This window comes from Sorex araneus, chromosome 6 (genome assembly GCF_027595985.1).
Source record: "Sorex araneus isolate mSorAra2 chromosome 6, mSorAra2.pri, whole genome shotgun sequence".
Lineage (NCBI taxonomy): Eukaryota > Metazoa > Chordata > Mammalia > Eulipotyphla > Soricidae > Sorex > Sorex araneus.
The window spans coordinates 57,410,425-57,694,207 of NC_073307.1; the positions used below are offsets into that span (position 1 = coordinate 57,410,425).

A 283,783-nucleotide genomic window follows, 5' to 3' on the forward strand; every position below is an offset into this window, starting at 1 on the left:
AAACCCGAAAAACAATCCGTAAGATCAATGAAACAAAGAGCTGGTTCTTCGAGAAAATAAATAAGATTGATAAACCGCTAGCAAGACTCACAAAGAAAGAAAGAGAGAAAACCCTAATAAACTGAATCAGAAATGAAAAGGGGGACATCACAACAGAAACCAAGGAGATTCAAAGGATCATCAGAGACTACTTTGAAAGTCTGTATGCCACGAAACAAGAGAACCTAAAAGAAATGGATGAATTCCTTGACTCCTAAAATCTCCCAAGACAGCCAAGAAGATGTGAAATACCTGAATAGGCCCATAAATATCAAGGAAATCGAAACTGTAATCAAAAATCTCCCCAAAAACAAAAGCCCAGGTCCAGACGGATTCACTGGCAAATTCATCCAAACATTTAAAGAAGACTTGTTGCCAGTTCTCCTCAAGCTTTTCCAGGAAATCGAAAAGACAGGAACCCTTCCAAACAGTTTCTACAAGGCACATATCTCCCTAATACCAAAAGCAAACAAAGACACCACTAACAAAGAAAACTATAGACCAATATCCTTGATGAACACCGATGCAAAGATCCTCAACAAAGTACTAGCAAATAGAATCCAACAACTCATCAAAAAGATCATACACCATGACCATGTGGGATTCATCCCGGGGATGCAAGGATGGTTTAACATTAGGAAATCAATCAACATAATCCATCACATCAACAAAAGTAAAGATAAAAACCATATGATCATATCCATAGATGCAGAAAAAGCATTTGACAAGATCCAACACCCATTCATGATAAAAACTCTCACCAAAATGGGTTTTGGAGGAACTTTTCTGAAGATAGTCAAAGCCATCTACCATGAACCTATGGCAAGCATTATCATCAATGGAGAAAAACTAAGGGCTTTTCCTCTAAGATCGGGGACAAGACAAGGATGTCCACTCTCACCACTTCTCTTTAATATAGTACTGGAAGTATTAGCAATAGCCATCAGGCAAGAAAAGATATTAAGGGGATTCAGATTGGAAAGGAAGAAATCAAGCTCTCACTATTTGCAGACGATATGATACTATACCTAGAGAAATCTAAAAGCTCTAGTAAGAAACTCTTAGAAACAATTGACCTATACAGTAAAGTCACAGGCTATAAAATCAATACTCAAAAATCCATGGCCTTCCTATATGCAAACAATGAGACAGAGGAAAGGGACATGAAAAAAGCAATCCCGTTCACAATTGTGCCCCAGAAAATCAAATACCTTGGAATCAGCTTAACTAAAGAAGTAAAGGACCTCTACAAAGAAAACTATAAAATGCTACTCCATGAAATAAAAGAGGACATGAGGAAATGGAAACATATCCCCTGCTCATGGATAGGGAGAATAAACATTGTCAAAATGGCAATACTCCCAAAAGCATTATACAGATTTAACGCGATCCCTATAGGGATACCCATGGCATTCTTCAAAGAAACGGAGCAAGCAATCCTGAAATTTATATGGAACAATAAACGCCCACGGATAACTAAAACAATTCTTGGGAAAAAGATGATGGGAGGCATCACCCTCCCCAACCTTAAACTCTACTACAAAGCGGTAACAATTAAAACAGCATGGTACTGGAACAAAGGCAGAACTGCAGACCAATGGAACAGGGTGGAATATCCCCACACACAACCTCAAATGTATGATCATCTAATCTTTGATAAAGGTGCAAGAGATGTGAAGTGGAGCAAGGAAAGTCTCTTTAACAAATGGTGCTGGCACAACTGGACAACCACATGCAAAAAAAATGGGCTTAGAACTCGACCTGACACCATGCACAAAAGTCAGATCAAAATGGATTAAAGACCTCAACATCAGACCACAAACCATAAGGTACATTGAAGACAAGGTAGGCAAAACCTTCCACGATATTGAAGATAAAGGTATCTTCAAAGATGACACGGAACTAAGCAATCTAGTAAAAACAGAGATCAACAAATGGGACTACATTAAACTAAAAAGCTTCTGCACCGCAAAAGATACAGTGACCAGAATACAAAGACTATCTACAGAATGGGAAAGGATATTTACACAATACCCATCAGATAAGGGGTTGATATCAATGGTATATAAAGCACTGGTTGAACTCTACAAGAAGAAAACATCCAACCCCATCAAAAAATGGGGTGAAGAAATGAACAGAAACTTTACCAAGGAAGAGATACGAATGGCCAAAAGGCACATGAAAAAGTGCTCTACATCACTAATCAACAGAGAGATACATATCAAAACAACCATGAGATACCACCTCACACCACAGAGGCTAGCACACATCCAAAAGAACAAAAGCAACCGCTGTTGGAGAGGATGTGGGGAGAAAGGGACCCTTCTACACTGCTGGTGGGAATGCCGGCTAGTTCAGCCCTTTTGGAAAACAATATGGACGATTCTCAAAAAACTAGAGGTTGAGCTCCCATTTGACCCAGCAATACCACTGCTGGGAATATATCCCAGAAAAGCCAAAAAGTATAGTCGAAATGACATCTGCACTTATATGTTCATCGCAGCACTGTTTACAATAGCCAGAATCTGGAAAAAACCCGAGTGCCCTAGAACAGATGATTGGTTAAAGAAACTCTGGTACATCTATACAATGGAATACTATGCAGCTGTTAGAAAAAATGAGGTCATGACGTTTGCATACAACTGGATCAGCATGGAAAGTATCATGCTAAGTGAAATGAGTCAGAAAGACAGAGACAGACATAGAAAGATTGCATTCATCTGTGGAATATAGAATAATAGACTATAAGACTAATACCCAAGAATAGTAGAAATAAGTACCAGGAGGTTGTCTCCATGGCTTGGAGGCTGGTCTCTCATTCTGGGCAACTCAGAGAAGGGAACACCAAGTAAAATGTGGTTGGAGGTCATGTGGGGGAAAGATGATGCGGGCCAAATAGAGACTAGAGACTGAACACAATGGCCACTCAACACCTTTATTGCAAACCACAACACCTAACCAGAGAGAGATAACAAAAGGGAATACCCTGCCATAGTGGCAGTGTGGGGTGGGGGGAGACGGAACTGGGGAGGGGGGCAGGGATGTTGGGTTTACTGGTGGTGGAGAATGGGCACTGGTGAAGGGATGGGTTATCAAACTTTGTAAGGGAGAAACATGAGCACAAAAATGTATAAATCTGGGGCCGGAGCGATAGCACAGTGGGTAGGGCGTTTGCCTTGCATGCGGCCGACCCGGGTTCGATCCCCGGCATCCCATATGGTCCCCCAAGCACTGCCAGGAGTAATTCCTGAGTGCAAAGCCAGGAGTAACCCCTGTACATCGCTGGGTGTGACCCAAAAAGAAAAAAAAATGTATAAATCTGTAACTGTACCCTCACATTGACTCACTAATTAAAAATAAACTATTAATTTATATTAAAAAAAGAATATTGAGTATAATAAATTACCATGAACAATCTTATAAGAAATTAAAATTAAAAAATATATACATACATAAAGTTTTTCCTCCAGAGAGAGAGAGGAAGAGACTCACCCAGATCCAGATGAACTCCAGGGACAAACGAGTTGAGAAAGAACACGCAGACGACAAACCCCAAGACCAGCAGGCACTTGGCGAGCAGGACCCTGTCGGATATCCGGTGCTGGGAGGAAGGAAATGGCTCATGACTCCCTCTGCCACGCGCAGCCTCACCCTGAGCATGGAGCTGCTGCAACTCCCCCCAGGGTGAACCCAGCACGTCTTGGACATGAACATGAACAACGCCAAGGAGCTGACCTATGTCTCTGAAAGCAGGGTGGCAGCATTCAGAAGCTTCATGAAAAACAAACACGAGGACCAGACATGCAGAAGAGCCCTGTAAACTACATGAGTGCTGGGCTCTCAGTCCACCCCAGCTGTGAGGCTGTCCACTCCCCAGCCTAAGCCAGTGGGCCCCTGGGGGTCGGCCCCTCTGGGCACCTGCATTTCTGCATGGCCTTCAGTCCCACTTTCCCTCCCACTCACAGTAGCATAGGAGAGAGGTCACACCTGCCTTCACACACTGCTGAAGTCCCTGCTGTGTCCTGGCATGCCTGTCAGCCAGGGCACCCATTGGCCAACCAGTTGCCCTGGCACTGGCAGAAGACTGGCCCTGTCATTCAGGGGGGCTACAGAAGGTGCCAGAAGGACTTTCTGGCCTGAGTCATCCCCAGCCAGACCAGGCTCCCCAGAGGCCGCTGTGGGTGGGCTGGGCACAGATAGGGTCACCCTGCCTGCCCTCCACAGTCCCAGTCTGGCACTGCTCCCCTACACTGATAACCACGGGCCCGCATGAAACAGAAACGAGAAAGCAGAATTTTCCAGAGTACAGCAATACCGGGGTTAAGCATGGCCCCAAGCACCACCAGGAGTGATCCCTGAGCCAGGGATAAGCCCCGGAGGACTGACTGCCAGGTCGGTCCCCCAAAAAAGGAGGTGAGTCTCTAGCCCACAACCTGCCTGCGGGTGCCATGTTGGCACATCAACAGCCCAGACCCAGAAACTCCCAATTGAATCCCAAAATGGACTAGCTCCCTACAGAGATGTCTCTGGAACCCAACCATTTACAATGTAGAATTTCAGAAGTACGTGGCCGCTTATGCAGATGTGCAATCTCTCATGATATGCAAAATGAGCAATGGAATATAAATGATTTAGCGTCTGCCCCTGGAAGGCAGGCTTCAATGGTGGTGGGAAAATTTGAGCAAAATATAATGCCCAAAAGTAGAGAGAGAGTATCAGAGAAATTGTCTGCCATAGAGGCAGGGTAAGGACTGGAATGGGGGGGATAAGTAATAGGGACATTGGTGGTGGAGAGTTTGCACTGGTGGAGGTATGGGTGTTTGATCATTGTATGGCTGAATCTCAAACATGAAAGCTTTGTAACTGTATCTTGTGGTGGTTCAATAAGAGAAAAAAAAGGAGGTGAGTCAGAGACCCCTGTCAGAAGAACCACAATGGGGTCAGAGCTATAGTACAGTAAGTAGGGAATTTGTGTATCACGTGGCCAACCCAGGTTCGATCCCCACTGTCCCATAAGGTCCCCTGAGAGTGATCCCTGAGCACAGAGCGAGGAGTCAGCACTGAGCACCGCTGGGTGTGGCCCAAAAAGAAAAGAAAACTTAATTAAATCAACCAAAGAGGGTCTGGAACAATAGTACAACGGGTAGGGCGTTTGCCTTGCACACAGCCAACCCGGGTTCAATTCCCAGCATCCCATATGGTCCCCCAGGCACCACCAGAAGTAATTCGTGAGTGCATGAGTCAGGAGTAACCCCTGTGCATCGCCGGGTGTGACCCAAAGAGCAAATAAATAAATAAACCAAAGAACCCACAATACCTTTTTTTGTAGCTCCTGGATATTTGTCTCCCAGTTTTTGTCTTCCTGTGAGATCTGTCTAAAGGAGAACAGGGGCCGAGATTACTCCTGTGGTGCCCGGGCTGAGACGGGAGAGTCAGCAGTGGGTGGCACCTGGGCACGGCCCCGGGAAAGGCCTGATGCTGCGTCCCAGGCATGCCTAGAGCTGAGGCGGCTGGGGAGTGGGGAGGAAGAGTCCTTGAGGAATAAAGTTTCTGAACAGACAGTGGCCGTGGGCGTGCGAGGCAGGTGGCCTTTCTCCCAGCCTCTCCAAGGGCCATTTTCTAAAACAAGAAATATGGGAGCAAGCCCTTATGGGCTAGTTCTTGCCTTCGTTTGCCTTATTTCTAATATGCCCCAGGACCCAGAGCTCTCCAGGCCTCCACTTCCCCAAGTAAGACAGAGACAGAGAATGAGCCCAGGGAAACTGCAACTTCGGGCCCTGTGGCCCACCAAGCACACAGGGGACCTCCACATTGGCTAAAACTGAACCCACAAATCACGGCCGAGGCCAATCACTCCCGCCGCCTTAACCCCCACACAGCAGGTTTTCAGATCTTTGAAGATTTGTGGCTTCTTGCTGGCGCTTGTCCCGCTGCCCCCAGTCGCAACTCGGAACCCCAAGCAATGACTCAGCACTCTGGGCTGGGGAGCCAAGTAGGGTCCAGGCGCCTCCTGACATCCCTGTCCAGAATGAGGGCAGGCAAGAACTCGGCTCCTCTTGGTGGCCGCCTGACACCCCCAGCTCTGACTCGACACCAATTCCTTCTGCAGAACAGAAGCGCGACGTCCCTGAGAGCGACCTGTGACGTCCCTGAGAGCGACCTGTGACGGCTCAGCGCAGCAGCTGAGCGGGACCCGGGCAGGGCTCAGGCGTCCCTGGAGCATCCTGCGCACGCAGCCACTGGGAGCATCTTCCCTGATCCGCGGCCCAATTCACCAGGGTGAGTGCTCTGTCTCCTGCCTCCCTGACCAGCAGCATGTCCATACGGTCCAGTTCTCCGTTTCAATTCTTGCTCTGCAACCACGTGTGGAGGCGGGGCGGGTGGCTGGGAAGTGGGTAGATTCTCTTCTCCCCATGTTGGTGACACTGAGCTTGTGCCCCAACGTCTCTGCACCCCCATCTTTCCCACCCTGTGACTGGGGTGGGGGGGCAGCAGCAAGCACCCCGAGAGCTGAGTGGGGCCCAGCCTGCCCACAGAGGGAGCTGGCGCTGGGCTCTGCGGGTACCTGTGGAAGGTGTGCAGCCTCCGTGCCAGCAGGCGCTCCAGCACCCGCACTTTCTCCAGAAGCAGACTCCGCACGGCCGTCTCCTCGCGGCTGGCCGGGCTGATGCGCTGAGCCGTCAGGCGCCACACGGAGATCTCGTGCTTCAGTTCTGCAGGAAGGAAAGCCTGGCTGAGTCTCCGGGGACCCCTGGTGCCAGGGCATCCCTTCCACCAGGAGCACACACCGGTGAACCCAATAGCAAGACCCCCAGGAGACGGAGTGAGACTTTCAAAGCTGCCACCAATGCAAACTCAAGTCACAGGTGTGAGCTCATCCTCAAGCCATCACTCAAACGCTCTTTCCCAGCCAGGAAATTTCTTCTCCAAGCCACTTGTTCAAGCCCTCTTCTCTGCCATTCGCTGCTGGAACAGCGAGTGATTTCAGTGACAGACAGAGCACGCCTGGCAGGTGGGAGCTGGTGGGGCCTCGAACCCCAGCATGCAGGAGGAGAGGCAGCCATCCACCCTCCAGAGCCACTATGCTCATAGGTGAAAGGGACAGATGCACGACCACGTGCTGGAATGTTCCTCCACTGTGAACCCCGCTGCCTCCTGCTCCCCTCCCCCCCAGAGTTGCACCTCTCCCCTGTTTGGGTTCACGCCAGTGACTAAAGCAGGTACCCCCCCTTTATTGTGGTAAGGGTGACCCGAAACATTCAAGTCCCCACCAGGACACTCCAAACCTTGAGCACGGAGTCCTAAGACTCTGCGTGAAACACAAACTGCCCCTCATCCTGTTTCCCTGGTAAGATGACGTTTTCCTAAGAACAAGCTTGCTTCTGTATAGGTGAGTCTTTACAAACGACAAGGTGTTCCCAACAAGAACGAAAAGAGTCACATCCCCAAATATCCAAGAGTCACATAGGACAGGAGGTAATGCTGCGAATGCAATCTCTCTCTGACAGAAACAGCCTCTCAGGGCACAGAGATTCACATGGAACCCAATTACCCTGGTAAAGATAACGACGAACCAAAGACCCACAGAACACAGAGAAGCCATGGCCGAAAGGGACGGGCTGCCAAGCATTGATAAACTGGTTAGACAAAATACTGTCACCTTTCACACTCTATATTGTGGGGACTGCTTAGCAGAAGTAGTGACCATCTCAAGGGTTCTACAGGAAGGAAAGCGAGCAGAGACTCACTAAGACACTCTCTCCTGCCCTCGACAGCAGAGACACACTGTCTCTCCTGCCCCTTGTTCTGCCAGCCTCTCCCTTCAAAACACTGGGAAAGCTGACAGTGTGAGAAGTTAGGACTCAGGAGGAAATGCACAATAAAAACATCACTATCCTATTGATCCTGAAATCTAGCTGTTTGTTATTAATAGACAAGGGGCAGGGCTGGGGAGATAGCACAGCACGTAAAGACTCTTCTTGCCTTGCAAGCAGCCAGTCCAAGTTTGATCCCAGCACCCCATATGGTCCCCTGAGCATAGCCAGGAGTAAAATTTGAGCACAGAGTCAGGAGTAAGTCCTGAGCACTGATGGGTATAAAGAAAAAAAGAAAGAAAGAGGAAGGAAGAGAAGGAAGAGAAGGAAGAGAAGGAAGGAAGGAAGGAAGGAAGGAAGGAAGGAAGGAAGGAAGGAAGGAAGGAAGGAAGGAAGGAAGGAAGGAAGGAAGGAAGGAAGGAAGGAAGGGAGGGAGGGAGGGAGGGAGGGAGGGAAAGGAGGGAAGGAGGGAAGGAAAGGGGAGGGAGTGAGGGAGGGAAAGAGGGAGGGAGAGGGGGGAGGGAGGGAGGGAGGGAGGGAGGGAGAGGAAGAGAGACAGACAGAGAAAGTGAGAAAGTGAGAGAGAAAGTGAGAAAGAACGAAAGAAAGAAAGAAAGAAAGAAAGAAAGAAAGAAAGAAAGAAAGAAAGAAAGAAAGAAAGAAAGAAAGAAAGAAAGGAAGGAAGGAAGGAAGGAAGGAAGGAAGGAAGGAAGGAAGGGAAAGGAAGGAAGGAAGAAAGAAAGAAAGAAAGAAAGAAAGAAAGAAAGAAAGAAAGAAAGAAAGAAAGAAAGAAAGAAAGAAAGAAAGAAAGAAAGAAAGAAAGAAAGAAAGAAAGAAAGAAAGAAAGCAGAGGAGAGATGACAGAAAGAAAGAAAAGAAAGACAGTGGCTGTTTCAGGCCTGTCCTGTGTACAACAGTCCAGAACAAGGGCGTGTGGCCTGAGCCTGGCCCCGCCCCACTGCCCTCTGGGTGGGGTCAATCCCTGCAACGTTGTCTACTGATCAGACACCCCACCCGGCTGCCTTAGGCTTTAACAAGTCATAAGCGAAGATGCAAGAGGTAGACACACAACTCGGACAGAGCCTATGAAGACCAACATCCCAGTCGCAGCAGAGGGGACGGCATGTCACTGCTGCCCCGGCCACCTCCACGGCTTCTCCCTTCCCGCCCCGCTGAGCTCAGGGCGCTGCTGCCCGACCCAGTCCAACACACACTGACAAGTCTGATACTTCCACGGAGCGGCTCGGGAAAAGCCTACCAAGCGGGAGATAGCAGAATGGTGAGCGCAGATCCGACCCAGGTGCTGTTCCCAGCGCCCACATGGTTCTGGAGCACCACTGGGTGCTCCCCAGGAGGCCCCAGCACCATCAGACTTGCCCTGGAGTCCCAGGCACTGCACCATCCTTGGCCCTTGTGCTGATCTGATGCCCCCTTGGCTGAGAGTCCCAGGTGGAGGGGCCCAACCTCCTCAGCACTGCCTGAGGAGCCCAACAAAAAATAATCTAGGGGCTGGAGCAACAGCACAGCGGGTAGGGCTTTTGTCTTGCCCACGGCCAACCCAGGTTCGATTCCCAGCATCGCATATGATCCCCTGAGCACCGCCAGGTGTAATTCCTGAGTGCAGAGCCAGGAGTGACCCCTGTGCATCGCTGGGTGTGACCCAAAAAGCAAAAATAAATAAATAAATAATCTACTAAGTGAGGAGAGAGCAAAGCCATAAAGGGCCGCGCCAATTCCACACAGGCTCAGCAATTCACTACTGATTGGTGTTATTCCCTGCGCCGGGTCATGTGGCCACCTTTGCACTCATTAATCTCAGACCACGGTGCGCAAAAACATGGCAGTCTGCGGGGAGCAATGCACATTGTATGCACGTGGTTTAGAGACCATGCAAACTGTAGGGTATGTCCTTAAACTACCCCGTCATCCTCAGCGAGCAAGCTTCCAGCAGCCCAGGCCCCCCCGATGTGTGGTAAACCTCCACCTTTTCAGCACAACTGTCCTTGGGAAAGAATACTCTGGCATTAAGACTGGACGCCCAACCCGGGGAGCATACACTCACCGACTATGTCACTGGGCTCCTTGTTATAAAACATTTTGTTCCGATAGAGAAGCCTGAGAAGTGGGAAGGAGAACAAGAGCACGAAGCAAATGCCCACAAACATGTGCGCTGTGAATCCTGCGAAATCCAGGCCCTGGAATGAGAAAAGGAGGAATGAGAAGAGGACTCGGGCGGGACCCGGAGCCCCAGGAGAAGCCCCAGAGGAACCACTGCCCGAGGTTCACTATGGTCCGGGAAGCACTGACAGTTCTTACTGCCCAAACAGACCGTTCTTAACCAGAAAGATGCACAATTTTGGGGGGGGGGGGTTGCAGGAAAGACAGACCCTGGCAGCCAGTCCTGAGCTGGGCGCAGTGCCCCCAGCAAGCACTGGCACCTCCTGTCTGTAGGGCACCAAGGAGACCACACAAAACCAAGTGTCAGGAGCCACCTACTCAGGGTGACTGTCGCCAGCACCCCGCTGCATTCCTGCCTTGTTGTCGCCCTCCTCAGAGCCAAGGGTCACAGTTCTCACAGGGCTCTGGTGACCGCCAGGACAAAGGCAACTGAGACGCCCCTCTCAGCCCTCAGGTCCCAGATCCCAGGAAGGAGTCCTGCAGCCCCTCGTGCCTACTTTGCCTGCCTGGCGGGGTGTGGGAGTTATTTTCTAAGACCAGCCCCCAAGGGTTCCCTTGGGGATAAAGCCCTCACGTGGCTGATTTGCCTAGCACTAAGTCAGCAGCATCGTTGCTTGGTTCTGTTCTTCTATGTCCTTGTGTTGACTCTTCCAGTGGCATGTGCTGGCGGTCCCTGGGCCCCCGAGATGAGGCCTCTGTCCCCCAGAAGATAGCCGTGACAAACTGGCTTCTCACTGGCAAGAACTCCAGGCCTTTCTGTAGTGTCATGATGCCACAGAAGTTGTCAGAGGAAGGTCAGCGACCCAGAGCAGCAGGGGCCGGGCTGGGACAGGTGGGCCCACACAGAACATGGTGGGTAACAAGACCCTGAGCCGGGGGCTGGAGTGATAGCACAGTGGGTAGAGTATTTGCCATGCACGCAGCTGACCTGGGTTCGATTCCCAGCATCCCAGATGGTCCCCTGAGAACTTCCAGGGGTAATTCCTGAGTGCAGAGTCAGGAGTAACCCCTGTGCATTGCCACATGTGACCCAAAAAGAAAAAAGAAAAAGAAAAAGTAAAAGTCCCTGAGCCTGTTGGTGACAACCCTGAGGGACCAGGCCCTAGGCACGAGTCACCTTGCAAAGGTCTTGGGCTGACCCCTGGACAACGCTGACTGCTGGCCACTAACATTCACTTACTCCTGAGTTCCAGAGAAGATCTGAAACTATCCCATGACCTCACTAAAAATCAACCCAATTGGAAGCCATTATCAATGAAGTGTGTCAACACTTAGGTTTCCCTGTAGACCATGATCTGAAATCTCTGAATTGCCTACATGTCCAATGGGTGCCCTTGAAAATAATGTCAGAAAAGGTAGCTGGAGTTCTCTACACTCACTGCCCTGGCACAGAGGTGGGACTCATGTTTACACAAAGCAATTCAGCTTGCATGGGCACCTCCTGGCTTTCGCTCTATTTCCCTAAACGCCTATCCTTTGTTATTCTCAAAACCACATCACATTTACATCAAACAGCATTTAAACACAACCCATTCTTGCAAGACGCTGATTGCTTCACCCTGCCAATTCTTATTTGACATGGTTTTTATTTTGACTCCAATTAACTTTCCACGGTGTTTTATTTGACAGTGTCATTGGTCAAATGTTGCTGCATGTAAAACAACCAAAAAAGAATTCCTGGAATCAGAATAGAACATTTAGTCTCATAAATGACTTGTATTTAAGGAGTGTGGGTGGGGGGAGGCGGGGTAGGTTGTCAGAAATCCTGGCCCACCAATTTGTAAAGATCAGGCTTTCGGTCTAGCACGTGACAAGTCAAAATAGTTAACTGGGCTATAGGGGCATGGTTTGAGCCAAGAGAGACTCTTGAATTTTGAAACAGAAAAAGAAATTCTTAAGAAGTACTTAGCTGTACTATTAAACACTTTAGTGAAACATTTTTAGTGAAAACCCTGAAAGGTCCTGAAAGAGGAAACCTCAGTTTCCCCTTGCCAACAAGAGGGGAGCCCACAGCTTCCCCTCACCAACAGTTCCATTTCTCCCCATTGTCCAACCGCACCTCATCCCCAAGGCTCTATCTTTAACATTCCTGGAGTTCCCCAGGACCACATTCTTCTGTCCCAGAACTAGCAGTCACAAAACTAATGGAGGTGGCCAGAAAGACAAATCAGCCTGACCACCCTGCAGATTCCCCACATCCTCTGTGATATTTGTTGATTGATGCAAAGGGCTTTTTAAAAGGCTGACACAAACCCTTGCTTTTAACTCGGTCCTATATTAAGCTTCTCCCCACTTGGGGAGCTCCTGCTCTTTTCTCTTCTACTTTCCAATAAACTCCTACCATCCAACTCTGAATCTGAGCATCTTTATTATTCAATATTTTCAAGAATAAAAATGAACTTGAGAATCGTGAATGAACATAGAACCTGCGGCCGCTACTTCTGCCTCACCTACATCATTTGGGGGCACGTCCGGGATCACACATACAGCAGAAGAGCAGTAAGCATGCCAGACTGGAGGTCTCTGTTACCTGTTTCTCTCTTTCCGGATACCTAGTCCTATAGCCCTGTCAGATAAAATGGGCATCCACCCACCAGTTAGAAGGTGACCAGCACTGCATGGCTGTTTTTAAGGTAGATGAAAGGTCTGTCCAAATTCCCTTCTCTGTGAGCTTCACTTTCCCCTAGAGAGTGGAATGTCACAGTTGAGAGAGTCAGGTTCTTTTCTGGCAACCCCAAAGAGCTGTCTCTGCTCGTTTCCTGTCCCAGCGGCCTGAGAGGGGCATGAAACCTAACCACAGTATAAGAAGCCTGGGAAGGTCTCACCTGGGCTTTGAGGCTCACATCCAGTCCTCCAGGGTATGTTCTGAGACATCTTTTTCTTAGTCTCCATCTTCCAGTCACCCATAAGTACTCTGCCCCAAGACTCTAGATTCGATCCTCCTCTCTGCAGGATCCTAAGGCATTTTCCCTAGGACTAACCCTGAAAAAGCCTGTTTCCCTGGGAGATGGCCCAGAGGCCAGTGCTCCTGAGCCCTGTGGCAGCACAGCCTGCACTCGCCCTCCTGGCTTTTTGTGCCACAGATAGTGCAGTGTGCAGTGTGCAGGCAGCAGAGGCCGGAGAACCAGCCAAGTCATGGGTGGCATGCGAGATACTCCTATAGGGGCGAGTGGGGTAGTGACCCAACCTTCCTCTCACTCACAGCTCTATGTCATTCTTACTTAGTCCCCTTCCTCCTTTCTCCAGGAGACAGTTCAGATATTTTGCTCAGAACATGGGAGCTGACTCAAACTTCCTGGCACCTACCTACCACCCCCTTTATTTGGGGCTAGTGCCTGTTTATATTAGCTCAGGGCCCAGAGCTGGTATTTTTGGCACCCAGAACTTGTTTGCCCATACAGAACAGGTTATTCCAGACCCCTCCACTGGGTCTAACACCTGTGCCTAAGAGGAGTGGTTCTTCTCTCCTGGACAGGCTCCCATATGTGGGAAGCACAATGACCTTTATATTGCCAATTTTGCCCTTGTTGTAACGCAGGGCACTTTTGGAGGGAGTAGGCCTCATGGCTAAGTCTAACAAAATCTGTACTGCAAGGTTCGAACCCATGTGCAGAAGGGGGAACGCTCTCCTCCCCCCCATGGGGTTGCAAATAGGGACTCTGAGGACACTCAAGCATCTCCTTATTCCTACAGATGGGGATGGCCCCCTCAGAATCACTCCCAAGGCATGCATCCAGAATCACTCTCTTACAGGCATCCGTGAAAATTGTAAACATCCTGAGTGGGGGTGATAACCGGCAAGAGAGATTTGACCTATTAAGGGTCTGTCCAGCATACAAAAGAGAGACCCAGGCACACGAGGGTCTATGGGGCACAGAACGCTCCTGGCAGAGCCATGGAGGTGTGTGAACCCAAAGTATGTCATGCAAACCATCTACTGTGCGAAAGAACAGAGATTAAGGAGGGGAAAAGGGTAATAAAAGAGTAAAAAAAAACATAACTCTGAAACCCACAGATATTGGAGGATGTGGCAGCAAAGATGAAGAGGAAGTGGACAGAGAGACATAGCAAACCAGCAGAATCTTGCAGTACCCAAGTTGGCAGCTGAGCAAACAGAGGGAAATGTCTGGAGGAGAAGATATAGGCCCCAGAGTGCACAACACATGGGGCTTGGTGGGAAAGCCGTGAGAAATATCCCAGGATGTAGTGTCTGGGCTGTGGTGGAAAATGAGATAAATGCCCCAGCATGCACAGAAACTAGGGCCATGGTGGGAAAGACATGAGAAACATTCCAGCATGCACAGCAACTGGGTGTGGTGGGAAACCCTGGGAAATGCCCCATCATGCACAGTGACTGGGTGTGGTGGGAAACCCTGGGAAATGCCCCATCATGCACAGCGACTGGGTGTGGTGGGAAATCCTGGGAAATGACCCAGCATGCACAGCGACTGGGTGAGGTGGGAAAGCCCTGAGAAATGACCCAGCATGCACAGCGACTGGGTGAGGTGGGAAAGCCCTGGGAAATGGCCCAGCATGCACAGCGACTGGGTGAGGTGGGAAAGCCCTGGGAAATGGCCCAGCATGCACAGCGACTGGGTGAGGTGGGAAAGCCCTGGGAAATGGCCCAGCATGCACAGCGACTGGGTGAGGTGGGAAAGCCCTGGGAAATGGCCCAGCATGCACAGCCGAATAAGGGATATGGTGGGAAGAATCTTCTAATGCTTGCAACGCTAACCTGTAAGGGAGACGCCCCCTCTGACCTATGAGATACCATTGAGAAGCAGAGGGGGTGCCCTCGAGCATTATTCCAGATATTTCTGCTGGCTGAATAGCTGTGTTCACCTGAGGGTGGGAGTCCCCTAGAATAGGCAGGATGGAGCTGGCATACTCTCCAAGGAGCCAGAGACCCCCCCCCAGCCTATTGGCAAGTGGGGGGGGGCAAGGATGCCAGCTGTACTGCAGACTGCAGGGGCTGGAAAATGGCCACAGGCTGGCCCTGGCAGGCTCCCTGCCCCAAAGCCCTAGAACCTTCCCAAGGTAAGCAGAGGAAGAACCTATGGGTCACATGCCAAGCATTCAACTTCCTTCGTGAATATTCTTTTACATTTCACAGCACATTTTTGTCTTAGAACCTATTTCCCTTCCAGGTCGGTATGTTGATGAGTGCACAAATAACAGCAGAAATGTGCATGCCACGGGTTGCAAATGTTCCTGAACTGCCGTTATGGACAAGGAGGCTTTGTCCATTCACTCTGCCCACGACACTGTGTAAACAGCACTTTCGGAGAGGCACAGAGGTAGTCCAATGAGTAGGGTGGTTGTCTTGCACGCAGCAGACCCGGGTTATATCCCTGGCACCCTACCTGTATGCATAGTCATCCCCTGTGCCCCACCAGGAGTGACCCCTAAGCACAGAGCCAGGAGTAAATCGGAGCATCTCCAGGTGTGGCCCAAACAACAACAAAACGTCACTTTCAGTATTCTAGTGCTCCTTGCTAGAATATAGGACACAATTAACTTTGAATATTCATCTTGTATTGCACAAGTGCAAACTTTACTTACTATTCCTAGAAGTGTTTTGAGACTTCTTTAAATTTCTCTACATGGGCAATCAAGTCCTTTGCAATTAAAGGCTGCCTCTTTTCCAGTTTACATGCCATGAATTCCTTCTCTTGCTTTACCAGCAAGAGTCTCCAGTCAGAGGTAACACAGAGGTGGCGAGGACAGCGGCCAGCATGGTACTGGCCTTTCCCTAGAAGCCCCCTCTCAGTTGGCAAGTTTCTCTGCTTTCCAGTTACATTGTATTAGTGCCTGATGGTGGATAATTTTTTTAGCATCTCTTGAGATGATCACATGGATTCCCCCCATTTAGTTTGTTCATAAACAGAATTGTTTTCTTTTCCCAAATAATCTACCAGTGTTCCCTTACCAGAATAAATTCCATTTGTTTATAATATATTATCCATTTTATAGGTTGCTAAACTGGATTTCCAAACTGTTTTCTATTTCCAGCTATGTTTAAAACAAATGCATGGTGACAGTTAAATTTTTACCTGGTGTCCAGGCCCCCATAGTGAACAGGAAACGCTTCTTTCCTCTTCAACAGGCTGTAATGCTTTGGGGTACACAGTACTCTTCCTTCTAAAATGGGTATTTGTGTGTATGTGTGCATTGTTCTTTGTGGGAATATTCTTAACTCCGAATTAAATTTTAATAGGTATAGGGCCATGGAGTACAAATCTTGTGTGAGGTCAGTAAAGTGTATCTTCGAGGGTCATTGTAATTTTACCCGAGTTCTCAAATTCACTGGCCCAGTCTCCACACCACCCTCCGAGCAAGTTTCACTGTCTGTGGTGTCGCAGCCTCTTCCGCCAAACAGTTCCTTCCTGTTTTCTCTGTCCTCTCCTCATCAGTCTGGTCAGAAATTTCTCAGGGTTATTGGCCCTTTCCAAGAAATAGCTTCTGCTTTCATTGATTTTTCTCCGTGGCTATTCTGTTGTCTTCTCTTGCCTGTTTCTTCTGGAATACTTTTAATTGAATTTGCTCTCTTCTTTATAGCTTCTTAGACAGAATTTGAGATCACTGCTCTGAGACATTTCATCTTTTACAGTCGTGGTATTTAGTGGCATAAATTTCCCTCTAAATGCTGCTTTCCAGCAGAGACCAGCGAATCACACTTGCAGGCTGGAATACGACATGCTGGGCCCTAGTGGCAGTCCAAGGCTGCCTCCCCACTCCGGGGGCAGAGTTGATTGGCTGCAACAGAGACCAAATGGCTCACAAGTCCATAATGGTGCTTCCAGGGCCTTTTCAGAAAAAGTCTGCTGGTTCTTACTCTAAAGGAATTACATGCATTTTTGTGCTCTCTTTTCATTATAATCCAATTTAAAATCCTTTACATTTTCAGTTTCAATCATTTAGAAGTGTGTAGTTTCCAGAAATTTAGTTGAGCATTTCCCAAATATCTTTCTCACTTAATTCAACAGTGCCAATTCAACAAAGAACATAGATTGCATTACTTAGATTGCCTTAACTATGTCACAATTTGTTTTATGGTGCAGAATATGGTCTAATTTGGTTCATGTTTGATGTGTGCTTTGAAAGAATACATATTATTCTTTGGGGTGGGATTTTTTTCTGTCAGTTAAATGAAGTAGTGAAATACTAATGAATTTTTAGACATTCTTTTGGTTTCATCTGTTATTTCAAAATGTCTGTTGGAAAGCCCAGCTTAACTGAAAAGAAGCTCTCGGCCCTATCAATTTAAACCTCTTGTATTCTGGAGCTCTCACATTAGCTGCATGAATTAACTGTGTTGCCATGGCCTCTTTATGAAACCACCTTGACCATTATGAAATGCCTTTTCCTCTATTCCCCCGAAGGTTCCTTGTTCCAGTCTCCTTTTCCTGGCACTAGTATTACCCTCCTGCCTCCATCTGATGGGTCACTGACCATTCCTCTACATTTAGCCAGTTTGCGCCTTTAGAAGCACCGGTAAGTAGAATACAGTTGAACTGTGCTTGATTGCTCTAACAACCCCTTCTTTGGGGGTGGGGGAGTTGGGGCCACACCCAGCTTATTTCAGGACTTACTCCCTGCTCTGTGTTCAGGAATCACTCCTGATGGAGTGCAGGGTTCTAGTAAGTGGTGCTGCGGACTTAACTGCTTGGAAGGCAGACATCGCTCTCACCTCAAACCCTGCTTTTAAACTGGGATGTTTATTCTCTTGTATTTTATAGGGTCATTCATACAGTTACGTTTAAATTTCACAAGTCTGTTTTATTTTATCTCTTTTAGTTTTCCCCTTTTGTTTCTTTTTCATCATTGCATTGGATCAAAATTACTTACGATTCCCTACTATACTTTATTGATATAAAACCTGCTTTGCATGTCTGATAATAACTACCTAACATTGTATGATATTTCAAAGAGTTTCCAGAGACCATTTTAAAAACAAAATCTAAGTTCTTCATCAGTAAACGGGTCCACCACAATTTTGGAAGGGGGAGAAGGGACAGATTGTTTTATTCTTTTATATTTTTCTGCAACTCTTCACTTCCCTTTGTGAGCAGAGTTCTCAGAGCTTATTCCTGGCTCTGTGCTTCTATACAGGATGTCAGGGATCAAACCAGGATCAGCCGCAAGCAGGACAAGCACCTTATTTGCTGTACTATCTCTCTGACTCTCATTTCCTTTTTCTCTCTTTATAGCTGCTGGGAGGACCAGAGAACCCCCTGGTGACACTCTGCCCAACACCCAGGTCTGGTATCTCAGTGCTCAGGTTGGTACTCCAGTCCTGTCTGGGACCGTCAGTGCTTGGGGACCACCGTATACACGCCAGGGTTCTCTGGGGTCACCAGAGCCACACCAAGTGGTACTTGGGGGTGGGGGGGTAGATTATGGCATAAAGAGTCAAACAGAGAAACACACATTGCCCTATCTCTGAGTCATATCCCCATCCCTATTCTTAATATTAGTTGGAAGAAACCATTGCCCTTATTAATATAATATGCCAGGGTGGAAACAATGATCCTATTCAATCATTTTCTCTACGTTTCTCAGCGGGAGAATGGAGTAGACTGAAATCCCTTCCTGCCCCTGGCCTGTGACTGGGTCCCTGTAATGACCTACAGCCCTTCACCAGAGGGTCCGAGGCCCAGGTGGGCCAGCACTTACCATCTTCCTCAGCTCCTGGTTGGAGATGATGATGACATTTGGTGGGTCCCCGATGGCAGTAGCAGCACCCCCTATGTTGGTGAAGATCACCTCGGCAACCAGGACATGTCTGGGGTCCAGGTTAAGGACCTCACATAACCTGCCACAAACAGAGGAAGAGAAACTATGCCCTCCACCATGGACGCCTAGGACCCCTTTTATGGGAGAGAAACACACACACATGGTTATACATGCACACATCTGCACACAAACACACCTGTGGCAGACGGGGGCACGCACAGAGATGAAAGCATGTAACCAGCTACAGCCGCTGCCAACACACACTCGCTCCTCTGAGAGTAAACCCACGGCCTCTGCCCAATGGCATGAAAATGTCCCCATTCTGCCCCCAGAGCCCTGCCAGGAGGGAGCCCAATCACTGTGTGCGGTGCCCAGTGGGGGGAAGGCCCTGGCTGCCTTCAAGTCAGGGTTGGGCTGAGAGCAGAGGGTAAAATATGACCATAGTCATAGCCACGACCATGACCACAACAACCGCAACCAATGACCATAGGCACAACCAAGACCATAGCCACAGCCATGACCACAGGCACAACCAAGACCATAGCCACAGCCATGACCACAGCCATGGTCACAGACATGACCATAGGCACAGTCATGGCCACAGGCACAGCCACAGCCATAGGCACAGTCATGGCCACAGGCACAGCTGCAGCCAGAGCCACAATCACCACCATGGCCATCACCACACCCACGGTCACAGTCACGGCTACAGTCATAGTCACAGCCACATCAGGGCAGTCTGCAGCCCAGGCACACCAGCAGACAGGAGCCCAGCACAGGCCACTCTGCATACCTTATAGTCACAGGAGTGAAGAGGAGCGATGTGGTGACGTTGTCCAGGAAGGCAGAAAGGATGGCCGCGAAGAGGCACAGCATGATGACCATGGCCCACACCCTGCCCCGGGATAGTCGGTAGGCCTGAGACACACACAACCCAGGGTCAGTTGGGAGGAGGAAGAGGCACCTTTTCCTCAGGACTCCGAGACTAGGGCCTGCACATCCCCACTGGCTTTTCACCCCAGGGCCTAAAACACTGTCGCTGTCGCTGTCATCCCATTGCTCATTGATTTGTTCGAGTGGGCACCAGTAACATCTCTCATTGAGAGACTTATTGTTACTGTTTTGGGCATATCCGGTACGCATGGGGAGCTTGCCAGGCTCTGCCGAGCGGGCTCAATACTCTCGGTAGCTTGCCGGACTCTCCGAGAAGGGCAGAGGAATCGAACATGGGTCAGCCGCGTGAAAGGCGAACGCCCAACCGCTGTGTTATCGCTCCAGCCCGGACCTAAAACATTTGCTTTAAATGGTGGGTTCCCTGTTACTGTTACTGTTCATTTCTTTCCCTCCATACACAGAAAAATTAGTACATACAATGTGTGCATGCTGATAGTCACTGTGGCACTCGGCCAGGCTAGGGAAGCATCCCAATGCCCAGGGACAGAGTGGACACTGATGCTGTGGCATATAGACACGGTGGAACATGCTCAGTCACAAGGATGATGAAACCAAACAATTTGCTGCAACATGGATGGAACCGGAGGAGCTTCCGTAAATCAGAAGGTCAGTCATCCGTGGTATGCAAGATGCCCAGGGAATGGCAGTTAGCAAAGGAGGCAAAACACAGGGTGGGCCTGGAGGGGGAACACCGTGTGCCTGAAAGCCCTTACTGCGGTCATCAGGTGTCTGAATAAAAGAGGGGGAAAAAAACCTACGGCAAACAAGGATTGTTCTATAGCCCAGTAACCAAATAATCCTCCTAGCATTGACTTGATTTACTAAGTATATGTTTAAGAATATAGACTCATTATTAGAGACCAAAAGGGCATGCCCTGCCACAGAAGCGGGGCGGGGTGGGAGGGATGAGGTGTGTGGGGGGAGGAGGGAGGCACACTGGGACATTGGTGGTGGAGAATGGGCACTGGTGGAGGGATGGGTAGTGAGCATTGTAAGACTGAAACGCAAGCACGAAAGTTTGTAAGTCTGTAACTGCACCTCACGGTGATTCACTAATAAAAAATTTTTTGAAAAAAGAATATAGGCTCATTATTAGCACATAATAAAATCTACATCAAACTTACCTTGACAGCACAATAATCGAAAAATCCAGTTTCAGAAAACACAGCCACTAAGATCATCTAAGGGGACAGAGAAAAGGAGCCAAGAAGCAGTCAGCTGATCCAGGGAGGCGGGCCCGAGCCCCCTGCTCCCTCCCTGGGGCACCCTCCCACTCGCACCCTGAAAGCTGCTGCCCAAAGGCTGGGGGTCTGTGCAAGGAGTCCAGGGGTCTATACCCAGAGTCTGGGTGTCTGTACTCAGGGGCCTGGGGGCCTGTACCCAGGGCCTGGGGATCCATACCCAGAGTCCCAGGGTCTGTGCCCAGAGTCTGGGGGTCTGTACCCAGAGTCCAGGGTCATATCGGGCACCTGATCAACCCCTCCGGTCCTCCCCCAAGCAAAGGGCTCATGGTGCTCTGTGGTCTAGTCGGAAACGGGGCTGTGAAGGCAAAAGCCTTGGGGCCAGACACCAGGATGGAATCAGCCCCAAGCTTCCAGCAGCACCCACTGCCCCACCAGCAACAATGGAATGTTTCAGACTTTCACACTGGCCCAGTTTTGCACCCTAACATCGCCCAGTGGACCGTCACGCCAGTTTGAACAGACAGCCGTGCCCTGGACTCGCACAGTCTGCCTCATGGTGTCTCCCCTGATGAGCTGTGTCGGGCAGGAGTCAGCGGGAAGTCCCAGACTCCAAATGGGCCCACCAGGCTCGTGACCAGCCTGAACTTCCTAAGCTCATGCCCACGGGTGGAAACGGCCCCTGCACTGCACTTGGAGGCAGAAAATCCTGGTTTCTGAATCATCTCTTAGGAGCAGTTTAACCTTGCAAAATGTAAAACATTGAAACCTCTACTTCAGTTGTCTTGCCCTCACCCCAGAACATTCTGCTCCTCGGAAAGTTAGATCAGAATATTCAAAAATGTAGCTCAAAGAGTTTGGGAAACAAGGTCTTGTAGATGACCCTCTAAACGCCACTGTGGACTCCTTCAGGCTGCCTCACCTAGAAAGACAAGCTTGGGTGGCTGCAGCCAAACCCTCAGATGGGCAGGGCTCACGTGAGGGGATGCTGGGGGCTTATCTTTTGGTTTGGTTTTGCCTTTGGGGACCACACCTGGTCATGCTTAAAGGAGCTGAGCACAGAACCAGGAGTGATACCTGAGCACAGAGCCAGAAGTCAGCCCTGAGCACAGAGCCAGAAGTCAACCCTGAGCACAGAGCCAGGAGTCAGCCCTGAGCATAGAGCCAGGAGTCAGCCCTGAGCACAGAGCCAGGAGTCAGCCCTGAGCACGGAGCCAGGATTCAGTCCTGAGTATAGACCCAGGAGTGAACCCTGAGCACAGAGCCAGGAGTCAGCCCTGAGCACAGAGTCAGGAGTCAGTCCTGAGCACAGAGACCTAAGTGATCCCCAAGTACAGAGCCAGGAGTTCAGCCCTGAGCACCGCCGGGTGTGGCCCCAAAACAAAACTAAGGAAGAGAGAAGAGTCCTGGGTCTGGGCTGCCCGCTGTGGCTGGAGGCTGGAGTGTTCTAGACCAGGGAGGAGAACCTTCCTGCTGGCCCTCCACTCCGGTGGGCTCTGGGGAGCCGTCCGGCTATCCAGGCAGTCACCAGGCTCCACTTGTTCTAGTGCAGTCAGACCAGCCGTCCTGCCCCACACCTGTGCACTGGTGCACCTGACCTCCTCCCCACAGGCTGGCACATGCACAGCCCAGGAGCCCCTGACCACGTCTGGACATCACTGGCCCACGCCCAGCTGCTCCCTCTGGATCCCCGGAACCCCTCTGCCAATCACTGACTTGTGTGGCACTTAGCGGCACTCATTTGTTTGGCACATTCCACTTTGCCTGGGAAGGGGAAGGTGGCGACTCAAGAGCATCGGGCGTGATTACTGCAAGGTCAGAACAGGAGCTCTGCTGAGATGCTCCAGCTAACAGGGCCAGCCCACCTGCCACCCCCCTGCTCCTTGGGAGAAATGAGTCAGACCTGAACAAGCCCTTCTCAGCCAAGCCCTGGCTAACGTTCATGGAATTCGGACCCCGTGGCAGGTGCGCCCAGCCCCCTTCATTTACCATGCCAAAGAGCAGCGCCAGCGTCTCGAAATCGATCCACTGCACCACTTGGGTTAGGCTGGGTCTCTGCAATCAAAACACAGGTTTGCCCGTTCATCCTGGGCTCTGTCGCCTGGCGTGGGGCCAGGAAATTGGGTGCCCCTCATCACAAGCTCACTAGTGGGCCAGCACAAAGCTGTCCCCGCCACTTAGCTCCCAAACAAGAAGATTCTGCCCCCACCAAAAAATGTTTCCTGTCCTTGAGGTGGCAAATGCCAAGCCAATGCGTGCCATGGGCAACGGCTTCTTAAAGCCGGTCCTGAACTCCCTGTAGGTCTGATGGGCCTTCCTTGGGGTAGGGGTCAGCTGACCCCCTGGAACAAGCCTGAGAGTGGGCAGGGATGGAGAGAACCCTGTGGGAAGAGAGAAAGGGCCCCAGGAGTGGCCATGGCGACATTGGCTCGAAACAAGCACAGCCGTGCTGCCCTCCTGGTTAGTCAAACAGTGGCGAGTCTCAGCACAAGTCTTAGGCTTTGAGGAGTGCCATGGGCTTATTCCGACTCGATTCAAAAACAGATTAGTTAATAGCAACTAAGGATAGATGGGCCCCACTTCCTTCCTGGGTCCAGTTCTCAATCTTGGAGTAGCCATGCAGAGCAGTTTTCAGAATAAGCCATAGCGTCCTGCAGTGTCCGTTCTGGGCCTCCCTCCACCAGCATCCCCGCATATGGGCCACTGGACCATCTCACACCCCACGAGGACCTGCTCCCAAAGCCCTTGACTGGGAGTCTCCTAAAGGAGGAAGAAACTGTCCCCCACATCCCCCTACGATCTCCACTGGGCCAGGTCACCACACTCCCGTTCCAAGGGCTGCCCACACCTGGGCCAGCATGGAGCAATAGAGAGATGTCTGTATTTGTGTGTGTGTCTGTCTGTCTGTCTGTCTGTACACTCGGTCTATGTGTTCCTGTTTTGCATGTGTGTATCTATGCATTTGCACATGTGTCTGTACACATGTATCTGTATTTTGCACATATACAGCTGAGCATTTGCACATGTGCTTGTACATGTGTATCTGTGTGCTGCACATGTAGCTGTGTCTGTGTGCATGTGCCTCTGTGTGTTCACATGTGTATCTGTGTGTATCTGTGTTTATATATGTATGTTTGTGTGAGTCTGCATGCATGTTTCTGTTTACACATGTGTGTACATGCCTGTATGCATGCATGTGACACGTGGAAAACACTCTTCAATATTGTCCAGTCTGTGAGTTCTGTCTTGAGCACAGCTCATGTGGGAATTTGGAAACAGTATATTCAAAGGACTGGCAAACACCTGCCCGTGCCTAGTTCTTGGCCCACCTCGGAGTGTGACTTTTCAGAGTGGTGCCCATAGGGTCTAAAATGTCACAACTTACGTCACCAACCACCGCCAGTGCCGCTAATGCCGCCAGGGATCCCAAGATGGCCGCCAGTGTTCTGTGGACAATCTGGAAGGGAAGAGAGGAGAAATGCGTCCCGCGCCTGGCAGTCATCTGCGAGGGACCAGCCGGCCCAGTCAGCAGCGGTCATCTGCAAGGGACCAGCTGGCCCAGTCAGCAGTGGCCATCTGTGAGGGACCAGCTGGCCCAGTCAGCAGTGGCCATCTGTGAGGGACCCACTGACAGTGACAAGTCTGGATACTGCTGTCTCAGGCACAGACACCACAGGGGCCCGTGAGCCCACCAGGCACCTTCTAAGGACAGCTGCTCTGTGTCCTGGGAAAGGGGGCACACGCCACAGAGGGAGGAGTCAGGCTCAAGAAAGTCCTTGAGAAGTCAAGAGTTAGCGTCATTAGTCATGCACCATACAGTTCCCAGGCCACTGGGCCGTAGGTGCCCCAAGAGAAATCAATTATTCCCAATTACCGAGACTATTATTAGATCAAGGGAGCAGCGCTGGACAGTCCAGAGTGGCCTCACTGTCCTCTCTGATTCACCAGAGTATCTTCTGTCCTACTCATCAGCCCTCATGGCTCATACAGGCCAGGAAGGAAGGCAAAGTCTGTGGGGACAAGGGACATCACCGGCAGAGGCAGGAGGGTGCAGTCACCAAGGAAAACACTGATGGCTTCCTTCAAAGTCACTAAGCAAATGGCCCAAGGATTCTGTTCCCAGAAATCCTCCTACAAAAATGGACAATGTCATTTTTAAATGCATTAACAGCCGTGATCCAGACACACACATGAATCTCGGAAGAGAACAGCATTCTGCAGAGATGCCTCTGGACCCAGGATCACCATCTAGTTTAAAAAGAAAAAATTTAACTCCAAGTCTAGCACCCTCTGAAAAAGTTTAGTATTTGATTATGCCACTGATATACCAAGAGTAGCACATCACATTCGATAGGGTGTAAGGTTGAAGACAACCAATCTTTTTTAAAAAAAATTTTTTTAATTTTATTGAATCACCGTGAGAAAGTTACAAGCTTTCATGTTTGGGTTACAATCTCACAATGATCAAACACCCATCCCTCCACCAGTGCACATTCCCCACCACCAATATCCCAGGTATACTCCCCTCTCCCACCCTCCCCCTGCCTCCATGGCAGACAATATTCCCCATACTCTCTACTTTGGGGCATTATAGCTTGCAACACAGACACTGAGAGGTCATCATGTTTGGTCCATTATCTCCTTTCAGCATGCATCTCCCATCCCAACTGGTTCCTCCAGCCATCATTTTCTTAGTGATCCCTTCTCTGTCCCACCTGCCTTCTCCCCTCCGCTCATGAAGCAGATGAAGACAACCAATCTTGATTTTTAAAAAATATATGCATATATATACACATAATATATGTATATTATATATATATCACTGTCACTGTATCACTGTCACCCCATTGTTTATCCATTTGCTCGAGCAGGCACCAGTAATGTCTCCATTGTGAGACTTGTTGTTATACGTAGATATATATATATATACATATCTATGTTGTTAGACTCAAACTCTAACAACATGTTAGTGATCTCTCATACAGGGGTTTAATGGCTCCAAGATGAGATACAACAGTTTTCACACACTTTCCTCTCAGGAAACCTTTTTGATCAGTTTTAGTCAATTATTCATAACAAGCAATACAAAATAAATTATTTAGCATCTCACTTTTTGGCAGGCTTGGGTGGCGGTGGGAAAATTCAAAATAATGGTGGAAAATAATAATGGTGGGAAGGCGTAATGGTGGTGGGATTGGTGCTGAAATATTGAATACAATCGATTACTGTGAAGAACTCCTTGAAAACAATTTTTTAAAAAAAATGGACCGTGTGCCCCACCCCGGCAGGGCTTGGAACAACCCTGAGCACAGAGCTGGGAGGAACCCCCTGAGAACCAGCAAACATGATCCCACCCTGCTCTGGCCCCCCACAAAGACAAAAAAAACTTAACCTGACTTTGTCACCAGGCTGGAGCAGTGCAGATGCCCCAGCAGCCTACACCAGCAAGCTCAGACCCAAACTGGGCGCGCAAGGCTGGCGCTGACAGACTCAGGGGACGCCCTCAGGCCTGGGACCCAGCTCCAGGCCGGTGAGCGCACGAGAAACTCACTGCAACATGAAAATGCTGTGCCCACCAGGGGCCGGGGACCCTCGCTGTCCGTGGGTCTGGCTGCTGGGAGCCGCAGGGGAAAGGGGGTCCCCCAGGCTCCGAGTCCCTAGGACTCCCGGGTAGGGATGGAGCCACGGCTGAGAACGCAGAGTCTAGGGCCTGGGAAGCAGCTCCAACCGCACCCAAGCTTGAGAGAACCCCGGGATCCCACCGAAGCCAACTGCACCTTTAGGAAGGAGCTAAGAATGCTTCGGGGCTACCCCAACAAGGCCTGAGGGAAGGGGGGTCCCTGCGGAAGTTCTAGAAGCTCAAGACTCAAGCTATATACTGGCTATTCTTGCATAACTCAAAATAAGGGAAAGAAATCTCTCTTTCCTTCTCCTCTTCATCCTCGTCTTTCTCTATCTTCTCTCTGGTTTCTGGATCTCAGCCGGCTGTGCTCAGGGGGAAAACTAAAGACAGAAACACACAGTCAAGTAAACCATGGCTCAAACAGCCGCAGTGCCCGTCAGCATGCCCACGTAAATTCCTGGTAGGATTATGAGTCTCTACCTGCACTTTAGTGCTCGGTGAAAGCAAACTCGTTTTTACTGAAGCTTTTTTACAAAGCTTCGAGGGGCGAGAGAGGGAGAAGGACCTGTTTGAGAGAGCACAGGCTTCTCTCGAGTGGAACGAGGCAGGCAAAGGAACAGAGAGGGGGAACATGCTCGAAGGGCAAGTGAGGCACTTCAGCAACACAACAACAAAACCCTGGGGAAAAATCACTACTTTAAACCCATTCATCAAGATAGAGCATAGACCTGGATGATGAAAATATTTTTCAACAAATTTTTTTTAATTTTCCAAAAAACTTAGAAGTCATCTTGACTCAGAATTGATAACTTAGTAGCAAACAAGAAGATAAGAAAATCACAAGCCTTCGGGAATTCCTTAATGATCCCCAGGTCCAAGTGAAGCTCTAGAAAACATGGAACAAAACCCAGAGCACCACATGTCAAAGCCACAGAGTCCCTGCGAGGAAAGCTGCCTGCTGAGAATGACAGCAGAAGCAGCAAATCGGGGCAGAGAGATAGTACTGGGTGCGCGGCGCTCACCTCGCACACGGTCAACCCTGGTCCAATCCCTAGCACACAGAGGTCCCTTGAGCATTGCTCAGAGTGCTCCCTGAGCACAGAGCCAGGAGTGAGCTCAGAGCACCGCTGGCTGAGGCCCAAAAGCCAGAAAGAAGAAAAAGAAAGAGGAGGATGAGGAAAAGAAGGAAAGAGATATTTCCTTTCTTTGAGTTATGCAAGAATAGACAGTATATAGCAATTTAAACCACATATAAAACAGGTAACTGAGAAAAGCAAATAAGACCCAAAAGGTCACTGACAAACTATGTCAAAAGTTAACATTCAATTATGGTTAAAAAAAACAACACTTCTCTATACTAAGGGGAAAAATATAATGTTCGTCTCATAGAGTGCATCACACTTGCTGTGAAAGCAGATGCCTTTCCCCTTAAGATCAGACCTGTCTTACCCACTTCAATAAAGCAAGAAAACTGAAGACATGAAAATTACTAAGAAAGAAGCACAATTGTTCCTGTTGCATGACTGTCTGTGTAGAAAACCGACTGTGGGGTTGGAGTGACAGTACAGCTGGTTCAGCACTTGGCCTGCACACAGCTGACCCAGGTTCTATCACTGGTACCCCATATGGCCCTTCAAGACGGTAAGGAGTAGTTCCTGAGTGCAGAGCCAGGAGTAAGTCCTGAGCACAGCCGGGTGGGGTCCAGAAATGAGAGAGAGAGAGAGAGAGAGAGAGAGAGAGAGAGAGAGAGAGAGAGAAATAAAGAACTCCAAACATGAGTCTCAAGTTCAACCAATGATACAAGATCAACATAACAAGAATCATAATTGCCTTTCATGGTATAATGTCATGGTACCAATGAAAAAATGGAACCAAACTAAAGACACAATACCACTTATGATTGTTCCAAAGGAAAGTAAATACTTAGGTTGAATTTAACAAACCCTGTACATGATCTGTATGATGGTAAATTACAAATAAATCAAAGGGAAAATAAACAAACACTCATATTAATAAGTTGAAAGACAATTTAAAGTATCACATCATAGATTCTAAAGTACCACAGGAAGAGGACCACATGATAGGAAAGTATGTTTGCAAATGATGTAGCACAGGTGGAGGAAAGGACAGGAATGAATTAAACAGATCAGAGAATGCAGAAGTCTCTCCAGGGTCCGTGTGTTGATAAAGGTGACGAAGCAGACGACACCCATAGGTCAATCATGAAAGTCCCCTTGCGTCTCACACTTTAAACAGAAATGAATTCAAATGGTTCATGAACTTAAATATGAAAAGTTAATCACCAATTTTTAGAAAAGAACATGAGAAGAACTTTGGAATATAGATCTAGACAAAGAGTTTTATTTGACCCCAAAATACATTTGTTAAAGGAAAAAATATCAACTTGACTGAAAGAAAATATTGCAAGCCATCTATCACTGTCACTGTCATCCCATTGCTCATCGATTTGTTCGAGGGGGCACTAGTAACGTCTCTCATTGTGAGACTTGTTGTTACTGTTTTTGGCATATCGAATATGCCACAGGTAGCTTGCCAGGCTCTGCCGTGCGGGCGGGATACTCTCGGTAGCTTGCCAGACTCTCCAAGAGGAGCGGAGGAATCGAAGGCAAACGGGTCAGCTGTGTGCAAGGCAAACGCCCTATCTGCTGTGCTATCGCTCCAGCCATCTATGTAGAACATATTTTTTTTCAAACAAAATCAGCGTTAAAAGAAGCATTCTAAATGTTTTTTAAAACCCTTTAAAATAGTTGTGGCAGGGGCTGGAGTGATAGCACAAAGGGTAGGTAATTTGCCTGCTTGTGGCTGACCATCTCCGGCATCCCTATGGCCCCATGAACACCACCAGGAGTGACCCCTGATGAGCACCACCAGGTGTAGCCCAAGACCAAATAAAATCAAGTGCTTGTGGTAGGGTCAGAGAGACAGTACGGGGGTCAAGCCCTTGCCTTGCACTCCAGTTCAGCCCCAGCACTGTCAGGTCACCAGAGCACACCCAGCTGACCAGGGGCCCAGGGCACCATTTGGTGTGGCCCACAAACAAATGAATCAGGAAGTCGTTTGCCTTTGGTGGTCATTTTTAATAGCCCCAAATATTTCTTCACAGGAAGGATGCTCAAGCAATCACATCCCTACGAAGTGCCAGCAATGAAAAAGGAATGAATTCCTGGCACGGGCAGCCACCTGCAAGAGCCACAAGGAGATGAAGCTGAGTGAGAAACGGTTAGACTCAAAATGGAACGTGCGCTTCCTCCACTGCCTACACGGTTAGACTCGAAATGGAACATGTTCTTCCTCCACTGCCAACACCGGTGCAACAACAGGGGTGAGGGCTGGGAGGAGAGCAGGTGGGCAGCTGCCCGCACCAACGAGGATGGAGGAGGGAAAGGGGCAGCCGGGAAGGGCTTTGGGAGCCTGCGGTGACCACACAGCCCAGGTCTTAATTATGGTGGTGGTCTCACGAGGCTGCACAGCCACTGTCATTATTATGGTGGTGGTCCCCCCAGCCTGCCAGGTGCAGTCCCAGAGGGGTGGGTTCCCTGAGCCGGTGCACTGGCACCGCTGGGAGCCCCATCCCAGGCCTCCTGAGCACTGCTTGGAGAACGCTCCCAAAATAACCGCACCAAAGCTGCACCGTCCCCCCAGCAGAGACACACGCTCGCGCGCACACACACACACACACACACACACACACACACACACGTGTGCACATGACCCTTGAAGGCTCAGTCAGCTCTGTGGACTGTGGCAATGTCGCTTTCCTGAGCAGAGCTGAGTGAGGGGTCAGCTTCAGGGTCCAGGAAGGCTAATGGGGCTTCTCTGAATGAGTCTTTGCTGCAGCTGCAAATCTGTTATCATTGCAAGCAAAGGCGTAGCTTTAACAGCTGAAGCACCAGAGATAGGGGCCAGTGGGGTGGGGGGACAGCATGTCACCTGACTTACTCATAGGGCATTGGGGGTGCCCAGAGCATCTCATCCCCTTACCTGGAGGGCTTGGTAGCTGCCGGGTAGAAGTGGCGCCTTTACAAGACTTGCCTAGCCTCAGGGTGGCTACTGGGAGGGAACAAGGCCTTTTTTCTTTAATGGCTATTAATAACAGCCATTAATTAATAAAGCATTAATTATAAGCCTTCACAAATCGTGTCATTTTCAAAGGATGTGCAATTATACAGAATTATACAGAAAATGAACACATGCCTGAATAACTAAGGATCCTTTTGAATAACAAATCAGCGGATCAGGGATGTGATTCGAGTGGCAGAGCCCTGGCCCTGCTCGCTCCAGGCCCCGGGTGGGTCCTCATGGGGCTTCTCAGCACCCCTGGATGTGGCTTAGGGCCCATCCAGCCTGAGCAGGGCCCCGAGGGGCCACCACGATAAAATTAATAAGATAATAGCGAATGAACTCACATTGGCCTGTGTTTTCTTAATTACAATGAAATGACTGATCAAATTGATTAAAGTCCATTTGAATGTATTAAATTCATCACTTTCAATTGCATTCTTGGCGGGAACCCTGTCTCCCGTGAATGACATCGGGCGGGGAAAGTGCACCCACACGAAAGGACTCATTCATAAATACGGGGTGGGAGGGTGAAGAAAGGCTGGGCAGGCAGCGGAGAGTGCAGGCTGGCATGTTGGCGCCCTGATCAGTCCCTGGCATGGCATGGTCCCTGAGCACCCCCGGGACCCACTTTCGGCACTGAGCCAGGGGTAACCCCAAAGCTCAGTCACATACCAAATGTAACCCCAAAACAAAGTGCACTGACAACATAACTTGAGTAACAGGGCAGGCACAGTCCTCGTAGCGGACCTTGCACCATTTGCAGCAAAGGCCCTGGGGTCACCACGGAGCCCACTGAGCAACCTCAGCCAGCCTATCTCTGAGAGGCCACTCAAACCCCAGGCTCTTCTTCCCAACATGAATTAGCAAATATTCTAGTATAAATCATTTGCCACCTAGTTGGCAAGGGGACATTGGGTGGTTGTTATTTGGGGGGTGGAGGGCACACCTAGCCGTGCTCTAAGGTTTACTCCTCACTCTGTGCTCAGAGGCCATTGCTGGGGAACCATAGGTAGTGCCAGGGATGGAACCAGGGTCAGCTGCACGCAAGGGAAGTGCCTTCACCCCTGGTCTGTCTCTGTGACCCGAGGGTGACACTATAGCAGTGGACGAAGCCCCCAGGAAGTGAGCGAGCATACACTGTGGGCCCAGAGGGACCGAGTGGAACAGACGTGAGTTACCTCAAATATGATCAGCGCATAAACCCCAGCGAGGATGACGGCAGCAGTGGTCACCTGGGCTTCGATGCTCGCTCGGAGGAACTGGTGGGCCATGAGCAGGGGAATCACCGAGGTCTGCTGGGCTGAGGCCCGGACGCTGATGGCAACTGTGTCCCTGCAGAAGGGAGGAGAGGCTGGAGGAGGTGACGGGCCTCCCCATCCCGAGCTCTCGGGCCTTTCGTGGAAACTTCATGACAAAACCGTGACTGGATCATTCTGGCCTTGGATGACTGATCCCGTCGCCTGCCCCATCCTGGATGTCCAGGCCAGGTAAAACTGGAAGTCACATGATTCACACGAATGGTTCTCAGGGTGGGGGCACTCAAAGTTTCAAAGCCCCACTCACCCACAGAACCTAACAAAAGATACTGTTTCGGTGTCTCCTCTGCACTTAGACGCAAGGCCGGCTTTCCACAGCACCCTCCGCTTTGTTTGTTCGTTTCGGGGTCACACTCTGAAATACTCAGGGATTGCTCCTGACTTGGCACTCAGGAATTACTCCTGGCAAGCTCTGGGCACCATACAGATTCCGGGGATCGAATCTGGGTTGGCTGCACACAGGGCAAATGCCTAAACCACTGGACTCTTACCCTCCCCCGGCCCCCTGCATTTTCCATTTCCACAGGGGAGACCAGGAACTATTTAATAAAGCCAATGAGAGCTCGCAGTAACCCATCGGGATCTTTGTTATCTGCCAGCACCTTTTCCCCACCCTGTGCGTGTGCAAGCACCACCTGGTGAGTGGACGAGTGTCAGGTGCTGGCAGCTGACCCAGAAGAAGGAGGCCAGGAACCCCTGTTTCATCCATGGGTCAGAAGCCAGGACCCAGTGGGTCTGCCCTGGGCATCCTTGGCACCGGAACCAGTTCACTGGCACCCAAGAATGTGAGGAACCAGATGTCTACACACAGAGACCCCTCTCCTGGGGTGCAGGAGAGCAAAGCCCACAGCTCAGAAGGCGACAAACTGTCGCCTTGGCTGGACTCGGTCATCCCACAGTGGGAGCTTGCCAGAAGGAAGAAGGAGACCAGAGCTGACGGGGACACTTCCGTGGCGGTGAAGGTGCAGGAAATGCATGCCTCAATTCCATAGATATTAACACGTACGCCCATGTTACCTAAACTCTAATACAATTATTTTTTTTGTAAATACAAATGATTTAATTTATAGGTTTTGGTAGTAGGTGAGCACATTAAGGTCTCTTCAACATGGCATCAGTCTATTTAAAACAATACAAACAGCAGTGCACCGTTTCAATCAATATAATACAATTATTTTTAAATCATTTTATGTTACTTTATTTTTGGGTTTGGGGCCACACCCGGTGGTGCTCAGGGCTGACTTGTGGCTCTGCACTCAGGGATCACTCCTGGCAGTGCTCGGGGGAGTTTGTGGGGCACCGGGAACAAAGCCTGGGTCAGCTGTGTGCAGACAAGTGCCCTCCCCACGGTACTATCTCTCCTAGAATAAATTGTCTTTTGGTTTTGAAACCCACTTGCTGGAAGTAGATGCAATGGGAAATAAGGCCTTTCAAGAGGTCACAGGCTCGAATGAGGTCCCAGATCCCACCTGACCAGTCTTGTCAAGAGAAGAGGCCCGGGCTCACGACCAAGGGGCAGGCGCGGGGCCTCCCGGGAAGGAGCCGGGCCCACACCAACTTTCTGCTGTCCTGCTTCCCGCCAGCAGCCCGAACAAACTCAAATATCAGCCCAGATGGACTCCCGAGCACTGTCCTTACAGATGCAGGGGAAGAGTCGTCCCCACGTTCCCTCGCACCCCCTCCCTCCCATCCACAGCTCCGGGACGATGCTGGGAGCACAGCCAGCTTCCCATGGGACCAGCCTCAATGACACGCTTCTTAGGGAACCAAAGAGTCAAACATGAGGGCTTGGGGGGCACTGCCGTATCCTCGGGACCTAACGCTGACGAGGACCGCTGGGACCGGCCCCCAGGAGTCCTTAGGTCCTTAGTTCTCCTGGGAGCCCCCCAGAGTCAGAAGAGCTTTGCCCAGTTTTGTTACTCCAAACCCAGGGACTCTCGGGGGCCTGGCAGGTAGGAGTGGCCTCCCAGCTGACTCCCCCCCCCCCGCCTCAGGCCCTCCAGGCCTCCTTTCATGTGTGCATACATGAACCCCGAAAGCCCTCTCCCCGCACTCTGCAATGCGGCATGTCCAGTTCTCCCTCCTAGGGTGCCTGTCGCCTTCCAGGCCCTCACGCCACCTGTCCACCCTGGCCACCACCCACCCATCTGCCCACTTCCCTCAGCTGTGTCGTTTCTGTTCCCAGCCTAGAGCTACACACGCATCCGCTTCCCCCAGTCACACGCGACAGGGAGACGAGTTAGCACCGCCTGTGTCCACGGGCAGCTCTGACATCCCGACTCTTCCTGGGCTGCCTTCCCATCTACCCTGAAGACGAAGCCCACCCCCGGGCTGCTTCACGCCCCGCCTCTGAGTCCCGCTGCTCAGGGCCCCGAGCACGCACCGGCTCAGCACGTCGAAGTTCCTGCTCAGCACGGCACGCTCGCTTCCCCTCGGGTTCACGAACACCGTCCAGTTGCGGGAGGCCTGAGAGGTGCAAAGGGCAAACTCAGGGTGAGCCTGAAACGCCACGTGTTTCTCTCTCCCGGTGAGGTGTTTGGCTAAGACAGGAGAGCAGATGGGGCTGGAGCAATAGCACAGCGGGGAGGGCATTTGCCTTGCATGCGGCCGACCCGGGTTCGATTCCCAGCATCCCATATGGTCCCCTGAGCACCACCAGGGGTAATTCCTGAGTGCAGAGTCAGGAGTGACCCCTGTGCATTGCCAGATGTGACCCCCCCAAAAAAAGCAAAAAAAAAAAAAGGAGAGCAGGGCTGAAGTGGGGAGGGTGCTGGCCTTGCATGCGGCCACAGGTGGCGTGAGGGTTCCATCCCCGGTACTGAAGGGGATCCCAAGGATAGAGCCAGGAATGGCCCCGAAGCACTGCCAGGTATGGCTCAAACCCCCGCCCCCAAAGGAAGATGGGATGAGGGTGGTAAAGCTCAGCTTCTCGCTGTGCTCCTGGGGAACATCTGAGAATGAGAATCCATCCGGCATGCGGGGAGAGACGCATGCGCACTGTGTGAGGTGCAGAAGAAGAGCGGGAGGCATTGCATGAGGAAAGCTCTTTGGAACGATTCTTGCTTCAAAATGGCGGTGCAGACACCTGCGCCCCACAGCCCACCCCCGTCCCTAAGGAACCTGGGCTGCCCTCTGCTGTCGGCATAAAACACTCATGGGGCTGGGGTGCAGGGAGCGAGGGAGGGACTCCAGACAGCTGAGGAAGTGGGGGACAGGACTACTGCCACCATGATACCCGAAACTGGAAAAGGAAACTCAGGTGGGCTGCAGGTGTGGGCATGGGGGGGGGGGGGGACTCTCCACTCAGCCCGAGTCTGCGTGGCCTGTGGGAAGGGAACACAGTCCCGGGTTCTGGAGCTGGCATGCTGCAGGCACCCACTGCGGAGGCCATGAGCCCACCTCCTGCTTCTGCACATGCCACAAGGAAGGCCAGTGGCACCCTCGGACCAGGATGGTCTCAGCATGTCGGCACTGTACCAGCACCTCCTGAGGGCCAGTCGAAGTCACAGCAATGACCCACAGGCACCTCGGAGGCCAGGCGGCTGGGGAGAGTTGGGCTGTGCTGAGAGGGGCCCACCTGGTCAAGCTTTGGGGGTGGGGGATTCCCCTACACCCTCCTAGCTCTCGTCTGTGGGGTTGGAGCCACACCCGATGGTGCTCAGGGCTTCCTCCTGGCTCTGCACTTAGGGATCACTCCTGGCGGTGCTCGGGAGACCATATGTGGTGCCGGGGATTGAATCTGCGTCAGTGCACGCCAGGTAAGTGTCCTCCCCACTGTCCTATCACTCCGGCCTCTCCTGGCTCTTCTTCTCAGCCTCATCATTAAGTCAACACAGGGCAGGTTCAGAGGAGAACAGGGCTAAGGAGGGTTCCATGCACCCAGAAGCAGTGGGTGTGGGGCCTCATGCAAGCCCACCGACTGCTCACAGACAGAGACAGTGAACCTAGCAAGAACCGGCAGGCAAACGGGTACTAAGGGAGTGAGCTGCACCGGGCTCACTCACGCAGGCCAGCGCCCCTCTCCTTGTCTCTCTGTCTCTCTGCACCAAGAAGGCTGCCTCTTATCCCTTGCACAGGGATACAATCCTCCATGCAGGACACTGCCTGGTTTGCTCCAGTCGTCAGGCCAGGATGGTGGTGCTCGGAGACTATTTCTGGCTCTGTGCTCACAGGGGGTTGGGGAGCTGACCCAGGGCTCCTGCAAGCAAAGTCGGAGCATCTCTCCGGACCCGCAAGGAAGACTTCTCCCTGTTTAGAGACGTGTTGAGAGATTGCTTCCGTCTTCTGCTGCATCTCAAGTGGCTTTAACTCACACTGGCACTGCTGAAAAAGCCCCCGTGGGCTGAACTGTATAGGGTATAAGCCCAGAGCCACTGAGCAAAGCAGCCTCGTCCACAGCAGTAGAACTCAGACTACGACACGCACTCGGTCAGGAAGCCAATGGAGGGGAGATTAGGCCCCTGTTAAACAGTTATTTGAAAACCAATGGAAGTACTTTGTGGTATATTGTGATTCACGGAGGGACTCAGTGGAAATCACTCTGGGCATTAAGGAATATTTAAGGGGCACAGCAGGTAGGATATGGCAGCAAAGGAGCATGGCAGAAGGGACCAGTATGACAATCATGGATTGAAATAATCTTTTTGGACAGAAAACAATAAAAGAAGGGGCAAGAGAAACATACAGGGTTAAGGTACAGGCATGCAAATGACCTGGGTTTGACCCCCCACGCCCCATATGGTCCCCCAAGGCCCGCCAGGAGTGCTTCCTGACGCGAGTGCAGAGCCAGGAGTCAGCCCTGAGCATGGCTCCCAGATCAATAAAGTAAATGCAAAGGCTCAGCAGCCTGAGCCTACTGAGACAGCTGCTGGCTCTCGCACAGGGAGAAGGGAAGCGGTTTCAAAGACGGAGCTTCCAAAGAGGGTGGGCGTGGGGGCTGACACGCGCCCGCCAAGCCTTTCAGGAGGGAACTCGGTTTCCGTGAGATGGAACGAGATTTTACTGGTCCCTTCAAAGAACTCCCAAGTCTCACCTGCTGGGGCTGTCGCCGCCGGGAGCCAGGAGCATCGGTCCAAGTCACCTCCACCACCACGTGCTCGTCCTTCGAGGAGCCCCCGGCCACCAGGGCTCCGTCCAGGGCCACCTGCAGCAGTGCGGTGTCTGTGTGGCCGCTGAGGTTGACAGCTGGGAGCAAGTCAAGGAGAAAGACAGAGCCGGGAGGAGAGGAGTGTTTCCTGCCCCCTGTCTCCCCGACACTCCCCCGGGAGGGGCCCATGACAGGTGCATCCAGGGGTCTAAGATGATCCCACCTACTCGAGGCAGGAGGCCATGAGGTCCATGCCAAGGGTTCTGCCGCTGCCACCCCTAGGCACTCTGCTCTGAGAATGAGGGACCCCCAGGAATCACCCAACAACAGAGGGGAGGGAGAAGCAGGGGAGAGGAGGGAAGGGGAGGGGAGAGAGGTTTTACATTTTAGATGCATTCTGACGGTGAATCAAGAGACTCAGAAATGGAATGAACTACAGCCAAAGGCAGCGGCCGAGAGTCCATCTAAGAGCTAAGTTTGCTAAGGGCGTAAAGGGGCCCCAGATACAGGCGGACAGACGCCGGCTCTCTGGGGGGTGTGCTGGGCACGTGGATATGAACAGCTTCGCAAATCCTGGCACCTAAACTCGAGCACGACTCACAAATGCAGCAAATGCATTTCCCTGATCTGCTCCTTATCGCCTGCAGCATGTCTCTCTGGCATTGGGCACTGCGGGTGAACTGCATGGTCACTCCCTGTCCTGACCCCCTCTGAGAGGCCCAGCACTGCAGGGGCCCTCGCCTGGGACCCACATGCACGTGTGTCATATGCGTGTCAGAGACAATTCCCACCCAGGAGCAGAACTGCAGAACCTAGGGAGGTGGAACAGCGCCACCTGGAGGCTGATGTGGGAAGAGGAGCGGCTTTTCCTGGTGGAATGTTCCGGGCAGTGACTTCTTATCCATGTCTGGCTCTGCTCTCTGCTGTTCCTCACTGCTGTGCCCTCCTGAGCCCACTGACTGGCACCAACACCTCATCCCACCAGCCTCCCCGAAGCTCTCACAACATTCCCCCACAAACACTCACACACACCACTATGCAGCATTCCCGTTCGGTGCACTCTTCACCCCCCACAAACGACCTGCAGGAGCTCCCCGGCTGGGCACTACTCCTGATGCCCCACTCTCCTGATTACTTGGGGCTCTGCCAATAGAAAATTCTTGGAGGGATGGACCTGGTACAACTGTGCAGCTGCCCAGGGTACCCCTAGTCCGGGGGCACCCTGGCCCTATCTGGGTCTCGTGAAGCTCTCTCTAGACAAGATGGCTGGGGCTCCCCAGTGAACTCCATAGTTCCCAGGACACACCCGGTAATGCAGGGAGCAGGGGCAGGGTGAGAAGTAAGAGGAACTTGGTGCTTTTCTACTCCAAAGACAAGACAATGAGGATGGAAGTCATAGGCTCTTCAGCCCCTCGCGTGGAGAAATATCTCTGGCACAAAGTTCCCCCTGGACGGTGAGGAAACAGCAGTGAGGTGACAGAGGTGAGGTGATGAAGGTGAGGTGCCAGTGGTGAGGAGACAGTAGGGAGGTGACAGAGATGAGGTGATAGGGGTGAGGTGATGAAGGTGAGGTGCTAGTGGTGAGGTGACAGAGGTGAGGTGATGAAGGTGAGGTGCCAGTGGTGAGGAGACAGCAGGGAGGTGACAGAGATGAGGTGATAGGGGTGAGGTGATGAAGGTGAGGTGCTAGTGGTGAGGTGACAGAGGTGAGGTGATGAAGGTGAGGTGCCAGTGGTGAGGAGACAGCAGGGAGGTGACAAAGGTGAAGTGATAGGGGTGAAGTGATGACAAGGGGGTGCTAGTGGTGACAGGTGAGGTGATGAAGATGAAGTGTTAGTTGTGAGGTGACAGGTGACTGAGGTGAGGTGAAGTAATGAAGGTGAGGTTCCAGTGGTGAGGAGATAGCAGTGAAGTAACAGAGGTGAGGTGATAGGGGTGAGGTGATGAATATGAGGTGCTAGTTGTGACAGGTGAGGGATGAAGGTGAGGTACTAGTGGTGAGGTGACAGATGAGGTGATAGAGGCGAGACGATAGGGGTGAAGTGAAGGAGGTGAGGTGCTAGTGGTGACAGGTGAGGTGATGAAGGTGAGGTACAAGTGGTGAGTTGACAAGTGAGGTGATAGAGGTGAGGTGATGGATGATGGAGGTGCGGTGACAGTGGTGAGGTAACAGATGAGGCGACGGAGATGAGGTGAGGCTCAGACACACTGAGGCAGGAAGCATTCACCTGGGTAGGCAGTCACGGCAGCCAATGATGAACCAATCAGGTTGCATTTAAAAAGAAGATACTCGGCTCTGTGGAGATGGAAGGCAAGCAAGCGGGAAGGCGCGCTCGGTGGGAACCACCAGGCCCGCATCTGGGAGGGCCTCCAGAACCCCAAGAAACCCTGTCTGTTGGGGAAGCCTGCAGCTGACCACCATCCACACCACACATACCCCTGAAGGACAGACTAAAGATGGAAGCGAGGGCGTGAGTGTCACTCTCTGTCCCCCGTGACAAGGACAAAAGCAGGTAGGTGCAACAGCCGAAGTGCCCAGGCCACCAGGCCAAAGGAGAAGGCTGGGAGCTGCACTGACCAGAGCCCAGGAGCCCCAGGAAAGCTGTCCTCACCTCACATGCCACCCCCAACTCCCCATCGTCACCCGCCCCAGCCCTGCCAGTGCTCACCCACCCCCCACCTCTGTCACAGGCCCTCCTCAGTCATTTACAACCCAGAGAAATGAAACAGCCACCAGCCACCTGCAGTCACCGAGGGGACATCCAAGGTGCAGCTGTGCCCCACACAGCCTCCGCTGCCCAGTGTTGGATACAGTAACTCCCCAGCGGAGACACAGCCAACAGCTCCCAGAACTTCTCTTGATCTGGATACAGGCTGAATAAGACCTGCAACAACCAGACACATTTCCTGTCAGGTGTGAGCAGTGAATGCACCTTCAATTCTGATGCAGCTGGACCGCTGGACACAGGGCGCAGACGCAGGGGTGTCACTGCACCTCACGACCGACTGAGCAGCTCTACTTGATGCTGCCGACTCGATTTCCATTCACTAGATGAGCACATCAAACGGGCCTCCCTGTGGTTTGCCAAAGTCAAGGACTGACTACTGAGCCTCAAAAAAAAAAAAAAAAAAAAAAAACCAACCCATCCTTCCTAGTGGGTGCACATGGTTTCCCCTCATCAGAGAGAAAGGAATAGCCACCTCCATGGCTGTAATAGAGGTTTGCAAAACATCAGGGTCCCAGGAGACTGAAGACTAGACACAGCTCTCTGGGGACCCGGGGACACTGACCACCCCAAGCTCACCCAGGAGCATCGCAGGGCAGCCAGCGGGCCCTGAGAAGCACCCTGTTTCAGAATGATGCGACTGAACAGAGTTGAGGGGCAAGTGGGACCCAAGAAAGTCTGGGTCTCCAGAGTTACTGTCTTTGTGGTTCTCGCTCACCAGTTTCATGGCCACTCTCTGGGCGTGGGGGACTCCCAAGTGGTGTCTGGTGTTCATGCACACATACACACATACGCACAAACATGCATACACATGCACACGCACGGATACACACACGCACATGTCCACTCGGGACCTGATGTCCAGGTGTGTTGGACAAGGGGCGTCACCCATAGCATGCACCCGCTCGTTTGGAAATGGACAGCAAGTGTCTGCTGCGTCTCAGCGGGCATCCTGGCATCCCCCAGAGTCCTGGCATAGCAGCCTTTCTTGGCGCACGGCCGTCAGACCCGAGCAGCCCGCAGAGGACAGACACCCAGCTTCATCCCCACCCACCACAGTGACCCAGCGGGGTACAGGTGCCCCATCTCAGAGAAGCACAGCTCTCCCTGGGGCCACTGTGGGGGCTGCACAGTGCCCACCACAGACCCATCACTAACACTAAAATTTGCTGAGTCTCTTGAGATTGGAAAGTGTGACCCAGGGGACAATAAGAGGCCGACGGAGCAGGAACAGGGCACCAGGGCTTCTGTTGAAGGGCCTTGGGGAAGCACAGAAGAGCACCCCAAGGCCAGTCTTCCACTCCCCACCCCCTCACACGCCCTCCAAGGAACGGGCCCTACATCCTTCCAATCCCCTGAGCCAGCCCAAGGCACCGCGCTTGGGCAGAAACACGGCCCGAGATACTCACAGAGCACGCAGCCACGAAGACGAACAAGCTGACGACCCGGAGCCGCTGCACACAGCACCTGCGAGAGAGGACGCGTGTCTCGGTGGCCTCAGGTGAGAGGAGGCTGGGGCGGCTCCCCCGCAGCCGCGCCCAGATTCTTTCTCTTTTTTTAATTTGTTAAAGAACCATGATTTACAAAGTTATTGGTAGTTGAGATTATTATATATATGTATATATACAATAGTTGGGGTTCTTTATTTAATTAATTGTTTATTTATTTGCTTTTTGGGTCACATCTAGCAATGCTCAGAGGTTACTCCTGGCTCTGCACTCCCGAATTACTCCTGGTGGTGCTTGAGGGACCATATGGGATGCTGGGGATCGAAGCTGGGTAAACGCCCTCCCCACTGTACTATCACCCCAGTGGTTGAGTTTTAGGCATATAATATTTCATCACCGATTCTACCACCAGCGTCTGCTTCCCTCCCCCAGTGCTCCCAGATTCCTTCCCGAGGCCTCAGGAAACACCACAGGGAGACAAGGGGGTGAGAAACCAGGTGAAGTCTGCATCTGCTCCAGGACCCCAGGCTGGGAGAGGCTTCCGCTCCAGCTTCTGGGGAATACGGCTGACTGTGTCACGCGGTTGTCTCCCCACTCTCCTCCTGAGTTTTCTGGAAGGACGAATGTCTCTGAAAATGCAAAAGACTGGCCACAGCGTACCCGAGTCCTTCGGAGGAAGCACTGCCATTCCGTGACTGGCTGCGCCAGAGACTCCCCAGTGGATCCTGAAGCCGAGGCAGCCCGTGCACTCAGTCCCCTCTGGGTCTCTGGGTCCCTGGGCCTGGCCCCTGCCCCGCCCCACAGTTCTGCGCAGGACTCTCAGATCAGGGTCACTCAGCAGCAGGTCCCGGCTCTGTGCTCACACTGCTTAGAGCAGTGCTGGTCATTCCTGTGCTGGACGCGTGTGTGTGGAAATGAAAGAGGAAGCCTCAGTTTCCCCTTGCCAACAAGAGGGGAGCCCACAGCTCCCCCACCAGCAGTTCCATTTCTCCCCATGGGCCGACCACACCTCATCCCCAAGGCTCTGTCTTTAACATCCCTGGAGTCCCCATTCTTCTGTCCCAGAACCAGGAGTCACAAGACTCAGATAATGACAACACCCGAGGCAGGTGCCCGGAAAGACAACCCAGCCCGACCACCCTGCAGATTCCCTGCATCCTCCTCACACAAACCCCGGGTTTTCCTATAAAAATCTCACAAAAAGAGCCACAGTTAACTTAATCCTCTACCAAGTTCCTCCCGCCTTGGGGAGTGCCTTTTCTTTTCTCTCCTACTTTCTAATAAACTTGTCTCCTTTCCAACTCTGAGTCTGAGCATTTTTATTATGCAATATTTTCACTCTTGAAAATATTGAAGAATCTGCGAATCATGAACCAACCCAGAGGCCTATCATGGCAGCCTCCACCTCACCTGCATTGGAAGGAAACGGGAAGTCTCTGTCAGGACTCTCGAAACCTCTCTGGGTGCTGTGGCTGTGACTTAGCAGCAGAGCATAGTTTGAACACAGCTCCACCCTGCTCCTCACAATTTAGAAAACCCACACACAACTTTTTAAATCCTTTGAAAACACTGAAACCTTATTTTGCACTGGACTGGAGCAATAGCACAGCGGGTAGGGCGTTTGCCTTGCACGCAGCCGACCCGGGTTCAATTCCTCTGTCCCTCTCAGAAAGCCTGGCAAGCTACTGAGAGTATCCCGCCTGCACGGCAGAGCCTGGCAAGCTACCTGTGGCACAGTAACAACAAGTCTCACAATGGAGACGTTACTGGTGCCCACCTGAGCAAATCGAAGAACAATGGGCAACAGTGCTATAGTGCTACATTTAGTGAAGCTATGAATAATCATGTCACACTTCCAAGCTATAATTCAACAGGCTCCCATTTAAGTGGAAATCATTATGGCACTCCCTTTAGAGCACAAGGCGTTAACCGAGCTGCTCTAAATACAAATCTAGTGACATAAATATCAGGACTGATGTCCAAAACATGATCACAAGGCTCAGGCAGGGCCTGTCTAGCAGATGCAGGAAGAATGGAACTCGGAAACAAATTCAGCACCCGCAGCAGGAGAAAGAAGGCCCTGGAATGTGAACTGTCCAAGGCCCTGGAGTCTGGGCCTGGTGTGGGGCCTTCCCAAAGCTGCCTCTGCAGCTGTCAGGCAGCCCTGGGAAGGTCATCCACAAGGTCAACTTGCCATCCTTGGTGGCCAGGATGCAAGATTCCTGCATATGCAGGCACACACACACACACACACACACACACACTTGCATACACTCACACATACTTGTATATACACATCACATATGCACACACACAAGAGCACACTCACACATCGTATATGCACACATGCACACTCACACATAAGCACATATTCGCATACGTACACACATACACACTCACACACCATACACACATTCACACACTTGCATACACATATGCACACACTCATATGCATGCGCAGTCACACACTCACATAAACACGTTCACATATGCGTGTGCACACACACATTCGCGCACACACATAAGCACACACTCACACATCACATGCACATACTCATACATATACATATACACACTCTCACACACCACTCACACACTTGCACACACAACCACACACATAAACAAAGACATATGCACACACATATATACATACTCACAGACTCTCACACACTTGTGCACACATACGCACAAACTCACAAATGCACACACATATACATTCATGTATGCATGCACACACACTCACATGCAAGTACATATACACATTTGCACACGTGCACACACAGGAGCACCGCTGGATGTGACCAAAAATTGAAAAACCGAAAAAGAAAGGAAGAAGAAGGAGAAGGAGGAGGAGAAGGAGGAGTAGGAAGGAGAAAAGGGAGGGGGAGGAGGAGAAAGAGGGAGGAGGATGAGGAGGAGAAAAAGGGAGGAGGAGGAGGAGGAGAAGGAGGAGGAAGAGGAGGAGCCAGCCTTGACTTGCAGAGAAGAGGAAGCAGGTGGGGGTCCATGAGCTGTGCAGCTGTCATCCAGAAGGCCACCAACAAGGGGCCACGTGCCACACCAAGGCAGTCATGTGGCCACAACCAAGGGCCCAATCCAAAGCAGGGACCTGTAAGTCCACGCCTCCCTGCACCTGCGTTCCTTGGAGGTGCCTGGCAGGCCCAGTTGCTCCCAGCTGGCCCTTCCCTTGCAGAGAACCAAGGGCCCAGAAGGAGCAGCAGTGCCAGGTAGCCCATGCACTGTGCGAGAACAGGCCGACACAGGCGAGCTGGGGCTGCCGAGCCTCACTCACGAGCAGCGCATGCAGGGTGGCAGTCCTGGGCAGGTGGCAGCCCTGGGCCCTGCAGACCCACGAGGAAGGGTGTCAGCAGATTAGGATGCCCACCTCATCCTTTAAGTACCTGTGTTGCAAGCCACAATGCCCAAAATGGGGGTGGGGAGGGAGAGGGAAGGAGGGGAGAGAGAGAGAGGGAGAGAGAGGGAGAGAGGAAGGGAAAGAGAGAGAAAGAGAGGGAGGGCTGGAGGGAGGGAGAGGGAGGAGGGGAGGGGGAGGGAGACAGAGGGGGAGAGAGAGGTATCTGCCATAGAGGCAGGCTGGTTGGGGGGTGAGGGGGCAGGAGGGAAACTGGGGACATTGGCAGCCAGAAATGTAACTGGTAAAGGAAAAGGTTGGAACATTGTACATCTGGAACCCAATCAAGAACAACATTGTAACTGTGTATTTCATGGTGATTCTATTTTAGAAGTAATTAAACAGTCCTCCTACCTCAGCTTGGAGCACCGGGGTCCGCCGTGCACGCCCTGAAGAAGCTCCCCCTTCCCGGAGCCGGTTTCCCAGGAGTCACCAGCAGCAGCTACAAGCTCTGGGTGGCAGAGAGGGAAGCTCCGGGACCTGCCGGGCAAAGGTTTCTCCTGAGCTGGGAGGGAGGAAGCAACCTGGGTGTCTAAGACCCCAGCGATGGGTGAGAGGGCAGGACGCAGACGCGTCTGAATCCATGCAAACGTGCCTTGCCCATGCAGGACCCAGATTCAAAACCGCATACGGCCCCCAAGCCTAGCCAGAAGCGAGCTCCGAGCACAGAGGCGGGAGGAAGCCCTGAGCAGCACCAGGCGTGACCCCCACCCAAATAATAATCATGAACAGCATGACGCAGCAGCGTGCAAAGCCTGTTGGGCGGGGCTGTCCCGACACACAGACCAGCTCCAGCTTCCTTCAGGGGTCACCTCCTCATGGTGCTGCAGTTCCCAGACCCTACTTTGTTATGCCTGACCTGGAAGAGTGAGTGGCATGAGCCTTCCGCTGGTGTCAGACCCCATGACAGAGCTGTTGCTTCCCTCACAGCATCTGCACCGGGGTGTGTGAACGAGCCCAGGAACTGGACCCCAGAAACTTCGATATGGCATATTCTTTGACTCTGGGTTGAATCCTCAGGCCTCTGGGCAACCCCTGCCCTATAAACGCGCGTGATTCCAGTAGGCTACACCAGAGCCCACTGTTCTCACATAGCACTGCAGTGTAGAATGTCATCCCATTGTTCATCGGTTTGCTCGAGCGGGCACCAGTAACGTCTGCATTGTGAGACTTGTTGTTACTGGTTTTGGCATATCGAATATGCCATAGGGAGCTTGCCAGGCTCTGCCGTGTGGGCCAGATACTCTCGGCAGCTTGCCGGACTCTCTGAAAGGGACGGAGGAATCGAACCCAGGTCAGCCTCGTGCAAGGCAAATGCCCTACCCGTTGTGCTATCGCTCCAGGCCTGCACAGAATGCCCTGGGAGCACAGCATGGTGGGGTCAGCAGCTCAGGCCTGGAGGGTGAGCAAGGCCGCTCAGCCCATCTCTCTCAAGGCGCTGGAATGGTCTCGAACAATTTCAACATTGTCTGAGAACTAGCTCCCCACAGTGGAAATGTCATTTTCTTCCTAAGAAGAACCCCAAAAAGTAGGTCAGGCTCTCTGAAATAAATCAGTATGCGATAAGAGAGTGAAGATGCTGACCGAGCACAAAATTTCCACAAAATCATCTTTTCTTTAAAAAAAAAAACAAAACAGTTGGTGATTGGGAAATGCTCAGGTGTGTAAGGAGTAAGATGATAACCACCTCAATTACAGCACAGACAGAATGTAACGGACAGAATGCAACAGACGGAATGTAGCTACAACTGGAACTAAAGAAGCTTGTCTCACAAGCAGAAAGGTGGTGCTGCGGAGAAAACAGACTTCTTTTTTTCGTTTTTTTGTTTTGTTTTGTTTTTTTGCTTTTTGGGTCACACCCAGAGATGCACAGGGGTTACTCCTGGTTCTACACTCAAGAATTACCCCGGCGGTGCTCAGGGGACCATACGGGATGCTGGGAATCGAACCCAGGTTAGCCGCATGCAAGGCAAACGCCCTATCTGCTGTGCTATCGCTCCAGCCCTGAGACAACAGACTTCTGATCACAGCGGGAGTGTTCTCTGCCCCGCCAATAAAGGAGCCATAGGCATTCGGCTGATGTGACCAGAAACTTACCTGAATTCCACGGGTACCCTGGCCTCCACACTGGTTAATGAAAAGGTAGATTATGTGCCATTATCTGCGTCTTCCCACCCCAGCACCCTGTCATCCTCTGAGAAATACTGAGTCAGTGTTACCCTACTAAAACCACAATAAAAAAAAGAGTTGGCAAAAAACAAGCATTCGGGGGCCTTTGAGCCACCATTACCTCAGTTAGCTTCCAAAGGGAAAGGAAAACATTTTATAAGCAAACTAGACCCCTCTTCTGTAACTTTTTTTTTCCGTTCCACACCCGGCAGAGCTCAGGGCTGACTTCTGGCTCTGTGTTCAGAGGCTCAAGAATCACTCCTGGCAGGGCTCGGGGGACCATACGGGATGCTGGGGATTAAACCCAGGTCAGCTGTGCGTGGCAGCTCCAACCTGCTAGGCCGTCACTCTTGCCCCCTGCAACTCTCTTTTTTTTTTTTTTTTTGCTTTTTGGGTCACACCCGGTGATGCACAGGGGTCACTCCTGGCTCGTGCACTCAGGAATTACTCCTGGAGGTGCTTGGGGGACCATATGGGATGCTGGGATTCGAACCTGGGTTGGCCACGTGCAAGGCAAACCCCTACCCTCTGTGCTATCACTCCAGCCCCCTGCAACTCTCTTTTTGATACAAAGTTCAGCTCAGGCGCCCAGACCCCCCCTGTAACCCACACGCTGAGGACCAACACTAACTCATCGATTTCCCAGTGAGCCTTAGCATGTGACCAGGCACTTCAAGGGCAAGCACAAAGGCATGGCGGGCCTTTGCCCTCTCCAGGCTGATGGGGAGAAACAGAAGCTGCAGTGCACGGAAGGAGGAAGGAGGAGCGGGCGCCCTGTCAGGAGCTTGCCCGAAGGAAACACCCCTTTCCTGGAAAGCCAGAGAGGAGAGTGGCCCGTCTACAGAGACACAGCTTGTCATCAGAATGTTCTGGAGGGAGCCGGGCCCTCCCCAACCGGCATCCTGACTCCTTATCAGCGCCTGGAACCTGAGTCTGGAGGTGAGCTGAGGACCCCCCTGGCATATAAGCAACCCCCCTCCTGGGGGACCCTAGTGCAGGCGAGGGGCAGCCTGCCTGCTAAACAGTGTCCAGCAACAGTGGGCAGCAGGCCCTCAGGCTCCTAGGAAGGGAGAAGGGGCCGTGTTTGTAAGTTACCCCCCACTCGGGTCTTCAGGACCACCCGGCTACACCTCCAAAAGGACCTCGACACTTGCAGTGCAGTGTTTGTTTAAGCCCTACAGTTCTGCCTAACTCCCAGCTTCAGTGAAAATACTAGGGCCAGGGTGATCACATAGCGGCAGGACAGTTGCCTGGTACACGCCGGGTCTGGGTTCAATCCCCAGCATCCCAGAGAGTCTCCCAGGTCCCGCGCCAGGAGGGATCCCTGAGCGCAGAGCCAGGAGGAAGCCCTGAGCACCGCCAGGTGTGGTGTAATAACAGAAGAAAAGAAACCCAGGGTTACCAAGAGGAGTCATTTGGGTGTGGGGGTGGCCCTGGTGCTTTGGAGGTTTGCATACAGAGGTGTTATAGGTTAGCCCTGGAGCCATAGCACAGCGGGTAGGGCGTTTGCCTTACACACGGCCGACCCGGGTTCGATTCCTCTGTCCCTCTCAGAGAGCCCGGCAAGCTACCGAGAGTATCCCACCCACACAGGCAGAGCCTGGCAAGCTACCCGTGATGTATTCGATATGCCAAAAACAGAATGCCACCTTGAGAATCACCAACATTTTCTTGAATTGAGACACATCTGGCAGGCACCACACATCTCTGGTAAAAATCCACAGCCGGAAAGAAATTCTCCATGAAAGCTCATTTGTTCAGAGGGCAGGGCCACACACAAACCACACTCTGACCCCAAGGAAGGATTCTAAGTTCCAAAGGCAATGCTCAGAAATTCCTCGAGGCGCTGGAGAGATAATACAATGGTCAGGGCGCTTGCCTTATATGTGGCTGACCCGGTTCAACCCCAACACCCCAGGGTGCCCCAGCCCTGCCAGAAGTGACCGGATGTGGCCCCAAAACCAAGAAAAAAAAAAGAAATTTCTCTAATGTATAAGAAGTGGGGGGTGGAGGTGGACTCACCTTTTCTCTTGCAGGGAATCCCTCAGCAAAGGGGTGTTTTCTGTGAGGCAGGGGTCTGTCGGTGCGGAGCTGAAGAACTGGGGGAAAGGAGAGTGACTCCTGAAAGGCACATGAGAGTCAGGGATAAAATGGGAATTTGATTAAACTTCTAACTGAATTGGTACAAACAGGAGTTTTAAGAGAGATTATGGGGCTGGAGCCATAACACCGCAGGGAAGGCGTTTGCCTTGCATGTGGCCGACCCAGGTTCGACCCCCAGCACCCCATATGGTCGGTCCCCTGAGCACCGCCAGGACTAATCCCTGAGCACAGAGTCAGGAGTAAGCTCTGAGTACTGCTGAGTGTGGCCCAAAAAACAAAGGGCAAAATAAAATCAGATGCTGTGGAATAAATCAGTTCCAGTTGCCCCTTCACTCCACACCAGTTTCATCAGAAACCCGTTTATAAAATGTAGGAAATATTCTAAATCTCTAACAATTAGGGATCTACTGAATAAACGGAAAACATTTAATCTATTAATTTACAATGTTTTGCAAGTACTGTGTTGTGGGAAATAGCTACAGGGTGCTAAATAAACAGAATTTTCATTTAAAAAAGGAAAAAAATACCTTTAGAGGGCGCTTGTCTTGCACATGGCAAACCCAGGTTCAATTCCTGGCACCCCAGATGGTCTCCCAAGCTCTGCCAGGGGTGATCCCTGAGTGCAGAGCCAGGAGTAAAAGCCCCTGAGCACAGTCAAGTATGGTCCAAAAAAACAAACAAACAAAAAAATAACACAGGAAACCAGTTTAGAATCTGATGGGTCCTTTTCTGCTCAGAAAATTCCATTTCCTGAGATGACATGTTTAAATGCCCGGCATTCAAATCATCCTAGGGGGCCAGAGAGGCCATTGCACCCTCAGCGTCTTTCCCAGCATCACATGGTCTCGGGGCACGCCAACAACAACCCCCCAGGGGGCTCTGAAGACCAGCAGCTGCGGCCAGCAAGCGACCCACTTCCTGCGGGGACCAAACAGAAGCCGGCACTAACGGGGTTAGAGTGAAACCAGGTCAGGAAGCTCGCCCCACCCCGGGGGCACAGAAAGAAACTGTTGCACTGTGCTGGCCTGTCCACTGGAGGAAGTTATCTCCCTGAGTTTAGCCACATCCGACCAGCTGAGAAGCGAATCCTCACAAGGCAGCGCAGAGCCCGCTGCTGGCACACGCGCTCACACACATCAAAGGACACGTGACCACTCAGGGCCACTGATTTCCAGGGAAAGCCGAGGAAAGCGTTTCCCTTCCAACCTGTTAGGAAAGTCATCGCTTTAGGTATTCCTTTCCAAGAACACCCAGGGCACACAGACCGTTGTGGCTGTCGTGAAATGCCTGGGACGATAACAGCAATTCAACTACTAAATAGAGCCATAAAAAGGAATTTTTAAGGAACGCCCCCCTACCCCTATGCCCCTGCTCTCTCCTCTTCATTCAAGCATGCACCTGTGACATAAGAGTCAAGGCCTGGGAGGCTGGAGCGATAGCACAGCGGGTAGGGCGTTTGCCTTGCACGTGGCCGACCCGGGTTCGATTCCCAGCATCCCATATGGTCCCCTGAGCACCGCCAGGGGTGATTCCTGAGTGCAGAGCCAGGAGTAACCCCTGTGCATTGCCGGGTGTGACCCAAAAACCAAAAAAAAAAAAAAAAGGCCTGGTCAAAACACTCCCGCCATATCCCACAGAGGTCAGAAGAGAGGTGGACCAGAACAGGTGCTGGCACCCCTGACCCACCCTGGCTGGCTCCTGGATGACCAAAGACTGTTCTCAGCAGTATGAGCAGCCAGAGGAAGTGGCAAGAAACGGAGGTACCCAGCCTAGTGTGGAAGAGGCTGTCGAACCCTGCTCCAGAGAGTCTGCTGCACCCCGGAAGCTGTGCAAAGGGGCGCAAGCTGCTGGTGGCATGGTTTTTGATTCCCACCTCTCAGTGACCCAGAGAAGGTACCTGCAGGGCTAGGCCACTTGCCTGGTGTGACGCTGAGTCCAGTTTGAATCCCAGCACCACAAACAGTCCCCTGAACATCACCAAAAATAGCCCCTGAGCACTGCTGGGTGCAATCCCAACTCCCCGCAAATTAGTATAATAATAATAATTAGTATAATAACAAAGGAATTCATGTTCGTTTTCGGTCTTGTCTCCCTTTGTGGTTGCTGCTGCGTCGACCAAGGGTTGTGTACACCTGTTCACGGAGCCCAGACACACTCACATCCCAGCCCCCCACACATCTGTTCACAGAGTCCAGAGATCCCACATCCCAGACATACACACACACACACACACACACACACACACACACACACACACACCTGTTCACAGACTTCCCACTCCACACGCACCTGTGAGGCAGGTCTGGATTAAACCTACAGCCTCACATTTGCAAGGCCGGATGCTCCCCTGAGCCACAACCCTGGGACCCCAAAATCCATCTGTCGTCAACAACTGCTTTCATTTCCAAAGGTGTGAACGATGAATTCCTCCTACCAAATAACAGCTAGATCAGCGTGCACTCAGCAGTCCGGGCCATGGGTAGCTTGAAACTAGCGTTTTCCTTCTCTTCATCTTAGGTGATTTTATGTGGATGTTCTGACGGGGTGTTATCATAGGTAAAAGAGAGTGGAACTATGACAGCGACCAAACTTAGAGAGGAGACGGTCAGGATGGGCAGGCTCAGGTGGGAGGGAGCCTAGGGACACTACAGGAGGGAAGTGGACGTTGGTGTGGGGGACGATGCTGGAACACCATATGCCTGACACTACCGTGAAGAACGCTGCGGATCACGGCACCTTAGTCAAAAAATCGAAATTCTCCACACGAAGGGGTTTGGGCACAGAACGGAGTTAAGAAGCCCTGCACTGCAGGCCACAGCTGCTGCCATGCCACAGCTGTCTGCCTCCCAGGGGCAGGCGGGCACTTATGCTCTTCAGCAATTGGCTGGCAGGTGGCAGGTGGCTGTACCTGCGGGTAAGTACCCAGAGGATAAGGAAACGATGCCCACAGATGAGATCAAGAAAACACAAACGGGGCTGGTGAGACAGTGCAGTAGGCAAGGGGCTTGCCTGGCAAGCAGCCCACCCAGGTTCTCTCCCTGGCACCACATATGGTCCTTAGAACACCGCCAGGAGTGACCCCTGAGCACAGAGCCAGGAGTCAGCCCTGAGCACTGCCAGGCATGGCCCCCAAACAAAAACAAAAAAACCCTGAACCTTGTGTGTGTAGCAACGCATGTGTGCTCCATCTACAAGCGACGTGAACTCACCTCTGCTCTGTGAGAAGTAAGTCCAGGTCCTGGGCCACAGTGCCCCAGCTGCTCGGCCTGTCCACGCCGCCCTCGGCCAGCTGCAACCGGGGTGCCGCGGGAGGGGCAGCAGTCTGGAGCCGGTCCATGGCCAGCCTGGAGGGGGCAGGCCCACCATCTCTGCTTTCCATGTGCATCTGTGCTTGCTTCACACTCCAGGGGACCGGGAGGAAACCGCTGTCATGAGACACAAGCCTGGTTGGCACACGGGGATTCCCAGTGCTGAGGACTCAAAGACAGCCCTTCCCGGGTCCTGGCGCCCTGATGACACACAGGAGACGGCGCGTCCCAGAGGCGGACACTGGCTCTGACCTACAACATAACAGCAGAGTGCTCATGAGGGAAGCCCTGATAGGTGCGGAGCAGAAAAGGCCGTGAAGAACTGGGCAAAGAGCAGTGCTCTCTGCTGGTTGGCATTAGGAAATGCCAAGGGTATGGAAACGACCCTGATGAGCTGAAGTATTTCCCCAGAGTCTCCACACTGTCCCTGGGCTGTGCTGGTACCAAGAAGGGACGTTCAGGGGGGCCGGAGGGTACAGAGGAAACATCTGGACACTGATGGCAGTGCAACTCCAAGCCCGAACAGCAGTGGGAAGGGGGCCTCCAAAAAATCCCAAACATAGCTGCCAAATGATCCAGCAAATCCACTTTGGAATTCCCTATTCCAAAGAATAGGAAAATGCTCACTCAAAAAAAGGCTCACAGCCTCGTGTTCACTGCATCACTGTTCACAGTGCCCCAGCTATGGGAAGGGTCAAGACGGTGTGGGATGGGGGTCGGAGAGGCAGCCCGGCAGGATGGGGGGGACTCCTCTGCACCGTGACAGCAGCCCCAAGCACAGAGACTGTAGTCTGGAATATTAGTCAGCAATAAAAAGAATGAAACATGGCCATCTGCAGTGAAACGGGAGAGACTGGAGGGGATGGTGCAAGTCAAAAGTTAGAAGCCACAGACCGGATGATCTCACCGTGTGTACAGCATAGAGTAGAAGTGGGACGAGCAGACAAGAGGTGATAAATAACCAGCAGAAATGGACAGCAAAGCTGAGGCTGTGTAAGGATAAAAAGTGGGAGAAAGGGTGTAGAGCTCCGAGTGGTTGGCAATGGTATTGTTTGTTAGTGAAAGGCTGCAACACTGAACAAATGAAAGATACAGAGCAAAGAAACTTTCTAGAGAAATGATATTAATGATGAAAGGGTCAATTGGCCGAGCCAAGAGACAGTACAGCCAGCAGGGCGCTGGCTCTGCATGCACCCCCCCCCCTCCGGCAGCCCAGAGGGTCCCCTGAGCACCGCCAGGGCTGATGCCCGCAGTTTGGGGAGCCCAGCCTGGTCACCTCTCTGGGGGCTGCCACGACGAAGTCCCCTGAAGTCACCTCCCCAGGGGGCTCCCCTGCCTCGATCCCGGCCTCTGAGGCCAAGGGCACCCCGACCCCGGTGAAGAGCCTGCGACCCTCGGCTCCATCCTCTAGCGCGCACCCCGCACCCCACCCCTCCCGCACCCCAGCACCCCGCACGCACCCAAAGCCCGCACCCCTCCCGCAACACCCCCACGCCCAATGTCCTCATCGCCGCGTTCCTTCGGATGTGCGCCAAAATCCTTGCTCCCCCGCCCCAGAGACCCCAGCCCCGCCCCCACACAGCGACCCCCGCCCCACGACCCCGCCCCCGGCCACCTCCAGCCCGTTTCCCGCCTCCAACGACCCCCAAGCCGGCTCTCCCGCCCCCAGCGACCACCAGCCCCGCCCTCAGCGACCCCAGCCCCGCCCTCCGCGACCCCCAACCCACTCCCCGCCCCCAGCTCCTCTCCCCGCCCCCAGAGACCCCAGCCTCGTTCCCCGCCTCCAACGACCCCCCCAGCCGGCTCCCCCCGCCCCCAGCGACCCCCTCCAGAAACCCCCCAGTCTGCTCCCCGCCCCCAGAGACCTCCCAGCTTGCTTCCCTCAGGCCCCGGCCCAGCCCCCGGTTCTGAGACCCCCAGCCTCAGTTGTACAGCCCGCACAGGTGGGCTCTCTCCCCGGAACCCGCCCCCGGGACCTCCACGACCTGGCACCGCAACTCACCTGCTGGACTTAGTGGACCCGGGTGGGAACTGGCCCCCGAGGGACTCGGGGCCCTGCAGGGCCGGGCTGGTCACGCCCCCACACGCCCCGCCCTGGCCCTGCCCCTGCCCAGCCCGCACCGGCTCCGCACCCAGAGGCAGGACCCCTCGGAGCCAGTCCCGGCCTGGCCCAGCCCTCCTGGCAGAGGGCCCAGAGCTGCAGGGACTGGGCGAACACTTCCCCGGGCGCATCTCCTGAGAGCCATCTGGGCGCTCCTGTCCCTTCCTCCTCCCAGGAGCTGTTCCCGGAACACCTGAGGTCTGGCACAGGCAGCCCAGTCACACCCGGACAGACTCACGGACACCCCACACCACACAGACTCACAGACATCCCCACACTCACAGACACTCTCACTCACAGATACCCCCATACCCCACATTCATACCCAACTCACACTCACACCCATACAGACTCAAAGGCACCCCCACACCCCACACACCCACACATCCCACACTACACAGACACCCCCACACTCAGCCTCACAGACACTTCCACATTCAGACTCACACACATACACCCCTACATTCACATACACTCCCACACTCAGACAACCTCACACTCATAGACACCGCTGCATTCACAGACTCACAGACACCCCCGCATTCACACACCACAGGACAGACACACAGACACCCCCAGACTCACAGACAACCCCACATAGACGTGCCCCCACACACACATATAGACACACACAGAGACACACTCACACATACAAATTTACAGTCGTAGACCCACTCACACACCCATGCACAGGTAGGACACAAATTTAAACAGGCACACAGAACCATACATGCACATGTACACACACATTCACATACATGCATAACACTCAGACACGTACACACATGCTCATACTCACATGCATTCACACATTCACATGCACAATCACATTCTCGCATGTACATTAAAAGACATGCACAACTTCGCATGAGCAGTCACATGCTCTCACATCTACACTCAGACATGCATGCTTATACACATATTCACATGCTCAGACATGCTCACATGCAATCACACATGTGCATACAACACTTGCACATGCATGCACGTTCAGATACTCATGTGTTCATACACACACATGCATTCACGCACATGCGCACGTGTGCATGCTCAGGCCTGCAGTGCTCTGTGGCCTCCCAACACTGCCCAGGAGAGGGACCTAGGGCACTCGGGAACCCCTTCTGTCATCCCAGGAGCCGGTTTCCTAACAGCCAATCCCCGAAGTGGAGCACTGTGAGACTCCTGGCCTCAGAGCTGCCCAGGGCCCACACACACACACCTGGGCCAGTGTCGGCACCAGTGAGCAGGCTGAAGTCATCCACATGACAGCGATGGGACTCAGGGCTCACTCCTGGCTCTGTGCTCAGGGCTCACTCCTAGCTCAGTGCTCAGTAATCACTCCTGGCTCTGTGCTCAGGGCTCACTCCTGGTTCAGTGCTCAGTAATCACTCCTGGCTCTGTGCTCAGTAATCACTCCTGGCTCAGTGCTCAGTAATCACTCCTGGCTCAATGCTCAGTAATCACTCCTGGCTCTGTGCTCAGGGCTCACTCCTGGCTCTGTGCTCGGGGATCACTCCTGGAGGAGCTCAGGGAATCGCATGTGGCACCAGAGAGTACCCTACCCAGCTCTCCTGTTGCTCTGGCCCCAGAAGGACGTCCTTGGGTCCCTGAATGCAGGTGTGTTGGGCAGTGCTTCCAGAACCCACATCCCCCCCAGTGACCTTGGTCACATCCATCCAGTCACTTTCATCCAGTGGCCCCCTAAGACCCCCCAAATCAAGCCTGAGCCGGTCAGAGCAAATGCCAGAGGCCCTGGGAGCAGAGCTAAGGCATCCTCCCGCCTCTCCGCACCGGTGCCTGAGTTCAGAGCCACTCAAGGGGGATTTCATGCGAAGGTTTTGACATTTCCCAAAGCCGCTGCCTCGAGTCCTGCCTTCTCGCCCGCTGCTCCCAGCTGGCCAGTCTGTGGGTCTGCACGTGCACAGGCTTAGGGAGCTCTGCTGTTCCCAGACTTCTAGTTAACCCCACGTTTCCCAGTTAGCATAGTTCCGGGCGGGCGGGCGGCGTCCATGCTGCCTGGACTCTCCTCTCGGCACGCGCTCGCTACTCGTAAGCAGCTTCCCAGGCTGCACCTGCTGGGCTGGGTCTGCAGCAGTTTCTGAGCCCTGAACCAAGCGACTGCCCACGTCTGGTCCACCTTTCTCCAGGCTGGTGGACAGAATGGATCCCAGTTCTGCGCTTGCCCCCAGCCCCGGGGGCTAGAGAGACACGAGCTGACGCTGGCCGGGCATGCAGAGCCCCGCTCCACCCCAGCATATGATCCCCGAGTGTGAGGGGCTTCTGGCTGGCACCCGCTCCAACACACCTCATGCATGCACAGGCACTCCACACGCACCACACATGCACTCTACACGCATCACACATGCACACCTGCTCCACACGCATGCCCACTACACACACATCACTTGTGCACACCCACTCCACATCACCACTGCACACCAATGCCACACACATTACCCACTCCGTACACACCAGACACGAACACCCCACCCGTCCTGCACTCATCAGACATGCACACCACCCGCTCCCCCACACTAACTGGCATGGCTGTGAGGCTCCCCCGGGAGGATCTTATCCCAACTGAATACACTGGCCGAGATTTCAGGGCAGGGCTATGTAGTGGGTGGACCTTCTGCACCGCTGGTTCTGCACCCTGCCAGATGCACTGGAGTTTGAGTTTGCCATGATTGAACAAGAGGAAATCGGAGCTGGAGGGTCAAGGGCCCGCCTCCTTGCACAGGACCTGAGCTCCATGCCAGACACCCCCACAGACCGAGTAAGGTTTGTCGGCAGAAACAGAACCCAAAGAAGTGAGAAATGGAAGCGGGCTGCCCCGTCTTGGGCCCCAGGAGAGCTGTGCCATGCAGGACCGGGGCTCTTTTTTTTTTTTCTTTTTGGGTCACACCTGGCAATGCACAGGGGTTACTCCTGGCTCTGCACTCAGGAATCACCCCTGGCGGTGCTCAGGGGACCATATGGGATGCTGGGAATCGAACCTGGGTCGCCCGCTTGCAAGACAAACGCCCTACCCGCTGTGCTATTGCTCTAGCCCCAGGACCGGGGCTCTTGCATCTGACCTCTCACCTTTTTGCCAAGAGGAAAACTGAGGTAATCCTGAGCTGGCACAGAGATGATCTTGGACAAAAATGAAGGAACTTCATATGAAATCAGAGCCTGCCTTTCTTTTTTTGAGCATGGAGTTACTTTAGAGGTGAGGGAAGGAAATCGGCAATCCTCCAGTATTCATTCCCAGGCTAAACACCCAAGGTGGGCTGGAATGACACTGAGGGATGTAAGGCATGCGACCGACCCGGGTTCCATCCCCCGCAACCTATTTGGTCCCCTGTGCCCTGCCAGGAGTGATCCCTGAGGCAGAGCCAGGAATCAGCCCTGAGCACTGCCATGCGTGGCCCAGAAACCAAATAAATAAAGAGCCAAAAAGAAGTCTGAGGCGACGGAGGAGTGTGGGAAGCAGCCACTCTCGACCTCTGGCTCTGCCAGCTCCTCGAACCCTCCCTCTCACCACCTGGGAGCTGCTTCATGGAAACTTTCTGCTCTCGACACGTTGCCTCTGAGAGGTGCTGAGCGGGAGACGTGAAGCCAATTCCCGGGAGGGAGTTGTAGATAAATTATTCTGAACTGATCTTAAAGAGTGATTTAAAAAAATGAGCCTATCGTGGGGAGGGGGTGGAACTGAGCAGAACTGAGTGGACCCAGCAGAGCGCTAGCAGGAACGGCCTGATTCCTGCAGGCGCTTCGTACATGGGGATAAAGCCAAGCATTCAGTCGCGCCACTTCAAATACTTGAATATTTCTTGCTTTAGGAAGGGTTGGTGGTTTTTTTTTTTCAGAAGTCATTTTTTAAAAAACTTTTATTGAATCAGAGTAGACCCTTATAAGCTGTTCATGATTGGATTTCAGTCATAGTGTTCCAACACCCCTCCCTCTACCAGTGCACATTTCCCAGCACCAGTGTCCCCAGGTTCCCTCCCATCACCCCCCACCCCCACCCCCTGCCTGCCTCTATGGCAGGTGCTTGTCAGAAGTCATTTTCTCAAGACCGTTCCTGAGAAGAGACGTTTTATCAATCTCTTCTCTCGAGACTGTCATTCCTGTCTCTACAGAGGCTGCTGGCTGGGAGGAAACAGACTCCCAGAATTTCATCTCCTGCGGAACACAAGCTGCAGAGGGGAGCACAGCCCCGGGTAGGGCCTCAAACAAGACGCAGAACCACTTGCCGCTCTGGTGGCAGAATGCAGCTGCCACTCCAACAAGGGGCTGCCCTGTGGCCGGCTCTGGCCACGGAAGGAGCAGGTCTGCATTGTGGCATACTGCCTGCCACTCCCCAGCTCTTCCTGTCAGAAGGGACACACGTGGGGTGAGGGATGAGCCACTCCTGATGGCACTTACAGGCAAGATAGATGCAGCTTCTGCCCACCAACTCTGGGTCACTGTAACAGGGTTGGTTACGACAAGCCTACACACGGCCAGTGACAGTACAGGGATTAAGACACTGGCCCTGCGTCCACTTGACCTGGGTTCCATCCCCAGGCTCATATGGTCCCGAGCTCGCCAGGAGTGAGCCCTGAGCTCCGCCGGTGTGGTCCCAAAATGAAAAGCAAACAAAACCCTAAGCAGCCCCTTAGACTAGGGGGACGGAGATGGGTCAAAGACGCTCACCTGGGCTTCCTCTGTGAGTCACAGGGCGAGTTCCCAGAGAACAGGCTGTTCCCGCACTGGACATCCAAGTGAAGAGCATGTCTGGGACGGAGGCGGCCCCAGATGCAGCCCTGCTCACCCACGGCCTGGACATTGAGGGGTGCGAGGCTGGAAGGCTAATCCCACACACGCACAACCATTCGTGGGCCCAGCAGCTCACATCAGCAGGGCCTCAGGCCAGGCCCTGCTTCCACGGCCAGCGAGACTGGGCAAGAAAATGCAGCCAACAAGTCTCTGACAGACATTTTATTCGTAGGGAATCAGATGTCGGCATACACACGACACAGGCATTAGACTGAGGCCCCAGGCCGGGACAGCAGAGACCACGCTCAGACAGGCGGCCCCGCTGGAGACACGCCCCCAATGCCAGCAGCGACCCTGCGCCTTCCTGTTGGTCTGGGTTCGATAACCTCTGATGCATCTGAGTAATACTGATCATTTCATGTCCAAAAAATGTTTAATAAACAAAGTCAGAGCAAAATTAATGGAAATATTTATAATACGATTTAATTGTTACACGGTGTGTCCAATGTACAGTCAAGACGATGCAAACACTCAAAATAAAAAGGAGGGGCCGTGTAGCGCACCCGGAGTAAAAAGGCTTCATGTCCAACGTGGGGGGCCGCCGTCTATTTACAGGGACATTTACACACCGGGACAGAGGCGGCGGGTGGGGAGAGAGGCCCCCAGTCTCCGGAATCCACGCTGCGCCCACACCCTCAGTGCCCCGTCAGGTAGTCCTGCGTGGAGTCGGAGGCGAAGGAGTCCACGTCCTCGTTCTCCGAGTCCTCGCTGCTGTCGTCGGCGGCGGGTGCCCCCGTGAGGGCGATGCGGGCGTAGTCGTCGGTGTCGATGGACTTGCAGAAGTGGATGGCGTACTTGAGCTTCTCCTCCAGCACCTGCTTGCAGGAGTACCTGGGCAGCTTCAGCAGGAAGAAGCAGGTGTAGGACTCGGGGAGGAAGTGGTCGGGAGGGTTGTATTTATCCAGCACCTGCAGACCCAGGGCCAAGCGTCAGGGGCCACGCGCAAGGACGGCAGGCCTGAGGGGACCTGCCTTCCCGGCCACACTCGCTCCTGGATCACTCAGCTCTGGGGGAGGGCGGAGGGTCTCAGGGTCGCTGAGGAGATGCGAGCCGGCCTGCCAGCATGGCCACGCTCACTGCGCCCCCACGTCCCCCCAACAGACGGAACCACTGGCACTGAGCCCACTGCCTACTGCTGGTAAGGACATACCTGGTCTGACATCAGAGCCCAGACTAAACTCCTGCCCAGTCTGCAAGGCCAGTGCTCTCCACAATGACCTCTGATCCACATGGAGACTCACATGTGTGCACGTGTGTGTATACATGTGAGCGTATATATGTGTGAGTGTGTGCAAGTGAGTGCTCAGAGCCAGAAGCTTAATGAACGTGACACAAACAGCACACCCATCACAGGGGGTGTGTGGGGGACAGGGCAGGGGACATAGTAGGGCAGGGGGCAGAAGCAAGGGCAGGGCAGGGCAGGGCAGGGCAGGGGGCAGGAGCACGGGGCAGGGCAAGGGATGGGGCAGGGTTGGGGGCAAGGCAGGGGGTGGGGCGGGAGTCCCCAGGGGCTGTGGGACCCCAGGCCCAGCTGTGCCTGGACTGGGCGGTGCAGGGGCCACCAGGGTCATCCCCGCAGTGCCGGTCCCTGCAAGAAGGCTGAGCCCCCATCACCTGGATGACAAAATCGCGGCCCCGGAAGTCGGCGATGGTCCTGGGCAGCCGCGTGCGGCCCCACACGAAGCGGAGGAAGAGCGAGCGCTCGGTGCTGCAGAAGGACTCCATGGCCTCCCAGAACCACTGCACCAAGGGCGCCGACGGCTCGATGCCCTTGTACGTGGCCACGGACTTGAGCAGGTGCAAGGGGATGTCGGGGCTGCCACACACCTGCGGGGCACAGCGTCAGGCCCCGCCCTGCACAGTGGGGCTGCGAGACGGGAGGGAGCCGGGACCCCCAGGGCTGACGTACCATGGTCTCCAGCTCGTATCCCGTGAAGAGCGAGAGGAGGGGCACGGGCACCACGCGGGCCATCCCCTCTCGGACGGCCGCCACCTGCTCATCGAACTCGTGGAGTCTGGAAGAAAGGCCACATGGTCACCTTCAGCAGCTGGGCACCAGGCAGGGCCGAGCTCAAGGGACACGTGGCGAGGGTGTGAGGCAGCTGCTCCGTCAGGGCCCCGAGGAGCGGCGGGGGGTGTGGCGGCCATGGGGCAGGGCACCCGGGCTGCCAAGGCCCAGCAAGCAGGGGCCGCGCTGGGCAGAGCTTCTGCAGTGACCCACGGCACAGGGCGGGGCACAGGGAGGCAAAGGGTGTGGACAGCGTTCAGCAGGGCTGGGACCCGCCATGGCCCCCAGATGCGGCGTTGACCCCCGGCCCTCCCCACCCCTGCGCTGGCTCTGCACCCCACACTGGGCCCGTCCCGGCCACGCACCTGTAGTTGATGGCCAGCCGCACGTACTCGGCGCGGTTGTCCAGGGTGATGTGCGTGTACTTGGAGCTGAGCTGGATGTCCTGGCCGCTGGCGCTCGGCACTGTGAAGGGCAGGCTCATGGCCTCAAACTCCTCCGACGTGGCCTCGTTGTCACGGATGTACATGAGCCCAGGGATGAAATCTTTGTCCACCTTCCAAGGGGCAAGGGGAGGCCACGGGCTGAGTCCCTGCTCCCGCCCCAGGGCACACCCAGAGGCCCACCCATGGGGCGCAGAGGCCATGGGCGCGTGCCGGGGGACGAGCCAGGGGAAAGACCTGACACTCAAGTCAGGCTCCACCACGACCACAGGTGGCGGCCACCCCGTGGCCCCACGTCCATACAGCCTGGCCCTCCGTCACACAAGGGGGATTCTGAGGGTGTGGCTAAGGCAAAAAGTAGACCACATTTCAGAAGCAAATGGCCATAAGGCCAGACATCTTTGCTATTAGCAGGTGGTCCATGGTCAGCAGGCCGGGACAGGGGGACAAACGGGGTGGTCAGCAGCTCAGGACAGCAGGATAGAAGGGAAGGTCAGCAGCCCGGGACAGTGGGATGGACGGGGCGGTCAGCAGGTGAGACAGAGGGAGAAACAGTGTGGTCAGCAGCCGGGACAGGGGGACAGACAGGGAGGTCAGCAGCCTGGGACAGCAGGATGGACGAGGCGGTCAGCAGGTGGGACAGGGGGAGAAACAGTATGGTCAGCAGCCTGGGGCAGGGGGACAGACAGGGAGGTCAGCAGCCTGGGAGAGGGGGACGGACGAGGCAGTCAGCAGGTGGACAGGGGGAGAGACGGGCGGTCAGCAGCCAGGACAACGGGAAGAACGGCTGTGTCCTGCACAGGCTGGCTGGGCGCCGGGCGGCACTGACCTCGCTGAGGTCTGCGATGGTGAGGCTCATCCCTGCCAGCTGCTTCCACACGGGCTCGGCCAGGCTGAGGCTCAGAGGGCTCCCGGTGCGGATGGCGATGCCCAGGAGGACACCTGCAGGACACTCGGGTCTCTGACCATGCCCGCCCCCTCCCCACCAGCTCCCGAGGGTACTCAGCCTGAGGCGTGGCCTGGGGACAGCAGTGCTGGGGCCCCAAGGGGGACACAGGATGGGGTGGGTCCTACTCAGGGGCAGCACCCAGGACGCACCCAGGAAGCGGAACATGGCCGTGTGCACGGGCGCGCGCGCCGCGGGGCTCAGTAGGTAGCAGTCGCGGTTGGCCCCCGACTCGTCCCTGCCGTTGGGCGTGACGATGAGCAGCGGCGTGAGTCCGTTCTGCAGCTCCTCGCAGATCTCGGCGATGGACTCACTGTAGCCGCCGCCACAGTCGTCCACAGACTCCCCTGGAGGGGGGCAGAGGCTCAGGGCCACCATCAGGGGGACGACCCGCAGCCCCCCAGCCCACGAGGCCGACACTCACCCACGAACTTGACCTTCCAGACCCGGTGCGGCAGGAGGAGGCTGTCGGGGCTGAAGGAGCTCATCTTGGCGCACATCTGCCCAAACACGGACTTGGTCCCATCAGGGCCCGCCAGGCCACCTTTGCTCCGGGAGCGTTTGACCTGGTACAGCGCGGGGGTGGGAGGAGGGAGGGCGGAGGCATGTCAGGGCCCGAGTGTGCCCACCTGCCCCCACTGACAGCCATTTCCTCAGGCTGAGGAGCGTAGGGCGGCCACAAGGTTCAGATGTGGCAGAGTGAGGCCTCCTCGGGCACCAGATAAACCACACCCCACCGCGGCCCGGGCCCAGGCATCCTGCCCACCCAGACAAGGCCCGCGGCTGGGGTCCCGCGGCTGGGGCGGGAGGGACCCACGACTAGGCCCCTCACAGAGCAGAGCAGGACCGAGCAGCCGAGAAGGGCCCGATGATGACGACCATGCAGAGTGCGGGGCTGCTGGGACCGTGAAACACAGGAAGCGGGGGGCCGCCCGGGTCACCCACTGTGCTGAGGAGCTAGCCATGCGGCCTGACCCCAAACCACACTCCCGGGCAGGGGATGAAAGCTCCCCTGTGCCCGGACAGCCCACGTGGGGGCGGGTGCTGGGCCGCCAGCATCAGCCGGGCGGGAACAAAGACCTGTTCTCCCTGCGTGAAGGTCAGAGCCAGAGCCCCAGGGGGCTTCCTCGGCGCCCACGAGTCCCAGCCGAGGGACCCCGCAGCACCTCCCTCCCCGTCACTGCAGCTCCTGCTGTACATAGAAAGCTGCAGACGGGCTGGGAGCAGCTCCCAGGCTCCTGCCTGCCCGGTGGAGCACAGGAGAATGTGCTTTGGAGTGACCCTTCAGAGGCCACAATGCGGCCTGACTCCAGCCCCTGCAGAGGAACGGGACTTAGAGAAAGCAGGGTGCAGGGGCAGGAGTGATGCTCCGTCATGGCAGAGCAGTGGGTACCTGCAGCACACAGGGGACAGACCAGCTCCGGCAACACACACACGGGAACATACACATAAACAAGCACAAAAATACATAAAGACGCACACATAGTCACGCGCACATATTCACACACACGCACAGAAAAACATATGTACATACATGTATACATGTACATACATGCTCAGACATGCAGATAAACACAGAAAATCATAGACACACATAAAATATACACACACGTGCACACAGACAAGCACAGGCATAAACACAAACTCACAGGCACACACAGACACGCACACACACATGCACAAACACACGTGTGCCTGCAGACAGGCAGCAGTGGTGGGACACAGGGCGGGCCGGGCGCGCCTCACCTGGATGCGGTTCAGCTCCACCACGGGGCCGTGCTGGCGCTCCCGCACCATGGTGGCCTGCACCACCTTCCGGAACGCAGCCTCCTGAGACAGAGACAGGCATGACCACAGGAACACGATCCCTTTCCCACGCCCAGAGGGGCAATGCAGGGGTACACAGCTCAGAGCGCCGATGACCCAACCCCACAGAGCATCTCCCCTTCCCGCCTGGGCACAGGTGGAGCCATGCACAGAGTGAGCTTTGCACCTGACACATGGGGTACAGGGATGCAAACATGGGCCCGAGCGATAGTTCGGGGGGAGGGCACCTGCCTTATACGCAGCGGACCCAGGTGCGATCCTCAGCACCCCATAAGTTCCCCCGAGCCCCGCCAGGGGTGATCCCTGAGCACAGAGCCAGGACAGCCCTGAGCACCACCGGGTGTGGCCCCCAAACAAACAATCCCGCCGGGGGCCGGGCACCTTTCCCTGGGAGATGAGGAGGCCCCGCAGCGTGTCCAGGCCCACGGAGGGCCCCAGCCCCGCCTCGCCCAGCGCGCCCTCCAGGTCAAACATGGGGATGCAGGGGCAGAAGAGCTCGGAGATGTGGTGCAGCAGCAGCAGGCGGTTCCGCAGCGCCATCACGGGGATCTCCTGCAGGTGGTTGTACTCCATGGGCACCTGCAAGGCCGCGGGGTCAGGCCAGGTTCTGGCACACGCTGGGCCCGACCCCAGTGAAGGCAGAAGGGGCCGAACGCTCGGTTCTTCCGCTGGCTGTCCGAGGGCAATACACTCGGACCCAGCAGGGGGACACGGCTCAGGCACTGAAGGGGGGCTAGACACGCTCTGCGGGACTCAGACCCACAGGGCATCTCCCCGTTGGGACCACCAGGCCCGGCTGGGGCCGCTCTCAGGGGCCCCAAGGCTGCAGCCTGGCTATGGTGTGGGGTCAAACTTGGGCTCATGAACATATGCACAGACCAGCAGGAGAAAACACAGAATCTGAAGGATCTGTAGGGTCTTCCCACAGGGGAATGGGTTCCCCCGCCCCCCAGCCCCGGCCCAGCAGGAAGGACCCACCTGGGTGGGGAGCTTCCCGGCGCTGGCGGGCTTGCTGGTGGACCAGGCGAGGGTGTGGGCGGAGCCGCAGGCCACACGGTTGACCTTCTTCCCCTGGAGGGCAGCCACCAGCCGCGGCCTCTGGATGGCGTTGGTCGTGCCGTCCCCCAGCTGCCCCTCGTCGTTGTCACCCCACGTGTACACTTCCCCTGTACGGACGAGTCCAGACCCAAGGCTCGCACCGCGGCCTGCAGCCGGGCCTCCTGCCCACAGGCGCGCACGCCGGGCGGAGGAGCAGTGTCCTCACTCCAGACGTGCTGCGGGGCGGCTGTCAGAGGCCCAGACTCCGCTCTGAGCACCCAGCGCCACACCCACCCCCAGCTGGAGCCTCACCGTCCTCGGAGCAGCACACACAGTGCAGCGAGCCCGTGGCGATGGCGACCACCTTCTTCCCCTGCAGCCCCTGCACCTGCCGCGGCCTCCTGACGTGGTCATCAGAGCCGTGGCCCAGCCGGTGGTAGTCGCCCTTGCCCCTGCCGGGAGGACATGGGCCCCATGTCAAGGCACGGGGACGTGGGCTACGTGGGGCAGGCGCGGGGTCGTGGTCGCGGGGTCCTGGCCACATACCAAGTGTAGACAGCGCCAGACTTGGTGAGGGCCACGGAGAACTGGGAGCCGCATTCCACCTTGACCACGCCGAGGCCCGTCAGAGAGTCGATCTGCAGGGAGGAGGACCCAGTGTGCCATGGTCCCCCAGAACCAGCCCGGATGCCCACGGAGGGACCTGGGGTCCAGGGCTCCCCTCATAGGCCACACCCAGGGCTCGGGCACACAGGGGGTGGGGGAGAGCCACGCCATGGCATGGCTTAGGACGGCCACCCACTTCTGAGGCACCGGAGGCAACTAGACATCTAGTCTCGCCTGACTTGGGGCCCAGAGGCTGAGGCCGCATCCCTACCTTCATGGGCACTTTGCAGCCATCGCTGCCCCCTCTGCCCAGCTTGCCGTAGTCCCCGTCTCCCCAGGACCAGACAGTGTCGTCGTCCGTGAGACACAGGGTCTGGGCGTCGCCACTGCCACAAGCCACGTCGACCACGCGGTGGCCCTGCAGAGCCTCCACCTGCAGAGAGGAGGGTGCTGGGCGCTAGCCGGTGGCAGAGAAGGGTCTGCCGGAGCCGCGGGCCTTCCTGGGGGCATCTGTGAGGGGCCTGGACACCCCAGGGTGTGAACGTTTGCATCTGTGAGCTCCAGAATGGCCCCTAATTTGTAGTTCTGGCCACCCATGCCACGCCCAGTCCACAAGGCTTTGGGATGAAAGCTCCCAAATGGTGCTCAGGGGATCCTGAGGCCAATGCTGGCCACGTCTGGTCCAGCTGTATGGGCCTGAAGTCTCAGTGCTCAAGCACCACAGCACTGGGGCCACCAGGGCCACAGCCTGGATCCAGGGCCCCTGAGACACGTGTCCCGGCAGAGAGGGGGCCTTGCACTAACACAGGACACCATCGTGGCCAGTGACCGGGTGCTCCAGGCTCTGCTGGGGCAACCCTGAGCACCGAGCCAGATGCCCAGAGCACTGCTGGGCGCTGCCCCTCCAGCCCCCAGCCCCGGGCTCACCAGCTTGGGCTTCAGCTGGTCCTCACTGTCGCTGTGACCCAGGCGGCCGTAGCGGCCTTTGCCCCACGTGTACAGGTCCCCAGCTGCAGTGACACAGGCACTGTGGGCCCCGCCGGCTGCCACGTCCACCACCTCGATGCCACGCAGAGACTCGATGACCCGAGGGCGGTCACATGGGCTGCAGGACAGGTACCAAAGGGAGGGGACAATGGCTGGTTGTAGCATGGCCCAGTGCTGACACTGGCTGGTCCCGCTCCCAGCCCCGCATGGCACTCAGGATCCTGCCTTCAAACTGCCTGATAGCAGCGGCGGAGGCCTGGACCTCCACTCCAGGGTTCCCGAATCCTGCCGCCTCCAGCCCCGCACAGTGCTCCCAGCCCAGCAGGAGGCCAAGGACTCAACTGAGAACACGCCCTGTGTTGGGGAGACCAGTGAGCTGAGATTAATCGACACCGTCTTTTCTTCTCAATGCCAAAACAGCGTCTTGCAAAGAATGCAACTGTGACCAACAAATATGAGCAGGGCCGACCATGAGGTCCAAACCCAGGCCTGACTCAGGTCACAGAGAAGGAAGCTGACCCCTGAACCCTGACCCCGTTGCCTGCCCAGCTAGACCCACTCAGCCAGTCACTTCCTTTACTTTTTCCGTTCTGGGGTCACACCTGGTGATACTCAGGTGTGACTCCTGGCTCTGCACTAAGGAATTACTCCTGGTGGTATTCGGGGGATCATATGGGATGCCGGGCATCGAACCCGTGCAAGGCAGATGCTCTACCCACTGTCCTAGCTCTCTGGCCCCTCAGTCAGGCACTAAAAAAAAGTGACTGGGAGTCAAACCCGCAGTCTGAAGTGTGAGAAGCAAACAGCCAACAGTGAGCCCTCCAGTGTGTGAGTCAAGCCTACGCCGACCCCACTGAGGTGGGCCACTCGTGCCTTCTCCACAGTGCTTGTCTTACAGCTGCCTCCTCCCTCCCACCCAGTACCTGCAGATGCCGTGCCCCACCCACCCTGTGCCCCCACCTCCCGGCCGTCCACCCCCCGCTCCCGCGCTGTCCCCCCGGTACCTGCGGCTGCCGTGGCCCAGCTTCCCGTCCTCAGCCTCGCCCCAGGAGTAGACTTCGCCCTCCGAGGACAGCGCCAGGCAGTGCTTCCCGCCCGAGTTCACGGCCACCTTCTTGATGAACACGTGCTGGATGGACTCGAGCAGTGTCGGGGTGGACACCGACTCTGTCCCGCCGATGCCCAGGCGGCCGCCGGCGCCATAGCCCGTGGCGTAGAGCTGGGCAGGAAGGGAGGGGCGGCTCAGAGCACGCCGACCCTTGCGCTCAGCAGTCGCGCCCGAGAGAGATGGAGTCTGACACTTGCAACCCCAGGAACGCCTCAGGTGGGACTCATGTCTTACCAAAACCAAAGTTTAGGGCCATCAGGAAGTCTAAATTTCTGGGTGTCTGCCTTGATAGCAGGAGACGCTGGACTCAGTCCTGGCACCGAAGACGGGGCCCTCCCACCCCAGCACGCTCAGGACCACTCATGAGCACTGATGGGAGTGGCCAGCCCCTCACTCACCAAAACAAGGCCTCTCTGGAAGCATTTCCCTCTTTCTTTAGAATACTAGTCATCACTGACACTAAGAAAAGCAAGGTACCTACTACACCAAAGCCTGACAAAATCCACAGATGCACCCTCAGAAAAGTCATTACCCTCTCCCTCCAGCCTATCCGAGAACTTCTAGGCCTAAACCTTCCGAGGGGCATGGTTAACCAATAGCTTAAAAACTTCCCAGGATCAGAGAGAGAGAGAGAGAGAGAGAGAGAGGAGACGCCCGCAGCAGGGAAGAGCTCGGGACACTGGCACAAGAGGGAAGCCTGCAGGCGCGCCCGCACAGGCGGGAACAGCAGAGCTCCCAGACACTGGACAGGAGGGACAGGCTGTGAGCAGGTGACCAGGAGGCCAGGAGAGAGTATCTGACCCAGGTCCCTGGTCCCACACGGTCCCCTGAGCCCCTGCCAGGAGGGATCCCTGAGCACAGAACCAGGAGTCAGCTCAGAGCCCTGCTGGGTGTGACTCCCTAAACCACAAAATATTAGATTTCAAAATTAAGTGCAGGAAAGGACAAAAAAATCATTTCTAGATCCTGGCTCACTAAAGAAAAGGACAAAAACCTTGGAAGCATTTCCTGTTTACAAAGTTTGAAGGAAACAGGATCAGATCACCAGGTAAAAGCCCATGTATAGGGGCCGGAGAGACACTGGGGAGGGCACAGGAGCCAACCAGGGTTCAATCTCCAGCATCCCAAAGGGTCCCCACAGCCCGCCAGGCGTGATCCTAAGTGCAGAACCAGGGGTAAGCCCTGAGCACTGCCAGTGTGGCCCAAAATAAAGAAACAATTATCAACTATTTCTACACGGCAGCAGCATTTCTCTAAAGTGAGCAGAGACAGCACACAGAGGCTGGAGTGATAGTACAGAGGGGAGGGGCCAACCCCGGTTCGATCCCCGGCATCCCATGCGGTTTCCCAAGCACCACCAGGAGTAATTTCTGAGTGCAGAAGCAGGAGTAAGCCTTGAGCATCACCAGTTTTTGACCCAAAAAGACAAAAAAAAAAAGAAAAAGAAAAAGAAAAAGCACACACCTACCGGCCCCACAAGCTGCCAAGCGCTGCAGAATGCCCGAGTTAGCCAGGAGAAACTCAAAATGGAAGCAGGCACCAGGAACGCAAGGCTGCCCGAGCGGAAGCCCCTCCTCCCAGAGCTCTCATCCCAAGACCCCGCCTCAGGACCGGCTCCTCAGTGCCCAGCGCCACGCTGTCTCTCCCCCTGGGCCTTACCTTCCCGTCAGCTGTCACCGCAAAGAGTGTCTGCTCTCCCCCAATCAACTGCACTGGTCGGAGTGTCGCCAGAGCTTCGCAGGGAGTAGGCACCTTCACCTTGGCGCCTTCAATGCCCCCCAGCTGTCCCCGGTGGTTGTGTCCCCATCCGTAGATGGTCCCGCTGCCGCCAGCCGAGAGCGTCCAATCGTCCGGGCGCCTACAGCACACAGGAAGCCAATAGCTGGAGTGGGCACAAGAGCCCCGGGAGCCTGCGTCTGGCGCCCAGCACGCATCAAGGTTGGGGTAGCGACCTGTTCATCCACTGCACGAGCTGCTCGTCCTGCTCTCTCCTGAAGACATCGTGGCTCTCGTGGAGGACATCCATGCTCTCACTGTCGGCCATCAGCTCGCGGATCTTCTTGGCCACCTGAACAGCAGGAGACCTTCAGTCACTCTCGGCTCAGGAATCAAACAATAGTAACATCGGCAAAGGCAGATGTGGGCTAGAAGTGACGTGACAAGGACAGAGTGGGGGGCCTCCGACAGTTGCTGGGTGCAGGTGCAGTAGGAACACGGTCCCCCAAAAGCACCGACGCGAGCCCTGTTGCGACTCTGCTACTTGAGAAAACAGGAGGAAGAAACCCAACCTGTGAATAGCGGAGTGTGCCAACACCGGGACGTTCTGCTTCATAAACAAAAGCCTGCCTGACTGCAGCAGGTCTAAGGTATTAAAAGGTCTGGGCAGAACGACCAGGCCTTTACACTAACTAGAGTCAGTGTCCAAGGGCCCTCTCACCAGTGCTCCCATCCAGGCAGGAGTACTGCCACGGGGAAGCCGTTGTGAGGGGGAAGGCTGCTGTTCTACTGGTTGGGCCATTACCCATGGGGGAAGACAGAGCAGAGAGCAGCCTGGGCCCCCTCCAGAGACTGTCCTCTCCTCAGAGCTGGATGAGACCATCCTGCACACACTCATGCGAGATCATACACACCTGTGAGACTCTTTATACTCACTGTATGGGGCTGTCCTTCAGACACAGTATGGGACTGTCCTTCAGACACAGTATGGGACTGTCCTTCAGACACTGTATGGGGCTGTCCTTCAGACACTGTATGGGACTGTCCTTCAGACACAGTATGGGACTGTCCTTCAGACACTGTATGGGACTGCCCTCCACACACTGTATGGGGCTGTCCTTCAGACACTGTATGGGGCTGTCCTTCAGACACAGTAGGGACTGTCCTTCAGACACTGTATGGGACTGTCCTTCAGACACTGTATGGGACTGCCCTCCACACACTGTATGGGACTGTCCTTCAGACACTGTATGGGACTGTCCTTCAGACACTGTACGGGACTGTCCTTCAGACACTGTATGGGACTGCCCTCCACACACTGTATGGGGCTGTCCTTCAGACACTGTATGGGGCTGTCCTTCAGACACAGTATGGGACTGTCCTTCAGACACTGTATGGGACTGTCCTTCAGACACTGTATGGGACTGCCCTCCACACACTGTATGGGACTGTCCTTCAGACACTGTATGGGACTGTCCTTCAGACACTGTATGGGACTGTCCTTCAGACACAGTATGGGACTGTCCTTCAGACACTGTATGGGGCTGTCCTTCAGACACAGTATGGGACTGTCCTTCAGACACTGTATGGGGCTGTCCTTCAGACACTGTATGGGGCTGTCCTTCAGACACTGTATGGGACTGTCCTTCAGACACTGTATGGGACTGTCCTTCAGACACTGTATGGGACTGCCCTCCACACACTGTATGGGTGGGACTGTCCTTCAGACACTGTATGGGACTGTCCTTCAGACACTGTATGGGGCTGTCCTTCAGACACTGTATGGGACTGTCCTTCAGACACTGTATGGGACTGCCCTCCACACACTGTATGGGACTGTCCTTCAGACACTGTATGGGACTGTCCTTCAGACACTGTATGGGACTGTCCTTCAGACACGGTATGGGGCTGTCCTTCAGACACTGTATGGGGCTGTCCTTCAGACACTGTATGGGGCTGTCCTTCAGATACAGTATGGGACTGTCCTTCAGACACTGTATGGGACTGCCCTCCACACACTGTATGGGTGGGACTGTCCTTCAGACACTGTATGGGACTGTCCTTCAGACACTGTATGGGGCTGTCCTTTAGACACAGTATGGGGCTGTCCTTCAGACACTGTATGGGGCTGTCCTTCAGACACAGTATGGGGCTGTCCTTCAGACACGGTATGGGACTGTCCTTCAGACACGGTATGGGACTGTCCTTCAGACACGGTATGGGACTGTCCTTCAGACACGGTATGGGACTGTCCTTCAGACACGGTATGGGGCTGTCCTTCAGACACGGTATGGGGCTGTCCTTCAGACACTGTATGGGGCTGTCCTTCAGACACTGTATGGGGCTGTCCTTCAGACACTGTATGGGGCTGTCCTTCAGACACTGTATGGGGCTGTCCTTCAGACACTGTATGGGGCTGTCCTTCAGAGACACAGTATGGGGCTGTCCTTCAGACACTGTATGGGACTGTCCTTCAGACACTGTATGGGGCTGTCCTTCAGACACTGTATGGGACTGCCCTTCAGACACAGTATGGGACTGTCCTTCAGACACAGTATGGGACTGCCCTCCACACACTGTATGGGACTGTCCTTCAGACACTGTATGGGGCTGTCCTTCAGACACAGTATGGGACTGTCCTTCAGACACAGTATGGGACTGTCCTTCAGACACTGTATAGGACTGCCCTCCACACACTGTATGGGACTGTCCTTCACACACCTCTGAGAGACTGCCCCACACACCCTGTAGAGACTGTCCCTCACATACCTATGAAAGATTGTCTCTCACACACTTTTGAGAAACTATTCCTCACACACTATGAGACTGTCCCACACACACTGTAGAGACTGTCTCTAACACACTTATGTGAGACTGTCCTTTAACATTTGTGTGAAAGGCTGAGGGGTTGGGAGGCGCTGAGCTGTAGATGAGCATCTGAATGAATGTCCCTGCCCCATTGGGTCAATGAAACACAATACCCCCACCTCCACCCCCGCAACAAAAGTATTTTCTTCAGGGTACTCCTTAAGAAATGATTCTGTGTCTCACAGTATTGGCGCTTACTCTGTGGATGAACCAAGAAAACCTTATTTTGCATTCCAGAAGCGACTCCCAACAAGTGCAATTACCTCATCGAGAAACAGCCGGGGTAGCGGCGTTCTCTTGTCCAAAGCCACAGCCACGCGGGAAGCCATGCAGTACCTTCGGAACCAAGCCCATTTGTGCGTCTCAGCACAGCAGGGGAGAGTGTCGAGCTCCAGGTCACAAGCCAGTGCCACCAGCACCTGAAGCCACGAGAACCAAACACGGGAAGCTCAGAAGTGCAGCCACCAGGAGCACCCACGGCACTTCCTCAGAGCTCCTTCCCCAGCCCCAACACCTGTGGCCGCTGCGCCCGTAGCCTGCGAAGGAAGCTGTCCCAGCCGAGTCTTACATCACCCCCAACGTGGGTGGCCCCTCCGCAGCACCGAGTGCTGGACAGGACTCACAAGTGCTTGGGCATCTTGAGGGACGGTAATACTCAAAGTATAGGGGCCAGGGTCATGGGGCCGGGGCGGGGGGGTAGATTTTTCTTTCTCAACACCCCCAAAGCTCACACCTGCCCTCGGGTGTGAGGGCCCCAGGCCGGCCCTGCTGGCCGTGCGTGTGCGTTACCTTGAAGAAGGGGCTGTGCAGCAGCTGTTTGCCGCCCCTCACCACAGGGTCTTCGTACTCAAACTGTCTCTGCAGCGCTTCCGGGAGGCCTTTCACCAGTGCAGCCAGGGCGCTGCCTGTGAAGCTCTGAGAAAGACCAGGTTACAGGGGGTCTTGCGCCTCCCCCTGCATCAGTTACCGAACAAAGTCCTGGTACGAAATTCCCTAAAACAACTGTACTGATAGTCTCAAATGGGGGGGAGGGGGAGAAAAAGAGGGGGACAGATGCGTATAAAATAATCCAAGGCAGGTGGCACAAGAGTACAGTGGGGAGGCACTTGTCTTGCACACGGCTGACCAGGAGTCAATCCCTGGCACCCCACAGGGTTCCCCCAGCCCAGAAAGGAGTACTCTGAGTGCAAAGCCAGGAGTCAGCCCTGAGCACGGCCGGGGGGGCCCAAGTACTCCCCTTCTCCCCCCCCAAAGCAATCCACAATAAAATCTCATCCAACACAGCCAATCCGGGGGCCCCCAGCCCCGGGAGGTCGGGGCGGTTCGGAGCTAAGGCCCCCAGCTCTGAAGTGTCTCAGGCATTTGGGGCCGAGGCTGTGCTTCCTGCTAGGACCCCCCCACCTTGCCTCAGAGACGCCAGTGACCTGAGGGGGAGCTGTGGGGCTGCCACTCCATACCAGGGCCCTGGTGTCCGCGCCGTCCTCGCCCAGCAGCCGGCTGATGTTCACCGACTGCCCGAACTCCGTGGTCAGCAGCCGCCTCAGCCGCTGCAGGGCCCACATCCTGTGGCTGGCAGCTGGGGGTCACACACAGCAGCATGAGCGGGGGTCCGTGGCCCCGGGCCCTGGAGCTGGCTGGATGCCAAAGGGGGCCTTACCGAGGGCGCTGAGCTGGGCGCAGGCTGCCAGCGAGGCGGCCAGGCGGGGGACGATGCTTCTGTGCGAGGCGAGATTGAGCCGGAAGTCCAACAGGCACGTCACCAAGTCCATGGACGGGCACGACAGGACGCAGCGGTCGGAAAGCAGGTCCCTGGGCCCTGGGGAGGGGGCTCTGTGGGCATCTGGGTTGGGCTGGCCAAGAGACACACCCAAAACCCAACCAACAGGGGACCATGCCCAGGGACACTTAGCTGACCCTCAGTGGGATCCTTTCCATGGCAGCGGGCGTGACCTGGACACAGCCAAGCCTCCCTGCAGCGGAGACCCCCAGCCCTGGGTGCAGATGGGGGGCGTGCCAGCCCTCACCTGAGGCCAGCATGACAGGGACAGACCAGAAAACCCAGCCCTCATCCGCGGCTAGGGTGTTGGGGACAGACCGGGAAGCACGTGCCCTCACCTGCGGCCGGCATGATGGGGTAGACGGTGAAGCGCCAGCCCCAGCCGTTCACAGACCCATCGCTGATGAACTTCCACTTCAGCTCGTCGCCCGGGATGCGCAGCTCGCTGGACCAGTCGGACCACTCCCGGCCTGGCAGAGAGACACAGGCCTGGGTGAGGCCCACGGCGTGGCCACAGGGCAAAGCCATTCACGCCAGGGCTGCCGGAGGGCACAGCTGACCAGAGCACTCGGGGTGAGCACGAACACTGCTCAGCACCAAGGAACTGCAGGGGGACCCCGGGAAAGAGGCGCCAACAGGGCCCACACCTTGCGCGAGGCAGCAGGAGGGTCTTCTGGGCGGGGGTGACAGACAGGGGTGGCAATGGGGCATGCTGCAGGAGGGGCAGGTGTGAGTGAGAGGTCTGAGGACAGGCTGGGGTCCCGCTGTGTGCTGGGCGCCCGGGCACAGACCCGCCCTCTGCCCCCGCACCTGAGCGCACCGAGACGATCCTGTTGACCCCGTCCATGACTGTGAGGGGATCATGGCGCCGCTCCGTGGAGCACTGCCGGTCAAACTCCACCCGGAGGCCCTCTGCACCTGGGGGCCGCGTGAGCACAAAGAGGGAATTGGGAAGGTGGACACGTGGAACAAAGAAAGAAGCGGAGAGGTGGATACCTGCACACACAGGGAGGAGCCTCCTGTCCCACCAGGCAGGAAGGAGACAGTCGGTGGGGGGACCGCAAGCCTGAGGAACCCCTTCCCTTGGATGTTGCTAAAATAAACAAAAATAGCAACAACTGGAGTGGGGGCTGGGGGCCCTCAGAATCTATCCCCAACGGCAGGAGGAGGGTCTCCAGTCCCCGAGGGAGATAAGGGGACTGGCAACCGGGAGAGATACAATTAAACCTGCCTGGAGACAACAGTGAGAACACTTCCCAACTTCCCCCAGCCTACATAATTAGGCATTATTTCCCCTGGGAAGCAACAAAACGGGCCCAAAAAGTATCCATATGTGTAAAAGAAACAACAAAACACAGCAACAACTACAGAATGTTTAGGAGTCAGAATCCAGACACATCCAAGATGGTTTCAGGAGCTTGGTGGGCCCCGCCCAGGCCGGACTTAGCAAACAAAGTCAGCACAGCTGTCAAACATGTCCAGATGTCAAGAGAATCAGCCCCGGGCCAGAGAGATGGTCCAGCAGGCAGCACGCCTGCCTTGCATGTACCCAACCCGGGTTCAATCCCCAGCAGCCCAGAGTGTTCCCTGGGCCCCTCCAGGCCAGATCCCTGAGTGCAGGGCCAGAAGTCAGCCCTGAGCAGCTAGGTGTGGCCCAAAGAAAGAAAACCAGGGACGGACACGAAAGCAAACAAGAGAGACACGAACACCTACGCAACTAACAGGAGATCTCAAATCAGGGCAAGTCATGGGAGGGTGAACCGCCAGAGCTGGAGGGTCATAAAGGCCGGAGGGGGATGTTCTCTGGACGGACAGAACAATGGACGTGGAATGGAAGAGTAAAGCACATAGCGAAACGGCAAGCATAGGAATAGATGCCTGAGAGACGGGGGAAAAGAAACAGTATGGTCCCAACACCCCTATTTAAAGACCAACACTGATCTACAAACCAATCCAGGCAGGAAAGACAAAGAAACATACACCCGTGGACATGACTCGGCCACAGGTGAGGAAAACCAGAGAAGAGGAAAAAAGATCCCAGACACTGGGAGACAAAATATGATTCATGACTAATTTCTGAAAAACCAACGAAGGCCAGAAAGCGGCAGAGTAATATAGTTAGGGACACGAGGAAACTCCTGAGTAAAAGCCCGATCTAGAAGTATCTTCCACAAGATCTCGGGCAGGCTCCAGCCGAGCGCCCTAGGACAGACCAGGGGTCAGTGTGCTGCTGAGGACAGTTACACAGGGGACCTGAGCCCCTCACTGCCCCCTCTCACCCGAAAGGGAGCCGGGCGGGGGACGGTGCTTGTCTCGCATGCACTGCACAGCAAGGAGAGTGTCTGCAGGCCCCGGTGGTCCGTGGCACCCTCAGGCCCAGGACGGGGGAGCAGCCTGCAGGCCCTGACTGCCACGGGAGGCCCCTACTATCAGAAGTGTTAGAATAACATTTAAAACTTTTTTAAAAGGCCAGGGAAGCAACTCCAGAACAGCCCCATTGTGCCAGCCCAGGGCCTGGGGCGGGAGCAGCTGCTTCCGTCACAGGAAAGGCTCAGACACACTCGGCCCACCACACACGCTTCCCGAGGTCAGCCGGAGGGGTGGACTGGCCTCAATAGGCCTCTGAACCACAGTGGGCGCGCGCAATCAGCAGACAGCGGCCGTGGAAGCCCACGGGTCGATTCTGGAACCTCAACAGAGGCTCATTGAAGGCAGGAGGAAGAGGAGCCGCAGGAGGAGGAAACCACACGTCACACCTGACGGGGGGCTGGTAGCACCTGCAAAGGCGGCGCCCATCCTGCCTGCCCGGCCAGTGACAGCCCCCACACCCCAAGCCCCGGGCAGCGGCAGAGGCAGCAAGCCCACGCCAGGGCGCGAGCGGCCAGGCCCCCTCAGGAGGAGCGGTCGGCTCCTCCCTTTCCCTCCTTCCTGTCTCATGCTGTACCCCAAAAAGGAGGGAGGTGCTGGGGGGGCCCGGGTCGCACCTGGGATCTTCACCGTGCCACTGGACGATGTGTCATCCGTGTAGGGGTGGCTGCTCTCCACCACCACGGGCTGCGACGACAGGCGGCCACTCTGTGAGTCGGTGGCCACGTCCTCCAGCTCGGTGACACACAGCTCCAGCAACATGTCGGCCACCTGGGGGGAAGCAGGACCCGGGGGAGGGTCAGCATGCGGGCTGCCTGGGGCGGAGCGGAGGAGGTCGGGGGCTATCCACCCTCTGACCCCACAGCTGCCTTGGGTTGAGAAACAGATGCCCATTGGTGCAGGGTCAGCTGGCGATGGGCAGAGGAGGCTGGGGTCTGAGCACCTCGAGACTCAGCCACCTAGCCGAGGGCCGCGCTCATGCGTGACCCAGACTTGAGAGTGCAGGTCAGCCCTGGCCATCTGAGAGGATTCCAGCTGGTAGCGAAATCAAATTAGAGTTCCAGTTCTCAGGTACTGGGCCTGAGTTCCAGAATGCTGGGACTCAGCACGAAACATTCCAGCTTGCTGGAGGGCTCAGAAAGGAACATTCCAGAATGGAGGGCTCAGAAAGGAACATTCCAGAATGGAGGGCTCAGCGTGAAATATGCCAGCATGCTGGAGGGCTCAGCATGGAACATTCTAGCATACTGGCGGGCTCAACACTAAATGCTCCAGCACACTGGAGGAACACTCCGCCATGGCAAAAGGTCCCTTCATTGGAGGGAAACACCTAACAAACAACAAGGGCCACTGTAGCGCACAAAGAGCTTCAGCCGCTGTGATGTTACAGCATCAACGTTACAGCCAGGCACGGACCACAAAGGGTCTATAGATGGAAGGCCCTCACGTACACAAATTAAGGGCACGACACAGAGGGCCAAGCCCACTTCAATCCCCAGCACCACAGGGTCCTGAGCACCGCTGGGTATGGCCCAAAAGGCAAAAAAGAAAACTATAAATTGCAGATAGCTGAAATATGCAAATAAAAGAAAATGAAATCCTGAAGATTATCAAAGAAATATGAATTCTTTCAAAAGCATGAAAGAACACAAAACTGGTGATCTGAGCACATAAAAACGAGAAATATTTATGGGACATGAAATACCCGAGCAGCACCAAAGGCACATGGGGGCTGGTTGGCAGGGCACCCATCAGGAAAGGCCCAAGGTGCTGAGAAATTGGTTGACTGTGGGGACAGGGGCTGGGGGATCAGCTGGCTGTGGGGACAGGGACTGAGGGACCGGCTGGCTGTGGGGACAGGGGCTGGGGGACTGGCTGGCTGTGGGGACAGGGGCTGAGGGACTGGCTGGCTGTGGGGACAGGGACTGAGGGACCGGCTGGCTGTGGGGACAGGGGCTGAGGGACTGGCTGGCTGTGGGAACAGGGGCTGAGGGATCAGCTGACTGTGGGGACAGGGGCTGGGGGATCAGCTGGCTGTGGGGACAGGGACTGAGGGATGGGCTGACGGTGGGGATAGGGCTAAGAAATGGTCAGATATGGGGACAGGGGCTGGGGGATCGGCTGGCTGTGGGGACGGAGCTGAGGGATCAGCTGACTGTGCGGGGTCAGACTGCTGAGGGGTCAGCTGACTGACCTTGGGGACAAGGTGCTGAGGGTTGGCTGTCTGCAGAGACAGTACCACGCATAAGGGGAGGGGATGATGGCCACTGCAGAGGAACACCCTCCCACCCGTCCCTGGCTCACCTGCGGGTAGGCAGTGCCCATGCCCGAGAGCACGGCTGAGAGCACGTCCCTGCCCTTGTCCCCGGCCCGGCCGCACACAGACAGCTTGAGTAGGTCCACGACCACCCGGGTGTCGTCAGCGACCAGCAAGCTGGTGAACTCGTCCAAGGACTGAGGTTCTGGCCCCGATGCTTTATTCTGGCTTTCGGCATCCTACAAAGCACGATACAGAAAAGGATGAGAACAGATAGGCAGCATGAACTGAAGGACACCTGACAGGCGTGGCCGAGGAAGAGACGCTGCGAATCTGAGGTAACAGGTCATGGGCAGGCCCTGGAGCCTCCACGGATATGGGTGTGTTTCAAAACAAGCAACTGTGTGAGCAGTCACCAAAGGCATCTGTCAGGAAAGATGCCCTGTGAGAAATCTGTGCTGTCTATACAACATGGACATCGCGCTGCTGTGAAAACAGGCCGAAACCCTGTCACTGGAAACTGGACGTCCCAGAGGACACTGAGCTTAGTGGGAGGAACCAGAGGACAGGAGCCAAGCACTGCCCAGGGTCATTCTGTGTGACACAGTGACAGCAGGTACGTGGGCAGACAGAACGAAACTTCAGACACTGGAACAGGACAGTGGCTGTGAGAAAGGAATGGGTAAAGCCTGGGCAAATCAGATGAAGGGTCAATTGTATGGTGGAGGGTGAACAGACTTTCTGGAGCTGAATGTGGAGTGTACAGAAAGAGAATATCTGTAATGCTGTCCACCTGGAGCGTCTGACCTGCCCTGTTCCGTCAATCAAGTCGGGGAGGGGTCAGGAACGCCCTGAGCTACAAAGAAGTGACCACATGTTTGGGGGTCAGTTTGTATCTGGGAGGCAAGTGCTAGGAATGCCGGCCTTGGGGAAAATCCCACCCACGGGATGAACTTGGGGATGTCAGAGCAACTCAGCATGAGCACTGCCCTCTGCCATGTTTTATCTGCCATGTCTCCCGCGTCTCACTGGCACGAAGCAGCTGCCCACGAATGCCCACGGAGGATGTGTGAAATCAGCCTCCTGCTTCCTCAGCTCCCAGTGCAGCTCACACGCCCCCCTCGCCACACTGACCCTGCAGCAGCACTGACCCTGCTGGCTCGCCAGGGCATGCCCGCTCAGACCCCAAACTGGCCGGCGGAATCACCTGGGTGCACATCCACTACTGTGCCCACCACATAGGAGCCTTCTGGAACTGGCTAGGGAGTGGCTGGGCAGCCCTGCAGACGGCGCCAGGGGCACAGGGGCATTAGTTATATAGGACATGGAGCATGAGAGCTATACAGGAAGTGGGGGCATCCGAGCTGCACAGGGCGCTGCCATGTTGAGCAGATTCTAAAAAGGTCTCTGTGTGAGTAGGCAACTAGGTCGCAAGGATGCCAAGACTGACACTGAGGGGATGGATGTGGCCAGGGTCCGGTCACTGCTCCCGTGGGGAGCATCTGGCGTGCAGTGTGTGTAAAACCATCTCAGGATAAGATAAGAAGCCCCGTGACCTCCTTGGTCTTGGTCATAGTCTCCGCGATGATGCTGGCAGCGCCTGGGTCATCTGTCACTGGGATGAACGGCCGAGATGTCGCTGAGGACGCAGACGGGGTCACTGCTGAGGGGGTCACAGCGTCCTCAGAAGAGATCATCTAGTTGAGAAACACACAGATGTTTGGGGAAGAGCTCGGGGCACTGGCACACCACAGAGGCCCAAAGGCCCAGAATTACTCAGGGGATCAGGGGCAGCCCTGAACGCCAAGGGCCTGGCAGTCCCTGCTCCCAGGAACTGGTGACTCCTCCCAATTCACAAGGCTGCACAAAGAAGGCTGCTGACTCCTTTCTCTCCAAGTTGGGTTTCCCCCCTAAATACATTCCACACACTTGGCCGTCAGGGCTGCAGACGAAGGACTGGAGGTTTATATTCAGATTACATTTGACCCCCTGGACACTACCAGGGTCAGGAGTGCCCATCCTATTACACATATAACCCACGTGCAACAGTTGTTGGTGGTGCTATGGGGCCAAGCCTGGCAATGTCCAGGGGGGCATATGGAGCAGGGGATTAAACCCTGGCAAGTCACATTCCACTGCCACGGAACTTTGACCTCCTTAGAACGAGAATGGACAGCCATCTCTGGGAATTCACAGCCCCTATTCCCAGACCAAAATCTGTGGGGACTCAAGTTCCTCAGAGTTCTCCACACTAAGCTACATCCCTGGTTGGTTGAATCTGAGAACAAGGAGTAAAAGGAAGAACCATGTGTCAGTGGAACCGTGTTCAAAGGTCAAGTGTAGTTCAGTGTACCTGCTAACGAAATTCCCTTTCATCTTTTATTTCAAATCAGAGCCCACACTTGTAGCTGTAGGCACAAAAACATCACGAATGGCGTGCAGGAATCACTAGTTTCTGTGGAGACCAAGCGGGCCATCCTTCTGGGCCCCGGGGTCTTTATGGTCTCACCTCTCCTCTCTTGTCCTGCCGTGGATTTGGACTCAGTCTGTCATCGAGGTCCATGGTAAGCATACACTCCTCTCCGTTTACAGGGCTGGCCATGGCAGAGGCATCGGAAGCAGGTGCCGATGAGGAGAAGGAGGGACACTCCACCGGGGCCATCATGCCTGCTGGCATCAAGGCCCCGACCACTGCGTCTCTGTTAGAGGAGAAAGTCAGGCCTGGGGGAGCTGCCAACCACTTCAGGACAGCTCTCTGAATGGGGGACAGCACAACTTCAGCAATTTCCTCATTGTCACAGGTAAGTCCTGTCACCTCAGGAGAGAGGAAGGGGTTACAGAACTGCCTCCTCATTATCACAGGAAAGTCCCATCACCTCAGGAGAGAGGAAGGGGTTACAGAAGTACCTCTTCATTGTCAGAGGAAGTCCCATCACCTCAGGAGAGATGAGGGAGTTACAGAACACCTCCTCATTGTCACAGGTAAGTCCCGTCACCACAGGAGAGACAAGAGGGTTACAGAAGCGCTTCCTCATTGTCACAGGTAAGTCCCGTCACCTCAGGAGAGATGAGGGGTTACAGAAGCACCTCCTCATTGTCACAGGTAAGTCCTGTCACCTTGGGAAAGCGCCTCCCCACTAGGGCAAAAGAGCTTTGAAACAGGAACATTATTACCATGTCTTCACCAGCTAAAAGAGCCCTACTCCTGAGCTTATTTACCTAAAAAGCCACCGCAAGGACAGCTAGAAAACCATCAAACCTCTGGAGTAAGGGCGGGAGGCACTTGCATTCAAGAGCCAACTTCGACTTAATCACAGTCATGCTGCACACAGTCCCCCAAGCACCATCAGGCGCACAGAGCCAAGAAGAGCTCCTGAACACCTCTGAGTATGGCCAAAGAGCCCCTTTCAAAAGCCCATAAAACCCAGAACAGAACAAGCCTCTGTCCCAGACCCTCTGTCCGGTCATGGAAATCCCAAGCCGAGGGCACCAACACTGAGGGCACCAACACCAGTTTGCAACAACTGGGTGGGTCTTGACTCACAAACTGATGGAACTGTGATGCTTTTAAGTATTCACTTCCGCCCAGCACATCCACTGGCACGTGCATGATCTCACACACACACACACACACACACACACACACACACACACACACAACTCAGAGGGAACACGAACTACAGGAAATAGTGGGAAAGCAAGTGTGATCAAAACTTGGCTTGAGTGAGGATGACAATAGGCCAATGAGTGTCACCTAACTCTTCCTCCAGCGCCCCGAATATCCATGAACACTCATAGAAACGGAGCTGGGGAGACAGCAGAGCAGGAAGGGCACTGTTCTCACAGGCGGCTGGCCAAATGCGCTCCCCAGCATCCTGTCTTGCATATGGTTCCCTGAGCCCCACTAGGAGTGACCCTGAGCACTGCTGGGTTTGGCCTCCAAACAAAAAAGAGAGTCCCGAAAAGATTCTTTGTCGTGGTTTCTGACTTCCGCTTCAGCAGAGGCTAACAGAAGCACGGAGACACTCTTGTTCACTCGGAGACTATTTGCAGGCGGGGGCAGCCAACACTCCTAGAGACTTGGGCTCCGTGCAGGTGCTCCCAACGCTCGGTGCTTCGGGACACGCGGGTGCTTACCTGGCATACAGGATCTGCAGCGCTGTGAGGATGTGTGACAATGCCTGCTGTTTGGCCAGGTTCCCATCCAGAGACAGAAGGATCTTGGCAAGGGAAGGGCGATTGGGCTTCGCGTTATTTGCACCACTGACTTTATTACTGGCAGCAGAAGAGTCAGAATCTGAAGGCACACCTGCGAAGGGAGGGAGAGACGTGGACTGAGGCTTAAGGCCGTCGTGTGCTTGTCTCTCGTGTGGGCCCTGTGTGCTCAGCTCCACACTCCTCTGGTCCTCCGCAGCCAGGTGCAGCAGAGAGCAGCTGCCCGGTACCGCAGGCCCAGGCCCACCGAGACCAAGCCCAGACACTGAAGAGACACACAGGTCTCCCCTGGACGATGAGGGGCATGGATGGAGATTTGCCAATGATGAGAGCAGAGAGGGGGACACTCCAGGTTTCAAGAAAATACGATTTGAAGACACGGCAAAGCGTGTGACATACACAGAAATGCTTTACACCAAGAGGACGGGGGCTGGCCGGGTCAGGGGTCTGTGCGCTGCACCAGGCCTGAACTCTCTCTGAGGGGCAGCAGAAGGGACAGAAGCTCCAGGAGCAAAACATACCCTAAAACGAGAATCAAACCCTCATGGCAGGGCTCACGGAAAATAAAGGGAAACCGTTTTAAAGGATGACCCCCTGGCTGGGGGGTGCCCCAAGAGCTGATCGTGGACTCTGCTGCTGGAGCCCCGGGTTCCGGGACTTGGAGGACCACAGGAATGGCCACCAGATACAGCCCAGGGTCACCCCCAAACCAGCATGAGTAGCCCAAAGGGGGGCTGGGACTGAGTGTGGGCAAGAATGCCGGCAGGGAGACTCCAAGCAAATGCACCAACAGGCACACCAGGTGGGAGTGGTCCCAGCACTCCAGAGAAATGGCACAGACCACCGGGGCAGACTGAGAAAGCAAAACCCAGCTGGCATGGTGTACAAGGAAGATGCTTTTAGTACAAAGACACAAACAGGTTCAAAACCCAAGAATAGGGGCCAGAGAGACACAACAGGGGGAAGGCACTTGCCATGCAGTGGCTGAGCCTGGCTGTTCTCCAGACCCCACTGGGGGGACCTCAGCACCGCCTATGGTGGCGGTGCCAAGAACAGAGCAGGACTATGACCTGCTGGGTATATGGCTGGGTATGGCCCAAAATATAGAGAATGAAAGGTGAACTGACGCAAAAAAGGGCCAACTGGGAATGCAGAAGGCCGTGGTGGTGCCAGGAAGGTGGCAAGGCCGGCCCCAGGAGGACACAGAGAGGAGCACAGAGGCCGGGGGCCACCGCTGATGGGCCCCAGGACACAGCTCTCTGGCCTGCAATCTCTACGAGCAGGTGGTATTTTTTACTAGAACTGACAAATACCAAAAACAAAAACTAAAAAGCTGTTTCTAAACACTAGCAAAGAACAACCTGAGTGATTCTGGGTCAAGAAACGTGGCAAAAAAAAAAAGGATTTTTTTGTAAGTGTACAAGTATGAGTCACCAAGGATTTTATCGAACAAACAACGGCAGAACTCATGCACCAAGACTACAAAACGCTGCCGAGAGATGCTGGAAACCCAAACACTGGGAGAGAAACTCCCCCACGTGCTGGAACAGGTGACACTGTGGCAGGCTGTCTGACCCCGGCACTGCCGTGCGTCCCCGTGGCCCCTGTGACGCAGTTAGCTGTCCTTGAAAGCAGCCAGGCCGCCGCCCAAAGTCACACGGCGCTGATGAGTCGGGCAGCAGCGGACCCGAGCTCCGTCCTTTCACGCAGCCCAGCGGTCAGACAATGTGGCATTCACGTCCAAATACACAAGTCCGCAGAGTGAGCGCGAGCCCAGAACACATGCGGACATTATGCTCCGCTGACCCGCAATAGCTCAAAGGGCCGGTGGTTCCCGAGCCAGCCCGTGGGTCAGCTCTGCTCAGGGGCACAGAGACCGAGAGGCAGAGAAATAAAGAAGCATTTTTAATAAGTCCCAGGGAAATAGCTGGGTATCAAATACCAAACCAAAAAAAAAGGGAATTTCAAGAATTTCCATCTGCAGCTCATGTGAGAGATAAAGTTCAACTCGCAACAAAGTGCCGCGGGGCGGGGGACGATTCCCAGGGCTGTGCACGGGCGCGTGGGTGGCCTCCTGGCGCCCCCTACTCTCCCTGAGCACTGAATCTGGCATGCCAAGCCCTGGCCCTCAAAGGATGAAGTATAGATCCCAGAAGTATTAGCCACAGGGTTCCCGCAGGAAGGCTGGAGAGGGGCCAAGGGGACAGTGCACACGAGAGGACGTCTATCTCGCACAGCCAGCCTGGTTCCATCCCTGGCACCAACAGGGTTCGCTGAGCCCAGCAGAAGAGAGCCCTGAGCACAGAGCCAAGAGCACAAGCAAGTGTGCACCCCCACAGAAAGGAAGGAGAGAAAGAAAGAAAGAAAGAAAGAAAGAAAGAAAGAAAGAAAGAAAGAAAGAAAGAAAGAAAGAAAGAAAGAAAGGAAGAAAGAAAGGAAGAAAGGAAGAAAGAAAGAAAGAAAGAAAGAAAGAAAGAAAGAAAGAAAGAAAGAAAGAAAGAAAGAAAGAGTACATAAGAAATCTTTATGATCAACAATTCAAAGGGCATTTCTAGATACAAAACCCAATATACGAATGAGCCATTAAAAAAGGGGGGGGGGGAAGGAGAGAGAAAACAAAAGGGAATACCCTGCCACAGAGGCGGGGTGGGGTGGGAGATGGGAAGGGGATGGTGGGAGGGCTCCTGGGATTATTGGGGGTGGAGAATGGGCACTGGTGGAGGGATGGGTACTCGATCATCGTATGACTGAAACACAAACACAAACATTTGTAAGTATGTAACTGTACCTCACGGTGATTCACTAATAAAAAAAATTAAAAATAAAAATAAAAATAAAATGGGGTGGGGGGGTATAAACTGGATTTTACCAAAATTCAAAACACCTTTTTAATTCAACCATAAAAAGGAAAAAAAGATGAGCCACAGCATGAGAAAATCCACACTAGCCATCTAGAGGATGAAAGATGGATGGACCTAACCTCCGATCCCTGCAGTCCCCACCCATAAAACTGTAGTGCCCATCCCTGAACACTGTGAGCTATGTTTGTGGGAAGTGGAAGTGTTCAGCAAAAGCCCAAGGAAACGGCAGCCGTCATCATCGGAGGAAGAGATCCACAAACACATTCAAAAATGCATGAACAGGGGGCAGAGCGAAGTACAGTGGCGGGGGGTGGGGGGGGCATTTGCCTTGCCCTTAACCGACTTGGGTTCAATTCCCAGCATCCATATGGTCCCCCGAGCAATGCCAGAAGTAATTCCTGAGTGCAGAGCCAGGAGTATCCCCTGAGCATTCCTGGGTGCAACCCAAAAAGCCAAAAAATAAAAATCCATAAACAGGCAACAAGCACAGATGAATTTCAAGCTGAGAACACTAATTGTGCAAAGCAAGCTTCTTCTCTAGCACTTTCTGTGTGGTTCACTCTAAAACGGAAGCTGCTCTGTGCCAACAGAGCAAGGCCAGGGCCATGGCGGGCAGGAGAGCAGCCTTTGCAGGGCGAGCGGCGTGCCTCACGTCGGCCACAGGCCCTGCACACTAGAGGCCCAGCCACCTGCAGCTCCCTCAAGTTCCTGCAGTGCCACCTCCCATCTGCTGGGGGCGCACATGCCCCTGGACCAAATACCCATCTGGGTTGGGGACAGCACAGCAGGAAGGGCATTTGCCTTGCACGCAGCCGAACTGGGTTCCATCCCCGGCACCCCAGCATCTCCCCAGCATCCTCTAGGAGTTATTCTTGAGTGCAGAGTCAGGAGTCAGGGTGGGCCCCCTCCCAAAAAAAAAAAAAAAAGTAATAATACTAATAAAAGCCTGATCTGCATTACCTAAGTAGGAAGCACCCAAGGGGTCTCGTGCAGTCTGGAAGAGGACAGGCTCGTGGACGGAGGGCGTGGCCACATCAACAGTGGTCCAGGCCACGCTGTGGGACGAGCCACAGGCCACCCGGGTAATCTTCTGGCCTTCCAGGCCTTGCACCAGCGTGGGCTTCCTGTTCACCGTGGTGGTGCCGTTGCCCTGCTGCCCGTGATCGTTGTCACCCCACGCATAGACCTGCGGGAAACGAACACTCAAGCGCCTTCTCTCATCAGATCATCCTTTCCGGGGGGCCCAGAGGGCAAGTCCCCTGTCTGCCCCACACGCAGCAGTCAGTGACTCTCCCCACGGGCAGACTCTGGGGTGCCATCCTTCCCGGGCTCGCGGCCCCCACTCACCTGGCCTGCGTCCGTGACCGCCAGGCAGTGCAGGGCCCCCACTGCCACGTGCACGATCTTCTTCCCGCGCAGGCCTTCCACCACCTGGGGCTTCCGCACGTGCACGTCCGAGCCGTGGCCCAGCCGGAAGTAGTCCCCCTTCCCCCTGCGAGGGGCGGCAGCGCACGTCACCATGGGGTGGCCTGGCCACAGCCCCGGGGGTGCTGTCAGCCGGGCCGCCCAGCCTGGCACTGTGACAGTGTGTGAGGTCCGGGTGGAGGGTCGCACACAGGCACTGAGCGTGACAGCCTGGACTGTCCACGGTGCGGCCCAGCTGAGCGGGGGCACTCGGAGCAGAGGCAGATCCAAGCTGCTCCAAGCCCAAGAACAGACTTCTCTAGAGCCCCTCCCAAAGAGCCGGTCCGAGAAGGGCCTTTCTTACACCACCAGCACTAATCCCACAGGGAAGGAGAGGACCGAGAGGCCTGGAGGCAGTAAAGAACCTCTAGGGCAGGGACAGGGCCAGATGTTCATAAACATACGCTGGGCCCTGGGCTACCTGCCACGTCCACACCACACCTGAGTCACACCAGCCAGACCACTCACATTGTCACATGCTGGGTGCCACATCTGCACCACACCTGGCCCAGATCAGACACTCACATAGGCTCGATGTTGGACCCCGGGGCCACGTACCATGTCCACACCACGCCCGACTTGGTGAGCGCCAAGGAGAACTGGGCGCCACACTCGATCTGGCACACGCCCTGTCCGTTCAGCCTCTCGATGTTCTGGGGCACGTTGCAGCCTTCGCTTCCGCCCCGACCCAGCTTTCCGAAGTCACCGTCACCCCAGGAAAACACCAAACCTGGAGTGCGGGAGAGAGCCAGTGAGGGGGGCCCAGGGCTCGCTCTCCCGCCCAGGCCAGGCCGGGAACTCACCTTCGTCAGTGAGAGCCAGGGTCTGTGCGTCTCTGCTCCCGCAGGCGACCTGGACCACTCTGTGACCAAGGAGGACTTTCACCTACTCATTACAGACGGAAGGAAAGAGTCAAACAGGGGCGCCCAGACCCAGAACCGACCGCGCCCGCGTGCGTGGAGACCCCGCGAGGCGCCAGGCAAGTGGGTCAGCGGAGGACGAGCGCGCTGTCAGCAACGCAACGCGGGAATCACCATTTTGGGCTTGAGCTGAGTCGTGTTGTCCCCGTGGCCCAGGCGGCCGTACTCGCCGAGGCCCCAGGTGTAGAGCTCGCCGCTGGACGTCAGGGCTGCGCTGTGGGAGCTCCCGCACGCGATGTCCCGGATGCGCTTGGTCTTCAGGGCCTCGATCAGCCGTGGCTTGTCGCAGTTCCTACGGCGGATGGAATCACACCTTCTGTCACCCAGCCAGCCTGACGCAGGAGACCATGAATTACAAGACCCGCCCCCGCTGGAGCCGTGTCGGGCCAGACGGCACCTGCAGCACAGCCTGCCTGCCAAGCCTGTCAAGAACGGGAGTCAGGCCACGCTCCAGGCTTTGCTCCCACTGCCGGCTGCGGTTCTGTAGAGGGGCAGAACTTGCCCTGGCTCTTCCATGTCCCCTCACTTCCCTCTCCACCCTGTCTGTAGTCTCTCCCGAGCACTCACATTCTGCTGAAGTGCCCGAGCTTGCCGTCGTCACCTTCGCCCCAGGAAAACACCTTGCCGTCGACGGTCAGAGCCGTGGCATGGCGGCCACCTGCAACAAGGACAAAGAGCGGCTGCCGGGGCAGGTGGCACAAGCACCAGGCCTGTGCATCGGAGAAACAGGGCAACAGGACCAACCCTTTGGGGTGACACGGGAACCTGGGCTAAACTGCAAAGTTTCCATCTTAGAAGAGATCATATCGTGGGGCTGGAGCGACAGCATAGTGGGTAGGGCATTTGCCTTGCATGCGACCGACCTAGGTTTGATATCCGGCATCCCATATGGTCCCCCAAGCACCGCCAAGAGTAATTCCTGAGTGCAAAGCCAGGAGTAACCCCCTGAGCATAGCTGGGTGTGACCAAAAAAAAAAAAAGGTCACATCAAGTTGTTCCACAGAATTCCCAGAAAGATGAAGACATAAAAGATCTGGATTCGGCAAACAGCAAAGCCAGCGGCAGACTGAGCCTTTGAGAAAGGCGCCGGGGAATCACAGAAGCAAAACTGTCACCAAGATACTTGCTCTTTACACCACAGTCCACATGCTTCCCGGTGCTGGCCTGTCCACCCCCGCCAGGACTGGAGGACAGTCCGCACTGGTACTTCCTCTCTGGTGCCTGCGTGCCTGCTGTCCTCACTCTGCCCGGTTCTTACTAACAGAAGCAACATCCCCAGCCTCCCCTGCCCGCAGAGGATGGGCCGAGATGTGGAACCATGTGCAAGGCCACAGGATGGGCATGAGGGGCCGAGTGAGGCGGAGGGCAGGGCGGGGAGCGGCTGGTGTAGTGTTGCCCCTGCCCTGTCCCGCCCTGTGACCTTCTCTCCTGCAGATTTCCTCCTGCTCATACCGTGTCTATCTGGATTTTCCCGCTATCAGGGCCACAGCTCACCCTACCCAGCCAGGAGGGACCCGAGTGCCACACTTGTCGGCTCCGTCCCTCAGAGAGCACTGAAACAAGGTGGCCTGCATGAGGGGATGTGCTTTCCGCTTTTTAATTATTTTTAAAAACGCCTCTTCCATTATCAGAAGTTCAGAGACACTTTGGAGAGTGCAGTGGAAGCCTCCGCCAGGAGAGCCGGGGCCTACTCGAGAGCAGAACCTGTTGGCGGGGATCAGGGGGTGGAAGGGGGCACCCAATGCCAACGGTGGGAAGGGCTGGTTCCCAGCCCACCTGGAGGCTGCCCAGGGCAAGACTGTTACTCCTGTGGACCAGGGGAGGCCGGGTCTGGTGGCCTCAGGGCCAGCACTCCTGAGCCAGTACCTGAGTGCACAGCCACCTTCTTGACCACGTAGCTGCTGAGCGCCGTGATCTGCCGGGGGATGGGCACCGTGCCGCTGGACAGGCCCAGGCCCAGGCGGCCGTTGGTGGCTTCCCCACAGGCGTAGACCTTCCCCTCCACCGTCACTGCAAGGAAGCAGAGCGCAGACACTCACGCCTCATGGCATGGCCCCGTGGGGCCAGTCGCCACTGGACACTGCCCGTCAGGACGCCCTTACCTGCAAACAAGCTCTTCGAACCGCCGGCCACCTGCACCACGTTCAGAGCAGACAGAGTCTCGGAGAACGAAGGGACCTTAATCTGGGAGAGGTGGTTTATTTAAAGAAAAAGAGAGGAAAAGACCATTCATGCGGCTGTAAGAATGCTCAGTAAACCTGCCAGATAATGCAAGGAATTACTGCCCATTCGTCTGATGATTCTGACCCAAGTTCTTTTCTCTTAAAGATGAAACAGTACAGTGGGATTTACTGTTTTGAAACAAAGGAACAGAATTTTTAGAAAATCAAAACCAAAACGCAGCCAGCAATGGGATTCAGGCTACTTACAAAAATGTCATTGTCCCTGAGGGCCAGAGGGATAGTACAGGGGTTAGGGTGCTTGCCTTGTGCACAGCTGACCTGGGTTAGATCCCCAGAACCACATATGGTCCTTGAGCCGCACCAGGAGTGATCCCTGAGCACAGAGCCAGGAGAAAGCCCTGAGCACCACCAGGTATGAATGAACCAAAAATTAAAATAAATACTAGATGCATTTTCTAGTTTATGAAAAGACAACAATGCAACTCTTTTTTTTTCTTTCTTTTTTTTTTTTTCTTTTTCTGGTCATACCCAGCAGTAATGCTTAGGAATCACTCCTGGCTCTGCACTGAAAGAATCACTCCTGGTGGTGTTTGCTGAGTCAACCACAAACACCCCACCTGCTACCCTATCAACTCTGGCCCCGATAATGCAACTCTTCAGAGCACTGTTTTCCAAGGACTAACTTTGGTAACATCTAACAGTCATGCCATTCAAAGTGAAACAATCTGAAAACTTCAAATGTGACCTCGTTGCAGGGCTGCTTGGGGACAGTGCTGGCCTGAGGCCCTCGGGGATGGCAGGCCCGGGGGACATACCTTAGAGCCCTTCAGTCCACCCAGCTGGTCCTTGTCGTTCAGTCCCCACACAAACACTTTGGTTCTGATGGTGGCCGCCGACTCCAGCCCCGCGGCCTTCTTTCTTATAAGGCTGACCAGAGAAGCACAGGGAGAGACAGAGGGTCCATGCAGCATAAGACAATGTTTTCAAAGAAAAAGGCAAACAGCTGGAAGCCTGCAAAGCATGCCAGTCGGTTACCAGAACCCTGTGTTTTCTACAGAAGCAGAGCTCCAGAGGACTCTGAAGAGACACCGGCATGCCACCTCCGCACGAACCCTACCAAGATGTGCATTTCCACCCTTTGTCCTGGTGATGAAGTGCCGTGTCATGTTACAGTGTTAGTGGTTCTTCTCCAAACAACAGGCTGAAGGGACAGAGCTGCTGGAGATTAACTGGCCGGCGCCCAGGAAAAGCGGCCCAGGGGCTGCCGGGGGACCAGCATCAGGCACCGTCCCGTGTAAGAGCTGAGGTATGGAGACCACTTTGATGCCCCTGGCACACGAGTGAGACGAAGGCTCCACTCATCCGACTGTGCGCTAGGACTCCCAAGCTGACGAGACCCGGGCCAGACTCAGGGCCAAGGGGTCACGACACCCCAGGGGAGCTCTCCTCTGCCAGCTCCTCTGGAGACGAACTCAGAGTACAGCACACCCCACAGCTGAGGCCACACCGGGTGTGAGCTGGTTCTATGGGCGCCGTCACCAGCATGTGCGAGAAAGGGGCTCAGTCCATAGAGGCTTCGGGTCCACACACGGCATCTCAGTGCTCAGACTCTCAGAGCCGGTGAGCGGCGAGACCGGCCGCAGCCACCCGCACGCACAGAGACTGGGCGGCTCTCGGCACACAGCATGGACATGCCTCGGCCTCGCACCCTGCCAGTGGCCAGTGCAGACACCTGTGACAGACAGCCCATCACATCCACTTTAAAAAAGCATTTTTTACTTAACAATAAAATACCTACCAGAAGATGCTAAAATATGCTAGACTATTTTAAGAGACTGGAGCCTTATTCAAAAAAGGGAAATAAAACTATAAGGCAATGTGACATTCCAGGCAGAAAGGTTCAACATTCAAAACATCCCTGTGGGGTGGTCCCGGGGCTTCCCAGGACGTCTGGTTGTGCTGAGGAGGCCCTCAGAGGCAGCGATCTGACCAGGGGCCCCTATGCATGCAGGCATGCACACGGGTCTTTTACTTCCATTTCTAGGCACCATCTAAGTATAATAACGTTCCGATGTCAAACATTTTCAAGTAAAACTACCCTCATTCTGGGATAAGCTCCAGCGAAACATCTTCAGTGCGGCGGGGGTGAGCCCGCACACTGCCCTCACCTCCCGGTGCCGCCTTTGTCATCTTCTTCCTCTTCATTGTCAGAAGCCAGGAAAGGCACTGCGGCCAAGTCCTCCTCCTCGGCACGGATGCGGCCCAGCAGGAGAAGGCCATGGATCTTGCAGTCAATGCCCGAGCTCCTGCACTGCTTGATGGCAATCTCGATATACCTGTGGTACTAGAGAGGAAGAGAGAGTAGGATGACCCAGACACACGAGTGATGGTCAGGGGTCAGTGAGCTGACCCAGAGAGGGAAGCGACAGTCAGAGGTCAGTGAGCTGACCTAGATATGTGAGCAAAGGTCAGGGGTCAGTGAGCTGGCCCAGATAGATAAGCGAAGGTCAGGAGTCAGTGGGCGGCCCCGAACAGGGGAGTGACGGTCAGGGGCCAGTGGGCGGGCCCGGACAAAACCCGACTGTCTTAGGATCCTCAAGAACGACAGCAAATGTGAATCCATTTCAAAAAGCACCCAATAACCAGCAAAGCAATCAATCTGCCACCAGTTCCCAACTAGGCAGCACCGATGCCAACAGGCAAGACAATGAATAAGTGCTTTGGTGCCGCTAGAGTGGTTGGAAACGCCCAGCACCACCAAGGGGGTCTCTTGGGGCGCCTGACCTGTCTGCACGGCCAGAGCAGCCCAGTGGGTGGTACCTCTCCATGCTGCCCTGAGAGATCTGCAAGTCAGACCTTGGACCTGCGTGCCCCCTTACCTCGGCGCAGTCGCTCAGCAGGGACACCGTGGTGTCTGCGGGGTTGATGTTCACAGTCTTCAGCTCAATCAGGTTATTGAGGGAATTACCACCTGAGGCACAAATGGTAAAGGGGTGACACAAAGGCAGCGCTTCCCCATGACGGAAGATGCTTTTCTGAGTGATTCACTTACCTGACACCACGACCAATGAAGGCATGTAGCTGCTATCCGCGGGGTCCACTATCATTTTCAGTCTATGAACAAGAACATCTGGGAAGATCTCCAAACGAATCCAGTGCTGTGAAGTTAAAAAAAAAAAAATTAACCAGGAGCTAACCCCTGTGCATTGCCAGGTGTGACCTAAAAAGCAAAAAAAAAAAAAAAAAAAGTGTTCTTGGGGCCAGAGAGATAGCAGAGCAGGTAGGGCACTTGCCTTGCACAAATCAGCCAACCCAATTTCAATCCCTGGGACCCCATACGGTCTCCTGAGCCCACCAGGAGTAATTCCTGAGTGCAGAGCCAGGAGGAATCCCTGAGCATGCTAGGTACGGCTCTCTCCACCAAAAAATAACAATTAGTGATCTCAGTTACTGAAATTCAGGTCTTAGCTACTAAGAGTAACTGCCAATGCTTGAGAATCCACGTGACTTTTCTGTGGTGGACACACACCCTGTGGTGTGGCCGAGAGTGGGCAAGGGTGTGCCCCTCGGGGACAAACGAGAGTGCAGCCATGCCCTAGCCAAAGCTGTGCCTACAGGGTCCTAGCCGGGGGGGGGGGGGGGGGTGTCTCACAGTCTCGGGGCAGACTGATGAAGGAAGCCCAGCAGCGCCTCCACAGGCTAGACCCCACCCCACATGAGTGCGGTCAGGGTCAAAGGTGCTGGGGGGGGGGGGCGGCTGAGAAACTTGTACCCAGAAGCAGAATCTGGACCTGATTCCCTTTAGCGGGAAACAAGCAAACAGCTCCCCAGCACCCCATCATGTCTGCTAGAGAAAACATGCTACCCCCATCCTTCCTCGTCTCCCCAACAAAGAGACCAGATGGGCTGTTACTCTGCAGCGTGAGGCAGAGCAGGGCCGGAGAGACAGCACAGCAGGTGACATGCTCGCCGTCACACCACACGCTGACCCAGGGCCCCGCCAGGAGTGACTAATCCCTGAGCACGGGCAAGAGTAAGTCCTGAGCACCACCGGGTGTGGCCCCCAAATCCAAAAATAAGACCTAATCAGCACAAAGCAAAATAGGAGCGCCGACGGGCGCGTCCCCCCTATAACTTGGCAGATGTGTCCACTGAGGAGCTGCAAAAGGCAAGGCCGTGCAGTGGAAGGCACAATCAGACAGCGTAAGGCCAGGTCACGCAGCACAAGGCAAGGTCACACGGCAGAAGGCAAGGTCACGCAGTGGAAAGCAAGGTCACGTGGCAGGAGGCAAGGTCACGTGGCAGAAGCTTCCAGGCGCTGCCAGCTCTACCTTTCCCTGTGAACCCGAGGACTGCCAGCAGGGCTCGCTGCCGTCGATGAGGCGAGCCGCCTGGTTCACGGAGGATGACACACTGAGGTTCTTCACCATCCGAGCCCAGCTGTCCAGCAACGTTCCCGGGCGGCTGCTGTGGCCACGCTTCTGCTGCTTCCCAGAGCGGCCACAGAAGATGGCTGACTGACCTGAAAACAGACAGGACAGCGTTAGCCCAGGGGCTGAGAAATCCAGGAGAGGGTGCAGCGATGAGCTGATGCTGTCCTAACGGCTTCCTCAACCCCTGCTGAAGGGGTTCCAGCCCACTCAGGGGAGACTATGGCCCACTCTGCGTGACGCTGTGCTCTGACAGTGCAGTGACGTATGTCCAGACAAAATGCCGTGTCACTGAGTGCAGGGCTAGGGGCGTGGGGAAACAGAGAATCTCTGCTACTGAGGCACGGAGTTTCTGTTTCCAGGCGTGAACAAGTCTCTGAAATAGGGTGGACACTAATGCAACGTCCCCGACTTGAGCACGATTAAAAAGCAGCCAGAACGGGAAAGGCTGACTTCTCATCTCTCCCATTCTCCACCCCACACAATGAGACACGCATCAGTCTGAGACTCTGTCCGTGCTCTTTAAGAAGGCGCCAAGCAGCCCTGCTGCGGAGATCCTTCGCCCTGCGCTCCTCAGAGAGGGAGGCACCGTGTCATCAGGAGAGGGCCATCTCCCGCCTCACTGCGCGGGGATCAGAGTTAGTGTGATGTGACAAAGAGCAAACATGCACGTGGGCTCACAACGCATACCCCTGCGGAATGTGGGGATGGCGGGGGGGAGGTAAAGCTCAGGCAGAGCACTTGCTTCGCACATGTGATGCCTCAGTGCAACCCCTGGGGTGGGGGGCGGGGCAAAAAGAGAGAGAGAGGGGCAGGAGAAGAGAGGAGAGAGAGGGAAGAGAAGGGAGGAGAGGAGAGAGAAAGAGAAGAGAGAAGTAGAAAGAGAGGGAAGGAGAAAGGAGGAGAAAGAGGGAGAGGGAGAAAATGGGGAGAGAAAAGGAGAGAGGCAGAGAGAGGAGAGGAAGAGAAAGGGAAGGAAAGACAGAGGGAAAGAGAGGAGAGGGGGACAGAGGGACAGAGCACAGACCATTCTACTGTACCTGGTTCATTTATTCGGCCAAATGTGTGCCTGGCATTGTGTTTCCTGGTCTTGAAGCAAGTTTCACAGAAGTCAAAGTCATCACAGTTTCTGCATTTGAATCGAGACCCGTTGACAGGAAACATGTGGCAGCCGTCACACCTGCGTAAGGCAAAGACACTCCATCACGCCCAGCCCCAGAGCGCCGCTGCTCCCCAGGTGAGCCCAGAGCCCTCAGCACCCAACTCACGTCACACCGGGGTGGACACTGGGCACCAGCTCCATCTCGGACAGCAGCCCGGTCCAGTGGGACTGCTGCGTGAAGTCCACGATGACATCCTTGCCATTGGCACTGAAGGCTGCGGGGGACAGACTCTGCCTGAACGTCTGGGTCACAATGTGACGGGCGCCTGCCATCATCCTGCCCAGAGACCACTCGTCCCTCAGAGACACGCACTAAGGCCCACGTCCGTCAGTCAGGGCCTCAAAGCTGCTGAGAGTGGAGCAGGGCCGACAGCGCCCGGCGGGGGCTGACTGGTGACAGAGACAGATGGACCTTCCCCAGGGTCCCTGCTCTCACCCAGGTCTAGAACCAACTCCCACCGTCCCCCACTTCCTTGCACCCTGCCCCCTGCCTGGAAGCGCTCTGCCCCTGGGTCTGCAACTGGACATGACTCAGCCTCGGGCGCCCGGCACGTGCTTCCATCACTCTCCCACTGGTCTCTATCCCTGAAGCTCACCTTTGACGACCCCCACACTCTGGTGGGTCACAGAGCCCCACTTGTACTTGGGCGTGGTGACAGCAGCCTTGACTCGGACCTTATCCCCGATCTTGATGTGAGAAGGAGAGCTGGGCGGAGGATAGCCTGTGGGGTGCATGGCCGAGAGTGCGTGTCAGTATTGCTGGGGGGTCCCCGCCCACCCCCTTTACCCCTGCAGCCCCTGCCCCGGGGTCCGAGCTCACCGATGAGCTCGACGTGCAGATAGCGCACCCAGTAGGTGCCGCCCTTCTGCTGCCAGTCGCACTGCACGTTGAGGTCGTGCAGCCCGTCCCGGTCCAGTTTGATCACTTTGCCCACGTCGCCTTCACACACCTCTTCGTAGGCGCGACAGCAGCGGACCATCATGCCCACCTAGAATGGAAAGCCCAGACCCCCTTTGGAGCCGGGCACGTGCCTGCATGCCCAGGGCCCAGGGCCGAGAACAGAGGCACGCTCTGCTGGGAAAGCGCCCGGGGGCCTCAGCCACGCGCTGACCAACGTGGCCACCCCGCAGGACGGTCTGGCCAAGAGGACTCGCAGCAGGGACACAACAAGACATTGACAGTGACAAAAGCGCCATGGGGGTCCTGGTTACCTCAGAGTGACACCGACTTTCATGGGGGTCGGAGCCGACAAAGCAAACACACACAGACAAAGCAGCCACATCAGGGCCACTGGCTGTGCTTTTACGATACACTCTTATCGAGTGACCAGAGCTGGCCAGAAAGTATTCTGCAGAGATCAACAGTCCAGCAAGGCTGTTTGGAAGGAGTGACTGACTGAGAATCACTACTGGGCACTGGCGTGAGCGACCTGCCCAAGGACACCCATGGCCGCTGAGCCCAGAAATGACCAAGTGAGAAAGTCTTCACGGGAGGCGAAGCAGCGGAGACCTGGTCCTGCCACAGGCTTCGGGCCCGCAGATGTCTCCCTGCTCCTGCCCGATACTCACTACCATGAGGGCAAGGCAGAGGCAACCCAGCCCAGAGTCCCACCCACAAGCAAACAGCACAGAAGGAAGGACAAGGGAAATGGACACTTCGGGGACACCTCAGGCATTTGCAGCTGCAGGTTTGACTTGTGTCCGGATCACAGCCAGGACCTGGCCCCTCAATGTGGCTGAGGCCAGAGAAATCCTGGCACTGCATATGGTCTCCGAGCACAGAGCCAGGAGTGAGCCCCGAGCACAGAGACAGGAGTGAGCCCTGAGCACAGAGACAGGAGTCAGCCCCGAGCACAGAGCCAGGAGTGAGCCTCGAGCACAGTCAGGTGTCCCCTCCTACAAATTTCAGAGAGCAGAGGCAGTGCGAATGACTGAAGATGCGGACACCTGTCACTGCTCTCCGGTCCCCGCCCCCGTGCCTCCCTCAGGCCCCACCGTGGCCCCCACCACTGCCCCCCAGCTGTCCCGCCAACATCCTTCTGATGTGGTCAGTCCACACGGTGCAGCTGCCTCTCACGAATCATCGCGTGCTCCCAGGCCTGACAGCACCTGTGGCCCAGGCGGGACAGGAGGCTGTGCCCACGCCAGGGCCACGTCTACTCACGCCAGCACAGCTGTGGCCAGAGCCGGATTGGTCTCACCTGGATGTTCTCCCTCACGTACACGGCGTAGTCGTCGTTGCTCAGGAAGTCGGCTCGCTGCTTGTAGGTCTGGCTCTCAGTCACAACCGCGCCAGTGGCGGGCTGCAAAACACAAACGCGCCTGTGAGCGGGCGAGGCGTGCCTGTCTCCGGGAGAGAGCTGGAGGCCAGGCGTCCTCAGAGCATCGCATAGCGCTGCTGTGCTGAGGCTTCAGAAGAGCCCAGCTCTGTGTCACGTCTGAGGCGTCTCCACATGCGTTCCCGGGGCCCACTCCAGTCAGAAACAGATTTTTTTTAATTAGGGTCTAATGGTGGCCGGCACCAGCAGTGCCCTGGGGCAGGGGCAGCGCTGACACTGAGCAGCCACAATAGGGCGGCCGGGCCAGGCCGGGCCGGATGGCGCAGAGGCACCCACCGCCGCGTAGGCCGAGTCGTCCACGTCCTCCACCAGGTCTTCGTCCGAGCACTCGTCGGACCCAGTGTCCACATCAGAGAGGTCAGTCACCTGCACATCAGCATGGTCCAGCAGCCAGCCCACTAGGGCCTCCACGCCTGAGAGAGGCGGCACAGAGCAGTCTTGGTGAGACCCCCACACGGGCAGTGGGGCCCCCAGACAGACTGCCAGATGGGCAGCGAGACGCCCCCTGTAGGGCCAGTACCTGGCGAGCCGCCCAGGGCCTTGAGGGCCAGCTCGATGCTCCTCCGGGGGAAGCCCATCTCCATGAGCTGCAGCACCACGGGCGGGGCGGGCGCTGGTGACGGTCGGCGCCGTCTGGCCCGCACGGGACGCACGTGTTGCACGGGGACTGGCGTCGTGGCCTCGCTGGAGCTGCAGTCGGCAAACATGGGGCTGGACGGGTGCGTGGCCTCCACCGCCAGACACTGGCACACGGCCAGCGCGGCCGCCTGGGAAGCAAGAAGAGAGCTGGGGCCTGCGGGGGCGGGCGGGTGCAGGGGGAGGCCGCAGGGAGAGTGGAGGGTGGACACTGGGCACTGAGGGAGGCCGCAGGGCCTGTGGGGTGAGAGGTGGACACTGGGCGCTGAGGGAGGCCGCAGGGCCTGTGAGGGATGGACACTGGGCACTGAGGGAGGCTTCGGGGCCTGGCGGGGGGCGGGGCACGGGGCTTGGCGTGAGGCCCCACTGCCGCCTGAAGAGCCATCCACGCGGGCAGGCGGGACAGCAGCTCCGCTTGGGAAAGCGGCCGCAGGCACACACCTCGAGCTCCTGCTTGTCGAACACGGCCTTGACTGGGGACGGCTGTGTGGCGGCGGCCAGCAGCTGCTGCAGGAGGATCATCGGGGGCTGTGGCCCTTCTGGAGACATGTCCCCGAGGTCGGGGGAAGCAGCTGCACCGTCATCTGCTGGAAAAGCCACACCGGAGCTGTGGGCACTCGAGACCCACAGACACAACCCCGGACAGCGTCTGCCCGAGCCCTGACTGCCTGCCCAGGGAGCCTTGGGCCACACGAGCAAGTCTGTTTTCTGTTTGGTCTGGGGGCCGCACCTGGCAGAGCGCAGGGCCTCCTCCTGGCTCCTGTGCTCAGGAATCACTCCCGCCGGGGCTTGGGATCATACGCAGTGCTGGGGATAAAACCCAGCTGCACTCTACCCACTTTATTCTCCAGCCGCAAACTCTACCTTCTTAAAAATCTGTCTTAAACTTCTTTATGACTCAACTGTTGGCTGATGCCTTAATTGTATGCTACTTAATAAACCGGGGACGGGTAAACATTTCTTGGGTGAAAAGGGCTGGTGAGGGGCTGAAGCAATAGAATGGCAGGGAGGGCGCTCGCCTTGTGCGCAGCCAACCCGGGTTCAATCCCCGGCATCCCATACGGTCCCCTGAGCACTGCCAGGAATAATTCCTGAGCGCAGAGCAGGAGTAATCCATCCTCAAGGAGCCCCCAGGACCGGCCTGCGCTGTCTTCCATCCCCTCCCCAAAACATCAGCAGCTGGGCTGAGCCCACCCACAGCTGCCCCCACAGGATATCGGTCAGGACCACGGACAGAGACAACTGCTCCTTTCCTCCCCCACCCTGGCCCTGTGAGTGGGAAATCCTAATGATCAAGGGGGCTACAGAGATGGAACAGGGTTCAGACACTGGCCCTGCATGCAGTTGAGCCTGCTTCAATCTCCACTACTTCACAGTTCCCCAAGGAGTGAGTCCTGGAGAGAACACTGCAAGAGAACTTGCTGATCAATGCAGATTGATAATGGGGGGGGGGCAGCCTGGGATGCAACTGGGGAGCTTCCTGTCTGTTCCCTTAAAGAAAGGAGATTTCCGGGGGAGATGGCCACTTTTCCCAGAAGGAGGCAGCAGGCCATGGAAAGCTTGTGAACCTTTGAGGTAAGATTTCAGATGCAGAATCTGGCGGTTCTCATGCCAGAGATATTTCTGTTTTCACACACATCTGGAAACTTGCAATTCAGAACACTCAGAATCAGCATGAACATAAACTACTAACACTGAGAATCAGCACGAACACAAACTACTATTCCACAGGCCAGATGTGGACTGGGTGGAACTCTGTTTGGTCCTTTAGCTGCCGTCTCTACACAGGCCACAGCAGACATACCCATGGCCTGTGGGCCACAGAAGTCCATGTTTTAAGGTCTGCCGGCCTGCACTCCTCTACAATCACAACCACTTGGAGTCTCCAGAACCTTCCACTGAACTACCCATCCCTCTTTCCTCCTGCCCGACCCTCTCCCTCTGCAAGTCTCGACCCGGTACCTGCAGGGGCCGCCTCCTGGACAGCGGGCTGGGACAGAATCTGCCGCAGCTGGTCCTGGTGGGTCAGCAGCGCGCGGGCCGCCTTCAGGATGTACAGCTTCAGCTGCTGACGCCGCAGCAGCTCCAGGTCCACTTGTCCTGGGGAGGAAAGGACTCAGCCGGTCACAGCCCGCTCAGGCACCCCACACTAACCACACCAGTCGAGGGGGGTCATGCCTGCACCCAGGCCCCCTTTTTCCCTCCTCCCAACCCACCACACCATGTGCTCCGGGCCACCTCCTGCTGTGCAGGGGTCCTGACCACACCCCCACGTGTCCCTCTCTCCCAGGGCCAAGCCCAGAGTGGACACTATGTCCCTACATGTCCCTCTCTCCCAGGACCCCCTACCCACAGTGGACACTGACCACACCACACGCTGTCCGGTCACACCCAGCACCATCAGGTACAAAGGGTGTGTCTCCCAGCTCCATCTTGGACACTTCTGCCTCAGTGTCCACCCTTGCTTCTACAGGCCCTCCCGCCCATGGGTGATGTGGGAATGGCTGACCATGATCAGAACCACATGAGCGAGGAAGACCAATGCTCAGGGCAGAATCGAATGTTCCTGGGCACTGTGGTTCCCAGCAGACACTGAGGCCAGTGAGGCCTCCTGCAAGGCCCGGCACCGACAGTCCCTACTCGGCCAGCTTCAAGGCCCGAAGCCACAGAGGCCTCTGCACATTGGCAGAGCGGCCAAAGGAATGCTGGATCCAGAGCAGGCTGTGCGGGGGGACGGGAGAGCACATGCCACAAAGGCCTGCAAGTCAGGGCCACGCACAACAACGGGACACGCGGGACACGCCCCAGGCAAAAGGCGGCTGATGGGCACGTGTCCCTGCTGCCCCCAGGAGCCAGAGTCCAGGTCAGACGACAGCTCACCACAGGGACTGCTGTAGCAGAGGCCATGGGAGGGTGGGGGCAGGACAGTGGGCAGGAACAGAGGGGGCAGCAGCGGATGTGATCAGGACACTCGTGGGAGGGACGGACAGGGGCAGCAGCGCCCGGTGGGAGGGCCCAGTCCAGCACTCGGGGGCAGGGGGAAGGCACAGACGTGATGTGGCCCAGGTTTGAGACCAGGGTTTCATCCTGCAGGTGGAACTGAATGTGTGGGCGCACCAGCAGCAGGTGTGCGACCCCCGGGCTGGGAGAGACTGGGGCTGGGGGCTGGGGTGAAAGCCCCCAGGACCCCACGGGCAATGCAGGACTTCAGGAGCAGCGTCCGAGCAGTGACCTTGGCCTCTGCCTGCCATCGGCAGGGACGCAGCCAGCCGGGCCCAAGCCCCAAAGCCCCTCTGGCCCGGCAGGGACATCCAGAGGGCCAAGGGCTGGCGGGCAGGACACGGTGCGGACACAGGCAGGGAGACGTGGGGGCACATGCGAGGACACTCAGAACCCCTGCCACTGTCACAGAGCAGGACTGGGACCTGCCCAGCTGTGCCCGCCGGGCTCCTGGACTGACCTGTGAAGCCCTGCTTCAGGGGCTTCTTGATCTTGTGCTTGTCCAGCCTGCTCCCGGCCAGGCTCACCAGCTGAGCCCACACGGACAGCATGGGCTCCGTGAAAGGCAGGTTGGTGACGCTGAAGGGCACGGCGGGAAGCTGGGGAGACACAGGCACTTCTGAGACACACACGGACCCCGCAGGGCCCGGCCCTGCCCCCGCACGCCCGGGCACCTACGGGCCGCAGCTGGGCCAGCGGGCACACGTGTGTCACGCGCATGTCGGAGAACTGCACGGTGATCCGGCCCTTCGGGGTGATGCGTGTGACCGTGCCTTCTCCAAACTCGTCATGCAGGACCTGGCCCCCCAGCCGCAGACGCCCATCGATGCCGCCGATGACGGCCAGCACGGCCATGAGGCCGCCCACCTCTGGGCCCTCAGAGTCAGGGAAGTGGTCCTCCAGCAGCACCTGCAGCAGGCCGATGGACAGACGGACAGCTGACGCCAGGCAGGAGCTGCACAAGGGCTTCCCACATACCAACACCTGACCCAGACCCAAACATGCTCGGGGGAGCCAGCCGGCGCCGGTCACTCCCTCAAGGACCGCTGGGGCCACACCCAGAAATGCAGGTGGAGGGGGTCTGCAGTCGGGGGTTGAGAGTCCGGGTCTCCCACATGCTGGGCACAGGCTCCGCCACTGGAGGCACTTTCCGAGCCCTGATCTAGCTGCTCTGTGTTTGTCAGTGTCCTCGGCAAACGTGTGTAATGAAAAACATTTGGAAATGCACGGGCTTCAAGGTGTAGGGGTGGGGGGGGTGTGGGGCGGGGGGTTCGTAGTGTGATGGTATGTGCTGTGTGTGTGGTATGGTGTGGTATGTATATGTGTATGTGGTGTGGTTTGTGTGGTGTGTGGTGTGTGGGGTACTGGGTGTGGGGTGTGTGGTAGTGTGTGGTGTGGTGTGGTGTGTGTGTGTAGTGTGGGGGGTGGAAGTGGAGGGGTGATGTGTATGAGGTGTTGTGTGTGTGGTGTGTGTGGTGTGGGGTGTGTGTGGTGTGGTGTGTGGGTGGGGGGTGTGGGGTATGTGTGTGTGTGTGTGTGGTATGTATGTGTGCGCATATGCAGGGCAAGGCGTGCAGGCAGGCGCTGAGCCCAGCCAGCCCCGATGCAGGCTGACCCCGCAGGGCTGAGGGCACTCACCCCCTCTGCTGGCTTCCCCGCGCACCCGCGCGTGACCGAGTGCAGCTGCGAGTTGATGTACTTGTTGACGAGCCCGTTCCACTGGGCCAGGGAGTGCAGCGTGCGCAGCAGTGCCACCACCTCCTCGGCCAGGGTGCTGCTGTGCGTGGCCGTCAGTGAGGCCTGTGGGCGCGCCCGGCGCCTCCTCAGGGTGGACTCTGGAAGGACACAGGACACCGGAAGGAGCTGCCTGGGCCCTCCTGCGCCCTCAGTGGGACCCAGGGCAGGGCGGGAGCAGGGCTCACCTCTGAGGAAGGGGATGTCCGAGGAGCAAGTGGTCAGCAGGCTGCCCAGGAAGCCGAAGAGCTTCTCCACCAGCCACTGCATGTCCCGGGCCCGCTCCACCTTGTCCCAGGACGGCAGCACCGCTTGCAGCAGATGGACAGCCAGGATCTGACCGAGCAACCAGAAAGGCAGGGCTAGAGGGTGCGGGTGCGACAGGCCAGGGCGGAACCCACACATTCCTCTGTGACAACTGCGGCTCCGAGAGATGCTGCACACGACACTGTGCTCCTCTAACTGCCAACCAGCCACGAGGGCACAGTCCGGGAGGGAGAGGAGCGGAGCAGCGGAAAGCACGGCCGCCTCCCCCTGACCACTGAAGGTGCCCCCGGCCTCCCTCCTGAGGGGCAGGGGCCACCCACCTGGCGCTGCAGCGAGGCGGCTGTGAACGGTGCGTGGCCCTCCATGACCTTCATGAGCAGGGAGATCCACTGTGGGGAGCTGAGGGCGGCGCACATGTGCGGCGTGAGCGCGATGCTGCGGACGAAGCCCAGCGTGCACCAGCTCCGGTGCTGCTCCCGGCACACCAGTCGGCTGGGCGAGGCTGCGGGCACACAGAGCGGCTTGGCACCGAGGCCAGTGGGCAGGCCGCACGTGCCCTACATCCAGCAAGAAGCAACAGCCCACACTGCCAGCCCCGAGAGCAGGAGGAGCACTGTGTGGGGATTTCCGCCAGACACGCCCCGAGGGGCAGCTTTGCGGGACACCAACAGGGTGGATGTGGGAAGGGATCTCATCGGCCGCCTCTCCCTAGGCTCAAATCACAAAATGCAACTCGACAGCAAGCACGGGAGGAGGGCCCTGCTGGCTAGCTTGTATTCCCTCTGCACCGTGACGTCCCGTCCCAGTCTCAGAAGTCTGCACACTGGCCTTTCAGAGGGCTCAGATGGGCTGGACCCAGATGACCCTGTGACCCGTCAGCTCCCCTGGGGGAAGGCCAACGTTCTGGTCCTGCACCTGCTCAGATGGCTCTGGCCAGCTACCCTGGCTAGCTCCATCACGTCAGGCCTTCTGGGACACTAAAAGGTAGGTACACTCACCTCATGGGCCCACACACCCACATACACTCATCTCACACAGGGTCATTCACACACATAAACACTCTTCTCACACAGGATCACTTATATGTACACATACATGGACACAGACATACATGTATGCATGCACACATGTTCACATGGGATCACTCATATACATGCACACATATATGCACGCACGCACACAACTCAGAAGGGATCACACACATGCAAAAACATACACATACATACGCACACACACCTCACACAGGGTCACTAACTTATGCTTGCATGCATGCATACATGCATACACACTCTCGTCAGATGGGATCACTTACACACATATACAGGCACATACACACCTCATACAGGATCACTCACCCACACACTCACACATGTGTACCCAATTCTCACAGGATCACTCACACACGGATTCATGCATACATACACGTTCCTCACATAGAATCACTCACACACACATACTTGCGCGCACACACATCTCACACTGGATGACTCACACACACACACCCATACACATTCCTCACATAGTATCACACATACACGCACATATACACACACTCTTTACACTCACTTACCTCACAACCAGATCTCACACACACACACACACACCCATACATACACACACACTCAGCACACAGAATCTCTCTCTCCCCCACCTCCCCCACCCCGCTGTGTAAAGCCCAAAGCAAAGCTCTACAGGCAAAGCCGGTGAGCAAACCCCCAAGGCCAAAGGCTGATCAACACAGCCCTGGCAGGAGTCGCACTCTTCAGACTCCAGCACCCAGGACAGCAGGAGGCAAAGGGGATGCGCAAGCCCCTGGTGGCTGGTACTCTGGTGCGATGGCCCTTAGGCCTGATGCCCACAGCTGCTTGCACACACCTGTCTTGTCGGCCGTGCCACTCTCCACTAGCATCCGCAGCAGCCCACAGAGAGTCCTTGTGGCCTCGCTCTGCATGCCCTCGGCGTGGACGCCGGCCGAGAGACACAGCGTCTGCAGCAGGTTAACGGTGCTGGTCAGCATCATCGCGGTTGGGTGGATGTTGCGCTCTGTCTGTTCGGCTTCTGGAACAAGGGGTGGAATAAGCAGCTGGGCTCCCAGAGTGCGGGAGCTGCCCCGCCATCAACCCTGGGCTCAGACACCACCTCCTGTCTGCAGTTCCTCAGGACAGAAGTCTGTCAGAGACTCCGTCAGCTCTGGGCCCGCATTCCTCAGGGAAGACAGCTCACAGTTGGGTTTCACTCAACAACCGCTGCATCCCCCTCAGAAGCACCAAGATGCCTCACCCACCCCCCTGGGCCTGAGGATGCGGCCCCTCCCTGAGGAGAAAGCAAGGCCGGTGTGTCCATCCTCATGTCCAGCTGGCCACTGAGCTGTCCCGGATCCCCCTGCACTAGACACTGTGTAGTGCTAAGACCAACTGTGCATTCTTCCCAACAGGCCAACCAGAGGGCGGGCACCACCGGCCACAGCCCGGGCCCAGTCCTACAGGGCCACACACAGAGCCTGGCTGCCCAGGGGTCCCCACTGGATGCCCAGGGTGCTATCACACAGGCAGTGCCAAGTGCCCTACTTTCTGGTCTCTCGGCTCCTGAGAGCCAGAGCCCCCACCCACAACCCAGACTCCCTGGGCTCACTCCTGGGCCCCCCACTCAGCAGCAGCAGCAGGGAAGCCAGCCCCGCCCGGGGCAGAATCTGCGTGAAGGGGCTCAGGGGGCCCAGGGGAGGCGAGAGGCCCTGCCAGGCACCTGCTCAGTAAGACACGGCCGCAGTCACGGGTCACTGCTACCCTGGCCCGCTCTACCTCTGGGGTGTTCCCAGGGCTGCCACGGGCAGGCCCAGACTGAGTGGCACAGGGGGAAGTGCCCGCTCCCAGCTGCAGGCCAGGGCCAGGGCACCTGGATCAAGCAGTTGCCCCAAGCCAAACTCCCCTTCATGGGCACCCACCAGAGTCGTCCTCAGTGTCCGAGTCTTCCGCCGAGGGCTGCGTGGAGGCGGGCAGCTCCGCCAGCTTGAGGTCGTACTTGCCCTCCTTCCCCATCCGGTACGAGTTGGTGCTGCCCGTGTCCCACTGCACCCGGGTCCACCCATCCTCGCCCAGCTCCCCAATCACACGGCCAAGGCCGGGAGGGGGGCCGTCCTAGGGGAGCCAAACAGACAGTCACGGGGGGCCTGCTGGCCACCTACCACCCACTCCACTGTAAGGCAGCAGGACCCCACATGGCTTCCAGCCTCAGTGTCGCCCAGTGCTGAGCCTTCTCCGAGGGGGCCCGATCCCTTGGACCATCTAAGCCAGGCCCCGGCCGTCAGGCCTTCTGTGCATCTCTGTGCTCACTCATTCCTCGGGCGCCCCGAGGGGAGTCCCACAGCACAGGGAGCAGAGCCACCCGCTAACAGGCCAGTGCCCAAACCCCCAGGGACAGTGGGTCAGGTGGGAGGGGGTGCGGTCGGGGTACCTGGTCGCCCCATTTCCAGTCCACGCCCCGCATGACCCGGGTTCCGATCTTCATCATGGCAGCCAGTTCCGGCCCTGAGACCGGGAGCTGCACAGGGGTGCTTTCCTTCCTGGTCTCTTCCAGCACCGTCGCCGAAGCCCCGCGGGCCGCCGCGTTCATCTCATCATCGATGTTGTCACAGCTGGGGCCTATCGGGGCAGCGACAGCCTGGCGTGAGCCAGTCCCACAGCGGCCTGACCTGGCCAAGGGTCCAACAGCCCACAAGGGACACGGCATCTGCTCGGACACGGCCCGCAGGACACAGTCCATAGAACACGGTGCCTGCTCAGACACAGACCTCGACAGGCACTGCTCTGAGAGGGCACCAGGAGAGCCAGCAGGCACACGAGGTGGCGTCACCATCATCACTGAACAGGAAGCCATGTGGCAGCCCGAGTCCCAGAGCTACGCTAATGATCTCGGGCCAGGGATGCGGGCAGCTCTGAGCACAGTGCTGGGCCCTGTCTGGGAAGGTCCAGGCTCAAGTCCAGCCTCACCCACAAGTCTGACTGCACTGATGCGGGTGCTAGAAGGGGCAGATCCAGAGGAGGCTGGCTGGTGGGCGGGGAGACGGGAAGTTGGGGGACACTCTAACAGGGTCCAGAGACCTGTCCGGCAAGTACTGGACATGTGCTCAAGGTCACTGAATTGCCGGTGTGACAGTGGCTACGGTGGCACACCTTATCAGTTACAGTCAAGCAAAGGTGTGTGCGCGCACGCTGGGGAGAGATGAACAGAGGGAGGCGACGCAGCCGTCCTACCGATGAGCCGCAGCGCGGTCTGCGTGAGGGCCAGGGTGCCCGAGTTGAGCAGCAGGTCCAGGCTGTGTGCGCCGTGCTGCAGCGTGAGCACACTCAGCATCACCAGGAGGAAGCGCGCCTGCGGGGTCGTCCCCAGGCTCGGGCCCGAAGGGTTCTCGTTGGTGATGGTCTGCAGAGGGACCGGCTGGATACCTAGGGAGCACCGACCCGCCTCAGGTTCCCGTGCTTCGCCAACAGGCTGCAGAGAGCTCTGGCTTTCCAAGATTGACCCTCTCCACCCAGTGGACACCAACAGTCCAACCGTCCAGTCGCTCCCACTCAGGAAGGCTGAGCCCGGGACTGACAACTCTCTCTGCCCCAAAAGCCATCTCAGCATCACTCTGCATGTGCTCAAACCAGTCAAGAGCTTTATCTGGGGAGGGGGGGCGGGGAAAGCCCACACCCAGCAGTGCTCAAGTCTCACTGGATCTCTGCACTCAAGGATCACTCCTGGTGGGCTCGGGGGACCATACTGGGAGCCGGGGACAGAAGCCAGGTCGGCCGTGTGCCTGCGGCCTCAAGTGTTTCAATATGAAATGACACCTGAGCTTCTCGGGTACAGGGAGAGGCTGAACATGACTTAATGCCAAAGGGCGCTTCAGGACCATGTCTTACAGCACAGCTCTGAGCTTCTTGTCCAGAATCTCAGCAAACTAACAGCAGATTAGCTTCCCATTCTACCAGAGAGTCGTTAAAGTCCTCAAAGCCAAGCATGGGATTTGCACGTTTTCAGAACATGATTAAGGACTGAATGAGGAAAAGCTGGCAGAGCTCCCAAAGCAGTCTTAACTCAGCCTTGGGGACCACCAGATTTGTTTGTTAAGACTCACCAAGCTCCTTAAATCTGGCATTTGCATCCATCAAGACATTACGGATGTTCTGAACAGCCCAGGCATACAGCTTGCCGAACGTTACTTCCAGGAGCATCCGGTTAAAGGGGGGGATCAGATCTATGTCCTTCATGCAATCCGTAAGAGGTTCCCTGTCACCAAAGGAAGAGTGTTACCAGGGACATCACCGAGCACTCTGCCGACAGCGGAACAAAGCTCTGCGGTCACACCTCCCAAGGTGAAGAACAAAGGCCCCGAATCTTACCCAATATCGATGCCTTCGGGAATGAGTCTCTGCCAACCACAGAACATAGCGTGCTGCACAGATGGAAGCAGGAAGCTCTTGGAAGCCAGTTTCAAGATCGAATCTATCCCTTCCAGGCGAACCTCAGCTCGTTCCATCTGCGACACAGACAGCCAGGCAGTCGAGCACCGTGTGAATGGCACCAGCACCCAGCGCCCACGCCCATGGGAGGGGCTTGGCCAACCTTACCTGCTTGAGCAGACACTTTCGCATCTTCTCCACATCCACCGGCTCTTCCTTCAGGGCAAATTCGGCGATCGTGCTGAGGAGGGCCGACTGAGGGTGCAGGCCCTGGACATTCTGCTTCAACCACTTGTACTTGTGGACGCCTGTGACTGTGTTCAACAGTGGCTGCCATTTGTCCTGACCAAGGAAAACCACGTTCGCCATTAGCTTCCTCTACAGAAACAACACTCAAATAAGACAGGAATGAAAGTCAGAAGGCTTGAACTGGTCGAACAACTCAAATTCAGTGCAACAGACAAAGGCACAGACACACAGACCCTAAACACCGGTGCTCTCAGCACCACAGATACAGACACAGCAGCATCCCTGTGCATGCTCCGCCCACACACAGTGGCGGACAGTCCACAACGGTGGACACTCCGTCATCCCGCATAGTGCTGGTCCCTGTGGACACTCTGCTCTGAGCCGCATTTAAGCCACCCAGTCTCTGTCACAGGAAATACCTCACCTTGGGTGATTTCATCGTAAGAGGTCGCTTGTCCACACTGATAGGGCTGTGAGGCAAAATACAAGCTTCCTCTAGGTCACTTTCCTCATTCCCAATCTTTTCTTCATCATCTGTACACTCCGGTTTCTTAGGAACTGCATAGAAATAGCATTCATCACAAAAATCAATGTTCCACATGCAATTCTACAGATACTTAATTCACACAAGATGTAGCTGCTTCAAAGGAAAAGTGTACAATGGACAACACAATCAACTGAAACACTTGACCTGCAAGAGCAAACATGAGGGCCCTACCCAGCCCGTGACACAGGAAGGAGGGGCCATTCTGAGAGAAATTCTGAGGAGCCAGGGCCAGGGGTTAGCAACCATCCTCGAGGCCATGTGGTGAAGTAAGCCCTGAGCATCACTGGGTGTGGGACACCCCCCCCAAAAAAAAAAATCCAATCAAGATAGTAAGATTAGTTCAAAGACTAAAGGCTCCCTCCATCTCATTACTAGGAGATCCCAATAATTCATTTATATTAAATTATTTAAAAATAATTTATAATCACTGATTGATCTGGTGCCTCTGACGTCTCGGGAAATGAGCAGGAGAGAGTTCTATCACACTTGTGCATCATGAAATTACAGGCGCGGGGGTGATGCCACGTCCTCAGAGTGCTGAGGAGCAAACAGCTTCCCCACGGAATCACAAACTCAACCACATGGACGGAAAGCATCGGCTTCACAACACTGCCCTCTCCTTACCTCTCTTTTTCCTTCGTTCTCGAATTATTTTCTGAGCTACCCTCCTCCAGCGGGGCAAGGAACTGAGCAGCTTAAACTTTGACAGGATGGAGAGGTCGCTGCACACCGCCGGTCTCAGCTCGTTGAAGAGGAATCTCAGGCGCTCGATGACAGGGGCACAGACCTCCTTGTAGGAGCGGCCCTGTTCCTGGTGTGTCTGCAAGGAGAGAGACAGACACCCGGGGCTCAGGGACACCCGGGCCCAACAGCCACAGCATGAGACCATGCATGGAGCCCTCGGTACCTTGATGAGCGAACACTTGGCTTGGTAGACAACCCGGCACACATCCACCACGGACTTTGGGAGCGTCCGGTGCTTCACCTGCTCGATCCCCAGGGTGCCCGCGTGCACCAGGGACAGTGCAACGTGACCTGGCAGGAAAGGAGATGGGAGCATGGAGCAGCCCTGCCTGTGCGCGGCACGCTGCAGGCAGCTCAGCGGCAGCTCCCTACCGAGGTCCTCGTGCTTCAGCAGGCAGCACAGCAGCAAGCGGCCGACCTCCTCCACGGGGTGCTCCGGAGGGAATGTGATGGGCGCCGTCAGGTGGCACTGCCGGCAGTACCTCTCCATCTGACACAGGAAGTCCTGCAACAGAGACGGCCTGAGTCCCCGGGGCAGCCTCGTCCCTGCCGCCGAACACCCAGTCCCATGCACAGCCGGGGAACACACCCCACGTCCCAGCACAGAGCCCACCCCAGGAAGCCTGAGCCCGTAGGACCCCAGGCGGCCCGCACACCTTCACACTGTGATCCTGCGTGTCATTGTCGGCGATGGCCTGCAGGAAGGCCTGCGAGTGGCCCCCCAGTGTCAAGCCGTGCGCGCACAGCCGAGACTTGCTGGCCGGGGAGCCCCCAGGAGAGCTGCAGTGGTCCTCGTCCTTCTCCTCGTTGTAGCTGTAGTGGATCTGGCTGGTCTGCAGGCCCCCAGAGAAGACGGACGACTGGAGCCACTCTGTGGAGCACAGCAGCGTCGGCACACGCCGCAGGAAGCAGGCGGGAGGCCGGGAAGCTCTCGGAGGTGAATGGCAGCATCAGTCATGGGACGTGCTGCGAGGTGCCGTGTCTGGTGCTACAACAGCCACGCGTCACCTTAACATGGGCTGTTTGCAACAACCTGAATTATCGGAACCCCCCTCCTGCACCCAAGCAATCGGCTCAGGGCGCTACTCTCTCGAGGTACGGCACGGCCACGAGCGCGCTCCACGGTGCTGGCCGAGCCCTGTGGTGCGACGTCAGCTGACCCTTCCCTTCCCGGCTCTCTCTGTCCACCGCCCCCCTCCCCTTCTCCAGGACAGACAGCCCAGGCCCACAGCGCCTGCCTCTCCACCTCCCTGCATCAGACAAATCTGCCTTCCCACGTGCGGGAACTCTACCAGAGGATGGCAGGTAATGGAGGACTGTCCTTGCCCACCCGCACCCAGTACACACACCCCACCCGGCTGCTCTCAGAACAGCCCCCAGCCTGGTCTGATGTGAAGGGGACGTGAGGCTTCTAGCATCTCTGCAGACGTCCTTCCCTCCACTGCCTCTTACGAAGGGACCGGTTCCTCCCCGGCCACCAATAGCCAAAGGTAGAGTCCAGCCTGGCCTAGTTCCACCTCCCGAGCAGGGCCCACCGGGCCACTTGCCCTCAACTCCGCAGAACTGGCCCAACAGCTGGTGCAGACAGAACCCAGCAGACAAGTCTGGACCAGCGGAAGCACACGGGGAGCACATAGGTGCCCGTCCCAGGACACAAGCAACTGAGTTTGGTCAGAGTAACCTGCATAGAGAGCACGGCCCTCCTCCAAGGAGCCGCTCCCCCAGCCCATTGGCGAGGCCAAACCAAAGCACCCACGGTCACTTCCCACACACGAATCCTGACTGTCCTCCACCCCACGCTGGCTCTCCCTCAGCAAGGAGCCACCCGACAACCTGCCAGTGTGTTAGCAGAACCGGAAACCTTCCTTACTGGCACATTCCACCTCGACGGGAGACAGAGGGGTGCTCATGGCTAAGTAGGAGGCGTGTAAGCCCAGCAGCAGGCCCAGGTTCCGCTCGGTGTCGATCAGTGGCGACGACAGACTCCCCAGATCCGGGACGGTGACGACTTCTTGGTCAGGCTGGGGAAGAAAAAGTCATCATCAGTCTGAGAACACAGGGGCCCAGGCCTCAAAACCAGAAGAGCAGCAGATCCCGTAACGAAGGGGGGGCGAGGGGAAGTGGCACTCAGGACTCGCATAGATGTCCCACAGTGGTGAGTCCAGGCTGCCCCAGTGACAGGATATACTACTGCACACACAAATGCAGATAGGACACACCGCCACACAATCCAAGATGACAGGAAGAATCAGCACACACGCACAAAGTGACAGATGGCACAGGTACACACACAGAGTAATAGGAAGCACCGTCACACACACCCAGGCTGACAGGAAGAACTGTCTCACACACCACCAGAGTGACAAGAAGCGCTATCACACACACACACCAGAATGACAGGTGGCACAATCACACACCCAGAGATACAGGAATAACCACTGCTCACACACAACCAGAGTAACAGGAAAAACCATTACGTGCACGCACGCATACACACACACACACACACAGACACACACACAGATAGGAAGCACCCTTGCACATAGCTACAGTACAGAAAGCACCGTCACACACAGCAAGAGTGTCAGGAAGCACCGTTACACACACACAGCCAGAGTGATAGGAAGCACCAAAACACAAATACCAGATTGACAGGAAGCATGGTGCACACACACACACCCGAGTGATAGGAACCGCCATCTCTCACACACACACACCAAGAGTGACAGAATGCACCATCATACAAACAAGAGTGACAAGAAGCAACGTAGGACACACAAACCCAGAGTGACAGAAAACACAGTTACACACAGCCAGGGTGACAAGAAGCACCGTTGCACACACACAGAGTGCTAGGGAGCACCATTAAAAATAGCCAGAGTGACAGAAAGTACTGCCACAAAGCCAGAGTGACATAAAGCACCACTGCAAAAACACACCCTGAGTGACAGTAAGCACCGTTACACATAGCTAGTGTGATGGGAAGCACCGTCACACGCAAACAGAGACTGGAAGCAACGTTGCACACACAAACCAGGAGAGTGATAGGAAGTACCATAATACACATAGTGACAGGACACACCGTCACACAAAGTCAGAGTGATAGAAAGCACCAAAACACACAGAGTGGCAGGAAGCACAGTTACAAACAGCCAGAGTAACAAGAAGGACCGTTCAAACACAGAGCCAGAGTGGCATAAACATAACCAGGCGCAGCAAGACTGAGAAGAAGCACAGTACACACATCCAGAGTGACAGAAAACACCGTTCACACATCCAGAGTGACAGGAAGCACCATTGCACACATACACCCTGAGTTATATTAAGCATCTTACACACATCCAGTGTGAAACAGCGCACCTTCACACACAGCCAGAGTGACAGGAAGTACCATTGCACACACCTCCCCTGTAGAGAGGAACTAGCACATACACACACATACACAAACACACACACACACACCCCGAAAGTGACTCGAAGCACCATCATACATATCCATAGTGACAGCACGCACCATTGCACACAAAAACCCAGAGTGACAGGAAGGACCGTCACACACACATTCAGGGTAATGGGACACACCAGCACACGCACGGGCACACACAGAGAGAAACATCATAAACAGAAACACATTAACAAAATAAAATCCCTATAGGATTTTATCACTTAATTACTCTCACACACAAACCTGGCAGAAGGCCCAGCAACCTCAGTAACCAATCAAAGCCACCACCAGTCACCCAGGCTCTACTCCAGACACCCAGCCTCACCTCCAGACACCAGCCTCACCTCCAGTTACACATCCTCACCTCCAGACACCAGCCTCACCTCCAGTCACCCAGTCTCACCTCCAGACACCAGCCTCACCTCCAGACACCAGCCTCACCTCCAGACACCCAGCCTCACCTCCAGTTACCAGCCTCACCTGCAGACACCAGCCTCACCTCCAGTCACCCAGTCTCACCTCCAGACACCGGCCTCACCTCCAGTTACCAGCCTCACCTGCAGACACCAGCCTCACCTCCAGTCACCCAGTCTCACCTCCAGACACCAGCCTCACCTCCAGACACCAGCCTCACCTGCAGACACCAGCCTCACTTCCAGTCACCCAGTCTCACCTCCAGACACCAGCCTCACCTCCAGACACCAGCCTCACCTCCAGACACCAGCCTCACCTGCAGACACCAGCCTCACCTCCAAACACCAGCCTCACCTCCAGACACCAGCCTCACCTCCAGACACCAGCCTCACCTCCAGTCACCAGCCTCACCTCCAGTTACCAGCCTCACCTCCAGACACCCAGCCTCACCTCCAGACACCAGCCTCACCTCCAAACACCAGCCTCACCTCCAATCACCAGCCTCACCTCCAATCACCAGCCTCACCTCCAGACACCCAGCCTCACCTCCAGACACCAGCCTCACCTCCAGACACCCAGCCTCACCTCCAGATACCAGCCTCACCTCCAGTTACACATCCTCACCTCCAGACACCAGCCTCACCTCCAAACACCAGCCTCACCTCCAAACACCAGCCTCACCTCCAGTCACCAGCCTCACCTGCAGACACCAGCCTCACCTCCAATCACCAGCCTCACCTCCAGTTACCAGCCTCACCTCCAGACACCCAGCCTCACCTCCAGATACCAGCCTCACCTCCAGTTACACATCCTCACCTCCAGACACCAGCCTCACCTCCAGACACCAGCCTCACCTCCAGTCACCAGCCTCACCTCCAGATACTAGCCTCACCTCCAGTTACACATCCTCACCTCCAGACACCAGCCTCACCTCCAGACACCAGCCTCACCTCCAGTCACCAGCCTCACCTCCAGACACCAGCCTCACCTCCAGTCACCAGCCTCACCTCCAGACACCAGCCTCACCTCCAGACACCCAGCCTCACCTCCAGATACCAGCCTCACCTCCAGTCACCAACCTCACCTCCAGTCACCCAGCCTCACCTCCAGACACCCAGCCTCACCTCCAGACACCAGCCTCACCTCCAGACACCCAGCCTCACCTCCAATCACCCAGCCTCACCTCCAGACACCCAGCCTCACCTCCAGACACCAGCCTCACCTCCAGACACCAGCCTCACCTCCAAACACCAGCCTCACCTCCAGACACCAGCCTCACCTCCAATCACCCAGCCTCACCTCTAGGCACCAGCTTCATCTCCAGACACTCAGCCTCACCTCTAGTCACCCAGTCCCACCTCCAATCACCCAGCCTCACCTCCAGACACCCAGCTTCATCTCCAGTCACCCGCCTCACCTCCAGTCACCAACCTCACCTCCAGTCACCCAGCCTCACCTCCAGACACCCAGCCTCACCTCCAATCACCCAGCCTCACCTCTAGCACCCAGCCACACCTGCAGTCACCCAGCCTCACCTCCAGATACTGGCCAACACAGAAGGCATGCATGGAGTCCCGTGTGTCTTCAAACTGCAAAGCAGCTTCTAAAGCTACCACAGGATCTTCCCCTGCAAACTGAGCTACAATAAGAAGAACAAAAGCTATGGTCACATCAGCGTGATTCGCCCAGAGTAGGAGAAATGGCGAAAATGGGCAGGTTGACTCCAAAGTGAGCACTGAAAGCTAGCAATGTATACTGAGTCCCCTCTCCCGCAGGCCTGCTCTGTCTGCACAAACTCAGAACATGAAGCTGAGGTTGGAGCACTAACACAGAGCTAGAAGGCTGGCCTTGTACACATCAGACCTGGGTTCAAGCCCCAGCACCCCAAATGGTCCCCTAAGTCCACCAGGAGTGGTTCCTGAGCACAGAGCTAGGAGTCAGCCCTGAACACTGCATGGAATAACTTCCAAGAAATGCTGGTGTGACAAATAAGCAAGCAATGAGAAATTCATTGGAGTTTGTCTGAGTGTCCTGACGGGGACCTGAATCACTGAGAGGTCCAAGGACATGGGAGCTGGATCAAAGTGGAGCCATCACTTAAATGTGTAAGGAGCACTCGCCGCACATCCTCATGCCAAGGTGGGATGCGGCCACTTACCGAGGATGCTGTTCCCGGTGAGCGACTGAGTCTGGAAGTCCTTTATGTCATACACTTTCCCGTCGATCACAGTCCAGAAGCCTCCGTCTTTATTGTGGTTCTCCAGGTCTGCTTTGCGTATCAGCGTCACCTCCTCATTATTCCTACAGTTCTGACCTGTAAAAAATGACTCTGTATATACAGAAACCAAAATCAATGAATCGATAGATCAACTGGTAAAACAAAAGAACACACTGCGAAAGAACAAGGACACATGGTCACAGCCACAGAGGGAGACGGACACGCTTCTCTCTGGCACACAAGTGATGGTGCTCCACGGGCAGACCAGAAAATGCCTGACAATGCCAGACTGGCCACGGTGGGCAACCAGGGTGCCCGCAGGCCAGGCAAGCTCCAGCCAGGGAGACCAGAACAGCCAGGATGCAAGTGAGACACAGGTTCTGCACACATATGAAAATCATGAATGAAAAAAATAACCCAAATTCCAAGATGATTAGGAAAACTAGGATTGCGCTGAATAATGTTGATACTACTATTGACCAATACCTGGGACCAGGCAGACGCATACGTAAGGCATTTTCCCAGGCACGTGTTAAGAAAAAGGTAATGCATGGGGCTGGAGTGATAGCACAGCGGGTAGGGCGTTTGCTTTGCATGCGGCCAACACGGGTTCAATTCCCAGTATCCCATATGGTCCCCTGAGCTCTGCCAGGGGTAATTCCTGTGTTGCAGAGCCAGGAGTGACCCCTGTGCATCGCTGGGTGTGACCCAAAAAGCAAAAAAAAAAAAAAAAAGAAAGAAAAAAAGAAAGAAAGAAAGAAAAAGGTAATGCTAAAAGGCCAGTTAACCAAGACCAAATTCGACTCAGAAAGGAAAAGCCCTGATCACCTGACACAAACTCAGGAATGTGGAAAATGGTGCAAGGGCTAGGACCAGGAATCAAGCTAGTAGTGCCCTTCTCTCATCAACTCCACCTCTTGCAAACCCGACCACAAAAGCCAGCAAGGCTGAAAGGTTTGGGGTTGGTTATTGTTTTTTATTTTGTCTGTTCTGTTTGGGCGCCATACTCAGCAATGCTCAGGACTTACTCCGGGCTCTGCATTCAGGGATCATTGATGATAGGTAGGTCTGGAGGACCACACAGGGTGCCAGGGACCAAACCGGGGTCAGCGCATGCAAGCTTCCTGCCCCTGAAAGGGGACCATGACAAAGTGGCACTACACGAGGCTGTCCAGGCCAAAGAACAGAACAGACCGTGGGGCAGTCTCCACACCAGAGTGCCAATGGCCCAGCGAGCACACAGCCTGCACACGCTCAGGACGCTGAGCCACATCTCACTGGGAGGCTCCACACTGAAGAATTTACAAATGTGAGGGCCGGAAAGAGAGCCCGGCGGGCCTGACACACCCGTACCAGGGAACATGGGAGAGGGACCCTGGCATGCCACAGAACAGATGAGAAACTAGCCAATCTACAAAGGACAGACCCAGAAGATCCCACTCAGGCCCGCTCAGGGTGTCAAACACAGAGACAGGAGGTGGACGAGCAGCTGGGGGAGGGAGAGGCAGGAAAGTGTGTCAAGGGGCCACCGAGACGGAGAGCCCAAGAGATGGATGGCCATGAGCTTTTTACTGGTTGGATAGGGAGGTGTGTGTTGGCAGAGGACACACCTGCGGTGCTCAGGGCTGACTCCTGGCAGGGACTGGGGGACCATACTGGGGTCAGGGGTCAAACTTTCCCCACTGTGCTATCTTCCCTGGAAGCATCTTTTTTGCTTTTTTTGGGTCATACCCAAGCAATGCTCAGGGGTTATTCCTGGCTCTGCACTCAGGAACTATTCCTGGCAGTGTTTGGGGGACCATATGGGATACTGGGGATCGAACCCAGGTCAGCCGTGTGCAAGGCAAATGCCCTACCCACTGTACTATCGCTCCGGACCCTGGAAGCATCCTTAACACTAGAGACCTGCACGCTTAAAATGGGGGTCAGGAGGTAGTACAGAGGTTAGGACACAACCAACTTGATGCCAGCACCTTTCTGCAGGCCCCCGGGCCCTAAGGCATGTGGCCCCACCAGGGCAAAACTGCAAGCTTCAAGCAGCATTGCACCCCTGGGCCTTCCAGAGCACCAGGATAACATTTGAGGACTGCTGGGTTCTCACTGCTTCTCCACCCTTCCAACAAAGCCATCACACACAGGTCACAACTAGCAAATTCTACCCAGCTCATCGGCAACCTTCCGGAACAGAGAGAAGAGGAAGGAACATTCTCTATGTCCCCTGTGACATGCGCACACCACACTGAAGTGCTCAGCCCTGTGCCGACAGCTGCAGGGAGACCAGCACGCTCCCGCGTTATCATGCTAGGGCAGTCGTGCTACGGCCGGGGACCTACAGTGACAACAAAACTGACGCAGAGCCAGAAAAACAACACAGCATGCAGGGGCCTAGGTCCACCCCCAAGTAGGGCCTTCAGCGTCCCACAGGCACAGGATCGCGAGTAGCCACAAGCCTCACAGGACATGTTCCCAAATCAGGAAAAATTTAAAAATACTATAGAATTACAGAAAAAGAAACCTCACAAACGCAAGTGCAAAACTGTTTCCCAAAATAAAATAGCAGGTCAAGGGGCCCAAGATAGTACAACAGGCAGAGCACTTGCCTTGCACGTGGTTGACCCAAGTTTGATCCCCAGAATCTGATAATGGTCCCCAGGCCTGCCAGGAGTGAACCCTGAATGCAGAGCCAGGAGGAAGCCCTGAGCACCAAAGGGTGTGACCCAAAAAAAGCAAAGGGGAAAAAAAAGAGCAACCCCACACATTCATGCTGATTATAACTGACACAAAATGACCAAAGTAGTTTCATTACAGAAACTGAAGCCTGCTTCCTTCCACTAATAAGACTTTTCACAGGAGTAGAAAAAAGAAATAATGCATCAAGAGATGAAAAAATCACTGGGTGCTTGCTCTGAGACCACATGGCACACTGAGGCCAGTGACCAGACAGCCTGCACTCTTCCGTGCTGGCACCAAGATGCCCAGGAGGCCAGGAGGCACCTGGGAGTGAAGAGGGGACAGACCAGATCACTCTCCCACCGCTGGAGGGAGCAAAAGCCATACAAGCATGGTGAGAGCCAGCCTGAACATAGAAACGGGCATCCCTGCAGGAGGGACGATGAATCAAAACTTCTCTGACAATAAGTCAGACCCACTGTCTGCAACTTCAGTGGCCAATGCTGGGAAGACAAGTTTCACCCTTGGGAAAGCCAGGCCGCACCGAAGACGAGGCAGCCCGGGCAGGGCAGCTGTCTGACCACTGAGCAGCCCTGTGCGGACACGCCCCGGGAAGAGTTTTTCCACTCTGAGAGGGCCACATCCAAGGTCAGAGACGCGCCAGAAGGAAACTCCTGCTTTGTAGAACCCGAATCTGTCCTGGTGCGGGTGACCGCACTTCCCCACTTAGAACACATGCTGGCCACTGCCCAGCAGAGCTTCCCTGGGACAGGAAAGGGCGGGGCGGCTGAGACTAGAACGGGAAAGACTCCTCGGGGGGTCTGCATCAAAGGGCCGTCCGTACCCATGATGCCGGGCCAGGCCAGCTCCTCATGGTCGTCTCTGTCCTTCCCGGGTGCCAGGTGGTTGAAGCGGTCCAGGTGTTCAAGCAGGCCGCCCAGCAGAGGCACAGCGCCGGCCTCCTGCATGAGACCAGCATTTTTACTGAGCAAGAGCACTATAGAAACTACTAGTTCTGGAAGGAGCACACCTACATTTAAAAAGAAAGAAGAAAAGCATTAAAATTTAAATAAGCGTACTGATCCCATAAAGCCCTTCTATAAACACGCTTGCCATGCGATCCCCAAGGAGGAAAGTTACGCTGTCGCCTCTTTCTAAGGTGACTTTAGGGCTCATTCTTGAAAGACACAGTCACACTTATCAGTGAAATCCTGTGCATTTCAAGGCTGTTTTAAGAAACATCGTTTGGACACAGAATTATTCCCTATGCTCACGCCTACCACTAGGTGTTCACCTTGAGGTTTCCGGTTAGGAAACCAGGCTCGGGAACAAAACAGCACCACCACAGAATTCTATACTACTTGTAAAAATACCATTTAAAAATCCTGAACAAAATTAGAACTTATTCAGCTCCTAGGAAGGGGCAGCGGGGGTCGAGGAAGTTTTTCCTGCTGGACTGAAATGAGACAATGCTGGCCAAGTCACAGAAGCCTCGGGGATGGCACCAGGGACCTAAATCACCAGCTGCAGTGCCATCTCGGGCAGCTTAGCAGAACTGGTGGCAACTGAAAACTCCAGAGGACAGAGGGCTCAGACCTAGCGAGCATACGAACAAGGCAGGCGGCCACCTCGGGTCAGTCCCCTGGTCGGAACACAAAGGGTGGGTAGGAAACAAGGAAGTACCAGTGAAGTCCCCTTCCACGACCCAGGCCACCTCTGCAAAGTGGCGCCAGCTGGCAGAGGCGATGCTGGAGGCCACGGGCAGGATGTCCCCGATGTGCGTGCACAGCAGGGCAGTGTATTTCTTGAGCAAGGAGCCGACGCCCATCAGCTCAGGGCCTGCAAGGAAGAGGCAAAGGGGAACGTCACTTGGGGAACGGCTGTGGGAAAACACGAATCGCTGTGGAGCATCTCCTGCCCGTAAACAGTTTCTCCAAAGGGGCCTGTCAGCCCTGTGTCCTCAGTCCCTTTCCTGCCAGTTTCTCTGAGACAAAGGACCAGCAGAGCGGATAGGATCAGGTGGGTTTTACTACTGCATCGCATAAAGTCAGACTCAGGTGTGTAAATATGCAGCCTATGGAGTCTGAAAACATTCTAGCCAATGCAAAAAATGCTTTGGACCCCCAGCACCATAAACACACAAAGACACACACACACACACACACAAAGACACACACACAAATTCTATATCTAATTTCTTTCTTTTTAATTTTTCAGTTTGGGGGCTATATCCAGCAATAAGCCTAAGGGCTTTCTCCTGTCTCTGCACTCAGGGGTCACTCCTGGTGGAGCTCAGCAGACAATATGGTGTGCCACATTACGCACAGCACTAACTTGCAAAATAAAGTCACCCCGTACCCCGTACCCCCCCAAACACACATACACAAATAAGTAGAATAAAATAAACCAATGCAGTGAATCATTTACACAAAACTCAAGAAGCCTAAGAAAGAGGCAGATGCACTGGGGCTGGAGCGATAGTACAGCGGGTAGGGTGTTTGCTTTGCACATGGCCGACCTGGGTTCAATTCCCAGCATCCCATATGGTCCCCCGAGCACCACCAGGAGTAATTCCTGAGTGCAGAGCCAGGAGAGTAATCCCTGAGCATCGCCAGGTGTGACCCAAAAAGAGGAAAAAGAGAAAGACGCAGATGCACAAGGAGCGACTCACTGGGTGCGTCCGCAGCTGGCCCGAAGCCCTCTCCAGGGTACAGCTTGCTGATGAGCAGCCGCTGGAAGCGCAGCAACAGATGCAAAGATGCAGACCTCTCGCGCGTGTGCTGCTCGAAGTCCAGGCATGATGATATCCGCCGTGCAACATCTTTCAGCCGAGCGACAGTCTGGGAGGCAATGTTCCTGCACAGGGGAAAGAGGGCGGCCCGGTGAAGGCACGTGCCGTGTCGGCCAAGAACAAACCCCCAGCAGACCAGAAGCACAGAGCCCAGCTGGGGCTCTGCCAACACGGGTTGGGGGGATCCGCACTGATGGGGTCGAGCAACAGGACAGCAGGGAGGGCATTTGCCTTGCACGCAGCCAAGCTGGGTTCTACTCCTGTATTCAATGTGGTCCCCACACAGCCAGGAGCAATCCCTGAGCACAGAGTCAGCAGTAACCCTGAGTACCGCTGGTGTGTCCCAAAAACAACAAAAGACCATTGCATTGAGCCCGAGGCAGTACAGCATTAAGACACTGGTCTGGCACCCAAATGATCCTGCGTCTACCCCCAGCACCCCATAGGGTGCCCTACCATGAGTGATCCCTGAGCACTGAGTCAAGTTAGTCCTGAGCACAAGCAGTGTGGCCCAAAAAACAAAAGTACACACACCTGGGACCAAAGAGATAGTATAGTGGGTAGGGAGCTGGCATGCAGCCAACCAGGTTCAATCCCGGGCATCCCCCCAAAGCCCTGCCAGAAGGGATCCCAGAGCAAAGAGTCAGCAGTAAGCTCTGATCAATGCTGGGTGTGCTCACCCCTCCCACCACAAAAAAAAATAATAATAATAATAATCATCATCATCATCTATAATGTGGAAAGTAAGACAACGATACAGCAGACAGTTTGCTTTTGTTTTTGTCTTGGGGCCACACCGGGCAGTGCACAGTCCTGGCTCAGTGCTCCGGAGACCATATATGGTGCTTGGAGACTGAACCAGGGTCAGTTACAAGTAAGGCAAGTGCCTTAACCCCCATGCTACTGCCTGTGATGAGTTTCCTTTGCCTCAAATGGCATATCAACAGGATAAGCCTTTTTCCTTACATTTCTTTCAAGCTCCCCATTTTCTACCAAGTGAAAACCTTAAGGATCTCTAGCCCTCCCAAATACACTCCAACACTCCTTTCCCTTACCACTGTCTGCTCTTTACCTGGAACCCAAGTTGTTTTCAAAATATTCCCTCAACAGCCCAGACACATTCCAGATCCCTCCTCCACAGCCTGAGCACAAACACCAACCCTGCCTCCCCCCACCACCACACACACCCCACAGAAGCTGCTGGATGAGCTGGACCAGCGGCGGGCATTGCTAGTGTCCATGGCCTGAGCTGGACCAGCGGCGGGCACTGCTAGTGTCCATGGCCTGAGCTGGACCAGCGGCAGGGACTGCTAGTGTCCATGGCCTGATCTAGACCAGCGGCAGGGACTGCTAGTGTCCATGGCCTGATCTAGACCAGCGGCAGGGACTGCTAGCATCCATGGCCTGAGCTGGGCCAGCGGTGGACACTGCTAGCATCCATGGTGTGAGCTGGGCCAGCGGTGGGCACTGCTAGTGTCCATGGCCTGAGCTAGACCAGCGGCAGGCACTGCTAGCGTCCATGGCCTGAGCTGGGCCAGTGGCGGGCACTGCTAGCGTCTGCACCCTGAGCAGAGCACCCATGCCCCCCCTCACCGCAGAAGCTGCTGGATAAGCTGGACCAGGGGCAGGCACTGCTTCCCCGAGGCCTCGCAGATGCCCGTGTTGATAAGGTCTTTATCCAGCGGAGTCCGACTTCGGTGGAACGTGGAGGCACTGGCTTCCTGCTCATCGATCTCCTTCTCCTTTTGTGCTTCTTTTTTGGTTTCAATGTCCTGCGATTCATACAGCAGGAAGTGGGCCCCAGCAGTGACCAGGGTGGCAGGTGTGACGGCACCTGCGGGCTGAGGCCTGACCCTGCTAACAGACCTGGCCACAGCCCATGTTCACCTGGTGGGAGTCCCCAACTTCAGTGGGATTCCTGAAAGCCAACATCCAGGCTGACGGTCTCCAGCTGCCTCCAAGTCCCATGTGACCTGCCTAGACACGCGTGTCCACCCAGCTGGTGACACTGACCAACAACCCAGACTAGTCCCAAATCACACAGCTGACAAGATGCGTGGGTCAAGAAGAACGAATTCTTATGGCCCAATTAAGACAAAAACTCCAGTTTAATAACAGGTAGAGGGCAGGAGTCAAGTTCTCCAAAGAAGGCACATAAACGACTGATAAGCCATAGCATACGGGAGATTTACACGCGCTCAATGGTGGGAACCAGTAGACCAGACAGCAACGAGCCCTGGCAACAAGCCCTGGCAACGAGAGGCAGACACTCGCCTACACTGCCGCTGGGAAAGCAGAATCACGTGCCCACCGAACAAAAGGGCCCCCAGGGCCAGAGAGACTGTACAGGGGTTCAGGCACTCGCCTTGCATGTGGCCAAGCCCGGATCAATCCTCATGTCCCACCAGAGCTGCGCAAGCCTGCCAGGAGTGATCCCTGAGGGCAGAGCTGGGCGAGCCCGGGGCACAGCTGGCAGTGGCACAGCCCTCTGGATCGATGTGCTGCATGAGGAAGCTGGGGCTGACCCCCAGCACGGTGTGGTCCCCTGAGCACCGACCGGGAGCAACCCCAGAGTGCAGAACCAAGAGGAGCCCCCAGCACAGACAGGTGTGCCCCAAAACAAAGGAAAACAATCTCAACTTCATGGGGGCAGGAGCACTGGCAGCAGAGAGGCACTTGCCTTGTACCCAGCCAGCCCAGGTTCGATTCCCAGCACCCCATATGCGAGCCCCATCAGGAGTAAGCCCTGATCATTGCTGGGTATGGTCCAAAATACCCCACCCCGCCAAAATAATCTAAACTTTCCCAAAGTACAGACGTAGCAATAGAAAACTCACCCAGGAAGCCAGGCAACCCCCCAAGGGACAGACAGAGCTGGCACATGCCCGATCCTGGCACTGCCACCGCACCAGTGAGCTCATGTGTGCAGCTGTGAAATTCGAGCGCCGTGCTCACACCAGCATCAGAACAGCACTGCATCAGCCTGCATTTGACCCGGATTCTGACTGCGGAAGCACAGTGGCCATTTCCACCCCACCCCACCTGTTCCCTTTCCACGGCAGGAAGCAGATTCGCTGAAACAACAGCTTGGTGAGCCAAGGACACCCTCCAGCAGAGGGTACTGCGCCCTCTGAGCCACTAGGGACACGGGCACCTGGGCAGGCCTTAGAGTCAGCACTGAGAGTCAGAACCATTCACTATCCATGGGGGTGCGTCCACATTTATGAGATCTCCCCATACTGCCCACAGAACGCGGCTGACAAGGTTAGCAGAGGAAGCGGAACTCACTCACAAGGCCCAGAGCAGCGGCTGCAGCTTCTTCCAGCAACACACGGTGTCAGCGTGTGTGCAACACCGGGCCTCGCACGTGGCAGAACAGCCCCAGCCCCATCTGCTCTCTCCCAAAGCCAACACCGCCACAGCAACAAGAGCCACGAAAGCACCAAGACTGCCGAGTGAGCAGCTCAGAGGCCAGCGGAAGCCCCGGGAAATCGGGGTGGGGGCGCTCAAGGACACAGCACTCGCCCTACATGTACCTGGCCCCAGGTTCGACTCCTGACACCAGGAGGGAAAAAACAAACCTCAGGGAGACCGCATCCAGCCCCCAGGGCCCAGGCCAGCTCAGGCTCAAGAATGGGAAAAGCCAGGCAGACAGAGACGCCCTGGGGGATGGGGACGGTGCCTCGAGTACACAGGGGAATGTTCCGGGGTCCCAGGCCTCCCCCATGGATCTCAGATACCGGGCATCGGTCTGCAGGGATCTGGCAAGGCTCCCTCCCTGCTGTACCTGGATCTCCGCGGTGATGGCCGCATTCAGGGCTGACTCCAAGCCGCCGTCAGCCATCAGGCTGCCCACCAGCAGATCGATCATGAAGCGCCGCCCTGGGCTTATGTTGACTTCGTTGCCTGAAACTAGAAATGAGCCCGTGTCCCTGCCAAGCGGCGCTGAGCACCACCCTCCCACCCCGCACGGCCCGCCCCTGCCCAGCCCACCTGCACAGGGCAGCAGGGCCGAGAGAGCCCGGGCCCGCTCCTCGGCCGTGGGTAGCAGCACGGACCACCCGCTCTGCAGCACGGCCTGGGCGGCGCCCTGCACCGTGCCCAGCACACCCGCACTGCTGGCCAGGGCCACCACCGTCTGCTTCAGGCTCCCCAGGAGGGCACTGCCCAGCCCCAGGCCCAGGAGCTCCGGATCGACCTGGTGGCTGATGGCCGCATGCAGCTGCAAGGAGAAAGACAGTTCCCACTGGATGGAGCTTAGAACCTGACTCGAGAGAACAAGTCAGTTCTGCGAGACCTTTTTAAGAAAGAAAAGACAGCCATTACCAGCTTCCTATTCTCTTTTTTTGCAAAGCTGAATTTAGTTTTGATCTTTATTAATTTTGTTTGCTTGCTTGCTGGCGGTGCTCAGGGGTTACTCCTGGCTCTGCACTCAGGAGAGATTCCTGGCGGTGCTCAGAGGAACCATATGGAATGCCAGGGATGGAACATGGGTTGACAGCATATAAGGCAAGCGCCTGATCCACTGTACTATCACTCTGGCCCTCGCCTTTGTTTTTTTAAACTAGGTGAAAAATGTTGCCCATGCTTTTTGGAAAGTCACAACAATGCTATTTCACGAGAGGAAAACTTTCAACCCAACTGTAATTCCACAGAGAGCAAAGAGCAACCTTCACCCCCAGCCCCCACCACCTACACCCACGGAGGACAACATGAGGGCGTGTGTGATGCCTTGGGTCCCACCACTGTATCGGCAAAGGAGCTGGGCACGTGGCTGCAGGTAGACACCTGCCTAGCCGGAGGGAGCCACAACCCACTGCCAGCACCAGCGGTGTGTGTGAGCTTCGCCTCTCGACTGCGACTGTGAGTGGGCACCGCCACTGTGGGCCAACGCCTGTGCGGGCCACGACCTCCCAGTGACAGCTGCAGACATGGGGAAGGGCAGAGGCCACGGCAGAGGCAGAGAGAGGCACTCGGGGCTCCTGCTCCATGCGCAGTCTCAGCGTCTCCCTTTCCTTCCTTCCTGTCTGTCACCACTGAGAGTGCGGGACAAGAAATTCCTAGGAGCAGAAACAGAACCATGCACATGGCTGACGCTGATTCAATCCCCGCCATGTACCCGGCCACCTCAGGCATCACGTGTGCCCTGGCAGGGCTGATCCCTGAGCATGGAGCCAGGAGTAAGCCCTGAGCACCACAGGCTGTGGCCCAAAGAACAACAACAACAACAACAACACACACACACACAAATAGATATACCTGTGTAAAACAGGGGCCACAAAAGTTTTTATAAAGTAAAAAGACAATTCAGAAACATACAGCTAAGGGAAAAATCTGAAAACAAGCATTTAAGTAGAATACTCAGAAAGCAGAAGGTAGAGAGAAGTTAGCAATGAAAACAAGAACAGTGATTTTAAAGTTTTAAAGAAGCTGTGCTACAGGGTCCAGAGCAAGTAGGGCTCTTGCCTTGAACGCAGCCAACCCAGGTTCAATCCTTGGCATGCCCACCAGGAGTAATCACTGAGCATGGCCAGATCTGGTCCATAAACAAAACAAAAAAACCCGAGCAAAAAAAAAAAAAAAAAAGAAAGAAAGAAAGGAGAACAGAAGCTTCCTCAAAGAAGATACAAATGGTCAAAAAACACATGAAAAAAAAAAGACACAAGGAAAAATGATTTATATCGCTAATCATCAGAGAGATGCAAATCAAAACAACGAGATATCATTTCACACCACAGTGACTGGCACACATCCAAAAGAACAAGAACCAGTGCTGATGCGGATGCAGGGAGAAAGGGACTCTCATTCATTGTTGGTGGGAATGTCAACTGATCCAACCTTTCTGGAACAATATGGATAATTCCTCAAAAAGCTAGAAACTGGGCTTCCATATGACCCAGCAATCCCACTTTTGGGAATATACCCTGGGGCTCAAAAACACACAGCAGAAACACCATCTGCACTCCTATGTTTATCGCAGTACTACTCACAGTAGCCAGAATCTAGAAATAACCCAAGTGCCCGAGAACAAACAACTGATTAAAGAAACTATGGTACGTGTATACAATGAAATACTATACAGCAGTTAGGAAAAATGAAATTATGAAATTCGCTTATAAATGGATGGACATGCAGAGTATCATGCTGAATGAAATGTATCAGGAAGAGAGGAACAGATATAGAACAACTGAACTCATTTGTGGAATTAAAAAAAAAACAAACATGGTACGAGGCTAATACCCAAGGACAGTAGAAACAAGGGCAAGGAGGATCAGTCTGAGATTGGAAGCCTGCCTCAAGTGCTGGGGGAGAAGGCAGTTGGGATAGAGAGGGACCATTATGACAAAGATAGTTGGAAATGATCACTCTGGATAGAAACCACTTGCTCTAAGTAGGTAAAAGAACAAATAGGATAACCTCTCAGTACCCAACTGGTTATTCCTCTGGAACAGAAAGATAGACAAGCCTAAGCGCTAAATAAATTAAAAATGGACTTGCATAAAAAAAAAAAAAACCTATTAGGGTCACAAAGAAAAACCTAGAAGGCAGATCAGAGAAGCAGGTCAACTACAGGAAACATTTGCATTGATGTCAGGTTGCCCTTAGCGTAGAGAGGACCAGACACAGGGCAGTAAGGATAGGACAGGACAAGACCCTGCCAAGGCCCCAGGCCCTCCTGTGCCCAGACCCTTCTGTCCCACCCCTGTCCCCAGGCCCTCCTGTCCTACCCCTGTCCTGGCCCCAGGCCCTCCTGTCCCACCCCCACCCTGTGCTCAGGCCCTCCTGTCCCACCCCCACCCTGTCCTCAGGCCCTCCTGTCCTGGCCAGGACACCCCTGCACTGGCAGACTGCAAGTGGACTCCCTGAGGCATGCACAGACCAGCTCGCCATAGTGGGAACTACACAACCCAAAGGGCTCCTGCTTCGTTAGTTGGTGCCTGTCTCACAGCAGTTGGGTGTGGATGCCAGAGGTCAGGGTTCCCACTGAGCCGCCTCCCCATGGCCACACCTGTGGCCGCACAGATCCTGGCACCCAGAGTGGACAGTCTGACAGACCGCTGCCTGGCACCCAGCATGGACACAGCCTGACCAGACCACTGCCTCGCACTCAGTGTGGAGAGCCTGACCAGACTGCTGCCCAACACCTGGCATGGTCACAGACGGGGCCCACTTACAAGGCCAGCTCCCACCTTTCAATCTGCAGCACTATGAAGACCAGGGCTGCCCACAGCAGGGCCGAGGGCCCGGGGGCCGCCGGGTACCTGCAGCCGGAGCAGATTCAGCGTAGCCACAGCCATGCACTCCTTCTCCTGCGGTGGGGGCCAGTCAGCGGTGCCATCCATGCCCTCGCTCACTTGCCGAAGCAGGAGGTCCAGCTGCTCAAAGGTCAATGAGCAGATGTCCACCACAAATGGGACGCGGAGGCCGATGGACCACTCAGAGCAAGATGACCACGCAAAGCTCTGTGGGAGAAGCAGAAGAAACAGGGTCCCTCAGGTATGGTGTGGGCACCTGGTGGAGGAGTCTCTGGTCCTCAATGACTGCTCCGCTCCCCTGCCCACTGTCCATCCCACCAGAACACGTGTCCTCACAGTAACGACATGCACGAGCCCTGCTTCCGACCCTCCCACTCTGCTCACTGCCCCCGCATGCTCTGCCACAGGTAAGAAGGGAAAAAAAAGCTCATTTTAAAAACGCATCATTCTTGAAAGGTAGCAGCGACCACAGGGCTCCTGAAGGGAGGAGGGACTCTCTCGAGATCTCCAGAGCAACCACCAACCTCGAAGAAACGCCCGCCGAGGCACACAGGTGAGGATTCCATCATTTCAAACGGAATGCAGAAAACACTCGAGTATTTCAGGAGTCAGGAACCCCAAATCAATGACAGACACAAATTCAACTCACCATTGACGTTGAATGTTCAAAACATACCAACAGAAATAAGACAATCAGGATGTTAGGGGGGAGACCATCCAAGCCCAGGGCCAGGGGGACAGACCAAAGAGCTGGAGTGCAAGGGCCCGAGCTCCATCCCAGATGCCGACCGTCCCTGAAGCACTGAGCCACGAGTGGTGCCAAAACAAAGCATAAATGCGGTTTCTCATTACCTAAAAATTACACAATTTTATAGTATCTACAAGAAGACTAATTCACATACAAAGATGGAAAGTAGCAAAAAAGTTGAAGTACCATTGGGCAGCCGACCCGGGTTCGATTCCTCCATCTCTCTCGGAGAGCCTGGCAAGCTACCGAAAGTATCTCACCCGCACGGCAGAGTCTGGGAAGCTACCTGTGGCATATTCGATATGCCAAAAACTGGTGCCCGCTTGAGCACATCAATGAGCAATGGGATGACAGTGACAGTGATACAGTGATACCACTGCCACACATGTGCATTTGCATATGTGTAAGAGAGACCCACACTACAACTGAACACATGAGTACCACAGTCACACACATGTGCAGGTGAGGTGGGGAGAGAGAGATAGACAGGCAATGTAATTCCTGAGTGCAGAGCCAGGAGTAACTTCCGACCATCACCAGGTACGACCCAAAAAACCATAAAAAGATACACATGCCCAGGCTCAGATGAACTCCCCCAACAAAAACACACCAAAAGGAAAAATAGTAGTGGGCAAGAGAGATAGCACAGGCGTTAAGGCACTTGCCTTGCATGTGGCTGACCGGATTCAATCCCTAGTACCTGATACGGCCCCCCAAGCCCACCTGGAGTGATCCCTGAGTGCACAGTCAGGAGCAAGTCCTGAGCACACTTAGAACCAGCCCAAAACCAAGAAATAGCAGGAATCCCGATCCTTTCTAGAAAACAGAAATGATGGAATACTTTTTCAAAGACTACTTTTATCTTGATTTTTTAGAAAAGAAAACAAAACCATTTAAGAGAGCCACTAGTCAGAATCTGATGAGCACCAACAGAAAAATCCTCATGCACATAATCAGCACATCAAATCCAACAGCATAATAAAAGAACAATGTTCCATGACCAACTGTTGATTATCCCAACACCTCCAAATATGGGCCCGATTTGAAAAGCAATCTCTATATTTCCCCTATACACAGAAACAAACTCAAGAAACCAAGGGATCTGATCATTTGAGAAGAAGGACACGTGATGGGCCGGAGGTTAGCCCACTGGGTAGGATGCCTGCCATGCACATGACCTGGGCTCCAGCCCCAGGACCGCACTGGGTCCCCTGAACCCACCTGGGGTGATTTCTAGTGCCAGGAATAACCCCTGGACATCACCAGGTGTGGACCCTCACCCCCCCAACAAAAAAGTATGTGATGAAATTCATCATCTATCCAAGACAGGAAACCTCTCAAAAGAAGGGGGATTAATTTAAGAAAACATCCCTAGTCTTTCCTGACAGACTTAACAGTTTGTTCTCCTCACTGCTCTTACTCGGCAGCAACTGACAGCCCGTCCCGGCAGGGCAGCAAGGCAAGGGGTGAAAGAAGAAGAAAACGGTCTCTGTGTAGACAACACGACTGCTTCCCTCCAAGAGGCTGACGACGGGACGACTGGAGTCACGAGGTCAGCACAATATCGTGACACCCAAGCCGTTTCTACATCTCGGCCATCAATGACAGGCCACCAAATTCCAGCCACGCCGTGCAAGCAGCCCCCGGCAACAGCACCTGCGCTGGCCCACAGGCGATGCCGACGATGTGTTTGGTATCCAGGCCCGGCAACGCCGTGGGTTCCGGCTTGGTCACTCGCAAGGTGTCGAAGTGCTGGCACTGGTCGTTGCTGCCCCAGCTGTGCACCTCACTGTCCTCGGTGAGGGCCAAGCAGTGCGTGGAGCCCGCGGCCACATCAATCACCTTCTTCCCTAGAAGGCGGAGAGAAAGATGCAGGCTGCGCTTCAACCCTGCCGTGCTCCAACTGCTCGACACAGCTCGACTGCTCAACCGTCGCCAGATAAACCTGCAGTTTCACCAGCTACTACTGGGACATGTCAACTGCCAAGAAGACAGAGCTAGGTGATGGGAGAAGGAAGTTGTTTTGCTCTCCTCATTCAAAAAGAGGCTAAGTTTCTGTTCTGGTTGTTTTGAGGGACACAAACAGCGGTGCTCAGGGGACACCCCGGCTCAGTGCTGAGGGGTCATTCCAGGGTGTGCTCAAGAGACTGTGCCTTAGGGAGAGGAATTCTACGCTTCTGGCAGTGCTCACCCAGCAACAGGGAGCTTGATGGCTCCAGGGTTGGGGGTGGCTGGTGCTGAGGACAGAGGTCAGGGCCTCGTCCTGCAAAATTCCAGCGCTTCCAGAGCCCTGCCATTGGCCCCTTTGCAATATACACAAGCTGCTTTCCTGTTTTGGGGCCCCACCCGGAGTGCACAGGGCTTCCTCCTGGCTCTGCACTGAGGGGTCACTCCTGGCGGAGTCAGAGGACCCTATGGGATGCCAGGATTGAACCACAGTCAGCCACAGCAAGGCAAGCATCTTATTCACTGGACTACTGCTCTGGTTCCTAACTTCCAATTTTTATCTGTACCTAATAAGATGTGGTTGAGTTCCTGCAGAGAGAGCATAGTGGGGCAGGGCGCTTGCTTTGCACGTGGCTGACCTGGGTCTGATCCCCAGTATCCCGTTTCATCCACCGCCAGGAGTAATTCCTGAGTGCGGAGCCAGGAGTGACCCAAGAATCCCCAGGTATGACCTAAAAACTAAAAAGAAAAACAGTTCCTAGGGCTGGAGTGATAGCATAGCGGGTAGGGCGTTTGCCTTGCATGCAACCGACCCTAGTTCAATTCTCAGCATACCATATGGTCCCCCAAGCACCGCCAGGAGTAATTCCTGAGTGCATAAACTAGGATTAACCTCTGTGCACCCCTGGGTGTGACCCAAAAAGAAAAAAAAAAAAAAAACAGTTCCTGCTGGCAGAACATCAGGTAAGGGAGGGGCCCTGTAGTCAACTAGAGGCATTGACCAAACCATGCCCATGGGGCGTCTCCCTCCTGCCCACCTTGCAAGCCTTCCAGGAGCTTGGGGTAGCGCACATGCTCCTCTGTCCCATGCCCAAGCCGCTGGTTGTCGCCTTTCCCCCAGGAGTACACCTGCCCGTCTTTCGTCAGCGCGACAGAAAACTGACTTCCACAGCGGACTTTGACGACATCCAAGTCCTGAAGCTTCTCGATCAGCTTCGGGGTCTTACAGCCGTCACTGCCGCCTCGGCCCAGCTTGCCGTAGTCGCCGTCTCCCCAGGACCACACCTGACCTAGAGATCACAAACGCACTCGAGCAAAAGGAGTGCGACTCACTCCTCAGGGGCTCTCGGGGACTCGGTGGCCCGATGCAGCACACAAGGCCATCAGAAATGGCTTCTATGGCTGGGGGGCCACACCTAGCAGCACTCACAGATCAGGGGCCCATATGGGGTGCCGGGGCAGAGCCTGGATCACTGACTGCAATCAAGCGGCCTAGCTACCATGCTTCTCTCCAGCCCGACCAGACTTGAAAATGTCAGATATTCCATTTCACTCTCAAATGTTTGAGTTAAAAATTAAATTCCCAAAGACAGATGCTGATCGCCACGAAGAAGCCCACTATCTAGGAGGGTCAGGCGGACTTTCAGAGACACTTGCCCACTCCAGGAAATTCTGGGCCTCTGGTGAGCACAGAAAGCCAGAGCACTGCACAGGCCAAGTGTCACTGCACCCGCGTCCCCAAGGCAGCCTGAGGGCCACTGCACTCGCGTCCCCAGCCCTATCACACCCACATCGCTGTTCCTGCCAGGCCGCCACGCACCATTCTCCGTCACAGCGAGGGTCTGTGCGTCACCACTCCCACAGGCCACGTCAATCACCTTCAATCCTTTAAGGCCAGCGACCAGCATGGGAATAGCCTCATCTTCACTGGAGCCTGGAACAGACAAGATGCTGGCACTGCACGTCCACAAACAGCAGCTGCCACAGTCCTGCTGCAGTGGCCGCATGGCTCCGGGGCCACGGCAGGGACATGCCGTGGGCCCCGCCCATCCAGCACAGCGACCACCGTGGTCCCACCCGGTCCTGTGCTGGCATGCACCCTGGCCCCCAACCACATCCAGCGCAGGGACCCCCGTGGCCCCACCCCGTCCCTTGCAGGCACACACTGTGGCCGCCAGCCCGTCCTGTGCAGGCACGCACCGTGGCCCAGCCGCCCGTAGTTGCCCCGGCCCCAGGTGTACAGCTCGCCCTCGGCGGTGATGGCTGCGCTGTAGGTGCTGCCGCAGGCGATGTGGACGACATGCTTCCCCGCCTGCTTGCCGGAGAAGGCCGAGATGACCTTGGGCTCCTCCAGAGGCCTGCAGACAGAAGCAACAATGGGCAATTGCCCCCTCCACCCCGATGGCTGTGCCCATCCCAGCCCGACCCCACTCTGGTCTACGCAGAGCCGATGCCCAGGGCCCAGCCCAGCTGCCGGCAGGAAGCTGAAGGCATATTAAAGTCACCGGCAGATTCACAGCAACCACACAAAGACCCGTCTGCTGAGCAGAGACCCCTAGGGACACAAGGACATGGCTAAGAGACTCTCCGGGGAGGACAGGGCAGCTGCTGCCAGGAGAGAGGGGCGGGAGCAGGGCCCGCTCGAGGACATTTCCTGATCATGGAGCTGAACCCTGAGCTCAGAGCAGGGCTGTCACTGACCTACAGAAGCAGACATGGTGGGATCCGACCACACTGCTGACCGACCCCACCCACAGGAAGGCCCACAGACGCACTCCCCAGATTCCCGGAGTGCAGTTGTGGAGCTCAGACCACAGGTGCATGCCCTGCAGAGCCTCTGCGGCTCCAGAGGGGCGACTGCCTGTGCTCAGCTCTCCTCCTATCCGGACCCAGCATGCCTGGGACGAACAAGGACCGTCTGTTACAAACAGCAGGTTTGCACACACTACGGGCTAAAGAGCAAAGACACACGGGCCTCATGGGGGACCAACGGCAGAAACAGTTCTGAACTCTGCGCTTGGGGCTCCTCTGCTCATCCCTGCTGTGCTCCCACACCTGCTGACCTCCCCACCCCTCCCCCCATCCCAGCACTGGAGTGTCTAGAGAACGTCATCTGAATTCTCCCACGACCCAGAGACAGGAGCCCGTCCCCTCACGACTCCACACTGCTCCTGCCACGTGCATCCCCACTGCCACAGGAGGGCAGAGCTCCGGCTCCCAGGCCCACCCACACCAGTCACAAGCAGAGGGCCCTGCCCGGCCTTGCCAGTGAAGGCGCCAACGGAAGAACTCCCGCTGGCTGCTCACGAAACAGGACACTGACTTTCACGTGTGCGGAAATGGCGAGAAGGCTCCAGGGAAGGGGGTGGGGCCACCCCGACATGGACACGCTGAAGCCTTCGTGGCCACTGGACAGACCATGGGTGTGCAGGGGAGAAAGTTCAAGGCAGGGTGCAGCCGGGGGAGGGGCTGGCAGGGAGCTGGACTCCCAGTGGTCCCCACCCCGGGTGGACACAGTCTGGAGCCCACTCGTCCCAGCCGATCCTGGGAACAACACGGGAAAAGAGGCGAGCGCGGGGCCATACATACACAGTGTCCCCGTGGCCCAGCCGTCCGCCGTCCCCGCAGCCCCACGAGAACACCTCTCCGGTGGCTGCCAAGGCCAGGTAGTGCTGCCCATCCGCGTGGGCGGCGATCTTGACGATGTTCCGGGAGGCGAGCCCTTGGACCAGCTGTGGCGCCTGAGGGAGACGGCGGGAAGGAGATCAGCACGGCATCCGAGGAGATGCGCCCTGGGGGCTGCCTCGCACATCCTGCGCGACAAAGCCTTGGGGCCGAAAGCCAAGAACCCCATCTCCACACTTGCCGCCATCCCCAACAGACAAACCCCTCATTTGTCACTGAGTCAAATCAGCAACAGAACCAACACAGGCCCCGAGGGTCTGTCTGACGATTCTGATTTTTTGGGGAGGGTAGGGAGAACCACGCCTGGCAATGCTCAGGGTTTACTCCTGATTTTGCACTTCTGTGCTCAGGAACCACTCCTGGCCTGCTTGGGGAGCACATGGGACGCAGGACAGCTGCACGCAAGGAGAGCCCCACAGCCCTGCTGTACTCTGACCCCTGATGTTTCTGATCGTAAAAGACATTCTGCCCCCAAATCTTTTTTTTTTTCTTTTTGGGTCACACCCGGCAATGCACAGGGGTTACTCCTGACTCTGCACTCAGGAATTACACCTGGCGGTGCTCAGGGGACCATATGGGATGCTGGGAATCAAACCTAGATCAACGGTGTGCAAGGCAAATCCCTACCCGCTCTGCTATCATTCCGGCCCCTCTGCCCCCAAATCTTGAGCTAACAGATCACAATCTCAACCATAAAACATGATGGGCAAGACACAAGTCTTCAGAGACCAAAGCGACCAGAGACCGGCCCACGGGGAGGCCCCCACAGGGCACCCACCAGAGTGTCGCTGCTGTAGGCCTGCGTGTACACTCGGCCATTGCGCGACAGGATAAGGAAGCGCTTCTCTGCACAGGCGATCTGCATGACCCCCAGGTTAGCCAGGCCCTCGCACTGGATCGGGCCGATCACATTAGCGTAGTGTTTCCATCCGATCAGGCCCCAGCCGATGAGCTCTTGCAGTGAGCCCTGTCAGAGGAGGAAAATGGCCTACTTAGTCCAAGGAAACACACTGTTTCTGCCGGGACACTATACGGTGGAAACAAAAGCGAGGAGGGGCTAGTGAGACCTGTTCAGTCCCTGGCACCCAACCCCTCCCCGCCCAAGCCTGCCAGGAGTGATCCTGGACACAGAGCCAGCACAGCACCACCAGGCATGAGCCAAAACCCAAGCCAAAAATGTTCAGGAAGGAAGGGAGGGTGGGAGGAAGGGAGGGAGGGAGGGGGGGAGGGAGGGAGAGAGGGAGGGACTCCAAGGAGTTCCAGCCCAGGGGTGGATGGGGAGGGGAGTGACGACTGTCAGACATAAAGCAACAAAACGGGCTGACACTAAACTCTGCCCACAGGGAGGGCAGCAAGTGGGGATGCCTTTGGGGCAGGGGAAGAAGTGAAATTGTCCCGGCATGTACTATTGACTCCAGAGACTTGAATATATCACACAACTGGACTATAAGATAAAATCTCTCATGCGACCTATCAGAAACAGACGCAGGTAGTGACTGCGGACACTGGCCCTACTGCTCGGTGGGGATGTAGGACGAGAGCCGACAGCCCATGAGGAAGGCTGGACAGCACGCGTGTGTGGAGAAAGCTGGCCAAGCACGGGGCTGCTAACCAGTGATGGCCCGAGTGCTCAGGCGGGGAACGGGGAGCCAGGAAGCCCCACACACCTTGTGCGAGGTCGGAGAGCTGCAGAGCGGCGGCATGCAGGGGGTGGCCAGGCGGTCCAGGTGTGCCATGACCACGACCGCCGTCTGCCGCAGGTCGATGGCGAGCTCGTTGTCCTGCGGGAGGGTCAAGTACCGCAGGAAACTCTCATTGGGGCTAAGCGGGCCCGTCAGGAGCTGCAGAGGGAAGCAGAGGGCATGCTCGACAGGGCAGGACGGGGCGTCCCCCAGACAACATCACGCACCGGGGCCCCGCGCCCTCGCACAGCCAGTAGGAACGCAGGTACCGGCCTGGCTCCACAGCTGCAGGGGACCCTGACACACTCGGCCACGTCCACCCCTGGAGACAGTGGGGGCTGCGCGCACGGCGTCCCAGGGATGCTTACGTGCGGGTCGCCCTCGGTGTGGGGGTCATCTTTGCTGCACAGGATGCTCTGGAATCGCTGAAGCAGGGGGAGGAGTGGGGCGCTGGTGCCCTGCGCCGAGCGCTCGTTGTCTGTTTCCCGTGTCCCACTGTCCCACAGCTGCTGTAGCAGCAGCACGGCAGACAGCATCTGGCTGGAAGACAAGCGCGGCCACTCTAGTCACCAGCCTGCTGGAGACCCAGCTGGCAGCTAGACCACGGGAAGTCGCTAAAGGACAACAGGAGGCCCACGACCATAGCACCGCGTGGGGGGGGGCCGCGGGGGGGTGGGCGCCTGCTGGGCACACAGTCAACCCAGGCTCCATCCCGGGCATCCCAGAGGGTCCCCCGAGCACTGCCGGGAGTGATTCCTGGGTACAGAGCAAGTATGGCCCCAAAATAAAAACAAAAATGACGAGAAAACCATGTGGGCAGAAAGATCACTGGGCAGCAGCACCAAGATGTTAACACAAGACCTCTGCCTTCATCTGAACCAGGAAACCAGTTAAGAAGCTGAGACACATGGGCTGGAGTGATAGTTCAGTGGTTAGAGCGTTTGCCTTACACGCAGCAGACCCGGGTTCGATCCCCAGCATCCCATATGGTCCCCCAGCGCTGCCAGGAGTGATTCGTGAGCGCAGAGGCAGGAGTAAGCCCTGAGCATCACCGGGTGTAGCCCAAAAAGAAAAAAAAATTCTGTGACACAACTTTGCACAGAAGAATCCAGAACTTTTTTTTTTCTGCTTTTTGGGTCACACCCAGTGATGCACAGGGGTCACTCCTGACTCTGCACTCAGGAATTACCCCTGGTAGTGCTCAGGGGACCATATGGGATGCTGGGAATTGAGCCCAGGTCGACTGCATGCAAGGCAAATGCCTTACACACTATGCTATCACTCCAGCCCCGAGAATCCAGGCCTTTAAAGGTGTGGAACAAACTCAGTCCGGAGCTGGGCCAGAGAAAGCACAGGGGCAGGAGCAGGGGCTCACACAGGAGGGGCCTGGGCTGGCACCCTGCACCCACCAGGGCGACTGAGACACGGAACACGGTGACAACAATGCCAGAAGGAAACTACGCGGGAGGGCAGAGCAGCGCCCAGAGAGCCGAGCAGGGGGAGCGTGTCCCTGCGCCCAGACAGAGGCGAGGGGAAAGTGGGGCTGGTCCTGACTGCGGGACCCGCCCGCCCACCCCCGCAGCACTCACCTCAGCGTGCCTCTCTGCACCGCCAGCTCCAGCAGGATGGCCAGCGCCAGGTGTTGGTCCTGCAGGGGGATGGCACTCCCCGGCCCCTTGGTGCCTGGCGTCCCGTGCACATCCCTGAAAGGACAGCGGGCGTGAGAGAAGGCCGAGATGCTCCCCACTGACTTCACAGAGGACGGATCTGGGCTGGGAATCCGGCCCGTGTTGCTGTGCACTGTCGTGGTTTTAAAATGTGAATAAGCACAGAACCTGCTGCCGTGGAGAGTGTGTCCCTGTCCACACCACCCCTCCCACCCCCGACAGTCGAGGGTCTGGGGTTTGCTGCACAGACTTCGCCAGCCGTTTCCAAGCATGAAACTAACTCCTGAGGATCTGATTCTATGGACGTCACGCACTCAGCTGCAGTGAGATCACAGCTGGTGACATGTCTGAAACCATTTCTGTGGCACTGCAGCGCCTGGAGTACCTCACTGCCCTGCAACAGCCAGCGAAGGGCCTGGGTCTCCCCCACACACACCAGCACTTCCCCCTCCCTCCCTCGGCAACTGCTGCTCCAGTACAGGTCACATGGTCACTGGGTCTTGGTGTCATGTGTGTGTTGGGGGTGAAGGGGGCTCCATACCCTCTCACTGTGGTGGGGACATGCCGGAAACCACTAACAAGGACCACGGGGAGTAGAGCTGCCAGGCCCTCACCTAGCGAACCCACAGCTGCAGGCTGGCAAGGCCCTGTGTGCAGCTGGAGCTGATGCCCGGGCCTGAGGATCTGAGTGCCGCCCACCAGGGCAAGGGTGCGGGGTGTGGGCAGGGACGCACTCTCGTCTCTTCACGCCAGCACACGTTCTGTGCTGAGCAGAGACTTTTGCTTGACACTGATTCACACGGACAAAAGGCACAGCACCACAGGCCGAATTCCCCAGCCGAGATCCTTCCTCTGAGAAGACGGGCGCCCGCGTCTTCGCTCTGATGCTAAGCAGAGGAGACTCCACCACCCAGCCCAGGCGCTGACCCTCACGCTCCAGAAACATCCTTCAGTCCCAGCCCACCGAGAGGCACTCACCCGGTCACCACCGAGCGCAGGAAGCGGGTGGCTCTCTCCACCACCTCCAGCCACACGGAGGACACGGCGCTCTCATCGAAGAGGGAGGCCTCGGGCAGGGCTCGCAGCGCGTCCAGCGACTCCTGAAGCAGCTCGCTGCAGAGGTCCGCGTCCTCCCCTGGGCACAGACACGCACGTCATGCATCCACTCCCCTCGTCCACCTGAGAGGCAGCAGCGGCCCCTGCCAGGAGCTCCCAGGCCCAGCGGGCCGGGGTCCAACTTGCACCTGCGCCCCTTCTGAGCAGACACCTGCAGCTTGGAGGGTTTCTCGCACACCTCCCGTCAGCATGCGCCATGTGCGCACACACACACACACACACACACACACCCGAGAGCAGAGGGACACACACACACACCCGAGAGCAGAGGGACACACACACACACACACCAATGCGCGCGGGAAATGCGTACCTGAGCGCCAGGCCCTGCGCAAGAACGCGAAGGCGAAGGAGAGCGCCGCCCGGGAGCCCACTCTGGCGAGTCCCTCCACGCCTTTGCCTGCGGGCCTAGAGCTGTGGACAACACGCAGATGGGACGGGAGACTGGTCAGTCAAGGCTGAGGGAGAAGCCCAAGCGGCACCCCCAGGGGCCCTGTGCACACCACCAGCCCGGGCTTTCTCTCCACCACACACTCAGCATTTCTGAGTCTCGTTTCTTCAAGGGTCTTCACCCAGCAGCCCTTTGCAAAGAAAAGGTCTCCTCTTTGAGGAGAAAGGTGTTCGCATGACTCAGAAGAAGGTTCGCAAAATACCCAAGGATCACGGATTGTAATGTGTGTGTGGATGTGTGGGTGCATGCATGCGCACGTGTGCATGCGTGTGTGCGTGTGCTGGGGGGTGATTCATGATGAACACAAACTACGTGGGCAGAGCCGTGACGTGGAGGCCCAGTCCTGTGCCAGTCACTCCTGGGATCTGCACCCAGGGATCATTCTGGGCGGTGCTCAGGGGATGGTATGGGGTGCCAGGGGTAGAGACCGGGTCAGCCATGAGCAAGGCAAGCACGCTGTACTATCTCTCTGGCCATTCCTGCTGTTTCTCACAGCTCACGTCAATTCACAATTACCTCAAAATAAAAAGGCATGTTTCCTGTTTTGTTTACATTTTAGCTTTAGGGATTTCCATTTAATGAAAGACGGGCTTCAGTTAATCCCCAATCATTAACCACCACAGACGCAAGACCACCAAGAAATGGCAAATGGACTCTCAGCCACCTCTGCACTATGGATTCAATGATCCAACATACACAGGAACCCCCAAAGAATCTAGAATGTTCCAATAGCACAGGCAGAGCACGTCTCAGCGAGGACGACACGGAGGGCCATCACTGTCCAGCTCCTCTGTCACTTGCTAGAATGCATCCTGGAACCACTGGGCTCTGTGGAGGGGAACATGACCCCCCCTTCAGCAGCAAAGAGTGCCCAGGGGACCCTCGCAGCCCCTGCTCTCCTCTCTCTCTCGGGCTTTTCCAGCACTTTCTCCTGCTCCTCTGCACGAGAGTGGCCAAGTCAAGGACAGTAACTGTGATCCTGTACAAGACGATTCTCTGGGGAAATCGGAAATCTCTCAGGCTGACCTTCTGAACACAAAAGCACAGCAGAGAGAAACACGTGGACAAGACGCGGCCCTGGCAGCCATGTCAAGATTGTCGCTCTTGCTTTCAAGTGGGGAGTGTGGGTCCAAACTCTGCCCCAGCAGAGGCTGCTGGCCCTGAGGCGGATTCTCCAGGTGAGAAGAAACACAAAAGGACGCGCGATGGGGCTGGAGCAATAGCACAGCAGGTAGGGCGTTTGCCTTGCACACGGCCGACCCCGGGTTCAATTCCCAGCATCCCATATGGTCCCCTGAGCACCGCGAGAAGTAATTCCTGAGTGCAAAGCCAGGAGTAACCCCTGTGCATCGCCGAGTGTGACCCAAAAAGCAAAAAAAAAAAAAAAAGGACGCGCGATGACCAAAAGGATTTGTCTGAAAGCCTCTTGAACGTTCAGAAAGGCCGCCAGTCGAGGTGGCCATCAGGTGGGCACTCAGGGGCCACCCTAATCAGGGTCTCACCTTTTTTTGTCCACAGGCGGCAGAGAAATGCTACTGGTCTTCCACCTGACCTTGACATTCTCCTGGAACACCGTTCGGTTCAGGGCGATGAAGTAGCGCTCCAGGATGACCAGCCTCTGCTTGAGCCTCAGGGCCGAGAGGGTGGTGGTGGCGGCCCGCACGGCCAGGGCCTGCTGCTCCTTCACCAGCACCGAGAGGCACTCCTTCAGCTCGTTCACATCTGCGAGCAGGGCGGGAAACGCCAGGGCAGGGCGGTCACTGCAGGGTGCCGAGCTCACCCCGCCCAGGCCCCCTGCTGCTCACTTCTGGGGCTGAGTGAAAACCTCCCCCCCACACCCCGCTCCCTCAATGGAGCAGATGCAGGGACAACGGTAACGCCGACCATTTCAGTGTGCCCAGAGGAGTCTGAGTCAGTCCCCATGAGGTCCCAGACCTGGATTCCACACAGAGAACTTGCCCCAAGCTGCCGAGGGAGCACTGTGCTTCTGTCTGTACAGATGCGTGACCCCAGCAAGGCCGGAGCCTGGGGACCAGCCACTCTGGTGATCAGGGCTCATGAGGGGCCAGGAACCAACCTCACTCTCACACCCATAGGACCTCCGTCCCCGAACCAGGGAGACCACAACAGCTACTAGAATGAATAGGGGCCAGCACTGCAGGGAGAGCACTGGCAGCCCCGGGTTTGATCCCCAGGACGCCACATGGTTCCCCACGCTCCTCCAGGAAGGATCCCTGAGCACCAATTGTGTATGGCCCCAAAATAACAACCACCCTTCTAGTGTACTAAAGACCATGTCAGTAGGATGAAAAGACAAACCATGAACTCTGAGAATGTGTGTGTGAAACGTGCATCTAAGGGCGAGTGTCCGGAGTGTCTCTGAACTCTCGAAACACCAAAGTAAAAGGAACAACACAAGCAGAAAATGTGGACAAGGTACACAGAAGGTACACAGAAGTATCCCCGCCCTGCAGGGGATACACGGGGAGTCCAAGCCCAGGAGAAGGTAGTCAGCAGTACTGGCCGCCCGAAAACCAAAAAACTGACTAAGAGATGAGCCCAAGGCCAACACTGACCACAGCCACTGGTGGGAAGGACCCAGCAAATCGGACCCTCGACACGGGCTGCCGGGAAAGCAGGTTAACAAAGTGTCCAGGATCCCACCAGCCCAACACTTCCACTGGAATGAGGGCGGAGACCTGAGCTCTCGGTATCTGCGATCAACACCGCATCAGCCACAAGGGCCAGAAGGGGAAGCAGTGGAACGGTCAGTGCTCGGTGACCGACAAACACAGCGTGGATCTCCAGATGACAAACATGACTCAGCCTTAGAAAGGAAGGAAATGGAAGCACTCGCCAAAGACACTCACGGCGGGCCCAGAGGTCACCGTGGAAGTCAAATATGCCCTGAGAAGAACAGAAGTTCTATGGCCACACCTGCGTGGGCCGAGGGACCAAGAGAAGCCAAGCCTAAGGCCCAGCGACAGTGCAGAGTGGGGAGCGGAGGGGGAAGAGGAAGAGGCTCTATAATGGGCCGTGGTGCCAAGCATGGCGACACCAGTCGTTCCAATCTCACTACAGAACCTGAAGCAGTTTCCGGAGCCCGCCTTGGGGTCGGCCGACTTGGGCAGCTGGGGTACCTGGCTGCCGGCCCCACACCCAGCTCTCCAGGATGGACTTGGCCCGGCAGGCAGGCGCGGGCGCCTCCTCTTCTTCCTTTTTCTCTTTGTCATTCAGGTCTTCCTTCTTGGATCCACTCTGACCATCCACACCGTCATCTGGAAAACAAAAACCTTCATCTGTACGTTCCTCTTCAAGACATAACAACCACTTGCCGTACCCCCCTCACCTGCCCCAGCCTCCGCAATGGTCTGTTAAGTGGCCGCAGGCACCCCCAGGCTGTGCTGGGCAACAGCTCAGAAGAGGCCCCAGCCCACAAAGTTCCCACTGCCACAGTGTGTGGCCCAAATACCCCACATTAAGTCAACAAATGGAAATACACAGACACATTAAGAAAAACGAGTCTTAACGAGTCAAGGGGCCTGATCAACAGTACCGCAGGCCAACCCAGGTTTGATCCCTGGTGCCCCATACTACCCCCAAGTCCATGAGGAGTGATCCCTGAGCGCAGAGCCAGCAGTAAACCCTGGGCATGGCCAGGTATGGCCCAAAAAACGAAAAATAAAAGAGAAGAAAAAAAAAAGGAGTCAAAATAGAGTTGAAATAGCTATGTTAATAGCAGACAAAATGACAAAATAGAGCACAGAGAAAATTAGCAGCAATAATGTAGACTACAACAATATAAAGGAGTACATTTTCCAAGGAAACATGACAGCTTCAAATGTATATGAGACCCACAATAACACCTCAAGGACATGAGGCAAAAACTGAAAGATGAAAACTCCCCACTTGAATATTTGAGTATGATGCCACCGGCTAGGTAAAAGAACAAGGTGAGAAGTGAAAAGGGTGGTGAGAAGGAAAGGGGGGGGAGGGTGCTGGGCACTTGGGTGCAGGGAGGGTAATAAATCTGTCCCTCATACCATAATGGAGCAGGGAGCCACACCCACAGAGCTCAGAGCTCAGTCCCTCTGGGCTGCCAACTTCCCAGACCGACCCCCTCCACACGGGCCTCCTGCCAGCTCATCTGGGACAGATCCCCTGACTCAGTGCTCACTGGTTCTCCAGCATCTCTGCAGATTTCAGACGGACCCCTCCACAGTCCTATTATAAACATCCCCAGGTACCTTCTTTCCCCGAATCTAACAAACCTACAAACACACGTGTCCATTGCTGGTTTTGCATCTGCATACTTAAACTAGATCGTGACTTAAGAAGAGCAGAAACTGCCATCACTGGGCAGTGTGTTCTTTGAATATTGGTCACGTTCCTTTGGTTGACCGTGATATGCGGCTCTTTTGCTATTACTTAAAAAATATTGATTATGGGGCTGGAATGGGCTGGAGAGATAGCACAGTGGTAGGGCATTCGCCTTTCACGTGGCTGACCCGTGTTCGATTCCTCCGCCCCTCTCAGAGAGCCCAGCAAGCTACTGAGAGTATCACGCCTGCACGGCAGAGCCTGGCAAGCTACCCATGCGTATTGGATATGCCAAAAACAGTATAAGTCTCACAATGAGAGACGTTACTGGTGCCCGCTCGAACATAACGATGAGCAATGGGATGACAGTGACAGTGACGGTGACATGGGGCTAGAGCAATAGCACAGCGGGTAGGGCATTTGCCTTGCACGCAGCCAACCCGGGTTCGATTCCCAGCATCCCATATGGTCCCCCAAGCACCGCCAGGGGTAATTCCAGAGTGCAGAGCCAGGAGTAACCCCTGAGCATCGCTGGGTGTGACACCCACCCCCCCAAAAAAAAGAGAGATTAAAAAACATTAATTCCAGGGACCAGAGAGATAGTCCAGTGGGTAGGACACTTGCCCTGCACACTGCCAACCTAGATCACCAGCAGTCCATGACATCTCCCTAGCCAGCCAGACTGATACCCGAACACAGAGCCAGGAGCAGCTAGGTGTGGCCCAAAACAAGGAGGAAAATAAGAAAAAGATTTTAGCTGTACAAACTTTGCAAGGGCAACCAGGAAAGTAACCATTTAAGTTATCCTTAAATGCCCAGTATACTAGAGATATTATAAAGACATTATAAAAGCCCAGTATAATAGAGATAAGGTGAGATATTTCATTATGTGTAGATCCTTTTGATAGAGATGTTATACTGATACTCTAAGAACCTCAGAACAACTCAAAATGTGTCGCTGCCATCCCACATGTCCACAGAGATGTCTGTCTTCACTAAACAGGAAAAATAATCCCAAGTGTTGGAAGCCAGCCTCACATGCCGGGGGAACAGGCAGCTCAGATAGAGAAGGGAACACCAACTTAAGTGTGGTTGGAGGACCCGCTCGGGATGGGAGAGGTGTGCTGAAAGCAGACTACAGATTGAACACGATGGCCACCCAATTTCTCCATTGCAAACCACAACACCCAAAAGGAGAGAGAGAACAAAAGGGAATGCCCAGCCACAGAGGGGGGGAAGGGAGGAGGGAGAGGTATGCTGGGGTCATTGGTGGAGGAGAATGGGCACTGGTGGAGGGACGGTACTCAAGCATTGTATGACTAAAACATAAGCACGAAAATATGTAAATCTGTAATTGTACCCGCACAATGATTCATTAAAAATAAATTAATTTAATAATAATAATAATCATCCCAAGTGGGAGGAACAAAAAAGAATTTTTTTTTAAATAAAGTGCCCTATCAGGGGGCCAGAAATAGAGAACAGGGTCAAAGTACTCGCCTGCCACATGGCTGACTCCAGCTCAAATGCATGGACCACAGACAAGCAAATAACCCAACCAACCAAGACAGACACCAGTGAAGGGACTTGGCCACTATGGGGAATGCAGGTTCCCAGGCCAGCCTCCACTGCACGCCAGAAACAGAAGTACAGGGGCCAGACCTGGCACCTGACCACATCCGCCAGGGCCCAAGCAATGCTGTGCGCGACCTGGACGGTGTGGGGTTTCCCAGCAGACACTCCCAGCTGCTCTGGCCGAAGGCTCCAGAGACCGTGCATGCCTCACCAGGCCAGTGGCCCTCTTTCCCCTCGTTCCCCTCTCTCTCCCTCTCTTCTCCCTTTCTTTCTCCCCCTCCCCCTCCCCCTTCTCAGTCCTCCACCTGGTGACCCATTTCCCAAATCACAGGAAGCAGCCCACCCCCCCCCAGTACCCTTACCCCCCAAGCACTAGCCTTCCCAGCACCCCCTCCCTCAGCTGATCCTGCCCTGTCATCCCCTCACAGGCTTGGGCACAGACCATCCATCCTGAGCTCCCGGGGGCGGGGGGGGGGCACTTTCCGCCCTTCCAGAAGTGCTAGAGCCCAGGAGGGGAGTGTCAACCAGTCAGCACAAATTCACCAGGGAAGAAATGTCCAGAAGTCCAACTGCTTATTTTTAACTCCTCTCTGGGCATTTCCGGTCTTTTTTTCCCCCTGGGGGTGGGGGGTGGGGGACATACGGAGTGGCACTGCCTGAAGGCTATTCCCTGAGCCCATCTCTGGGCACAGGGCAGCTGGCACCGAGCGAGTCTGTGCTCTGGACCTGCACCACCATTGCTTGGGCATCTCTTGTGCTTGAAATGAAACTCATGGAAACCAGGGCAGAAAGAGGACAGCAGGGAAGATGCTGGCCTTGCACACATCTGGGCTTGATCCCCAGCAGGCGAAGGGTCCCAGACCGCACCAGGAGTAATCCCCAAGCAGAGCCAGGAGAAAGTCCTGCACAGTACTGGGTGTGGCCCAAAACAAACAAACAAAAAGCAGAACATCATGTACAAAAAGGAAGTTAGATGGAACCAAAACTCATGAAAGTACACGTGGTCAATCAGTCCTGAAGACAATCAATTACATGTGCAGTGAAATGTTTTCCAAGGGACTCACCTTTAATTCCAAACTTTGCCCCCCATCATTTTTCACAAACCCGGGACTTTACTTCTTGGGAGAGCAAAGGTGGAAAGGTATAAACTACTTCAAGAAAAACAGCACAGGGGCTGGAGCTATAGTACAGGGGGTAGGGCATTTGCCTTATACATGGCCAACCCAGGTTCGATCCCCAGCATCCCATATGGTCCCCCAGCACCACCAGGAATAATTCCTTAATGCGGAGCCAGGAGGAACCCCTGAACACTGCTGGGTGTGACCCAAAATGCAAAAAAAAAAAAAAAGGAATAAGAAAAACAGCACAGGAACCAGAGCAATAGGACATGGGGAAGGCGCTCGCCTTGCACACAGCCGATCAGGTTCAGTCCCCGGCAGCCCATAGGTCCCTGAGCCCTGCCAGGAGTGATCCCTGAGCACAGAGCCAGGAGTAGTCCCTGAACACTGCCGGGTGTGGCCCCCCAAAAAAACAAACAAAGTCAAACCTCAACTCTTCTAGTTTCTCAAGACTTGGGGAAGCAGAGCAACCGCATGAGCCTCAGCAGTGCCTCTGCCACGCAGCCCACCAGGAGCCCACCAGTGGAGTCTCATGGAGTTCCCCTAAGTGCACAGCTCGGTGAGGAGGCTCGCCAGCACGCGGCATGTGACCTCAGGGGAGAGGTCGGAGGGGAGAGGTCGGAGTAACAGGACAGCGGGGACAGCACGTGGCTTGCATGTGGCCCCCTGAGCCCACCAAGAATCATCCCTGGGTGCAGAGCCAGGAGTAACCCCTGAACATTGCTGGGTGTGGCCAAAAGAAGGAAAATGCTGGAACTTGGAAGCTATAATAAAAATGAACACCAAATAACCCAAAATGAACCATTTCCTTACATACACAAGCTAGAGGCAGGAGCTGAGTGGGAGCCACAGAGCTGGCCTGCAGTAGCCAGACACTCGTGAAGGAAAGGCACGCAGTCAACATGAGCAGAGGGGCCCAGGGAAGGCGCAGCAACGGGACTCCCTGCTTTGCTCCACTGAGCTTCATCCTGGGACCATCCACCGCACCCAACTAAGTGCAGGCCAAGTCTGCTCTGCTGCGCGGGCTCAGCACTAGACAAGGAGACGTAGCCAGCCTGTTCAGGGGTGGCTCTGGGCCACTCCTGCCGCCGGTGCTCAGGGCTGCCTCTTGGCTCTGCATTCAGGGATCACTCCTGACAGGGTCAGGGGACCCTAAGGGGTGGCGGAGCCTGACCCGGGTCAGCCACACGCAAGGCCTTCCCCACCGCACCATCTCTCCAGGCCAAGGAATGGACTTTTTTTTAAAAGAGGCCGGAGAAAAAGGAGAGAGAGAACAAAAGGGAATGCCCTGCCACAGAGGCGGCGTGGGGGGGATGGGATTAGGGGGTGGGAGGGATACTGGGTTCATCGGTGGTGGGGAATGAGCACTGGTGGAGGGGTGGGTTCTCGAACATTGTATGACAGAAACACAAGCATGAAAATGTATAAATCTGTAACTGTACCCTCACAGTGATTCACTGATAAAAAAAAATAGTAAACTAAAATAAATAACTAAATAAAAGAGGCCGGAAAGTGCAGAGGTCAAGGTGCTGCCTGGCACGCAGCCGACCCTGGTTCAAGCCCTGGTACTACATGGTGCTACCCAGAGTGGCAGGGTCAGCCCCTGGAGGCCCCTGAGCACTGCTGGGCAGATCCACTGAGAACCAAGCAACACCGCATCCTCAGGCCTCACACTGAACCACCAGCCTGCTTGGCTGAGTGTCACCAAAGGGGGCTCAGGCCTCCTGAGCACTGCCTTAGGAGTCACCCCAAAATAAATGCAATTGGAAAAATTATTTTTAAGCTTTTCTTAATTTTCAGTAGTAATTATTTCTACTTAATCTAGTAACAGGCATTATTAATAGCTTGACGTTTCAAATGTAAATGAACACAGTCACTGAAGTACCCAGAACCTGTAAGTAAGAGCTCAGAGAACAACACACATAGAAACGCCTTCCGCTGACAGTGGACGACAGCCCCTGGGCGCCTCACGTCAACTTCCCTGTGGCCAACAAGGACCACAGCGAGCGAGGGAAAAACTACAAAGACACTCTCCCAGTGTGGGGTCCTGGCACCAAGGGAAAATCCCAGCTCAGGCCATCACAGCTAGAGGGTCTGGGCCTGGGGATCCAGCCAAAACCCAGCCTGCAGCACATCCCAGATGCCAACAAAAGGTAGTTGATCCGGCCGGGTAGGGAAGACCTCACCTTTCCGGGCAGGAAGCTCTCCGTTCTGGGCTGACTCTGTCCCCGTGTACACGATCTCTCCATCTCTGACCATCTCGTTCCATAAGCCGCAGAGCCCATCTCTGGTGAATGCAAGCTGGCAAGGGTCAAACATGATTAGGTCACAGAGGGATCATACAGTGAAATTCTGAAATAATCACACAAGGATTATAGCTCATCATTCAATGATAAGAAAATCATCCCAAGAAATACAGTTAAGGGGCCAGAGAGATAGGACAGCGGTAAATCCCTCGCTGTGCACACACTCAACCCATATCTGATCCCCGGCATCCCATATGGTCCTCTGAGTCCTACCAGGAGTGATCCCCAAGCCCACACCACCGCCAGGTGTAGCCCAAAGACAAACAAAAAACTATTTCAAGAGACTTTTGAATTAAACATCATTACTGGAATATACTAAAACTTCACTGACACCAGAGAAATCGTGAAGGGGGCTAAGGCGCTGCCCAGTGAGCTTTCCAGCACCACACGGTCCCCAAGTGTTGCTTGAGTGGCCCTGGCCTCCCCTACACCACAGGGCTAGGCAGCAGCACAAGAGCTGCCAGCCTACTTAGCTGACCAGACGGAGGGGACCTAGGAGACCCAAAACACAAAAAAGTAAAAATGAATTTTTTAAATAAAGCTTTATTCACTGGTCAGAATGAAAATGATAATGACACTGAAATGGAAACCTTCCAACCATTCTGTGTCTGTTGTACCACAGAGCAACGCTGGCAGAGGGAAGAGTGTCCCAGAAGCATGCTAGGGTCGGGGGGGGGGGGGGGGCACAAAGTGCAGGGCAGCTCCTGTCTTGCTTGCTGGGGGCCCAGGGTCAAACCCTAGGACCTAGGACTGGAAGTGACCCCAGCACCATAGGGCCTGGCCCCAAAATATGTAAATAAGTCAAAGGGAAGCTCCCCGTGGCATATTCATATGCCAAAACAAATAACAATGATGGGTCTCATTCCCCTGACCCTGAAAGAGCCTCCAATGTGGCACCATTGGGGAGGACAAGTAAAGAGAGGCTTCTAAAATCTCAGGGCTAGGACGAATGGAGACGTTACTGAGACCACTCGAGAAAATCAACGATCAACAGGATAATGATGATGATGATGATGATGATGATGATGGATGATGATGATGATGATGAAATTAGAGGAAGGAAGGAAGGAAGGAGGGCCCTGAGGGTCTGGTGAGGGAAGTAGCAGCCCCGGAGCACCCCTCACAGGTCCCACACCCCACCATGGACCAACCATCCATAGGCACCCCACGAAGGAAAGAAGCTAAGTCAGCAAAGACACATACATGCCTTTACCACAAGCACCCCAGACAAAGGACATTTCCAGAGAAGGAGCCCGAGACCCTCTGGGCAGCAAAGGGTCTGATCCCGGGACCACCCCACAACTCTGAGCTCCACCCTCTCGGTTCCTGGGACCACCCCACAGACTCTGAGCTCCCCATCTAGGGTCCCGGCAACACAAGAAAACCCCTGCTCAGGTACCCACAGCTAAAGGATGTGGACCTGGTGAGCAACAGGCCAGGAGCCTGGCTGTGTGTGACCCCCAGTTAAAAAGGAAAGGGGTAAGGCTGGAGTGATAGGACAGCAGGGAGGATGTTTGCCTTGCATGTAGGCGACCCAGGTTCTATCCCCGGCACCCCATATGGTCCCCTGAGTTCACCAGGAGTGATCCCTGAGTGCAGAGCTAGGAGTAACACCTAAGCATTGCTGGGTGTGGCAAAAAAAGAGGAGGAGGAGGAGGAGGAACAGGAGGAAGAAAGAGGAGGAGGAGAAGGAAGAAGAGGAGGAGGAGAAGGAAGAAGAGGAGGAGGAGAAGAGAGGGAGGAGGGAGGAGGGAGGAGGAAGGGGTGGAGGAAGAGGAGGAGGAGGAGGAGGAGGAAGAGGAGGAGGAGGAGGAGGAGGAGGAGGAGGAGGAGGAGGAGGTGGAGGAGGAGGAGGAGGAGGAGGAGGTGGAGGAGGAGGAGGAGGAGGAGGAGGAGGAGGAGGAGGAGGAGGAGGAGGAAGAGACGAAAACACTGGTGTTTCTGAGCTATAAAAAGAACACCAAATGCCCCAACGAGGGATGCTACGGGCCGAGCACACCCCAGTATGAGGTCCAGGGTTAGGTCTGAGCACCACCTACCACCAAGCAGAGTTAGGGCTGGACCTCCGGGCCTGGCCCCAGGCACAGCAGTCACTGAGGGAGAAGCCTGGGAGCTGTGGGAACAGAAGTCCCAACTCTGGGCTTGTGCAGGAAGGAGGTGGGGCAGGAGCTGGAGCGGGGCGGAGACAAGAGCCCAGGAAGCTACTGCAGGAGGTGTCTGGGCGCTTCTCAGAGGATACACAGGAGAGGCGTCACCAAGACGACAGAGCAGACAGATTCCCGGAGGAGTCTGAGCATAACGGAGCTGCCCAGGAAAGCCTCGGGGCAGCGGAAGTGGGAACAGCAGAGGAAGGAGGCAGGATGGGGGCGAGGGAGGCCTGGGTGTGATCGTCAGCGTCACCGTGCGGCCCCAGAGCACTGGCAGGTGAAGGCCCACACACACCAGCACCACAAACACCCACCGCAGGGACAGGCCTGCTCAGGACAGCAGCAACACAGGGCCAGAGACAGGAGAGCGGCAGATCCCTGGCAGAGGTCCCCAGAGCGCACCAGGACCCCACAGCACCAGGGGAAAGTACCTCACCAGGAGCCTCTGGACAACAGGCTGGTTCCAGAAGTTTCTGATGGGCTTCACAAACAACAGGGAAGGTCGAGGCGAGGGCAAAGCGCGTCTGTCTGACAACATCGGTGCCTACCATAGACTTCCTGTCTGCTCCTTCAGCGCCAGGGAGTCTCTCACTCCTCGGGTGCTCAGGAAGGGTTCACGGGAATACTCGGTCCTGAGCTCAGGCTCTGGGGGCTTGGGGTCACATCCAGCTGTATTCGAGGGTTATTCCTGGCTCTGAGCTCAAGAATCACTTCTGGCAGGATCACATGGGGGGTGGGGTTGTGTCTGCAGCAGCTAGGCGTGAAGGCCCTGCCTCCCAGCCTCCTTGCCTGAGCCCCTTAAATGCACTCTTCATTCGACACTCTGCGGCATAAAGCCAGTGGCCACGGCTCATGGTGAAATCCTTCTCTTTCCCATCTAACTAGCCAGGAGCCTCTTAGAAGAAACAAAACTGGAAGTTCCTTAAGTAAGAGCCTGGACCTCAGAGAGCTGGACCTCAAGCTCCACACTCAGTCCTGGTGCCACACCAGCCTGGAGACCCAAAGCAAACCCTCAGGCTCACATAGCTGAGCACACACTGTTGCTTGGACAGGCCCCAGGACTCCCAGGAAGTGCCAGGAAGCAAAAGAAAAGAAAGGAAAGGAAAGGAAAGGAAAGGAAAGGAAAGGAAAGGAAAGGAAAGGAAAGGAAAGGAAAGGAAAGGAAAGGAAAGGAAAGGAAAGGAAAGGAAAGGAAAGGAAGGAAGAAAGGAAGGAAGAAAGATGACTAACAAAAAAGCAAACACATGCAAATATCTGGCAAAATACAAATACAAACAGTGAACCCCAAAAAGTGAGCTACTGATCCCTCAGGCTCCAAAAGTAATATCAAGGCATAGTAACTATATCCACAAAATTATTTTCATTTCCGTGCTGGGGAAATGGCTCCAAGTGCTGAAGTGAATGTGTTGTATGCAAGAGCCACGATTCAACCCCAGTACTGCCATGACCCCAGCACTGCCAGGCACAGTGTCCCAAATAACACTCCCTTCTCTCCAAATCTCTTCTATTAACTGGAAAAGCTGAGAAGAGACTTTTCCCAAATGTTCACATTTGTTTTTCTTGACTCCTTCCTTTTATTCCAGGTTCAGGGCTGGCACCGGGCTGGGCGATGGTGCTGGTGTGCAGGAGTGAGTCCAGATGGGGCATGGCACCACGAACAGCACTGGCATGCAGGGGTGAGCCCAGGTGGAGCTGTTGCTTTTCTGTTCTTGTTTTGGGGCCACACCCAGTGGTGCTGAAGAGTTATTCCTCACCCTGTGCTCAGTGATCACTCCTGGCAATGCTTGGAGAACCTATGGGATGCCAGGGGTTCGCACCTGGGTTGGTCACAAGCAAGGCAAGTGCTCTTCCATCTACTCCAGCCCCCGACATGTAGCCATTCTTTTTGCGGGGGAGGCACTTTTTGAGTCACAACAGGCAATGCTCAGGGCTTACTCCCAGCTCTGCACTCAGGAATTAATCCTGGAGGTGTTTGGGGATTGAACATGGGTTGGCATGAAAGGCAAACACCCTACCCTTACCCACTGTACTACCACTCCAGCCCCCACGTGAAACCGTTTAAAACTGAGGATTAGAAGAAACACAGGGAACACATTTAACTACTGTGCACTCAACAACCTGGCTAGATCTCAAGGGCATTAGCTAAGTGGACAAAACCAATCACAAAGGTCACAGAGCAGATGACAATCTCGGACTGACATAATCCTACAAAGTGACCAGGACTGCAGAGTCAGAGGTCGGGGGTGGGGGTGGGGGTGTAGGGCACTGTGACGACAGAGAGAAGCAGCGGGGAGAGCTGGGTGGGGATGAACAGGCACAGAGGTTTGGTTTGGTCTGTTTGGGGGCCACGCCCAGCAGTATTCTGGGCTGACCCCTCACTGTGTTCAAGGATCACTCCTGGCAGGGCTCGGGGGACCCTCTGCAGTGCCAGCCATCAAACCCGGGTCAGCTACATGCCAGACAAGCCCCTTCCCCTGTCCTGTCCCTCCAGCCCCAAACAGGCAGAGACCCAAACTGCAGAAATGGCAACGGCCCGTCAGCTAGAACAGCACAGCACACACTGAGTGAGGCCTGCCCATGTCAACCTCTAGCCTGGAAACCTCGCCACCATGGGGGGGCTGGGGGGAGAGGGAGTCTGGGCGGAGGGGAAGCAGCAACCTCTCCACTTTCTCTGCAACTTGCTGTGATCTATTATTGTTTCAGAATATAAAGGGGGTTTTTTGTTGTTGTGTGTTTTTTTTTTTTACTTGCCTCATACAGGGGCCAAAATGATAGTACAGTGAGGAGGGCACCTGCTTTGCATGCAGCCAACCTATGTTTGATCCCTGGCATCCCATATGGTCCCCTGAGTGCAGAGCCAGGAGTAAGCCCTGAGCCTTGCCGGGTGTGGCTCAAAGACCAAAAAAATCATAATAATTGCCTCATACATATCTAATTTCATGTTCCACTTCAAAGAACCCAGAATAGAAACCGTATAGGAGACTCATCTGAGAGCTTCTGCAGTTCAGAGCAGGATAATCCCATTCCTGGACTCGGGCTCAGAACAGGCCAAAGACTTATACCAAGACCAGTAAATAAGCACATATGTTCCAAGAATAAAACCCTTCTAAGAGACCATGTGCTGTTGCTCCTTCATCGACTCTGCAGTCCAGAGAAGTGTTAAACTTCTCTGTTGCGTAAAAACATGAAAAGGGCTGGGGACAGGTCAGTGGTGGAGCAATGAGGCAAGTGCCCTGCCCGCTGCACCATCACTCTGACTCTACTGAAGAACTGTTCTAATGAGAGGAAAGTGTTCCTACCCAACACGAGTCACTAACCCAGGGTAAGTTCTGCCAATCAAGGCACATCGGAGGCTGTGCTACAGGCGCGCGTTACCGTGACAGCTGCCCTGACTTGAGGGATAGGCCTGCAGGCAGTGGGTCTGCAGGAAGGGTTCAAGCGTGAAATGTCTCAGTAACTCAAGAAACTGTACAACTGTGGTCCACGGCCAAACTCCTCTCATATGAACTTCCTTCTGTGCCAACACAAAACTTTTCTTTGGGGGCAATACCAAAACGTAGGTCTCTTCATTTATTCCTAGAAGTCTAGAAGACTTCCTTCTGCCTTGTAACCTGCATGTCTAAGACAGCCAAACTCTGTATACTTACAGTGAATTAATCAAAGGCAAAATGCGGTCAGTGTGAAAGTAGGGTGATGGGGCATTTTCCACGTATGCAACAGGCCCGGGTTTGATCCCAAACACCATATACAGGTCCCCAAAGCACCACCAAGAATGACCCCTGAGCACAGACTCAGGTGTAAGCCCAGAGCACTGTCAGGTGTGGCCCCAAAACCAAACAAAAGGAAAATGGCCATGGCCACCACAGAGGCATAAAGGGACTTTCTTCACATAACTCATCACCAGCACTCAATTTTACATTCATATATGTTCTAAAGCAAATTATACTACACTCAAACTCAGCAGCCACTCAATTTGATGACTAAGACACAAAACTTCACTAGATCATGCCTTACTTGAACTATCTCACAATACATATGCCAATATAAATTCAATGATTGGAGTAAGAGCAACAGTACAGTACAACAGGTACAGCAGGTAAGGAGCTTGCCTTGCACCTGCGAAGCCAGGGTCAATCCCCAGAACTTGGTGTGGTCCTCCAGCCCCACCAGGAGTGATCCCTGAGAGCAGAGCCAGGAGTAAGCCCTTGTACAGCCCAAAAATCAAAACAAGACAACTATGAGATACCATCTCATACCAGTTAGACTGGCACACATCACGAAGAACAAAAACAAGTGGTACACAGGAAAACAGACAGTAACTACTAAATAAAAGCAAATGTAGGAGGCTTGAGCGATAGTACAGCACGGAGGGCATTTGCCTTGCACACAACCAACCCGGGTTCGATTGCTGGCTTCCCATATGGTCCCCCAAGCACCGCCAGGATTGATTCCTGAGTGCAGAGCCAGGAATAATCCCTGAGCACTGCCAGGTGTGGCCGAGAAAAAAAAAAGGGGGGGGGGAGGGAAATATGAAAATAAACCAAATCACACCTTGTGGTACTTCGGGGCTTACTCATGCTCTGTGCCCAGGGATCACTCCTGGCTGTGCTCCAGGGACCAAATGTGGTGCTGAGGATCAAACCGCAGTCAGCAGCATGCAAGGCGAGCACCCGCCCCATTGTCCATCTCTCCAACCACTAACTAGATCAACTCTTTCTTATCTAATGTCACAACATAACAACAACCCCATGATCTGTAACAACAATCCAGATGCTTATAGCCTGCCGACCTTCCCACCCCCAACACTTTGGGGAACAAGTCAGGCACTCATGCTTCACTGAGAAGACACAATACCTGGCTTGACTCACACCACACAGGAGGGAGACTCCTGGAGAAATACTTGAGATGCCTGACCCAGAGACAAGACAAAACACACACATACTACAAAACACTGCAAACGCTCCATTTTGCTGGCACCAAGAAGTTCCAAAAGTAGCATTCTTAAGGCTAATGCAGCACAGAGTGCCAAGTGCAAGAGTGGAGCTGGAAGGGGGCTTTGAGAGAGGGAGGAGGGAGAAGAGGAGGAGGGTGAGGACAAAGAACAATCCCCCTACACAGACCCTGGTTCAATCCCAAGAACCAAATATGTGCCCCACCCCAACCTCTCAGCCAAAGTGACCCTTAAGCACTGGATATAGCCCAAAATATAAAAAAAAGAAAAAAAAGAATGTGGTTACAAGTGCAACTCATTATTAGCTTCAGTATAAAACTGTACATGGGAACAGCTGGAGCAATAGCACAGCGGGTAGGGCATTTGCCTTGCATGCAGCCAACCCGGGTTCGATTCCCAGCATCCCAATATGGTCCTCTGAGCACTGCCAGGGGTGATTCCTGAGTGCAGAGCCAGGAGTAACTCCTGTGCATTGCCAGGTGTGACCCAAAAAAAAAAAAAAAACCTGTACATGGGGGCTGGAGCGATAGCACAATGGGTAGGGCATTTGCCTTGCATGCAGCCAACCCAGGTTCGATCCCAGCATCCCATATGGTCCCCTGAGCACTGCCAGGAGTGATACCTGACTGCAAAGCCAGGAGTAACCCCTGTGCATCGCCAGCTGGGTGTGACCCAAAAAGCAAAAAAATAAAAAATAGGGACCGGAGTGACAGCACAGCGGGTAGGGCGTTTGCCTTGCACGCGGCTGACCCGGGTTCGATCCCCGGCATCCCATATGGTCCCCCCAAGCACTGCCAGGAGTAACTCCTGAGTGGAAAACCAGGAGTAACCCCTGAGCATCGCTGGGTGTGACCCAAAAAGCAAAAATATAAAAAATAAAAAATAATAAATAAATAAAAATAAAAATAAAAACTGTACAGATTTTTTTTATAGCTGATAAAATGTTTTCCCTTTGTTTTTGTTTTGCTTTTTCAGGTAATACCCAGCAATGCACAAGGGTTACTCTTGGTGGAGCTCTGGGGATCATATGGGATGCTGGGGGTCGAACTCAGGTCAGCTACATGCGAGGCAAATATCCTCCCCACTGTACTATCTCTTCGGTCCCAAGCTAATAAAATTCTTTGTAGAGAAAGCAATTTTCTAAATGTATTCACAGCTTTTTGAAATGTTTGTAAATATCCAATGTTTTAACTTATTAACTCGCACTGCAAATTTGTGAAAATGAGCATCCTATAAACTTTGGGGATTGGGCGGTTTTTTTATTTTGGTTTTTGGGTCAAACACAGTGATTACTCTTGGGAGTGCTCAGGGGGCCATATGGGATGCCAGGGATCAAATCAGGGTCAGCAGTGTCTAATGTATTTGGTCTCTGACTCATAAACCTTGGATTTTTTTAGACTATTCCATTTATGATATTTTTAAATAGTAATAAAGTTATGTACATTTCAAAGAAAAGTAGATCTGTCACTCATTTGCAAACAAACATAACAGAATAGTTCAGAGAAATACTATTACTCACTAGTTCCTGAAAAGCTTGCAATTACCACAGTAAATGAAAACATTGGCATCTAAGCTCAACATTGTTTCCGTATGCTGATATGAAAATCTGAACTCTCAGTAAGACTAGTCATAAGCAGAAGCAAGTTAAAACTGAACAGAAACACAAACACATTTGAGAGATGGACACTGGAGAAGGCTCCCACTCCCTGCACCCCACAAGGAGTAATTGCAGGAGTAACCCCTGAGCCTCCTGGTGTAGCCACAAATCCACCCCAAAAAATACAAGCAAAGGATGTCAGTTTCTATGTCAATTTCTGAAGGAACTAAGACCACAGGTCTGGTCAATTCACTGAGTCCCTCAGAAACAGACACCAAACTACAGTTTCAGACAAGGACCTCTGTGAGCAAAGTGGAGGAACCCACAGAGCTAGATGCCTCCTGCACCTATAAAGTGTGGCAACATCAGTGCATGCACAGTGGGCACCTCCTGCAGCCCAGCACAGAGGGCGGTTCTGACTCAGCGCACAGCCCACACAGCCCGACACTGTCCCCAGCTCCATCAGCCCAAGACCCACCGCAGACCCACCTGGATGTCGGTCTTCAGCCACTTGGAGTCAAGTCGAGCCTGTGCAGCCAGGTAGAAAGATTCGGCAGGCATCTTCTCTTAGAGGAGCTCCCGCTCCAAACCTGCGGGTGAAAGTGCCGTGTCCAAGACCCAGCACCCGTTCCAATTCCGATTTCATGGGGACTCAGGGCAGGGGAAACAGGCTGCAAGGAGTGCGCACAGAGAGGCCCATCCACACACAAGGTGAGGGGAGCTCAGGGAGCATGGAGAACATGGGGAGGCCCATCTGCAGGTGCAGGGTGCAGAGAGCACAGGAAGGCCTGTCTGCAGCGCAGATGTGGGGAGCACAGAGAGGGCCAACGCGAGCAAGGGAGGCCCGTGTGCACACAGGTGCAGGGAGCATCGGGAGGCCAGTCAGTATGCAGGTGCGGGGAGCATGGGGAAACCCGCCTGCACACAGGTGTGGGGAACACCTGGGGACCCATCTGCACACAGGCGCCTGGAGCACCGGGAGGCCCGTCTGCATGCAGGTGCCTGGAGCATGGGCACGCCCTCTGTATGCAGTGCCTGGAGCACCAGCATGCCCATCTGCATGCAGGCACGGGGAGCACCAGAAGGCCTGTCTGCACACAGGTGTGGGAAGCACCGGGGAGTCCATCTACACGTGGGTGCCTAGAGCATCTGGAGTGAGCACCAGGAGGCCCTTCTGCATGCAGATGGCTGGAGCACCGGGAGGCCCATCCACATGCAGGTGCGGGGAGCACCGGAAGGCCCGTCCACATGCAGGTGCGGAGAGCACTAGGTGCCCTGTCTACAGGTGCAGAGAGCAGCGGGGGGCCGTGTGCACATAGGTGCGAGGAGCACAAAGAGGCCCGTCTTGCAAGCAGGTGCCTGGAACACCGGGAGGCCCGTCTGCAGGTGCAGGGAGCACCGGGGGCCCGAGTGCTCAAAGGTGCTGGGAGCAAGGGCGGGCCCGCTGCAGGCAGGTGTGGGGAGCATCGGGAGGGACCCCCATCTGCACGCAGGTGCTAGGAGCAACGGGAGGCCCGTCGCAGGTGCGGGCGGCCCCGCTGCTCTTCCTCCCGCCACAGCGAGACCCTGAGGGCGGCGGTCACAGCCACCACCACGTCAGCCCGCGGGAACGCCAAGCGCTCGCAGACCACCGCGCCAACGACGGGCACCGGGAGCCCGTGCGGCGGGGCGCGGGCGCGGGCCCGCATCACCGCGCCCGCAGCCGGCAGGTCCCCGACAGCCTCCGGGGATGGAGGAGCCCGAGACGCGCCGCGGGCGCCCGTTGCAGGCCCTGCGCAGGCCCGGCCCGGCAGGGACACCCACCCGCCCGCCCCCGGCCGGCGCCCCCGAGGCAGCACCTGACGCGCGGCGTCTCGGCGGCCGCCCGCGGGCGGCGTCAGGTCGCAGCCTCCAGCCGCCGCTGGCTCGGCCGGCGCCCGCGATCCCGGCGCCTCTCGCGGCCGAGGGGCGGGGCCGGCGCTGACACCCGGCCAATCGCGGTGCGGCGGCTCCGTAGTTTTAGCCAATGAAAGAGGCGAGTCCTCTCGATCCACCTCCCCGACCCTGCCGCTTCCTTCAATCCCGCTCAGCTTCTTCCTACTTGGCCCCTGAAGTCCAGCCAACCACAAGCTCCAGTAGGCGGGACTTCCGCTTCACGCACACACGCACGCACGCCGGGACCGTGCTCGCTCTGCCTGGCGCTCCCGCAGCGCTGTAGCGCAGGGATGCTCAGCGCTCAGGTGTGACAGCCTGCTGGGCGTCGGCTCTAAGTCAGCCTGTCCGCCCCGTATCGACTGTGCGGGCTTGACTCGCTGACCCGTGCTCAGGCCTGAGAGTTTGTTCTCTGACCCTAGTCCACCCGTCCTTTACAATGAGAAATTGTAAAGAAATTAAGAGTATTTTGAATTAAGTAAAAAAAAAAAAAAATAGAGCATCAAAGTTTGCGGGAGGCACCTAGAGTGATTAGTGACATGTACAACATTCATTTTCTATCTTAGAATAGAAGATGGAGCTACAGTAAATCTGTAAAGGGGGTAGAGCGCTTGCCTTGCGCGAGACCCTCTCGGTTCATCCCACATAGTGGTCCCCAGAGCCTGCCAGGAGTGGGCGGGCCCCGGTTCGATACCCGGCATTTCATGTGGTCCAGGAGCACGGCCAGGAGTGATTCCTGAGTGATTCCAGAGCCAGGAGTAAGACCTGAGCAACATTCAGCCTAAAAACCAAAATGATAAAAATAAAAATAAATCTGGCCTGAAAGATAGGCCTTACTCCTGGTTCTGTACTCAGGTATCACTCCGGGTGGGTATGTAGGATCATATGGGGAGATTCCCTAATGTTTTGAGGAATCTCCCCACAGTTTTTCATAGGGGCTGAGAGACCCATCCATTCCCCTGCAAAATTTACTGGAAACCAGGAGGGGAGCACAATTCATAGCCGGCAGCATACTTTGATTATATTGCTACAAGAACAATTCTAAGCTAAGCTGCTACATGACTTCGTGCCTCGGCAGTTCAGGACAAACATCTTTCCTGGAGCTCTTTCTGAGAGATGCAGTCTGTGGGTCTGTTTTCTCATACCAAGGATGTCAGGCTGAGATGGGCAGTAAGTGGGCAGTAAGGTTGGCAGTGAGGACTGAGAGGTTCCACATCAGCAGGGTCAGCGTTCTGACCACCAGGTTCTTGTTTCTTTGTCCATTCAGCCTGCTTCTTATCCTATATAACTTAACCCAGCACATTTCTTCCTCCTCTTCCATGTCCTCTCCTCTTCCTCCTCCTCTTCTTCCTCCTTCTCCACCTCTCCCCCCAACCCGGGTGGGCTGCATGCATGGCAAGCACCCTACCTGCTGTACTATGACTCTGGCCCCCAAATCAGCATGATTATGTCCTGAAATAGAATTTTAATCTGAAATGGAGCCAGGGATCATAAAACAAAACGCCTCAGGTATCTGCCCTGAAAAACAAAACTCAAGGACTTAGGCATTGTGGTCAATGAGACTGGTTCCCTTTCTGCATAGTTTACAGAAAATGGAAACTTACTGCTTTGCCTATGAACCAAAGAAGCAAAGAAAGGTCAAAATTGATTATGCCCACACATGACATAAAGCTAACCAACCCAAACCACAGTGTACAAAGCCCAGAGCACTCAAGAGCAAGGCACCTAGTAAGGTTCAGAGGTATTTCCTTACAAAGCAGCTTATGTAATGAGACCGTAGAACTTTATCCTCCAGCGATGCACCATGTCAGAGTTTCTAAACCGTCTATCCCCAAACCTCGCTGACACTTCCTGTAGCATGCCAAAGCGGACCCTGTCCCAAAGTCTAACTCCTTCACCACTCCCAATAAAGCTATTTTGACAAGATCGAATTTATCTCAGTTTGTCTCTTTATTCAGGTCAGCAGCCACAAACTGACGATGGCCTGTTAAATAAGTTGGAAGGTATATGTGTTCTAACTGGAAACAATACGGGTGGAGAAATAAGAAAAAACAGGCTGGGGTGAGGAGTGGAGAGATCTTTAAATAACTATTTCCTGCTGTGATTGTACAGATTTCATCGTAATAGATGTAGAATTTAGAACGTGGGGGGTGGGGGCAGCAACTCGGGTAAACAAAATTCTGGAGCGACATTAAAGTTTACCCGAGATGCCCTCTCTATTCCTGTATCCCATTACCCAGCCCTGTCCCCCAACCCCCACAACCTGCGCCCTCCTGGCACCTGCGCCCCTGAGGCTGCCTCCCACAGCGCCTCGCCCGGAGATTCCCTGCCCCGCGAGGCCGGGAAGGCCTGGACTCCTCCCTCCAGTCGGTGTTCTGGTCTTGTTCCCCACATCTACGCGGATCCTTGGAGAGGCCACCTCCCTGCAAACGTCCCAGCTCACCCCTCGTGTCTAGGATCAGTGGATCCAGGACTGACCCCTGTCCCTATACTGGGCCTTGATTCCCGCCTCTCCCCCCCCCGCCCCCACCCCCGGACCAGCCTTCCCAGTGCGCACAGTGCCCCCAGCCCGCACCCCGAGCGCACACAGCGCTCTCAGCCCGCACTCCTAGTCCGCACAGCGCCCCCAGCCGACACCCCTAGTCCGCACAGCGCCCCAGCCCGCACCCCCGAGAGCGCGGCGTCCCCCAGCCCGCAACCCCAGTCCGCACAGCGCCCCCAAGCGCGCACCCCCGCGCGCACGGTGCCCCCGAGCGCGCACCCCCAGTTCGCACAGCGCCCCCCAGCGCCCGCGCGAGCACGGAGCCCCCCCAGCGCGTATCCCCAGTCCGCACAGCGCCCCCAGCCCGCACCCTCGGGCGCACGGCGCCCCCAGCGCGTACCCGCAGTCCACACGGCGCCCCCCAGCGCGCACCCCCTGTCCGCACAGCGCCCCCCAGCGCGCACCCCCGCGCGCACCCCACCCCCAGCCGCGGGCGCAGGCGCAGGCGCAGGCGCGGGCCGCGCGGGCGGGATGGGGACTGCGGCGGCGGCAGCGGCTGCGGCCGGGGAGGGGGCGCGGAGCCCGAGCCCCGCCGCGGTGTCGCTCGGCCTGGGCGTGGCGGTGGTGTCGAGCCTGGTGAACGGCTCCACGTTCGTGCTTCAGAAGAAGGGCATCGTGCGCGCCAAGCGGCGGGGTAGGCCGGCCGGGGGTGCGGGGGGCCTGCGGGGCGCGGGGGTGCGGGCGCGCGCTGGGAGCCCAAGTGGCCGGTCGACCCTATAGGTGCGAGCACTGTCGCCGCGCCGCGCCTGAGCGCGTACTTGGACAGACTCGGGCTCTGTGTTCCTCCCGCCGCCCCCCAGGTGTCCCCCGACGTTCCCACCCCATCCGAGAGAAGACACGGGCTGTGTCTGCGTGTGGCCCGGCCCGGGGCCGCCGGCAGGGCTGGAGAGGTGCGGGGGTCCGGGGGCGAGGGCGCCTGTCTGTCCGGGCCGAGGCCGTTGTTGGCACTGGGTGGAGCCCTGTGCGCCGGCTGATTAGAAGGCAAACCCTACATGGGCCACCCCCAAGGTGTTTCTGCAGCCCGGGCGTGGGAAGGCAGCGTCCAGCGTCCCCCGGATGGTCAGGTGCAGGCGGGCGCCTGGGGAAGGGTGAGAGTCTTCCCCCAGCACCGACTTCACTCAGCTCAGGACCCTTGCCTAGCTCTCAGGCCTTGAGCCCGCAGCGTCTTCAAGGAGACACGGGGTCTGGGTGCCTGAAGAATTAGCATTCCGGGCAGAGGGCCCAGCACCCCCAGGAGGGACCCCCAGCAGAGCTGTGAGCAGCCCCTGAAAACCGCTGGGTGTGGCCCCAAGAAGAACCGAAAGAATCAGCCCTTGAGGAGGGCGGGGTAGCTGGAAACACAGACACTTGCCTCAGGGTCCCCCTTCTGCCCTCCGTGTGACCCTGTGGTGGTGGCCCCAGCACCGGCAGCCAGAGAACTGTCCAGCCTGGTTGGCTGAGTATGGCCAGGAGTAGCCAGCTGGGCCCTGCAGCGCTGGGACACAGTGCATGCTTGGGGGACCGTGTGGTGCCAGAAATTGAACCCGGGCCGAGTGACCCCGTACCATCTTCTAGATCCTCTCTTTCTTTTAAAATTCATTGTGGGAGTCTTCCCAAGCAGTGGTCAGGGACCAAGGGGGGCCTCCCAGTGAGTGGGCACCAACTCTTTGCACAGTTGAATTCCAGGGCCTGAGGAGGTGCTTCCAGAGCGCTGGGTCCCTAAGGCTACAGCCAGTGACATCCAGAGGCACGTGATGACAGAAATCTAATTTAGGGCATGTGCCCGCACCCCTATACTATCTCCCTGGCCCCGTTTTCCTTTTCTTGTTCTTTTGATTTTGGATTTGGGGCCACACCCTGTGGTATTCAGGAGCTAACTTTCAGAGGTGCTGTTGGGGACAGAACCCCGGATTCTCTGAGCAGAACTTGAGCTGCAGCTGGCCAGTTTTCTCGTGGAGACCATAGTTCTTTCCGCTCCTATGAGTATAAGTGCCCAGGTGCTACTATAATTACATTTATTCGGTGCCCGGCCAGTACAGACACGAGTCTAAGCTCTTTATAATCTGACTTAGTCTAGCCAATCGCTTGATGTGCTTGATAACATTTTGCTGTTGTTATTTTTTGTTTGGGGGGCTACGCCCATGGGTGCCCAGGGCTGACTCCTGGCTCTGCCCTCAGGGAACACTCCTGTTGGGTTCTGGGGACCATATTTGGTGCCCGGGATCAAACCTGCGTCAGCTGCATGGAAGGCAAGCGCCTCTCCCGCTGACTATTGCACCGACCTTTCTTTAAGAACTGAAGTTTCTTCTCTGTGCCTGCCATTCTGTGAATCGCCTTCCTGCCGTGAGCGGTTCCTTCCCTACCAGGATGCCCTTGGCAAGATTCTTGTGGTCATTGTTTTCATCTAGTGGGAGTGGAAGTGGGGCTCCAGGGGCCAGGGGTTGGCACTTAGGGATCTTGGTGGACTCATGATGGCAGCTAGAGGACATCAACTTAGCTTTGACAGAAGCGGGAAAGGAGGCCGGAGAGGTGCTCCAGCTGCTGGGTGGCCAGGGCCTTCTGGCTCGGTGCTTAGCACCGCGCGCTCCCCCGAGCCCTTGGGAGCGACTCCCAAACTCGGAGCTGGGATTTAGCCTCTGGACACTGCTGGCTATGTCCCGCCAAAGCAAGGCCCACAAACACAGAACAGCATGAGGAAAGGAGACCCAGAGTGGGCCTGTGCCCTGCAGAGCTCAGCTGGGCGCCCACAGGAAGTGGGCCGCCAGGACCTGGGCCTGTGGAATGTGGGGCGGCCACTGCCGGCAGGGTTGTCCATGATGTGGGTGTTTGCAGTCGAGTTTTGGAGCCTGGGGTGGTGGGGGGAGACAGGCGGGGAGGCCGACTGCCCAGATGACTGGTCAGTGCTGCTCCGTGCCTTGGCCTGCACCCACGGCCTCACCACACAGTCCAGGAGAGGGGGTGCCTGCATGTGCTGCCGAGACAAGGAACATGTGTGTGGCTGTGGATGTGTGCGCATGCATGTGTGAGTGTGCGTGTGTGCGCGCATGTGTGGATGTGTGCATGAACGCACATGCTTTGTGTGAGCGTGAGTGCACGTATGGACACAACGCTCCCAGGCTGGCCTGTGTGACCAGGGTGAGGAGGGGGCGTGCTAGAGGGCTCCTAAGGGCCCCAGTTCCTCAGAGCTTGATCACCTGCTTCCTCCTCTGAGTAAGAAAGAGAACCCGAGTTCCTGCCCAACAGCGACACTCGATCTGAGCCCTACACCCCAGGCACACCTGCGGACGAAACTGAGCTGGCGCCAGCTGTGGTCTGAGCAGACGGTCCCTGGTTCTGTTAGCACGTGTAGAGCACGGGGAAGATCGTGGCCCTCCCGCCTGCCCCGTCTGGAGACTGGACGCTGACCCTGTCTGCCCCCTCACAGTCTCTAAGGACACATGAACTCTGAAGTTTGGGCACGTCCCTGTTTCTTACCCCCAGGCGGTCAGATGCCCCCTCTGAGGAGCTGCTCCTGACTTGCATTTCCCCCCACCCCCAACTCCATTCTCTTGGCTCACTGGGGGCTAGCGGGGGTCAAGAGGAGGGTGACCACCCCAGGAACCCAGAGGGAGCAGGGGGCCGGAGAGGACCGCAGAAAGGGTGCTTGCCTTGCTCACGACAGACCTGGGTTTGATCACCGGCATCCCATAGGGTCCCCAAGCCCCGCCACCAGTCATTCCTGAATGCAGAGCCAGGAGTAAGCCCTGGGCACCCCTGGGTGTGGCAAGAAAGAAAAAGAGAAAGAGAGAAGCCAGGAGTGCAGGCAGGGCTGGGGGTGGGGGTATCTGAGGCTGAGACCCCACTCAGGCTGTTCTGCAGCGTCAGCCTTGCCACCCTTATCCCGGGCACAGCCGGGTGCCAGGTCTTTGGCAAGTGTGCTCGCCAGGGCACGCATTCAGCTCAGCGTGCCTCTCTCTGGCTTCATGAATGGGTTTGATTGTCATAGCCATTGTTGTCTTCTTGTTCTTCGTGTTCTTGTTCTTCTTCCTCTTCCTCCCCTCCTCCTCCCTTCCCTCTTCTCTAAAATAATACTCTCTACTGAATACCCTTGCACATGCTTTGTGGATCCTTTTCATTGGCCAGCTGCCTCCAATTTGTTGCTAAGTGGTGAGGCTTTTCCAGCCCGCCTCTACCTATATATAGCTGTGTTTCCTGCCCATATATAGCTCTCTAGCTTGGTTTCCAAAAATGTCCTCTGCCTGCCGCTCCCTGCGGCAGTGCCAGGTCCTATCTCAGTGAGTGGAGCTTTCCACGGGGGCTTGAAATGCTTTAGCCCTCACTTGGGGCACCTTCGCCTCAGGGCCTTTCTGGAAGTCCTGAGGGCAGCCCCTGGCTTGGCAGGTCCGACCGCAGGAGTGGCAAACACTGGGCAGTTATAAATAGTTGTTGCCTGTCCCAGATGCAGCCACCTTGACGTCTGCCATCTGCTGGGTGGGTATGGCCTTGATCTCTCAAGGAGAAGGAGCTAGAGGGAACTTAACTCTGCAGTTAAGACCAGCCTAAAGGGGACCAGAGCGATAGTACAACGGGCTGGTGCTTGCTTTGCCTACCCAGGTAGGCTGACCCGGGTTTGATCCCGGCACCCCATAGGGTCCCCTGAGCCCCACTAGAGGTGATCCCTGAGCACAGCCGGGTGTGGCTCCAAATGAAAATCCAACAGGCACCCAAAACTCCCCCGTCACCTATGTCATTCGTGAGCCCCAGCTGTGCTCTCCTGATCCGAATTTTCTCTTTTCCAGGAACCTCGTACCTGACTGACATTGTGTGGTGGGCGGGCACCATTGCAAGTAAGTTCCCTGGGCCTGTCTGTCCGGCAGGGTCCTTGCTATGGCAGTGCCAGAGCGGGTACAACGCGTCTGGCCAGAATCTAGCAGGCATGGGGGGGTGGAAGGTATATGCCCCCACTTCCGGGAGGCACAGCCTCTGCTCCCCTGCCTGGCTCTCACCTCACTGCAGGTTGGCTGGCCCTGGGCCACAGCCAGCACAAAAGCCTCCGCTTCTCTGGGTCTGCTTCCTGGGGTACGCGGACTTGGTCCCCCATCGGCTCTGAGGTCCTGGGCCGCTGTGTTAAGGCACAGAAGGAAATCAGACTCGAAACCTGGCAGTATGGGCAGAGGGAAGGGGGACGGGCGGGGGCAGCGAGCTGGCCGCCATATGGGCAGGAATTCCAGAACTCCAGAAATCCTTCCCCGGAAGCTCCCTCCCTGCTCCCCAAGGGTGGCCCAGCCCCAGGCCGCGCAGCCACACAGGGCAGCCCTGGCCACAGGAACCAGCAAACAGGCTCTTTAGGGAGAGAGGAAGCCCAGCTGTTCCTGGCCCCCAGTGCTGGCCTGGGGGGAATGGCAGGAGGGTACCCCCTCCCCTCCCCAGGTTCCTTTCACTGGCCCACAAACAAATGGACATGTGAGAGATTCGCAAGAGAAAAGGCCATTTCCTGTACGTGACCCAGGAGAGAGAGAACAGGGTGTGTGAGATCAAAGCAGCCACTTTGGAGTTCTGAGGCAGAGAGGCCATAAATCTGAAGAATAGACAAGGACAGAGAAGTGCTGGAAAGTTCTGGCTGGGACAACTCTGCAGACCCTGTGAATGCGGCTTCTGGCACTGTCTTTGTGGATACAGAGTCTCTGCAGGAAGGGCACCGAGGAGCAGAAAGGACGGGGTGGGAGGACATTCCCGCTCTGGGAGCACGGAGAGCATTGGCAGTTCTTTCCTCAGGTCAAGGGGGTCAGTGTGCGGCGTCAGCCCCCTCAGAGTCCAAGGGGGCCACAGATGCTCTGGCCTTGCACCTGGCCAGCACCTGCCTGCTTCCCACTAGCAGGGTGTCAGCCCTGCCTGGTGCAGCCCCTTCCTCACCCACCCGCACTGACGATGTGCCCGTGATTCTCTCCACAGTGGCCGTCGGCCAGATTGGGAACTTCCTGGCGTACACGGCCGTCCCCACTGTGCTGGTGACACCCCTAGGTGCCCTTGGAGTGCCATTTGGGTGAGTGCGGGCTCTGGGACATGGGGCCGAGTGCGTGGTTTAGAGCAAAATGTTTAGGCCTGGAGAGAAGAGGGCCAAGGCACTTGCCCTGCATGAGGCTGACCCCCGCAATTCTCAGCACTGCTGGGAGTGACCCAGAGCTCTGCTGGGTCTGGACTTGCTCACCCCCACCTCTAACCCTCCCCCTGCCCCCCAAAAAAGACAGAATAGAGGGCTGAAGAGAAAGTACAGTGGGTAAGCAGTGAACACACATCCTATCCCAGCACCACATATGGTTCCCCCAGACCCACCAGGAGTGATCCCTGAATGCAGAGCCAGGAGTAAGCCCTAAGCACCAACGGGTGTGGCCCCAAAACTAAAAACCTAAGAGTAGAGCTCCCAGAAGACTGAGTGACACCACTTATTTTTTTCAATTGAATATCCATGAGATAGACCACTACAAAGCTATTCATGATTGGGTTTCAGTCATGTACTGGTCCAATGGGGCCGGACTTCGCGCCAGGCTGTTTTCACTCAGGGCGCCCCAAAGGGGGCCAGGTGAGAGCCTTCCCCACCGCCCCAAGGGACCCAGCCCCGGCAGCCAACCTCGACTACCCAACCGCCGCCATGCTCCAGGCCGCTTTTTGGACACATTATAAGACACTTCCTACCCATTTCCCATAATTACCACACCATATTTGATGGAGTTCAGACAGTAGGCAACAAATCATAAATATATATATGTATACACACACACACACACACACACACACACACACACACACACACACCTCTCACACCTCACACCTCTTGGAGAGCCCAGCAAGCTTCTGAGAGTATCCTGCCCACACAGTCAGAGCCTAGCAAGCTACCCGTGGCATATTCAGAATGCCAAAAACAGTAACAATGGATCTCATTCCCCTGACCCTGAAAGAGCCTCCAATCATTGAGAAACACGAGTAAGGAGAGGCTGCTAAAATCTCAGGGCTGGAAGGAATAGAGACATTACTGGTGCCCGCTCGAGTAAATCGAGGAGCAATGGGATGACAGTGACAGTGACTGATCCAACATCCATCCCTCCACCAGTGTACACTTTCCACCACCAGTGTCTCCCATTTCCCTCCCACCATCTCCCAAAACTCTCCCTTCCCCCTCCACCTGCCTCTATGGCAGGCACTTTTCTTCCTTCTCTCTCTCCTTTTGTGCATAATGGTTTACAATATAGGTATTAAGAGATCATCATGTTCAGGGCATTCAGTATTTTTATCAAGAAGGTAAGGCTGGGGTAGCTTTTTTAACTGGTTGGCAGCTTTGGGATATCGACACGACTGCCAAGGTTTCCGAAATTAGAGGAAGGTGGGGGAAACTAGCCTATCCCAACTCCGAGAAAGCCCTCAGATTTCAGTCACAAAACCTGCATACCCCAATTTTCAGCAGATTGTATTTCACTGAGGTCTATCCAAGACGGTGGAGACTGGCCAGGAGCACGGTGGTGATTTTGAATTGTGGAAGCAAGTGGCTGCCAGAGGCTCTGCTTGGGCAGGCACCAGGCTGACCCACTCCCCCGCTTCCAGTTTACCCTGGTCTTTTCAGCCTTGTGCAGGTCTAAGATTAGAGGCTTTTGATCTCTTTCTAGATTTATTTGTGGGTTTCTGAAGCAAAGTCAATAAATGAGCTTATATAGCAGAGCCAGAAGTGGTTTGTGGGCATCGCTCCTACATACCTAACTTTTGGCCATTTAATTTCTTGGGAAACTTGGTCCCAAGTTATTGGGTCCGGCCAGAGGCGCAGTGGCAATTGTGGGGTATCAGGAAGCCTTCAGTTTCTCATGCACTTGTCCCACAGATATAGGATGACCTGCTGTCGGCACCACACCCCCAAAAGACCCCACTTCTTAGCATCTATCCCAAGAACACAAAACCATTAGTTTGAATAGCTCTGTGCTCACCTCTGTTCACTGCAGTGCTGAGTACAATAGCCAGAATATGGAAACAACCCAAATGTTCAATGACAGATGGGTGGCCTACATACATAATGGAATATCATGAAGCTTCAAGAAAAGCTGCAGTCATGCAGTTCACTGCAACCTGAACGTTTGCATAGGGTGTGAGATATGGAGCAGGTCTCTTTCTGCATGCAGCTGACTGATTTTCCCAGCACACTTGTTGAAGAGGCTTCCCTTGCTCTGGTGCATGCACTCGGCTCCTTGGCCATAGATCAACTGGCCATAAATCCAAGGGGTTTATTTCTGGGCTCTCAATTCTGTTCTGTTGGTGTGAGAGTTATCTTTTTCCAATACCATTCTATCTAGATTACATTAGCTTCGCAGTAGAATTCAGTGTCAGAAAATGCAGTTTCTCCTATCTTTTTTTTTTTACCCTTCAAAATAGCTTTAGCTATTCAGGAAGATTTTTTTGCTCCATGCAAATTTTATTAGTCTGTTCTAGGTCTTTCAAGAATGTTATCAAAATTTTTATGGAAATCGCATGAAATCTGTCTCTGGTGCTTTGGGTCAGATGGCCGTTTGACAGTGTTAACTCCTCAGGATCATGCATGTGGGGTCAAACCAGGGCTCGTTCCATGCAAAGGAACCTACTTTAACCCCTGTACTCTCTCAAGCTCCCCATGTTAAGTATTTTGACTGTCACTTTTTCTCAGAGAGGGAGCAAACTGGCGTGCTCTGGGCTTACTCCTGGCCCTGCACTCAAGAATCATTCCTGGTCACAAGGGTCATTTTACTGTAGCTATGAATGGAATTGGCATGACATTCCTAGGTGTTGAAATAACTTTAAAAAAAATTCCCCATCTTCCCTGTTCATAAAAACTAAGTTAGAATTTTTAAGTGATCATGAGGAAAAGATGACTTTTGGAGCTGCAGCATTCGCAGCGACAGCCAGGGGCCTGATCATCAGTGTTAAGGGTGAACGATTCTTTTCCTGCAGGTCCATTTTGGCCTCTTACCTCCTGAAGGAGAAGCTGAACATCTTGGGAAAGCTGGGGTGTCTGCTCAGCTGTGCAGGCTCCGTGGTGTTGATCATCCACTCCCCGAAAGCTGAGAGTGTGACGACTCAGGCCGAGCTGGAGGAGAAGCTAACCAACCCAGGTAAGGGCCCCGCTGGGACCCCCACATCAGCCTTCCCGGTCCTGGGAGCAGGGTGCAGTGCCCAGTGGGCTGGCTTGTGTTGCCCTGCTCCTGGGGGCCATGGCCGGGGTATGCGCTGTTCACACCGCCTGTCTCTCTACCCAGTGTTCGTGGGCTACCTGTGCATCGTGCTCCTCATGCTGCTTCTGCTCATCTTCTGGATCGCGCCAGCGCACGGGCCCACCAACATCATGGTGTATATCAGCATTTGCTCGCTGCTGGGCAGTTTCACCGTGCCTTCCACCAAGGGCATCGGGCTGGCGGCCCAAGACATCCTGCACGACAACCCGTCCAGCCAGCGCGCCCTCTGCCTGTGCCTGGTGCTCCTGGCCGTGCTGGGCTGCAGCATCATCATCCAGTTCAGGTACATCAACAAGGCACTCGAGTGCTTCGACTCGTCCGTGTTCGGCGCCATCTACTACGTGGTGTTCACCACGCTGGTCCTGCTGGCCTCCGCCATCCTCTTCCGGGAGTGGAGCAATGTGGGCCTGGTGGACTTCCTGGGCATGGCCTGCGGGTTCACCACTGTCTCGGTGGGCATTGTCCTCATACAGGTGTTCAAGGAGTTCAATTTCAACCTCGGCGAGATGAACAAGTCGAATATGAAAACAGACTAGGGTGTGGGGCGAGGCCACGGGTGAGGGGGGACTTGAGGAGCGAGAGACAGAGGTGGGGTCTGATCCTCATTTGGTGGGAAGTGGAAGAGACTAGAAATGTGGTACTAACGGTGCCTGTACTGGGGACAGGGGGTCGTGGTCAGTCCCAGGCCGGGACCTGGGCACTGGAGTTCTCTCTCCCCGAGAGTCTCTGAGGAGGGGGAGTTCTTTCATTCCTGTGGAAGCTCTCATTAATTCTCTTTCCTTTCAAAACATTTTAGCATCAGAGTGGAGACTGTAGCTGGGCTCTCTCTGGTTAAGCTGGGCGGGGGCTCCCATCTTCCTTGGATGGCAACTTTGGAAAAGTGAACGTGTCCTAATTGTGCTAGTTTGCTTCACATGTGATCACATTCGGGTACAGCATCCAAATAAGAGGCAATACACACTCAGTGGTTTCTCACCCTCTGACAGCTCTGCCACACCCCCTGCCCCTAGCTCCGAGGTATTTTAATTCCGAGCAGAGTGAGAGGAGTGAAGGGACTGACTGGAAGTGGCCTTCGCTTTGCAGAATGACTGTTCAGTAGCTCAAAGCAATTCCAGTGCCTTTATCACTTGAACTATTCACTTACTTTGACTATTACCGTGCGTGTGCTCTCTTAGAGTAATGCAGCATCCCTCAGCTATGCTTTGATATTTCACTCTTGGAAATAGAAAGCGGTAAGAAAGAATATGTTCATCTGTTGGGGGATAACCAAGACCACAGGGGCAATAGAGCAAACCAATACTTGTAGCATGTGTAGTCCCAACTGGAAACAATCGATTTCAGTAGCATGAGTATGAGTATTTTATTCACATTCAATCTGTGTAACTGGGATCCAGTATCAGATATCTCCACATCTCCTTCCACAAGCCTTGTGACCACTCTGAAGACATAGCTTCTTTACCTTAATAATGAGCCAGTCAAATGGGATATATATATGTATATATATATGTATATATATATATATTGAGTCTCCTAAAACACAGGGACAAATCATATGTATACTGAGTTCCCTAAAACACAGGGACAAATCATATGTATACTGCGTCCCTTAAAACGCAGGGACAAATCAAAAGGTACAGGCAAACTCAGGCGAGTTTCAACTCTGTGATTTGGAAACACACATCAGGAGTTTTCAGAGGAATTCATAGCCAAACTGAAAACAATGACTTGAATCTCTCCCTGCTCTTTTGAACTGGCAGAGACTCCATCACAGTAGAATTTCCAAAACGCAAAGCCATCACTCATTGTACTAGTATTTGGAGAGAAGCGGGCACTGGCTGTCTGCGTGCAGTAATGGCTCATGTGCCGTGATGGAAAACAGATGCACGGTCATGCTAGTGCTTCAGAAGGAGACCATGTGCTTCTTGCCGTGTCTGACCTGCAGAGAGAGCTGGGCATGCTGAAAGAGGGGGTAGGGGTTTCAATTTGCGAAGTCAGAGCACAAAAACTGAATAATGCCCAGCTATAATTACCAAGGCGGGGGGGGGGGAGTGGGGAAAATGTGTTTTTAAGGCAACAAAGAACATTTCTAAACCCCCTTGAGTATTTCCTAAAATACAAGAGGCTCAATAAAATGGGGCTGGATGGGGATGGTTTAACATAGCAGAGAGATTAATACCTCTCTGAATCGAGGTCTGTGTCCTGACCATGGTCTGCCCATGACTCGTATGCTGAGTGCAACAAGGTTTTCTTTAAATGTGTTTAATGTCATATTAACTGATAACAAATGCTCAATAAGCCCCTTACTCTTTTTATCAGCTTCCTGAAGGGTTGCTTTTTAATCAGTATTTTTTGGAATGCAGACCTTAATTTATAGAATTGAACTTTCTGAAAATGTAACAGTATCAATATCCTTTTAGGTGTATGCATAATTTCCTAGGTAAGACATTTTATTCCAAGAACACACGTGGCCATATAAGTAAAAAGAGAAAGCTCATGAGTCGTATGGAAATGATCGTGTCTGTGAAACTTAGTTTTAAAATGCGTCTTTATTAGAGTGCACTATTGTTTATTGATTATGCCATGGATACCTAGTAGTGGTATTTCTGGGTGATCTTCCAAACAAAATCTGTATTGCTAGCTCACCCCCTTTTTGAAAGTCCCAAATAGTTAGACTCCCCCATGTTTGCTTCTATCCAGCAGATCATTTTGATAGGTGCCATACGTTTTCTTCATTATAAAGTCACATTCATTCCATTCTTGGGCCGAGTATAGCAGGTAGGGTGATTGCCTCTCGTGTGGATAGCCCAGGTTCAATCCCTGGCATCCCATGTGGCCCCCTGAGTACTGCCAGTAGTAATTTCTGAGTGCAGAGCCAGGAGTAACTCCTGAGTATCACCAGGTGTGGCCCAACGTATTTTTATTTTATTTTTTTTTTTTGCTTTTTTTGGGTCACACCTGGCGATGCACAGGGGTTACTCCTGGCTCTGCACTCAGGAATTACCCCTGGTCGTGCTCAGGGGACGATATGGGATGCTGGGATTTGAACCTGGGTCAGCCACGCATGCAAGGCAAACACCCTACCCGCTGTGCTATCTCTCCAGCCCTTGTTTTTTTTTGTTTTTTGTTTTTTTTTTTTTTTGCTTTTTGGGTCATCACTCCAGCCCCCCCAACGTATTTTTCTTTTTAATTCATTCCTTTCTTTGGGCTGGAGCTATAGCACAGCGGGTAGGGCATTCGCCTTGCATGCGGCTGATCTGGGTTCGATTCCCAGCATCCCATAGAGTCCCCTGAGTACCACCAGGAGTAATTCCTGAGTGCATGAGCCAGGAGTAACCACTGAGCATCGCCAGGTGTGACCCAAAAAGCAAAAAAAAAAAAAAAAAAATCATTCCTTTGTTTGTATTTCAAGAAGTGACTAACCTCAAAGCAAGCAAGCAACATGACCAGCATTCTTTGTGGCCTAAATTTCAGATTTAATGCTCTAGCGTATTATTTCTAATCTAATCCTATTTTACACATTTCTGTTTTTATTATTTTTTTGGAATTGCAGTAACAACAAATGCCTCAAATCAATACTGTGGGGAGGGGCTGCAAAGGGGACGAGTCTCCTCTGATTTCTGGAAGTACATCTGTGTGAATATGTTCATCATTATACTATTCTTTGCACATGTAGCTGACACCTTAGGGGGAAGCAGCAAGGCTTGGACAGTGGCTTAGAAAGTGCCCAGGGCAAGTATGACGCCCACAGTTCAAGCCCCAGTTCAGGGGCATATGCTGACCGAGTTGGTCCTGAGCTTTTCTTGAAAAGGGGTCTCTGGAGAGGAGAAAAAATAAAAACTACAAGAAAACAGGGGAAAAAATCAAGAAATGTCTACTAATTGTTTCTCACACTTCATCTAAAATCATGCTTCCAGTAATATCACTCAGATTTCTTCTGGACACTTCCTGGGCCTTCTCCCCTCCTACTTGGAGGTCCCATCTGAATCTTTGCATGAAGGGAGGTGGCTTGCGTCTCACTCACTGGCCGTTGCTCGTTTGGGGTTCCAACCCACACCCAGCACAGAGCTCTCTGCGGGGCCTTAGCTGTTCCATATAACACTCGATGTCTGCGCAGAAAGCTCGAGGGAAGGACCAGCAGCTGATCCTGGAAGAGGAACGGCCCGGCACTGGGACTCTCATGTCATCACTGCCTTTTCTCATTTGTTAGCGTATCAGTAAAACAGGCTCTGCTGCACATTTGATAGTCAGACACGAGCTTTCCCTTCCTCTTGTTTCACTTCCTGCAGCCCCTTTCTGCAGGAGTTGATGTACTTATTCTGTGGGTTTAACCTCAGTTTCTGTTGAACATATGTCTCTGCATTGCCCTCCCGCGCCAGCTAGCTCCTAGTCAGTGATGTGTTTGCTGGCCAGTTCCTTATGAGACCTGGATAAGGCTTGGGGACCCCTTTCTCCTGGGAGAATGGGCACTCAGGTCCACAGAGACAGGGTGTTGGGGAGCACAGACTAATACTGTGCATCTCGATTCCTGGGCTGGGGAGGGGGTGTCTTTTCTAAGCTGCTACACTAGTCTTGCAGATGCAAGAAAATACATCTGTGGTCTCCTCTCTGAGGCCGACTTGATCCTGATTTTGGCTTCCTGGGACCAAGTGAGATACTGCCAAGAGAAGAAAACTTCGTGGAGATCAGTTTGCAACTTTCTGATTGGCCAGGGTTCTGACGGCATCATCTTGGCTACTGTGCCTGAGCCCAGGGAAGTCCTTCACCCATCCAGAGAAATCTAGTTCCACTTACTCAGGGACCAAAACCGGACAGGGCTCCCTCAGTTGTCAGGGGTTTTCGGGCCCAGCACCGCCCACAGGCTTTCACCTTGCACTCATCATTAGGGACCTGTGCACTTGAGCCAGTAAGAGAAATGCTCCTTTGGCCCACTAGTCCAGCAGAAAACCGTTCCATCTTACTAAATACCTCGCTTCTCTGTATTCCTCACTTCCACCTCATGCTGGAGGTGGATTTTTAAGACTCTGTCCTTTAGCTTTTCAGTGATTTTTCACATCCAGCCAGATTCTTATACCTCTGTCATATACTTGAAAAGCTTAAGAATTATAGGAGCGGCAGCTGAAAGTTCGGGCTTGGTAGCTCCCCCTTGTTTCCTCCACACTTTCCATGTGCTTTTCAATGCAACCAATGACATGTCTTTTAAGGAAATGTAATTAGGGATTAGGGAAGTACTATTTAAAATATACCCAGTGAGGTCAGAAGCAGAGTGCTGGGTGCAGAGCAGGAGCCAGGGAGATTAGGGTGTTCTTTTTCTGTTTCTCCTTGAATCGTGCAACTATCGGTGAGTCACTTTACCTTTCTGTGCCTCAGTTTCTCTACCTCTCAAGAGGTGGGGTAGTTCCCCAAGGCCATGGTTTCGGTGCTCCTGTACTCAGCGTGTGCGCTGCTCCCTCAGAGTGCTCCTGAACAACGAAGCAGGTATTCTGCCTTCTCAGGACCAACCATACACGTGTGGCTTTAAGCACTGAGCAAGCGAAGGGAGCACAGGCTTATAGAGTGTGTGATTCCATGAAGCTTTAATTCTCTTTCCTTTTTTTATCTTTTTTTTTTTTTTTAAAGGAAGGGTTTTATACATTCTATTGTAAGATGTGGAGCTCAAATAGGGGTTTTTTAAGGCTGTGCTGAAAAATAACATTCCACTGTTCTGGTGAGTTTAGTAGACGTATCTCTGTAGGCCAGTTTGTGCTCTGCAGCGCCCGGAGGCACCTGTGAGCCAGATCGACTCCTTTGCCTGAATTTGCAGTGAGTGACACTGACCTTCTGGCTTCTGAGCGACTCAACCCTGGTCATGTGGCTCCCTGCATGGGCATTGCAGATTTCATGAAAAATATTTTTTGCCAGAAAGTGGGCTGCGATCATTATAGGGAGGTTTGTTTTTCTTTTTAAAAAGGTTATAATTATTTAAAAAAATAATAAATTTAAAAATAATAAAATTTTAAAAATTGAAAAAAAAGGTTATAAACCAGTTATTGGACTGGAAAAAAAACACACACACAAACAACAAATGGTGTGTGACAACTCTGTGGCGAACCACAGTGCCTGGTAGCAGGTCTGCAGTGCCCAAGCCACTCATGCCAAAGGGTCATGTTGAAAAGTTCAGAATCTTGCTGCTGTTGTTGTTGTTGTTGTTAGAATTTGTTCCTAACCCCCTTGTGAGTGTTTTTGCACTTTGAAAAAAAGGAAAAAAAGGGTACTGTCTTAAAGTAGCATTTCTGAGTATTTTTGCCTTTTAAAATAACTTATTTTATTATTGTAAGATGGAATGTAATCATGAAATGACAAGGACTTGGTGAAAAATGTAAAATGTTGATTGGTGGCTTAAAAGGTATTTTATGTAAATGTATCAGGGGCGCTTCCAATTAGCATCCATGCACACGTCCGTCAGTGGCCAAGACTTGCTTAGATTTTGCTTTTTAGAAGTAGTCCTAGCATGTTGTAATTGCCTTATGTACATAAAAAGGCTATTTATTAAGTTTTCCAATAATATTTATTAATCTGTGTGTTTTAAAATAAAATAACTCCTTTCTAGCTGAACATTGTTTGCTTGTTTTTTACCCTTCACTTGAAATGTTTCCATATCACCCTAAGTCCTCGATAAAAATTTCCAAGTTTAGGGGCTGGAGCGATAGCACAGCAGGTAGGGCGTTTGCCTTGCACTCGGCCGACCCCGGTTCGAATCCCAGCATCCCATATGGTCCCCTGAGAGTAATTCCTGAGTGCAGAGCCAGGAGTAACCCCTGTGCATCGCCAGGTGTGACCCAAAAAGCAAAAAAAAAAAAATTCCAAGTTTGTTGTTGTTGTTATTGTTTTGGGTTTACTCAGGACCAACCATACAGTGCTCAGAGCTTGCTCCTAGCTCTGTGCCAGGGATGATTCTCGGCAGTGTTCAGATGCCAGAGATCGAATTTGGGCCAACCACCTGCAAGCAAGGGTTTGTACTTGTACTACCCCCTGTACTATGGCTCTGGCTGCAGTTTTCAGTTTCTGGACTGGAGAGATAGCACAGGGATCAACATTCCCATCCCATGGTCCCTTTCCCCTCTCTACCACCGGCCCTCAAATATAATCCTAAAGTAAGCACTACAGTTAGATCCCAACCAGAGGTCAGAGAAACAGTAGGGGGGTTAGTTACTCACATGCTGCTGGTCCAGATTTGATCCCTAGCACCACCTGTTCCCCCAACGTGGTTGGGTACAGCCCTGAAGGCTACCCAGAGTGGCTAAGGGATGGCGGGCACAGCAGGGCCCAGCAGTACCACATCCACCAGCCCTTGCATTGAACTGAAATGCCCACCTGTTGACTAAGTGTTACAGTGAGGACCCTCCAGGTTCCCTGAGCACTGCTTGAGAATCGTCCCCCCCTTTTTAAAAAAAATCTTTTCAAAAAGAAAGATTTTGAAAAATCCTTTCCCAGAATGATTTAAATTCCATGTAATAAGCGCCCTTTGCACCTATACTCCAGGCATTACAATTCATTAGTTGGACTCACTCCATACGGAGCTAGCTCCTAGTTGTGCTTGTCTAGCTCATCTCTCCGGAGAAGAGTCCATACTGGCGCTGGCTCCCAGGAATCTTCGTTACACCGGTGGTCAAGTCTACATCAATGCAGGTGCATTTCCTACGAAGCTCAGGAAAAAGAAAATTTTGCTGCCAGGTGTCACAAGGCGAGCTTTAAGCAGACCAGAAAAAGACCGCATCATTTATGCACCAGGTCTTGGCTGGCACCACAGGAGAAAGTGCAAGCCCCCCACCTCCCACCCCCGAGCCCCACCCGGGCCAGAACCTAGGCTCCGAACTTCCGCATTCCGGCCGCCAGGCCCCGCCCTATTTCCCTGTAGCCCCGCCCGGCTCCGCCACTAAACTCCGCCTCCCTATAAACACGCCCCTACAGCCCCGCCTCCCACGTGGCTCCGCCCCAGACCTCCCCCTGCCGAATCACTGTAGCCATACGCCTGATCGGCACCCGGCCACTCACGTCGTTCCGCCGCCGCACCGCCCTGCTTCGCGTAACCTCGCCTCCTCGATACCCCGCCCCTCCCCGCGGTAACCCCGCCTCCTCGAGCCCCGCCCCTCTGTAACCCCCGCCTCCTTTATGCTCCGCCCGCCTCTTCGATGCCCCGCCCCAGAGCCCCGCCCCGCCCCGCCCCTCCCCGTGCCCGGGTCACCGCACTCAACCTGAAGCGCTGCCGCACTCCGCGCCGCCGCCTCCCGAGCCTCCGCCTGGCTGTTGGCGTGCCCCGCGGTACGGCCCGGGCTGTGTCAGGCTCCGCGGCCGCTCTGCGCGTGCGCGTGCGCCGCCTGCGTCATCCGGCCGCGCCCGGCGCTCCTCGGCGGTGGCCTGTGTCCCCGCGGCGGCAGTCTCCGGCGCCGAGGTCGTGCGGGCCGGCTGCCCCGGGCTGTCCCCGATGGACGAGGCGGCGCGCTCGCCCCAGGGCTCGGCCACGGACTCGCGGGCCGCACGGGCGCAGCGCGGGGAGGCCCGAACTCTGTGCGTGGGGGCGTGAGCCGGGGGACCGCGGGGCTGCGGGCGGACGGAAGGCGGGAGGCCCGGCCGTTCCCGGCGCCCGCGGGGGCCGAGTCAGGACTGCGGTTCCGGCCCCGGAGAGTCGCAAGCTCCCAGCGGGCCCGACGAGCCGCCTCCCCCGCGACCGTGGCCCCATCGGGCCTGCCGGCTGCCCCCTGGGTCGTGGTCCCCTCGGGCCTGCCGGCTGTCCCCTCGGTCGTGGTCCCCTCGGTCGTGGTCCTCTCATTCGTGGTCCCCCTCGGACCTGCCGGCCGTCCCCTGATTGTGGTCCCCTCGGACCTGCTGGCTGTCCCGTCAGTGATTGCAGCTGGTCCTTTACCGAACTGAACCCTGAGCCCTACCCCTCGCACTCGCTCGGTCCACCAGACCACTTGCTGCCTCGTGCTGGGTGGCTGCCGCTGGGTGTGCATCTATGTGATGCTGGGCCCTGCCCGGTTTCCTTTCCAGAACCCCCCTCGCTCCCCCCAGTGCATCGTTATTTTCCTCCCCCTTGGCACCTTTTCTTCTTCCTGAGTTGTGGGAGGAAGTGGAGAGGACGGAGGTGCTCGCTTGGGTCCCTTGGATTTCAGTCGTAAAGGCTGCTTGGTCCTTTTGCCTACTTGTGCATTTTCTTCTTTCCAGGCCAGAGCTTCTCTGAAGGGCTTGGGGGAGACTGAAGGGTCGTGCACAGGAGGGAATGAGAAGATCACATTTCTCTGTCCACTTCCTGCCCTTGCCCCCTGTTTGACCGACCAAATCGGACTCACCTGTAAGTCTGCGTTTTAACTCCTGACTATAATGGAGCTGTACTGTTTTGTATGGAATTTATGCCCATTTTAGTTTTGGATCACACAGAGATTGTGTTTGACCTTTTGAATAGGGCACACATGTTTCTGGAAGATAGAAGGTAGTCTTGTGAAGTGAACTTACTTGATTTGCTGGTGCCACCAGTTTTGTTCTCATTAGTGCCCTCAAGCAAAAGACTTTTTTTGTTTGTTTGGGGGCCATACCTGGCGGTGCTTAGGGATCACCTTATTATTTTTTGAAGTAAAACATTTTATTTGGAGGTTTTTGAAGATGAGGAGGGAGGGAAAGCAAGAGAGGAACTCACTCAAGGGAGAACTCGGGCTTCTTCAAGCGCAGAGGGAGCCCCTACACACATCCCAGCATTAGATAGGAAATGCACGTCTCAAGAGGGGAGATGCAGGTGACACATGTGCTCAGCCACGTTGGCACAAGCAGCACATGGGCTCAAGCAGCATATGCACCTTTCGGGGATCACTTGGCCCTGCTCAGGGACCATATGGGATGACAGGGATTGAACCCAGGTCTGCCACTCGTAGGACAAGTGCCTTACCTGCTGTACTACTGCTCGAGCAATAGTGAAAAATGTGTCACATTTTCCTCCAAACTTAGACTAAGATGATCCCAGTGCAGGGAAAACTCTGACTTGGCATTTGACACTTACCCTCCCAAGCAAAAGCATTAGGAAAAATTAACTTGCTCCGTAGGTTCAGCCCCTGAGGTAATTGTTCAACTTTGGTAATTATATTGCCAAGTCTTAGTTATTTTTAAAGTTGTTTAAGCTTTTCCTCGTAAATATTAGAATGCCGATCAGGTTTATTTCTCTTTTTAATTGCATTTAACGACAGTAACATTGTACTTTTAAAAATATCAGTAAGATCAATTATGAAAGTGAAGCGTATTAAAATCTTGAAAGAATTCTGTGTAACTACTAAGTTTTTTTAATGTGTTTAAAATCTAAACAGGTTGTTTTTGGAATGTTCGGACTCCCTAGAGCACTTAGGTTCCAGGACAGGGAGTCTGTTATCTTGTGACTGTCACTTAACACATGCTTATCCTCAGCATGTTTGTTGAGCTGGTGCCACAGAGAAATCCCAGGTCCTGGGAAGTGTGGCGGGGTGAGCCGTCTTCGGGGCACCAGTGGGAATGGACCTGGCCAGCTCTGCCACTCAGCTACCTTTGAGCCTGGTCCCACTCTGAAGCACCAGCTAGTCCTTCCTGACCGGAATGTCTGTTGCAGGGTTCCCAGCTGTGCCACGTCGAGTCAGCAAGACAACCCACCCCTTCGGACAGACACCTCAGGTTGGATCTCTGAACTGTAAGTCGAAGAAAAAGATTCCTCTCCTATTTAGTGGCTGAAGCTGTCAGATTTCATTCTGTGCCCCCCCCACCCCCCCCACACAGAGCCATAGTTCCTGAGTGAATGACTCAAACCTCATTCTAGGAAAGCTTTTCTGTCAGGTTTGCCCTGTGAGCCAGGCCTTGATGGAGAACCACTCGTCTTTCAGGAACTGAAGAGTTGGGCTGCAAAATGGAACCATGTAGAGAAGGGAAGTTCTGGGGAGGGAGGAGGAAGCTGTGCACTGGAGCTGCCAATGAACCTTCCGGGCACAGCTGGAGCAGGTCTGGCCGGAGCGCCAAGCACAGCTCTGGGATCCGGGTGAGCAGGTGTGGCGGTGCACAGCAGGCACTCGCCAGGGCCAGCTGTGCAGTAAGCCTCACTCCTGTTGTGCCTTTGAAACGTCCTTAGTGAATAGAGGGGGAAAAAATAGATCTGAGATAGGATCATGAAACTTTACATAAAGTAAACGTGAAGAGAGCTCATATATAATTGTAATAAAAGTTTGGGGCCGGAGAGCTAGTACAATGGCTCAAGCACTTTTCTTTCACACTGCAGACCTGGGTTTGATCCCTGGCACCCCCATATGATGCCCCCCGGGCCCACCAGAAGTGATCCCTGAGTGCAGAGTCCTGAGCATAGAACCCTTGAGCACCGCCAGGTGCCTCCACCAAATAAAAAGCATAATACAAGTTAGGAATAGTGAACTTACAGAGAGTAGAAGATGAAATTGCTATAATTCTGTCAGTGAATTACTTTCCTTTTTTTTGGTTTTGTGCCTCAGCTGGTGATGTTCAGGGCTGTGTGCTCAGGGATCACTCCTAGTGGACTCAGGATGCTTTGGGGTGCTGGGTTTTGAACGTGGGTGGGCTTCATGCAAAGCAAGCACTCTAACTCCTGTATTTAGGGATCACTCGGGGCAGGCTCCAGGAACCAGATGGGATATGAGGGATCGAACCTTGGTTGGCTACAGGCAAGGCAAGTGCTGCCCCCGATGTACTGTCGATCCAGCCCACCTAAATCTTTTAAAGCGAAGTTGGTGGCTTGTGATCAAATACATTAGCCCATTTCCACTACCTTCTCACCCCTTCCTCTAGCAACCAGCATTGTGTTTCAATGAGTTTGTTGTTTGAGTATGGTTTTATGTCATGGGGGTGCCATTCTTTTCATACAAGTGGCAGAAGCGTAATTAGTTCAATGCTAAATTTAAAAACATCTGTGGTAATAATGAAGATTCTTCCTCTCAGATGAGAAATCGAGTAAAAATTTGAATTGCGTTTCCCAATCATTCTGTTGAAACTTGCCTTTCCTTTTGCATTGTTTAGATTTGATGACGGCATTCCTCTGCCCCCAGCACCGGCATTTGTTTTCTGTTCTGTGATCAATGTGGTTCACGGGACCTTCTTAAGTAACGAAATGAACCAGGGGCGTGGAAAATATGACTTTTATATTGGTCTTGGATTGGCTATGAGCTCCAGCATATTCATTGGAGGAAGTTTCATTTTGAAAAAAAAAGGCCTCCTGCGACTTGCCAGGAAAGGTTCCATGAGAGCAGGTAGGTCAGCCTAAGGAAATGCCATGAGTCTTCTTGCTTTATTCTTCAAGCCCAGTGGATAATGAGAACTTTGAGCTGTGAAAGAGTTTGTGTTTCAGAGAAGCAAATGTCAGTTTCATAATGAAAGAAAGAGGAAGTGAAGAGCTACTAGATGTGTGAGTTGAGTCATTTTAATGTGAGATGAGGTTCTTACCTTGGTGGGCTCAGGGAGGTCTGGTCACATTTTAGGGGTAAGAAGAAGATGCACTCTTGAAATCTTGTACTGCTGTAAGCCGGTGATAAGTCAGTAAAGAAGGAGCAAGTTCTAAAATCGAAATGGGTAACTGCTCATGCTGGCAGTCACCTCAGTGGGTCAGGGGGCAGTGCTTAATTAATGCCCAGTCTTTACATTTTTTGTTGTTGTTGTTGTTGTTTTGTTTTTCTTTTTGGGTCACACCCGGCAATGCACAGGGGCTACTCCTGGCTCTGCACTCTGGAATTACTCATGGCAGTGATCAGGGGACCATATGGGATGTTGGGAATTGAACCTGGGTCAACTGCGTGCAAGGCACTACCCACTGTGCTATTACTCCAGCACCTTTACTTTTTTTTTTAACATTGTTTTGGGGGGTTTTGTTTGTTCATTAGACCACATCCAGCAGTGCTCAGGACTAACTCCTAGCTCTGCGTTCAGGGATCACTCCCAAGCAGTGCTCAGGGAACTCCATGGTGTTGGGGATCAAACTAGGGCTTCTGCAAACAAAGCATGTGCTCTAGCCCAGAGCGATTTCCCTGTACCAGCATCAAGTCTCTCTGTTGACACAGAAGGAACTAAGAAGCTGGGACCAGAATCCAAATCTTGAAGGCTCAGTTCCTGTTGCTGAGAGCACCTCCTCCGCCTTGCAGGGAGGGCCTGAACATGTCCCCACTCACTGGCCTCCCAGAGATACTTTTCCCCTCTAAGTTCTAGACCTGCCTAAGACTCCCAGTAAAACAGACTGCCTCCCTCCTCCCTGCGCCTTCTCCATGGCCAAACCTAATTGAAGCTTTAAAACAGAGGCGCAGGGATTGGCTGCCATCTTGGATATGAGTGGCCCTTGCTCCTCAGTTGGGAGGCCAGGCTTCCGTGTCTGCGATGCTGGAGTCCACTCATCGTGGCCTTTTCTTTGGAGCAGTGTCTGAGTACTGTTTGCTTCCTGGTTTATTAGTCATCAGGAGAGCCAAGTGGTGGGGAGACTGGAGAGCCTGACAGTGGGCACTGCTCAGCCCTTCCTGTCTTGCTGGGGACCTAGGGCTTGCCCAAGCTCAAAGGAGCGTCTGCTTTCAGCTGACTCACTGGCAGCTGACCTGCTTCCAGCTGCTGTAGTCTCTTTGCTTGAAGCTGAGGTTCACACAACAAAAGAATAATGTATGAACTGAACATAAAGGACTGATTCAGTCTTTACAGAACAGTATAGTGAAAGCTTGACATTTCCATCTTCACATTGCTTTCTCCGGATGATCATAAAACTCTTGCCTAAGGAAGTCCCTTCTTTAATCATAACAAGCCCTTTCTTTAAAGCAGTCCTGGTAAAGGAAAGCTGGAAGGTCATACCTATCTGGTGCCAGCAGCTTATGTATTGGAGCAGCATTGTGTGTGAGCCCTCAGGGCATGCAGACGCCTGCCAGCATGTTAGACCAGGGTCTGGAAGCTTCCAAAGACACAGTGCTTTCTCGTTCACAGGTCAAGGTGGCCATGCGTATCTTAAAGAATGGCTGTGGTGGGCTGGACTGCTGTCAAGTAAGTGTGAGAATGTTCTGGGGAAATAGCATTACTGCCCATCGGAGCACTGCATATATGATCACAGTCATAGTATGTGACTCGTAGGGCTCAAGGCTTTGTGCTCCCATATTATTGAGCGTTTTCTGTGAAGCACATTCCGATCTCTTAAAGGAACCACACCTGGCAATGCTCAGGGGCCTAGTGGCCACATGTAGCAGAGCCGGTGGTGGGGACCACTGGGGCCACATCTGACAGTGCTTACAGGGCCATTTGGTCCCAGGGATCTAAGAGGACCTTCATTTGCCGGGTATGTACTCTACCTCTTGAACCACCCCCATTTCCTGTTACTAGCATATTTTATTTTATTTTATTGTGTTTATTATTTGTGGGGTTTTGGGGGCTATACCCTCAGTGTTCAAGGACTCTGCTCAGGAGTGACCCCTGGAGGTGCTGTGGATTGTATGTGGTCCTGGGAAGCAAGATGCAAGACCTTTCCTCCTGTCCTAGCTCTCTGGCCTCTTACATTTTGAAACTAGTGGCCGGAGGGATAGTTCAGCGGACTTGGCACTTGCCTTGTGTGTGGCTAACTCAGGTTTGCTCCCCAGCACCTAAGCCCCACCAGGAGTGAGCCCTGCACACAGAGCCAGGATTGAGCTCTGAGCTACTAAATCTGGGTTGTTACAGAAATTAGAAACTACCCAATTACTAGCATATAAACCTGTGTGAACAGAACTTGTTGTTGCTGAGAGGTTTCTTTTGTTTCTGTCTCTTAAGTGGGAGCAGGCGAGGTGGCCAACTTCGCCGCATATGCCTTTGCCCCAGCCACCCTCGTGACACCCTTAGGAGCACTCAGCGTCCTGGTAAGGTAAGGCCTCTAGGCATCGACATGATCGTGGGCAGGGTCATGCCTGGAGCTTTCCCGCCTCCTGGGCTGTCACATGCTCCATCTTCTGTGCATAGTTTGTGAAGGGGAAGGAAAATGCTTCATCTTGCTTGTATTCTGGTAGTTTTTTTGAATTTCACATTTCCTTTGTTACATTTTTCATTTGGCCTCTGTGCAGTTGGTAGGTGGTGTTAGTGGAGCTAGTGATAAGTGGCTTTCCATGCTAACTACAGGAAAAGGTTGCCTGGAGCAAAGAAAGTCCTGTACAAACCCACAAGGACTGGGCTCAGCTATCCACACTGAGGTCTGGGGTTTGGGTTTCTCTTCCGGAAATTAACTGATAGGGCATTTTCCTTCCTTTTCCAAGGCATAACATGAACATAGTAAGATACAGATAGAGTTAAAGCTATTTGAAGCATTAAGCCTTGGTAATCTAAAAATTTTATAGTCAAATGAATACATAAGGGGCCAGTAGGAGAAATTAAAGTTGAACAGATTGCAAGCATTGATTTGGGCATAAAAATCTCAAAATATTGGGCTGGAGCGATAGCACAGCAGGTAGGGCGTTTGCCTTGCACGCAGCCAACCCAGGTTTGACTCCCAGCGTCCCATATGGTCTCCTGAGCACAGCAAGGAGTAATTCCTGAGTGCATGAGCCAGGAGTAACCCCTGTGCATCGCCAGGTGTGACCTAAAAAAGGGGGAAAAAAATCTGTTAGAATATAAATTTGTATGAATGATAATTTATTTTCCGTAAAAGATGGTAATGGTAAAAAGTGGGTGATTTTGGTTTGGTTATTAAGTATGCTTTTTATTTTCCTGAAATAAACTTGGCTGAAAACCAGAATCTTCTTAAGCTTAGTATTTGATTTCAGTTGTTTAAATTTATGATGTTGATATATTAAAATGAGGTAGCTGATTATTTTATTTTGGGGCCACATCAGGGATTACTCCTGACTCTGCACTCAGGAATCATTCCTGGCAGCATTCAGGAGACCATATGGATCAGCCACATATGTGCAAAGCAAGTGCCTTATCTGCTGTACTGTCTCTCCAGCCTCAGTTGCTGATTATTTTAATGTTCGTGATCTCTCCCTCCCACATTTTAGTGCCATTCTTTCTTCATACTTCCTGAGTGAAAGACTTAATCTTCATGGGAAAATTGGATGTCTGCTAAGTATCCTAGGGTCCACTGTTATGGTCATTCATGCTCCAAAGGAAGAAGAGATTGAGACCCTAGATGAAATGTCTCACAAGCTAGGGGATCCAGGTAAGGAGAAAGCAACCTTTATTAGCCTGGCTATATTTAGTTTTGTTTGGGGGGCCACACCCAGTGGTGCTTAGGGCTTACTCCTGGCTCTGCACTCAGGACTCCTGCTGGCGGGGATTTGAGTATGTCTGTGCCCTCTCTCTGCTCTGATCTCTGGCCTGTCACTGGTCTGTTGCTATGGCCACAGTTCATTTATTTATCTTTTATGTGAGACTTTGTCATTGGGTGGCCATTTCGCCCTCATATGAAATTTTTATGCCTTGAGCTAGTAACTAAAAGAATTTTCAGTGAGGTGATAGTTTGGGCCACGCCCACTGGCACTCAAGAATGGCTGTGGCAGTGCTGGGAAACCAGATGCAATGTTTGGTATTGAAACTTAGGGTCTGCTGGTTGCCAGGCAAGTGTCTTAATCCTCCCATACTATCTGTTTGGCCCAGGATTTTTTTTTTTAACTTTAGAAATGGTTTTATTTTCAAGCAATCGTTAGGGATGCTACCCATAAAATCAACTTTGAGGGGTGAAAAAAACAAGTAGGATTTTACAGAAAAATCAGATTAGGGGGCAAACCAGCAGTGCTCAGAGTTTTTGTTTGTTTTTGGCTTTTTGGGTCGGGTCACATTCGGCGATGCTCAGGGGTTCCTTTAGCTCTGCACTCAGGAATTACTGCTGCTAGCAGTGCTCAAAGGACCTATAGGATATCAGGAATCAAACCCAATTAGCCACGTGCAAGGCAAATGCCCTACCTGCTGTACTATTGCTCCAGTCCACCAGCAGTGCTTACTCCTGGTTCTGTGCTCAGGGATCACTCCTGGTGGTGCTCAGGGCACCATATGGGGTACCAGGGATTGATTGAACCCAGGTCAGCCACATGGCAAGGCAAGTACCCTCCCCACTGTCCCATGCCTCTGGCCTCTTCACTCTGAGTTCTTTATTAGCTGCTCTCAGAATGCTCCGTCTGCCTTACCCCGAAGGTTTGTGCTGCTTTTGAAAGTTCTGTGGCTCTTGGAAGTCATGGAATCTAAAAGCCTTGTCACTGTGTATGAACATGCCCTGGCCGGGGTCAGTGCATCTGAGCAGAAGCAGTACTTCTCCATACATATATAATGGATGTATGCTGATCCCATGGGTGCGCCCATTGGCCTAGCACCGAGCTGGAGCAGAATGGACCTGGTTATTTTTTCCTTCACTTTTGGGACCAGACCTGGCAGTGCTCAGGGCCAAACCCAGGTTGGCTCCATGCCCTAGTCCTGTTTCTTTGGCCCTCCCAAGCTAGACCTTGTGATGGAACAACTTTTCTTTCCTCTTCCAGGCTTTGTCATTTTTGCAACACTTGTGGTCATTGTATCTTTGATACTAATCTTTGTGGTGGGGCCACGCCATGGCCAGAGCAACATTCTCGTGTACATCACCATCTGCTCTGTGATTGGAGCCTTCTCCGTCTCCTGCGTGAAGGGCCTGGGCATCGCCATCAAAGAACTGTTTGCCGGGAAGCCTGTGCTGCGCCACCCGCTGACCTGGGTCCTGCTACTGAGTCTCATCGTCTGTGTCAGCACACAAATCAACTACCTGAACAGGGCCCTGGACATCTTCAACACGTCCATCGTGACACCCATCTACTACGTCTTCTTCACCACCTCCGTCCTGACTTGCTCAGCCATTCTTTTTAAAGAGTGGCAGGACATGCCCGCTGATGATGTCATCGGTACCCTGAGTGGCTTCTTTACAATCATTGTGGGAATATTCTTGTTGCATGCCTTCAAAGACGTCAGCTTTAGTCTCGCGAGCTTGCCCGTGTCTTTGCGGAAGGAGGAGAAGGCTGTGAATGGCAGCCTCTCGAATGTGTATGAAGTGCTCCGTGATGAGGAAGAGAGCCTGACCTGTGGGATGGAGCCCCACACTGGCGAGAACGTCTCCCGCAGGAACGGCTCCCTGGCGGCTTTCTAGGGGAGGAGACCGGTCACCGGGCAGCTGAGTGGCCGTTTCTGAAAGCATCGTCCTCAAATGTGCTCCAGAGACAATCTTTTTTAAGGTTTCACTAATTGGACCAAGAAATTACTTTTCTTTATGTGATGGTAGCTCACTAAAATGACCTCAGCACATGGCCAGTTTCTATTAACACTGTATTGTGGTAGAGGATTTTTGATTTTCCATCATCAAAACAATGCATTAATGACAGTTCTCAATCTAGAAAATGCTTTATTTTTCCATTGGTGGTGTATCTGAGGCATCTGCCATCCCTCTCCATCCTCTCTTGACCGTTCCAAGACTTTTTGATTTAAACAAGTATGAAGTGACTCCAGTACCAGATTTATCTTGTCTGTATTTGCTGATAAATATTACTCCTTTTTGATTATTTCAGTTCCGGATCAGTAGTTTCTGGGACTCCTGAATTAGGAAGTAGAGGAGAGTGCTAGAAGGTACAACAGCAGCTTGGGAACCCTTCCCTGGCTCTTGGCAGTGCGGCAGAGGTTCTCCCACAGCGCCCCTGGGAAGCAACGTCTGTGCAGCCCAGGTGCTGCCAGTCGCTCGCTCTGACCCCTTAATGCCACCACCTGGATTCCTCTTTTTCATCAGCTCTTGTATTTTCCAATATATTTTCATAATGAGTTCTATTGTCATTTAGATCTTCTAACAACTCTGGGAAATGAAGTCTAGGTAAATTTCCTAGCTTATGTTATAATAAAAAAAAAAAATTGAAACAGTTTCTTTCTGAGTCTGAATGCTTAAAATAAGTGAAATATTTGTCAGGTATGGTTTATTTGTAGAGTATATTATACGACATTTTGGACTACTGTATATTTGTCTTTTTAAAAACACCCATGAGTTTTTTTTAAAGTTTCAAGTTTCAAACATGCAAAAAATGTGAACTAATACTTTCAGCCCACCCAGCTCCAAACCTCTCCATCCAAACAGCTCATTGGCCTTCAGATTTTTGACTCGGGAATTTGTTTCCAGACTCATCCCCCTTCTGATGCTCTGCCCCAGGTCACAGAGCTGAACCCACTAGACCATACCAGCCCCTTGTTTGGGGCGGGGGTGCATGTGGGAGCTCCCACTGCAGACTCTGGGCAGTTACTAGGTATCACGAAAAGTGACCCCTGGGGCTGCTGTTGCCCTCACTGAGAATATTACATATTCTCAGTTAATAAATTCTTAACATCACACATTTCAAATAGTTTCATTAGTTTCTTTACTCTCTGGTTTATCATTGAGTCTTATAAAAGTTAGGAACTATTAAGTTGATCATAATTGTTTTTTGGGTTTTTTTGTTTTGCTTTGTTTTGGTGTGTGGTTTTTTTTTTTTTTTTTTTTTGGTCACACCTGGTGATGCTCAGGAATTCCTCCTGGCTCTGCACTCAGGAGTTACTCCTGGTGTTGCTCAGGGGACCATATGGAATGCTGGAGATCGAACCCGGGTCTGCCATGTGCAAGGTAAATGCCCTACCTGCTGTGCTATCATTCCAGCTCCATAATTATTAAAGCAGTTTCTCATACTTGCAGTAAACGGTGAGCACAGGTGCTACAGAATGCTGTTTGTCACACAATGCTGGCCACAGGGCAGTGAATGCACATGAATGGAAGGAACAGGCAGCCATCACGGGGGCGTTGCTCACACACTACTTGTCTGCACAGACCATTTGACTCCTGGAATTCTCTGAGTGCGTGAACTTGTCCATTCTCAGGCTGCAGCTGACTAGCCCCAGACCTGGCACTTCGCTGAAGTACCCTGGCAAGCGCAGGCTCCAAGGAAATGAGTGAACATGCAGAGGCTTCTCGAGTTTTATTCTGGAGTAAAATTTAAGTCATACCTCACAATTGAGATTGCATAATAAGGGAGATGCGGTGGAAGCAGAGGAACAAGTTCACGATTTTCTCAAACACTGACAGAAAAAGCAAGGGAACAAGGGCTTAGAAAACAGTATTCAGAAAAGACAGCAGGAAAGTCCCCAAAGAAGAGCTAACAGATTACTCAGGAAGTGTCATTCCGATTGATCAAGGGTTCCATGACTTGGGTTGGCATGAGAGTTCCCGCTCAAGTATGTAACCCTGAAACACTGGTAACCCTTGGCTAAGGGATGAACGGATGTGACGCATGTTCAGACACAGCTGGGTGCTGGGACATGCCGGAGAACGGAAAAGATGTCCTAAGGATGTTCGAGCAGCCATCAGCAGCCGGTGTTCTAAGAGATCCTGATTACCAAAAGCATATACAATTTTAGTTTAGAAAAATAAGTCGATTTTATAAAAGTAAGCTTTTAGAATGAAAAGCACCCCCCTCAACAGGCACAGAGATACTTGAAAAATAGTCCCTAAGAATCTCACTACATGGTGTATGTATGGAAAGAAAAACATGCCCTTATGGTTAGGAGATGCTGCTGGGGGGCGCCCCGCTCAGCTGCTGGCCAGGGACTGGTGGATGGGCGGCTGGAAGCAGCGCACGTGCTCCACTGGGGTGCTCTCTCCATCGCCCGACTTCAGGTACTTGTCCAAGATGGTGATGATCTCGTCATTCAGAATCTGGAACTTGCGAATTCTCTCCACCATCTTCTTCAAAGGCTGTTAAGGTTAAAAGACATTCCGTCTTTTAGGGGTTTTTTGGGTTTTTTCTGACTACACAGTAGTGCTCAGGACTTACCCCTGACACTACATGGTGGGGACTATATGTGGTGCCAAGGTTCAAATGGGGGTCAGCCACATGCAAGACACAAACACCTTAATCCTTCTATGTCTTCAGCCCTCCAAGCGAAGTTTTAAATGCTTCTAATATCATTAGTCAGGGGCCAGAACGACAGTACAATGGGTAGAGCATTTGCTTTGCATGTGGCTAACCTGGGTTAGATCCCTGGCATCCATTATGGTCCCCCAAGCACCACCAGGAGCAATTCCTGGCTGCAGTCAAGAGTATGCCCTGAGCATTGCCAGGTTTGACCCGGAACCAAAAAAATCATTCATGATCTGCAAACACAAGCTCAGGAGGCAGGTTCCTAGCCCCTGCCTGCCCTTGTCTGTCACGCTTCCTTTCACAACAAAAAGGATACTGTGTGTGGCTGTGGCTAAGACTGGACACTAGGGTCCAGAGGTGCAGGCCACAGCCTTGCACACGGGAGGCACAACCCTAAGGCTACAAGGGCGACCCACGTGGAAGCTGGGAGAGCAGAGGAGAAGGCATGGCTGGAGCAAAAGAGATGAGACCAGCCAGCAACTGGGGAAGCAGGGCGCCTCCAGCATGGAGAGCCCAGGACACTGGCTGGGGCTTGCGGCTCAGCAGACAAGCAGTCCCGTCACCACTGACCTAGTGGACTGCAAGCATCAGTCAAGGTGTGCAGCCTGTGGGAGTCTGTTAGGGGAGATAGGGACCTGTCCTGACCCGGTAAGGACCTGGACACCAGAATGTGCAGAGCAGACCTGGCTGAAACAGAAAAGAACAGCCCATAGAGAACCGAAGAAAGACGTGGCACTGGAAGAGAGGTAACAGCTGAGTGAGAGTTCAACAACTGGGAACCTGCAGACAATGACAAAAAGCAACTGAAGGCCACTGGGACAGTCTAGCGGGCAGGGTGCTTGCCTTGTGGGACCTGCTGAGTGTGACCCCAAACCCCTAACACACAAGCGCACCAGCTACAACCAAGAGAGCCTGAGGACTGGAATAGGGCGTGATGGTGTGAGACTGCGAGTTTGGGCACTCTTCGGGGAGGCCAAGGCACCGTCATATACATCCTTTCAACTTGTCAGGCCACACCCAACGCTGCTCAGTCTGCTCGGGACCACGCAGTGCTGGGGAGTCAAGCGTGGGGCTTCCCCACACAAAGCTGGGGTTCTGGCCCCGGGAACAGTCAACTGCTGGCCTGCAGTTCAGATTCCTTTGGAAATGGGAAGAAAATTTCAAATGCTGATGCCTTACGTGGTGGGATGCCAACACACACCCCCAAAATGTGGCAGAGGAACACATAGGCCCCGACTGACCCCCTGACACCACAGGCCCGGCAGCACACACTGTGTGGTCAGGCCCAAGCAGGAGCTGTCTGGCTGGCTGGCCAAGTATTTCCAGGCAGGACCCAGCGGTCTGGGTGGGACGGCCCCTTCCGCCCTCTGCCCCCCCAGAGTGCCGGCTGGTTCTGCACGATGTCCACTTACCACGTTTTTGATGATCTCATCTTTGCCGTCGTGTTTCTGGACTTTGAGCAGATGGTAGCAGAAATCCAGCACGGCAAAGCGCCTCTGCTGCCCCAGGAGCACGATGACCATGCAGCCCGCCCAGTGCAGGCCGTCCCCGAAGCACTGCCTGGACGAGATCAGAGGGCGGCAGGTCAGTCCCCCAGCCCACCCGCGCCTGCAGGCTCCAGGCCCGCGGGACACACGTCTTTAGGGGGTTCCTCAAAGGCAGCATTCCCTGCCCTCCGTCGCGACCATGAACCCTGGCCGAGAGAGAATGGACAATGGGCTGAGCGTAGCTTTGCCTGCGGGGTGCAGCCAGAGTGCCTGAACGGCAACGGAGCGACACCTGTGCAGTCCCAAGTGGTCCCTGGATTCAGATGCCGGCTGGGCTGACCAAGCCTCACTGTGAGAGGGCCTGAGACCCCCTGAGCCCCTGCCAGATCATGGAACCTTCAGGAAGGGTCACCGACAGGGATATCTCAGGTTGCCCTGAATCTCCACCTGCTAGGCACCAAGAGCAAACCCTGACAGGCCTTGGCGCAGGTGAGCCTGTCCATTTCCACAGGATGTGAGGTGCTCCCCGGTCGACACCCCGCTGTGTCCCCCCTGCTGCCACTCACTCGACGGTGAATTCGTGTGTGCCCACAGGGATGCAGTAGACAAACTGCATGGCGCTCCAGAGCCGGTGAAACTCCACACACTCGTCCACGTGCATGACGCCGTTGCTGGGCAGCGGCCCACGCCAGATGGGGTCGTCCAGGAAGGTGCGGATGCGGGTGAGGATGACCTCGAACATGGACAGGCCACAGCACAGCCGCTCCTTGGTCAGCAGGTCCCCTTCACGCGCGATGGCGATTTGCTGCAGGGAGGCAGGACAGTCATGGCCACTGTGGAGTCGCCATATCCACCTGCCTCCAATTCCCACGGGCCACACCCCTCACGGTGCTCCTGGCTGTGACCATCACAGTGCTCAGGGGACCATGAGGTGTGGGCAGCCTGAGCCATCTCCCTGCCCCACACTGTCGCCTCTGGCTTAATGCAAAACCATGTGAGCTGGTAGCAGAGGATTTTCAGAAAGAAGATCCACAAAGTAAATCCACCAGCTACTACCTGGACTCGTCTTCAAACACACGGGACCCACCCGGGGCAGTGCCGGGATATGGTGCTGCACTGGGGTATCTCCGGAGACCTCACGGGACTGAACCTCTTCCAGCAAAGACTGTTCACTGGATCTCAGGGGGTTCAGTTCTTCCTAACCAGTCGTGGCTTTGCCTCTGGGGCACACGCCAATATCGTGAGGCACTCTAGGTTGTCCTAACTTGAAGGCCTGGTGGTGTGAGGTGGGGAGCAGCTGGGGATGCTGCCAGCACCCCACAATACACAGCGCAGCCCTGATGAACATGACTTAGGGACCCCCAGTCACCCCCTGCCTGCGTACGTGGGTCCAGATGGCAACTTCTGCAGATATGCAGCCTGTCTGGAAACCCCGCCCGGGGCTGTGAGGGTCTCAGCGTGCCTGAGCCTCACCAATGCCCCGTGTGTCTGGGAAGACGCTTGAAGGCCCAGAGCCCCGTGTCCAATCCGGCACATGTCAAGCACCCCCAAACAACAGGAGAGCCTGTGACAAGGGCCTGCTCTGACCTTCTTCCTTTTGTGCCCCCTGCTCTCCCTCTGGGCCCCAGCCTGATCCTGCCCACAAGGGCTGGGTACCTGAGGGGTCCCCAGTCTCTCGATCAGGGGGACGAGGTGCAGCGGGGCGTACTTGGACTCCAGTCTTTTCATCTTGGCATCCAGTCTCTCTCCCTCTGTGGAGGAAGCAATATTTCACATGCTGTTGCTGACATATATTTAGTCAAACAGAATTTTTAATATTCTCCACAGGGGCCTTCCTGGATTTTGTTGTTTTTGACCACACCTGGTTGTACTCATGACTGATTCCTCAATCTGCACTCAGGGATCACTCCCGTTCGGATCCGGGGACCCTCTGGGGTGCGAGGGATCGAACCCGGGTTGGCCACATGCAAGGCAAGTGCCCTCCCTACCCATTGTCCTATCGCTCTGGCCCCCCTGGAATTTTTTTTGTCAATGTGGCTCATTCGGTCAGACCTGGCCGCTCTACACTTACTTTAGGAATCTATGGAAACTTCCAGACCAAGTGATTCATGCCCTCAGCGACGGCCTCCCACAGCCTACACTGCTCAGAAGCATCCCCAGAGCCCAGGGCCCCTCTCCAGATGGTCCAGTAGTTGTATGTCCACTGAACCGGCTCACCCGGCCCACCTCACCTTTCACGTGAACCCGAGGCAGGATATTCTGAAAAGGAGCAGCGTGGAGCAGGTCACACACCTCCTCCAGCGACTGTGAGAGACAGAGAAGGAGGCATCAGGGACCAGGTCTCACAGTCACATAGCCAGAGACACAGCACCAAAAACAGCAAATGTCTTGGCGCCTCATGGGAAATGCACAGTCCAAGAGTTCCGAGAACTCTCCAGAACAAGGGGAAGGTGCTTCACAGAGAGGAGCTCCAGGCCACACGTGCTTCTTAAGAATTTGAGTCCGGGGCTGGAGCAATAGCACAGCAGATAGGGCATTTGCATTGCACGTGGCCAACCCGGGTTCGATTCCCGGCATCCCACATGGTCCCCCGAGCACCGCCAGGAGTTATTCCTGAGTGCAGAGCCAGGAGTTAGCCCCTGTGCATCGCCGGGTGTGACCCCTCCAAAAAAAAAAAACAAACCTTTTCAAGAATCTGAATCCAGGGGCCGGAGCGATAGCACAGCGGGTAGGGCGTTTGCCTTGCACGCGGCTGACCCGAGTTCGATCCCCGGCATCCCATATGGTCCCCCAAGCACTGCCAGGAGTAATTCCTGAGTGCAAAGCCAGGAGTAACCCCTGAGCATCGCTGGGTGTGACCCAAAAAGCAAAAAAAAAAAAAAAAAAAAAGAATCTGAATCCAGGGGCTGGAGCAATCGGACAGCAGGGAGGGAACCTGCCTTGTATGCAGCAACCCCTGCCTGTATGATTCCCCAGCACCACACAGCGTCCCCCAAGCCCTGCCAGGAGTGATCCCTCAGTGCAGAGCCAGGAGTAAACCCTAAGCACTGCCGGGTGTGGCCCCAACCCCTCTCCTTGACCCCCCCCAAAAAAGAAATTTGAATCCAGGGGCCACAGAGATAGTCTAGCAGGTAGATTCATCAGTTGGCCAGGGTTCAGGCCCCAGCAGAAGCCTCAGAGCTGAGCCCAAGTGAGAGGAACTTGTTGCAAAGGAAGCAAAGGACAGACCAGCCACAGGGCTCCGTGGACGAGCCCGAGTCCGTCCCTGAGCTCTGACATGGTTCTGGCGACCCACTAGGGCTGGGCCTGAGGACTGAGGTCAAATGTCCTATCACCAGGAGTGGCCCCAGCCCCTGGGCAACTGCAGGGGACACTGCCCCCCACGATGATACACACACACCCCATTTCAGAACATCAGAACAGAAACCTGTCAGTTTGACAAGACAAGCCACAGAGACACGCTTGGTCACAGGTGTCATTGTGGAGCCTCAATCTGGGACACAGACACGGACAGAGCATCCAGATGGGCTGAGCTGAACCACACATAGGGACACGGATGCTCCAGGGAGGACTCAGGTCCTGCCCCCGAGCTTCCCTATGCACGCGCGCGCACACACACACACATAGACACAGACAACACAGACATACACACACAGACACACAGACAGACACACAGACAGACAGACAGACAGACACACACACACACACACACACACACACACACACATCCAGGGCAGGGACCCCATGGCCAGGCAGCTTTCCTGGCGCAGGGAGCAGACGGAGCCCTATCCCACGGGTCATCAGCACCTTCAACACTGCCCTGCGCTGCCTCGAAGAACTCCAGCCCCAGAGGCGCCTCTCAGGCACTCACCAGGCTCTGTTCCACCAGCAGGCAGAAGAGCACGGCATTGCCCACCTCCCGCAGGTTCTGGAAACACACAGTCTTCAGCTCGGCGTACTCCACGATGTCCTTCAGCTGGTGGTGGAAGAATTCCAGGATGCCTGCAGGGGCGAGACATGGGTGCTGGGGAGGCGGGGACTGCACCTGGGGCCCACAGCTGGGTGACCTGACACTTTCTGAGAGCCACATGGCCGGCCCCAACATTTGCCACCGTGCACTCTGCCAGTCCCCACCCCCCACACCCCTCCTCCACCAGCCCTGGGTCTTCTGAAGTGGAGCTGTACGTGACGCCAGCATCGCTGGCCTGGGGACCCCCCACTTCAATCCCTGGCACTGCCCACAGCCTCGAGCACTGAGCCTAGAGAAGTTCCCACACTGCTGGGTGTGGTCCCAAAACCAAAAGATGTCAATGCCCCTCTGCAAGGACTTTGCAGAAGGAAGGTGTGTCCATGACAAAGGACAGAGGACACCTCCTCAGGGTGACAACAGTAGGCCCCCGCGTCCAGCCCAGGCTCCTGCAGTCCAGAAACTCTGTCCACAGTGCATGGACGCTGCACCCTGAGCCCCAACTCTGACCTGGCCCACAAGCCAGGGGAGGGGCACCTGTCACACCTTAGCTGGCCCCGCAGGAGTAGCGCTGAGGCCCCAGAACCCCGGAACAAAGGCTGAACCATCCTGCCTACTTGGCCAAGTGTCACTGGGCATGACCCCAAACAGTACTTGCGAGGCCACCCACAAAAATACTGAGGGATTTATTTTTCCTTTGGGGCCACACCCAGTGTGTTCAGAGGTCACTCCTGGGCTCTATACTCAGGGGTCACTCCTGGAGGAGCTTAGGGAATCATATGTGGTCTCAGGAATGGAACCTGGGTGGGCTATGTGCGAGGCCAGCATCTCACCTGCTGAACTCTCTCCCTGGAGCCCCCATCTCTATCGATCCTTTCAACAACAACGGAAGCCAAGACACAGGAGACAGGTCTGGCTCCGACCTCATCATGGGCTGCGGAGGCCCCCAGCGGTCTACGGACCTTCAAGGGTCGGGTTCAAGTCCACCCCCGCGCAGATGTCACCGGGTGTCCCGGAAGAAGCAGCGGTCGGCTCTCCGTCACTCCAGACCCCAAGGCCTGCACGGAGGCTCCTGCCCGGCCCAGCACTTACCGGGGGAGCCGTACTCGTGCCGCGGCAGGCGGCAGATCTTGGGCATCACCTCCATCAGCGTCTTCACGTACTGCAGGATGGTGCCTTGCAGCTGTAGGAGACGTGGCCATCAGCCCAACAGACAACACAGCCCCCCTTCAGAGGGGTGACGGCGGGGTCCGAGAGGCCCTGGGAAGCCTCCTCTCAGTCTGCCAGGTCAGGGGCTGCAGCTGGGCCAGGAGGGCAGTTAGGGAGTGAGGGCGCACATCACCCCATTCTTGGGCAGTCAGACTGATGTCTGTTTGTTTGGGGCCCACCCAGCAGTGATCAGGGTGACAAGGTGCCAGGATGGGGCCCCAGAGCCGAGCTGGAAGCCGGGCCCTCCTGCTCGTGCTGTCTGAGCTCAGCCTCAGGACAGAGCGGCCCAGCGCCACCTCATCACCCTGGAATCTGAACTGACTGACGTCTTGGTTTTTTGGGCCACACCTAACGGCGCAGGGGACCGCAAACCCAGGCTGCCTGCACATGCTCAGCCTGTTCAACCAGCTCTCCTGCCCTCAAATTTGAGGGGTTGTTTTTTTGGTGGGGGGTGATGTGGAGGACACACGACTGTGCTCAGAGCTCACCGCTGGCAGTGCTCAGGGGACCCTACGGGGTGCCAGGAATCATCCTACCCTGCACGAGGTCTCCGGCCCTCAAACTGATGTTTGATGCTGACCTATACGGTGACTCGACAGCTTCACACAACTCAGCCCACCCTCCCACCGCCCCGCCCCCAAGGATCGCTGTGCAGTCACATGGCATGAGTTCAGTATTCTCATGGCTACTGGGAAAAAGAAAAACCAATTTGACAATAATAGGGCTTACTCACTGGAAGTGAATAAACTAATGAAAAAGATTAAAAATTAACATTCTGGGGGCTGGAGAGATAGGACAGTGGGTAAGGCGTTTGCCTTGCACGCGGCCGACCCGGGTTCGATTCCCAGCATCCCATATGGTCCCCTGAGCAGGTTCGATTCCCAGCATCCCATATGGTCCCCTGAGCACCACCAGGGGTAATTCCTGAGTGCAGAGCCAGGAGTGGCCCCTGTGCATTGCCAGGTGTGACCCAAAGAAGCAAAAAAAAAAAAAAAAAAAAAAAAAATTAACATTCTGTCCTGGCTGGCGGGCAAAACACACCAGAGAATGCTCCAGACCCCACACCAAGCCGACAACACCAGGGTGCCCCAGATGGAGAAGGTGCAATCTCCCCGCTTTCTCCAGATGGAGTCCCGGAGACACTGAGCTTCTCCTAACATGGCTCTGGTATGTGAGGACCAGGACTATTTCTCCAAACCGCACGGCCACTTATGCGGCCACGCAACCTTTCCTGATATACAAAAAATCCGTTCAGGAGCGGCTCCTTCGCCCCTGAATGGCCATGATCCCAGAGGCACACAAACCAATCTCGGAACACAGTGGCTGCTGGCTAAAGTGCTCCTGCACTGTGAACTAAGCTATGGCCCCATACAGACCCGGGAGGGGAAGGGTTTTTGTCCCTCAGCCTTTTCCCCTTTGCGGCAGCATGGTGACCACCACCTTTCAGAGCCAACTGGAAAGAGAGGTAGGAGCTTGCAGTGATGGGGCACATGGGAAATCTCACAATACGGGGGCCGAACCGGCCCTGCCCCCCGCCCAAACGGGACCCCGAGCGGACGCCTACAAATGGCTCCTCCACTCCTAAACAGCCATGATCCCAGAGGCACACAAACCAATCTCAGAACGCAGTGGTTGCTGGCCGAAATACATCTAGACTTAATAACTAAAATGCCAGAATTTCAAAACTGTACAGCTGCTGTCTTGGCTGTGAGACATCATGTGCTCTTCATTATCAGCAATAGAAAATAAATGCTTTAATGATGGCTTTTCAGCAAGACTGATTATTGGGGGAAATATTCCAAATAATAATCATGCGTTTTCTGTCGAAATTGAACGTAATCAAAGTAAAGAGAGAGTAAAGTGAAAATCACCTGCCACACAGGCAGGGTGGGGGGTGGGATGAGGGGTGTACTGGGGTTCTTGGTGGTAGAACATGTGCACTGGTGAAGGAATGGGTGTTTATTGTATGACTGAGACTTAAACCTGAAAGCTTTGTAACTGTTATCATGGTGATTCAATGAAAAAAAAAAAGGAAAAAAAATCAACATCTGGACTCATGGGGGCTGAAGCACAGGCACACCCACCTGGTACCTAGTGCTGCCTAGTGGGGAGGGCCCAGCACAGGCTGTCTCGTTTACAAAGGAGCCTGGCATGCTTCCTTTGCAGAGAGAGCAGGAAGTGCCGCCCTGAGGACGGGCAGGGTGTGGCACCCAAACCACTCCCAAGTCCCCGGGGTCAACTTCCCACAAGGCCCTGGGTTCTGGCTTTTACCTCGGTGGTTCCCACCAAGTCCGAGAGGGCAGCAGGGGCCTTTAGAAGTGGGGCGGGGACCGGGAGGGGAGGTGCCTGAGTCAGGCTGGCAGGGCTCCCGGCCAGGAAGAACCCTCCTCTCCAGCAGGGGAGGTGCTCATGGACACAGTGGCTCTGCATGCAGGAGGCTGGGGCTCCAACCAGGCACCACATGGTTCTCTGCACAGTGCCAAGAGTGACCCAGGGCATCAAGCCAGAAGCAGCCCCCAAGTACCTTGTGGTGCCTGCCCTCGCCAGGTGTGGCCCAAAAACAGCAACAAAAAAGAACAATATTCTTTTACCAGACGGGCAGTATTTGAGCACTTGACTTTTTCTTGAGGTCATTAGGATAACCCGGAAGAACCCAGACTGTAGAGGGCAAGACTGGGGCGGACAAAGCTCAACTGCCCTGGGCCCCATCCTGTCCCCCCGCCCCCTGCACAGAGGGGCGAGTCCCAGGCACTCACCAGGCTCTTGACAACCTTCAGCAGCTCCTCCATGACCACAGCAATGCCCTGGTAGCCGAGCAGCCTGCAGATGACCTGGAAGTGGGGGGGGCCCACGAAGTTCCGGTAGCTGCTGTAGATGCTGGAATAGGCCAGGTTCAGAGCCTGTGGCGGAGAAGTGGCACCTCGCTCAGTGAGGCCTGGGGACTCTCCTGCCCACTGTGGCACCCACCCACACAGAGAAAGAACCAGAGCTCCGAGATACTGTGGCACACTAGGGTTTGAGGGTTTGAGCGTGCCAGTATGAATGCATCTGAGTGCAAGTACCAGTGTGCGTGTGAGGGTGAATGCACGAGTGAGAGCACGCTTATAAGGATGTGAGAGTGAATGAATATGAGTGTGAGTGTGTATGTATGAGTGTGTGAGTGCATGTATAAGTGGGAGTTCACAAGTGTGAGTACACATGTATGTATGTGTATGTGAGTGCAGGAATGAGAGTGTGTGTATGAGTGTGGAAGTACATGAATGAGCGTGAGTGTGTGAGTACATGAGTATGTGCATGTGCATATCCAAGTATGTGAGTGCACAAGTGTGAGTGTTCATGTATCAAGATGAGTGCAAGAGCGCAAGTGCACGTGTGTATGAATGTGAGTGCAGGAGTTTATGTGCACATGTGTGAGTGCAGGAGTTTTGAGTGTGTGCGTGTATGAGTGCCTCAGTACATGTATGTGTGTATGAGTGTGTGAGTGCATGCATTGCATGTATGAGTGCCTGAATGCGCGTGTGCATGTATGAATGTGAGTGTGCGTGTACGAGTGCATGTGTGCATGTATGAATATGTGAGTGCCTGAGTGTGAGTATACATGTGCGTGCATGAGTGTGAGTGCCTGAGTGCGTATGTGCATGTATGAGTGCCTGAGTGTGCGTGTGTGTGTGTAAGTTCCCGAGTGTCCATGTGCGTGTATGAATGTGAGTCCGCGTGTGCATGTATGTGTGTGCATGTATGAATGTGAGTACACATGTATGAGTGTGAGTGCACGTGTGCATGTATGAGTGTGTGAGTATGCATGTGTGTGTATACGAACATGTGAGTGCATGGGTGTGTGTGTGAGTGTATAAGTGTGGGAGTGCATGAGTGAGTGTGACTATTTAGAAATGTGCTGCTGGTCAGGCATCTGGCAACTTCCCTTTCTTTTTTCCCCTCAGGTGTGGGGGCCGCCCCAGCAGTGCTGAGGGGCCATGCAGTGCCAGGGAGTAGGCACAGGATAGGCATGGCTCCCCCCGGCTCCTCAGCCTCCTGCCACCGTTCTGTCTCCAGGGGCGAGGGGGAGAGCACTGGGATGGGCACTCGCCCTGACTGGAGGTCCCACTGGGCTATTTGTCTCTGGGACTCAAAGATAGTCTTTCCAGGATGGTCTGTGCACATGGCCTTGCTGGGCCACTCCTGGCCCCGTGGAACTCGCCCCACCAGCCTCCTGGGAAGCCAACAATCCAAACGTGAGAATAACCGACCTTTGATCCGTGCAAATACTGAGGCTGTGCGTTGGGCTGTTTATCTCTTTGAAACTCTTGAGATAATGGTAATACTGTCCGAACAAACCTAGAGAGAGTTTAACAAAATAAGAGGCAAACATAAATGTAATAGTCTTTCTTTAAAAACCAGAACTTTTGGGGCTGGAGCAATAGCACAGTGGGTAGGGTATTTGCCTTGCACTCGGACAGGTTTGATTCCCAGCATCCCATATGGTCCCCTGAGCATCACCAGGAGTAATTCCTGCATGCAAAGCCAGGAGTACCCCTGTGCATCGCCAGGTGTGACCCAAAAAGAAGAAGAAAAAAAAACACAGAACTTTTCCATTATCAATTAGATCTTACTCCTACATAACTGATGTGATCACTGAAAGGAAAAACAAAGGGGCCCCAGGGCTGGAGTGATAGTACAACGGTTAGGGCACTTGCCTTGTACACAGCCAACCCGAGTTCTGTCCCCAGCATCTCAAATAGTCCCCTGAGGTTACCAGGAGTGATCTCTGAGCACAGAACCCAGAGTAAACTCTGAGCATCACCAAGTGTGGCCCCAAACCAAAATATTGGCCCAAAGAGACAAAACACAGGCACTTGCCTTGCATGCGACTGACCCAGGTACAATCCCCAGTACCACATGTGATCCTCAAGCACCACCAGGAATATGAAAAAGTGTTTAATGTCACTTCTTATAAGGAAAATGAAAGTCAAAACAGCAATGCCAAGGAGAATAGCATATATCAAAGAAGATAGGACAACCAGTGCTGGGAAGTATATGGTGTAAAAGGAACTATTATCCAGGAACCAAAAGAATTATTTTAAAGGAAAGAAACACCCCACCCCCACCCCCAGAAATACCAAACTCAGTTATAATAGCTAATTATTAAATTGAAGACTGTAACAAACACATGAAGAAGGAAGTTATGGCCAGGAGATGGCTCAGCTACTGACACTGCCTTGGCAAGCGTGAGGCCTGGTACAGGCACATGTGCCAAGCATGGTCCCAGCAGCAGTTCACAGAGGGTCCCTGGTGCCACAAGAGCATGTAGAACCTCGGGGCACAGCCAGGTGTGTGCAAGCAACCCAAGCAAGCACTCCAGAACCACGACATGAGACCTGACTGAAGTACATGCCCTGGCAAGCACAAGGAACAAAAGCACAAGCACCGCTGCTAAGCCTGCACAGGGCCGGCGGTCACCCGACAACAGGGACAGGGAGGAAGGGAGGGGAGCAGTCAGGAAACACTGCCACAAATAGTACACATCTGAAGGAGGCTGGCGGCCCAGTGCCACCCAGGCCAGCTCTGGATTCTGTCCTTATTCTTTATTGAGCGTTTGGCTTTGCGAGTCAGTTTGTTAAATGAAACTCCAAAGGAGCCGGATCCTTTCCGGCTAGTTTCCGGGGCGCAGCAGTCACTGCTATGCTACACCCTCGCAAAAGGCAGGTCCACCACGAGTCTTCCCAAATGAGGGATCTTTAAGAGGGGATTCCAGTATGGGGGTGGTGAGCGGCTTCCGGCAGTGCTGGGGCTGCACCTCCCAGGGCCCAGCACCGGCAAGGCTCATTCTCCTGCTCTTTGAGCTCCTCACCTCACCCCCGCCTCAGCCTCTACAGTCTTGTCAGTGAGAGCTCAGATGGCGCTTTGCCCCATGAGATGTGGGAACACAGCTCCCACCTCTGCTCTTGGCCCGGCCTCATGATACTCAGTTTGGCAACACAAGTCAAAGTTGAGGGTCACATTCTTCAATCAGAAGCATTCCTCTCCACACCCCGTGAAATCCCAGAGGCCTTGGTTTCCCCCATTTCCGGTCAGTCCCTCCACCAAAGTAAGACGGCCCTGTTCTGTGGCTTAGAAACTGCCTTACAGGCAGATACCAGGGGAATCTCAGGATCTCTGCATTTCTTTCTGTCCCTCCAAGGAAAGGTCCAAAATCTGAAAAGACTTATTTCATATATTTTTTTTTTTTTTTTGCTTTTTGGGTCACACCTGGCGATGCACAGGGGTTACTCTTGGCTCTGCACTCAGGAATCACTCCTGGCCTTGTTTCATAAATTTTGTCTGGTTTCTCTGATTTTGCTTTTAAGCAATGGTACCCAGCCCACTGCTTTTCAAATAACCTGGGAACAGACATATTTTTATCTCTCTCTCTCTCTCACACACACACACACACACACACACACACACACATACACACACACACACACATTTGAAAGACAGGATGGGGGCTGGAGCAATAGCACAGCACATAGGACATTTGCCTTGTACGTGGCCAACCCAGGTTCGATTCCCAGCATCCCATATGGTCCCCTGAGCACCGCCAGGAGTTAATTTCTGAGTGCAGAGCCAGGAGTAACCCCCGTGCATCGCCAGATGTGACCCAAAAAGTAAAAAAAAAAAAAAAAGACAGGAAAAGTGGAAACTCAATTCTGTTTCACAGTGGTAAAAACTAGTAATTCTGAAACTACTTTCTGTATTTTCTAGCATTTCTAGAATTGAGCAATTACATGTTGTAAAATAGGGATTCTAAGTGTTGAAGGAAACTACGAAAATGAAATGTAAATATTGTGGTTGTAGACCAGAACTTCAAACACATATGTAAATTTATAGTTTTAGTTTCAGCAAACAGACTGCTATAGTAATAGGGAAATAATCAGTAGCCCACTGTCTGACACTATTTGGAAGTAGGGGAACAACTGACATTATATAAAGGTGAAGTCATATCTCATCACAGGAGGAACACAACAAAACAGATGGGAAAGTCACATAGAAGCCAACTAAAAACACAACAAACAAAAACAGTAACAGAGAAGGCTCAACTAGCAACAGTTTAGTAAATCCTCAGTCAAGGACTTAAAGACTTCATAGTGACATATAAGGATGTTCACAAATTTTCTTTTACTGAAATATTTTTTGATGGTTCCACTGGCCATTTAATTTAATTGCTTTATGCCTGCTGGAGGAGGGGAGGTTTGGGGATGTTGGGGGGTGGGGACAATGGTGGAGGTAAGGTTACTCTGGTGGTGGGTTTGGTGTTGGAACACTGAATGCCTGAAACAACTGTATTATGAACAACTTTGTAAACCATGGTGTTTAAATAATGTGAAAAAAAAAAAAAAAGATGAAGTCATACCACATACGGGCAGGTTAATCCAAATGACTGGTATCCCCACAAGTGGGGTTTCCTCCACTTCTCACTTCTCCTCACACAGGAGACACAGACCAAATATTTAAGAAGGCAAAGAACCCAGGGAAACAGCCACAAGTCAGGAACCTCCCAGGACTGAGGCCTCAACCAGCTGAGAAGAGGCAAAGAAGGATCTACTTGTCTTAAGGGAGAGAGGTTCTACTAATAGCCTACCTTTGGACACAGGATTCCAGAATGAGAAAAAAAACATTCGGTTATGTGGAATCTGTTAACATCACACGATTTCCTCACAGCTCACAGTATTATCTCACTGCTTGCAAGAATTTCTCAGAGCATACAGGATTTTCTTACAGATCACAGGATTTCCTCACAACACAAGGATTTCCTCCCGCTCAAAGCATAAGTTACAGGATTTCCTCACCGCTCACAGGATTTCCTTACCACATACCGCTCACAGAATTAACTCATCACTCACAGGAATCCCTCACAGATCACAATAATATCTCACCACTTAGAGGATTTCCTCACTGCACACAGGATTTCCTGTTAGAGGATTATCTCACCACTTACAGGATTTCCTCACTGCACACAGGATTTCCTCACTGCTCACAGGATTTCCTCACCACTTACATGATTTCCTCACCACACACCAAATTTTCTCTACTCACTGGATTTCCTCACTGCTCACTGGATTTCCTCACCACACAAAATTTCCTCACAATCACAGGGTTTCCTCATGGCTCACAGGATTTCCTCACAGCTCACGGATTATCACTTAGAGGATTTCCTCACAGTACACAGGATTTCTTCACCAAACATCAGATTCCCTAACTGCTCAAAGGATTTCTTCAGGGCTCACAGGATTACCTCACCACTTACACAATTTCCTTACCGCACACAGAATTTTCTCACTCTCACTGGATTACCTCACACTCACAGGATGATTTCACCATTTACAGGATTTCCTCACTACTCACTGGATTATTCCACCACTTATAGGATTTCCTCATGGTTCACATGATATTCTCACAGCTCACAAGATTTTCTCAAGCACACAGGATTTTCTCATGGCTTAAAGGATTTTTTTCACATTTTACAGGATTTCCTCAGAGCTCACAGGATTTTGTCACAGAATTTTCTCATAGCACACAGGATTTCCTCATGATTCACAGGATTTCCTCAAATTCACAGGGTTACAACACAACTCACATGATTTTCTCACAGTTCACCGAATCAACTCCCTCTCATGGGATTTTCTCATATTCACAAGATTTCCTTACAGTTCACAGGATTACTCACAGGATTTCCTCATAGCACATAGAATTTTCTCACATATTCAAGATTTCCTAACTGGCTCACAGAATTTCCTTACATTCACAGGATTTCCTCAGAGCTCACAGGGTTATTGCATTTTTCACAGGATTTCCTCACAGCCCAATTTAAACACAACCCACAGGATATCCTTAATGCTATATTTTTTTCTCACACTACTCAGGATTCCCTCACTGCTCACAGGATTTCCTCATAGCACATAGAATTTCCTCACAGCTCATAGGATTTCCTCACTACTCAGAGGATTTTCACACAGCTCATAGGAATTTCTCATAGTGCAAAAGACTTGCTCACTACTCAAAGGATTTCTCACAGATCACAGCATTTTTTCAGAATTCATAGGATTTCTTCACAGCATACTACACTTGCTTACAACTCACAGATTTCCTAACAGTACCCCAGATTTTCATAGTACATGGGATTTCCATATAGTTCACTGTATTTTCACTCCCTTGCTACCAAATTGTCTATAAACAATAATAACACTTGGTAGTAACAACATAAGTGATACTCAGGCCGTTTTAGATATTATCCTTATATGTATGAGACTACAAGACCAGGAAAGAGAAACACAACACCTGCCTGGAATATTCTGGGTTGCACAGAACAGGGCAGTACTGAAAGACAGTGCCAGGCAAAGAAGAGTCACGCATTAGCAGAAGTGCTACCCCACTGGTCCACTGTGTGTCACAGATACTATACTGAGTTAGAATCAATCCCTGCATCTTACTAAAGAATGTACAGCAGGTGAGGCTGGAGCGATAGCACAGCGGGTAGGGCGTTTGCCTTGCACGCAGCCAACCCGGCTTTGATTCCCAACATACCATAGGATCCCATGAGCACCGCCAGGAGTAATTCATGAGTACAGAATCAGGAGTAACCCCTGTGTATCGCCGGGTGTGACCCAAAAATTTAAATTAAAAAAAAAAAAAGAATGTACAGCAGGATGCACCTCAGTATGTAGGGCGAATGAAGCAAGAAAATGACCTTGGTTGGGTTGAGTTGAGGGGGCTTAGTGGTTAAGAGCACCTGAGAGCATGTGTGAGGTCCTGAGCGCCATCCCTGATACCTCCCCAAGCAGTCACAGACATCAAGACTGGCACTACAACAGAGTGCAATCTCTGGAATGCCACAGCCAGGTGTGTGGGAGTAAGGAAGCTAGACTGTGTGACTGGGCTAAGGCGACAGCACAGGGCTCAGGAGCACACAGTGTGGTGGCGCAGGATTCAATTCCCAGCAAAATTAGTCATACCGCACTAACATGGCTGGCTGCAGTCTGGTGTCTGTGTTCCACACTGGAGCATGAAACATTCCAGTCAGGTTAGCCAAGTACCACCCTGGGTGGCCCCTGGGTGCCTTGATTACTGCATGGTGCTCACCACAGCAAGAACTGATCTGGGTAATAATCACCTACATGCTAAAGTCAGAGGATCGGATTAGAGACTTCTTCCTCCCTAAGAATCCCATGGCCACAGCCTCCCTTCAAAGGTAAGGAGACCGGGTACCATCTCTTCAGAGGCCAGGAAACTGGGTACCTTCCCTTCCTGGCCCCCCAGCACACACACTCCCTCGCATGCACACACCTGAGTAGGATGTGCCCTCACTCACACATCACCACTCCTCTCTCCTCCGTGCACACACCCTCACGTGGGTATGAGTGCCCACACATCCCCTGGCACATGCTGACCAAGCAAGGACTAAACTTGGTGCAGTGAGGACAGATGGCAGCGGCTGGCACGCAGAGGCAAGGCAGGTGCCCTCCCAGGAGGGTAGTGGAGCCACAGCTTCCCCCTGGACGCGGCCCACCAGGCCTTCTGGGTTGTTTAGTAGCCTAGGTGCTCACTCACCCCAACACCCCAGGATGAAACCAGGAAAAGCAGAGTCACCCCCAGTGTATTTCTCTAATACGTTGTGATTTTCTTTAGAGAAATGCTTCTTTGTCTGCATAGTGGAAAGAGGTGCATGGGAGGGGGCTTCTCTCACAGGCGCTCACGGGCGTCCCGCAGTGAGCAAGGGGAGCAAGGGATCCAACTGAGGTCCCACACAAAGCCTGAGGGACCATATGGGGTGCCAACAGGATGTGGAACCGGGAGCTGGTGCTGACCAATAGCTGGGACTCAGAACTGTCCTGTGCCCCACACGAAGCCCCACACAGGAAGCCCAGATCCCCACCCGGAACTGCCCAGGAAAAGAAGGTGTTGGGCTAGAGGAGGGCAGGAAGTGCCGCACTGACCGGTTGGTGGAGCCGTTGTAGCAGTAGTTGGGCAGGAAGTCATAGTTGAGCTCCCAGAAGACGTGCAGCGTGATCCTGCCATAGGGCGCCGACACGTTGTGGTTGGCCTCGCGGAACATGGCGTCGAAGCTGTCCAGCGTCAGATAGCGGCTGAGCAGCTTGTGAGTCATGCGGTTGATTTCCAAGAGGCCGTCCAGCTCCTGTACGTGTGGCCCCAGAGACATGGGGGTGAGAACAGCACAGGCCAGGCATGCCGGGTGGGGGGTGTGCAGGGCAGAGCAGGCCGTGGACCAGGAGGGGCTGCACCGAGCAGTGACCGCAGTGCGTGGCAGCTGCTGTGCCACACGCCTAGTCCCCAGGCCTAAATGCACCCTGCCCTGCCCTGCCTGACAGCCTCCTTCCGAGGTATCCCCATGGGCCATTTCTCCACTACCCTCCCATCTGTCCTGCCTGCCGCATCACTGTCCGTCTGCCAGTCCGTCCTGCTCTGGCTGGCACCTGAGTGTCCGCAGGGGTGGCACAGAGCTGGCACCTAAGCTTTTACAGCAACTGCTCTGAACACTAGCCTAGGGCTGTGCCGGCCACATGTGGCCACATGGGCTGGAGACAGGGAGGTGGAGAGTGAGGGTGCTGTGTGCTCTCTCCAGACCTCAAAGACTATCGCGCACAGAACAGAGATGTCTCTGTCAGTGATCCTGTTTTGTTTTGGGGGAGTGGTTGGGGGGAATCTCCCCCAAGAGTTCTCAGGGAGCCCCGGGGCCACACCAGTCAAGAGTCTACCAACACCACCAGAAGATCACTGCTGGGGCCCACCAGGACCACCCTGGCACTGCTCAGGGGCCTCTGGGGAATACAGCCCGAGCAACAGAAGCCAGGCAGGAGGCAGCACATCCCCCGAGCCCTGTCCTTTCTCCCCGGCCCTCACAGTGACCATAAAGGTGAACAGATCACGTGGCTACTCTGGGTTAAATGAGCCTCACTAATATCAACCTTACCTGTCCTTTCCATTTCTTGTTCTGTTTTATATTGCTTTGGGGCCATACCCACCGATGCTCAGGGGTTACTCCTGACTCTATACTCAGGAATTAGTCCTGGCAGTGCTTGAGGGACCATATGGGATGCCAGGGATCGAACCTTGACCCTGTGCAAGGCAAACGCCCTATCCACTGTGCTATCACTCTGGCCCCAGCATTGGCGCCTATGTTTGACTGCTAAGGGCAAAAGTCAGTTGCGATCTCGTCCTTCTTGTGACAGTCTCTTCCAGTCAGCAGTGCCTGAGGGAACGGGAGGGGCACTCACCACCACCGAGGTGAGGTCCTCACTCTCAAATCGTCCAATCGCCAGCTCTAGAGACTTGTACATGGCGGCCGAGACACGCTGGGTGATGAGACGATTGAGGTCTATGGACCTGCCCAGGAGCTGGAAAGGAGAGCGGGGGAAGCCCGGGCGTGAACGAGGAGCACACACACCCCCATGCCATCTGCCGACCAGTGAGTGGCCCACCAGCCCACCTGGCCACGCCTCCCTCCCAGAAACCCAGGCCCTGAAATAAGACACAGTCTGTGTCTACAGAAGGACACAGTAGAAAAATAAAGCCTGCAGATGAGACTGATGGGGATGTGAATGTATGCGTATGTACACATGTATAGGTATGTGTGTGTGTGTGTGTGTGTCTGTCTGTATGTGCCTGTAGGTATGTGCTATGTATGTGAAGATTCCACCAGGCAAAGCCATCAAGGGCTCTGCAGCAGCGTCCGAGGTGCTGAGTTTATAGTCCCATCAGAGAAGGGGGGCCCTCGCTCCCACACACTTCCTGGGGCTCCGGGCTATGAGCCCGCACACGGGAGGGCCCGGGCTGCCAACCCTTCAGAATACGGAGGAAGAGGAAGCTGCTCCATCTCCATTTCAGCATCCAAGCAACTTACCTGTGTCTTGGTATCGTTTCAAACACCTAAGAACAGGGACAAAGCCCTGAAAATAACGGTGGTCGTCTGCCGACTGAGGGGAGGGCGCCGCCGTACGGAACTTCCCCTCGCTCTAAATTCCTCTAGTATGCTGTGATTTTCTTTAGAGAAAAGCTTGTTTGTCTGCATAGTGGCAGGAGGTGTGCGGGAGGGGGCTTCTCCCACAGGTGCTCACGGGCGTCCCACAGTGCTCAGGGAGCAAGGGACCCAACTGAGGGCCCACACAAAGCTTGCCCCGCACCCCTGAGCTCTGTGCTGTCTCCCCTGGCCCCCACGCTGCGGAACTCTCATTCCGAGTGCCTGGCCGAGAGAGTGCTGGACCGCAACACTTGGGGCAGAGGATCTGTCGTGTCATTCCTTTTCTGGCGGGGACAGGGTTGGGCAGGGGCTGGACTAAACCCGCTGGTGTTCCGGGGCTACTTCTGGCAGTGCCTGGCAGACCTCTGGGTGCCAGAGTTGCCCGCATGCGAATAAGGGCCTCAGCCCCTGGACTGTTTCTCGGCTCCATCACTCTTTTAAGGATGCGGCCTCTGGGTCCCGGGACACGGGGAAGGAGCCCCTTCGGGTTTGGTGCTGGCTCGGCAGAAGGTGGCTGGGTCCCAGAGGCACGGCAGGGCCCCGCGCCCACACTCACCTGCACGTGCCTCTGCTTGAGCAGCGTCTCGTAGCGGTTGGACGGCGGGAGGTGGATGGTGGCACCCTGGTTCTTGCACTCGGACCGCAGCCGCTTATCGAGCAGCAGACTAACAGGACGGAAACAGAGGCCGCGTCAGACGCCAGAGCACACAGCCGGCCCCGCTCCCGCAGCCTGGCGCCGGCCCCCAAACCACGCACCCACCTTCCAGCCATGACCTTGTAGTAGGCGAATATCTGGTCCGCCAGCTTGTAGACGAACTGGTCGAAGCAGAGATTCACCTGCAGGGAAGAGGAGCCAGCGTCGGACGGGAGGCCGCGGGCACACGGCCTCCCATCAGAGACGAACATGCCATGGCGTCGGCTGACAGAGGCAGATTCCAAAAGAGAAGCACCAGCCCCTCCCGCCGGCCGGGGCATGAGGAGGGCACAGGGGCCGGGAGGCGCCGCCGACTGCACACGAGACCTCCTGAGCCCGGCACTGCCAGCTGTGCTGCCTGGTTAGGAATGACACGTAAGGCCTGAATGCCCGACAGTGCCACTGCACAGACACACGGGACCCTCCTCCACACTGTCTCCCTGCATCAGGACCCCCCAGCAGTGGGGTGGGCGGCTCCAGGGAGAGGTGCGGCATGGGCAAAGCCCGTGACTTCACCCCAAGCCCTAGCCGACCCACGCAGCTCTGCTCGCAGCCCCTGGAGTGGAAGCTCCTTCTGGTGGCTGTGCAGGTCTGTACGGGTGTCCCACCCAGAGTGATGCGCCCAGGGCCACCCCCGGCTCTCTCTGTGCTGTCTCCGTGAGGTGGCGGAGAACATGAAGCTCAAAACCATTTCCTGCCATCCACGCTCCCCCACCTCGTGCCAGGAAACAATCCCTCTCTGAGGCTGTGCGTGGAGGTCAAACAATGTGCCCGCCAAAAAGCAAGGCCGGACAGAGAGTACAAGGGAAGGCACTTTCTTCGCACACAGCCGACCCAGGTTCAATCCCCGGCATCCCACCATACGATGCCCTGAGTCCCGCCAGGAGTGACCCAAGTGCAGAGCCTGGAGTAAGCTCTGAGCACCAGTGGTGTGGCCCCAAAACAATAGCAAAAGAAACACAAAACAGTCTTATGTCAACCCAAAACCGCCCGTGAGGAAAGCACGTAGACGCATTATGTGCACGGAATACCAGTGAGCATCCGGTCCGCGCAAACACCCTCTGCAGTACACAGGAAAACAAGCAACGGGGAGAGAAGGAGAAACCGGGTTGTTCCGTCCCCTAGTGTCTGTGGGAGACACGGTCGGCAGAGGCGGGGGCACACGAGGTCAGAACACCCGAGTGCTGCCCCCAAGTCCTTCTCAGCGCTGAGGCTTCTGGCACTGGGCGCATGCGAGGGGATGAAGGGGCGCGAGGGGCTCACCTCAGCCTCGATCTCGTCATACAGGAACTGTTTGTTGAACCTGGTGAGCGCGTAGTGGGCGCTGTCATTGTACAGGTCCAGGGAGTACAGGACGTACCTGTGGGCAGCAAGTGTCCCCAGTGTCCACACAGCATCAGGGAAGCCCTCACCCGGCTACTTGGGGCCAGGGCCAGGGCCAGGGCCTGCTCCTCCTCCCTCTCCCTTTGTGTCTCCACCTTCCTCTCTCCTCTCCCTCTCCCTCTGTCTCTCCATCTCTCTCCCTCCTTGTCTCCCTCTCTCTCCCTCTCTCTCTCTTTCTCTCTCTCCCTCTCCCTCCTTCGTCTCTCTTTTTCTCTCTTCCTCTATTTCTCCCCTTCTGATTTCGGGCCACACCAGATGATGCTCAGGGCTTACTCCTGCTCTGTGCTCAGGGATCACTACTGGCGGGGCTATCGGATGCCGGGGATCAAACCTAAGTTGACTGCATGAAAGGGAAGCACCTTAATCCCTGTACTATCTCTCAGGATTTGACTAGATCTGTCTTTGTTTTGGGGCTACACCCAGTGGTGCTCAGGAATCACTCCTGGCAGTGCTCTGGGAACCCTGTGGGGTATCATGATCGAGCCTAGGTTGGCTGCATTCAAGGCACCTGAAGTACCGAGTCGACTTCAGGCCCAGGTTTGAGTCTCAGCTCCCCTGAGTCCCCCCAAGAGCCAAGGCCGTTGCAGAAGCAGCCCCGAGCACTGTCCAGGGTGAGCCCTGAGCACTGTCCAGGGTGAGCACCCCTCAAAAAAAAAAAAAGAATCAGGTCTGCCCCCCGCTGCCCCTGCCTGGCGGGGAGGGGCTCACTCCATCATGGACGCCTCCTTGGTCTCCAGGATGTGGTCCGTGAGGATCCAGGGCATGGACATCTCAATGGGGAACTGGATTCTTCTGCCCATCGTCAGCTCCAGGAAGAACTCTCGGAACCACAGCTGCGAGAGGTCACAGCACTGCTGGAGCGTCTCTGGGGGGAGCCAAAGGGTACGCGTCAGCCTCCGCGGGGCCAGGCGGGGAGGTCCACCAGGGCATCCCCCGGCGACAGGACCCACCATCACCAAGTCGTTTCTACCCGCCCCCACCCCCACCCGCACACCACATCCCCCAGCATCTCCGGACAGGCCTGGGAGCAAAAGCGAGTCCCGGCAGAGCCACTTCCGTGACCAGGGGGAGAGACACGGTGTCACATGAATACTCAGTCCAAGTCCAGCTGGTGGCAAACAGAAGCTCAGGCCCGGCTCCCCGGGGCCCTTCCACCTTCCGCCCGCTGCGGCCCCTGGGGACCAGGCCCTAACTGTCCTGTGTTTCCAAGCCGTGAGGGTCCAGACTTTGTATTCATGTCTCAGGGCCAGCCCAGCCTCGCCCTCGGCTGGCCCTGCAGGGAAAGCGGCAGATGAGGGAAATGTCACAGGGGTTACGGCACGGCCACCATCCGGGCGTGCTGGGGACCGGAGCGGGGACGGTCAGGCAGGCGGAAGCGTCGTGGACGGTGTTAGCGGTGTTAGAACATGCCGGGCTGGCGCTGGCCAGCAGAGCCGCTTACCGCTGAAATTTATCAAGTGCGTGTAGAAGAAGGACTCGCGGTGGAATTTTTCTATGTCCAATATGGTGGGCCCCTCAAGGCTACTTCTCAGGGTTTTCTTGGAACCACTTTTGTCTGCAATGAGGGACTCTAGCATGGTTCTCACCATGTAAAGCTGCATTATCCGGGGAAACATCGGCGGAGGAGAGAATACACACAGGCCATTAGCGACGCCGCGCTCCCACCGACCGGCAGAGGCATCCGGAGCCGCCTCGCCCTGCCTGCCCGGAGCCGGCCCCTCGCGGGTCTGGGCGCCGGGCTCGGGTCCGGCGGGGCCGTCCGCCTCTGGGCCGCAAATGTCACCCGAAGAAGGAAGGACATCTTACCACCGAAGGCTAACAGAGGTGGATAGGTGTAGGACTGCCTCAGAAACGCGTTTACCACATGCAAGAGCCTTTCCAAGCCCAGAGACCTGAGCTGCCTGAGCAGCTCGGCAGAGCTCAGAGACTCGGCCATGGTGCGCACCAGGTACAGCTAGACACGGACAGACGGGAGAGAGCAGTTAGTCACACGGGAAGCAGCTCGGGAGGGTCACAGAGGCGCGGGCAGGAGAGACGTGAGTGCCCAGGAAGCCCAGAGAGAAGAGCAGAGCGGGAGAGGGAGCGGGGCCGGGCTGGCATGCAGGGCGGGAGAAGGCGACACGCGGACACGCGCCAGGACGCTCTCGAGTCTCCGGAGGCCCCTGGGGACAGGCCCGCTTGTCGCCCATCGCCATGAGCACCAGGCCCCGAGCTCACAGGCAACAGGGAGTCGTGACGGGCACTGTGGGTCGTCCGCACTTGGTGGGGCATATGACAGTCCACAAATGGCCACAGGCCAGGGAGCGGCCACCCCCCAGGTCAGCCCAGGGCGCGGGAAGGGACGGGCGGGGCGGGAACCTGCGTGCTGGAGGGGCCCACGGCGCGTCGGGGCACTTTGATGTCGAAGCCGCTCTTGGGGTCCTTCTCGCCACGCAGGGCGGGGTCGTTGAAGGGCTCGTGCCCCGTCTCCCAGTCACACACCGTCTTCCTGATGGCCTGCAGGACACTGAGGGACACCCGGCAGTGAGGGAGGCCCCATGCCATGGGGACACGCAAGGACAGAACGAATAGCCTGAGACACACGGGAATCAGCATCTCCTAGCCTGCAGCACACACAGACACACACAGACACATAGACATAGAAACACACACAGACACACACAAAGACATGCAGACACATACACACATAGACACACAGAGACACTCAGACACAGACACACAAACACAGAAACACACAGACACACACTCAGACAGACACACAGACACACACACACATATAGAAAGACACATACTAAGACACAGACACAGAAGCACAAAAAAACACACACTCACACACATACACACACAAGCAAACACACACACACACACAGACATACACTCCGACACACATAGATATCAGACACACAAATACAGACACAAGACACACAGACTCAAAGACACACATACATATATACACACAAACATATACACAGATACACACCCACACACAGACACAGACATACACACTCAGACACACACACACACATAAACATCAGACACGCACTCACACACACATACGTATATAAACACACTCAGATAACACATACAAACACACACAGATACAAACAAACACACAGATACATAGACACAAACATACACACAGATACACAGACACAAACACACACACAGACACACACACAGCTCTGGGGGACTCAGAGGGGAGACGGCAGCTCCAGGAGCTGAGAATGAGCCCAGGCCGGTCCCAGGCACCAGGGGGGCCCTGTGCAGCTCCAGGAACGCACCCCAACAGGAGGAAAGGCCCAGGATGGGTTTCGGGACATGGGGGCAGCCCCAGGGCCTGAGGGCCTCAGTGGGCACCAAGAGCTGGATGGCAACAGCCCCTAGCCAGTGCCCAGAGAGAGCCCCAGCCACCGGGCCAGGAGCAGCTTCATGGCGACACCACCCAGAAGGCTCTAGCCCGATGAGCCCGTCCGTGGGAGGGGCGCCCAGTAACACCCAGTCTCCCCTGGGGCTTCCCTCTCCACACTGCTCGGACCCTCAAGGGGGCAGAGGCTGCCACAGGGGACAAACCAGCAGGGATACATGGCCAGCTGTCCACACGCCCAGCTGTCCAGGCCCACGCCCAGCTGTGCACACGCCCCAGCTGCCCACATGCCCAGCTGTGTACATGCCCAGCTGTCCAGACACACCCCAGTTGTCCAAACGTCCAGCTGTCCAGGCACACGCCCCAGCTGACCACACGCCCTGGCTGTCCAGATGACAGACACACAAAAGAAACGGGCACCCTCTGCTGGGCCCTCTGTGCCGGGGACGGCCAGGCCACCTTGGCTGTGCCGGGGCTCAGGGTCAAACACGGTGGCTACAGCAGGATACACGCCCTGATCATGCTCCTGCCACACACGGGGCTGGGCGGCGGGCTGGTGGGCTGACCTCTGGATGACATTCTTCTTCTTCTTAATGGCCTGTCGCAGCGGCTCCCGCAGCGTCACCTGCGCGAAATCCTGCAGCGCAGCGTAGACGGTGTGCCGGATGGCGTGGTTGAACACGCTCTCCATCCGGCCCATCAGCACCTGCAACCCTTTGATCATGGCGATGACCTGTGGGGACACAGGACTCGGAGTCGCTCGGGCCAGCCCTGCGTGCAGAAGCTGCCTCCCACACCCCCAGGGCCACGCGCAGCTGCCCCCGTCAGGCCCAAGGGCACCTGCCACCCCAGCCAGCAGGAAGACACCCCATATCCACAGGCCTGGAGGAAGGGCCTAAACAAGTCCAGGATGATTCAACAGCACCTAAAGTTCACGCAGGCATAAAAGAAGAAGCAAAGCAAACCAACACACCCTCCATTCGGGAAACCAGGAGAGGAGGGGCCCGGGAGGGGCCCGGGAGGGGCGGGGCCATCGAGTGTTCCTGTGTCAATCACACGATACAGGGCACAGCTGAGTACTGGAAGTCACACAATGCCATAAGGCAAGGGGAGAGGAGGAGAGGGAGAGGGAGAGAGAGAGAGGAAGAGAGAGAGGGGGAGAGAGAGGGAGAGAGTTAGAAAGGAAGGGAGAGAGGGAGGGAGGGAGGGAAGGAGGGAGGGAGGGAGAGAGAATTAGAGAGAAAGAGAGAAGAAGAGGGAGAGAGGAAGAGAGAGGGGGAAAGAGAGGGAGAGAGTTAGAAAGGAAGGGAGAGAGGGAGGGAGGGAGGGAAGGAGGGAGGGAGGGGGAGAGAATTAGAGAGAAAGAGAGAAGAAGAGGGAGAGAGAGGGAGAGAGGAAGAGAGAGGGGGGAAAGAGGAGGAAGAGAGGAAGAGAGGGAGAGAGGGGAGGAGAGAGGAAGAGGGGGGGAGAAAGAGGGAGAGGGAGGGGAGCAGTCCAGGTCAGGGCTAACAGTGGTCAGGACAGAGGGGAGGGGGGACATTGACCAACAGCTCAGAGCAGCAAACAGGGTCGACAAAGGGGCAATGAGCTGGAGGGGTGGGGGTCCGCGTGGGAAGCAGCTTTGGGGTGTCAGGCATGGATGTAAAATGCACCCAGAGCCAAGACTACAGGAGGACAGGTAGAGGCTGAGATCAGGCAGAAAAGGCAGCTACGGACAGGACGGCGCTGGCACGTCAGAGGCTCTGGGACAGCAGAGCCCGACACCCGCACCCACTCGGGAGCCCTGAGTGACCAGAGTTGGGACACGCCCCCAAGTGACCACAGAGCACAGACACAGCCCCCATGTGACCACAGAGCTGAGACACGATCTGAGTGACCACAGAGCTGGACCAGGTTGTCCACTCATTCCTCAGCCACAGGTTTTGTCCCCGTGTCCACTCCCTGCCCAGACTCTGCCAGCAAGCCCATCCCTCCCAGGGGACCGTGGCAGGGACAGCAGGAAGCCAGTCGGTCCCGCAGTGGACAGTGCCAAAGGTGCAAGGCCGGGGCAGAGCAGGAACCCCACCTCCACCAGGGCGAACTTCTCCTCGCTGGTGTAGTTGTAGCGGGTGGCTCGCTCGTACTCCTCAGCGCTGTCGGGGCAGTCTTTGTTGGAATACTTGTCTGTCGGGTGCACGAGTTTCCACGAGTACTGGGGCGGTCGGGAGAGAGAAGCTAAGTGCATCTGAGCAGCCTGTCTGGGGACCCAGGGCGCCAGACTCTGCACGCAGGGGGCCCAGGCTCCATCCCCGGCCCACAGGGCTTCCCCACCACCTCTGGGAGTGACCATCGGTACAACCTGACCACCAAGCGTAAGTAAAGAAACACTGTCTGGAGTCAGGGGAGAGGACAGAGGCCTGGAGACCCAGCTGGCCCCTGGGTTCAGAGGCGGCGTAGATCCAGGCCCTTCTGGGCGTGGCCCCAGAACCAGTCCAACCCCCCATGTGCCTATCACTTCTGCTGCCCAAAGATCAGCCTTCCAGGCATCTGCACCACACACACACACACACACACACACATACACACACACACACACACACACGCATCCACACGGAGTCTGTTCTGTCTGCAGACACTGCACAAACATTCTGGCACAGGAATCCAGCAGTGCAGAGGCTCAGACCCGAGGCCACACGCAGGCACAGCACCCGGCTCTACCCCTTGAACCACCTTCCTGGCCCCCAGTCCGCACAGTGCTCACCACTTCCATGACGTGGGCACTCCACTGCGACAGCAGCTGCAGACCCTGCAGTGCCAGGTCAAACAGCTTCCGGTACTCAGTGTCGGTCTTTTGGGCCTCCTGGCGGCCCGAGCCCGTGACAACCTGGTGCAGAGGGAACAGAGAAGTGGAACGGGGCCACCAAAGCACCTCTGCACTGACTGCCACCCACTGCCTCCGAGAAGTGGCCAGTGTGGCCTGGAACACTGCACCAAGGGGACACAGGCTGCCCCGCCACAGAGCTCAGGGCGGCCACATGCCACCATCTCTGTTTTCTCACCTCAAACCACGACAACTGAGTGTGAGAAAGAGGCACCGGCCGGCGGGGAGACTTCTCAAGGCTTAGGGGCAGACCCAGGGATTAAAGTTAAAACGTTTAGGGCTGGAGCAATAGTACAGCAGGTATGGCCTTGCCTTGCACGTGGCCAACCCGGGTTAAATCCCCAGAACCACACTGGTCCCCCTGAGTACCCAGTAGGAGCAAGTCCTGAGCACCGCCAGGTGTGGCCCAAGAAACAAAACAATAAAAACAAAATGAATTGGTGGCGGTGCGGGGGGATTGGGGCGCCTGAGGGGACGGGGCTGTGGCAGAAAGATAGGATGGGAGGTAGAGACTTTGCCATGCATCTGGCTGGCCGGGTTTGATCCCTAGCATCAGATATGTGTCCTCCAAGAATACCAGGAATGATCCCTGAGCACAGAGCCAGGAGTAAGCCCTGAGCACTGCCAGATGTGGCCCCAAAACCCAAAACAAAAATGATTTTTAGGGCCAGAAAAGCAGCTTCAAGAACTTGACATGCTGGGGCTGGAGTGATAGCAAAGTGTTTGCCTTGCACACGGCCAACCCGGGTTCGATTCCAAGCATCCCATATGGTCCCCTGAGCACCACTGGGAGTAATTCCTGATTGCCTGAGCCAGGAGTAACCATCGTGCATTGCTGGGTGTGACCCAAAAAGCAAAAAAAAGAAATAAAAAGAAGAACTTGATATGCACAAAGTTCCAACACCACTTGCAGGGAAACTGTGGGGGCCCCGGAGTACCCCCAGGCTCATAGAAATGACCCCTTTTAGAAGTAACTCAGGAACAAATATCAGTACTCCTACATTATTTAAAAATAAATTAATGGAGTTCATGCACAATTCAATCCGCTTAATCAATGGCTGAATAAATAGCAGTACTCCTACATTATTTAAAAATAAATTAAAGTTTAATTAATTTTTTTAAAGAAGAAATAACAAAATAAATAAATAAAAAATAATAATAATAAAGAAGAAATAACTCAGGGCCCAAGATAGCTCAGAGGTCTGGAGCACGGAGCAGGCCCAGGGTCAATGCCCGTGCCACGTAGACCCTCAGCTTGGCCCCAGGTACCCTCCCCATCAGAAGGGCTGTGAGGTGAGTCCCCCGCGCCGCCAGCACCCACCCCTCAGTGCCCCTCCCCTGAGCGCAGGACTTGCCCCTTAACTGATGGGGCCCCACCCCCCTCTGGTGTTGGGCGTTCTGCCGTGCCTCTCTGAGATCCGAAGACGTGCCTGCTACCAGGATACCACCCAGGGCCTGGTGCACTAGACCACGTGCTTCAGCACGAGGCACTTTCCCCCACATGGCTGGGAAGGAAACTCCGTTTCCCCGAGTGACGCGCTGGGCGGCTCACCTCACTGTTGCTGTAGCGGGCCAGCTCCGAGATGAAGCGCATGTGGTCCTCTCGGATCTGGAGCATCTGCTCACAGATGTTGTACTGGGGGCTACTGCCTGACGACGTGCATGTCCACCTGGGGGCAGAGCAACAGATGACAAACTCCTGCGGGCGGCTGCACTGCAGCCCTGGGCACCACCAGCAGGCTGGCAGGCAGGGGTGGGGAAAGCTTATCAAGGAGACACTGTGCTGGGACTTGGCTCAGCAGCAGAGCTCAAGGCCCTGGGTTTGACTCACGGTACCATGGAAACAAAACAACAAGGGCCAGAAAGATGGTACAGTGGGTAGTGCTCTTCCCTTGCACATGGCTGACCTGAGTTCTTTTTTCGACTTTTGTTTTATTTATTTTGGTTTGGGGGCTATACCCAGTGATGCTCTGGGCTTACTCCTGGCTGGTCACACTTGGTGGTGCTCAGGGATCACTCCTGGCAGGACTCAGGGGACGCTATGTGGTGCTAGGGGTCAAACAAGGATCAACTATATAGGAAGCCAGTGCCTTACCCCTGTCATATCTCTCCAGTCCCTATGTACAGCACTCTTTTTTTTTTTTGCTTTTTGGGTCACACCCGGCGATGCTCAGGGGTCACTCCTGGCTCTGCACTCAGGAATTACGCCTGGCGGTACTGAGGGGATCATATGGGATGCTAGGAATCGAACCCGGGTCGCTACGTGCAAGGCAAACGCCCTACCTGCTGTGCTATCGCTCCAGCCCCCTATGTACAGCACTCTTACATGTATTTTTTTGTTTAGCTTGGTTTGGGGGCCACACCCAAAGGCACTCGGTGACTACTCCCTGCTTGGTGCTCGGGGGCCCTGAAGTGCTGGAGATGGAACCAGGGCTCCGGTAGGCAGGACCAGCACTTGGCCACCCAGCCACCTCCCTGGCCTTGCAGTGGACTCTGACAGTGCTTCGGGCCTCAGAACACAGCTGGAAAGCTTTTACCGGCGATCCACCGGGCCCAGAGGATTTACTTGTTCACTCTAGACCAACGCTAACCAACATCCTGGGAGGATGTGGGGAAGTTCTCTCACTGCACTTCCTAATGCCTTCTCATTAACTACTAATGTTCAAAATGTGCTTCTTCCAACAAGAGACTCCACTAAAGGCCGGGTGTGGCTGGGGGGGGAGCAACAGGGGCTGCGAGTATGCGGCCTGTGCTCAACCCCAGCTCGGGAAAAGCCAAGAGAACTTAGACTTGAAGACTGAAGTTCAGTGCCCAGAGCCACAGAGCCCGGGGTCTCGGTGTACACCGCGTCAAAGGCCGTGACAGAGAGCAGGGGCTGAGACGGCGGCGCTCTCTCCTACCGAGATTTGTTCTCCTCATAGTGTGCGCTGGTCTTGATGTATCTTGCCAGCTCTATTTGCATGTCCCCAAACAGCGGAACCACCTGGAGTTGCTATATTCAAAAAATACGAAAAAGAAAGGGTCATTATGCATGTTCCATTCCCAAGCACATGATCACAAGAATGACTCATGCTAATAATTACTGAGTGCCAAACGCGGTATCTGCAAAACACTTGGTGAAAAAAAGCTATAAATAATTTCTACATCCACTTGAACAAAATACAATGGGAGAAGCAGGATCCAAATATAACAATTAACCTACCTTGTTAATGTGGATCCCGGGACATTACAAACCCTGCAATTCTACATGCTAGTGAACTGATACTAATGAATATACACTACATTGAATAGACTATAATGAATATATATTATGTGCTAATAATAAACAGCTAGAGAAATACTAATGGTCTTTATTTTAATTGGGCCCGGAATGGCTCCATGGCTTACAGCCCTTCCCTATATGAGTCTGTTCCTGGTAGCAACCACAAGCATCGGATATGCTCCCAGGGACTGGGTGTCATGAACCTGGTGCCACAGCAATGCTGTCTCGGGCACACTGGCTGGCATCTGCGTGCAACCGGGAGACGTGCGATCCTCAGGGGCTGGACGCAGCCTGGGAAGGGCTGCTGTGACACCAGCCCAGCTGTGCACTATGCACAGGACCCACAGCTGCCCCACCCAGGCAGCCCCGGGGACAGGGAGGAGCGAGCTCACCTTGAAGTACTTATCAATCTTCGACAAGTTGATCCTTTTCTTGGCATCCAGCTTATAGATGTTGCTGACGCTCCCGTCCATCAGGTACAGGCCGAACCCCATGACCTGAAACGTCACAGGAGGACGGAGAGTCAGACATCGGGAACAGACCTGGCCACAGCGGCTGAAATGACACTGGCCCTTCCTCCTGAAGGCGCTGTGGGGGCTCGCATCTTCCTCCTGAGGATCCACCCACGGACTCACCCTGCAGAGCCCACTGACACAGCCCTGGGCCCACCGACCTCAAACAGCACCTCTGGAGTCGCCAAAAATAAGCAACTAGCCCTCAGGAGAATTCTGCTTTCGCCCATACTGTTCCTGCAGCTTGGGGTGGAAGGGCGCCCCGACATCCGCGAGGGAGGCTGTGCACTCAGCACGGTCGCGCCTCCAGCCATCTAGGGCAGCTCCTGCTGCTGCTCCCAGGCCTCTGGGCACTGGGGTCGGGTCCCAGAGACTCCGGGAATGTGGGGAGAGCTGCAGGCAGGCAGCGTGGAAGGAAGACTGCTGTGCACACGCAGGCAGGCATGCTCACACACATATGGCACATGCTTGCACACACACACATACAAGCACACACTTGTACACACACACAGGCACATGGCTGCACACATGCTCACACACATGCAAGCACACACTTGCACACATGCACACATGCTTCCACACATACAAGTACATGTTTCCACACACGCTCACATACACATGCTTGCTCACACATGCTCTTGCACATGCGGGTACACATACGCTCATACACGCACGCATATAGGCGCATGCTTACACACATGCTGGAACTCACACATTAGCACTTATACTGGTACATGCTTGCACATACATGCACACATGCTCACATGCATTTAGGCACACGCAAGCTGGCACACACACACACAGGCACACAATAGCCCACATAGGCATACCCACCGGTAGGAACAGAAGAGTGGGCTAAAGGTCTAGGGACTAAGCTCAGTCTCTCTTGGGGACCAAGGCCCCCTCTCCATGGCTTTGACAGAAGCCCCTCCCCTCCGCCATGCTGTGATGGAGGTGCTGTGCCCTCCCTACAGCAACAGGCTCCCACTTCCTGCAACTGAAGCCCACCCTCCAGCCCAGAGCTCTCCTGTGACAGGACAGACTGCCCTGGGGGGTGGCGGTTGCCCACGTGCCTTGAGCAGCATATGCTTCTCGCTGGGCGTCAGGTACATCCTGTTCTCATAGTAGTCCACGCACAGGTTCACGATGTCGGCCAGCAGCTCCTCGTAGCCAGCGATCACCTCGAGCTGCTGCTGCAGAGACTGGGAGCGGCAGGAACACGCTGGCACCGAGGGCCGGACTGGGCGGGGCCTGCCCCCCCACCCCTGCGCCCCGCTACGCCCAGCCACGCGCAGCCTCACCTGCGTGATCTTGTTGTGGTTGGCCAGGAACATAGACAGGTTCTGCGACTCCTGGATGGACTGCGGGTCTGCCATCTTCCGCAAGAACTGCGCAGCCCTGGAGGTGGGGCGGAGCAGAGCCATGGGGGGGTTAGCCAGTGGCTTACAACCCAGGCACCCCCCCCCCATCCAGAGAGGGGCCGCTGTCCCCAAATCGGAGGGACGATTTAAGACAAGACAACCCCAGCCAGGCTCCATTCGCATTCTCTGCCACACTTGGCCCAGTGCCAAAGGTCCCAAGTGGGCCTCTGGTTCCGCTCATCAGAGGTCCACCTGGGACAAGCCTCCGGGTGATTCCTGCCAATGCCAGCTTGCGGCTGCCCCCTGTCCCCTGGAGCCAGTCCTGAGTACACGCATTCACAGAGCTCCACAGACACCAATTCGGTTTTTCGTTCAGGCCCCCCCTGGCATTGCTGGGGACTGGAGCAGGGCTCCTGGGAGCAGAGCATGCATCCAGCCCCTCTCAGGGACATCTGGAAGTGACCAGGACACCAGCGCCTGCACTGGCACCACCCCTGAGGCACCACAGAAGCACGCGTGCTGGCCCGAGGGCCCCCAACACCCAGGACGCGACGGCAGCACCCGCTCACCTCTTGTAGGCCGAGTGGTCATTCTTCACGCTGCACTTCATGTTCTTGAGCTCATCCAGCACGGCGAACATGTTGATGAACTTGCCCAGTGTGATCAGGTATGCTTCGGACACAAAGTCCTTCCTGCGCTCCGCGTGGCACAGCCGCCGCACCTCCCCACAGAAGCGCTCGATGGCGGTTCTCTAGGCGAGGAAGGAAGGAAGACGTGGCAGACACATGACGGACAGGCTGGCCAGGGCACCCGGCCTGTGACCACAGCCGGAGAGGAAAAATGTGCCTGCTCTGGGGAACCTCACACAGACTCAGAGCTGGAAGGACAGCAAAGCTGCTGGGCTGCATGGCCCGGGGTGGCCCTGGCCCCTGAGCACTGCTCTGGGAGGCTCCCCAAAGGAACGGACAGACACAGAAGCTGCTTCCAGACTTGTGCTCTGGGAACTGCAGAGGGAGCAGCAGGGCCCAGCACTGAGACTGTCTCCTGGGGACGGCGACAGGGAGCTTCTCTGGGGGCTGCAGAGTTCTGTTAGCCTGGGGTGCAAGGAAGCACAGGGGCTCGGGCCAGGACCCCAGGTTACCTGCCTGCCCCTCTGCTGATGTTTCACTTTCAAACAAGCCTCTCTGTTGTTTCCGTAAGTCAACAGCTACTTCCTTAAAGTGAGTGCGTGACTGTGGGTTGCTCTAGAAGCTACGGAGCAAAATGCCCCCATGAGCTGTTCCAGGAACAGAGGCTGAACTTTCAGAGGTTAAACAAAGAGGGGAAGGGACCAGAGTGATGGGACGGCGGGGAGAGCACTAGCCTCGTGCACGGCCAGCCCAGGTTCAATTCCCAGCATCCCCTGTGGTCCCCGGAGTGGCGTCAGGAGTGATTCCTAAGTGCAGAGCCAGGAGCAAGCCCCGAGATCGTCAGGTGTGGCCCCAAAACAAACAAAGGGGGTGGGCAGGGGACTTGGGCAGGTTTTCCCTCCTGACTACTTTGAAGATAGAGCATAGGCTTTCTCCTGGGTCCCGAGGCTCACCAGAGGACCGGCCCGTGGACCAGGTGAGCACAAGGCTGAGGGCAGGAAGCCCCTGAAGTCAGATAAGTTGCCAATACCAGCTGGCAGTCAAACAAGCCCTCACAGGCTTCATGAAGAAATAAGCATCACCCTCAGAGAAGCGAAACCAGAGCCTTTGCTCTGCAGGGACAGGCGGCTGCACTGTGGGCCTCTACTTCCCTGTCTGGACAGGCCCAAGCTAATTCAGTCCACAGGCACTGGGCTGGACTGGGCTGGGGGCCGAGGTACAGTCAGCCGCTGCCAGGCACTGCCCTTTTACCTGGAAGTACATGAAGTTCATCAGTTTGGTGACCTCAGGCTCCAGGACCTCCACGGTTTTCTCATAAATTTCCACTCTGTTGGGCTGCTCATTACATTTCACCTGGGAAGAAGCAAGACAGGACAAAGGGGATTCGACCAGCCCTAAGTGAGGGCAGGGAGATCTGCACTCTGCATGGCAGGGGCAGAGGTATAGGGACAGGCTGTGACCGCCTATTTGCACTGGGCTGTACGTCTGGCAGGCAGACGGCGGCCACTGCACCTGTCTCACAGGGCCCAGGGCACGGCTGCTGGGGAACGGGTGGACAGGGCCATGCTGCTAGCGCAGTCCCTCCTGACTACTCTGAAGATAAAGCAAAGGGTTTCTCTCGGGTCCGAGGCTCACCAGAGGGCCGGCCATGGACAGTAAGCACGAGGCCGGGGGAAGGAAGCTCCCCAAGACAGACAAGACGCCAGTACCAGCTGGCAGTTAGACAAGCCCTCAGGGGCTTCTCAGAGGAAATAAGAATCACCCTGAGAGAACAGTGGGGTTCTGGTTACGAGCCGGGCCTGTGATCATGGGGAGTCCCCTGGGCTTGGAACATACAGGCACGGACTGTGGTGGTGGGCGGGGCTTAGCAGGGCATCCCTGGATGGCGGATCCCACAAAGGCGGGGCTTTGTGATGATGGGCAGGGTTTAAGGAGCTCTGGGGTTGGCGGGCAAGGCTTGGCCGGGAAGTCGGGGGGTGGTGGCATATGGATAGGGCTTGCTGCGTGGGGGGCTAGCTGCACAGGCGGGACTTGGTAGGGAAGTCTGGGTAGAGGTGGGTGGCGGGGCTTGGCAAGGGAAGTCTGGGTGGTGGCGGTGGGCGAGGCTTGCTGCGCGGGCGGGCGGGGCCTTGCTGAGTGGGTGTGGCTTTGCTGAGTGGGCGTGGCTTTGCTGAGTGGGCGGGGCTCGTGGTGCTACGTGAGGCCAGGTGACAGGGAGAGCAGAGCACCTGCGGAATGGCCCGGGAACAGCTCCTCCAGGTGTACAGCATCACCGCGTACTCTTGGCCTTCTTCAAGCATCTCATTCTGCAAGAGGACACGGAGCGAATGAACAGAGGAAGCAGGAGAACCACCACAGGAAAGGAGCTGCTGAAATGCGGAGCCCCAGACCAACAGCCATAAACTCTGGAGTCTTCCTCTGACAGCGGGAGCTGGTGGTGCTGGCAGAGCTCAGGGGCCAACCCGGCGGTGGGAAGACCTAAGTACCTAATCCGGCACAGCCTCAGCCCCAGACTCATCAGAACGACCCCAGGGAGCCACGAGACTGACCATGCTTGAGTGCACTGTGGCTTGCTCGATGTATCTCGCGATGCCGGTGACAAACGCATTTCGGTCTTCAAAGTTCGTGTTGAAGTTTGGCTGGAAGGCGGAAAGGAGGTGTCACGTGGGGTCCACTGGTGGGGTGCCCCCACCCGCCCTGCAGGCACCCACCTGGTAGAGTAGTGAGGAGGGCGGGGGCTCGATGCAGGGCTGCTGGTCCGGGAGGGGCAGCTCCTCCAGCAGGTCCACATTGGACAGGGCGTCCTCCAGCGTCACCTGGGCCGCCATGCTGGAAGCAAGCACACCTGGTGCTCAGGAAGGGCGGGGCCCTCAACAGCACCTCTGTCCCCCTGCCTGTGGGCACGGTCAGGGGGCTGGCCACCGTCAGTGCTCCCCGGGACCACATCCTGTCACTTCCTGCTGACCCTGACACCCCTGGGTGATACTCTGAGAGGTCCAACAAGCCCCTCCATAGGCTGGCAGGAATATGCCCGCGACGTCTGTGAGGTCAGCGGCCACCTGGCCTGCCCTTCCCAAGACTCCTACACAGGGTCCCCAGGTCCTCATGCAAAGGGCCAAAGCCCCGTGGCTCTGGAAGACAGACAGGGCAGTGAAAGCAGGGTGGGTCCCACAGGGAGGGCAGCCCCCACGGACGAGGAGCGGGAACATCGAGAACCTGGCGGCACCACCTTTGAGCATCCGCCCCGCTGATGCCCCAGACAGCTGCTTGGAGAAAGGCGGGGGGGGGCGGGGGGCTTGACCCTCACAGGATTGGACAGCTCTGACCCCACCCAGCACTCACTATGCAACGGTTTTGAACCACACCCCGGGGTGCTCAGGGGTCACTCCCACAGTGCTCTGCTGCAACCCAGGCCCCACCCGCTCCTTGTCCCCGCACTGCTCCGAGCAGCTGTGCCCAACGGGCCAGGCTACGTGCAGCAGACACAGATGCGGGCAAAGCCCCAGCACTGGCCATGTATCGGGCAAGGAGAATCCGAGGTTCTCGGAAAGCCCCAGGCAGAGAGGAAGAAGCAGTGGTGAAGCGGCAGCTCACAGACTTGGAGCACCCAACCGAGAGCCTGCGCCCACACCCCACCCCTCAGACCACACACGGGTCCCCAAGGGGCACAGCGGCACCACACCAATAGCCGCAACCCCAAGTCAGCAGGCTCAGGAGGGAGGGCTGGAGTCACGGGCCGGAACACTGACCTGACTACAGCGCATGCCCAGCCCTGCCCACCCACAGCACCGCTGAATGTGGCAAAAAAAAATACAAGTAAAATGTGTCAGGCCAGCTCAGCAAAGCTGCCAACCTAAAATGCAGAACCGAGGTTTTGCTGCCTGCCCCACGGTGGCCTCAGTGGCAGCGTGGCAACAGGACCACGAAGTCCACTGGGTGGATCCCCGTCAGGCGGGGGCTCTCCTGGAAACGGGGTTCTTCCCAGCACCTCCAATCCTGGGACTTGCTAATTTTACAGCTCATGCCCACCCCTGTAGCAAGCTGGCACCAGCAATCCACAACCCCTCGGAAGCGTCTCTGCTAACACAGGCAGGACAGACCGGCAGCTTCCTCTTCAGCAAGCAGAGAACAACCCTTTCCAGAAAAGCAGAAATGGCCACTATCTTTGTGCCATCTGTGCATATGTTTAAAAACAAGTCCTCGGAGGAAGGGAGGCGGGCGGGCCTGGCTGAACTGTTCTTTCTCTCCACTCCCACAGAACGCTCGCCTCCCAGGCTAGCCGCCCGACTCCAGCTGCTCTCTCCAGATCAGAACAGGCTGGGAGGCGGGCGCGGGGAGGCGAGGGGGCTGCTGGGATCGAGAGGCAAGTTCCTAACAACAACAACAACAACAAAAAAAAACCAACACAATCTTCCAGTCCGACACAACTGGGGAAATCGGCCTGCACATGGCTTTCCAAGGTCACTCTCAAACGCTGTCCGTCTCTCTGCCCTCACCTAGAAAGCAGAGCTATCTCGGCATGAAGCAAATCAAAGCTGTCTGGAAAAAGGCCAGGAAGACACTGAACTTTCCAACTTATTTGCATGAGGACTTGCGAGCTGAGAGACTTCTTGTTTGAGGAGGGCAGCCTGCCCTTCACATGCAACTATCTCTCTGCAGGTGGAAACAACCAGGGCTGGCAGGAGAGGAGCTTTATTCAACTGCTGGTGGGAATATCCTCTGGCTCAGCCTCTGTGAAAATCAGTACAAAGATTCCTCAGAGGAAAAACAGAGCTTCCCCATGACCAGCCATTCTACTTCTCAGGATCGACCCCAAAACACAAAAACATTAATTCAAGAAGACCTACACACATCTCTGTTGACAGCAAAACTGCCTGCAACAGCCAGGATATGGAAACAACCCGAATGTTCGCAGGCCAGTGAATGCAGAAAGTTGTGTCTGGGTATTACACAGTGGAACACCATGCAGCCTTGGGAAAAGACGAGTTCATGGCGTTTGCTGCAACACGGATGGGTCTGGAGCGTTTCACGTCAAGAGAAACAAGTCAGAGGGAAAAGCACAAAGTACTGAGTGATCTGTATTACAAGGCATCCCAAATGCCTGGTGATTCTTCTCATCTGAAGAATGCAGCACAACACAGCAGGGGAGCAGTGTTTGCATGAGGGCTCCACCCAGCAGTGCTCAGGGCTTACTCCTGACTCTGCACTCAGGAATCATTCCTAGTGGTGCTTAAGGGACTACATGGGGTGCCAGGGACTGAACCCAGGCTGCCATGTGTAAGTGTATCCCCTGGGACATGCCTGTAAGTCAGGTGCAGAGTGACTCCCATGTCAAAAGGCGTCAATGGGGACTGGAGAGAGAGTACAGCGGGGAGGGCGCTCACCTTAGGCACAGCTGACCAAGGTTGAATCTCTGGCACCCCATATGGTGTCCCCCAGCCCTGCCAGAACTGATCCCTGAGCACAGAGCCCTGAACCATGGAGAAGAAAGGTAACGAGCAGCAGCTCGGACGTGACCACACAGCAGGTCGGCGGCGACCACACAGCAACACCGACCCTGTCAAATGACTCCATTAGAGCCAGTCCAGGCCCACCTGCCATGGCTCCAGTGCCCTGTGGTGCCTGCGAAAAGATGGGACTGTCTCTGACTCACAGCGACAAACCCTGATTCACAGCCCCAAGGCGGCCACGTTCCACAGGAAGCCCAGTGGCTCAGACCCTGAAGACGAGAGCACACCGGCATCTGCTTTCTGCAGCGACAGACCCAGGCAACTGGTCTGGTCACTCCGGGTTCAGTCACCCCAGCTCCTCGCTAGATGCACACCCGCCACCTGGACAGCTCCCAGGGTCTGTCACAGCGTGAGCGAGACTGTGGCTGCCGCATCTAGAAAGTTCGTGTCCCCTAGGGGTCTCTTACCTTCTCACACCTGACCCGGCAGCTGTCCACAGACCCGCACAAACTCACCCTTCCTCCTCTGTCCCACCAAATCTCCACCATGCCCTCTGCAACGAGGACCCCACATGCTCCTGCAGCACTGGGCCACCAGCACCTCCCCTCAATCCTGCAAAGGCGCCTCCCCGGGGAAAGTCTGGTACCCAGGGCTGCGCCCATGAGGGCATCAAACAAATGTGGCTGCTGCACCTGAGAACACAGTGGGCAACTCAGGTGCCAGCACAGCACCAGGCACTACCACCATGGAGCCAGAGAGACAGCACAATAGGTGGGGTGCCTGCCTTGTATACAGCTGATCCGGGTTCGATCCCCAGCACCCAATAGGGTCCGCTGAGCCCCACCAGGAGTGATCGCTGAGGGCAGAGCCAGCAGTCAGCCCTGAGCACCGCATGGTGTGGCCCAGAACACAACACAAAAACAAAGTGGGGAGACTGGAGAGATAGCACAGCGGGTAGGGCATTTGCCTTGCACACGGTCGACCCGGGTTCGATTCCCAAAATCTGGGTGTGACTCAAAAAGAAAAAAAAAAAAACAGTGGGTCACCAACTAACCTTTCAGCCTTCTCCTCTTGTGACTATTTTTTTAATAATTTTTTTAATTGTATTATAATTATTTTGTTGTTTTTGTTTTCTCATTTTGTTTTGGTTTTGGGTTTTTTTGTTTGTTTTGGGGATGATGTTCAGGGGTTCCTCCTGGCTCTGCACTCAGAAGTCACTCCTGGGGGCTGGAGCGATAGTCCAGCGGGAAGGGCATTTGCCTTGCACGAGGCCGACCCAGGTTCCATCCCTGACATCCAAATGGTCCCCAGAGCACCACCAAGAGTAATTCCAGAGTGCAGAGCCAGGAGGAACCCCTGAACATCGCCAGATGTGACAAGTAAGAAGGAAGGAGGGAAGGAAAGAAAGAAAGCACTCCTGGCAGTGCTCGGGGGTCACCTGGGATGCTGGAGAGCAACCCTGGTCGGCCACGTGCCAGGCAAACACCTCACCTGCTGTATTATCACTCCGGCCCCCTTGTGGCTTTTTTTTGTTTGTTTGTCTGTTTTGCTTTTGGATTTCTGGGCCAGACCTGAGTGCTCAGGGCTTCCTCTTGCTCTGCTCTCTGAGATCACTCCTGGCAGTGCTGGGTGGCATATACGGTGGCAGGGATCAAACAAAACTGTGTGCAAGGCAAGTGCCTGAACCCTGTACTATCTCTCCAGCCCCAGCCTTCCTCTTTGGAATTTCCTTTCTCCTCTGAAGTGACCAATCAGAAGCCCTGGGTAGCCTCAGCACAGGGAAGGAAACAGCTTCTTCCTGCCGCCCCACCCCATTCTCCATCTCCCCAGCTGCTGTCCTCTCAGAACTCAGATGTCTGCACCCTGAGATCAAGCCGAGGGGCAACCAGTAGCCCCTACACTAAAAAGGAACTGAGTTCAAAAGTAGTAACTGAGGGGCTGGAGCTATAGCACAGCGGGTAGGGAGTTTGCCTTGCACGCAGCCGACCCGGGTTTGATTCCCAGCATCCCATATGGTCCCCTGAGCACCGCCAGGAGTAATTCCTGAGTGCAGAGCCAGGAGTAACCCCTGTGCATAGCCAGGTGTGACCCAAAAAGAAAAAAAAAAAAAAGTAGTAACTGAGACCAACAGTTTGGTAAACAGATTGATAGGATTTTTGTTTTTAAAAATCAGACCTAAGGGGGCTGGTGCGATAGCACAGCGGGTAGGGCATTTGCCTTGCATGCGGCCAACCTGGGTTCGAGTCCCAACATCCCATATGGTCTCTTGAGCACCGTCAGGAGTAATTCCTGAGTGCATGAACCAGGATGACCCCCATGCATCGCCGGGTGTGACCCAAAGAAAAAAAAACTCAGACATAAGGCAGGCTGGATAAACAGCATGTAGGGTGCTTAACATACATGCAGCTGACTTGGGTTCGATTTCCGGCATCCCATATGGTCCCCCAAGCACCAGCAGAAGTAACTCCTGAGTCAGAGCCAGGAGTAACCCCTGAGCATCACCGTGTGTGACCCAAAACAAACAAAAAAAAAATCAGATTGCAGGGGTTGGAGAAATAGGACAGGGTAAGGTGCTTGCCCTGCATACAGCTGATATGGGTTTGATCACTGGCATCCTGTAGGCTCCTGAGCCCCGTCAGGCGTGATCCCTGAGCACAGAGCCAGGAGGAAGCCCAAGCATCGCCACATGTGGCCCCCAAACAGAATCATTAACAGTGCAACAGCCCACTGAGAGCCACTAAAGCCCACTGATGGCCACTGACAGCTGCTTACAGCGACTCAAGCCCACCCACAGCTCGTCACAGTAGGAGACCACGGACAGCCACTGACAGCCACAAAATCCAACTGACAGCCAGTCAAGTCTACTGACAGCCACAGACCGCTGACCCCTAGCCTGCAGGTGGGTTGTTTGTGCTACATACAACAGGGAAAGGGGTGTGTGGATGAAACATGCTGTGAACACACATTTACCCCAACTCCAAGGCTGGGGGCTGTCAGTGCTCTGGAAACTGCAGTGATCATTTAAACCCAGATTCACCCCCAGAGCGTTAAACTGGAGTATGTGCATACAGAGAGGCGGGGGGTGGGGGGGGACAAAAGCATGAAATGATGGCATCAATGAACAGGAAGCAGATGTACTAAATTACGAGGCATATCTTCCACACCAGCAGTCGCTAGCGGAGAGCTCCAGGGCCAAGTGGAAAGGTACGATTATGCACGCAATGTAATGGTGTTGCAAAGATGCTGCAAAGCCCCCAAACCAGGGTCCGAACAGAAAAGACTATTCACAGTGGAAACTCTCAGATCATGCTTTAATGAGCATAATGAGAGAACTTCTTCAAGTCTGACAAATATCCGCAGAGCCCAGAGAGACAAAACAGGAGGTGAGGCATCTGGTGGCCGCCTTGCACACAGCAAACCCCAGCAGGATCCCCAGGGCCCCATATGGTCCCCAAGCACCTTCCTGAGTGCAGAGCCAAAAGTAAACCCTGAGCACTGCCAGGTACGGTCCAAAAACCAAAAATTCAAACCAAAGTATTTGTTGGGCCAGAGAGATAGTGCGGGATCAGGCTTTGCATGGGCCTCCTCTGCCAGGACTCTGGTTAGAATTCCCTGGCACATGCTGGCCCTCAGGGGTACAAAGCAGGAAAGAGACCAAGAGCACCAACTGCAGGGCGTGACCCCCCCAAAAAAGCAACAAAAATCTTTCTGCATGAGGGAAGGGGTGAGTGCTGAGGGAGAGAATACAGGGGTGAAGGTGTTCTGCCTTGCCCGGTGCCCAGCCAGACTCAATCCCCATATGCTTGGTCTTACCCACTCCCGCTACAGAGTCAGGAATCAGTCTGGACACCAGCACGTGCCCCCAAACCAAACATACACATTAGCGTCGGGCCAGGGAAACGGTTCCAGGGTCTGAGCAAGCTCAAGCGGGCAGGGGCCTGAGTCTCCCAAGCCATAACCTGAAAATACACTTTTCAAACTTTCATTCTTTACCCTGCAAGGGAAAACAGGGATGAATCCCAAATCCTCAAACTGCCAAGTTGCCACAGGAAAAAGTTCAACTGCAGGACCAGAGCAGAGTCCTTGGATGGGAGAGGCGTGGGGAGGCAGCGGAGCAGCCCAGAGGCGGGACTCTTGTGTTTTGAGAGTGGTGGCAACTGGCCACGCATTTATCAAGCAAACATACCATGAAATAGACAAGTAAAATAGGGAGAGGTCAAAAAAAGTTACCCCCAAAGGGAATTTTACTTTCTGCAAACTCAAAATGCAGAGAAAGCCAGGCCTCCAAGAACATTTTGGAGGATGGGGCTCAAAGACCACTTTGAGGGGGGTGAATTTTGGGGGGTGACCTATGGGCATTCAACAGACTTTCAGCACCCACACCTGTTTGCACAGTAACTCCCCAGTCTGACAGTGTCCTGAGATGAAGCCAGGGGGTCCCGCACGTCCTTGAGGAACACTGAAAGGGGGACTAAGGGCCGCGCAGTGCTGGACACGCCTGCAGCAGGTGCTGCAGGACGGTGGTCACTCCAGCTTCCAGACTGCCACCTGCGGGCAAGCGCCCAGGCCCCTGCAAGGGGCACATCCCACCACACACCGCGCACCTGGCACCCACCAAGGCCACCCCGCACCGGGCACCCCTGCAGCTGGCACCCCGCCCCGGGTACGGCCGCGGTTTTCAGACCAAAAACTGCGCAGGCCCCCGGGGCAGCAGGCACGGTCCAGGGGCCACACGACGCCACCCCTGGCACGACCAGGGCGCCGGGTTGGCGCGCGCGGGTCCGGGGCTGTTCGGACGTGACACCCGCGTGGCCCGTCCCGGCGCGCTCCCCGGACGCCCGGGACGTCCCGCCGCCTCCTCGGCCTGGAGCCTCCGCGCAGCCCACCCGGCGCCCGAACAAAGCGCGACTCGGCCCCGCGGTGGCTGCGGAACCTGCCGGGCGAGAGGGACAGCCGCAACAATGACCATCACCACGCGCGGCCCAGCACGTGCGGGGGCGCGGGGCTCCTGGGCCTGCGGGGGGCCGGGACCGCGGGATTCGGGGTGCCGGGGGCGCGGGCCGAGGGTGCGCGGGGTCCGGCATCCCCGCACCGCGCACCTCGTACTGGGCGCCGGGCCAGGGGCGCAGGCCGAGGGGATACAGAGTCGGGGGACGCGGGCGGGGGGCGCGGGCCGAGGGGCACGGGGTCCGAACTCAGTGTTCGGGGCCGCGCGCAGGGCTTGGGGGCGCGGACCCGGGGGCGCGGGGCAGGGGACGCGGGCCGAGGGGGCACAGAGCCGGGGGGCGCGGGACCGGGGGATATAGTGCCGGGGTCGCGGGCCGGGACGGGGGGGCGCGGGACTCTGTTCGGGACCGGGCGCAGGGCTCGGGCGCGCGGGCCGTGGGGCGCGGGACTCAGTGTTCGGGCCGGGCGCAGGGTTCGGGGCGCGGGGCCGATCCCGGGAGGCCGCAGCGCCCGGAGGCCTCGCCCGAGGGCTGAGCCCGCCGGTCTCCCCCTGGCCCGGGCCCGGACTCGTCGCGGGCCGCCCGCCCGGTTCCGAGCGCCGGTTCCGAGCGCCGGTTCCGAGCGCGCCGCGGGCCCGAGGGGCGGCGGGGGTGCCGCGCGCTCACCTGGGCGCCGAGTCGGGCTCCGGGGCGGCGGGCGCGGGCGCTTCCTGGCCCGTGAGTCACCGGGCGGGCCGGGAATGCGCCGGGATGCGCCTCCTCCCCTTCCTCGGGGCGGGGGCTCCCCGGCTCAGCCCCTTCCTCCCGGCGCTCCTCCCCGGCCCGGGCGGGGAGGGAAGCCTGGAGGCCCCCTGGCGGTGGCGACCGCGGGCTCCGGGCGGCCCGGAGCCCAGCGAGCGCCCGGCGGGGCCCCGCGAGCGTCCGGGAGAAGTTGCGGACGGCGGGAGAGGAGCCGGGAGCGACGCGCTCGGCCGTGCGCTCCCCACCCCGCGCCGGTCCTCACGCCCACGCAGGGCCCACTGCGAACCCGAAAGGCTGGTGCCCACTTTTCTACGCTGGCCCCCGAGCCTCGTCACCGCCGTCGGTGCTGAAGATGCAGAACCGGGCAGCGAGGGAGCCGGGCCGGAGCGCCCGGGAGAGCCACTTTCCTGCACGCGCCCGGAGCGTCCCCTCGCCGCTGCCAGGCTGCCTGGGTTTGAGTGCTTTCCTGGCGACCGGCCCACACATTTTCAAAGCTGTGCTGTTTCCCTCTGCCTGGGCTGACGCCCAGAGTTAGACTTCCAAGGGAGGGAGGGAGAGTGTGTGTTTCACCGTAGTAATAGAATACAAATTCAAGGTACATTCTATCGTTTTAAAATGTAGTAGTCCTAATTTTTAAAGGCCTGGCTAAAAACCCGAGAGGAAATAAAGGAAAATGCTAAAATAATACCCAGGAGCAATGAGAGGCTCTTGGGCAGTTCAATCCTTTGAATAGTGCTTGAGGGCTCCCATTAAAAGACAGGAACAGGCCAGAACTATAGCGCAGGGGGTAGACATTGACCTGGCACCCAGGGAGACCTGGGTTGGATCCCCCGCACCCCTTGTGGTCCCCACACCCCACCAGGAGTGATCCCTAAGCACAGAGCCAGGAGTAAGTCCTAAGCACTTCCAAATGTGACTTTTGAGCCACACGGTCCCCTCAGCAGCAATGGGAAGCAACCCCCTAGTATCACCAGGAGTGGCCCCCAAAGAACAAGAGAAAAAGAGACAAAATTGCCATCTTGGATAAAAACTAGCAACACACTCTCTGAAAAGTGGGATAACTCAGCTGCTTGGTTGTTTGGGGGCCCAGCTGGGGTGGGATCCGGACCAGTCACCACCCCTGCACTGATCTCTGCCATCCCCAAAGAACACGGGATAACATTCTGGTTTTAGTGGCTTCCTCTGGGACTTTCACACACTGGAGAAGGGGTAGAGGGGGAGCAGGGGCCGCTGCTGAGCAGGTGAAGTAGGCAGATAGATGGGTGGGGGGTGGGGAGGGTCGGGGCAGTGAGTTATCAGGAATTCATGAAACTAAGATGGGATTGAAAGAAATTACTGTCACTGGGCTGGAGCGATAGCACAGTGGGTAGGGCGTTTACCTTGCACGCGGCCGACCTGGGTTCGATTCCTCCATCCCTCTCAGAGAGCCCGACAAGCTACCAAGAGTATCTCACCCACATGGCAGAACCTGGCAAGCTACCCATGGCATATCAGATATGCTAAAAAACAGTAACAACTAGTCTCACAATGGAGACGTTACTGGTGCCTGCTCGAGCAAATCGATGAACAACAGGACAAAAGTGCAGTGCAGTGCTGCTATCACTAGCCCTAAAATAGTAAGAAACATTAGCCAGTTTGTAGACATGGGCACTGAGGCCTGAGAAGACTCTAGCTGGCCCAGCACAGGCCCAGAGAGGGTCGGACCCCCAACAGAGAGACACTCCAGCAAGAACCAAGGCTGCGATAGATCGGGAAGGTGGACACCAAATGCTCTAAGCTCTTCCCCTTGCCCACGCCCTAGTACAGACTCTTATCTAGGCACAAAGTCCCATAGGAGGGTAGTTTGGGAGAAATCCTATGTAAAGCTAACTTTGCAAAGGAAATGGGGTCCTTCCCCATTCTGGGGGTGGCCTGCATCTCAGGACTCTTGGCTCTTTGCTCTGGAGAAGCCGGCATTATGTTTTGGTGGTGCTAGATGCTGTGCTTCTCTCTCTCTCTCTCTCTCTCTCTCTCTCTCTCTCTCTCTCTCTCTCTCTCTCTCTCTCTCTCTCTCTCTCTCTCTCTCTCTCTCTCTCTCTTAGTTTGTCATGATCTTGGAATAAAACTTTCACTTCACAGAGGCTGGAGCAATAGCACAGTGGGCAGGGCGTTTGCCTTGCATGTGGCCGACCCGAGTTCAATCCCCGGCATCCCATATGGTCCCCTGAGCACCACCAAGAGTAATTCCTGAGTGCAGAGCCAGGAGAAACCCCTGAGCACTGCCAGATGTGACCCAAACAAGCCAAGAAAAAAAACCTTTCACTTCACAATTTGTCTCCTCTTGAAAAAAATTTTTTTTTTGCTTTTTGGGTCACACCCAGCGCAATAAAACTTTCTCTGTTAACATATGTTGAGGTCTCATGCATAGAAAATCACAAAGAATGCACACACCAGGCCGGAGTGATAGTACAGTGAGTAGGGCATTTGCCTTGCGTGCGGCCGACCCAGGTTCGATCCCCGGTATCCCAGATGGTCCCCTGAGCACCGCCAGGAGTAATTTCTGAGTGCAGAGCCAGGAGTAACCCCTAAGCATCGCTGGATATGACCCAAAAATAGCAAAAAAAAAAAAAAAGAATGAATGCACACACCAACACACACATGAACACATATACTCTGAGTACTCATAAATGAATTTAGTGAAGGTTCTGCGTACCAGATCAACATGCAAAAATCAATTGCATTTCTATGCACGAATAAAAAACAATCTAAGGAGGGAATTAAGAGCACCATATAACCAAATTTAAACAAAGAGGCAAAAGGCCCGTACACTGAAGACTATAAAACATGCTTGGAGAAATTTTAAAAAGGGGCTGGAGAGATAGAACAAGGATTAAGGCACTTAACTTGCAGCAGCCCACTCAGGTTCAAATCCCTGGACCACATAGGGTCCTCCAAGCACTTCCAGGAGTGCTCCCTGAGCACAGAGCCAGCAGTAAGTCCCGAGTACTGCTGGGTGTAGCCCAAAAACTCACCAAAAAAAAACAAAAAAAGCTAAAAAAATGGAAAGACAGTATTTCATATCTGTGAACTGGAAAATGTCAAAACACCCCCAACCAATCTACATATTCAATGTGAGCCCTGTTAAGACTCCAGTTTCCTGGGCCCAGAGTGATATAACAGCAGGGAGGGCATTTGCCTTGCATGCGGCTGACCCAGATTTGATCCCTGGCATCCCATGTAGCTCCCTGAGCACTACCAGTAGTAATTCCTGAGTGCAGAGCCAGGAGGAACCCCTGAACATCACCGGGTGTGACCCTTCTCCCCCCCTCAAAGAGAAAAGATTCCAATTTCCTTTTTGCCTGCAAAAGGAATGGATAAGTCTGCTGAAAGAAGAAAAAAAGGAATCTCCAGGACCCACCAAGAGAAATATCAGAAAAGGATGTAGATAGCTGTCATAGAAACTTTTCGAACAAGGAGTGTATTTTCTAGATTTTTCTCAATAAACATCTATTCCTTTAATTATTTTTTTTTTTTGCTTTTTGGGTCACACCCACAATGCTCAGGGTTTACTTCTGGCGGCTTTGGGGACCATATGGGATGCCAGGCATTGAACCCCAGTCAGCCACGTGCAAGGCAAACACCCTACCCGCTGTGCTATCGCTCCGGCCCCTCCTCTTGAAATTCTTTTCTGGAAGGGAAATCGATGTTCCTGGAAAAGCGTGGGAACGACTTAAGACTGACTTTTCTTTCCTGAAGAGAGCAATCTCTCTCTCCAGTCTGCACTCAGGGCTCCCCAAGAAATCAGGGCAGAATCAGTAGAACCAGGGTGCAGCTTGACGGCCACTTGATGGGGCTGATGAGGCCTGAGGACTGGACCTCTCTGGGGCTTGTGGGGGACTCATCAGTTCTCGCTCTCCCCCAGCACTGCCCAGGTGATGGAGATGGGCGAGAGGGAACTGTAGACTTCTATCTCAGGGCTGCTGCCTCTCCTCCCCGTAAGTGTCCCGAGCTGAGAGAGTAACCTCCAGACAGGCTCAGGGTCCCCAGCTAATAGAGCTGTGTTCTCCATCTCGGTGCCTCTCCTGTCTTCCAGTCCCTCTGCCCTCCTGAGTTTCTGCCCCGTCCAGCCCAGCCACACAAACCCTGAGGGTCACAGGAAACATCACCAACAACACTTGGCATCACTGTAGTGGGTGCAACCCGGACAGGGGTAGAGAGTGCAGAGGGTTTCGACTGGTGGGTCCCTCCCTAGCAAGCCAAGTCCCCTGAGCACCGCCAATGACCACCACGGAGCTGGTGCAACCTCCCAATCAAACCAGACCAGAGAAATAGAAGCCACTATGCCTTCTTTTCCTCTAATTTCCCCCCTTCTGGTTATAAAAGGAATTGATGTGGGGCCAGAGAGACAGCACAGAGGGTAGGGCACTTGACTTACGTGCTGCCAACCTGGGTCGATCCCTGGCATCTCATATGATTCCTGAACACCACCAGGACTTGATTCCCGAGTGCAGAGCCAGGAGGAACCCCTGACACTGATGGATGTGGCCCCAAAACAAACAAAAAATTTAATTGAATTTTTAAAAAGTAAAGGAATAGGGGGCCAGAATGATAGTTCAGCGGGTAGGGCATTTGCCTTGCACGTGGCTGACTGGGGTTCAATGCCTGGCATCCCATATGGTCCCCAAAGCCGCCAGAAGTAAACCCTGAGCATTGTGGGTGTGACCCAAAAAGCAAAAAAAAAATAATTAAAGGAATAGATGTTTATTGAGAAAAATCTAGAAAATACACTCCTTGTTCGAAAAGTTTCTATGACAGCTATCTACATCCTTTTCTGATATTTCTCTTGGTGGGTCCTGGAGATTCCTTTTTTTCTTCTTTCAGCAGACTTATCCATTCCTTTTGCAGGCAAAAAGGAAATTGGAATCTTTTCTCTTTGAGGGGGGGAGAAGGGTCACACCCGGTGATGTTCAGGGGTTCCTCCTGGCTCTGCACTCAGGAATTACTACTGGTAGTGCTCAGGGAGCTACATGGGATGCCAGGGATCAAATCTGGGTCAGCCGCATGCAAGGCAAATGCCCTCCCTGCTGTTATATCACTCTGGGCCCAGGAAACTGGAGTCTTAACAGGGCTCACATTGAATATGTAGATTGGTTGGGGGTGTTTTGACATTTTCCAGTTCACAGATATGAAATACTGTCTTTCCATTTTTTTAGCTTTTTTTGTTTTTTTTTGGTGAGTTTTTGGGCTACACCCAGCAGTACTCGGGACTTACTGCTGGCTCTGTGCTCAGGGAGCACTCCTGGAAGTGCTTGGAGGACCCTATGTGGCCCAGGGATTTGAACCTGAGTGGGCTGCTGCAAGTTAAGTGCCTTAATCCTTGTTCTATTTCTCCAGCCCCTTTTTAAAATTTCTCTAAGCATGTTTTATAGTCTTCAGTGTACGGGCCTTTTGCCTCTTTGTTTAAATTTGGTTATATGGTGCTCTTAATTCCCTCCTTAGATTGTTTTTTATTCGTGCATAGAAATGCAATTGATTTTTGCATGTTGATCTGGTACGCAGAACCTTCACTAAATTCATTTATGAGTACTCAGAGTATATGTGTTCATGTGTGTGTTGGTGTGTGCATTCATTCTTTTTTTTTTTTTTTGCTATTTTTGGGTCATATCCAGCGATGCTTAGGGGTTACTCCTGGCTCTGCACTCAGAAATTACTCCTGGCGGTGCTCAGGGGACCATCTGGGATACCGGGGATCGAACCTGGGTCGGCCGCACGCAAGGCAAATGCCCTACTCACTGTACTATCACTCCGGCCTGGTGTGTGCATTCTTTGTGATTTTCTATGCGTGAGACCTCAACATATGTTAACAGAGACAGTTTTATTGCTTCTTTCCAATTTGGCTGCCTTTTCTGTTTCTTGACTCAGTGCTCTGGAGAGAACTTCCAGTACAGTGTGAACAGAAGTGATGAAAGCGGGTGAGCTTGCCTTGTTCCTCAATATAGGGAGAACATTTCCACCCCTTCCTGATCGAGTGATGTTAGATGTGGGTTTTTCATGTGCCCCGAGGTTGAGACAGTTTTCTTCTGCACTTAGTTTGTTGCTGTTGTTGATTTCTCTTGAATCATGAAAATACATTGCATTCTGTCACTTTTCTTCTGAGTTAATGAGAAAACTCCAGTTTTTATCCTTCATTCGATTGATGTGGTTTTGTCCATTGATTTTCTTATTTAAACCACTGGACTAAATCCTGCTTGAAAATGGTGCACATTTGTTTGTTCTTTGGGGGCCAGTCCAAGCAGCAGTGCTGGGGGCTACTCCTGTCTCAGTGCTCCAGTCCTTTGAGCATCTCCCTAGTCTTTAATACATGTGGACAAGATTTGTCAGTGCTTTTTGCATTAAGAAAATTGTTGTGGGGGCTGGAGCAATAGCACAGCGGGTAGGGCATTTGCCTTGCACGTGGCCGACCTGGGTTCGAATCCCAGCATCCCATATGGTCCCCCGAGCACCGCCAGGAGTAATTCCTGAGTGCATGAGCCAGGAGTAACCCCTGTGCATTGCCGGGTGTGACCCAAAAACCAAAAAAAAAAAATTGTTGTGGTATTCCAGTCCTGTGCTCCACTGCATGAGTCAGACTCTCAGGCCTCTTTTATTATTTGGAAGGGTGTATCTTTGGGGCATTTCTGGTGGCCAGGGGCTATTCCTTGCACTTATGCTCAAGGATCACTCCTGACAGTGATGGGGGATATTACGTGGCACCAGGAATTTGCACTGCATTTGGTGGGATGCAAGTTCAGCCCCTTAATCCTGTGCTATCTCTCCGGTCCCTCAGGGTAGTGTTTTGTTGGTGGTTTTTGTTGAGGATGCTGCATCTATATTTATAAAGGTGTTGAACTTTTCTGTTTAGTGTGATGGTTTGGTAGCAGGATCTTTCTAACACTATAGGGTGAGTTAGCAAACCTGGGTCAGCTTCACAGCCTGTCAGCAAAGGGTGCCTCTGAGGGATGATTAGGTGATTTTATAGGCTAAATTGAAATTCGGCTCAAGGCTGGTAAGTGACCTTGTGGCAACCTTGGGTGGCAAGAGCATCAAGGAACCAGACCCTGACCACTAGTGCCCATTCTGCGTGAAGACGCTCTGAGCGTTCTGCACAGGGAACTTGGTGGAGCTTTGCCTCCTGTCTCTTTGCCCACTGACCTCAGGATAAAGCCTTTTCTTTGTCAAAGCCACTACAACAGTCTTTATTTTGCTTTGAGTTTTTAAGCCACACATGGCTGTGTTCAGGGGCTCCTTCTGGCTCTGTGCTCAGAAGTGATCCCTGGTAATGCTCATGGGACCATCCATGGTGGCAGGGACTTGAACCAGGGTTGGCTGCATCCAGTCAAGTGTCTTAACCCCTGTATTATCTCTCTAGCCTCATAGCCATCAGCCTCTCAGACATACACAGCTACAGTGGCCACCATGGGGCAGGAGATGGTGAGGCCAGAGCTTCTAAAACTCTTGTCTACAGCCCTTTTCCATAAGAGAAACACACACACAGACACAGACACACACAGACACAGACACACACACACACACACACACGCACATGGCCCTAGGGAGACAGGTAAATAAAACAGGTCAGCATGGAGGCTGAAGAGATAGTACAGAGAGGAAGGCATTTGCCTTGCATACAACTGACCCAAGTTCAATCTCCAGCACCCCATATGGTCCCCCGAACCCCACCAGGAGTGATCCCTGAGCACAGAATAAGAACTAAGTCCTGAGCATTGATGAGTGTGCCCAAAACTCAAAATCAAAACAAAACAAAAAAAACAACCAAGTAAATCTAACACTAGCAAAAGAGCATAAAGATCACTGTCACTGTCATCCCGTTGCTCATCGATTTGTTTGAGCGGGCACCAGTAACGTCTCTCATTGTGAGACTTATTGTTACTGTTTTTGGCATATCCAATACACACAGGTAGCTTGCCAGGCTCTGCCGTGCGGGAGCGATACTCTCAGTAGCTTGCTGGGCTCTCTGAGAGGGGCGGAGGAATTGAACATGGGTCGGCCACATGAAAGGCAAACGCTGTGCTATCACTCCAGCCCAAGCATAAAGATATTTATTTTAAAATGAACGTAAGAAAAGTTACCCCAGGGGCTGGAGCGATAGCACAGTGGGTAGGGCGTTTGCCTTGCGTGCAGCCAACCCGGGTTCGATTCCAGCATCCTATATGGTCCCCCGAGCACCGCCAGGAGTAATTTCTGAGTGCATGAGCCAGGAGTAACCCCTGAGCATCGCCAAGTGTGACCCAAAAAGAAAAAAAAAAAGAAAAGTTACCCCATATATGTTGCAACCGTCAGTTTGAGAGGACACAGAGCCCCGAGTCTGCCCCTGGCCCACGTGAACAGTGGCCTTTGCCAGTTATGCTCGAACCCACTGCCCTGTTCTCAGCAGAAGGGGGGCCAGACTTCAGTGGAACTTGTTGGAACACGATTGAGCTGGCATGCGTAGGTCTCACATTCCTCTCAGCCTACAGTGCTCAGCTGGCCCGTCTCAGCCCCGGCTGTTCTTCATCTGCGGCAGGACACAGGCATCTCACTGCCAGCCCCAGCCCGGGCTCTGAAGGCACGTCCCCATACTTGCTTAGGACATCCCCTCCCTCCCTCCTTCCCTCCCTCTCTCCCTCCCTCTTCCCTCTCTCCCTCCCTCCTTCCCTCTCCCTCCCTCCCTCCCTCCCTCCCTCCCTCCCTTCCTTCCTTCCTTCCTTCCTTCCTTCCTTCCTTCCTTCCTTCCTTCTTTCCTTCCTTCCTCCCTTTCTTCCTTCTTTCCTTACTTCCTCCCTTCCTCCCTCCCCTCTCTCCCTCCCTTCCTTCTTTCCTTCCTTTTTCTTTCTTTCTCTTTTTTCCTGTATTTTTTGGGGGGGCACACCCAGTGATACTCAGGACTTAATCCTGGTAAAAGATTCTCTGCATGCCTCTGCTTGCAGTGAGGCAACCACAGTCTCTGAAGACTCCCACTTCTGTTTCTGGTTCGGTTTTTAGACCATACCAGCAGCAATACTCAGGGATCACTCCTGGCAGCGCCCAGAACTCCATACGGGGTGCCAGGGATCAACCCAGTTCAGCTGAGTGCAAGGCAAGTGCTCTGCCTGCTGTCCCAGGCTTCAGGGTCCCCAGGATGTCTTACTTCTCTGAAATTCAGCTCAAAGCTTTTGTGCACAGTCAATACCATTATTTTTCCTTGTCTTTTTGGGGGTGGGGGGATACACCTGGTAGCCCCCAGATGCAATGGGGGGTTGCTCCTGACGGTGTTCAGGGGATCATGTGGTGCCTGGATCAAACTCATGCTCCTTGAAGCTCCCTCTTGCCTTGTTAACTACATTGGTGAGCATGGCAGAGAGATAGGACAGCAATTAAGGTGTTTTCCCTGCACACAGCTGACCCAGGTTCAATACCCGGCACTTCACATGGTCCCCTGGGTCCACCAGGAGTGAGCCCTGAGCATCACCACTGGTGTGGTCTAAAAACTGAACCAGAAACAGAAGTGGGAGTCTTCAGAGACCATGGTCGCCTCACTGCAAGCAGAGGCATGCAGAGAATTTTCCAAGACAAGAGAATTTGGATCCAGTCTCAATTTTTGATAAGGGGAATAGCAGAAGTAAATCATATCTAAGTAGTTGGAAAGGTGACACTTCCACACAGCCCGATTTCATCTCAGCCTCCTCGTGAGAAGGTCGGGGTGCCGCAGAGGACAGGAGTACCGCCATCCTCTCTGGCTCCAGCCAGGGTAAGAGATGGTTGCCCAGCTTCCACCCTGCTCACAGAGCCACTCACCTGCAAGGGCAGAACACCCAGAAGGGACCCTCCCCTCCACACCTCTACGGGGGCTCACCTCTGGAACTTCTGTTTTCTGCAGGAAACGTGTCCCGCTTCTTTGCTGGAGTTGTCTGTGCTCTAGCTGGGGGTGTTTGGACACTCTGTCTCTCAGCTAAAACTTTTAGATCCCATCATACATTTTAAGGTTGACATCTCTCTTTTTTTTTATATATTGTAGACATTAGCAAAGGGTATGCTTTTGCCCGGTTGGTTTATCACAAACACTTTTAATATGTCCTCATTAAATTTTCAAAGTTATACATTACTTTGAGATTTATGGTAAATGCCCCCTTGTTTAATGTAATCAATAAAGCCACTTCTCATTGTCAGAACAATCTGCCAAGTCAGGTTGTTGCCATTAGAAAATGTCTGACTTTGCATTTTAATCTTTAAAAGCTACAGCAGGTAGAGTACATGCACTTGGCCAACCCAGGTTTAATCCCGTGGCATCCCGTATGGCTCCCTGAGCCCGCCAGGAGTGATATCTGAGCACAAAGCCAGGAGTAAGCCCTGATTACTGCTATGCGTGCACCCAAGACAAAGCAACCAAACCAGGCCAGAGTACAGCGGGTAGGGCATTTGCCTTGCACACGACCAACGGGGGTTCAACCCCCGGTATCCCATATGGTCCCCTGAGCACCACCAGGAGTAATTCCTGAGTGCCAAGTGACTCTTGAGTGCAGAGTGCGGGGAGGAACGCCTGAGCAGTGCTGGGTATGACCCCAAAAAACAACAAAACAAAACAAAGCAAAACAACCAATCCACATCCTTGCTGAATAGCCCACCTCGCCCCCCTCAACTCTCACTGTCCATCTCTTTGGCCTCATGATTACTTTCCCCAGTAGAGTGTGGAGCATTTTAATCAGAGCCTTTCCGAGTCCCAGCTTGCGATTTCCAATGTCTCTGCCAACCTGAGTGGGGTCCAAATGCTATTTCTTTGAGACTATTTTGGAGCATGCTGTGCAATTTTGTTGCCGCGAGTTGGACATGATGTTCTGGGTAAAAGGAACTGAGGTTGATAATGAGGCTTTTAGTGCAATGTTTTATGTCACGGAGGGTAGGTTCTGCTCACCAGCTGCTCCTGCTGGAGGTGTCAGAGGCTGGTTTCCCGTGGTCTTGCCTTTGTGCTCTCTTGCTGGCTTCCCCCTCCAGGCGTCTGGGATAAGGACCAGCTTGCAGCTCTTCCCAAACTCCCGTCATTTAAAGCCCTGCTGATGTGGCAAGGTGCTGGGGTAAGGGACGCAAGGCTGCTGACCTCAGCGCTTTCCCACCTGCCCCTCCACTCTGCCTGTGAGCAGCTCTGAGGGCCCGAGGGTGCTGTGGGCTTTTCCTTCCTCCCTGATTGTTCAGGCTCAGGTAACAGTCTCTTGCCCCAGGCCTCAAGAGCAGAATTCTCCCAACGGGCTTTCAGAGTGGCCGCCCTGAAACGGGTGAAGGGTGCTCACGTGCCGTGGCAGAGAGTGCACTTTGGGTGGCAGCCTGTGTGGCACATGCCGGCATCGACTCCAGATGCTACATGCCTGAAAATCCTGGTCTTTTCTATGTGGGGGCCACACCCGGCCATGCTCAGGACTGACTCCTGGCTCTCAGCTCAGGGAGCTGGAGGACTCAGGGGACCTTATGAGAAGCCAGAGATTGAATTTAGGGGGCTGGAGTGATAGTATAGCAAGGTGCAACTGAGACACACCCAATTCCAACAAGCACTAATAATCCTAAACTGCTTTTCTCTTTCTTTTATGTCATTTGTATAGTTTATTTAGCAATGTCCTTTTTGTATAAATAAAGGAAGACAACTGATGCTATGCTACGTAACATGGGAATTAACTGACTCAAAAAATATTTACTCCTGGGCATCCATATTTACTTGACTGAAGCCTCAGTTGCCCTTAGTTCCTAACATTCCACAAGCAAGGTCCCGACGAGGGACTGATGGATCCAGGGCAAGCTGTGGGATACCCTGGCATCAAAATGGGCCAGGTCAAATGCCTTAATACTTAGCTAAGTTAAGAGCACAGTCATGGACAAACTCTGTCATAACCCAAAGAGGTAACTGAATAAGGACCCTGCTGGGGTTAGGAAAGACTAACCTGGCCTGAGGACTGTGGTCTGGAATATGTAGCGAGATGTCCTCAGGAAGAACCAAACCTTAAGCTTAATATATCTCTTACTGTGCTCAGACAAAATGACGTCACTAGAAATATTATAAGAAGTAAATTTACTGTGACTGCTTAAGTGGATTACTAGCTGAGGAGAAAGCAATACACCCTGGATGGAATCCCACCCTTGGGAAGATCTAGTAATCTTGAGTTATCTCCTTAGATGAGATTTTTTTGTACTTGAGAAGGAGTGGACTTTACCTCTCTTTGTTGATTTGTTAATGTTCAACCCCACCTTTGTATCCCCACCCTACATGATTCCTATTTAACTGTGCTGTAAGGGGTTGTGGGGAGAGACTGAGGACTAGAGACGATGGAGTAAGACTTGGGGAGACACTAAAGACTGAGACGACAGAGGAAGACCAGAGGGAATAGAGAGGACAGAGAGCTAGGAAGACGAGAAATGATAGAGCCAGACTGGACTGGTTGTAAGACATGCAGGAGAGTTGCTGAAGAGAGAACTGTTGAAGATGCCGAGGACGAGACTCTGGAACTAGACTCTGAGGACTAGACGCTGAGGACAGAAGGTCGACAACGAGACGTTGAAGGCGAGGAGGAAAACTGAGACTTTGGAGACTTTGAGGTCTGTGAGACTTGGATGACAGAACTCTGATGACTGGGACTGCGGCCAAAACGACAACTACGGCTGCACTGTAAAGGGAGGGATCGAACGATGCCAGGGAGTCAGCCCGCTGCCCGTCCTTCGTCCGTCCTCCGGAAGAGAATGGAGAGGCGGCTCCTAGCCACCAAACGCCACCACCACATCCTGCCCACACGGGCCCACCACTGCAAACCTTTCCACCATTCTTCTTTCTTCTTGTGTTGTTGTGAAAACTCACAGATCCCCAGTACCCCATACGGGTCCCAAGCCCACAAGGAGTGATCCCTGAGCGTAGAGCTAGGAATAAGCCCTGAGCGCTGCCCGATGGGTGACTCAAAAACCAAAACACACACACACACACACACACACACACACACACACACACACACACACACACACACACACACACACGTGCTCATAGAGCAAACCAGACCAGTCTCAATCTGGGTATGGGTGTGACCATCACTGTCCACAGCGCTGTGACCCACAGGATTGGATGAGGCCTCATCTCATTGTGGCTGCTCAAGATGCGCTGTGGTGTTTCCGTGAGATCTAGTAATAGTAGTTTATGCCCAGGTATTCAGGCATTTCTTCCCGTTTCCCTGTCTGCACACAGGACCTGCTGTTGCTACATGATGACTGAGGTTTGTCCAACAACGGGGACCTAGGGTTCGGCTCTGAGACTGTTAAACATGTGCCTCACTGGGCCACATGGCACTAGGGAGACTTCGCGGGAATTGGCGGGGCTGCTGTAGGTTCTACCACTACACTCACGGTTTCCCTGGCAGGCTGCTTTTTGTTTAGTGCTTATTTATGGTGTGGGAGTCTCGTCCAGTGCCTCACCTGCGGTGTGGCTCCACAGCCTTGAACCCAGGAGCTGTTTTTATACAAAGAAGATGGAAAACGTTAAGACATGCCAAGTAATAGCATGAACGACAGCCGGCCCTCAGGGAGCTGCCTCCGACGTGTGGCCTGTGCTGAACTCTCCATCTGGGACCATGAAAGTACACTCTGGGGCCAGGAAAGGAGAGCAGATGTTGCACATGCCGAGCCTGTACCTGATTGAGTCAGACTCCCAGCAGCACCCAGTCCTCCCAATATTGCTGGTGCAACCCTGGAGGTCCCAGCAGTAGGGGGCGAGGCTGGCCCCGGAATCGTAGCTTTGGGCCCTTGCGCTAGTCCAGTTGGCCAAGAATTGCTGGTGGGATCCGAAGAAGCCTCTGCCCCCTAAAATAAAAAAATATAACTCTGCACTGTACTACACTAAAATAAGGCAGTTGTAGGGAAGAGAGCATGTAGAACTCAGAGAAGCCCGGTGACAGCAAAAAGGACAGAATAATTAAAAGTGTTAATTTATTTTTAATATCACAATTACATTTCAAAACTATATCTTTTACATTCGAAGGTATCAATGCCATAATCTATAGCTTACAGTAGGAAATATAAATATAAATATAAATAGCCTACATACACTTTCCATTATTGATACAATTTTACACAGGTCCCTGTTCATCCTCCGAGACTCTCTTGAATAAATAACTCTGAGTACACTGTCCAGAGAGCAGGTCCAGGTTCATTCTGGTTTGTTCTGTGGTGTGCGGTCTCAGACTCGTGGGCACATGCCTGCCCACTGAGCCACAGCCTTGGCCAAGGAACCCAAGGACAGAGATTCCCATGTCTTACCGGCACATGGCAGACATGGATATGCATGGAGAGTGGTGAGTGATTCAGTGCACAGTGGATATTTAACTCTGTTCCATGCCAGCCATGAGTGACAGTGCTAAAGATTCCACTGTGGAAAGAATAAAGATAAGATAAAAATAATAAGTTTAAATATGTTCAAGTAAAGCTTTAATACATTCAAACAACATTCTCTACCTTAAAGTAAATGCTATTTTTAACACTGAATAAAGATGGCAATTATTAAATCCAAATCAAAAAGCTATCATTTAGTTCTATTTTATCTCTTTTTCATTCTGGAAACAAATTTCGGGCACTTCGATGAATGAATCATATTTGTCCCATATGTCACAAAACCTGGAGCCAGCTCTAACAAAATGCCATGTCTCGCTACCAACAGAACAGCCGGGCATACTGATCACCAGTGCGTCTCCTGACAGTTTAACAGACATTCAGCAACTCTGAGTGGAGCAGAGCTGAAAAATGCAGAAAGGTGAGGTGTCCCCCCAAAGCTGACAGAAACAGTGCTTTGTCCTGTGTCCACTGATCCCACGGCTTTTTCTGCTGTGACTCACCCCTCAGGCCTCGTCAGCTCACATTGTATTTTGTTTTTCTGGGCCACCCCCAGTGGTGCTCAGGGCTGACTCCTGGCTCTGCACCAGGACCGATCCTGGCTCTGCACTCAGGGCCCTCCCCGCCGTGCCATTGCTCGGCCCCCTCACTTGTGTTCTGAGCTGTCAGGCCTACGGCTGCTTCCCTGGAGGCAGAGGCAGCCCGAGTAGCTTTGAAACTGCTAGAGAAAAGACCCTGAAGTCCACCGAGTCTTCTGAAAGGAGCAGTGACAAGCCTGCCTGGGAAGTAGGAGCGAACCTTCTGCCATCTCCGTGGTCAAAAGCCCTCGGCCCCCAAAAATGACCTGCAGACTAGGAAGCACGCGTCACATCTGATCCGCATGTACCCCACTGCATCTCTCAAGACAAACCAAAGCCTTGAACAAACACTGAGGGACTTCTCAGGCTGGAAAACAGTGAAATACTCATCACTGTTCATAAGGCCAATCCTCAAACCAAAACGCAGTAACAAAAACTGAGTAACCAGGACGCTGAGCTGACACTACATCGTATCCCAACAGGGCACTCACAATGGGGAAAGGATCCTCTACAGACGGCTTTATTCAGGATGGTTACAAGGAACATATGGCAGTTTTTAAAGTCAGACTCCATCTTCTCTATAGACTCCATCCTAGGAAGAGAAAGCGCACAGGAAGCTCACAGGTCAGCTACATTTCTGTGTGGTGATTGCAAGTGTACTTTAACTTTGTGGAAACGTTTAAAAGTTGTAAAACAAAATACTCTGCCTTTTTTTTTTTTTTTTTTTTTTTTTTTGCTTTTTGGGTCACACCTGGCAATGCACAGGGGTTACTCCTGGCTCTGCACTCAGGAATTACCCCCCTGGCCATGCTCAGGGGACCATATGGGATGCTGGGATTTGAACCCGGGTCGGCCGCGTGCAAGGCAAACGCCCTACCCGCTGTGCTATCTCTCCAGCCCCCTACTCTGCCTTTTTTGATTTTTGAAAAATATTTCTTTAAAATGTTTTTGCTTTGTTTTTGCTTTTTGGGTCACACCCAGCAATGCACAAGGGTTACTCCTGGTTCATGCACTCAGGAATTACTCCTGATAGTGCTTGGGGGACCATTTGGGATGCTGGGAATCGAACCCGGGTCGGCATGTGCAAGGCAAATGCCCTACCCACTGTGCTACTGCTCCAGCCCCTTAAAAATTTTTTTTAAGATAACTAAGGTATCATGACTTATATGGTTATTCTCACAGAGTTTCAGGCATACAATGTTCAACATTAGTCTCACAACCAGTGTCTCCCTCCTTCGATGTCCCCAGGTTCCCTCCTGGCCCCCAGTCTGCCTCTCTGTCAGTCCCACCAACCTTTAAAGAAACCTTTGCACATGTCTGAAGGAAAGGCCCCTGTGGATATAAATTCGGGATGGGATGAGAACTGGGCCCCAACCCCTTTCCTTTCCATGGTTCTGTTTTCCTGTTTTCCACTTACACTTCTCTTCTACAAGAAATAGATCGGGCTGGAGCAACAGGACAGTGTGTAGGGCATTTGCCTTCAACGCGGCTGACCCGGGTTCGATTCCCCGCAACCCATATGGTCCGCTGAGCACCGCCAGGGGTAATTCCTGAGTGCAGAGCCAGGAGTAACCCCTGTGCATGACCAGGTGTGACCCAAAAACCAAAAAAAAGAAAAAAAAAAGAAGAAATAGATTAATGCGTTGACTCTGGCATTACAATCTGTGTCAATGAAACCATACCCAAGGGTGAGCCATCAACGATACACACCAGCACCAACATGTTAAAGATATAAAATGCTAAATTTATATGCTATTTTGGGGGGCAGAGAGGTATTACGGTAGATAGGGTACTTGCCTAGCACACAGCTCCAGAAATACAAATGGTTCATGTCTAAGTGCTATGTGATGTAGTGCCAAGATGGAAGGAAAGGCTCCAGCATGAAGCCAGTTAAAAGGGAAGCTGGAAAGACCCGAGGTTGCATAAGGCCTATACTTACCGCCAGGCGCCCAGGCCAGCCTGCCAGCCATCTGCGAACATGAGTGCCAAGTTCAACACCTTCATGATGGCCTCCTTCACAAAGCTGACCTGGAGACCAGAGCCACGTCAGTCACTGTCTCTCTCCAAGGGTCAGTCACCTAGGCTGACATCACTTAATTCAAAAGAGCCCTGCAGGGCTGTCAGCCCCTTTCCGTGTAAGGCAGGGATGAGACCTCCCCTGAGCTGGGGCCTGAACCCTCACCAGACTCCTAGAAGCAGAGCCTTTTCAGGAGGGTCACTTCACTCCCCGGTGAACTGGGACAGTATTGCAAAGGCTGTGAGATGATTTTGTGTCAGAGTTACCTGAAGCTGGCTGCAATTCTCCACTAAAGCACTGGCATGACTGTAGCACTAGTGTGGCTGAAACACTGATATAACTGTGATACAGGTGTAACTGGGGCACTGGTGTGACTGAGACGCTGGTGTGACTGAGGTGCTAGTGTGACCGAGGCACTGGTGTGACTGAAGTGCTGGTATGACCGAAGTGCTGATGTGACTGAGGTGTTGGTGTGACTGAGACACTGGCGTGAGCGAGACACTGGTGTGACTGAAACCCTGGTGACTGAGACCCTTGTGTAACCGAGATCTGGTGTGACCAAGACCTGTTGTGACCGAGACCCTGGTGTGACCAAGACCTGTTTGTGACCGAGACCTGTTGTTACCGAGACACTGGTGTGACCGAGGTGCTGTGTGACTGAGGTGCTGATGTGACCCAAATGCTGGTGTGCTGGAGTGACTGAGTCACTGGTATCCACAACTGCAGACTCAGTATCCCAAAAAGTCCAAGTACAGTGCAAAAAGTCCCAATAGAGTTCTTTTCTCTTCCCTTCAATGCAACTTTCAGCGATATTTGCAAGCTCATTCAATCTGGTGCTTGCATGGAAGATTCGTCTCCGGAACAGAAACTCAGACAGAGGCCCCACCTGCCCTCACCCAACCTCGGTGGCCCCGTGTACAGGGGGCATCGCACGCACCTTCTCTCTCAGCAGACACCGGTCGTGGATGGTTGACAGATACCTGTAGTGGATTTTAATCAGCTGATCTAAATCCTTGGCTTCCTCAACCTGATGTTGGAACTCCAGCCCCGTACTGTGAAGAATCTTGGAGGGGAAAACAGAATTTATCAGCAGATGCCTTCTTTGAGGACCAGACAGAAAACTTATCACTGGTCTCTACTCTCCTAAATCAGCCACCACACCTAAGGCCAACAAGGTCTCCCTCTTGGAAGGCAGGTTCTGGTCGAGGGCACGGGGGGTGGGGCGTGGGCTCTCGCAGCCAGTCCGTGCCTCCCTCTCACTCACCGTCCCTGTGAGGACCACAACTGACCACACAGAAAATGCACTGACTTTTACATTACCAGGTAAATTTGTTGCACAGAACTATTATTTCTTTTTTTTTTTTTCTCTTGGGGACACCCTGGCAGTGCTCTGCATTTATTCCTGGCTCAGAGGACCATATGAGGTGCTAGGATCAAACCCGAGTCCGTCGCATACAAGGCAAGCACCCTGTCTGCTGTACAATATTGCTCTGGCCCTGAACTCTTTTGAGAACTTTTCTTAAAACCATTGTTAAGAAATGTGAGAAGTATCAGTTACTTTGAAATAAGTTTTCTTGTTGCTAAGGAAAAGCTCTTGGGGCAAGAGAGAGGCAGCACAGTGGTTAAACCTTCAAGGATTCCAGCCCACGGGCTGCAGCCCAGAGGCCCCTGAGCACTGCCAAGGTGGCTGGGGAGTCCCGGCTGCATCCTTGGACCCGAGCACGGAGCTGCTGGCACAGCTGGCAGAAAACTGCCCGTGCCACTGCCTACCCCAAAGAAGATCATGAAACCCGCTATTCTCATCCTTATGCAGCACCCTGGTCTCACCCAGGCGTCCCTGCGGAGGAGCTGCTCCCCAGGACAAAGGAGACCTGATGCTCAGCAGGCTACCCCGCAAGAGAAGCCCTGCATGGCCTGAGGCAAGGGCCACAGTGCCCAAAGGCAGAGCCTGGACACTCCGCACAGTCCAAAGCCGTTTCCCCCATGGCTGGGCTTATTTATGGGTCATGTTTCTGACACGGCCACAGTGGGAAAGCAGTTTCCAAGGAGGGCAGGCAGACACGAACCCTGGTCATAATGTAGTTGTGTAAGCTATTCACAAAGTGCATGAGCTTCACTCGTAAGAGGAACATACGATGGATCCGCTGTCTCACTGGCTCCTTCTGAGGCCCACCCGGGGCGGCTGTGTCTCGATCACTGCTGAGCCCTGCTTTGAGTTGTGGTTTCTCGGCAGCACTAGCTTTCTCTGTAAAAGATTAAAAAGGGAAGGCAAGAGGCTGGAGCCGAAAGCACAGTGAGTAGGGTGTTTGCCTTGCATGTGGCCGACCCGGATTCAATTTCCAGCATCCCATATGGTCCCCTGAGCACTGCCATGAGTAATTCCTGAGTGCAGAGCCAGGAGTAACCCCTGTGCATCACCAGGTATGATCCAAAAAGAAAAATAAAAAAAAGGAAAGCATATTATATTCTATCAACGGAAAGTTTTTTCTCACCAGATTTAATATTATTTATGATTGGGGCTGGAGCGATAGCACAGTGGGTAGGGCGTTTGCCTTGCACGCGGCCGACCTGGGTTCAATCCCTGGCATCCCATATGGTCCCCCAAGCACCGCCAGGAGTAATTCCTGAGTGCAAAGCCAGGAGTAACCCCTGAGCATCGCTGGGTGTGACCCAAAAAGCAAAAAAAAAAAAAAAAAAATTATTTATGATAAAAATTCCACATAATGAGGAAAGAAGAAATATATCTCAACATTGTGTGGGCATTATACAATCTCATAGTTAAACATCAAATTTAATGATTTAATGGTAAGAAACTTTCAGCCTTTCTTCTTGTATGGGCACAAGATGTTCACTCTCATCATTATAAATTGACACAGCACTGGAAAATGCAGACAGAGTAATTAGGCAAGAAAAAGAAACAAAATGAATACAAACTGGAAATGTGAAACTACCACTATTTTTTTTTTTTTTTTTTTGCTTTTTGGGTCACACCCGGCGATGCACAGGGGTCACTCCTGGCTCTGCACTCAGGAATCACCCCTGGCGGTGCTCAGGGGACCATATGGGATGCTGGGATTCAAACCCGGGTCGGCTGCGTGCAAGGCAAACGCCCTACCCACTGTGCTATCGCTCCAGCCCCGAAAGTACCACTATTTAGTCAAAAACCCTAAAGACTAGAATGAAAACCTATTAGAAACAATAAGTGCAGGCTCCAAATCAATGCACAAAGCCTGCTGCACTTCAACATGCAGACAACAAATGAAAAAGTAAATACTAGGGGCTGGAGCGATAGCACAGCGGGTAGGGCGTTTGCCTTGCACGCGGCCAACCTGGGTTCGAATCCCAGCATCCCATATGGTTCCCTGAGCACCACCAGGAGTAATTCCTGAGTGAAGAGCCAGGAGTAAGGCCTGTGCATCGCTGGGTGTGACCCAAAAAGAAAAAAAAAAAAAAACTAATAAACACTGACAGCTGTGCGGCTGGGCTGATTGCTATCCCTGGCGCCCAAATCCCCCTGGGCGGGACATGCAGGAGGCCCCAGCACTGCTGGACCAGAGTAGGCCTGAGGGCAGGCCGAGTACTGGTGGGAGTAGCCCTCCACACCCGTGAATCTCCTAATTTCTGCCCAGTAAAGAAAAGTTTACAATGGCATGAAATAGAAAAATAATCCCACGAATGTCAATTAGAAGAACTAACCCTAAAATGACCATCCTACCCAAAGTATGTAAGAACTCAATGCAATTCCTTACAAAATTGGGAGTGAATGTTGCTAAACTCTGGGTGGACTCCCAAGCCCTCGGCAGTCTAAGGAATCCCTAGACAAAAGAAATAAGCGTCACTTTTCTTTCCCACAGGTTCCGGCCACACTGTACAGCTGTGGTAACGGAGAATAGTACAGTACTGGAAAGGAGCGACACACAGGTCAAAGGAATACAAGCGAGATCTCAAGAATTAATCCTCACAGGTAGGGACTGAATTTACTACAGAGGCCTAAAGCCTGAAATGTAGAGAGGAAAGTGTCTTTAACCAGTGGTGATTGGAAAACTGATTAGCCATACGCAAAAGAAAGAAAATGAGTCAATATCTAACATCATGCACAAAAGTTAACTGAAAAATGTATGAAGAACTGGATGGTGGAGTCCAAACCATAAACTGGAATATTCATAAAATAAAATAAATCAGGAGAAAGATGAATTTTGGATGACCTCACGTGAGACATAAAAAAGCAAATCAAGGGGAAAGATAAGGATCATGGAGGATGCCTCAGGGACCCGCAAGCACTGCCAATGTGGCCCAAACAAAAGCTAGACAAACAGGCCCTTGGATGCAGACCACAGGGGCAAGGAGTGCAGACCAGAGGGGAGACGCCCAAGGGGCCGGCGCGCTGCCAGTGCTCTGGAGATAGCTGCGTGTGGGAACATGTATTTGGAAGAGCTGTGAAACTGTACTCTTCACACACACACACACACACACACACACACACACACACACACACACACACACACACACACACACACACACACACACACACACACACACACACACACACACACACACACACACACACACACACACACACACACAGAGTTTCACACCAACATAACCTCAAGAAAAGGAGAACATTGTACATAATTTGGCTAAATTCCCAATCACACTATTTTGCTTCACTCAGGGAAGTTAATTATGAGATCTGTGAAACTTGCTGTAAATACACATATCTGGGTATTTATTTTTCAACCTGGATATTTCTATATACATAAAAAAAATGACCAAACAAGCACCTTATTATACATGAGGCGAAAATTAAAATGTATTTATTTACTGAAAATATCTTACCTCCAAATAGCAAAACATCCAGACTGTATTTTGCCCACTTTATTTGCAGTAAGAGAAGGAATACTTGATTATAAATTTTTTGACATTCCAGGCTTATAACAATATCCACAGGCCATGGAACCTATTGGGGGGAACACCAGAAAATTAGAATAGGAAGTAACCTAGTGCTTGCAAGTTTTAATCTTAGTGAACACTTGTTTTTTAATAAAGAATATCAGTGCATACCTTGTAGCTGAGGGTCAAGCCATCTAAGATATTAACGGGAAGTTTCTTCTTGGCTGTGTCAACATTTTCAAAAGCTATGGACAGACTAGAAGAAGAAACTTTAGTTTTTGTTTGTGTAAGTACTCTGCTCACCAAAATTGTACTTTTAAAAATTCTTAATATGGGCTGAAGAGATAGCACAGCAGGTAGGGTGTTTGCCTTGCACAAGGCCGACACGGGTTCAATTCCCAGCATCCCGTATGGTTCCCTGCGCACCGCCAGGGATAATTCCTGAGTGCAGAGCCAGGAGTAATCCCTGTGCATCGCCGCATCGCGAGGTGTGACCCAAAAAGAAAAAAAAAAAAAAAAAAAAAAACCCAACAAAACAAAAAAAACTCTTAATATTTTAACATTTATTATCATAGTATTTTTTTTTTCGCTTTTTGGGTCACACCTGGCGATGCTCAGGGGACCATATGGGATGCTGGGACTTGAACCCGGGTCGGTCGCCTGCAAGGCAAATGCCCTACCCGCTGTCCTATCGCTCCAGCCCCATTATCATAGTATTTACAAACAGCTACTGGGCTGGCGTGATAGCACAGCGGGTAGGGCGTTTGCCTTGCACGCGGCCGACCCGGGTTCGATTCCCAGCATCCCATATGGTCTCCTGAGCACCGCCAGGGGTGATTCCTGAGTGTAAAACCAGGAGTAACCCCTGTGCATCGCCAGGTGTGACCCAAAAAGCAAAAAAAAAAAAAAAAATACAAACAGCTACTATTTCATAAAACCCAGGCAAATATTCCAATATAGAATTTTTTTACCTGGTTATGCTCAGGGCTTACTTCTGGCTCTGTGCTCAGAGATCACTGCTGGCGGGCTATAGAAGTAAGAGGTGTATGGGCCAAAGCAACTGTACAGTGGGTAGGGTGCTGGTCTTGCACGTGGCCAACCAGCGTTCGATCCCTGGCATCCTATGTTTCCCTGAGCACCACCAGGAGTGATTCCTGAGTGCAGGTGTAAGCCCTGAGCATCACTGGGTGTGGCCCAACACACACACACACACACACACACACACACACACACACACGAAGAGGGGTAGATTTTTTTTTTTTTTTGAAGAGGGGTAGTAGGGGGCTGGAGCGATAGCACATCAGGTAGAAATGGCTGAACTGGCAGACAGCGCAGAGCTGGAACTTGCACCTTCACAGCATCTTTCCATCACCTACTGAGCACCCCAGTGAAGAACAGGCAGAAGAGCTCCCGGGGTCAGGGCCAGGCACATGTCCACTGTGCGACAAGGCAGGCTTGGCTCGTGCCTGATCCCTCTGCAGGGGGCACCAAGTGGGGACGCTGGATGGGGCCCCAGAAGAGGTGAGAGCCAAGGCGGGAGCAAGCAGCCAGGTTTACAGAGCTGCCAAGGCTGGAAAGGGCACAGGTGATGCAGGAAGAATGTGGGCAGCTGGCAACAGACTTGCCCATGTGCACGATGAAGCGGTGGGTACTCCTGGCACCTGCAGGCAAGTGAGTGCCTCACCCACTCAGGGTGCCAGGCCCCTGACCACACACAGTCCCTGTGATTGGCCTGGCAGGACTGGGGGGCACTGCTGGCTTCTGACAAATGCAGAGGGCCCAGCCCTGTCCCCCGGAGGCTCTGAGGGGCAACAGCACAGCCCTGGGGTGGCCCCGCCTGGCATGTCTGTATGCCCGGATACAAAGGTCCTCCGTTCACAGTGCCACCAGGAGCCAGAGAGCGGCCATGGGTGACAGCAACACTGAGGCCTTCAGGAGCTGGAGGCTCTCAGGCAGGAGAGCTGCAGGGGGCCCTGACCGAAGGAACAGGACAGGGCAGGAGAGGACACACGACAGCCAAAGAGAGCCACCGGGTGCCGCCCGAGCAGCTCGTGCCAGGCAAGCGCTTTACCATCCGGGACTATCTCTCTGGTCCCCTCAGTTCTTGAACATGTCAAACAATAGCAAAGTTTCAGACACCCTGAAGTGACCCACATGGCTCCTGGCTGACACTCGGGAGGCGCCTTCCACACTCACCGTGCGCTGTCCTCGGGGTAGCGCTGCGCGACCGCGTCCTGGAGCTGGGCGTTAAGGAAAGACACATTTTGCCAGGTTTCCTCTCGGATCTTATCAAAGATGGACGTGTAGAAGTCATACATAGTATCACCACCTTCCATTAAGAAAAAATTCCTCATGGCCTGCAGGTATTCAACCAACCTAAGTGAAGAGGAAGTAAGTGACGGGAAGGTCTGAGAGAAGCCTCAGAATCAGCAGTTTCATACACTACCATCACAGTGACTGAGTTTGGGGCGCCAGGAGGGCAGTGCTCAGGGGCCAGCATCCAAGATCAGTCGCCTGCAAGGCAAATGCCCTAGCTGCTGTGCTACTACTGCTCTGGCCCCGACAGTGACCTAGGTTTATATTTTGAATTTACCACAATCAAATACTAACACCTCCTATCAGACTGAAGAGAGAAAAAAAGCATATCCTTTATTTTAATAATCAGAAGTGGGCAAAATGTTCAAGAATTACTAAAAAAAAGTTAACCCATTAAGAGCAATCAAAAGTTAATGCATTCATGGTGAACTTCCACTGTTACTATTTAGGAATTTCTTGCCAGTTTTTTCTCTAAGCATAAAAGAATAACTACTGGGGCGCAAGGAGACAATACAATGAATAGGGCGTTTGCCTTGCACATGGCTGAACCAGGTTCGATTCCCAGCATCCCACCTAGTACCTGAGCACTGTCAGGAGTAATTCCTTAGTGTAGAACTAGAAATGACCCCTGAGCACCACTGGATGTAGCCCCAAAACAAAAATAACAACGATATCGTCACTGGCCACGATCCAGTCACACGTCCTCCTCTACCGGAAGGGAGCATAACACAGCACATGCCATAACCATGGCGCTGGACCCCACGCCAGGCTGTTTCACTTGGGGCGCCACACCCATCCCCGCCCCAAAGGACCTAGTCCCGGCAGCCGAAAAACCTCCAGAACTCAATCGCCACCATGCTCATGACTGCTCTTCACACTCTCGGGCTGAGTCTCACCCATAAGTGAACCTCCAGAAAAACCCAGGCATGTGGGACTTTGTGACTGAAAAGTCTGGGCTCAACGAAACTGGGAATGGGGATCCTCCACCTGTGTCCCCCTACTTCCGTTAACTCAGCAACCACACCCATAAGCCACCTCTGGCTAGTGCCAGATAATCTCATCATCAGCCACCATTCAGAGTCGCATGTCCTTTTCTCCAGGAAGGAAGCATAGCTCGTGCCAGGCTATTTCACTTGGGGTGCCCCAAGAGGGGGGAGGATGAATTGTCTCGACAACTCACACCTTACACCACCCATACTCCAAAAGTACCGCACCACATTTGATGGGGTTTAAAGTAAGAGGCAACCAACCTTAATGGAATTATATATATATATATATATATATATATATATATATATATATATATATATTTATATATATAAGCACACAAGGTTTCAACCTTTAACAGCATGTTAGTGATCTCATAGAAGGGCTTAATGATCCCTGGGTGAAATACAACAATCTTCACACTCTTTCCCCTAAGGAAATTTTTTCATAGTATTTTCAGCAGTTTTTCATAACAAACAATATTTCAGTTCTCAGTTCTGCCTTGGGGCAGTGGTTGGGGTTCAGAATATAAACATCCAAAATATGGTGGTGGGAATTGGTGTTTGAATTTAACTGTAATCAAATATTGTGAACTACTTTATACAATAAAAAAAAAATTTAAATACCAAAAATAACAACGAAAGAATAACTATGGTATATACCTTTAATAACATTTTATGCTTTCTTATTTTTTTGCTTTTTGGGCCATACCTGGCGATGCATGGGGGTTACTCCTGGCTCTGCACTAATGAATTACTCCTGGCGGTGCCCAGGAGACCATATGGGGTGCTGGGAATCGAACCTGGGTCAGCTGCATGCAAGGCAAATGTCCTACCCACTGTACTATCACTCCAGCCCCTGCTTTCTTATTTTTAAATAAATAGTTTAATAATATTTAAATAAATTTAAAAATATTTTAAAATAATATGCCAAAAACAGTAACAATAAGTCTCTCAATGAGAGACGTTACTGGTGCCCGCTCAAACAAATCGATGAACAATGGGATGACAGATTTAAATAAAAAAAATTTAAAACATTTTTAATTGGGGCCGGAGCGATTGCACAGCGGGTAGGCCGTTTGCCTTGCACTCAGCTGACCCAGGTTCGATCCCCGGCATCCCATATGGTCCCTCAAGCACCGCCAGGAGTAATTCCTGAGTGTAAAGCCAGGAGTAACCCCTGAGCATCGCTGGCTGTGACCCAAAAAGCAAAAAAAAAAAAAAAAAGTAATTAACATTGCAGCCTTATAAAGCTCACATGTGGATATGGATATACAGTAATTTCATCAGAGGACTAGTCATCCATTACTTAGTAATTTCGTGTTTTTCTCTCCAGTAGCAACATATGATGGACACTTTTGTTCAACAAGGCTTTTCTCTATTTCTTTTTTCTTTTCTTTTGCTTTTTTGGGTCATACCCAGCAGTCCTCAGGGGTTACTCCTGGCTCTGCACTCAGGAATTACTCCTGGTGGTACTTGGGGGACCACACAGGATGCTGGGGATTGAACTTAGGTCGGCTGTGTGCAAGGCAAACGCCCTACCTGTACCATTGCTCCGGCCCCTTTTCTCTATTTCCTTAAGGATGGATTCTCAAAAATAACTGAAGAACTAAATTTCAAACATAGTGAAGAAAACTTTGATAGTTAATCTGGTGACTCTCAAAGGAAAAATATTACATAACCAGTACCTATTTTTTTTTTTTTGCTTTTTGGGTCACACCCGGCGATGCACAGGGGTTACTCCTGGCTCTGCACTCAGGAATTACCCCTGGCAGTGCTCAGGGGACCATATGAGATGCTGGGATTCGAACCCGGGTCGGCTGCGTGCTAGGCAAACGCCCTACCCGCTGTGCTATCGCTCCAGCCCCTAACCAATACATATTTCAACCAAAACTTGAAACTTGAAAGCTTTCAAGTAATTTCACTTGTTCTTCATCCCTAGCAAACCTGGGGCTGCTTCTGAAAGTAAGTTCCCTGTACCTGTAATCTTTTTTCAGAGTCCGCATGAGGTTGCCACAGCAATCGAGATACTGCCTGTCGATATGAGGGTAGAGGCAAGACCTCAGCGTCAGCTCAAAGGTCTGGCATGTTACGGATTCTGACGACCTGTCCACAGAGATGTGTCCACCAGCGAACTGCTCCTGAAAGTCACTCTGCTCCAGATACAGCCTTTAACAGAAAAGACACATTCTTCTAAGGGCTGTTACCAGCAGAATTCCCTTACCCTGCAATGCACATCACATTTGGAAAAAAAACTTTATTTTTCTTTAAATTTTAGGCCATACCTGGTGATGCTCTAAGGCATGTTGGGTGACCATGGGCTGCTGAGGGTCAAGCCAGCATCAGCCACTTGTTAGGCAAGGGTCTTAACTCACCAGCCAGTCTCATTTTTACGGTTAGTCTTAAACTGATCAACTCTTGGAGAAAAACCAAACTTTTCCCTCAAAATATCCTTAAGAGGGGCTGGAGTGATAGCACAACGGGTAGGGCATTTGCCTTGCATGCGGCCAACCCGGGTTCGATTCCCAGCATCCCATATGGTCCCCTGAGCACCACCAGTGGTAATTCCTGAGTGAAGAGTCAGGAGTGACCCCTGTGCATCTCCGGGTGTGACCCAAAAAATACACACACACACACACACACACACACACACACACACATACATATATATATCTCCTTAAGAGTGAATCGGTTGCTGTTACTTGTATCTTTCAGGTCAAGTTCTAAGGAGGACTTTCTAGGCCTTTGATATTACCAACAGAGTTGTATGTCACATAGCCTTATAAGTGCCCCAAATAAAATTTAAAAAGAACCACTTTACCTGCAAGCACCTAAGGACCAAATGCCTTTGACATAGTAGAGGCTTGACTCAAAGTGTCAGGCACCTGTGTAGACCCCATGTTTGTACCTACAAACACGCAGGTACCATGTTTGCAGGCCATAGCATTCCTCCAACCCTGGGTCAGGGATCAGGGTGAGACAGGAAGGGTATGGATTTCCACAAATAAGGAGGCCCAAATGACATCTGGCTTCCTTAAAGAAACTATGGCACATTTACACAGTGGAATACTATGCAGCTGTTAGGAAAAAATTAAGTCATGAAATTTGCCTAGAAATGGATGGACATGGAGAATATCAAGCTGAGTGAAATGAGTCAAAGGAGAGGGACAGACATAGAATGACTGCATTCATTTGTGGGATATAAAAATATATATATATATACAATAGAAAACTAATAGTCATGGCCAGGGAAAACAGGGACTAAGAGGACTCGTCAATGGTTGGAATCTACCACAAATGTGTGTGGAGCGGAGGGTGGGTAAGATATAGCTGGAAGTGATCACGCTGGACAAGATCTGAGTGTTAAAAGTAGGTAAAGGGATATACATGATAACCTATCAGTGGTATCTATTGGAGAGAGAGGGGCGGGGCTGGGGTGGATGAGTGAGGGGAGGGAAACTTGGCACACTGGTGCTAGAAATGAACAGTGGTGGAAGGAATGGGTGTTCACATACTGTGTGACTGAAACCTAATGTGAACAGCTTTGTATGGTGTAATCTCACTGTGACTCAATTAAAAAAAAAAATCTTAAAAAAAAAAAAGACATCTGGCTTCAGTTTTTCATCTCTGAGTGTGTTTTCTGTGGGCTGCGGTAAGTGGCTTTAATTGTGCTACCTGGCATGTGGTCCCCTCAGAGCAGTGTGGTAAGTAAAGGCAGCACTTTCCTGGATTCAATGGGAATAAAACAGGTTATAAGGTGTTAGCATGTAAGGCTAAAGAGCGCAACCTGGCAGACAGTCGACACTCCTGGCCTTCGGTCACTTGGAAATGGCAGGGGTGTGTCACCTTGCGAAGTTGATTGCAAGCAGCGGGTCATGAACATCCTCCAGCTCCAGGCGCCTGTGGGCGATGGACTGCATCTGGACCAGGCTCTTCTTGGTGGCCTGCTGCTCCTCAGGAACTGGGGCGGTGGACTCATCTCTACGACGAAGGCGTGACTGCACGGACTCCAGAAACAGGGTGTATAAGCTTTTCCTCTCTGCATCTGAGAAAGAGATGGACGCTTAACCCGACACTTCTGGTCAGCGTCCAGAGGACTAACTTCATTCATCTGCAGATTTTCCTCTGACCACTGACACTCTACCCATGTGGCACACAGAAAAGCCATGAATTTCTGTGCATTGGTTTTGCAGCTGTCATTTTACTGTATGTTATCTATTACTTCTAGGAAACTTTTAGTGGAGTCTTCAGGGTTTGCTAGATATAGTATCATGGTAACTGCAAAAACTGAGAATCTTTTCTGATCTGGACGCTCTTAGTGTCTCTTTCTTGCCTAACTGCTGTGCCCAGGACATCCAATACTATATTGAATAGTAGTGCTGAGAGTGGGCAGACTTGTTTTGTGCCTGATCTTACAGGAAAGGCTTGCAGTTTTTCACCAACTACAATGTTTGCGTGGGCTGTGGTATATGACTTTAACTATGCAACCCCTGGCCGTGGCCTAGCTTGTGGTCCCCCCCAGAGCACTGTGTGGTACACAGCTTTAACTATGCAACCCCTGGCCATGGCCTGGCACGTGGTCCTCCTAGTGCACTGTGTGGTACACAGCTTTAACTATGAGACCTCTGGCTGTGGCCTGGCCCATGGTTCCCCAGAGCACTGTGTGGTACACAGCTTTAATTATGCTACCTCTGGCCGTGGCTTGGCATGTGGTCCCCTCAGAGCACTGCAGGTTCTTCAGCAGCTGCATGGACTTGCCGGCCATGATGATCTGCTTCAGCGCAGGTTTGAGGAAGGACACCATGGTGTGTTGCCGGCTGGATGGCCCCTGCTCGCTGCCAGAGCTCGCACTTGCATTATCACTCATCTTCTCTTCATTCTCGGTTTTTTCAGAGACGCTGTATAACGTGTATGTTGCATACCAGAAGTCTCTATGATTTACCGGGACATTCTTGTTCCTACACAGATTCAAGGAATTTAAATGATAACATTTCCTCCTAAAGCACAAGTCTAAAGCTCAGGTCTATTGTCCAGATCTTCGAAACCCAATAATATCAATCATTGTGAAACAAGTCAAAAGAAGAAAAAAAGATGAAAGAAAACAGCAAGAGCCGGAGTGATATGATAGTGGGTAGGGTGTTTGCCTTGCACATGGCCAACCCAGGTTTGATCCTCAGCACCCCATAGGGTCCCCTGGGCACCACCAGGAGTGATTCCTGAGCATAGAGCCAGGAGTAACTCCTGAGTACTGCCAGGTGTGAACCCCCCCGCCCCCACCCGCAAAAAAGAGGCCAAAAATAAAATAAAATAAAATAAAATAAAATAAAAAACATGGAATGAGGTGAATTAAGGTTTTAACTGTTATAGTAAATATTATAGCAAGAAGGTAAAAAAGGAGTAGCTAACTTGGAAAATTACATACCTTAGAGGCATATCTGGCCATACTTCCTATCTTCCTATCTTTTATATTACTGATATATCTTTTTCTGTTTGTTTTTGGGCCATTCCTGGAGGTGCTCAGGGATCACTCCTGGCGGGCTCAGAGGGCCATGCGGGGTGCTGGGATGGAACTCAGGCCAGTCACTTGCCAGACAAGCACCTTACCAGCTGTACTATCACTCTAGCTGCACCATTACTCTTGGTTTTGGGGCCATCTGGCAGTGCTCAGAGCTGACTCCTGGCTCTGTGCTCAGGGATCACTCCTGGTGGTGACTCAGGGGACCATCTGGGGTATTGGGGATGGAACCCAGGACAAGGCAAGTATAAAGCAAGCAACTTTCTAGACTATCATTCTGGCCCCTACTGATATATTTTTACATATCACGTTCACATTTATATTATAGCTCCCATCGCTCAGATTACTGGGAGTAACTGAAGTCATCATGTCACCAAAGCTCACAGTAGTGGACACCGGGGTCTCTCACCATTACTAGTAACCCTGATCACAGGAATCATTAAAAAAGATGTGAAGGGACATTAACTCGAGGAAGAAGTTCGAGCTGGTGTCCCCGAGCACTGTGCGGTAAACAGCTTTACTATGAAACATACAGGACTCAGTCCATGCCCAGCTCCCCTGCACCATCCACGGCTTCTGAGGGAGCGAAGAGGGGACAGTACCACCACCTCACCTCTGGATGATGAACTCCCTGGCGCTGTCACACAGGTGCCCGTGCACGATCCACTCATCCACGATCTGCAGGTAGGGCCGCACTGTCTCCACCCAGAGAGAGAACAGCAGCGAGACCTGGGGGGATGCACAGGACGACCTCAGCACTCTGGGGCTCCGCAGGCAAGCGGGCACCAACACCTCCGAATATCTTTTCAAGGGACCTGATTTCTATGCTTTTGAAAAAGAAAAAACTAAAATCCCAAAATTGCAAATCGGAGAGGGCCATATGGGGCGGTGCCCAAGAGGGCCCTCCCAAGAGCAAATGCTCCAGGGGAAACGGTCTCAGCTGACGTCCGCCAAGAATGAGAAAGTGGGGCTGCAGCACAGGCTCTGCATGGGAGAGGCCTGGGGGCAACCCCTGGAACCACAGGGTTTCCCAAGCACTGCCACACGGAGCAATCCCCACGCATGAAGGGAGGGGTGGCCCCTGGACAGCTCTGGACGTGAGATTCTACGTCAACAGGAAAGAAAAGACATAATTCAAAGAGACCAACTTTATATTGGAGTAGAGTCCCCAAGCGATAAGATGGTAAGAGAACAAGTCACCCTCTTAAACCCAGAGCTGTAACTTTCCCAGCCAAGGCTCAATGTCGTCCTGGCACTGACACTGAATGGAGAGAAAAGAGAGGAAAGAGAGGAAAGAGGAGAGAGGAGAGAGAGGAAAGAGAGGAGAGAGAGAGGAAAGAGAGAAGAGAGAGGAGAGAGGAGAGGAGAGAAGAGAGAGAGAAAAGAAAGAAGAGAGGAGAGAAAGAGAGAAAGAAAGAGAGAGGGGAAAAGCACCTACTACAGAGGCAGGCAGAGGGTGTGCAGTGATGGGAGGGAACCTGGGGACACTGGTGCTGGGAAACGTGCACTGGTGGAGGGATGGGTGCTGGAACACTGTATGACTGAAATCCAATTATGAACAGTTTTGAAAGGGTCTATCTCACAGTGATACGATAAAAAAAAATTTTAATGTAATGGGATTTATGACACAGTACACAGTATATTCACCCTGTCATGAAACAGACCTCTAAAAGTTTTTTTGCCATACCCAGCAGTGTTCAAGGCTGACTCCTGGCTCTGCGCTGTCAGAGGACCTTGGGGTGCCAGGGACAGAATCTGGGTGGGCAGTGTCCCAGGCAAGCACTATACCCGCTATACTATTGCTCTGGCCCCTCCAGAACTTTGTGTTTAAATGAAAATTATTTTCCTTTCCTTGATTCACTTTCCAGATATCATGACAAGGTCTGCTAAAGAGCCAATTTCATACAGCCTCAAATTTATATGCTAGGGGTTGGAACGATAGCACAGCGGGTAGAGCGTTTACCTTGCACTCGGCCAACCCGGGTTCAATTCCCAGCATCCCACATGGTCCCCTGACCACCACCAGGAGTGATTCCTGAATGCAGAGCCAGGAGTAACCCCTGAGCATTGCTGGGAGTGACCAAAAAGTTAAAAAAAAAAATTATATGCTAAACAAAAAGTCTAGAAGCATATTCAACAGAACATTAATCTTTTAAAAACAGCAATCCCAAGATTGTGCTTGGGGCTGGGGGTTAAGATGAAAAGAAAAAGCCACGTAGGAAGCCACGCTCTGGCAGGGCGAGACTGGGTGTGGTTGGTGAGCAGGGACGGGGCAACGTACCGTTTGCTCAGAGGCCTCCCCGACACTGTCGTACTCGAGAATGGCCTTGTACAGTGTGTTGAGCAGGTGGGACGCCCGGACGACGTTTCGGGTGTTGGGTGGAACTTCCGCGACGCCAGTACTGAACACTCTGTGCAGCACCTGGAGTTGAGCCAGTCGAGGTGACAACTTGTCCACCACTATTGCAAGAGTTACTGTCGTCTCTGTGGACAGGGAGAAAGACACCTGCTTGACGATGTGACATGACAGGAAGACTGGGTGCAGGGAGAGGAGACAGGAGCCGTCTCACACTTTAGGAAGAACAGATTCTCCCAAAGACAAGAAAATAACGTGGGCGAGAACTCAAGTGTTCACAGCAAAAGACGTGCATGTGTTCTTCACAGACACACCTCGCCTCCCTGCAGTGAAATGTGAAATTACTCTACTGGAGAGAAAAAAACCAGCCTACAGTGGGCTGCGGCTGTGGGGAGGGGCTGACTCCAAAGTTCCCTTGTGGGCCGGTACAGCACCACATCAGAATCACTGTATCACTGTCATCCTGTTGTTCATCAATTTACTCGAGCGGCACCAGTAACATCTCTACTCCTCCCAGCCCTGAGCTTTTAGAAGCCTCTCCTTACTCGTCTTGCACAACAATTGGAGGCTCTTTCAGGGTCAGGGGAATGCAACCTATTGTTTCTGTTTTTGGCATATTGAATACGCCACCGGTAGCTTGCCAGGCTCTGCCCATGAGGGTGGGATACTCTCACCAGATACCTCATCAGAATGTGGACATTAAATAAACGCACGTCTGACAAAAGCCACAGAGCCGCAAAGACGGCCACATTCCTCCCCTGATGCCGGGCCGGCTTACAGCCATGTTTCAGGGACCGTGGGACTGATCAAATCGGGGTAGGCCACACGAAGTGCAAACCCCTGAAGCCCTGCACGACCTCTCTGGCCCCAGTTTTCTAGTTTTGGGAACACACCACAGGTGTTGCCACTGTAGGAGACAGACGTCTGACTTCTCCTTTCAGCTGTTCTCATGGTAGCTGAAGGCAGTCCCAGGGGGCTGGAGCTATAGGACAACGAAGAGGACACTTGCCTTGTACTCGGCCAATCCGGATTCAATCCTCAGTATCAAATATGGTCCCCCAGCCCACCAGGAGTGATCCCAGTTGTGCAGTGCCAGGAGTAAGCCCTGCGCAACCTCAGGTGACCCCAAAACACAAAAACAAAAGGAAAAGTAGCCAAAGGGAAAAGGCTGCACAGGGTTATCAACTCAGTTCTGAATTCAATGGCAGGAGTAGGCAAGAACATCAATTTATTGGCTTGTACCTCCATGGCAACAGCTATCAAATCACACAAGCCATCACATGCCCTTTGATCTAGCAATGGCTTCATTCCCCCCCTCCTCCTATATTGGTTTTTAGGCCACACCCAGTGGTACTCACCACATACTCCTGGTTCTGTGCTCAGGGATCACTCCTGCTGTGGGCCAGGGAACTGTATGGGTACCAGGGATCAAACCTTGCTGGCGTGCATCTTACCTGTTATACTATCTCTCTGGCCCCCAAAATTCCATTCTAAGAACAGATGCTACATGCTACTTGCTGCACACATGTAAAATCACTTACATGTTAGAGATTATCACCACAGCACTACTGCTAATAAGATCAAAACAATCTAAGCATCTACCAAGAGTTGGTTGGTTTACGATGTAACCATGTAAGGAAACAATCTGCTTGTAAAGAAAGGATGAGGTTCTTTAGCTACTTGTATGTATAATTCTCACAATTTAAATCAGAAAGTACAGTACTTTTAAGTACTTTTAAGGGTTGTTAGGTACACGGATGCATGGCTTCCACATATTTAAACTGTTTCTGGAAAGATCTACGAAAAACTCAGGGTTCTGGCATCTCTGAAGCTGCCAAAGACTGTTGGCAACAGGGGAAAGAGGAAGAATTTTTACCACAAATCCTTCTGTCTGCGGTTTTAGATATACAAATGGTTTAAAGACAGAAATTTTAAATAATTAAAATAATGATGCGGGATGGGGGGGACGCTCCAGGGCTTTGCAGTTGGGAGTCCTGGCCCCCTGGCACTGCAAGGGCCCCAGGAAACAGCCCCTGGTGCTGCCTAGGCCCAGACAGACCCAGGACGCATCGTGTTACTTGCTGCCATGCAATTGTCAAGCCTTTAAAAACTCAGTGATACAACAACAAACTACGCATCTTGAATACAAGGCAAGAACATTGATTTACCGTTACTGATGATGCACTTCTCGATTTCTGCCAGCTCTTCTTTGAAGCTGATGAAGTATTTGTACAGGGCCCACATGAAAGCCTGGTACGTTCTAAAGGGGGCGTCAGTGGGCTTCTTCGGCATGGGGCCGCTCCCAGGGCCCATGTGCTCAGAGCTATGCCCCAGGATTTCATCAATAAACTCCTGTAGTCGGAACACCACCTGGCCGTACGCAGCAATCTGTTCCAGCACTGACCGCAAGCAGCTCTGGGAGGGGCAAGAGGGCAGGTCATTCTCTGATCGAATCATACCCTCTTGCTCTGCAACTGCCACAGGACTATTTTAAACTACACTGAGTAGAAGACAAAAACAATACCTGGTTTCATATTAGAACAAACTATCATCAGCCCTGATTTCTACAGCACATAGAATGGTGGCTTATGTTCTTTGGTTTACTTTTTAGTTTTGGGGTCACTCCAGCAATGCTCAGGGCTTACTCCTGAATCACCACTCAGGAATCACTCCTGGCAATGCTTGTGGGACCTTATGGGATGCCTGGGTTTGAACCTGAGCTGGTACCTACATGGCAAGTGCCTCCCCACTGTACTATCTCTCCAGCAGTTGTGGTTTGTATTTTATAAATACATACACAAGGCAAAGAGACTATTGGGAAAAAAGATTACAGGATTCCCAATACAAGATGACAACAATAAAAAGAGAAAACACAAATTAAAATCAAGTATAAACATCACAAATAATATTTAAAAATTCTCTAAGCACTTAAAAGTTGCAAACTTGACTTTAAGGATCTGCTATTATCCAATAACTAATTTTAATATTTGAAAATGCTACAAAGCTTTATTACCAAGGATTAAATTCTATTACTTTATGCTAATTGTAAATACAAATAACTTACATGTGTCAAATGAGTTACGATTATATTGTTTCTCACAGTAACTTTCCCATCTATCAACTGAAATATGAAAAGCTTTTTGACTCCTGAAAGTAACCTGAAATGAAATAAATAGGATAAATTACATTTAAGTCTAGAAAACACTGGTAAAATCAAAAAAATTTTAGTAAAAGATTCAGAAGTGCTGGGATTGGGTGGAAGAGGTAAAATAATAAGAAAATTAAACACATCAATATTTTTTTTAGCACCTTAAGACTTGAAATATTTCAATAGTACCTTAGAATTTCCAACAATACTAGCAAGGCATTTCCCACCTGTAATGGCCCAAACATATATCGCCATTTTTTAGTTTAGTTTACTGGGGACTCACCAAATAGTGCTCAGGAGAGATTCCTGGCAGGGCTTGGGGGGACTGAACCAGGGCTGGCTTGTGTAAGACAAGTCCAACTCCTGTGCTATCTCTCCAGACCCAATCTTCCCATTTTTAAAAATGTTAATATTATATTCTAAAGCAGAGAGGACCAGAATCTGGAAATCTCGGCATCTACACTGTTTTTACTTTTGGGAACATAATTTCTGTTCTTATATATATCTGGTTTCTGTGAACTGATTTGCACTGTTTGGGTAAGGCAAAGAGAAAATAAAAAGCTTTGAACTGAGACATTAAAACAGTCTCATCCAATAAAATGATACGTGCTACTCACTACAACAGAAAAGGCATCGTTTTACGGAGCCCACCAGGAGTGATCCCTGAGCACTGCTGGGTGTAGGACAAAAACAAAACAAGAAATCTACTTTCAAAAATACCCCACTCCTTCCCCAAGTGCACCACACATTATTTACATAGACAGGAGCTAGAACCAACCGCGTGCTCACTGACAGACGACCGAGTGAGGAGCACAAAGCAGACGTTACACAAACTGTCGACTCTCCATTTGCAACAAGAGGGATGAACACAGAGCTATTCACTTAGTAAAATAAATCTGATGAACTAAAGAAAATAAAAATAAACTTTCAGGTGCTGAGAGCAGATCAGTGGTTACAGGAGGGAAGAGGAGGTAAGCCGGATGAAAAGGGCAGACTGGAGAAGAGAGCTGGACGCTCAGTGAAGACCTTTATGTAGTCCCTACAGATGCTTATTTGAAATGAATTTGGGCCTGGAAACTGCTAGACCATGATGCTCTCAACAGAAAGTCATATATTTGGCAGGAAGACAGCATAGCAGGTAGGGCATGGCACCATGTATGTCCTGCCCTTCCCTATCCCCCAACCGGCCAGGAAGGATTCCTGAGTGCAGAGCCAGGAGTAAACCCTGAGCACCACTGCTATTGTCCCCAAACCAAAATGCTGAATAGTAAAAAATGTTAAAAGCCTAAACTCTGTTTGGCACCAATAGTCTTCTAGACAATTATGAGATCTTACCACAGGGTTTCACGAATAACCTGAGTCTCAGTAACCACAACCCTGTCTTCTGGGATATACAATGGGTCACTGCTGTACAAGTGTTGGTCCCTGTTAAACGACAAAGAGCAAAAAGCAGTCAAAAGGTCTCTATGTAAATATATGTCCCAGTGAATATATGCGATTTTGTAATAACTAATTAGTAATCAAAAAGGAATTGTAAGGTGCTAATTTAGGCCCACTTCCCCATATCATTTTCACACATTGGCTGAAATGTCCTCAGAACAACGGGATTACTGTGGATATTGAGGATCATGAAACGTGTCTGAACCCATGGACTGTCATTTTGTGGACAAAAACATTTACTGCCCGACTGGAGCAACAGTACAGCAGGTAGGGTACTACTGCACACAGCTGACCCAGGTTCAATCCTTAGCACCACACAGGATCCCCTGAGCCCCCCCAGCAGGATGCCTGAATGCAGAGCTAGGAGTAAGCCCTGAGCACCGCTGGGGGTGGGTCAACCCCCACCCCCAAAACAGAAATCAAGTTAATTTTACCGTCACTTATTATTTACAAAAAGATATTGTAATCATAATCTCATTAAAAACAAGGCGGCCACGGAGAATTCAAAGGACTAGAGTCCATGCTGGCACACCAGATACTGAGTGTGGTCCCTGGCAACTTGACTACTACTGGTTGTAGCGCTGGTTGTCTCTTGCTCCAAAGGTGCTAAGCAGCCCACATGGCCAGGGGGAGCACTGCACTGGGAGGCCACGGACTGCAGTCAGAACTGCCCCAACAGAGCTAACACAGGTCTAAATGTCAGGAATCACCTGGATGATATCACAAATGGAAACAAATAGTAAACATGGAAACTTCAGCTTCTTACCAGACAGCAGCCAAATTGGAGTGCAAGTGTAAACTATGAGGAAACGTCGAGGGCCTGGCTGTCCAGTACTGACGGACCACATGCTGTTCCAGCCAGCTCCGGTCATCGGACCCATCTATATGAGGAAATTTAGGAAATTTGTTAAAAAAAAAACCAAAAACAATACTTGATCAACTCGCCTCAGTATTGACTCATGCTCCATTCCAACTGCCTACTGAAAAGACTATAAAATGGGGGAAAAAAAAAAAGGTAAATAATAGCCAAGGAGGTTAGACAGATAGTACAGGGGTTATCCTGTCTGTACACTGCTGAAGCCAGGCACTGAATGTGATCCCCTAAGCACTGCCAGGAAGAGCCTTGAACATAGCTAGATATGACACCAAATCAAAAAAGGGCTTGGGGCTGGGGTTACAACTCAGCTGTAGAGTATCTGACTTTGCCTGTATGAAGGCACTGGGTTCGAACCCTGGCATCACAAAAAATAGTAGCTGACAACAATTATGAACATAATCACTTAAGCCACATACTTTGTCAAGACACATAACATTTGTCATTGGCTAAAATGTAAAACTAAGTTGGCAAATAACCCCACATAAAAGCACACTGTAGGGCCGGAGCAGTATACGGCTGGAAGGGGCCTTGCCTTGCGCAAGGTCAGCCCAGATTCAATCGTCAGCACTATATATGGTCCCTGGACCCACCAGGAGTGAATCTTCTGGTAGGAGTGCAGAGCCAGGAGTAAACCTTGAACACCTGCTGGGAGTGGCCCCAAACCAAAGCCAAACAAAGTACACTATACTGTATAGTTCAACAATCATAAAAATTAAGATGGTAGTCAAAGACAGATCCAAGGACCTGCCAAACCACAGGATTGTGACTTTAAAGGATCAGCTATTGCAGCTGTTCTAGGAAACAAGAAAAGAAAAAGCTTCCTAATGTCTTATAAGTCTAATTTAACGCTGCATCAAAAACCACATACATAGGGACTGCAGCAACAGTACAGAGGTATGATTAATCTGTTTTGTTTTGCGGCAATGTCAGAATTTGAACCTAGAAGCTCACAAATACAAGGTAAACGTTAAGCCACATAGTTCACAGATGATTGAAATCTTTTTGTGGTTGTTGTGGTTCTGGTGCACCTAGCAATGCTCTGGGGTTACTTCTGGCTTTGAGCTCAGGAATCACTGCTGGCAGTGCTCAGGGGACCACATGCAGTGCCGGGGATTAAACTCCAGTAGGCCGCATCCAAGGCCAAAAGCGATCCCCACTGTCCTACTGCTATGGCCCCAAAGACTGAAACCTTGAATGCCGCTTGCAACTCTTTCTAAAGCCTACCAATTCAAAGTTCTCCCCCCAAATCTGAAAGAAACAGTGGATACTCCCATTAAAAAATAAGTACTAGGAGCCAGAGAGATAGCACAGCAGGTAGGGCACTTCCCATTAGGGCACACAGTTAACCCGGATTTGATCTCTGGCACCCCATATGGTCCCTGGAGCTCCGCCAAAAATGAATCCTGAGTTTAACCAGGAGTGATCCCAAAGCACTACTGGGTACTCCACCGTCCCCTCCTGCCCTCCTCGCCTGCCAAAAGAAAACTAAATCACTCTACGAACAAGGAGACAGCTTAAAGAACAGAGCACTTTGTCACTGAAGCTCCAAGTTTTACCTGACATCGTGCAGCTCCCCGAGCACTGTGGTGGAACCCCCAGTACTGAGCCCAAAGTAGCCTCCAAGGACTGTGGGCCTTCCTTTTGCATGACTACTAAAAGAATTTCTGGCAATTTAGCCTACCACCAATGAAAAATAAAAGTAAAAATACAGGACGAACAAACAAAATCCTTAGTACTAGTAAAGAACAAAATCACATTTGTGTTTCCTTCAACATTAATTCCATAATACTGCTTCTTAGGCAAGCTTTATGAGTGGTTTAAAAAGATTTATTTTAGAAGGATGGCAGAGGGACTGGAGTGATAGCACAGCAGGTAGGACATCTGCCTTGCAGGCGGCCAACCCGGGTTCAATTCCCAACATCAAATATGGTCCCCTGAGCATTGCCAGGAGTAATTCATGAGTGCAGAACCAGGAGTAACCCCTGTGCATCGCTGGGTTTGACCCAAAAAGAGAAAAAAAAAAAAAGACGGATGGCAGAGCTTGCCAACATATTAAATGATACAGAACTCATTCTCAAAGAATGCCCTTCCTTCTCAAAAGACCCTCCACTAGAGAGAGATGCTAGCACCTGAGGCACACACAGAAATGCCAGGCCCTGGCATGCAGAGACACACGGGCACAGATAATGGACACACACACACACACACCTTTCCAGCTGACCCGAGACCCCAGTCTTCTGCTTTGATCTTGTTCTTCTAATGGTGTCCTGTCCACCTGAATCCCAGAATCCTCCCTGCTCAAGGGCTGCTGGTCATCTTCATCTTCACTTTCTTCTGACCAGTTCTGATCAAGAAAGGAAATACAGCTTTCCCTTAGAGAATATAGCTGGAGCTATGCAGATCAAAAATTTCAGAAAAAATACAGTAATGAGAGCAAACTGCTTTCTTTTAAAAGTACCCTGAAAGTGCCCAATACTGGACAGAATTGTCTTGGGGACAAAATTCTAAGATTCACAGCCTAAGGATACTTAAGTGCAGTGTGTTCTGCTAAATACTATAGTACTGATTTGATGGGAACCTTCAAGTCTTTCATAAAAATGAGCAATGACTGCTCCTGTTCCAGTTAAGCTGCTCCAAGGAAGAACCACAACTCTTTGCAACCTCCTACACTTTCCCGTCTTTTTTTAAGTGAAGCAAAATAGTTTATATTGAAAAATACTTAGACAAGAGGGGGGAGAAAGAAAGGAATATGTGTTTAAGAAGCAGAAAGACATGGAGAGAAGCAAGCAAGATATGTGTTCAAGGAAAAACATAGGCCTGAAGGAGCAAGGTTTATTTTTGGGAGGGCAGGGCGGCACACCTGGAGATGTTCAGGGCTTACTCCCAGCTCTGTGCTTAGGGACCAATCCTGGCAGAACTCGGGGGACCATACAGGTTGCTGGTGATCAAACCTAAGTTGGCTATGTGCTAGGTTAATGCCCATCCACTCTACTATCCACTTCCCCACACACACCCTTTAAAAAAAAACAAAAAGCAGAAAACAAAAACTTGGGGGTATGGTGCCGCCAACAGATCAACCTGTAGCTGCAAGGTGAGTGCATCAGCAGCCTGATGGTGCCTTCAGGCTTCCTGATAATCCAAAACTGCCGCTGTGCCTTTGGCCAGACCCCAACAACTTGGGACCAAGTTTACCAAGATATTAAACAGCCAAGAGTTAAGTATGTGGGAATGTGGGAGCCATGCCCACAAACCACCTCCAGCTCAGCTATACAAGCTCATTTATTGGCCTTATTTATTTAAATAAATGAGATAGATAAATATCAAAAGAGATCAAAAGCTACAGTTAATCTTGTACCCGAGCATGGCTGAACAGACTGGGGTAAGTCGGAGGGGGGCACGTTGGCCTGTGCCTGCCCAAGCAGAGACTCCAGCAGCCACCTGCTTTCACAATCCAAAATCGCCACCATACCCCTGGCCTGACTCCACTGTCTCAGGATGGACCTCACCAAGATATAATCTGCTGAAAACTTGGGTATGCGGGTTTTGTGACTGAAATCTCCAGACTTTCACGGAATTGGGGTGGGCTACCTCCCCTCCACTTCTCAATATACATGGAAGCACTGGCAGTCAAGAGACCCATAAATAAATCTCAAAAAAGATCAAAAGTCAGAGACCCAGTGGCAAGTCCCAGAAGACACCATAGAGCTGGAGATCTCTCCAGACCCCATACCAAGCAAATCTCACCGGGGCACAGCAAATGGAGCAGGTGCATTTGCCTGCTCCCCGCCTACTCCAGATAGAATCCCGGCAACCAAGAGGTTCCACAAGCAAGGTCTAGGTATGCGTGGTCCAGGGATAAATCTCAATGCTGCATGGTGGCAGAAGCACCGGGCTGTACATCCCTGGCCTCCCACCTGCTTGTCAGCCTGGCTGTCACCCCCACAATGTGCTTCCAGGCGCCATCTTAGCACACCAACAATCCTGGTCCAGAGACGCTCAACTGAATCCCAAAATGGATTAGTGGCCTACAGAAATGTCTCTGGGACCCAACCATCTACAATCTAGGATTCCAAAAGCATAAAGCTGTGGACCCATGATATTCAAAATGAGGAAGGGGCAATAAATGATCTAGCATCTGCCCCTGGCAGGCAGGCTTGAGTGGTGGTGGGAAAATTTGAGCAAAACATAATGCCCAAAAGTAGAGAGAGAGTATTCGGAAAATTGTCTGCCAAGGAGGCAGGATGAGAACTGGGAGGGGGGCGGGGGCGGGGGAGGCAGATATACTGGGGACACTGGTGGTGGAAAGTTTGCACTAGTGGAGGGATGGGTATTCGATCATTGTAGGGCTGAATCTCGAACATGAAAACTTTATAACTGTATCTCACGGTGATTCATTTAAAAAAAAAAGTAACGTGGAGTTCATGCCCAACTCAATCCGCTTAACCAATGGCTGAATAAATAGTACTACTCCTACACTTAAAAAAACAAGAATGGGGGCTGGAGCAATAGCACAGCGGGTAGGGCGTTTGCCTTGCACGCAGCCGACCCGGGTTCTAATCCCAGCATCCCATATAGTCCCCTGAGCACCGCCAGGGGTAATTCCTGAGTGAAGAGCCAGGAGTAACCCCTGTGCATTGCCGGGTGTGAGCCAAACCCCCCCCCAAAAAAAAAAAAAAAAAACCAAGAACAAAAACTAGTGTATGTAACCAAATTTATCCCTGAAGCCCAGGTAAGGGAATCAGAGCCCATGGGTCACATGCTGCTGTGGCAGCCTTCTGGGCCAGTGTCTGCCATAGGCTGGGCAGGCACTGAATTTGACACAGCTGCAAGTTCCTATACTTTCAATAGTGAAAAGAGTTGCCACTTACCGGTGTGTCCACATTTGGACCAAGGTCAATTTCTTCACCTTCCAACAAATATTTGCCCCAGTCAAAGTCATCTTTCTTTTCTAAAACATGTAACAGAAGAATTTCATCAATGTTATAATTTAAAATGTGTTGATGAAATTATAGGAAAAGGTCTGACAATATTCAATAAATACTCAATAAATTTTTTTGGTTTTGGACCACATCCAGCAGTGCTCAGGGCTTACTCCTGCTCTGCACTCAGGACTCACTCCTGGCGGGCTTGGGGGACCATCTGGGGTACTAGAAATTGAATTCTGGTCAGTTGCGTACAAAGCAAACACCCAACCGCTGTACTGTCTCTCCAACCCATGAAATATTTAATTATCCAAATTTAAAATCTTACTTTATCTTCAAAAGTGATTTTCCTTCTTACAGAATATTTTAAATAAAAAATTCTAATCACATCTAAAACAACAGGACTCTTTTCATTTCATAGCTTTAAAACTTTTTATAAAATCTCAATGCCAAGTAATTAAGTTATAAATCCAGTATCTCTCTTATGTATCATAGGCCAGAGCATCTGGTAACATACCCACTTCTTTATCTCTTGGAGTTTCCACATAGTTGCTATTGGAAGGAGAATCGGACAGACACAGAAGAAGGGACAGGATGGAATAGTGTGCATCTGTCTTTAAAACAAAAGTGAAAAGGATCAATTACTCAGGTTGCCAATCACCTTCTTTCTTGTGGGATGAGGAGGGTTTGGGCTCTACCTGCAGTGCTCAGGGCTTAAATTTGGCTGGGAATCAAACTGAGATCGGCTGTGTCCAAGGCAAATACCTTAACCCTTGTACTGTTTCTGCTGCCTCAGCATTTTCTTAGGTCTTTTTGCATATAGAAAAAAATAACCCCATGAGGGCTACGTTCCCATTTCCCCTCTACCTTAAGAAAACACGATTTATACTTTTTGTTGTTGTTGTTGTTTTTGGGTCACACCCGGCGATGCACAGGGGTTACTCCTGGCTCTTCAATCAGGAATTACCCCTGGTGGTGCTCAGGGGACCATATGGGATGCTGGGGATCGAACTCGGGTCAGCCGCGTGCAAGGCAAACACCCTACCCGCTGTGCTATCGCTCCAGCCCCCAGCACGATTTATACTTAAAGCAACCTATTCTATAGACTTTTCTTTTCTTTTTTTTTTTTTGCTTTTTGGGTCACACCTGGCAATGCACACCTGGCTCTGCACTCAGGAATTACCCCTGGCAGTGCTCAGGGGACCACATGGGATGCTGGGAATCGAACCCGGGTCGGCCACATGATGCCCTACCCGCTGTGCTATCACTCCAGCCCCTAGACTTTTCAATTTAAATGTGTACACACAAGCAATCTGCCAAAATATCTTATCGGAATCATAATGAGGAACAGTCAGACAAATCTAAACGGAAGGACAGGTCACTGCTGAGCTGTAAATGTTCTCTGGCCTATCCCAGAGAGAACTCACAGGGTATGCTCTGCACGCGTGAAGTCTGAAGCCAAAGCCAGAGTTATCCATGAGTACCACAGGGTATGACCCCAAAACCAACTCAAGAAATAGGCAGAGGAACTAGATCAGATTAAAGGGTGCCAACAGGGGCTGGAGCGATAGCACAGTGGGTAGGGCTTTTGCCTTGCATGCGGCAGGCCTGGGTTCGATTCCCAGCATCCCATATGGTCCCCTGAGCACCATCAGGAGTAATT

The 283,783-nt window shown here is 53.7% G+C and overlaps 6 protein-coding genes and 1 non-coding gene across 12 annotated transcripts in view; 2 read left to right on the plus strand and 5 right to left on the minus strand.

The window, feature by feature from the left end:
- The window catches only part of OCA2 (OCA2 melanosomal transmembrane protein), a 107,795-nt gene extending 55,542 nt beyond the window's left edge, over positions 1-52,253 (minus strand). The window contains exons 1-17 of the mRNA XM_055142743.1: positions 52,078-52,253; positions 48,788-48,886; positions 44,951-45,076; positions 41,146-41,203; positions 39,823-39,895; positions 36,957-37,108; positions 34,308-34,390; positions 31,787-31,940; positions 24,288-24,359; positions 22,892-22,957; positions 20,846-20,902; positions 19,561-19,685; positions 18,708-18,846; positions 9,916-10,048; positions 6,605-6,752; positions 5,357-5,414; positions 3,532-3,640 (exon numbers count right to left, since the gene is read on the minus strand). Of these exons, the coding sequence (XP_054998718.1) occupies positions 3,532-3,640; positions 5,357-5,414; positions 6,605-6,752; positions 9,916-10,048; positions 18,708-18,846; positions 19,561-19,685; positions 20,846-20,902; positions 22,892-22,957; positions 24,288-24,359; positions 31,787-31,940; positions 34,308-34,390; positions 36,957-37,108; positions 39,823-39,895; positions 41,146-41,203; positions 44,951-45,076; positions 48,788-48,886; positions 52,078-52,253 (1,828 nt within the window). The remainder of the gene's footprint in view (positions 1-3,531; positions 3,641-5,356; positions 5,415-6,604; positions 6,753-9,915; positions 10,049-18,707; positions 18,847-19,560; positions 19,686-20,845; positions 20,903-22,891; positions 22,958-24,287; positions 24,360-31,786; positions 31,941-34,307; positions 34,391-36,956; positions 37,109-39,822; positions 39,896-41,145; positions 41,204-44,950; positions 45,077-48,787; positions 48,887-52,077) is intronic.
- Positions 52,254-59,227: 6,974 nt separating this feature from the next.
- On the minus strand, positions 59,228-161,264 carry HERC2 (HECT and RLD domain containing E3 ubiquitin protein ligase 2). Of its 5 annotated transcripts, none has more exons than XM_055141025.1 (93): positions 161,165-161,264; positions 159,816-159,916; positions 150,512-150,626; positions 144,453-144,590; positions 142,815-143,034; positions 141,175-141,275; positions 140,724-140,880; positions 139,668-139,781; positions 138,447-138,618; positions 138,064-138,237; positions 137,175-137,363; positions 136,301-136,452; positions 134,912-135,069; positions 134,532-134,645; positions 133,750-134,001; positions 132,422-132,615; positions 130,024-130,224; positions 126,755-126,983; positions 126,549-126,667; positions 124,355-124,533; positions 122,642-122,826; positions 121,654-121,809; positions 120,815-121,000; positions 117,241-117,411; positions 116,618-116,721; positions 113,094-113,244; positions 111,880-112,094; positions 111,596-111,728; positions 111,387-111,514; positions 111,104-111,299; positions 110,357-110,490; positions 109,852-110,025; positions 109,624-109,760; positions 109,359-109,510; positions 108,490-108,681; positions 107,690-107,877; positions 107,181-107,373; positions 106,115-106,297; positions 104,560-104,741; positions 104,161-104,308; positions 103,877-104,073; positions 102,917-103,147; positions 102,699-102,837; positions 101,201-101,338; positions 99,680-99,825; positions 99,123-99,369; positions 98,879-99,015; positions 98,465-98,566; positions 97,084-97,252; positions 96,860-96,985; positions 96,370-96,478; positions 96,142-96,281; positions 95,003-95,193; positions 93,724-93,829; positions 93,551-93,642; positions 92,840-93,015; positions 91,487-91,598; positions 90,591-90,672; positions 90,355-90,498; positions 89,056-89,146; positions 88,603-88,780; positions 88,372-88,453; positions 88,127-88,298; positions 87,452-87,596; positions 87,065-87,290; positions 83,166-83,337; positions 81,538-81,727; positions 80,585-80,725; positions 79,076-79,267; positions 77,389-77,542; positions 75,215-75,322; positions 74,743-74,874; positions 74,285-74,443; positions 74,085-74,203; positions 73,417-73,542; positions 72,891-73,046; positions 69,996-70,111; positions 69,703-69,901; positions 67,940-68,154; positions 66,876-67,053; positions 66,220-66,381; positions 65,889-65,980; positions 65,655-65,794; positions 65,283-65,470; positions 64,686-64,883; positions 64,224-64,307; positions 62,902-63,043; positions 62,630-62,824; positions 62,361-62,473; positions 61,454-61,644; positions 60,990-61,095; positions 60,695-60,907; positions 59,228-59,988 (listed from the first exon to the last, which is right to left on the minus strand). In XM_055141025.1, exons 2-93 carry the CDS (start codon positions 159,885-159,887, stop codon positions 59,716-59,718), a joined length of 14,490 nt encoding a protein of 4,829 aa, XP_054997000.1. In that variant the 5' UTR covers positions 159,888-159,916; positions 161,165-161,264; the 3' UTR covers positions 59,228-59,715. The 5 variants fall into 5 exon arrangements, with proteins under 5 accessions (XP_054997000.1, XP_054997001.1, XP_054996999.1 ...); XM_055141026.1 differs by having other exon boundaries at positions 117,241-117,396; positions 126,549-126,673; XM_055141024.1 differs by having other exon boundaries at positions 106,115-106,294; positions 126,549-126,673.
- A 2,980-nt stretch (positions 161,265-164,244) lies between these two features.
- On the plus strand, positions 164,245-179,573 carry NIPA1 (NIPA magnesium transporter 1). Its single transcript, XM_004617566.2, has 5 exons — positions 164,245-164,413; positions 168,537-168,584; positions 169,690-169,780; positions 172,702-172,862; positions 173,007-179,573. Exons 1-5 carry the CDS (start codon positions 164,251-164,253, stop codon positions 173,516-173,518), a joined length of 975 nt encoding a protein of 324 aa, XP_004617623.2. The 5' UTR covers positions 164,245-164,250; the 3' UTR covers positions 173,519-179,573.
- Positions 179,574-181,225: 1,652 nt separating this feature from the next.
- NIPA2 (NIPA magnesium transporter 2) lies at positions 181,226-191,834 on the plus strand. Of its 2 annotated transcripts, XM_004617567.2 has the most exons (8): positions 181,339-181,526; positions 182,184-182,310; positions 183,586-183,663; positions 185,010-185,239; positions 186,942-186,998; positions 187,755-187,845; positions 188,972-189,132; positions 190,442-191,834. In XM_004617567.2, the coding sequence occupies exons 4-8, from the start codon at positions 185,101-185,103 to the stop codon at positions 191,074-191,076; spliced, it is 1,083 nt and encodes a 360-aa protein (XP_004617624.2). In that variant the 5' UTR covers positions 181,339-181,526; positions 182,184-182,310; positions 183,586-183,663; positions 185,010-185,100; the 3' UTR covers positions 191,077-191,834. The 2 variants fall into 2 exon arrangements, with proteins under 2 accessions (XP_054997008.1, XP_004617624.2); XM_055141033.1 differs by lacking the exon at positions 185,010-185,239 and having other exon boundaries at positions 181,226-181,526.
- A 1,064-nt stretch (positions 191,835-192,898) lies between these two features.
- On the minus strand, positions 192,899-239,162 carry CYFIP1 (cytoplasmic FMR1 interacting protein 1). Its single transcript, XM_055141032.1, is given in 32 exon segments — positions 192,899-193,689; positions 195,268-195,415; positions 195,909-196,147; positions 196,999-197,093; positions 197,574-197,646; positions 199,214-199,344; positions 200,402-200,492; positions 203,275-203,418; positions 204,766-204,853; positions 211,489-211,688; positions 212,788-212,907; positions 214,087-214,195; positions 214,291-214,367; positions 215,488-215,584; positions 216,316-216,472; positions 217,049-217,394; positions 217,397-217,561; positions 217,966-218,113; positions 219,538-219,704; positions 221,037-221,162; positions 221,712-221,834; positions 223,384-223,501; positions 224,732-224,823; positions 225,486-225,590; positions 226,679-226,807; positions 226,907-227,003; positions 227,536-227,717; positions 228,847-228,948; positions 229,824-229,901; positions 230,145-230,234; positions 230,307-230,424; positions 238,658-239,162. Coding segments are annotated over 31 exon segments (4,119 nt in total). The 5' UTR covers position 230,424; positions 238,658-239,162; the 3' UTR covers positions 192,899-193,524.
- Positions 239,163-252,666: 13,504 nt separating this feature from the next.
- TUBGCP5 (tubulin gamma complex associated protein 5) overlaps positions 252,667-283,783 on the minus strand; it is a 34,200-nt gene continuing 3,083 nt past the window's right edge. Inside the window, exons 4-23 of the mRNA XM_055142757.1 lie at positions 282,638-282,734; positions 282,067-282,146; positions 279,407-279,542; positions 277,088-277,202; positions 276,217-276,306; positions 274,798-274,891; positions 273,902-274,148; positions 271,659-271,861; positions 269,991-270,106; positions 268,552-268,820; positions 267,709-267,907; positions 265,843-266,031; positions 262,757-262,936; positions 260,732-260,816; positions 260,507-260,627; positions 257,737-257,915; positions 256,608-256,733; positions 255,593-255,681; positions 254,145-254,245; positions 252,667-253,115 (exon numbers count right to left, since the gene is read on the minus strand). Coding sequence (XP_054998732.1) covers positions 253,069-253,115; positions 254,145-254,245; positions 255,593-255,681; positions 256,608-256,733; positions 257,737-257,915; positions 260,507-260,627; positions 260,732-260,816; positions 262,757-262,936; positions 265,843-266,031; positions 267,709-267,907; positions 268,552-268,820; positions 269,991-270,106; positions 271,659-271,861; positions 273,902-274,148; positions 274,798-274,891; positions 276,217-276,306; positions 277,088-277,202; positions 279,407-279,542; positions 282,067-282,146; positions 282,638-282,734 — 2,763 coding nt within the window. The 3' untranslated portion in view covers positions 252,667-253,068. The remainder of the gene's footprint in view (positions 253,116-254,144; positions 254,246-255,592; positions 255,682-256,607; positions 256,734-257,736; positions 257,916-260,506; positions 260,628-260,731; positions 260,817-262,756; positions 262,937-265,842; positions 266,032-267,708; positions 267,908-268,551; positions 268,821-269,990; positions 270,107-271,658; positions 271,862-273,901; positions 274,149-274,797; positions 274,892-276,216; positions 276,307-277,087; positions 277,203-279,406; positions 279,543-282,066; positions 282,147-282,637; positions 282,735-283,783) is intronic.
- LOC129406329 (small nucleolar RNA SNORA5) lies at positions 281,893-282,026 on the minus strand. The gene has a single exon (XR_008630937.1). It is a non-coding gene; the product is annotated as a small nucleolar RNA SNORA5 (small nucleolar RNA).

Bases quoted from the DNA above. Each gene is read 5' to 3' on its own strand.
- HERC2 (XM_055141022.1), bottom strand. From the start codon at position 159,887: ATGCCTGCCGAATCTTTCTACCTGGCTGCACAGGCTCGACTTGACTCC. The intron at 121,810-122,641 runs GTGAGTCGCTCC...TCTTCCTTGCAG, and splicing joins GCCAGCTGCGGACGCACCCA to GCCCTGAGCTGATGGGCGTC. The intron at 80,726-81,537 runs GTGAGACCATAA...TTTCTCAACTAG, and splicing joins GGCAGGACAAGAGAGGAGAG to ATGATCTCTTCTGAGGACGC.
- NIPA1 (XM_004617566.2), top strand. From the start codon at position 164,251: ATGGGGACTGCGGCGGCGGCAGCGGCTGCGGCCGGGGAGGGGGCGCGG. The intron at 164,414-168,536 runs GTAGGCCGGCCG...TCTCTTTTCCAG, and splicing joins CGTGCGCGCCAAGCGGCGGG to GAACCTCGTACCTGACTGAC. The intron at 172,863-173,006 runs GTAAGGGCCCCG...CTCTCTACCCAG, and splicing joins GGAGAAGCTAACCAACCCAG to TGTTCGTGGGCTACCTGTGC.
- NIPA2 (XM_004617567.2), top strand. From the start codon at position 185,101: ATGAACCAGGGGCGTGGAAAATATGACTTTTATATTGGTCTTGGATTG. The intron at 186,999-187,754 runs GTAAGTGTGAGA...CTGTCTCTTAAG, and splicing joins GTGGGCTGGACTGCTGTCAA to TGGGAGCAGGCGAGGTGGCC. The intron at 189,133-190,441 runs GTAAGGAGAAAG...TTCCTCTTCCAG, and splicing joins TCACAAGCTAGGGGATCCAG to GCTTTGTCATTTTTGCAACA.